Here is a 288,358-nt window from a genome sequence, read left to right as displayed (position 1 = left end):
TCTTGAAAGGGTTTTATATTGGTGTTCTTTATCTCTTGTGTGTAGGAAGAAACTACTGGGAGTTGGAGCTGGATATTTGGGGTTATATCGGCTAGGGTTATGCAAGGACAACTATCAAATAAAGGGTATGAGCCATATTCTCCATTCCCATATAATTAATTAGGATTTATTGAATTGTATATAGTTGAAATTTCATTTTAGTCTAATATCCCACATTTTGTCTTCAAAGGACGTGGAAATTTGTATGTCACATAGTTTGAATTCATGGCTATAGTATGTGTTCATTACTCTATTGTATACTTGATCGCTATGGGATATGGATGTTTTCGTGAAAGGTACAACAATATTAGTCATGTAAACATAATGTAGGCAACCTACTCTATTCATTGGTTTAATAGGACACTAGTTCGTCTCAATCCCTGAGTTGAACTGATATTGGTGGATATTTTTCGTTTGTTCACAATTCATTCACAATATTCCATTTCTTGTTGGGAGTTTCTCCTTTTGCCATAGGTCATCCATAGCATTGTATTGCTTGTTGGTTGTTTTTCCCCTTCCACAAATATATACATTCAATTCTACATTAATTGAAGTGAATTTACATACCCTCAAACATTTTATCCATCACCTAAATGAATTTACATCCTCCTAAGCATTTTATCCACTACATAGGTGAATTTACATACATTTGAATGATTTATCCAATGAGTAGGTGAAATTACACTCCCATGTGCATTTTATTCATTGCTTAGGAAAATGTACATCCCCTAGGTGTCTTATTCACTACCTAAGTGACTCCATTCACTTACCTGGACGAATTACTCTTACAAGTCAATTTCATTTCATTTGTTGAGTTGAATTTTTTTTGTTAGTGTTGTGAATTGACAAAGTTATCACTCATTTCTTGATAGAATTTACCTTCAATGAGAAAAAATAATTAGCAAAAGAAGAGGCTATGACATCTCTTCTATGGAAAATTTTCAAGTGGAAACAAATTCAAATTAAAAAACAAGTAGCCATCCATTTTTAAGCTCCTTCTTGATCCTTGCCTTCTTCCAGAAATCATCCATATGCAAACTCATCATCCTCGTCCTCATCATCAACATGTTTTATTCTTTTAGTAGAAACATCAATTTAGGTCTAGCTCTAGGGTTTTACCCACAAACCCTAGGGATTTCTTATCCAATTTGAATCCTTGAAAATCATAAACTACCTGTGAATCTCATCAGTTAGAGACCTGACACATGGAACTGTACTTTCATCACTTCTTGTGATAGGTCATCTAGATTATGTGCTACACATGTTAGATGATAATTGTTGTAGTTTTGAAGCCTTATAATCTCTTGGGGCTTCTCATTCATCACTTTCCTATACTGTAGGAAATCCACATCAGCAACAACATTCCCATATTTGAATTTGTGTACAAAATTTCCATGAGCAAGTCTCATTTCTAGGAGTAGAAGTTTTTCTAAATCTTCCCCTGTCTTTTCTCTAGGCGGTGTGTATCTCATGAATTTAATATCTCTCAAAGAGGTAATTTGTAGACATTCTTGACATTCTATATGTTGGTCCAAATGTTCCTCTTTCAAGATGGACTAAGGTCTGTGAAAGACTTGAAATTTTTTATCAGAACTTGGACTCCTAGAGGCAATACAAAATTTGCATTGAGAGAATGATTTGTACTTGTGTTTTGCCAGATGCCCACTGAGGTCTAAAGTATCATGGCTTCTGAGAGAGTGACTTCTAACATGGATTTTGGATAATGCAGTTTCATTCCTTAGTCTAATGACTGGTCCTCTACTCGACTCAGAAATAGACAATCTTTTAGGTTCTGGAGTTGGAAAATACTTTTGAGACAATGGATTGTATCCTGCAGTCTACTAGTTAGGGATTGTTAATTGATAAAACCCTATTGTGATAGGAGTGACATTACCAGGTTTAATCACCACTCCTTCTGTTGTGGCTCTCTGAGTAAGCTGAGGATTAATTGTTGGTAGAGTTGTAGAGACAAATCTTAAACAAACAGTAGAATGTAACTGGGCAATATCAAATTTCTTAGTCATATCAAAGCCATAAAAATGGATGTAAAGCTTGAAGCAGTTCATTAATATGGGGATCCGTTAATGAAACTTGGTATTGTGGAACGATGGATGACCATACTAGACCATTGTGCAAGGGGCCTCAAAGACACCTAGCAGAGCATCAGTGAATTGATTATGGTGTGAATCAATCACACAAGCTAAGCAAGACACATTCAAACCAGGTCTGACAAGAGGGTTAATGCCAAATTCTATTAGTCTAATATGCACATACTTATAACCTTGTTCTAGTCCCCAATGGACATCTTCTGGTTTTATGAGAGGTATCTGATACATAGGTTAGGTCAGATTGATAGGTACATGTACAGAGGCATATCTAATGATATTGGTTGCACCAAACTTAAATATTGGAAGGTCATAAAGCTGCCTCCCCGCCCACCCTCATGGCTCACCCCGCCCAAGGGTGGCAAAGATGTCTCCCCGCCCACGTCCGTGGCCCACCCCACCCATAGGTGGCAAGACCGATTCCAGGAATCGACACTGCCACCCCTTGGCGGGTTTTTTCCTTTTTTTATTTTTTTTTAATTTAATTTTTTTTAATATAATTTTTTTGTATTTTGTGTGTGTGTGTGTGTGTGCTTTACTTGTTTTCTTTATTAAAAAAAAATTATGTAGTTTTTATTTTATTTTATTTTTAACGTAAGAAGAAGAAGAAGAAGAAAAAATATATATATGTTTTTGACTACTTTTTTTGTTTAATTTTAATTTTTTTTTCTTAAATTATGTCTATTAAAAAAAAAAAAAAAAAAAAATCCCTGTTTTTTTCAAATTTATTTTTCCTACAAGTTCATTTTGATTTTTTTTTACATTTTTATAGTTTTTTTTGTCCTTTTTATATTTGATTTTTTTTCTCATGTTTAAAAAAAATGTTATATCACAAATTATTATTTTTTAAAATTTTTTGTGTTTTTCTTTTTTTTCAATATTTGAATTTTTGTTTTCTTTTGTATTCTTTTCTTTTGTTTTTTCATTGTTTTTTTTAATATTTGAATTTTTTTTTCGTTTGTATTATTTTTTGTGTGTATTTTTTACTGCTTTTTATTTATTTCAATATTTGAATTTTTGTTTTCTTTTGTATTATTTTTTGTGGTTTTTATTGTTTTTATTTTTTTCAATATTTGAATTTTTGTTTTCTTTCGTATTGTTTTTTGTGTTTTTTTATCGTTTTTTTTTAACAATATTTGAATTTTTGGTTTCTTTTGTATTATTTTTTTTGTTCTTTTTGTTGTTTTTATTTCTTTTCAATATTTGAATTTTTGTTTGTTGTAAATAATACTGAGAGGGGGAGGGGGGGGGAGGGGGGGTGAATCAATATTATCAAGTCAATATTTCAATTCCAGATGATATACGCTACTTATGTTAATAAAAACCACGTATATACGCAACTATAGCTAAAGAAACCCGCGTATACAAAGCAGACTTATAATTTGATTTATCTTTCAGATGTCAGTTATTAATTTGTGTATCAGAAGCAAATAAACAGTACCAGAACAGAGCAAAAGACAGTCACACACAAGAACACAAGATATAAGGAGGAAACCCAATGTGGGTGAAAACCCCCTGCTGCAATTCGTCTCTATCTTATTTTAATTAGAAACTTCTCTTTACAATGTTTTGTACTGGTGCAGTCTTTACCAGTACGCAGGCTGCAACCTGCAGAGAGCTACAACTCTCTCTCGTTCTCCAGCTTTCCTGGAAGGGAGATCCAACCCCCTAAGTTCTTGTACTAGCTTGAGATACTAGTACGCAGGCTCCTACCTGCAGAAGGCTGCAACCTTCTCTTTGCTTTCAGGGACCTCGTTTCATTAATTTTCAGACTGGATCCACAAGTAACATTAATCAAACATCAAGAATTTCTGCATAACCCAAACTCATTTTCACCAATCAAAAGCTAAAACAAATAAACACTTCTCTGATCGTTGTACCCAGAACACAGTAACTGTAATCAAGCACCAATTCTGAACCCAGAACACTGCAGTAATAAAACAGAAGTAGCTAGAACATAAATCAAGATATATACGCTACTTCACTGTTCAGCAACCTGCGAGTATACGCTTCTGTACCACAACCAACCTGCGTATACGCTTCTTTCATTCACAGAAAAAGCGTGTATACGCACCTGCAATTCACTGAACCTGCGTAGAGATCTATAAAGGATAATTTATTCTTTTAAGCATTCAGACATTAGTTAACCCAGATTTATAGATCAAGAGGGCGCCACATATAACAGATCAAAATCATACAGAGATACCGATGTTCAAGCCTTGAGATTTTGATCCATCAATAGTCCTTATCCTTCTTGCACTCAGGTTCCTCCTTCATTCAGATCTAGATCTGCACCATAACCCAATCACCAGTATTCCATATCTATCACTCTATCAGATATTCAATAATTTAGATGATGCCTTGCCACATGATCTCCTTCCTCTTATATAGTTTTAGGCCTTCCACAATACCACGGTCCAAAACCATAATAAACAATACCAAGGGCCCAAAACCTGGGATCAACTCTTCTGACGAGATACCATGGTCCACAACCATAGGTTCAAATTCCAAGGACTAACAACCACGGACCAAGAATAAGTTTCCCACCATGTACGCGCTTTTATGTGCATAAAAGTGCGTGTATACGCGTCTTCGGCAAGGTGTACCTGCGTATACAAGATTTCCTTCATTCTGAGCACCTGAACTGAGATCTGTCACCAAGGTGAGTTGCCATCAAGGACAACACCTGTACCATAGCGCCACACCTGTGCCAAAATGCCAACAATCTCCCCCTTTGGACTTGATGGCAACCCCAAGATCCTCAAAGTCATTCTCCCCCTTTGTCATCAAGGGCAAAGGGCTGTGCTCCCCCTGAGTACATGCTGATATCTCTGCTCTGCTGTGCTGAACATGCTCCCCCTGACTGTAGGTAAGATCTGCAAAAAGATGTGCTTCAAGAAGAATCATGACTTATACATCATAAAAGACCTTCCTATCACCAAAAGACTCAATACCTACAACCATCACCCAACCAAGTGGGGATCATCCACCCAACCAAGTGGGGATACATCAGAAATTTACATATGACAACCAATCACATAAATCATCCCAGGCATAGTGGGGAAACCAAAATAGGCCATTACATGACCTTGATAAAATAATATACATGACATAGAGACGAAATATCAAGACTTATGCAAATGACCAATAACTACTATCAGCAGCATCTGACAATCACTGTATATATCAGCAATCATGTTCACCTTCTGACCTTCTTTCTGCAGCTGATCCACCTGAGCCAAAAACAGCTTGAGTACTAGAACCAAGAGCTTCTAAGGTAATGCCAACAATGCATTATTAGAAGATTATTTGCTCCCCCTGAACCTGTGCCAGATGGTTTCTGTCAGACCCATATCAGACTCTCTTCAACCAGAGTCTGTCCTTGTTGATTTTCTTCAGAACTCCATATACGCGACTGCACCTGCATAGATCGGCGTATGTACGCGGATTCCCCTTATCCAACACGCGTATACCAACTTTTCTTTGAAAACAGACAAGCTTCAATAGCAGGATGAAGCATCAACTACTCCTAGTTTCTGTCGGAGATATTCAAAAGTTTCCTTGGGTAGTGGTTTGGTGAGTATATCAGCAACTTGTTCCTTAGAAGGAACATACTCCAACTTGACTTTTGCTCAAGCACTTGTTCCCGAAGAAAATGATATTTGATAGGTATGTGCTTGGTCTTTGAATACATGACAGGATTCTTTGAAATGCTTATTTCACTTGTATTATCACATAAGATAGAGACAGGTGGAGTGTAAGTGATTTGAAAATCCTGCAAGGTTTGCATCATCCAAAGGAGTTGTGTGCAACAAGATGTAGCAGCCACATATTCCGCTTCAGCTGTAGATAAAGCAATCGAACTCTGTTTCTTGCTGAACCAAGATACTAATCTGGAACCCATAAAGAATGCACCACCACTTGTGCTCTTCCTATCATCCACGCTTCTGGCCCAATCTGCATTTGTGTAAGCATGAAGAGTGAGATCTGTATCTCTAGGATACCATACGCCATAGTTTTGAGTTCCTTGAAGATACTTGAAAATTCTCTTCACTGCCTGAAGATGAGTTTCCTTTGGATTTGCCTGAAATCTTCCAACTATTCCCACTGCATGCATGATGTCTGGTCGGGTACCTGTCAAATAAAGTAGACTTCCAATCATAGATCTTGGTTGATGCACTGCTGTTGATTCATCATTTGCACTGAGGCTGCATCCTGTAACCATGGGGGTACATATTGGTTTCGAATCTTCCATGCCATACTTCTTCAGAATCTGCTTGAGGTACTTGGTTTGAGACAAGAAGATACCGCCTTCATTTTGTTGGATTTGCAATCCAAGAAAGTATGTCAGTTCTCCAAGCAAGGACATTTCGAATTCTTTCTGCATCACCAAGGCAAAGCTTTGACTCATAGCTTCTTCATTGCTTCCAAAGATAATATCATCTACATACACAACAAGTATTAGCAATTTGTTATTTTCAATTTTTATATAGAGATTGCTATCTGCTGATCCTTTTGAAAAACCTTGTTGATGAAGGTATTTGTCCAACCGATAGTACCAAGTCCTTGGAGCTTGTTTATGCCCATAGAGAGCCTTTTTAAGTCTGCATACAAGATTTGGATCATTTCCAAGGATAAAGCCATCTGGTTGCTCAATGTACACTTCTTCTTCTAAGTCTCCATTCAAAAAGGCTGACTTCACGTCCATTTGAAATACTTTGAACTTCTGGAAGCTAGAGAGAGCAAGGAACATTCTGATGGCCTCAAGTCTAGCAACGGGAGCAAAAGTTTCTTCAAATTCTATGCCTTCCTGTTGAGCATACCCTTTACAAACAAGTCTGGCCTTGTTTCTAATCACTTCCCCATTTTCATTCAACTTATTTTTGAAGATCCATTTTGTTCCTATGACATTTTGTCTTTTGGTCTAGGAACCAGCTCCCAAGTGTTATTCTTTTCGATCTGCTCAAGCTCTTCATCCATTGCCTTAACCCACCACTCATCTTTGCATGCTTCTTTTACATTTTGCGGTTCATTGGAAGAGAGCAATGCCAAATAGCTTGAAGCTTCTGCTATCGTTCTTCTTGTTTGTATACCTGCTTCTTTCTGCCCCAAAATTTGAGATTCTGGATGATTCTTCTGAACGTACCTGGATGGAGTCTTTTCTTCTATCCTTATCTGTTCCTCTGGTGCCTCTTGGGGTTCTTCTTCATCATTTGTCTGATTTGGAGAGTAGTCTTCATCCTCATTGATATTTTCATGATTCACTTCCCCAGGGATGTATCCTTTTTCATCAACCACTACATCAATGTTGTCAACAATTCTTCCAAGCCTTTTATTGTAACACTTATATGCTTTGTTGTAGGGAGCATAACCAAGGAGAATGCCTTCATCTGCTCTAGGTCCAAGTTTGCCAAGCTGCTCATCAGTATTCTTAATATAGCAATTGCTCCTAAAAATTTTGAAATGATTTACCGAAGGAGTCTCACCATACCAGAGCTCATGAGGAGTTTGAGTGTTGTTCACTCGAACATTTGTTTTGTTGAGAATAACAACCGCTGCATATGCAGCTTCATCCCATAAGGTTGCGGGAGTTCCAGACTCATCAAGCATAGCATGAGCCATTTGTTGGACTGTTCTGTTCATCCTTTCCGCCACTCCATTTTGCTGAGGAGTCCTAGCTGTAGAGAATTCCCTTCTTATTCCATGTTCTTCACAGAAATCAAAAAATTCATTTGAGGTAAATTCCGCACCTCTGTCGGACCTGAGGCACTTAATTTTTTAATCTAATTCATTTTCAGCCAAGGCTTTGAAGGATTTGAATTTTTCGAATGCTTCGTCTTTGTGCTTCATAAGTCCTAACCAAACAAACCTGGAGAAGTCGTCAATGAATAGTATAAGGTATTCTTCTTCTCGAGGTGACCTTGTCCTAAATGGACCACATACATCTGTATGGACTAGCTCAAGAGTCCTGCTAGCTAATCCTTCCTTCTCAGGAAAGTTAGTTCTGGTTTGCTTACCAAACTGACATGATTTGCATATGGTGTTGTCTGGAATTTTGATATCTGGAAGACCACGAACTGCCTGGTATTTGCATGCTTTCCTTATTTTTGAAAAGCTTACATGCCCCAACCTCCGGTGCCATAACCAGTGTTCATCATCCTTGCTTAAATAGCATTGTTGTTGTCCTTTTTCAAATATGTATAGATTATTTGGAGTTCTTCTACCTTTGATCACTGTTTCTCCTGTATCAAGATCACGAACACTACATCCATTTGATCGAAATATTACCTCAGTTCCTTGATCGCACATCTGACTAACACTTAGTAGATTATGCTTCAAGCCATCAACATACAAAACATTTCCAGCTTTGACCTGTTCTTTCAACTGAGCAGTGCCTTTTCCTTTTATGGCTGCAGGGGTATCATTTCCAAAAGACACCTTCTTTCCCTTTTCTACTACATTATATGATTCAAGTTTTTCTTTATCCCCTGTCATATGCTTCGAACATCCGTTGTCGATATACCATATATTTTCCTGTCCTTCTGCATAGAAGGCTATCCCACATCTTTCTGGTTGTGGTTCCTTCATTCTCCATATTCTGGCACTTGAGGTATGTTCCTTCTGAGTTGTCTTCCAAAACCTGCTCCTGCATTCAGAATCTTCATGACCAAAGTTGTTACAAATAGAACATTCAACTTCATTTTCAAGGGCCGAAAAGTTGTTATAAGTCCTTTTCGTGATTCCAGTCATATTCCTTTGTTTTTGAGCTTCTCTAGTCATGATTGTCTTATAGGCAACACATTGAGCTGCTTTGTGACCAAAATTATGGCAAGAGAAACATTGGCCATTGAAGAAACTCCTGCGATTATCAAATCTATCATCCAATCGATTGTAGTTTCTACTGACGTCCATTCTTGAGGCAAATTGGGAAGATTTTACATGTGGCTGATTGTAGCTTCTGTTTGTCCTTAAGGTAGCTTGTCCCCGATTTTCTTGATAGTCTTTATTCGTTCTTGAGGTAAACTGTCCCTGATTTACCTGATGATTTTCTATTAGGCCTTTGCTCGCTCTTCTTTGCTGCATCAAGATAACTTTTGGAGGTAGAAGCTTGAGATGTTTCTCCATTATATCCCAGACCTATCTTGATTAGTGGAGAACGCTGCACATTGATAATCTCATCCAGAGTTTCAGATCCTTTAACAAATTTAAGATTAATAGCTTTTGTTTTCTCAATCTCCTTTCTAAGACAAACAATTTCACATTCCAATTTTTCAAGATGTTTTTCCCTTTCAGCCAGTTTATATTGTAGAGAATCAATAATTGCACTTTTCTCTTCAAAGCAAATTTTGAGATTAGTCATCTCTTCAGAAAAACCTTCTACATCTATAGCATCCATGTAGTCATCATCTTCAAAAGCCATTAAAAGTTTATACTTATTACCTCGTTCATCTTCGTCACTATTTGAAAGTCCATCACTATCTTCATGAGTGTAATAGCCTTTCTTATTTGCATTTGTTTCTTGTTCCATCTAACAGGTTCCTTCCCTTTGTCAATCTTATCCTTGTGAGGACATTTGGTAGCATAGTGACCGACTCTTCCACAAGCAAGGCATTTGAAAGATAACTTACCTCGGAACCATCTAGTACCCCGTTGAAGATTTCTAACAAAATTTGATTCTTCTTCTTATGACACGTGTCCTGCCTCATAGTACTTGCCTTTGCCTGAAGCCTTGAAGACAGCTTCTCTCCTGTCTGATGGTCCTCCTTTCCTCATTTCATAAGCAGTTAGAATATCGTGCAGCTGTGACATTTTAAGGCTTTGTAGATTCTCTTTTTCTTCTATTGCAGAAACTTTAGATTCAAACCTAGGGGACAAAGATCTTAGAACTTTTTCAACCACAACAGCCTCTTTTATTTCTTCACCCAAATTTTTCATACAATTAACAATCTCATCTACACGAAGAAAATAGTTAGCCACACTCTCATCATTATACATCTTGAGATTTTCATACTGAATCCTGAGGGTTTGAAGTTTTGCTCGTTTTACCTGATCATCTCCTTCATAGCTTAGGACAATCTTGTCCCATATTTCTTTTGTTGATTTTAACTGCATAACTTTCACGAATTCTGATTGAGATAGACATCCCAATAGAGTATTGACCGCCTTTGCATTTGTTTCATATTTCTTCTTCTCAGCCGGATCTGTAGGAGTTGTTGCTGGAAAAGTATATCCTGTATCTATGATATCCCAGACTTTTGTACCCAACGATTGAAGATAGGCAGTAACTCTTACCTTCCAATATACGAAGTTTGTCCCATCAAAAACCGGTGACCTGATTGATGCTTCCCTCTCGTAGTTGCTCATGATGAAGGATCTTCCTTCAAGCGATCAAGCTTCTTTAGAAGGACCTGGCTCTGATGCCAATTGTTGTAAATAATACTGAGAGGGGGGGGTGAATCAGTATTATCAAGTCAAATATTTCAATTCCAGATGATATACGCTACTTTTGTTAATAAAAACCGCGTATATACGCAACTATAGCTAAAGAAACCCGCGTATACAAAGCAGACTTATAATTTGATTTATCTTTCAGATGTCAGTTATTAATCTGTGTATCAGAAGCAAAAAAACAGTACCAGAACAGAGCAGAAGACAGTCACACACAAGAACACAAGATATAAGGAGGAAACCTAATGTGGGTGAAAACCCCCTGCTGCAATTCGTCTCTATCTTATTTTAATTAGAAACTTCTCTTTACAATGTTTTGTACTGGTGCAGTCTTTACCAGTACGCAGGCTGCAACCTGCAGAGAGCTACAACTCTCTCTCGTTCTCCAGCTTTCCTGGAAGGGAGCTCCAACCCCCTAAGTTCTTGTACTAGCTTGAGATACTAGTACGCAGGCTCCTACTTGCAGAAGGTTGCAACCTTCTCTTTGCTTTCAGGGACCTCGTTTCATTAATTTTCAGACTGGATCCACAAGTAACATTAATCAAACATCAAGAATTTCTGCATAACCCAAACTCCTTTTCACCAATCAAAAGCTAAAACAAATAAACACTTCTCTGATCGCCGTACCTAAAACACAGTAACTGTAATCAAGCACCAATTCTGAACCCAGAACACTGCAGTAATAAAATAGAAGCAGCTAGAACATAAATCAAGATATATACGCTACTTCACTGTTCAGCAACCTGCGAGTATACGCTTCTGTACCACAACCAACCTGCGTATACGCTTCTTTCATTCACAGAAAAAGCATGTATACGCACCTGCAATTCACTGAACCTGCGTACAAATCTATAAAGGATAATTTATTCTTTTAAGCATTCAGACATTAGTTAACCTTTATAGATCAAGAGGGCGCCACATATAATAGATCAAAATCATATAGAGATACCGATGTTCAAGCCTTGAGATTCTGATCCATCAATAGTCCTTATCCTTCTTGCGCTCAGGTTCCTCCTTCATTCAGATCTAGATCTGCACCATAACCCAATCACCAGTATTCCAGATCTATCACTCTATCAGATATTCAATAATTCAGATGATGCCTTGCCACATGATCTCCTTCCTCTTATATAGTTTTAGGCCTTCCACAATACCACGGTCCAAAACCATAATAAACAATACCAAGGGCCCAAAACCTGGGGTCAACTCTTCTGACGAGATACCATGGTCCACAACCATAGGTTCAAATTCCAAGGACTAACAACCACGGACCAAGAATAAGTTTCCCACCATGTACACGCTTTTATGTGCATAAAAGTGCCTGTATACGCATACGCGACTTCTGAACGTATAACCCGCGTGTATACGCGTCTTCGGCAAGGTGTACCTGCGTATACAAGATTTCCTTCATTCTGAGCACCTGAACTGAGATCTGTCACCAAGGTGAGTTTCCATCAAGAACAACACCTGTACCATAGCGCCACACCTGTGCCAAAATGCCAACATTGTTTTCTTTTGTATTTTTCATTTTTATTTCTTTATATATTTATTTATTATTCTAGTTTTTATTTTTTTATTTTTTTTATGTATGATCTGTGTCAATGGTCGTCTAGCAACCCAATCCTATTATGTGCAATTTGATAGTTGATTTAAAATTTTCGTTATAATGAATCGAGTATGCCCCCACAATGTGTCAATTCCATGGTTGGTCTTTAAGTTTTCATTACAATGGTTCTCGTTCACCTACATTGTATGTCGATTTGATGGTTGATTTTTAAATTTTTGTTGCAATGTATCAAGTTGTCGTAGGCTAAGATTTTAAAATCGTTATATATTTAGCATTTAAAAAATAAATTACGCTTGGTATAATAACTCTTTCATTCACGTGTTCATTTAAAAATAATAATAAAAGTCATAAATTTTTTCCATAATATCATGCTTGAAATATTTGAAAACTTTAAGATTTTTTTGTAATAATCTTTGGTTTTAATTGCATGGTTGAAAAATTGTCAAGGTTTTAATGTTTTTCTATGTCATGATATTTTATCTTTAATGCTATGGTTGAAAACAGTTATAAGTATTTTTTCTTTAGAACCATGCCTAAAAATTATTGGAATTTTAAGGTTTTTCAAAGACATGATATTTTAATTTTAATGTCATACCTAAAAATCGTTGGAATTTTACGATTTTTCAAAGACGTGATATTTTATCTTTAATGTTGTGCTTGAAAATCGTTGGAAACTTAAAGTTCTTTGGAGTCATAATATTTTATTTTTAACACCATTATTCAAAAATGTTGAAAATTTACCTAACTGACAATAAATAAATAAATAATATATATATATATATATATATATATATATAGCATCAACACTTTCCGTTTTTAGGATGTCTTTTGCACACACAAAAAAATTGTTTTTCGCTCCCATTTTTTAAAAATGTTGAAAATTTACCCTAAAAAAAAATGTTATTCCAGCATCAACACTTTTCATTTTCAGCCTGTTTTTTCATTTTTTTTTTGGGTTTTTTTTGCTATAGTTCTCTTTTTGAGGTAATAGTTCTCATTTGATCGATAACTATGTTAATCTCATTTTGATATAATTCTATAAGAGAAAGATTGTTGGGTTTCCCCTTGTGGGGTTTTGCCCTGGCTAGAAGCCTAATTTTGGTGTCTCTTGTTTCTTTGTGATATCTATATTTTCCTGAAAGATTGAATATTTGTATAATTTCTTGATGAAGAATATATAATAAGTAATAAAAAGGAATGTAACATTCACAAGTAATTATCAAGAAAGAAATCAAGCCTAATCTACACTATACTTGGTTTCTCAACATGGTATCAAAGTTACGGTGAAAGGAGGAAGCATGAAGGATGGAAGAAATATCAAAATTTATTGGCTCACTTGAATACACCCTTATAGCATCTATCTCTCTCTAACAAAAGCAAAGAAAGTAGACTTGAAGAAGATCATTATCATATCATCCATAACTCAATTAAGGACATCCTTGCAGGCTCTTGGAAAAATCATCATTAACAACTCTTGCTCATTCATCAACATTCTGGAAGACATTCTTATAACATATTCTCTTTCTTTGGCAAGTAATTACCCTTCTATATTCTATGTCTAATCCTCCCAACCAGATGGCATCTATTTGTAAGGAAGGCAACAAACTTGATGGAGCTTCTAACTTCAAGGCTTGGAAAAAGAGGATTCATTTAGTTCTTAAAGAAAATGAAGTCATACAATTCGTTGAAGGAAACGTTCTAGTACTAGATAAAAAATAAAAAAAATAAAAATAAAAATAAAAATAAAAAGTGCTCAAGAAGTGGCCAAATACAATAATAGAGAAATTAGCGTTAATTTTACGGCTAGATCGTTTTCTGTTGTAGATAATTGCAATTTTAAACTCTTTCACCCCATAACATCGTATCATCATTAGAAATTATGTAGAGAGAACACTAACATCAATGATGAAGCAAAAAAGTAAGGAAAAACAGAAGAAAAACATACACAATAGAGACACCAAGATTTAGGCCTAGAGACCATAGAGAAAGCCCATAAGGGGGGAAACCAAATTAGATTCTTCTTCCTAGATATTCATCAAATGTTTAGCTGAGATACAAAGTACAATCAGTAACATCTAATACATTAGGCCTCCTAGGCCAATCCAAAATCATACAAGACCCTGTTGATACGGTAATAAACAGGTATATTAAAGAGGCATATATAGGCCTCCACATTATTGTCACAAATAGCACATGTATATATCACCATAGTTATAAGAGCACAACACTTAACTGTCACTATCATAGAGGTTCTTCCATGCAGGGATACCACCACATAACTTAGTCATAACGACATTACCATTAGAGCAATTATTGTTATCACTGTCATCAAGAGTACTATAGACATATTATTATAATTGTCATCAAGATTATTGTTGTCATTTTCATGTCAAGGTCGCTACCATATAAAAAGCCACTATCATGTCAAGATTACTTCCATATCAAATTCACCGCCATACAAGGTTATTGTCATATCAAAGATAACTTTGTTATATATCATTATCATAATTTTCATAAACACAAGTATCACTACCATATATCTTGTCCCTCATCATTGTCATGATAAACAGCACACAGAGTTACATGTGAACCACATAAATAGAATGTGAGCCACAAAGATATGTATGCAAGCCACTATTGTAGAATGTGAGCCACAGAGATCTGTATGCAAGTCATTGTTATAGAATGTGAGCCACATATAAGAAATGCAAGCCACAAAGAAAAGATTTGAGTAGCAGAGAATAGTGTAAGCCACTAAGATAGAATATATTAGGTTGCAGAGATAAGAGAGACTCATCACAGAAATATACCTAGAACTTCATAACCAGTCCTCCTCAAACTTGTACTATTGGAACACAAACTCATATTGCTCCTCCATCTCATAATTGTTCCTTTAAGTCTTGGCTACCTCAGAGAATGATGTAACAGAAGTCCAAATTGAATTACCAAAATGGGAGGATAGGTTACAAATTTATAGTTGTTCTTTTTAGAGAAAGTTCATGACCATTGGGTAGGCCGACATGATGAGTCTGAGATGTAACTTGGAGGGAAAACAAAAATTTTAATTTTATTTAAATATATTTAATAAATGTCATGATGTTGCTTGCCCAAATAAATTTTCACCTCATTAAATAATAGAGAGAGAAGTGTCAAACCAAATTATTAATAATTTCCTTCATTCGATTCAAATTGTTCCTTGGGGCAAGATGGGTTTCTTTTGGGTAGTTGAGTTTCTCATGGGAAATTCATCCCATAGTTGCCCAAAATTTCAATACTCCCTCTCAACTAGGGAGGAATTTCTATTTGCATCATAAGTCGCATCTCATGTGTCCATAATTCATCATCACTGCAACATGTCTCATTTTGTCTCATCTCATCTCATAGAAAAATAAGAATCCACAACCATTGGTAGGGGAGATCGATTTACCACAAGGGTAAAGATCCTCCAAACCCTACTGGTCTCTAGGTAAAGCTCCATGACCTCATCTTAGATGAACAATGATGTCTCGATGTAAATAATAAGAATCATCATAGGGGAGATCAATTTACCACTAGGATAAAGATCTTTGAAACCCTATATCAAAGACAATATGGCAGATCAATTTATCACTCTGTTGGGCCTCCAAAATGTCTTCAAAATGTCATACACTTTCACCTTCATTCTCACTTTATTGCCTCATTTCATCACCTTGTCATCACATAACCCTACATTTCCATTACCATATGGATTCATATTTTTATTTTCCAAAAATTATTAATTTCAAGTATTTAAAGTGAATTTATGATTAAGAGTTAGAAAAATAACATGTATTTGCTTATACCTAAAGGTGGAATGAGTTTGGTGACATGTGTAGGTGATTTGGAAGGTTCAAAGACACTCTTATGTAGCCTCCAATACTCCAATTTGAATTCTCTTAAAGATTTGAAGAAGATTTGGGATAGGGGTCAAGCATATCTCATGGAGAAAAATCATGGATAAAGGAATATGTGTCTCATATTGGTTGTAACCATATGAAGGATTTGTGGATTTATGAAGGATTAGTGGATCTCCATTAATGAGTTGGTTTCTTATGTTTTTGTATAAATAGGAGTACCTCCTCCATTCCAAAGGGAGGACTCTTGGAGCATGTATCCTAACTTATGATGGAATAGAATAAAGTCTCCTTTCTATAGTTTTAAATATAAATTGTCTTAATGTAGTATATGAATTTATGGAATAGTTTGTCACTTTGTTCTTAAGAGAATTGAGCTCACTCTAAAAGGATCAAAGCAAAATTTTATTTCATTATAGACTTTATTTCCATTTAATTATTTAGATGTTTGAAGATTTTTCATTATTAATGAATGAATTCTAGTTTAAATATTATCAGCATATGAGGGGACAACCAAGAGTCTAAGTCAGGCTCTCCTTCTATTTGGTCTGAACAATAATTAAAGTTCATTTCATTTTCTTTATTTAAGTTATTTTTGAGTTTATGATTTGATGCAATGGTAATGTTGTTGGAATAGAACTGTGAGGAAAGACAACCAGGACCTCCTAGGTTAAGAGCCTTTTATCTCGCTTTCTATACATCGTGTATTGCTGCTCTTTATTTTCTCTTCTTGAGGACAGTACTCTGAGGAAGGACAATCAGGACCTCCCGAATTAGGAGCCTCTTCCTTCACTTACTGCATCTTGAATCACAGACATTTTAGTTTGCTTAGCTTAGAGTTAGTTGCCTACTCCTACATATATTTTGTTGGCATCATCACAAGCGTACGAGTATCCTTGGTTGATAATTTAATGAAAAGCAATTTAAGCAATTGAATTTCCCAACATTTTGGCATTGTTGTGGGGATGGTGCTAAGAGATTAGGCATTAGGAATTTAATTCATTTTTAGATAGAGGAGGAATGACCTTTTATAGAGTTTTGTGAACCCAACGTTTCAGACTACCAAGTGAGTCCATCATCAAGGGATGCGTCAACCAGGACCTCCTAATTTAAGAGCCTTTCTTTGATTTGATTAATGGAAAATCCAACTCATGTTGAAAGGATGACTTGGTGACAACACGATCTTAGTAACATGGGAAAGTGTACATAGGAGTTAGTTTTGAATCTCATTTTTAGCTGCATATATAAAGCATGATAAATAGGATGCATAAATTTGAGTCAATCTTTGCACCATAAGAGTTTCAAACCAATCCATTTATGGACAGGAGATCTAGAATGATATTCAAGCATTTGGAGGAGAGTCAAGAGAATGAGGACTACATTGAAGATTGGTTTCAAAAGGTGACTAAGCCACAACATTCTTTCATTCTTCAACAAATCCTAGAATTTAATCCAAATGTGGAATTGATCTCTCATATCCTTATAAACATTCAGGTATATTTTTCACATTTGGATGTGAGCATACTAGAGATTTTGATCGATAAATGGCTTCATTGGAAATACTCTTACACTTGAAAAATAAAATTAAAAAAAAATCCCTTTCTCAAAATAGAGTATGATATAATAGGAAAATAAAACCAAGCTTGGAGAGTTTTTTTTTTTTAAGTTTTTGATTTTCAAATTTGATTTCATTTATTTCTTGGAAATTTTGATGGTGCAGTAAGAGTCACCTCATTCACTAACCATTGGTAGGAAGATCTACAATCAAAGGGATTTTTGTGAAGAAGAAAAACAAGTGGAGTTTAGAGAGCTAAAATTTGAGGTTTGAATGATCAATTCTTCTTACTTTGGTTTTCAAAATTCCAAATTTCAATTGTATAAAGAATTGAAAAAACTTCTGAGTATGCTCTCTTCTTGCGCTTTGTTGTGACCTAGAAAATCAAAAAAGAAAATTGGATAAGTTAGCCTTGAAATTTTGCAATAAAAATCATAGATCTGGAAAAGAATGACCAGGAGATCTAAATTTGCTATTGATAGTAAAAAATAAATTTTGATCTCCAACTTATTTCTGTCTCAATTTTTGTTAAATAAATAATTTTTCTTTATAAAAGAAAAAAAATAAACTTTTCTCAAAAATAAAAATATAAACTAATTTTCTCTTTTTATAAAACATAGAAACAAAATCATTTAAAAAAACCAAAAAAACAAAAACAAAAACAAAACATTAAACAAAATAAAAACATTAAAAAATAAACAATAAAACAAACACAGTCATAAAAACAAAAGAATAAAAAGTAAAACAAAACATAAAAAGCAAAACCCTAAAAAAAATATTCATTAAAAAACAAACAACAAAAGTAGGTTAATAAAACATAGAAACCAAACCACAAAAATAAAACATAAAATTATATATATATATATATATATATATATAAACAAAAAAACAAAACCCAAAAATAATAAAACAAATAACCAAAAAATACAAATAAAACAACACATAGATTAAAAACATAAAACACAAAATCCATTAAAAAGAAAATATAATACAAATAAAATAAAATAAAACAAACCAAACACACCATAAGTTTGTGTAGCCTTTTCCATGGTTGGGGCTTCGACGTCCAGTAAATAATTGTGTTTTTACTCACTGCATAGTATTGTGTCGAACTCCCAAGTCCGCGGAAAACAACAAAAATTAGGAACAAAACATAAAGTAAAATAAAGGGATGAAATATGATTGTTGTCTGATGTGGTGCACTGATCGAATTCGAGTGGCTTGAGCTTCAATTCAACCTACAACAAAGCATGTAACTATTGTTTGTATAATGATAAATCGAAAAGTGAATTCGTTAAGATCCATTTCTTTTGGAGCAAAAATCGAGTTCAAATTAAATACAAATCTCAATGCATGTTTCACGATTTTCCAAGTGTGGTGAAGTTGTTTGGAATTGTGTTTTGTTGGCAATGATTATGGGTTCAATACCACGTGGAGATTTCATTTAGATTGCTGGGTGGAAAACTGGCGGTCATTTTCATTTTTAATTGCCAAAACAATGTGGCAAAATTTAAATATTAAATCTGACACCTTATTTAATAACTTGATGTTTTATTATAGTGGTGAAATGCTTAATTCTGATAGGTGAGGTCATGAGTTCCAATCCAATGGAAGTGATCTGAGGAGACTTTATATCTATTTTGGTAAAAATGCCGCTGCCACGTGGTTGTCCATGATTGGTTCACGTGGCAGCTCGCTATTTGTCCATGTAATAACTCGTTTGTTTGTCAAATATGCCACATAAGCCATCTTCTCAATCAACACTCTGCCACATCACCTTTCCAACTCATCTGTCCATGTCAGCGTCGTACTTCCACGTGGAACTCCATGGTGCTTCAACGTGGCACCCACGCATCTCATTTTCATTGTTTTGCTAAAACTTCAAACATCAATAACTTTCTCATACGACAATCGTTTGAGGCAATTCAAGTGTCATGGGGAAGATCTTAGCGAGCTCTAAGTGATGAGATAGGTTTTAATAGCATTTGAGACAATAAAAAATTGGTCATTTTCTTTTATGGATTTTATAGCAATTGGACTTGGAAAAAACCATTAAATCGTAAAAACATCTTTCTGATATGAATTTGCTTTAACTTGGTTTTGAATCACTCAAATTCGATATCAAATGGATAAATTACCAATGAAACACCGACGGGTAGTCCAAGGTGCACCACTTCCTGGCAGGTAAAAAGTGCATTTCATTTTTATTTATCTTCCTTGAATTTGTTTTATTAGCACTATTTATGAAATTGTTGTGTATATATCGTATGAAGAGAAACTGATCACCTCTCTCCTTCGAGAATCTTACATTTTATCACAGATTAGTGCTAAGTTTTTGCATGTTCGAGGAAGATCAAAGAATACCAATTTATGCACAAGTGATTTTCAAAGACCAATCTATTTTTCAAAAAGGAATACGAAGAATTCAAGTCCATTTCAAATCACATCCATAATACCATCGCTACTCATTCATATTCCTCTTTCTAAGCTTACAGTCCATCCATCAATATCCATCTTCCTAAAGCATAACTTCAAATCACTTTTCCTTTGCAAGTTTCACACTTTCCTGCATCACTTACATTTCATTTCTAACCCATGAATAAAATCAATTAGCTCCCTTACAAAGTTGAGTCACCCCATTTTCCTTTTCTTCTAAATAAACCCCGCTTCAATGAAAATTTTCCATCTATGGTCCTTCAAAATCATTATTTCATATTCGCATTAGATGATGGAGGATTCATTAAGGCCTTCATTCTAGCAAGTCTTGACCCATCAACATTAGCACATCATCTGGGTTTAAGGCTAGAGTTCATTTTTAGTACCTTGAGGCTTGCATGCCTTAATGACAAGTTCTCTCACCAATGAACAATGGGAATACATCAATATCTCTTGTTTGTCGTATCTTCTAGGTGACTCAACTTCAACTCATTTATCCGTACCTAGTAAGATGTACTTGGGCATCTTGACTCTCATTGACATTAATGGTGAGTAGTGTCGAGTTGGTTAACAACATTCATTAATGGTCATTAATGGGTGGCAATTCCAACAAGCTCAGCTTGTGGGTAGGTTGCATGTTGGGGTATGTACTCCATGAAGTCCCAAACTTGACTTGGGGAGTTCAACTTATAAAAATTATAAGGATATTCCAACCCTATAGCTCCAAGGAGTACCCCATGCCCCTGGGAGCTCTTAGAGTTTAGTGTTCATGATTGTTGGACACCTAACCCTCTATGGGTTAGTGTGGAAGCCGAATAGGCAAACGAAGTCCAAGAGACCTTGGGATGTGGAACCCAATGGTCAAACCATGTACTATAAATGTATATCATTTGTTAATAAAAAATTTACTCTTATGTTTTATCTTTCGTATTATCTTGCTGCCATGTGTGTGTTTAACATGGTATCAGAGTGGGTACCTTCCTAACCTTCTCAATCTCATATTTGAACCACTTGTTTTGTGGCCTCTCTATGCATATTTGGAAGAGCTTTTATGAGCAAGCGAGCATCTTGAACTGAGTTTTGTGATTTCTCTGGTTGACTGGTGAATAACATAATTCTCGCGTTGTGTGCATTCCATGCTAAACACTGCACTATTTGAACGTTGTACTGTCCTGTTGATCTGACATTCTGGATGCTTTGTCATCTATTTTTGAGTTGGGCTCTCTCCATACAATCTGCCTACAAAAACGTTACATTTACCTAAGAGTGAATCCTGACAGTTATTAATCGTTCACCTATCGCTACACCTTATTATAGCCTGCCTTCTACATTGTCCTTTGTGCAAAAACGTTACATTTACTTGAGAGCGAATCCTGACAGCTATTAATCCTTCACCTGTCGTTGCACCTTATTATAGCCTAATATAACGTTCCTATGCGCCATCCATGGGAAGTGGAAATGGCTCTACACCATCCCTATTAGGTACATGTAGCTCTTAGATTTGTTGTGGTGCATCTCACTGCCTTTATGCTTAGTCTGACTTGCCATATTTTGTCATTGTTTACCTTCTCGGAAGTGTTTCATTTGCTCACCAAACCTGCGTACATGTATACTCGCAGTACTCAAAAACTTCACCTGCATTCGTTCATATGCTGACAACATTTCATAGCTCAGTTGGTGCATTGGAATTAGCATTGGTTTTGAGCTTTGAATGTATTATGTTGATCATGTCTTGTGAGTTATTCTCTACCCAATCTGTGTGAGGCCCATCTATGAGCACAACTACATGTGAAAGGAAAACAACCTCATTAGCATGCTTAGTTGCGTGTTTAGTTGCATGTGAGAGGAAAGTTGCGACGACAGCGAAGGAAAATAACACTGTGGAGGGAATGCATGGCATCCTTTCAGTGCATCGTGGTGGTCTGAAAGAGGACAGAGGGGAGCGTTTTCCTGTAGTTGATGAGAGGTGGTGGAGATCATATGATATCTTGGTTTGGCTTTCAAGTTCAACATCAAAATCGACAGTTACAAGTCTATGCGTGGTGCTGATTGATGGTCTTCTTCAATGAACGATGGCTACAACATGACGATATATGATGCTACACTAATGTTATACACTGCGCATAAGTGCTTTTGAAGGATTAGTACTCCTCTTTGTTTCGTATTTGCAGAAGTGTAACCTACGTTTGGGTAAACGTGTTTTTCCCAAGTTATATGTAACTAAAATTGCCAAAAAAAACTTATCTTGTCTTTGAGGTTTCTGCGAATTTCTTGATTATGTAGAATATCTTCTGGATACATCGCATTAGGTTTCTTTATAAATATAATTAAAATAATTATAAAATTAATCAAAATACAAAAGGATGAATATAAAACTAATTAATATAACCATGATTACAATAAAACAGAAAAAATTATTCTACAATGAAAATTAATAATTAATTAAAAGAAATATAATTAACATAATTAAAACAAATAATTAATAAAATTAAATAATTAAAATAATCAAAATAATTAATTAATTAAAATAATCAAAATAAATATAATTAAAATACAAAATAAATATAATTAAAATACAAAATGATTAATACAAATACAATTAATATAACAATTACCCTACTAAAAATAACAATTCTATAATAATTTTTAAAAATAATAATTAAATTAATTTTGTCACAATTTTAAAACCCTAAATTTCACAAATAAAATCAAATTAACAAAATATAAACAATTAAAATATAATTAACAAATCCTAATATTTGTCGGCTAAACATATCATACATCTCTATATATTTGGATAAATGAGATCAGTCCTTCAACAATATTTCACATCTTGAAGATGAACCACCATTGTTGATTTGAAACGTTGATTATAAAGAAACCTAATGCGATGTATCCAGAAGATATTTTACAAAAACTTATCTGTTACTAAGGCATTTGATAGCTATTCTCCGAAGCACGGAATTGTTTATAATTTGGCAAGATTCATACGGCTTGTGAGTAAGGTTTTTAAATTGGCGGATTTTGAAAGAGAGATCGGCGGATCTGAATTTCAGAGGTCGCACATCCGAATCGCGGAAGGACATATTGCTCTTTTTAAAGAGTTGAAATAAACAAAAATGAACATGTTCAGGTTATCAAGGGACATGACCCATTTGCTTAGCATTATGGTCTTGCTCCTCAAGATACATTCAATGAAATCATGTGTTGAGACGTGATTGTTGGGTACGTGTGGGTGTGCGATAGACGCTGTTAGTGTCAGTCTTTCCAGCCTTCCTCCAGTGATCAAATATTCTCTTACAAAGTGGTCTCAGAGTGTCAAGGTCAAATTTTTTCATTTCAAAGAGTTTTCAAGCAAAATTTGGTCACTAGGCATTAGGTCTAGGGTTTGCTTTCACTCTTTTCAAAATTGCCCAAATGCCAATCTATGTCACTATTCAGCTGAGTCCATAATCATTCATAGGGTTGTCATTATCATGTCAGTGTCTAATGAGTCTTATTACACCTTGTCCATGCTTCAGTTGCGCCTAGGTAAGGTCATTTTCCTCTCCTAGGGTTTTGAAGCCAATTTCTCTTGGACGGTCAAATCATCGGCAAAACTTGTATCATGATGTTCATACACCTTCCCCTATCCTTAAAGTACCTTATCAAATGCTTCCCATCACTGAGATTCCCCAAATTCCTCATTTTCGCACAAACCCTAGTTTCTAGCTACAACTTGGCAATTTTCTAGGTTTGGCCTGTGTTTTGCCCTTTTGGACCCCTTCCCCTCACTCGATCTCCGCGATTCCACTTTCTCCTGCTTCCTAACATCCCTCCCTACTTCCAAAAATTTCCCCAAGAATTTAGAAGCCTCTTATCCCTTTCATTTCGCTTCATTTCGACAAGATTCCTTGTTTCACACATCGGGATAAGTTTCACTCAAAAGATGTTTCAGAGCAATCAAAGATGAATTTTGGAAAACTGAGAGAGGTTTTTGTCCACAACATGCCAAAGAAGAAAAACCTCCTTCACTTTTTTCACAGGTGTCATGGTTTTAGAGAAATGTCAAAAATACAATCACCAGATCCAAGGAGGTTGGCCAAGGCACTAAAACAACGGAAAAGACCCGATCCACTCCAAATTTTAGCCAAAGCCTCTTTGACTGAGCATGGTACTTGATTGGGGACTCCCAGCCCAAATTTCAAGAAATTTGGAGAAAATTTTGTCAATTGTGAATTTTTTGTGCCACACACAGGTTTTCCTCCCCAACACGTCGCGCGCCGCGCGCGACCCTTTCGATGGGCAACTCCTTTTCAGGAAAACTCAGCATTTTTGGATTTTTCATGCAAAGATACACTTGCTCAGAAATTGCCAAGAAATTTCACCAAGTTTTGGGCCTCCAGAAAGTCAAAAAACAAGCAAAAAATGACTTTCTGCCACCTTTTTGACACACAGGAAGCAGTCTTGGGAGATTGCAATTTTGGAGGGGCAACTGGCCACCAAATTCAGAAATTCCACTTGGGTTGGAAAGTAGACATCCAGACCTTTCCAACAAGCCCACTTTTGCCTCATTTGGACACCTTTAAGTGCCTCAAAAGCAGCTCCAAAAGCGCGCGATGCGTTCAGGATCAGGGCGCGACGTGTTGGGCAGTTTTCACAGAAATTCACCTACAGCTCAGCAAAACGCAGTTTTGACTGGATTTGACTTTTTGGAGTAGATTTTGATCTTCCTTGTTGTAAATGATGTAATTTTATGATATTTTGACACTTATTTATCTCTTCTAGAAGATTCATTCATGAGATAGGCAAAAATTTAATGAATGAATTGGTTTCCTAGCTTATAAAGGCAAGTTGTTTTGACTGCCTAGTTTTCAGTGCTCAGTTTAGAATTGGTTGAAACAGCTCCTAGGATAGTGAGCTCGACCCCTAGATGCAAGGAAAGATGTTAGATTGCCTATATTATGTACTTTCTTGGTCATTTTCATGGTTGGACTCTTGAGGGAGAAGCTTCTATTGTATCACTCATTGTATCTCTGCAATTTTGGCAAAGGAAGAAAGACCAGGGTTTTGCAGTCCTTTTTGGGATTCCTGTGGTTACATGTATTGATGGTGTGTTTCTCTTTGTACTTGTAAGTTTGTTATGTGAAACATTTTCTCACTTTTCCTTCTACAAATTAGGCAAATGAAGTGTTAAAGTAGAATTCATTATTGCCATGCTCTGCTTTTAAGTTTGCTTAATATCAATGTTTTCATCTGTTTAAGGAGAACTCAAGGTGATTGCTTGCTCTCCTTAGCTCCTCACCAGTCATTCTCATCCATCCAACTCTTTCAAAGGCATCAATACAGTCTCCTACCTTGCCCCAAAGAACCCCCTGCAAAAACTGTGTCCAATCCCCGCACCCAAAATTGCCTTTCCCCAACTTTCCACCGAAACCCTAAAAATCACAAATCAAACCTTTTTATCAGTTTACTAGCCTAAAATCAGTGATCTTTATTGGTTATCTCTGCCTATTGAAGATCTTTGCCGAGATAGACCGGAGAGAGCCTTCTCCTGCCCCGTAGGGCTAGCTACGAGGCTAAGTGGTTTGATGTTGCCTTGGAGTTTGCCTTTCTCAGCCTGAGGTGAAATTTCAAGCGCTAACATATTGGCAACCATACTGGGGAGAACAAACTTGTTTGTGGGTTGATGTGTTTGTTTCATAAGTCTTAGACGGAGTCTGAAGATACGCCAGGTAGCCTTCGAAAACGCTCTTGCTTTGCATCAGCGCAAGTATATAAACGCTGCTTCAGTCAATCTCCGTGAGCTTGTGAATAGAGCACTTCATTTGCATTTTACCCCAGTACATGTATCAAGTTCAGATCTGATTGTTGATAGTGGACAACGATCAGACACTGACAAGGCTGAAATCATTCACTTGGCGACTCTTTTCACTGAAGAATCCAGCCACCTGTGCTTCATGGTGACTTCACTGTAGAGAGATCAGTAGCTGTGAGAATTTCAAGATGGACCGAATCACAAGAAGATATGCTCCCATGAGCCGAGATCACATTCCAGGTTTTCCGAATAAAATTCCGAAGGTAGATTGGTCAAGGAATCTGCCTATATTTAATGATGATGGTAAGAAGGATGCTGCTTTACATCTAGTTAGATTTCATATGCATATTCGCAAGTTGAAGGTTGATTTTCCTGAAGATTGCTTGATGAAGATATTCATGGCCACTCTGGAAGGTAAAGCCCAATCTTGGTATGAAAGTTTGTCGCCTGCTTGTATTTATTGTTTAAAGGATTTTCATGCCTTGTTCATTGAAAGATATCAAGCATCTTATCCATCATTAAATTTGGTTTATGACTGTTGCAAACATGCTTCTACTTTTATTGAAAGCCTTGAGAAATATTATGAAGATGATAATTTTATGGATAATGAGATCATGGAGGCTCTGTATGAAAATCCATTTCAGCATACTTGTCAAAATGATCAGGACATTTTGCAGCAGAATCAAGATCAGCAGGTTGAAGATAATATGGCTGAAAATGATGAAAGGGAGAATGACATTTCAGATCTGCCCACAGAAGACAGCAGCATGCAAGTAAGTCCAGTGTTGATTGTAGATTGTGATAATGTCCAGTCAGCTACTCCAGGTTCTGTTGAAATCATTTGGAATGTAGAAGACACAGTAATTCATACTGTTAGTCCATCATTAGAACACAGCCTTCATGAAGAAGCAATCCAGTCAGTTCATGAACAGCAAGGTGAGATCTTTGTGCAAGTAAGTGATGAATCTCCTTTCAATAACTCAGTAATAAATGATAGTCTGAGTGCCCTGTCATATGGAGATAATTACTGTTTAAGCAGAAGAAAACAAAAGGCATTGTCTCCTTTGTCTGAAGAGGAGATAGATCAGCTCTTGAAAGGTCTTGTTACAGCCCAAGCTACAGCAGATTTGCAGTGCACACATAGTCAGGAAAGTGTTGGGAAAACTTCTTCCTCTGTTGAAAAAGATGATTGTCTTGTAGATCAGCAAATAGATAATGTTTTCCTTCACAAAGATGATAATCCGGCTATCATATCATTTGAAGATGACCTACCATATTGTCAGACTACAGAAGATCAGAGCATACAGGATTACCTTTCAGATTCTTCATATGTTTCATGTGCTGAAATGTTTTTCCAAGAAGAGATCTGCTTATCCATTTGTTCAGAGTTTTTTGAAGCCTATGAGCATACTTTTACTGAAGCACATGATGAAGGCAGATCAGAATTTGAAGCAAAAGACACCTTGTTTTTTCAGCAGGAGGTGGCAATGGAAAATCTTCATGTTTTTTACGATCCTCTAGCAAGTTTGTTGCAGCCAGCAGTGAAAGTTTTTATTACAGTGTTTTGTTGCAGCCATGGTCAACTATGATTTTGGATGCCCAGTGATAGGTTTGTATTGTTGACTAGAAGATCTAATCAGGAGAATCAATCAAGATGGCATCTGCTTGATTGGTTGCATTGGCATTTTGATATAGTTTGATGGTATATTGTCTTGTAAGAAACACAGGTGGTTGTCATCATGATTTCAAATCTTGACGGACTGCTGCCCTTCAATAAGCTTTGTAAGTTCTTGTTTTCGTTAAGTCAATCATGAGTCCTTTATGAGTCAGTTTTCAATTATGTTGGTTTCATAATTGTGTCGGCTTGAGTCAGGTTTCAGTCAATAAATGAGTCAAAGTCTTGTGTTGTTTGCCGAAATAATGGACTCCATAGCCCAATGGACGAAGGCGCTAGTCTGCTCTTACAGAGATCTGCGGTTCTTGGCACCTCCAAGGAGCTACCATCCCCATTGGAGCCAATGTTAGTGTCAGTCTTTCCAGTCTTCCTCCAGTGATCAAATATGCTCTTACAAAGTGGTCTCAGAGTGTCAAGGTCAAATTTTGTCATTTCAAAGAGTTTTCAAGCAAAATTTGGTCACTAGGCATTAGGTCTAGGGTTTGCTTTCACTCTTTTCAAAATTGCCCAAATGCCAATCTATGTCACTATTCAGCTGATTCCATCATCATTCATAGGGTTTTCATTATCATGTCAGTGTCTAATGAGTCTTTTTACACCTTGTCCATGCCTCAGTTGCGCCTAGGTAAGGTCATTTTCCTCTCCTAGGGTTTTGAAGCCAATTTCTCTTGGACGGTCAAATCATCGGCAAAACTTGTATCCTGATGTTCATACACCTTCCCCTATCCTTAAAGTACCTTATCAAATGCTTCCCATCGCTGAGATTCCCCAAATTCCTCATTTTCGTACAAACCCTAGTTTCTAGCTACAACCTGGCAATTTTTTAGGTTTGGCCTGTGTTTTGCCCTTTTGGACCCCTTCCCCTCACTCGATCTCTGCGATTCCACTTTCCCCTGCTTCCTAACATCCCTCCCTACTTCCAAAAATTTCCCCAAGAATTTAGAGGCCTCTTATCCCTTTCATTTCGCTTCATTTCGACAAAATTCCTTGTTTCACACATCAGGATAAGTTTCACTCAAAAGATGTTTCAGAGCAATCAATGATGAATTTTGGAAAACTGAGAGAGGGTTTTGTCCACAACATGCCAAAGAAGAAAAACCTCCTTCACTTTTTGCACAGGTGTCATGGTTTTAGAGAAATGTCAAAAATACAATCGTCAGATCCAAGGAGGTTGGCCAAGGCACTAAAACGACGGAAAAGGCCCGATCCACTCCAAATTTTGGCCAAAGCCTCTTTGACTGAGCATGGTACTTGATTGGGGACTCCCAGCCCAAATTTCAAGAAATTTGGAAAAAATTGTCAATTGTGAATTTTTTGTGCCACACACAGGTTTTCCTCCCCAACACGTCGCGCGCGACCCTTTCGATGGGCAACTCCTTTTCAGGAAAACTCAGCATTTTTGGATTTTTCATGCAAAGATACACTTGCTCAGCAATTGCCAAGAAATTTCACCAAGTTTTGGGCCTCCAGAAAGTCAAAAAACAAGCAAAAAATGACTTTCTGCCACCTTTTTGACACACAGGAAGCAGTCTTGGGAGATTGCAATTTTGGAGGGGAAAATGGCCACCAAATTCAGAAATTCCACTTGGGTTGGAAAGTAGACATCCAGACCTTTCCAACAAGCCCATGTTTGCCTCATTTGGACACCTTTAAGTGCCTCAAAAGCAGCTCCAAAGGTGCGCGACGCGTTTAGGATCAGGGCGCGACGTGTTGGGCAGTTTTCACAGAAATTCACCTACAGCTCAGCAAAACGCAGTTTTGACTGGATTTGACTTTTTGGAGTAGATTTTGATCTTCCTTGTTGTAAATGATGTAATTTTATGATATTTTGACACTTATTTATCTCTTCGAGAAGATTCATTCATGAGATAGGCAAAAATTTAATGAATGAATTGGTTTCCTAGCTTATAGAGGCAAGTTGTTTTGACTGCCTAGTTTTCAGTGCTCAGTTTAGAATTGGTTGAAACAGCTCCTAGGATAGTGAGCTCGACCCCTAGAGGCAAGGAAAGATGTTATATTGCCTATATTATGTACTTTCTTGGTCATTTTCATGGTTGGACTCTTGAGGGAGAAGCTTCTATTGTATCACTCATTGTATCTCTGCAATTTTGGCAAAGGAAGAAAGACCAGGGTTTTGCAGTCCTTTTTGGGATTCCTGTGGTTACATGTATTGATGGTGTGTTTCTCTTTGTACTTGTAAGTTTGTTATGTGAAACATTTTCTCACTTTTCCTTCTGCAAATTAGGCAAATGAAGTGTTAAAGTAGAATTCATGATTGCCATGCTCTGCTTTTAAGTTTGCTTAATATCAATGTTTTCATCTGTTTAAGGAGAACTCAAGGTGATTGCTTGCTCTCCTTAGCTCCTCACCAGTCATTATCATCCATCCAACTCTTTCAAAGGCATCAATACAGTCTCCTACCTTGCCCCAAAGAACCCCCTGCAAAAACTGTGTTCAATCCCCGCACCCAAAATTGCCTTTCCCCAACTTTCCATCGAAACCCTAAAAATCACAAATCAAACCTTTTTATCAGTTTACTAGCCTAAAATCAGTGGTCTTTATTGGTTATCTCTGCCTGTTGAAGATCTTTGCCGAGATAGACTGGAGAGAGCCCTCTCCTGCCCCGTAGGGCTAGCTACGAGGCTAAGTGGTTTGATGTTGCCTTGGAGTTTGCCTTTCTCAGCCTGAGGTGAAATTTCAAGCGCTAACAGAAGCAACTACTAACTACAACAACAATGTCATTTCCATTGCTCCATAGACGCTGAAGCGCAGAGGGAAAAGCAGTCGCCATCTTCGGGTTGCCCCCAGTTTACAAAATAGAGAATTGAGAAAATGCGGTGAGTTGGCGTGTGAAATGTGGTGTACTTTTCTTCTTGGTATATCAATGCTGGTATTGGCCCTCGCCCAAGACATTATTGCTCTCATTCCCGAGGTAAATTGAATGATAGGGAGGAGACAGGAAAAATGAAGATCCCTTCACCCTTTAATTGATGATTCTATGTGGCGCTCGTTTATGTCTACGCTTATTGTTAAACACATGCAGTTGATGTTCCTTTCACTATTATTCAACAAAAGGTATATCTATTTCTCGAGGGAGTAAATGAAGAGAAATTTCTTTCTAATTTCCAGCCTTGGTCATTTGATGTCAAACTTCATGACATCGAGAAAAAAATATCATCACTGTTTGGCCTCTTAGATCTCGAGCAAGCTAATTCATTGCTCGTTGTTGAACTGAAGATCAATAGTTTTATTTCGTGGAGAAAAGATATTATTTTCTGTAAGGGCTGAGAGAGATGTCCTCCTAAATGTGCTAAGTTTTTGCGTGTTTTTTTTAGTGCTGCGATTCACTGCAGTCTTGCTTATTTTATATGAAGAAATTGATGATGTTGTAAGCACTTGTCTTGGAAAAACTTGTAACAAAGTTTCGCCCCAGGGTTTCGAGGCTGTTCCACATGCTATCATCAATGGCTACAAGAATGTATTAGCAATCGCTATTGAACTTGACTATTCTTTTCCACTGGCGAGAAAGTGAAGGAGTATTTGAAGGATCCAAGCAAGTTTGCAGTTGTTGCTGCCCAAGTTGTGGCATTGTATTTAAAACTCATTATAGTTTTTGTCTACATATATATGCATTGATTCCTTGTTACTTCGACTGTTGCATAAGAGTTTGGTGGGCTATATAAAGGAAATGATTGTTTTGACAAATAAAAGTAGTCTTTTGTGGAGAAAAGTTTAGTCGGTTGTATTGTCAGAACATAGTGCTGGTCATGAGTAAACTCTTATTTTTATGTAATGGATTGTAATTGGTGCTTGCTAGTTGCACACTGATCATTTGTTGCACATTTATAAAGGATATTGCTATGTACTATGAGTGGGTATTACTTTTATGCATTGAGTAGTAGTTGTGATCAGTTTTTAAGGTGTAATTCTAACATTGAAGAAAAAAAATGGCCAGAATCAATGAAGTATTAGAGTTCCGCGAAACTCTGACATTGTCTTCTACTCATGATACATTAAAATTCAGCAAAGTTTCTCTCACAGACATTCAGGTCTGTCTACAAAATGCACAAGAGAAAATTGATTTTTTGTAGCTCGAATCTCAGCTACAGCAAAAAGAATTAAAATAGAGGAGTCATCATTCTGAACCTATTTTTGTTCAGAACATTGAAACAGACTCCCATAAAGCAGCAGTTGTACATGCAGATGCAGAAGTTTAGTTTGCACTTCCCAAGCCCATCATCAGACCTTGGGAAGAGCTTGTCCATAACAAGCACAGAACTGGTCTTGGATATGACAAGGACTTGTCCTTTCATATTCTAGACTACTCCAAACCAATCCAATTTCAAAGTGTTGGATTCGTTCATGACAGTTCACCTGCTCCTCATGACAGTTCACCTCCAGTTGTACCAGATTTTGCCCCTCTTCCACAGCAACAAGAATAGATTGTGAAATGCCAACACTGTGACCGAGTTGGCCATCTGAAAAATCACTGTTTTGATTTTCATCCATGTAAGCATTGTCATAAAACTAGTCATTCTTCAAATATATTCTTCATAAACAAGTCTCCTGCAAGAACAAAGATTCATCTAGGATGGATCACTTCTTGGAAATGGGCATCAATAGCCAAGAAGATATTTCAGTCACATGTCAGAACTTGTTCAAGAGTATTGAACATTGTTGCAGTTGAGTTTTCTCCATCATCTCACCTTGTTCTGACAGGGGGGAAATGATGGCCATCTACAAGCTTCAAAGCCACATCAAGCGAGCCTAAGCCACAACCTGCCATACCAGATTCAGAGTTGTAGCCAGAGACAAAGATGCCCCTGAGCATGCCTTCAGTTGGTAATCTAGGACACTTCCTCTAGCAGAAGACTTCAGCTTCTTCCCAGTTTCGGAAGAATTCCAAAAATGGAATTGGGGACAATTCCTCTAGCATAAGACTTCAACTTCTTGCCAGTTTTGGAAGAGTTCCAGGAATTGCATTAAGCATTCCAAAGTTATTGGTAATCCCTAAACCATCACAGGTTGCAACTTCCCTTTTCAAGTTGAAGTTCTCCCTTTTATGCAGGTTAGACCTCCCTTTCATGGATGAAGGTTTCCCTCTTCAAACATCAGGAGCACTTCCTCTAGCAGAAGACTTGAGCTTCATGCCAGACTTGGAAGAGTTCCGGGAACTACACTAAGCGTTCCAGTGTTGGTGGTCATCCTTAAACCATCGCCCTTTATACCAACATTTCAGAGAACACATTCAGCGTAGCGCTGCCATGCATTTTTTGCACATTTTGTATTACAACTCTCTTCTTGGACTCATACATAACCCTTCGGATTAAGGGGGGGAATGTTGGACACCTAATCCTCTATGGGTTAGTGTGGAAGCCGAATAGACAAACAAAGTCCAAGAGACCTTGGGGTGTGGAACCCAACGGTCAAACCATGTACTATAAATGTATATCATTTTTTAATAAAAAATGTATTCTCATGTTTTATATTTCATATTATCTTGTTGCCATGTGTGTGTTTAACAATGATCACCCATGACCCCTTCCTAGAAGGGTCACATCCACCAGTCCAAGCTACTCTTTGAAGACCAAGAACTTCCCTTTTGGCAAAGTCTTGGTAAGAATGTCAACAACTTTCTCATTTGCTGAAGACTCACTGCTTGAATTCCACAACAAATCACTATCATATTCTCACTACTCCCTTTGTGCTAGAACCTCATTTCTTCCTCTATGTTGGAGCTCCAATGCTCCATCAAAAAGCCACATTGTTCACACTTATATGATCGGCCACAACTGTATAGAGTTCACTGGAAGTTTGTTACCTACTCATTCTGGGAATCAGAGCAAGACCCACACTAAATAAATGCCTCAATGTGTTCTTCCTATTCACAGCACTCCTGGATCATTTGGCATCGACATATTTCTTCTATCACAATACTATCTCAATTCATGTCAATACTGGCTTTGCATCGTCGAATATACATGTCCAGGATCTATCTGACCCAGGGAACATGCTACAAATAAATGTTCCATCTAGCTTCTTGCTCATCAAAGGATCCATCAATTTTTTATATCAAGAGGAGTCTCTCTCAACTGCTTTATTGTATTCCATCGTACCAAGTCTCTGACAGCATACTTCCTTTAACAAGGAAGTCCTCATCATCTCTTTGTTACATTTTTTATCTCAAGAAGTGGATTGTCAAGGCTCAGAGGCTAGCTCCCTCTAGCACTGAACACGGAGATGATCTAGTCTTGTCAAAGCTAAATTGTTATCATATATAAAACCAAACATCGAAGACATACCTTCAACCTTGAAGAAGTTGGATTCCACATCAGATTATCATTAATCCAAGCATGCCAAGCCCAGGGGACTTGCTTGAGTCCATATGGGGCTTTCTTTAGTCAATCATGAGACTCTTTCTCATAGCCTCAAAGTTATAAGTATGCTTCTTCCTAAAATACATCATAGAGGAAGCAAATTTCACATACATCTGCAACATGTGTTAGGGTCTTATCACAATCTTCTCCCTCTAAGAGCATGTTTCTTATCATTGTGGAACTTAATATTGTGGAAGCATATGACACTACTGCATATTATCATATAGAATGGCCCTTGCATGAAGGACACATTGTTCTCATCATACCATCAAATTGTTGCATTCAACCTGACATGCTACTCCCTCTTAATAGGGATCATCTTCAGTGATAATCATTAGCCTGGAAGACTACAATCCTTCCTTCAAGATCTCACCGCTTGTCCATTCCAAGTGCCACTCTAATCATGGGTTGTTTATGCATCCTCCTTCAATCTTGGTATTCAGGGATAGGTCCTTACATCCATCTGATGTACCTGTAGACCCCAGAACAAGAGCAAGAGAAATAATAGAAAAGTAAATAAGCATAATGAAGTGTACCTAATAATAATGTAGGATTGTCTTTCTTCTCTAAATATGAGAGCGGCTTCTTCATTTTCCTGCGCTAACTCACTCTTGGGGTTAACTCTTCCTACATTACTCCACATCTTGATGGCACTCAAGATGGATATGTTTTCCCTTATCGCATCCTCATTCGAGAAGTTAATGAAAGAAGCATTTAGGTTAGCCAATTACTCATGAAGAAAGAAGAAACAATAGTCTAAGAGCATAAATTAACAAGAAAATTGACACAAGGAAATAATATAAGTCTTGAAAGTACTTATCTTTAATGAGGATTGTAGGAAGCTATCAGCTCCCTCTCGATCTTGCCTTCATGAGTCACCATTGTCCATCAACCATATGTCAATGTCATCTTTAGAAGAAATGCATCCTCTTGAGCACCATCATTATTCTCATTCCAGATCCTTCCAGGCCCGACTATCAATGTACAAAATCATCATTGGATATGCATTATACCATCTCTTATTGGGAGACTAGCCCATCTAGGGCAACATTGAGTATGTCATAGGTATTGGAATAACTCAATGGATTCTTACTGATCATAATCACACTAGGGTTAAAATATTGTAGAACCTAGGCCTTTACCATATCTAAGGCCACTCCTAGGGTTTCTACCAAACCCTAACCTCTATAGTAAGAACAAGGGTTTCCAAGGGTTTCCTTCAAACCCTAGCATTCTTTCAAGTCTCCAACATCTTCATCCCTTTCACTCTGCTTGCTCAATAAATCCACATAAGTGTCTACGGGGATGATCTCAATGACTTTTTTTTTGCCTAGCTCTTATACCATGTTAATTTTTAGGGCTAGATTGTTCTATGTTGTAGATAATTGCAATTTTAAAATGTTTTCAACATTTTCATATTACATTCATCCCATAACAATTAGAGCTCAAGTATTCTCTTTGAGTCTATCAAAGGTCATCTTATCTATTTTGTTTCAGATTTGTCTACTTCCAAATAATTCTATGAGAAATTGGTCAAATCATAATCCATCAACACTACTGGTCAAAAGATATCTCTAAGGAGTCAAAAATCAAAGATCAAATTAAAGGACTTTAAGCAACCATATCTGACTCTGAATTAATCACTTTTGTAATCAATGCTCTATCGGATGGTTTTGTGGGAGGTATATATGGGACAAAGGATCATTCGACTTTTAACCAATTTTGGGCTCTATGTAATCTAGAAGAAATCAGGTTGAAAGCTAAAGATGACACTAAGCCCAATAATGAAAACTCTTGAGCTTTTGTAGGAAGATCAAAAAAGAAGTTTGGGAAATTTGGAAAGTTTGGATCTCATCACAAAAAATAATGGCAATAATTCTCATGGAAATAAGGATATGTCCAAAGATCAATGCTATGGTTGTCATGAATATGGACATATCAAGAGAGATTGTCCCAAGAATCCTAAGAACAATAAAAGAAACTAAAGGAAAGAAAGAAATGAAGCATTAACAATGGAAGATGAAGGAGTTGAAAAGAAACCCGAGGTTGAAGACAAAAAGGACCTCTACTATTAATAACAATAAATAATATGGCATGTATCAGGTTTGTAGTTAAGTTTAGAAGATGGTTGTTAGAGTAGCACTTTCAAAATAGAAGATTAATGGGATTCATAAATTGTAAAGTCTTTTCATGGAGATCAAGGTCAAGAGGGAGCATATAGTCCTAAAGGAATAGAGTCATTAAAGTTGTCCACACATAATTCTTGAAGAAACATTTAGTTTCATTTAAGATGTTCATGTCTCTGAAATTTCATCTTAAAGACTCACAGGAAACCAACGTCTCTTTTAGCAATAAGGACTACAGGTTGACAATAAAATCAGAACAATAGAAGAGTCAAAATCAATGTGCAACAGTATCAAAATTTCTCCAGCATGATATTCGTCTCAATTTCAATGAAGATAAGTTGACCTCGTACATCATAGAATAAATCAAGTAATACTACCAATACAAAGCATTTCAGAAGAAGACTAGATTTTGATAAAATAGATGGAAGAATTAGAAGGACATAGCAAAGATTATTCTATAGGAAGAGCAAACAATTTAATAGTATGTATTAAAGACAATCAATTGTATGGAAGCATGGAAGAAAATTTCAAAAGAAGTTTCTATCAATTAAAGGAAGAAGTTCACTTACCTCATATGGAAAAAGGTTACTCCTAATTCTTGAAAATCATGAAGGAGTCTCATAAAATATCTTATCTTCAGAGGGAGTTGGAAACAAAAATATAATACATCTTGGTCAAATACATCACTTCTAGATGTTTGGGCAAAAAGTCAAAAGATGCTTATTACCAAGATTCTTCTAGAATATTGGTTCACAATTTACCAACAACTAATTGGTTCAAACTTGGACACATAATTTAGATTGGAAGAATTGATGTTGATACTACTGATAGTTGCTTCTACTTGGAATTTCATATAATTTCTTCAAAGAATGTGAAGCAAGATTTTGTTACAATGCAAAGGAAGAAGATATGAAGACTTGTATAATCAACTCTAAAGAAGTTTCGCTCCATAAGATGTTTGATGAACTACTTGATGACATGATGGATATGAATATTATAAGGGAACCAGGAAAGTCGAAGCACATTATGATTCGTGACATGATGTAGGTTGGGGCCATGAAGCTACTGTTGAGAAATCAATGCTAGTAGGATTAGTGTTAGATTTCACTTTCTTCATAATTACTTTTGAATCATGTTGGCTTATTTTACTTATTTTTTATATTATCTTTCATCAAGAAATTACCAAATTATGTGTGCATGAAGATCACAAAAACACAAGACACAAGATGTAGGCACTCTACCAAGTCAAAATCCTTATCTAGGGGAAAACCTAGTCAAAATTTCTTCCTTCAATAGTTTTCCTTGAGACTCTTCAACCTAGACAAAGACCTCATCCACACCAAACCACCCTCTCCTTCGATCCAACCTTCGACCTAGTAGCAGCAGAACTTCGACCCTAGCAACTTTGACTTGGCATCTTCCGGCATCAGCAATAACTTCAACTTGGTAGCTTTCGGCATCAGCAGCAGCTTCAACTTTGCAGCTTCTGGCATCAAGAACAACTTCGACTTTGACAAGGAGACTTCGATCTCCCAAACTAGCCCACATGAGAGAGAGAGAGAGAGAGAGATACCAAAACTTTGATTTTATCCTTCCTTTCCCCCTTAACCAAACTCGCACTCTTTTTACCCTGCTTCTTCTCCTTCGCACTTTTCCCAGCTTCCAGCTTCATATATCAAACTATGTGAGAGAGAGATAGATGCTCCAAATGAAGTAGAAATGCCTTGTATATATAGCCTTCCAATCAGGTCGAATTTCCTTCCTTGAGGCCGACTTGGTGTGGAGGTTACATAATTCATTTTTTACTTAAAAATAATTATTTTTACATCATTTGAAAGCCCAAGGAAGGTCTCATAAAAAATACATTGACTCTAATGACTTTTTATTAATTCTAGGAGTCCACAATGGGGATTTGACTAATAAAATGATGACCCAAGCATGAAACCCATGCTTTAATAATTCATTGTAATAATAATAAAATTTATTCTGACAAATGCATTTTACGGAGATCGAACCTAGTTACATTTTTCAATAGTTACAACATGTCTCCGCTGATGAATAGGTAGCCGACGCATTGATGAAGTTACTTCCTAAGGGAAAAGATGAGTATTGCGAGACAAGCTTGGGCTTGTGGTTATCTCCTTCCAGTTTGAGAGGGAGTGATAATGGACACCATATTCTCCATGTGTCATGTACTATGGTGAGGACTAATAGTCATAATCCTAGTGCATGAACACTAGTAGGGAGAATGGTGGATTGGATAAGCACCAGGGATGAACATTGATGAGTCATGTATTGTGATTAATTAGGATTAACATCCTAAGATGAATACATGGACTTGGTAAAGAATAGTCCGGAGGATGAATTTTTCCTTGAGATTAGGAAATTTTCATGTGAGGAGATACATTGGGAAAACCTAGGTGGGGTATGAGCCTTGAGAGGTGGTGGTGTCCAAATTAATGCCTTTCGACATTGTGCTCTGATCTAAGGGTGAGATAGAACTCACTTGTCAAGGCCTTGGTATTTTGACAATCTTGGTTATGATGATGTTATCATCATTGATTCTTATCAATTTGGATCCTTTCTTATATGAATATTTCAACTTGAGATTGTCATGTTGAGTCATTATGAATACCTCCCTAGTTAAGAGGAGTGTTGTTGTAACTAGTTTCGCTCTTCATAATGTAATCATCAATGTATTTATTATATTAATTATTATATTCCTATTTTGGTCCAAGCATGTTCTTCATGCTTCTAAATTCAAAAAGAGTCCAGATGAATTTATTGTGTCAAAGAAAAATATATTTGAATCACGCCCCATTTGGCCACTTACAAGAAAAAGAAAATTTATTTTTATGTTTATTCATAAGACCACAAAATGTCAAGTTGCCCCTCTTTGGGACAAGTCAGCATGTGCCTCCAAGAGACACCTTTTCGACCTCCTAGACAACTATATATAAAAGACAAGTTGACCCTCTTGGAGATCATCCATTCAACCAACTGTTGAAATATGCAACTAGGTTTGGTCTTCATAAATGTATTTGAGATGTACTTATCAAAAGAATGAAGAAAATAATTTTATTATGACTTATTAAAGCATGGGTTTCATGCTTGAGTCATCTTTTTTTAGGTCAAAATACCCATTGAGGACTTCTAGGATTTATTTTGATTCATTAGAGTCATTTTCCATTAAAAGAGACCCTTCTTGGGCTTTCGAATAATGTAACAAGAATTATCTTTTAGTCAAAAATGAATTTAGTCTCCTCCACACCAAGTCGGTCTCAAAAAGGGTAATTTGACCTCACTGGAAGGCTATATATACAAGGCAGTTCGAATTCATTTGGAGAAATTTCATTCTCTCTCACATAGTTCGATATCCTAAAGTTGGATATTGGGAAGTGTGAAATTGGAAAAGAGATGGAAGGAAGCTGGAAAGGAGTGTGAGCTTTTGGAGGAAGATAAAAGACACCAAGATCGAAATTTTGGGCTCTCTCTCTCTTTTGAAGTGTACCAAGGGAGATCGAAGTTTTTCTAGTCTAGTCGAAGTTGTTGTTGCTACTGATACTGGGTCAAAGTTGCCACTGAATGTTGACGTTGCTAGGTCGAAGTTGCTTTTGAAGGGTTATAATCTATAAGGATTGAGTGCTAACTTGGTGTGGAGGGAGTCTTCGTCTAGGTCAAGAGTCTTGGATTATCTCGAGAAACTATTGAAGGAAGAGTTGTTGACTGGGTTTTCCCCTAGATAGGGGTTTTCCTGTGGCTGTCCGCCTACATCTATTATCCTTGTGCTATTGTTTTGGTAATTTCTTTATGAACTAAAATATAAAAGAAGAACATAAAGATAAAAGAATCACAAGTATTTATCTATATAAGAAAATATTTTTGCCTTTTTTATTTTCTAACACCAACAAGAGAATATTTGAAGCAAGTAAAGAAGAGGAGAAAATCAAGTCAAAGGAGAGAGAAAGATGAAGTCAAAAAACAAGACAAATATTCCAATTCCCCTGAATTTTTTACCTTGAAGCAGCTCGCATGTGTGATTGTAATTTCTATGACAAAGATCGAATTTCGACCCCCTAATTACAGGTCTAAAATTTCTATGAATTGACCAGATTTGGGACAATTTAACCATTGTTGACTTTGACTAGAGTTGACCATATTTGGGGGTGACTAGGAGAAGGGTTGGACTTGACATTTTGGTGGTATTTTTGGGTCTTGGTCTTGGTCTTGGAAATCTCATTTTGATCTGATTCTATAAGAGAAGGATTATTGGGTTTTTCCCTTGCTAGCAACTTAATTTTGGTGTCTCTTGTTTCTTTGTGATATCTATATTTTCCTAGAAGATTGAATATTTGCATAATTGCTTGACGAAGACATAATAAGTAATAAGAAGGAATCTAAGATTCACAAGCAATTATCAAGAAAGATAAATCAAGCCTAATCTACATTATACTTGGTTTCTCAATAATGATCATCAATCAGTATAGATAATGTGGCACCATGTCCCTGGTGTTGGATTGGGGGGGGGGGGGGGGGGTGTGTGGTGGGGGTGGAACAGTTGACCCAAGGATAATGACTCAATGCAGAATGAAGAGACAACAAAAAATTATGAAAGAAGACTCATCCTATTGTCTCTTCAATACTACCCTCCTAGTAGACCAAAGACTCAATGGAAAGAAATGAATAGCCCTCATTCGGGCTTGAACTACATATAAGTTGATGAATGGTTGAGGGAAGAAATAATATGTAGGGCTCTGAGTTTGACCCACAACACACAATGTACAAAAAATTTATTAACATGAAGGACTCAAAATAAAGGTGAGCAAGGCAAGACACAACATAATAGTAACTAAGATAAAACACAAGGGGAAAATTGGGAAACTAGAGACTCTCTTTGTTGTCCTAAACATATAAAATCGGCAATGTAATAATTGGAAAGTGACGCTACAAAAATAAACTGCTACCAAAAACCAAAAGACTTCCTTCTTTTTTCTAACTTTTTTTTGGCAGGGGGGTAATCAAAACTCACTGAAATAGTATTGGAGACATTGCCCATTGATTGGAAATTCCTTGCAATCTCCATCCAAATTGGCTAACTGAGAGGTTTTAAGACCCACTCTAGAATCAATGTGTTATGGGCCCAACCATATGCTATCAAATTTACTATGGTCTTCTAGCCTTTCATTCCTTTTATCCCACAGTAATATCACATCACCAACTTGAAACTTTTTTCCTTTTTCTTTCATGTCAAATATCCTTTTAACATGGGCCTAATAATCTATAAATCATGTGCATGGTATCTAATGATCTTCTTCCAGCTAGACCAACCTATCAATATAGAACTGCAAAGCTTCCACCTATAAATTGGCAACTTTAAGTTCATTGGTAAGACGACATCCAACCCATAAACTAGCTCAAAAGGACTCTTCCCTATAGAACACTTCTTTGTAATTTTGTCTACCCTGTTAGCACTCCTCAGTTTCCCAAGGTTGAGAAAGGAAGCCAAGGAGGTAACCTCAAACCAATATTTAGACTTGGCAGCTAGCCCTATCAAATCAGAGAGGGCTCTCTCAAGAATCTCATAACCAATGAAATCACTGGAGAGGGAATTCAGACGTTAGGCTAGATATTAAGCTCAATGGTATTTGATTTGAAGGGTTTTTTGGATGAGGCTCATAGATCAAAGAACTAGGCTAAGGTTTCTAATGATCAGTTGTAGAGATATAATGGGGAAAGGTAGGCATGATCAGTGACAAAAATAGGTTGTCGGGGTGGTGCAGAGATGAAAAGGTAGAGGATCAAAATGAGCATGTAACCATGAATTTATTCATCAAGAAGAAAGAACACTAGCATGAAAATCTCAACAAAACAGAGCATATAACCTATGAATTTTGTTTAAATATTATGAGAAGGTCATAAGAAAGCATAGAGATGTTATGAAAGAAATATCAGAGAAAACATTGTCACAGAAACATACCACAAGAATCCCAAGATAATAACTGCAATTGTCTGTTATATTACTGCAAAATATACACTAGCTCCAAAGCTATGATTCACAAAACATCCAACCTCTCTCAGAGTCGGAAATCTACTTATTTATAGAGAAAGATCTTTCTACGTAATCTTGACCCCTGAGCCTGATTTAATCCATTGTTTTAGAGACATGTTCCTATCTGATTAATAAAACTTTGAGACTTCATCGAGATTTCTACTACAACAGAGTCTGAATACAAATGGGAGTCATATGGACTGTTACAATAATTTATAACACGGCACTATATTGGTGGAAAATCAAACATTTGGATATTCAAGTTTGTTGTGTTGTTTGTGTGTTGAAAATGCCATTATTGTTCCACTGTGTCTCGGCCTTGTTTTTTGCATTCTGTTTGAGCGAAGGCGGAATGGATATGCATAGAAGTTGTCCTAGTTGTCCTCTGAGCGATGGCGAAATGAGTGATCTGGTGCTCTGTGAATGGAGGTCGTGGTATTTCAATTGAGAAATGACATGCAAGACAGCGAAAAATCGGGGCAGAGGACGTGAAAAAATGAATTGTTTTTTACCATCGGGAAATATTGTGAAACGTTGATCTGAGCCTCTTGATTCGGGCTAACCAAATCGGGTCGTTGATCCGGGTCATTGTATATCGCAATCGCAATAGGGAGAGAGGCCTTAACACTGATTTTTCATGTTTTACAGATGGGATGGGCTTGAAAATTTAAAAACTGCAATATATAAAATATCATGTCTGGAAAGGATCCCGCATATCACCATCGAGGAATCAGAAGGGGTCTTGGCGGAAGGAGAACTTAAGATTTTACAATCGCCGATTGCGATATCGCAACCGGAGGGAAAAGAACTATCACTGTCGGCGAGGGGGAGGGTGATGGGACTTATTAGCAGAGGAGTTTGTGATATTGGTGAGCAGAAAAGAATTTTGCAATATCGCAATTGCAAGCTGGACAATATCGGTGGTCGGTACTTTATCGCAATTGGAAACGAGAGTCTTATTGTAATCGCAGGGAGGAATGTGCAATATGTGATGCGGCGAGGGGGGAAGGAACTTTGCGATATTGCAATCGGAGGGGAGAGAACTATCGCAATCGACGAGGGGGGAGGATGACAGGCGTTGTTTTATTTTTCATATGATATGTGCTGAGAGCAATATGCTATGCGGGTCTCCGCCCTTAAAAGGGAATTTAACTTTTTTATTAATGTTTGAAAATTTTCAAAGGAAAATGGAACAGCAATTAGAGTTGGACTATTATCAAAGCATGGAATTTGGGATAAGGCTAGAGTTAAATGAAATGAGGATAATAGATTTCCGCTAGAGTTTAAGAGTGAGTTTTTTCCAAGGAAAAAATGGGTTTTGACTTAGGATTTAAGGATATTCTCAAGGAAAAAGGGGTTTTAGATGGAATAAGGGGATTTATGAAGGAATATTGAGGTAGGTATATGAAATATGAATGAGGATATTGAAACAAGCTGAAATCGCCTTGATCATTATTTTTCCCCTAATTACTACTCCCATAATGATTGACTATAAGTGATGTCATGACTCTTTTTGACCATTTTGATGACTTGGCCATGAAAATTAGGGAGTAGTAACATACCCGTACATACTAACCAGTGACAAAAAATTTATTTGAAAGCCTATAGAAACTATAAAAGTTTGACTTAGGACCATATCAAAACTTTGAAAGAGTACATTTGATCACTAGTGACTAGCATGACTGACAGCGACTAACATGCCCAAAGTGCATATTTCAAGCAAGCATCCCAAGCTCGTTTATTATCTCTTGTAGTTCCTACTTCCCGATATTATTACCTTACATTAATTTATTAACCTGCCTGCTAAATGGTTGACTTCCATCACTAGCTCTTATAAGCATAGTTTTAAAAACCAGAACTAGATCAAACTAGATTCAACAAACTGAAATTGAAAAAAATACATAAAATAATTAATCTTAATGAAAAAACTTATTTTTAAGATTATAATCCATAATTCCAAGCCATAAGAGACAAATTATGGAAAGTCTTCTCAGTTATATACCATGTAAATATGCATATATCAAAATGGCACTGAGTGCAATACATATCAATGATATCATCAACACAATACATAACCAATGAGGCTCTAAATGGCCTCTAGAATCCAAAAACAATGATTCAAGTTTACAACTAAAGCCACTATGCCACTAACATACTACAAAACATTGATAAACATGATCACTCATCAAACTCATCACAACTACTACACATCACCAAGCGCTGCATACACATCATCTAGCTCAAAGCCTAAGGACTCCTCAAATACCTCTCCAGCCTTGGTAGTAGTACTAGCAGTAGCATGGGCAACAACACTAGGCCTTGCAAAACTAGAAGCACAAGTTCGATGAGTTGCATGAATATTTCCTCCCTCACCATGTGTCATGCTTGATCTTGGTGGTTTGCTTCCTTAACTCCTAGTCCTATTTCAACTACCAAACATTTGTAGTAGGATCAACACCCCCTAGCTCCATGGAATCAATATCAAAATTAAGATCAAATTCAACTAGTTGAGTCTCCTCCACCCATTCTGAAGTTGGATCAATATCATCCAATACAATGATATTTGTATCAAGTCATTTGTTCAGCAATTGGTTGTGCCTTCGTCAAAGGTTGTACTACACGAAGACAAGATCATTTAACCATTTTTGTTCCAAATGATTTCTCTTCTTCGTGTGAATCTGTTCAAAACAGACTAATAATGCTCGCAACCAGAAGCACTGCAAGTTTCGCTAAGAACTCTAACTGCAAAAAATTTCAATTGAGCACATTGGCTGCCAAACAACTCCCACCAAGGTGCTACAAAGGCAAATACTAGAGTTAGTTCATGGTTCAATAATTTATATGGTAAGTTTGAACTTTGGCTAAAAAAGCAAGTATTTACAAATAGAACTTGAATTTTAAACAATCAAAATTATTAGAAAAATAAATAAAAAAGTTGCAATCTCTTACGTGGTTGATCCACATATCTTACAATCTTTGCCAGATTTTTGCTAAATGTGCATGTGGCCCTAGTGAAAGTAGTGAGCAGTCAATGTATTTCCAACTGCCACAACTCTTCAGGTACCATGCGCTCTAAGCACTCATACAACCCATCTCTGACCTCCCTAGCCTGATCTTCCTCCTAGTTGAGCTTTATAATGATACCTTGGGTTTAGGAAATACTCAGTTGCATGTATAGGACGATGGAGTTTATTGTTCCATATTTTATCAATTATCTCCCAAATACGCCCATATTTACCTACTATATCCTTGTAGGCTACCCGTATCTACTCCTTTGTATGATCCATAGCCTCATATATGTAGCCAATGGCCAATTTTTCCTCATCCACCAACATTAACACTTTAACAAGGAGCTCGCCAATTTTCACAAGCTCTGTTGTTTTTTTCACAAAGTGTTGGCAAAAACTTTCTTTATGGTGTCTTTTCCATCTACTATATGAGCCCACTGAAATGCATTCCAATCATCGCTAGAAAACATTTTCTACAAGTTTTGTTGTTGGGAAGTGAGATATTGCAATGTGAATAAGTGAGTTGCAAATCTCATGATAGCAGACCTAACAAGCTCCTTGCCCCCAGTGTTTTTCCTCATTAGGCTCAATACCCATGAATGGTTGTAGATGTATTTTTTGATACACTTGGCATGCTCTACAATGTTCTTTACCCACTCCTCTTTTCCTATTTTCTCAAGCAAGAGGTCTATGAAATGTGCAGCGCATGAAATCCAAAATATGGTCCTATATTTGGACTCTAACATCTTTCCTGCAAGAACATAGTTTGAAGCATTATTTGTGATGCTCTACACAATATTTTGCTCCCCCACTATCATAGCCATCTCATCCAAAATCTCAAATAATATTTTGGCATATTTCACCCTATCAGATGCATCATCCGATCTCAAAAACATCGTTCCTTGAGGGCAAGAGACAAGGAAATTTATGATAAGGGTGACTTTTTCCATCATTCCATCCATCTAACATCATGGAACTTGTTTTGTTCCATGAATATTTAAATTCAATCAAATATTCTCCAATGGACAAAACCTTGCAAAAGAGCTCCCCTGTAGTCATGCATATTAGGGTCCTTGAAGCCCTTTCTTGTAGCAAAATAAACATCCCACATAGCTTGGTAATAAGGTGAGTGGGCATCATTGAAAGGGATATTTGGGTCATGCCACCATCTGGAAATGTACTCAAAAGCAATTCCTTTGCATTTATTTCTCCAATGAGCATCCAAGGTGGGTTGAGTTAAACTTGGTTGGGAGGTAGTGACACTAGCAAAGGCAAAGGTGGAGGAAGGTGTGAAACAACTCTTAATGTTCATCCTATTTTTACCTTTGGCTTGAGAGCAAGACCCGTAAGGGGGAGGAACATAACAGAAGGGGTCCTGGAGATGGGTAGAAGGGATAAAGGAGGACTCTTCAAGGTCAAATCATCACACCCACTTTCTTCTCTCCTAGCCATAGCTTCTGCAAGTTCCTTCTTCCTTGCAATTTTTTATTGTATACCTTTTACCTAGCCTTTGCCTCTTGAAACTTCTCAAAGTTTTGAAAATACTCTACTCTAATAATCCCTATCAATCTACCTAGTGCATCATAGGGGGTTACTTAGCCTCTTATACCATCTAAGTGGTCTTTCAACCTAAAAATACCCCCTCCTCCCACTGGGTGCTTGCAATAATTGCACAACATTTTGTCATCAACAACATCACAGTGAACCCATGTAGCATCATTGGATTTTGGGGCCATGGTGCATGATGAAATTTCATATTTGAAAGGAAATAGATCTACAAATAAAAAGAAAAATGTAAAACCTATGAAAACTACTACAGGGGTTGTAAATATACTTGAATTAGGGAAAAACAAAATTAAAAACAGGGACAGTAATGAAATTTGAAAATCTTTAAGAAAAATGTCATACTTGGGAATGAAAACCAGTCGATAAAGCCTCTTTCTAAAGATGCCAACTCCACTAGACAGTTCCAAACCAAATCTAATATGACAAAGAACCTCCAAACTTGTTAATGTTGCTCCAAAACTCAATGTTGTTGTAGAACTATCATAGCTCTCATATGCTCACAAACACTAGAAATGAAAAGTGTGAGGAAAATATGAGCTTAAGCATCCTTTTATAAGCTTTGGGGGGCAGATTTAGGAGTAAACTACACATGGTTTGCAAAAAACAACCCACGAATCCCATCAACATGCCCAGGCACCCGACTTCCAAAGTGGCTGGATTTTTACAGACTCGATCGATGAAGACAAGTTAGGTACCAAACTGACGAGTTTGGTACCTAACCTGCTGGAAATGTAACTAGTGCCAGTATTCATAATGTAATTCAAATATATTATTGATGTATTCATCATGCTTATAGGGTCAATTAAGTCAAAAGAGAATTTATAATGAGTCAAAGACATGTAATTGAGTCAAAGTCACATTTGGACTTCTTATAAGAAAAGGAAAATTTTTTTTTTTTTTTGAGTCAAAGAGTCAAAATGTCAAGACTAAGTTGGCCCTCCTTGGGAACAAGTCGGCCTAGGCCTCCAAGAGCCACCTATTTGACCCTCTCAGATAGTTATATATAAGAGGAAACTCGACTCAATTGAAGATCGTTCATTTACACCATCACATCAATTTCTGCACCAAACAATAAGAAGAAGACAATTGTTGTCAAATGAAAGAGAGGAAAGTCAAAGGAGAGAGAGAAGACGAATTTTCTTCCCTAGTTCTTCTCACACGTGCAAATTTTTTCTAAGGTATTGCAAGCCCGAAATTACAGGGTGGAAATTTCAGGAGTTGTCCATATTTCAGAGATTTGACCAGCATTGACTTTGTTGAATTTGACTTTTTGAAGAACACTTGGAGGACGGATGACTTGGGATTTTTGTGGCAGTCTTGGTCTTGGTCTTGGGTCTTGGATATCTCAATTTGATTTGATATTATAAGATGATTTTCAAGGGTTTTCCCCCTTATGGGGCTTTGCCCTGGCTTCGAGCCTAATTTCTTGTGTCCTTTGTCTCTTTGTGATCTTCATGTTTTGTAATTTTTGGTAATTTCTTGATTAAGAGAATATAAATTTAATAACATGCCAACAAACATACAAAAGTAATTATCAAGTTAAGAGAAATCAATCATAAATTCTACTACACATGATTTCTCAACATAACTGATCCTGACCGGCCCGCAAATCGGATTTTTTGGGTTGGTTTGTGTTGTTTTTCCATGGTACTGGAATCTAGGTTAGGGTCTTAGAATCTATGAAACTACCAATATCACAACAAACTACTTTACATAGCAGAATATAAATAGCAGTAAATCAACAAATGCACAAATATAGACAACTTTTTACAATTTTCAGCAAACCAACTTCGTTATATTAACAAATTGTAATGCAATTGTCAAGGGGTCTTGTACCAGGGATAATGGCCCCCATACATCCACTGATACAAGAATACAATCTAGGGCTTTCTTGTCAACAACTATGACAACCAAACTGCCTTGAACAAGATACACTAATCATCTAGCTGATGTAGTTGACTTCACAACTACCTTGATCATACCCTGAACACATCTGCTAGTCCTTCTGCTCCCAATCTACAGCTCTTCCTCTATCAATGGTCCAACTCATTTAGGTCACTAAACACAGCTTACAAATTTTCCCTCTAGCTGATCATTTGTCCATTAGGGCATCAACACTTAGGGTCTTATGTTGAGTTGTTCAAAACTCCATTTTCTAACAACGCTCAATTGCCCATTGTTGCTCCTTTGGGACTTCTTCCCTCTAATATCTTTCTACATTGCCCAGTGAAGACAAATTCTAGGCCAAAGGGTTGCCACTTATCACTACAATATATCCTTCTCTTCAATGAACTTGGGCTAGTCAAACAGCTCCCTTTGACTTGCTTCTTTAGTCCTTCAAAGATCAGTCACTGACCCTCCAACCAATATACCTCTCTTCACAATCCAAGTGTCCTTCCCTGTACTGCACTTAGGGCCTCCTTGGGTACCTACTTGTTTCCCTCCAACAGCCTTAAAACACCCAACCAAACTATCCAAATTGGTCCCAAACTTGGACCCAACACCTAGCAATAATAGAAGAATAACATACCTTGCAAACTTTTGTGCATACCTTTGAAGTTTCTTCTCATTGATTAAGGCACACCTATAGCCCACGTCAACCCTCCAACTGTGGTCAATTCTCCTTCAAAAGTTTGTGGTCTCCTTCTATTTACAAGCCTCTGCCATCTGTTGCCTTAGAAGACTGCTAGAGCTACCTGTTTAGGCATTTTCGACCCTCCCAAATAACACTATAGGGGCTCAACCCTTTCTCCTTAGGTCACAGAGCTTCTTGACCTGTTCAATCAAGGAAAACCTCCATAAACAATGCACAGAATTTCTCCCTTCTCCTCAGCCTGGTCTCTTACCCAACTCGGCTTAAGTTGTCATGAGAAATGATCCCTAAAACATATCCTTTCCTCCTCTTCACTAGGCTCCAAGGTATTGTGGCAAGAATAGAAGTATTATTCCCTATCCGAGTTGCTCTTGTGTTGCTTGGATGTGCTCTCCAGCCTCAATGTCAACTTCTATTTATATTTTTCTCCTCAGGCTTCAACAAACTGTCATTAGGACACACTTCTAAGCCAATTGACTTGATCTTTGTGCCACAAGCCCACTTGATACATACAAAAATTGTTATCTCGTTTTCTACATGTCCTTTCTTGGTGTTCTTTGTGGCCCCTAGATCCTTTTAGGGTCCTCTACAATATCCAAGGGTTACATGTCCAAAAATCCTTGTGGTTTCACATCCACAAGTTTGGGTGCAAATCCAACACCTTGGGTTCTAAGCCCATAAAGCACTTAATGTGGTTCCCATTCCTCCAAAACCCTGAACCCTAGGGCTTGGAGTACCTCCCTAGCTACATATATCAACACTACCTCTTATCGAGGGAGGTACTTCCAAGACTACAAACTAACTCTTCATCACTGTCACTTTTGGTGACACTAGCCCAACTCCTAATGCACATAACTCTAGCGAACCCTAAAGCATGGGTTGCACCCTTCTCAAAAGTATCATTGTCACTAGAAGCCTCATGCTTCTTCTTCTTCTCATGAAATGATTTCAGGCCATTCCATGATTCATTCTTGCCCATTATAGAAGTACCCTTACTACCCGCTGACCACGCGCCCTTCTTGGGCTACACATTCTCCCTCTGAACCTGCAAACTCCCTGTAGAACTCGGCTCCCTTTGAACCTCTAGAACCTTGACCTTCTCTTCCTTCTTCTACTCATGATCTATAGGCTTGCCTATCAAGCTATATAGACCATGTTGTCTAACTCCAATCATAACACCTGTGGAGCTAGACCCTCTCGGCCTGAGTCTCGCCTTCCTACCATGGAACAACACCTCAAACCCCTTTTTCTCCATCGTTGAAACAGACAACACTTTATATCTAAGCTCTGGTGCAAGCAATACATCTTGAACTCACATCAACTGGCATGAATCCCTATTGAATGGCACTACTCTTAATCCTCTGATCTCCTCCTGACTCTTTTCACCCAACACCATGTGCAACTTTGAGTCCCACTCAGCTAGAGTTTCAAACACATCCTATGAGCCTGTCATCTGCTTTGACACACCACTATCCACGTACCATGCAACCTCGTGAATGGTACCCTGAGAGAAATGAGAGATCAATGCAAAATCCTCACTCTCCAATATCCTATAGAGGTCATCAATCTCGGTAGAAGTGGAAACACCTGCAACCTGTTCCCCTTCTTCTCATAATCTCCCTTGGACACTTTGTCGAATAATGACCAAACTCGTCACAGTTAAAACACTTAATCTTACTCAATTCCTTCTTTTACTTGCCATTCATTCTCGCTGCAAGGGCCACATCATCATCAAAAGCCTTATTGTTCAGATGAAGATCCTCATCTTGCAATTCTTCCTGAATGAAGTCATCCCACAACATGTTCCAATCTTCCTGTTATGCTCTTGACCTGCGAGAAGATGCCAGAATACCAAATATACGAAGAAATACAACCCAAAACACAGAACAAAATGAGAAAAAACAAGAAGTATTTTATTATTCAGAGATTAAAGCAATGTTCACTTGCCTCTTCGAGGCGAAAACCTCCAACAAAGCAGAGCTCGATTACAAAATAAGACACGACGCTCCTCAATGGGGAGTCTCTATCCTTTATATAGGATTCATACATGCAATACCATGGGTCAGTACCATGGTTCTCTCAATACCATCTATCTAATACCATGGCCCGTTTGCAACTAACTGTGGTCCCTTTCTTTAAATGCGGGTCAACCACTTACAATCATTTATACGGGCTTTATTGACCCTTTAACTAACTATAACTATGACTCGACCCTATTACATAAATAAATGGGTTAGAGTTGGACCCTAACATGCCCTCCCCCATAAAAAACAGCCTTTTCATCAAGGCTGAAGCTACGAGAACTGTTGAAGAATAGTGGTTGGTTCCCATGTCACATCTTCTGAAGAGGTGTCTTTCCACTTGACGAGGACTTCCTTGATTGTGCAGACGCGTAGATGTCGTACTCACGTGTCGAGGACTTGTTCAAGTTGGAGCTAGAGTGAACCTTCTTCATCCAATTCAGGTAGACTAGTTTGAATTCTACAATTGTTCCCCACCACTTTCTTGAGGCATGATACATGGAAGACGGGATGGGTTTTTGCAATTGGTGGCAAGGCTAACTTGTAGGCTACTTCTCCAATGCGCTGAAGTATTCGATAAGGTCCGTAGAATTTTGGAGCTAATTTCTGACAGCCCTTGTCTTTGAGTGATGTTTGCTTGTATGGTTGCAGCCTCAAGAATACCCGGTCCCCTTCTTGAAATGTGCGCTCTGAACAATGTTGGTTTGCCTGTTGCTTCATGCGATTCTGAGCTTGATGGATATTATCTTTGAGACGGGCTAGCATGGTTGCACGGCTTTGTAGGAGTTGATCTACTGCTTGCACCTTAGAACATCCAGGGATATAAGTAGTAGGCGAAGGTGGGAGTTGACCATACACTACTTCATATGGAGTCATCTTGGTGGCGGCATGATAGTTAGTATTATACCACCATTCAGCGAGAGGTAACCATTGTACCCATTGATGTTTCTTTTCTGAAGTGAAGCACCTTAGGTAGGTTTCCAAACATTTGTTGACTGCTTCAATCCGACCATCAGTTTGGGGATGATAGGAATTACTTAGCTGGAGTTGGGTGCCTTGTAGCTTGAAAAGTTCTTGCCAAAAGTCACTAGTGAAGGTCGGGTCACGATCAGACACAATGGAAGTGGGAATTCCATGCAGTTTGAAGATATGGGCCATGAAAGCTTGAGCCAACAAAGTGGGGGTAAATGGGTGGGGTAGGGTAATGGCAGAAGTGTCATCAGACACACAATTTTATTAATCAGAAAAGAAATTACATAATAATTTTGCAAGAGTTTACACACACACTCCAACACTCTGGCAATCAGGAGAATGAACTGTATATAAGCTTAATTTCCTAACCTATTCTAGTTATGGACTACTTATTAAATTAACAAGTGTCCATTTACAATAAATGCAATTCTAACCAATCTACTAACTCTACTCCTAAATTGGAGCCTAAGACACGACATTATTCTAGATGTCATACCTTTTACAACAATATTCTATTTCTAAGTGTCTCCAATATTTAATTAAATATTTTAAATTAATAAATATTCTATCCTAACTTTGTGAACTTTGAATTTTGTATTTTGGATCATCTAACATTCCCCCCTATGATCCAAAGATACATTACAACAGATACCAAGTTCATCTCTGAACTTAGTGAATTTGATCTTGCCAAGTGGTTTTGTGAAAATATCGGAGACCTGGTCCTCTGAAGGACAATAAACTAGTTTGATGACGTCCCTGGCAATGAGCGATCTAATGTGATGATACTTGGTGTCCACATGTTTTGTTTTGGAATGAAAAATTGGATTCTTGACAAGCTTTATGGTTGACTGGCTGTCGATGAATAATGATGTAGCTTCTGCTTGAGGAATGCCCAAATCCTACAAAACTTTGCGCAACCAAAAAATTTCACATGTTGCTTCCCATGCTGATATGTATTCTGCTTCAGCTGAATAAGTGGCCATTGTAGCTAGTTTCTTGCAACTCCAAGATATTGCAACTGACCCCATGTTCATTAAATAACCGGAGGTGGGTGCTTGATCATCAATACTGCCAACAAAGTCGACATCTAAAAATCCGTCAAGTACAAAGATTTTAGTCTTTTTGTAAAGAAGACCAAAACCTTTTGTTCCTTGGCTATATCGTAGAACCCTTTTGGCTACATTCCAATGGTTGTCTCGTGGTTCTTGCATAAAGCGTGAAATAATACTGACTGCATAAGATAGATCTAGCCGAGTCGTTGTCAGATAAATCAGGTTGCCAATCAACTGTCTATAAGTAGTGTTGTCCACCTTTCCCCCCCTTCAAATTTTAAAAGTTTCAAGTTTTGTTCCATGGGGGTAAGAACGGGCTTGCAATCCTACACTCTGAAGCGTTGAAGAACTTCTGCTACATACTTACTCTGAGAAATGAAAATATGATGTGGATGTTGGAATACTTCAACTCCAAGATAGTAGTGAAGTAGTCCCAAGTCTGTCATCTTAAGACTTGCATGTTGTTAGGATATTCCGACACATAGGATATAGTTAAGTTCAACTTGGTCTAGTGTAGAGTTAGGTATAGAGTTAGGTAAAGTGTGTTTCTTTACCGTTGTACATTTTGTAACTTACAATCCGACGGTCACGATATGTAGTGATCCGATGGTTCACTCTCTCCTCAGTATTACCGACACTTGATCCGTGGCTTGACACCCGATTGGTCCATGAGTTCTATTTAAAGCGCATGGAGGGTCATTGTTCGGGTAATCCGTGCATGAGAGAAGCTTATGTAAATTTTCATTCTTTGATTAATAAATTGCCTGTAGTAGCCACGTTGGCGCAGGCCGTGGACTGTTTCCCTCTTTGAGGGTTTTAACCACGTCAAAAATACTGGTGTATTGATCTGTGATCTGGTTGTGAGCGATGTCCTTTTGGTGTTCTTTCTGAGGAACTTACCCTGTAAATTCCTACATGGTATCAGAGCTATTTGAGGGCCGCATCCGTTGGTGATCCAAATCTGAAGCCGGTAGAACTACATGTGGTTGTCGTTTCCTAGATCTGCTATTTCTGACTGCTTTCGGGCCGAGAGGACTGCTCTGTTGCGTTCGGAGCATCTTTTCCAGTGAGGAACCCCTTTCGTTTCACGCGAAAAGGTTTCCAGTAGCCCTAGCTGCGTCATTTTTCAGATCGGGAGGTATACAGTGTTTTTGCAGTTTACTGTTATTTTCTCTCTGCTTATTTCGGTTTCGGTTTATTTAGCCCTTTTTTTTTAACCAGATCTATACCTTTCATCTCTGCGTATGCTCTTTGCCCTGTGACTCTGTGCGATCTGGGCAAATCAGAAATAGAAAGGAAGGATTTTTCTCATGCGTATGCTCTTTTCCCTGCACCTTAGTGTGATCTCGGAAAATCAGAAACATTGAGAAAAATATTTAGTTTTTCGGCTAAAGCTAACTTTGAGATTTTTTTTTAAAATATCTAGTTTTTTGGCTAAAGCTAACTTCGAGCCGCAAGGTTCGTTTTTCTTTGCATATTCGTGTTGGGTTTTGTGTTTTGTGTTTTGTAGGGAAAAAGAGCTTTCTCAAGGCAAGCACGCAAACCAAGGCCCCCCCTCTCTCTCTCTCTCTCTCTCTCTCTCAAATTTTTTGTATAGATCAATTGGTTCAAAGCTATTTTAAGAGAGTAGAGGTCTTGGGTTCAAGTCTCCATTTTGTGGGGGCGGATTTTTTCATTCCCGCACATTCGCGCACTTTGCCGGCAACTTCAACAATTTTTTTTCAAAAAGCCATAACTTCTTCATCCGGAAGCCTTTTTCAGAGCCGTTTTTTTTTAAAACAGCCTAATTTTTCAATATCTATCCATTGGAACACTTACTTTCAGCATCTTCAGCTTCAGTTTTTTTTAAAAATGGAAAGTCCATGCCAAGTCATTCTTGACAGCACTAACTACTTCCAATGGATAGCCTACATGGAAGATTTACTTAGAAGTAAAGGTCTCTACAGAATAGCCACAAACCAAGAGAAGAAACCAAAAGATGAAGACAAGGCTGCAAAATGGGAAAATAGACAAGATCAAGCACGTGGTTTGATAGGGATGTCTATTTCTCCTGATCTTAGATTCCATATTGCAGAACTTGAGACTCCTCATGAAGCATTGGAAAAACTCACTAAAGTTTTTGGCATTAAAAATGAAATTAGAGCCCATCAACTTGAAAATGAGTTGCTTACATTGGATCCTAATAATTTTTCTTGCATTGAAGATTTCTTGTCCAAATTCAAGACCCTTAGATATCTTTTGGAAGGTGTTAAGGTTAAGAAAGAAGATAGTAACCTTATTTATTCCATCCTTACTAAGTTGGGACCAGCCTACTCTGTATTTGTTTCCACCTTCCATTCTACAAGGGAAGCTTTCATTTGTCAAGGAAAAGACTACAAGGCCCCTTCCTTTGACTCTTTTTGTGATTCTTTAATAAGAGAACAAGAAAAACTCTTACACCTTGGTCTTCTTAATCTTGGAAACTCTTCCACGAAAGCGTTAGCCGCCCAGCAGCAACCAAATTCAAAGAATCCTAAGTCATATCCTCAAAAGAATGGTCCTAAACCAACTCAGCCTCAAAATGATAAGACCAATAAAAACAAATGGAAGAAGACTGATAGACATTGTAACTTTTGTAATCGAGATGGCCACTTAGAATCTAAATGCTTTAAGAAGATGGAAGCCTTGGAAGCCGCAATGAAGAAACATAACATCCATGTGGAGCATACTTCAACTTCAACTTCCGGAATGGCACTTTCTGCATGTCTTTGTCAATCATCTCAGTCTGGTTATGCATTAAATGTATCTTCTTCCTCTCCTTCTCATGAGTGGCTCATTGATTCTGGAACCTCTTATCACATGGCCAAAAACCAAGCCATGTTTTCTTCTTTAAATGATTGTAACACCAAAAATATATATGTTGGTGATGATAGATCTCTTAATGTTGTCGGGACTGGAACTGTTCATCTAGACAATGGTCAGTTTAATGATGTATTATGTGTTCCAACCTTATCCTACAACCTTCTATCTGTATATCAGATAACTCATTCAGGTGAAGGTAAAATTGTTGAATTTTCACCTCATGATGTTGTAATCAAGGATCTAAGAGATCCTAAACAGATTCTAGCTACTGGTATTGTTGATGATTCCACAAGATTGTATAAGTTTCACAACTTTGGGTCATCAAATCTTCCCTCAGTATTTGTTGCTCATAATGATGAAGTGAGCAAACTTTGGCATGAGCGATTTGGTCACTTAAACTATCGCTCCCTTCAGCATCTATGTAAAGAAAATATGGTGACAGGTCTTCCTATGGTATCTTGCAGAGATGGTGTTTGTTCCAGATGTGTACTCGGAAAACATCATCGGGACAGTTTTGACAAACATGCCTCTTGGCACGCCTCAGCCCCTTTACAGCTTGTGCACAGTGATTTATGTGGTCCACTTCCTGTTGCTTCATTCTCTGGCTGCAAGTATTTCTTAACTTTCATTGATGATTTCTCCAGACGCACTTGGGTATACTTCTTAAAACTCAAGAGCGAAGTATTTAACACTTTTTTGGCCTTCAAAGCCTTTGTTGAAAAACAATCTGGACATCAAATTCTTAAGCTAAGAACTGATAATGGTGGAGAATATGTTAAAAACACATTCATCAACTTTTGCACCGAAAATGGAATTCAAATGCAACATACTGTTCCATACACTCCACAACAAAATGGTGTAGCTGAAAGAAAAAATCGCACCTTAAAGGAAATGGCTAATTGTATGCTGCAATCTAAAGGACTCAGTCTTAGTTTTTGGGTCGAAGCAATTAATTGTGCAAATTATATAATCAATCGCACTCCTACTAAGGTTCTAGAGAATATCACTCCAGAAGAAGCTTGGAGTTCCATTAAACCAGATGTAATTCACTTTCGTGTTTTTGGAAGTGAAGCATGGCCCCATATTCCAGATGAAAAGCATAAAGCTTTAGAACCTAAGAGTGAGAAATGTACTTTTGTTGGATATTCTGAAGATGTAAAAGGTTATAGACTTATTCCATTTAAGTCCAAAAATGTTATCATTAGAAGAGATGTAAAATTTGATGAAAATAAATCGGCCTGCGAGCCTAGTCCGGCAGATGTGCCACCTCTTCCTATCTCTTCTACTTTTGAAAACATTTCTTCTTCAAATGATGAAAGTGAGGATGATAATCCTCCCCCACCTTCTCAGGATCCTCAACTTCCAATATGGGTCCGTGCTACTCGGGATGCAGCAGGTGATCTTGCCGGTGATCCTACAGATCAGCGACGTACACGTTCTCAGTTTGAAAGAGCCTCTTCTTTACTGGCTCAAGCTCCAGTAAATCATGATCCTGACACTTTTGCAGAAGCTTCAGGCCATCCACATTGGGAAGCAGCTATGAATGAAGAATATCATTCATTGTTGGAAAATGATACATGGGATCTTGTTCCTCTACCAAAGGGACGCAAACTTGTTAGATGTAAATGGGTTTACAGAACCAAGTATGGACCAGATGGAAAAGTTGATAAACATAAAGCTCGTCTTGTTGCTAAGGGATTTTCACAGGTTGAAGGCATTGACTACACTGAAACCTTCTCCCCTGTTGCCAAAATGAACTCTATCCGCCTTGTTCTTTCCCTTGCTACCTCTTTAAAATGGGAGGTCCATCAGATGGATGTTAAATCTGCCTTCTTGCATGGGGACTTGCAGGAAGAAATCTATATGGAACAACCCATTGGCTTCATACAAACAGACTCCAGCCTTGTTTTTCGACTTAAGAAATCCCTTTATGGTCTCAAGCAAGCTCCTCGGGCTTGGTATGCCAAAATGGATAGCTTTCTTTTAGAATCTGGCTTTTCTAGGTGTTATTCTGACAATACTGTCTACACCAAGAAAGTGGGCAACTCTCTTATCATCCTTGTTCTTTATGTTGATGATCTTATTCTTACTGGTAGTGATCCCAACCTTATAAACCATGTGAAGTCCAGCCTTAAAAAGAAATTTGAAATGACAGACTTAGGACACTTACACTATTTTCTCGGTCTTCAAGTCTTGCAATCCAAGGAGGGTATTTTCCTTTCCCAGTCCAAGTATGCTTGTGATATTCTTCGTCATTTTCACATGGAAGACTGTAAGCCAGCCCCTTCTCCCTTTCATTCTGGAGTCAAACTTTCAGTCTCTTGTACTTCTCCTGAAGTTGATGCTACCTTATACCGTCAACTTGTAGGAAAACTCTTGTATTTAACCCATACTCGTCCTGACCTTTCCTTTGTTGTTGGCCTTGTTGCTCGTTTTATGCAAAACCCCCGTGAAAGTCATTGGAAAGCAGCTAAAAGAATACTTCGTTATGTTCGAGGTACAGTACAGTTTGGGATTCATTACAGTGCCAAAGCAGCTCCTCTATTAGTTGGTTTCACTGATTCTGATTGGGCTGGTGACCCTGATGATCGGAAGTCTACTGCCGGTTATGTCTTCACTCTTGGTTCAGGACCTATTACATGGGCTTGTAAGAAACAGGCTGCCATTTCTCTTTCGTCAGCAGAAGCAGAGTATCGTGGTGCCGTGGAAGCTAGTAAGGAAGCCCTGTGGCTTCGTCAGATCCTATCAGAGTTTGGCTTTGAGCAGCAGCATCCAACCACACTTTGGTGTGATAATCAAAGTGCCATTCAGCTATGCAAAGATCCAGTCCAGCATCAGCGCAGCAAACACATTGAACTACAAATGCACTTCATCAGAAAGCTCATTCATGACCATGTTCTTGAAGTGCAATATTGTTCAACAGATGATCAGGTTGCAGACATCTTCACAAAGGCTCTCACAGAGGCGAAGTTCACTAAACTTCGATATATGCTTGGAGTTCAGGAAGTTGTCACTAAGGGGGGATAGGCTCTAGTGCCTCCTTCCTTCTCCTATTGTGTCATATTTGTAAATCCTTCAATCCTATCCCAAGTTGTTCTTAAGGGGGGATGTTAGGATATTCCGACACATAGGATATAGTTAAGTTCAACTTGGTCTAGTGTAGAGTTAGGTATAGAGTTAGGTAAAGTGTGTTTCTTTACCGTTGTACATTTTGTAACTTACAATCCGACGGTCACAATATGTAGTGATCCGACGGTTCACTCTCTCCTCGGTATTACCGACACTTGATCCGTGGCTTGACACCTGATTGGTCCATGAGTTCTATTTAAAGCGCATGGAGGGTCATTGTTCGGGTAATCCGTGCATGAGAGAAGCTTATGTAAATTTTCATTCTTTGATTAATAAATTGCCTGTAGTAGCCACGTTGGCGCAGGCCGTGGACTATTTCCCTCTTTCAGGGTTTTAACCACGTCAAAAATACTGGTGTATTGATCTGTGATCTGGTTGTGAGCGGTGTCCTTTTGGTGTTCTTTCTGAGGAACTTACCCTGTAAATTCCTACACATGTAAATCCTTTTTCACCTGTACAATATGATCATCATTGGAGGTAATGATCAAATCATCTACATACAGAACCGAATCACCATATTTTGACCTTGTTGACGTAATACAAAGTATCATCAAATTCACTTCGTTTAAAACCAACTTTCCAAAGGTATTCATCCATTTTGGCATACCAAGCTCGTGGAACTTGTTTTAACCCATATAAAGCCTTAATCAGTTTACAGACTTTATGTTCTTGCCCTTCAATTTCAAAACCTGGCGATTGTGTCATATATACATCTTCCTGTAAATCTCTGTTGAGAAAAGCACTCTTTACATCCATCTTATGCACTTTCCATCCTTTTTGTGCTGCTAATGCGAGTGTTAAGCGGATGGTGTTCCATTTTTTTGTAGGAGAAAAAGTCTCCTCATAATCAATGCCTTCCTGCTACGAAAAACCCTTAGCCACAAGTCTAGATTTGTACTTGTCAATTTCTCCATTTTGGTTGTACTTAATTTTGTAAACCCATTTGCATCCGATGGGTTTAACATTTTGAGGACAATCAACAAGTTTCTAGCTTGTTTCCATTCTTTATGTTTTACTGCCTCTCTGTACGTGCAGGGTTCCGTAAAATCATTCGTGATGAAGGAAAAATTTCCTTCATTCCTGGTTGACCCCCTTGTTCCTGTTTTATTTTTCTCATTGGGCCTTACATCTTTCAAAAGTTGAACAACCCATTTTGGAAATTGATGTTCAGTTTTTTGAGAATTGATGTTCACTTGTTTGAGATTCTGAAAAGTCACCATCATTATAAAGAGGATTAATGTAAACAGAGGTATGTTGATCAACTGCAGATTCTGGGGGTGGAGAATCATTGTCAGAAGAACTACTGCTACTAGGAGATTCTGATGAACTGCCAGAAGACCCAGACTGTGTTGGTGAAGTAGATGGACTGGATGAATCATCTTCAAAGGAAGGAAAATCAAGTTCATACCAATTTTGTGAATTTGGTTGACTTTGAATGTTTCCTTTCCTTTTATCTCCTTTTGTTTCCAATTTTTGAAGAAGATGTTCTATTTCTTCAGCACTCTTACTCTCAGTTTCATCAAAAATTACATCTCTACTGACAATAAATTTCCCATTTGACAGAAGCCTGTACCCTTTCTTCTCATCTGAATATCCAATCATTGTGCATTTCAAACTTCGTGAGTCAAGCTTAGTTCGTTTTTCTTTTGGAACTAAGGCATAACACACAGAACCAAAAACTCTAAGGTGTTTAACTTTAGGTGTGAAACCAAACCATGCTTCATAAGGTGTGATTCCATCCAAAGAAGCAGTGGGATACATGTTCCTTAAGTAAATCGTTGTATGGATTGCTTCTGCCCAATAAGTAGGACTTAACTTTTTAAAAGTTAACATAGATCTCGCCATTCCTAACAAAGTGCGATTCATTCTTTCTACTACTCCATTTTGTTGTGGAGTGTAGACATTTGTAAGATGTCGTTTGATCCCATTGTCTCTGCAATAACTTTGAAATTCATTTGAAGTGAATTCTCCTCCATTGTCAGTTCTAAGAGTGCCAATCTTTTCTTTGACTTCATTTTCAACAAGTTGACGAAAAGTTTTAAACTTTTCAAATGCCTTTGACTTATGCTTCAAGAAGTAAACCCATGTCATTCTGCTGAAATCATCAATAAAGAGTAAGAAATATTTGCAACCTCCTAGAGAAGCTTGCAAGGGTCCACAAATGTCACTGTGTACTAATTGCAAACCCCTATTTGCTTGCCATGAACTTGTCGGGAAAGTTTCTCGACTTTGTTTTCTATAAATGCAAGCTTCACATCTTGCATTTTATTTCTTAAAGGTAGGAAGTCCCTTAACCATTCCTTGTTTTTGCAGTTGAGAGAGACTGTCAAAGTTTAGATGTGCATATCTCACATGCCATAATCTAATAGGTGAAATGTTTGTTTTGGCTGCCCCTGCAAAGTCAAAATTCCTTGGAATAACTTTTCCTTTCATTCGTAACGGTTTTCCATCTTCATATCCTGTCATCATTGTTTTCATGTTCTGTTTGATTTAATTAATTTTAACTAGACCATCCTCCAAAACCACCTGATGTCCAGCTTGTCGGATCGAGACTAAAGACAACAAATTCTTTTTAAAGGTGGGTACATACCATACATTTGAAATCAATCTTTCTCCAATGTCGGGAAGATAAACTTTAACAACAAATTTTCGATAAGGAGTATGTTTTGTATCATCAGCGAGAAAGATTGAACTAAGGTGGCATGGTTGGAAGTTCCAAAAGAAGTCTTGTCGAAAAGTCATGTGTTTAGTTTCTCCTATATCTAAAATCCATGAATCTTCATAATCACTTTGAAAAAAATTGGAAACTAATGTTGTTGATTCTAATCTTTGGCTTGATGTGAAGACATATTCTAAACCATCATTATCTTGATCAATGGCAAATTGAGTTGTGTTTTGATGGAACTTTGGAATTTTATCAATGGAAGTTCTACAATCTTCTGCAAAATGGCCCACTTTGTTACATCTACAAACAATTTGATTCAAATCTATGCCTCTTCCTTGATACCGTCCTTTGCCTCTGCTTTGAGTCTACCCTCTTCCTTGAATTTGACCTCTTCCTTGACTGTTTCCTCTGCCTTGAAGGTGCTTCTGTTTTGAAAGTTTCCTTTGCCTTGACTGTTTCCTCTTCCTTGAAAGTTTCCTCTATTTTGGCTTCTTCCACGACCTTGTCCACTATGTGCTGCTAGATGTTGATTGAAATGTCCTCTTCCTCTAGAATTGTCATTTGATGATTTACTTGTGCTGGCCTCTGTGAAGAAGACATCTTCCCCTTGTTTCTTCTTCCCAAAAGTTTTGTCGTGTTGAGCCAACATCTCACTTAGCTCATCAAACTTTAATTTATCTAACTTTTTGGTCACTTGTAGAATTTCCAAAAATGTGTGTAAGAAGAAGGCAATCCAGCAATTAGAATTGTGGTCATGAAACTATCATCTACTGTTGGAAATCCGGCTTTTACTATTTCTTGCTTAATATTTTTAAGCCTGGAGATATACTCAAGGACATCTCCTCCTTCAATTAGTTTTTTTTGAAGCAACTTAAGTTGTAGATCAACCTTTTTGATTCAGGTTGTGTATCAAATAGATTATTGAAAGTACACAACGCAGTCCATGCATCTTAGGCGTTTTCAATATGAATATACATCTCATCATTCACTAAAGACTTTATAAGAGCTAGTGCCTTGACATTTTTAACTTCCCATTTTGCAAGTGAACTTACGTCTATAGGTTTATTAGGCTTAATGTCTCCATCACATATGTCTTGCCACAATTCATTATATATTAGACTGCGTTCAATGAAACGTTTCCATGTATTGTATGATTTTACCCCTTCAAGCTTATCAGAATCAAAGAACAAATTAATTAACTTGGACATTGTAGGTTTGAAGCTTTTCACCAAAAAGAATCAAGCACGGGAAAGATGAGCAACACGTCACACAAAACACCCCACGCAAAAATGATCTATTGGGGCTTGGCCTTGACCCTCATATAGTTGTTGAAAGATAAAAATGATTGAGCTTTGCACTTGGCTCTAGTTAATTTCTCTTAAAAATTTTACAATGAAATCTTTCAAAACTTGATTGATTTACAATCCTTCCAAAGTTTTATGAAAAATGTACTCTGACCCCCCCACCCACCTCACCTCAAAGTAAAAAACTACTTTGAGTTACAATGTCACACTTATCTCTCCAAATAAAAAATTACAAATAAAATCTCCTTATTACTCCAAAAATTATTGCCCCAAACATTTACAAATAACCCTTCACACCTTATTTCTCCAAAAATATTATTTTACAAATAATAGAAAATTCCTTATCTCTCCAAATTACAAATTACAAACAATAGAAAAATCCTTATCTCTCCATTAACATTAATCCCTTTTTAATTTCTTTTAAACTCATTCATTTAAAAGAACTTTATGAAAATCTTAAACGTGAATTAAAAAGTGAATGGAGGTAATTCATAAAGTGAATGCTTATCTCCTTTTTTAAAATGTGAAAGCACACACGTAATTTATAAAGCCAATGCTTATCTCCTTTTTGAAATGTGAAAGCACACAGCACCAAAAAATAGTATGTATGCACAGCAAAAAAACAGTTAACGCATTCATTCACTTATCCTCCAAGCTATTTTTCCGATCGACTTTCAGGCTGGCAACTTCCACCACGTAGGTTCTGCTATTTTTCTGATCGACTTTCAGGCTAGCAACTTCCACGCATTCAGGTTCTGCACGTTGGATTCCACGCTGCTTGTTGGCTGGCTCACGCTGGCTTGTTGACTGGCTCACACTGTCTCGCTGGCTTCCACACTTCTTTTTGGCTGGCTCACGTTGCTTGTTGGCTAGCTCACGTTGGCTTCCCAACTGCTTGATTTGGGATACTTTCACCTGATACAGAGTATGTGAGACGCTATGGTAGTGTTTTAAGATTTTTTCTGTTGTTTTTCCTTTTCCATGTCATGGAGAATACTTGTTATTGGGCTTCTCCAGCAAGCCTCGGCCTTTTGGAGATCTAAGGCTTGCACCAGACTTGATTCCCCACTGCTACCAATAACAATACACAATCCCGTGTGGATCTAAGACTTGCTTTGTATTTATATGTCTGGTCATTGCTCGTTTTGCTACTGAGCACAATTTGGCCCTTCACAAGAACAAAGCCCTTTGCAATCTGAGAATTTTGCAAAGAGCCGAATGAATTGCTTCCTTGGGCAACATTACCTACAGCCAATCATTTGTTGATCAATTCAATGGAGTTTTCCAAAAACTTGTAGACGTAGAATCTCCTCTTCACATCAGCTACATTATTGAAGCTTTGATACCACAATAATGGCAGAAGTGTCCTCAAACACACAATTTTATTAATCAGAAAAGAAATTACATAATAATTTTGCAAGAGTTTACACACACACTCCAACACTCTTGCAATCAGGAGAATGAACTATATATAAGCTTAATTTCCTAACCTATTCTAGTTATGGACTACTTATTAAATTAACAAGTGTCCATTTACAATAAATGCAATTCTAACCAATCTACTAACTCTACTCCTAAATTGGAGCCTAAGATACGACATTATTCTAGATGTCATATCTTTTACAACAATATTCTATTTCTAAGTGTCTCCAATATTTAATTAAATATTCTAAATAAATAAATATTCTATCCTAACTTTGTGAACTATAAATTTTTTATTTTGGATCATCTAACATAGGGCGCAAAAATGAGCATATTTAGAAAGTCTATCCACAACCACCATGATGACTGACTTGTTGTCTGACTTCGGAAGACTAGTAATGAAATCCATAGAAACATCCGTCCAGATTGAGGCAGGGATGGGCAATGGTTGTAAGGTGCATGGGGGCTTCATTGTTTCTCCTTTGTGGTGTTGACACACATCACATTTAGCTACAAAAGTAAGAATGTCAGTTTTCATCCCTGTCCAAAAGAAGGAACGATGAGTGAAAGCATAAGTCTTCTGAAAGCTTGCATGGCCTGCAGTGGGAGATGAGTGCAACTCTGCCAAAATGCGTGTTTTGAGGGTGGATGTCGGCGATATCACTACTCTATCCTTGTAGCGAAGAATCTCATCCTTCCAAGAGTAGCCCACTGTGGAATTAGGATCTACTCTCAAGTTATTAATGAGTTGGGAGAGAGAGGGATGTGAAAACCATTCCTTGTAGGCTTCTTCAATCCAATCTGGAATGGGAAGAGAGATTGATAGCAGGGTGTTGTCATCCTAAAATTGGCGTGAGAAAGCATCCACTACTACATTTTCGCGCCCTTTCTTGTAAATTATCTCATAATCATATCCCAGCATTTTGGCCAGCAATTTAAATTGTTCGGGCAAGGATAGATGTTGCTCCAAAAAATATTTAAGGCTTTGATGGTCTGTGCGGATTTGGAAACACCGCCCCAATAACTATGGTCGCCAGGTGTCTACTGCATGTAAGATGGCCATCATCTCCTTCTCATAGGTAGATTGTCCCAGATGTTTCCCACTTAGTTGTTGGTTGGTGAAAGCCAAGGGTCGACCTTCCTGCATTAAGACAGCCCCAATACCAGTACCTGAAGCATCACATTCAATCACAAAAGATTTAGTGAAGTCGGGTAGTGCCAATACAGGAGTGGAACACATGGCCTGTTTGAGAGCCATAAATGCCTGTTGTGCTTCATCAGTCCAGAGGAATGAATTTTTCTTGGGAAGGTTAGTGAGGGGTCTAGCAATGAGACCATAATTGCGGACAAATTTGCAATAATAGCTTGTGATACCCAAGAATCCCCTCAAACTCTTCAAGGTCTTTGGTTGGGGCCAATCCTGCATTGCTTGGATCTTTTTGGGATCCACCCGGACACCTTCACGACCCACAAAGTGGCCCAAATACTCAACTTCTTCCATGCCAAAAGAGCACTTGGATAGTTTTACAAATAATTTATGCTTCCAGAGCAGTTGCAAGAGCAGGTCTACATGCTAAAGATGTTTTTCCCAAGTGAGGTTGTAGATGAGAATGCCATCAAAGAAAACGAGGACAAATTTTCTAAGATATGGTTTGAGCAGGTGATTCATGAGGCTCTTAAAAGTGGATGGGGCATTACAAAGACCAAATGGCATGACCAAGAATTCATAATGGCCTTCATGAGTTCGAAAAGCACTCTTGGGAATGTCTACTTCTTTCATGCGTATTTGGTGATAGCCTGAGCCAAGATCGAGCTTAGTAAAGAATTGAGCACCATTTAGTTCATCTAGCAAATCATCAACAACCGGGATAGGGAATTTATCTTTGACCGTGAGCTTGTTGAGGGCCCGGAAATCTGGACACATGCGCCATTCCCCATCTTTCTCGAGCACCATGACCAATGGTGATGAATAAGGACTGATGCTAGGACGAATGACATCGGCTTCCAGGAGTTCCTTGATGATTTTTTCAATTTCATTCTTTTGGGCGAAAGGATATCTATATGGGCGCACATTCGACAGTTGTGCCCCTGGGACCAAAGTGATGCTATGATCATGTTCCCCTCTAGAGGGTGGAAGCTCTTTAGGTTTGTCAAAGACCTGCTGGTGGCGATTTAAGACCTGTTGCATCTCAAGATGAATATGAAGAGTAGTGGGCTCGATGGCCTGGATGGCATTAAATTGGGTGATAACTCCATGATGGCCCTTTTTCAACAACTTTTCCATTCGATGTGAGCTGATGATAGAAGGAGCACCTGCCTGGAGTCCACGGAGGGTATGCATGTGGTCATTCTGCTTAAAACTCATATATAACTTCTGGAAATCCATTGTGATGGGGCCTAGTGTGCGAAGCCATTTAGCACCCAAGACAATGTCACAACCACCCATGTTGATGGCAAACATGTGGGTCTTTAGGTGGTAATCTCCCATCTGAAGTTTGATATTTTCGCAGCGGCCTTCACATTTCATTGTCCCCCCATCAGCAATCTGGACCTGGAAATTAGAGACTTCCCTAACAAAACAATGAACAACTTCGGAGAATCTCTCATGGATAAAGTTATGAGTGTTGCCACTATCAACCAATGCTACTACAAGGCGATGTTTAATAAAACCTCTGATCTTGAGAGTTTGGGGCACAAAAATGCCTGCCAAAGCATGTAGCGAGATCACTGGTTCTTCTGGCGTAGCTGGGAGCTCATTTTTCTGCTGGGTGTCCTCATCTTCCTCCTCTGGTCCCTCAAGGGGTGGGGCTTCCTCAAATAAGTTGTGATCCGTAACATCAATTTGGAAGAATTTGGGTTCCTTGCATTTATGCCCCAGGGAGTATTTGTCATCACAGTAGTAACACAATACTTGTTTTCTTCTTTCAGCCATTTCTACGAGGGACACATTTTGAACCTTAAGTGTTTGGGTAGTGCCCTAAGCCTGGGTGGGGCGTCCCTTGGGAATGAAATTTGGACGAGGCGACTAGGAAGCGAAAGCATGTTCCACTTCGATAGCCTTTTTGCAAGTGTCCATCCGTGTGGATGGGTGGTGCATCAAGACATGGGCTTGGATGGCTTCTTTGAGACCACTTATAAAACATTCCAAGTACAATTCATCTCCTAGACCTTCTGTGTGAATGGCCAATGTCTCAAAGGCTGCAATGTAGTCTTTTATTGTGCCTATCTATCGGAGCTTAGTAAGATGACCCAAAAAATTAGATTCGCGGTCAAAGCGATCACAAATGGATTTTGAGAACACCTGCCAAGTAATTTTCCCGAGATAGCATTTCCTATGCCACTGCCACCATTGCCATCTCTCTTGGTCCAAGTAAAGGCCTCCCACACGTAGTTTAGTTTCATCATTTACGATATCATTCAGAGTGGTCCATTTGTGCTACCCAAACTGCCGGATTAGAGCCATCAAATTTGTACATGTCTAGCTTGGGTGGTCAAGGGTGGGAATGTTGGTGATTTCCATGGAAGTGAATATGATGGCTAGATTCGCCTTCAAGGTCTTCATTAAACCCATGTGCCTCTAATTGAAACCCTAACTTTCCCCTTGTGAATGTGTCCATGAATTGTTGCATCTGGTCCACTAGGCTCTTGGAAGAAGCCAACTGTTTTTCAAGGCTCTCGATATTCTCGGTGGCCATGGATTGAGCTCTGGTTTCTACCATACACAGATCCTGGTCACTTGTCGTCACTTTGAAAAAATTTGGGACCAATTTCCAGAAAACTTAATCCTGCCCAATGTCCTGCGAGAATCGCCCCAAGGTATAGGAGCCACAAGCCTCCCTCCACAAATGGTCAGATCTGCCTGCGAAACCCTCAACTGTTGAATGTGAGTTGCACTGTGGCAGCAACAGAACCCCATCTGCTAGATCTGAATGGTACTGTGGCGGCAGACCCTCAACTGGTGGATCTGATTGTTGCCACGGTGACAGAACCCCAACTGCTAGATCTGATCTGGCAAAGAAGTTAATGGGTGATCTTCAGAGAGACAAGGGAACTATGGTCTCAAGGAGTGTCAAGTGCTACAGATCACAATATACATAAAGGTCCAACAATAGTACTCGGCCCAATCTTTCAGGGCACTAACTAAGGACGATCAACCGTACCCTTAGCAGTACTACCCGACTACCATATCGTACACGCGAGTAATCTCCTCGAGTGTTGTTCTCGGTGTACTATAGAAACAAGACGGCCGACGGTTTATCTAAGGCGAGGTTTCAGGTGAGCCTAGGGAGCTTCTGATATACCCAGAGGGTACGTGGAACACAGTCCGTGCGTGGTTCTGTCTAATGCACTACTACTCGAAGGGGTACCCACATGGGTTACAAGGGAGTCCAACAAGCGTGACCACCTCCTATATTTCCTACATGCATGCCTCCCCAAATCCGTAGGTTTATGCGCTCAACGATAGATCCAGTGGTTTAAAGACGCTGGAACACGTCTCTAGCCTAAAAAAAAAAATCTACTAAAAATGGAGATACCACTGGCCCTGGAAAGCGCTCTGATACCACTTGTTATACTCTTGACCTGCGAGAAGATGCCAGAATACCAATATATGAAGAAATACAACCCAGAACACAAAACAAAATGAGAAAAGACAATAAGTATTTTATTATTCATAGATGAAAGCAATGTTTTCTTGCCTCTTCGAGGAGGCAACCTCTAACAAAGCAGAGCTCAATTACAAAAAAAGACATGACGCTCCTCAATGGGGAGTCCCTATCCTTTATATAGGATTCATCCATGCAAAACCATGGTTCTCTCAACACCATCTATATAATACCATGGCCCATTTGCAACTAACTGTGGTCCCTTTCTTTAAATGTGGGTCAACCACTTACAATTATTAATACGGGCTTTATTGACTCTAACTAACTATAACTATGACTCGACCCTATTACATAAATAAAGGGGTTACCCTAACACTACCAACTTGTCTCTAGCAATGATACCTTTGATAAATGGCTTCAATTTTGGAGTAAAACTCTTCAAAGCAATCCTCACAATCTCAGAATCTGAAACAATCTCATCGATGGCAACAAGCTCATCTCGAACCTGAGACAACCTCATCAGATACGAAGTCACCCCTTCACCCTCTATCATCTTGGTGGCCTTCAAATCATCCGATAACACCAACAGTCAGTTCTCGTTCTTATTCTGGAACAAATCCTAAAGAGCTTTCCACATCTCGTGGACAATGTACTTAACAGACATATGAGGTATTAAGTGTTGAGAAATCTAGAGCATTAGAATTAAGTGATTTCTCTTGATTAGTAATTGCTTGTGAGTATCTTTTACTTCATTAGATTAGGATCTTTTCTTTACTTAATTCATTAGCGTTCTTATTCATCAAACAACTACCAATGCATGAACATAAATAGACAAGAAACACAGGATGTAGGCTATGACCCAGGGCCAAAACCTCTCACTCTTTGAGAGGAAAACCTGCACAAATTCTTCTTATAGAGACTCCAATTGACGAATACCAAGACCAAGACCCTTGCCCTATTATCCACTCCAAGACCAAGGCACAAGCTCCCTTGACAGTCAACCTTCTTCTAGACTCCTCTTCCATTTCGACCTTCTTCGAGACATAGTATTAATGAATTGTCAAGCCACTGTCATCACACAAACTTATCATTGTTATATCACCAAACTGTGATCTTTGCAGCATCACTAAAACTCATTGTTACGTCATCAAAGATAGCACTGAATATCTATAACTTCATTGTAACACTGATATGAGACTTCTTCCTAGCATCGAGACCTTCTTTCGGAGATCCAAAATTTTTTTAGCTCAGAAAATACTTTCGTTGTCCCTTCCTTATCTATTCACATTCCTTTCATAACTAGACATCAGAACTTGTCACTTTCTCATTGTCATTGTGATCTTAATCTTAGAGGGATATGAATTCCCTTTCCTCTCACAGAATTGTAGCCTTCGAACTGTAGCCTTCACCGAGATAGATATCTGAATTAGAGGTGATCTGAACCTCTTTTCTGTCACTGTTCACCGAAATCTCAGAGACATGCAAAGTTTTGTATTGTGCTAATGTGAAGAGCTAGCCACATATATAGTAATTTGTTCTATGTAATGAGCCGACATGAGCATCTGAATCGGTATGTCACCTTAATTGAATGAGCTGACATGATCCATTACTTCATTTGTAGGCCGGCATGAAGAGAGGGACTTGTGCTTATCGTTGAAGGGCTTTATAGACTTTTATACATTTGACACATGCTCAAGAAGAGCTCTTCATACATGACATTGACTCTTTGACTTTAATGACAAATCCTAAGGCTCTTAATGGGAGCCATCTAAAATAAAATCCCTTGCTCATGAAACCCATGAAGCAAGTCTTCCAATGATAATTTTATTCTCTTCTTTTCATCATTTACAAAGATCATAATTACATGTCATTATGAAGACCGAACCTACTTACACTTTTCAACACTCCCTCTTAACTAGGGAGGTATTCATAATGGTACTTGGTCATTCTCAATATAAATAATTTCTCATAAGAAGAATCAGATTGGTAACCCATCTGTCTAGCATCATATCATCAGCGTTGTCACATAGCAAGGCCTTGACTTACATCTCTATCCACATGATCAAAGAACAATGTTGGTGAGACCAATGATTCATAGACACCATAATCATTGTCTCTCAAGGTACATACTCTGCCTGGGTGTTCACAGAGTATGACCTACTTTGGACTATCCTTATCTTGGATAGCCAATCCTGAAGGAATATCGGTCCATGACTACTCTTGTCTTGGATGCCCTATCTCATCCTCAAAGAGTATCAGATGCCATATGATTACCCAATCCTCCATTATGTCTTCCCAGGTGAAGACCAGAATGATATGTCTATCTCTCCCTCTCAATTAGGGAGGACATATCAATTCCAATAATGGAATGTACTCATTCCTACGGAAGGAATATACCTAAGCTCCCTATTGGCTTAGGAATTTCTAATTTTCTTCCAAGTAAGAAACTTGTTTTCAGGCTCCCTCTTAATTAGGGACCTACAGCAGCTTCTCAACCAGTTGCTTGAAGAGCTCCTTCCTTCGATGTCATGAATTTCTTTGTCAAGGAGTCTTCATCTTTTGTGGCTTCTTCATAGGGCACAGACCATCCATCACTTTCATTCATGGGTCAGTCATGTCATCATCAGAAAGTGATCCATTAGTCTTCATCTGGCTTTGCCTCATGTCATGTTGCCTTCTTCATGCCATATTTTCTTCGGAAGGATCTTACGTCCTTCAACATGGTCCTCTTGGAAGTTATCAATGGTTCTTCCCTTTGGCAGTTCTGCATAAGCCCATCCTGATATTTCTTTAAAATAGGAAATGAGCACTTAAATCAAAATTACCTTTGTGATGGTATTTCATCATGACATCTTCATGTAGGTATCAGCATCTTGCATACATGTTGACATATCTCCCAAAGATATCCATTGTCAAGGGTCTCTATCTTTTCCAGACGTCCATCATAGTCTTCATATCTTTCCGGGAGATTTCCTAGTCAAATATTCTTGGTCTTCCTAATGTTGATTGCCTTTACCATGGTTGCATATCTCAGGATCTCTTCCTTCTTTTCTTCACATGTTTCATTGCCAAGAGCTTCCATTCAGAGTTCCTCAATTGTAGCCAACCACCTCATACTTCATATAAGGATATATTATGTTGATTTCATCTAGTGTGACCCATGCCTTCTGGAAACCTTTAATAGGAGAATATTCCTTTCCTTTGATCATGCTTCTCAATATAGAGTAGTGATCCAAGTTACCTGCAACCATACAACATGACTTTATAAAATCGAATACAAGCATACATACCTCATTGTTAAAATTGGCAACCAGGGCCAAACTCCATGTGGGTCATATTATTTATGGCAGCTGATATTTTTATTGGATCCCTCTCATTGAGAGGTGTAGGATTGATCTAAAGATCATCCGATTCCGATAAGTATTTATGAAGATATGAATTTATTTTGATTATGGACAAATTGTCAAGTCAGCCAGCAACTTATGTAGGCTCAGAAGCCCAACAGTGATGTCTATTCAACCTCTACGTTTTAGTATAAATAAAAGAGGACTTCAAGTCATTTCTACACACACTTGGATCTCTTCCTCTCTTTACTTGTCTTTGGGTTTTAGTAGGAGGAGAAATCCTAAGGAAAATCCAGAACTGCCGGAAAAGTAGGAAAAGTCGGAACTGCTGAAAAAGTCAGAAAAGCCAGAACTGCCAGAAAAGCTGGAAAAGCTGGAACTGCCGGAACTTCCAGAAAAGCCGGAACTGCCGGAACTGCTAGAAAAGCCGGAACTGTCGGACAAGCCGGAAATACCGGAAAATCCAGAAAAGCCGAAAAAGCCAGAAAAGTCGGAACTGCCGGAAAAGCCAGAAACACCGGAAATGCCAGAAAAGCCGGAAAATCCAAAAAGCGGGAAAAGCCAAAAAAGCTGGAAATGTCGGAACTATTGGAACTGCCGGAAAAGCCGAAACTACCGAGAACTGCTGGAAAAGCCGGAACTACCGTCTCCGAAGGAAGGCATCATGATGTATGAGATCATGGGCAGCATAATAAGCAGCTTGATGATATGAGCATGGGCAGCATAATGATGATGATGATATGAGCATGGGCAGCATAATGATGAATGAGATCATGAGCATGGGCAGTTTGATGATGAATAAGACCATGGAAGATGCAACATGATGAGCAGCATGAAGATGAGAGCAGCTCAGTCATCAAGGTTCAACACATGTGATAGTACAGCAAGGTTTCACATGGTAATGTGCAGCAAATAGACGAGATGCAACACTATGATAGGTGAACGAGTCACCTTAGAGAATCAGTTGAAGCAATATGTCTTCAACTGATCTCATGCCGATATCAAAAGTCAAAGTGATTGACTTCTATTGTAAATGTACTATCTCTCTCACTTTCTCTACTGAATTTTGAAGAACATAAAAGAAGAATTGATCAAGGGTTTCCCCACATTATGGTTTGTCCCTGGCTAGCGCCACATCTTGTGTCCTCTTGTCTTGGCTTGTCTTCTGCGATTTATATTTATGTTCTATCTGCAGTTTACTTTATGTTGATGTGATTTATAATGTGGAAAAGAAATTGAAATAAATTGCTCTAGCATAGAACATACATAAAATTAACATGGTATCAGAGGTGAGGTAAAGACAATGTCCAAGCAAGAGTGAAAGAGAAATCACCAAAAACAATAGGGACAAAACAAAAGGATCAATGGGTTCCACATCTCTCTTCTAAGTTCACAAAGGGTGAAGTCGAAGCAGAACATATTATCATAATGGCATAGCGGAAATTTCTGATGGCCCATCTAAAATCACTTCATTGGGAAGTTCGGATCTAAGGGTGGAAGGAAAGGTGGATGCCTTGGTTGCAATAAGTTTGGTCATTATGCGAAGGAGTGTCTAAAGGTAATGCAGGTCATCAAGGAAATGGTCGACTCTTCAAAGAAAGCAAGGAACCCCGAATCACTTTTATGTACCTGATCGCAAGAAGAACCTGGTGTCCATCTCGGAAATTGAAGTCAAAGGTTTCAGCGTGGCACTCATCGATGGAAAGGTACGTGTTTGGAAATAGAATTTTCAAAAATGTTTTTGAGTTCGGGGTTGTATCAAATTGTTGGAAGTCCACTGGGGACCATGTCCATTGTCAAAGATGTTTTTGAGTCAGATGGTGACAGGGATGCCTAAATTCAAAAGGAGCATGAAAGTACATGTCTGAGATCTACCGAAGGAAAATCTTACAAGGGGACCATTCCCCTCATGTAGCAGGTCCACAGGTCTGGAACAACCCAAGGGGTCTGAGATTGATAATCAAGAATCTCGCATATGCAGGTGGAAGAAAGCCCTCTATGGCTTGAAGCAAAACACCTCGGGCATAGTATGAGAGGATCGTTGTCTGATAAAGCTGAGATTCACTAGGAGTGAAACGGATCCAAACCATCCGAAGGTTGTGGATGATAGACCTCTCATACCAGCACCTTATGAGGACAACCTACTTCTAACATGTGCAGACCCTCTCATTTGCAGAAGTAAGAGGGAGTTAGATTCCAGATGTGGAATGGTGAACTGCAAACCTGTGACTACCTCGAGGATCTTAACTTTCAGAAGTTATATGGTAGTGATGTCAGAGCAGATTTGGGAAATGCCTCTGAATCTCATAAACTAATTCGCGTTGATGTTCTTGGTGAACTTCCGTCTGGACATATGTTTTGCAGTTAGCATGGTGAGCTCATATTTGGTTGAACCTCACTGGATTGGTGCCAAGAATCTTCTGAGATATCTTCGGGGCACAATCTCTCATGGATTGAGATACACTGCCGGAAATATGAAATTGCATGATTATTTGAACGCTGCTTGGGCAGGCAGTGTGGAGGATCACTAGAGCACTTCTTAGTGCTATTTCTCTTTGGATTCTGCTTCGATACCATGGATAAGAAGGAAGGAGAAGTCGGTTGTTATAAGCACCACTGAGACCGAATACATATCTACGAGTATGATCTCGTATGAAGCTGCCTGGTTGGGGAAGCTCTTCAAGTGAGCTATTTGTACCACTATGATTCTCTGTGACAACCAGAGGTGGGATTCGATTATTGAGGAATCCCATATTCGACGAATGCTCTAGCAGATAGACATCAAATACTACCTTATCTGGGATATGGTAAGTCTATGAGCAAGGAAGATCCATCGCTATGAGATGATGTACAGGTCGCTACACTTTGTCAAAGCCCCGGGGGAAAGATAAAATCTGTGATTTTCCTGAACGACTTGGAGTCGTTAAGAGATCCTTGTACAAGGGTCTTGCATGTTGTATACATTGAGCTCTAGGAGCTCTAGGGCTTGTGGTTCTTACTGGAGCAACATACGACCACAGGGTTACTCACCCTCCCCTGGTGGTGCGCACTGGGACAGGATGATTCGCTCTCCTGTGGACAAGATGATTCGCTCTCTTGTGAACAAGATGATTCGCTCTCTTGTGGGACAAGATGATTCGCTCTCCTGTGGACAGGATGATTCGCTCTCCTGTGAACAAGATGATTCACTCTCTTGTGGGACAAGATGATTCGCTCTCTTGTGGGACAAGATGATTCGCTCTCCTGTGTAGCAGGATGATTAATTCTCCTGTGAGGTCTGGATGATGTGTTCTCCATGACGATTGTGTAGCAGGATGATTAATTCTCATGTGAGGTCTAGATGATGTGTTCTCCATGACGATTGTGTAGCAGGATGATTAGTTCTCCTGTGAGGTCTGGATGATGTGTTCTCCATGACGATTGTGTAGCAGGATGATTAGTTCTCCTATGAGGCCTGGATGATGTGTTCTCCATGGCGATTGTGTAGCAGGATGATTAGTTATCCTGTGAGGACAAGATTGATTAAGTTCTCATGTCGAGGCATCCTACCCAAGCAGTCTGGGACTCATGGGAAGTACCTCTCATTTGATCAATGAGCAGGGAAATGAGGATAGGGACCATAGTAGTACCGATGGATGCATCGTTGTATCTACCGTACTCCCTATGCTAGGATGACCTTCATTGATCTAGGATCAATGATACTGGTCTGGGACCAGTGATAGGAGTTGTACCCACTATGACACTGACTTTGGGTTGGTTGAGGACTGGTTTGGGACCAATGGTACATACTCTAAGACTGACTTCGAGTCAATATAGTACTGGTCTAGGACCAGTGGTAGGAGTTGTACCCACTATGACACTGACTTCGGGTCGGTCGAGGACTGGTTTGGGACCAGTGGTACATACTCTGAGACTGACTTCGAGTCAGTAGAGTACTGGTCTGGTACTAGTGGTAGGAGTTGTACCTACTATGACACTGACTTTGGGTCGGTTGAGGACTGGTCTAGGACCAGTGGTACACACTCTGACACTGACTTTGGGTCAGTGGAGAATTGTATGACACATTCTCGATCAATTCTTCTTCTTCATGGTTCAGGAGAGCTAAGTTGAGTAGAGCAGAGCAGAGCCAGTAGAGCTAAGCAGAGCCAACAGAGCCAGCAGAGCAAAGTAGAGCCAGCAGAGCAGAGCTGAGCCGACAGAGCTGAGTAGAGCTAACAGAGCTGAGCAGAGCAGTGCAGGGCACTGATAGCAGAGATAGTATAGTTGCACATATGGATCAGCGGATGGAGTTCTCCCTAGTTGAGAGGGAGTGTTAAAATTGGCAACTAGGACCAAACTCCATGTGGGTCATATTATTTATGGCAGTTGATATTTTTATTGGATCCCTCTCATTGAGAGGTGTAGGATTGATCTAAATATCATCCAATTCCAATAAGTATTTATGAATATATGAATTTATTTTGATTATGGACAAATTGTCAAGTCGGCCAGCAACTTATGTAGGCTCAGAAGCCCAACAGTCATGTCCATTCAACCTCTACGTTTTAGTATAAATAGAAGAGGACTTCAAGTCATTTCTACACACACTTGGATCTCTTCCTCTCTCTACTAGTCTTTGGGTTTTAGTAGGAGGAGAGATCCTAAGGAAAAGTCGAAACTATCGGAAAAGCCAAAACTGTCGGAAAAGCCGAAACTGTCGGAACTGTCGAAATAGCTGGAACTGCCGGAAAAGCTAGAAAAGCCGGAAGTCGGAACTGTCGGAACTGCCAAAAAAGCTGGAAATACCGGAAAAGCCAGAAAAGCCGAAAAAGATGGAAAAGTCGGAAATGTTGGAACTGTCGGAACTGCCAGAAAAGCCAGAATTACCGGGAACTGCCGAAATAGTCGAAGCATCTGTCTCCAAAGGAAGGCATCATGATGTATGAGATCATGGGCAGCATAATAAGCAACATGATGATATGAGCATAGGCAGCATAATGATGAATGAGATCATGAGCATGGGCAGCTTGATGATGAATAAGACTATGGAAGATGTAACATGATGAGCAGCATGAAGATGAGAGCAGCTCAGTCATCAAGGTTCAACATGTGACAGTACAGCAAGGTGTCACACGGTAATGTGCAGCAAATAGATGAGATGCAGCACTATGATAAGTGAACGAGTCACCTTAGAGAATCAGATGAAGCAATATGTCTTCAACTGATCTCATGTCGATATCAAAAGTCAAAGTGATTGACTTCTATTGTAAATGTACTATCTCTCTCACTTTCTCTGCTGAACTTTGAAGAACATAAAAGAAGAATTGATCAAGGGTTTCCCCACATTGGGGTTTGTCCCTAGCTAGCGCCACATCTTGTGTCCTCTTGTCTTGGCTTGTCTCCTACGATTTATATTTATGTTATATATGCAGTTTACTTTATGCTGATGTGATTACTAATGTGAAAAAGACATTGAAATAAATTGCTCTAGCATACAACATACCTAAAATTAACACTCATTTACCTTTAGGTCATCTAGGCTTCTTTCAACAACTTTCTTGATTGAAAATAGCTTCAACCCCTTGATTTGCTTAATCTCTTATGTCATCATACCATTATCCCATGAACTCCACAAGTTTGGAGTTCATGGTCAAACACTTGCTTCCTCTCTAGATCGATGCTTCGATGAGGATTCCATCAGAGAATCTTGAGGATCTCGCATATCCTTATCCAACAGATGTTTCCTTTTAACTGATATATGATGATACTTTTCCTAGATGACTTCTTCCTTTGATCTTTTAATGAGGTCAACAAGAGTTAAATGCTTCGTGGTTGACTATCATACATCTTTCATGTTTCCTATGGTGATGTCACAAGCTCTTACTAGTAATGATTTTCCTCTTCCTTGGACTTCCTTCTTTCCTATTTCTCCATTTCTTCAATGAAATGGACTTCTCTATCTTTATTGTTATTTCCCTTCTTAAGCTTAGGACAATCTTTCATGTATAACATTGATTCTTAACTATGTTCTTCTTTTCTTTCAACAAATGTCTGGATACTTTTTGCCCTCAACCTGTCTTCTTCTATCTTGCATATAAACCACAATTTGTTGAATGGGATAGCCATCTTATCCTCATATACATTTCTTACCTTGTTCATCAGTTAGTTGTATGAAGATTATTTCATCCCAAATCTTTCAATTGAGATATTATGAAGATAACCTTTTACCCTTTGATACCTTCAATTTGTGTAGATCAGATCTAAGTGATGTGACCTTCTTTATCGCATCTTCAGAGAATAGTTCTACCATCTTATCATATATATCTCTTTGATGTCTCCAATATTGCTATATGAGGGGACCTTTCATAAGAATCCATTTCCATGTATTCATAGGAGGACTTTTCATTGATATTTTCAATGACTTCACTTTCTTCGAGGACTATGTCTTTCTTCCTTTTCTAGGCAAGGAATTTCGATGACCCAACCATCTTATAGATCTCCTTGCAAAACGAAGTCATTTTACCAAATTTGATTATAGAATGAAAGATACTTACTTGACAAGTGAAGATGAAATCTTCAACTTGATCACTTTGATGGTGGTTAAAGAAGATGTATTAGTGCCCCTTTTGGATGATCTTCTTCCAAATGAAAATCTCTTCTTCAATAAAGGAGATTGTTCCTTTTATGATGTCAACGCCTTTAGATCTAGCTTCCTTTGTTGATTGTGATTGATGAGGATGTTTTGTTGCTTCCTCTAATGATCTTCTTCAAGGATAAGGACGGGATCTTTGTTGCAATGATAGGGAGCTTGCCTTATAGATTTTGAAGACAATGCCTTCTAGCCTTCTTTGTCTTCAAGATACTTCGACTTTTCGGTGGTGAATGAGTGGAGATCAGGAATGCTTCTAGGATCTCCAAGATGATGTGATCTTAGTCCTAGAAAGGATTCTCTATACTTTGGGTTGCCTTGCTTTGTAGATCTCTTCATCTTGATGAGGGTCTTTGTGGTCTTTTTCTAAGGACCATAGGATCCAACACTCTTGCTAGTGTAGACTTCTAGTTTCCTTGATTTGTAGATCTATTTGCCTTGAGTAGAAATAAGGCTTTGGCCTTGATTATTTGATGATCCCAAGACTTCTTTTGAAGTAGACTTCTTCTTAGCTAGACCTTTTTCTTTGATCTAGGGTTTGATTCTTCAATGTAGATCTTGAACATTTGATTTGATATCCGTAGACTTGCTTTGATGCCTTTCTTGAAACTAGATCCTTGAGTGTCTCTTTGATTGCATGCCCTTTTCTTGACGTTGACACCTTAGCTTCGATACCATGTTGAGAAATCTAGGGCATTAGAATTAAATGATTTCTCTTTATTAGTAACTACTTGTGAGTATCTTTTACTTCATTAGATTAGGATATTTTATTTACTTAATTCAAGAGTGTTCTTCTTCATCAAACAGCTACCAATGCATGAACATAAATAGACAAGAGACATAGGATGTAGGCTATGAGCTAGGGCTAAAACCTCTCACGTTTTGAGAGGAAAACCCACACAAATTCTTCTTATAGAGATTCCAATTGACGAATACCAAGACCAAGACCCTTAACCTATTAGCCACTCCAATACCAAGACAAAAACTCCCTTGACAGTCAACCTTCTTCTAGACTCCTCTTCCATTTCGACCTTCTTCAAGACATAGTATTAACGAACTGTCAAGCCACTATCATCACACAAACTTATCACTGTTATATCACCAAATTGTGATCTTTGCAGCATCACTGAAACTCACTATTACATCATCAAAGATGCACTGAATCTATGTAGCTTCATTGTAACATTGATATGAGACTTCACCCTAGCACCGAGACCTTTCGGAGATCCAGAAATCTGTTGGCCCATAAAATACTTTCGCTGTTCCTTCCTGATCTATCTATATTCCTTTCATAACTAGACATCAGAACTTGTCGCTTTCCCATTATCACAGTGATCTCAATCTTAGAGGGATCTGAATTCCCTTTCTTCTCACAGAATTGTATCCTTCGAACTATAGCCTTCAAATTGTAGCCTTCACTAAGATAGATATCCAAATTAGAGGTGATCCGAACCTCTTTTTTGTCATCGTTCACCAAAATCTCAAAGACATGCGAAGTTTTGTATTGTGCTAATATGAAGAGCCTATCCACATATATAGTAATTCCTCCTATATAATGAGCCGACATGAGCATCCGAATGGGTGTGTCTCCTTAATTGAGTGAGACGACATGAGCCATTACTTCATTTGTAGGCCGACATGAAGAGAGGGACTTGTGCTTGTCATTGGAGGGCTTTATAGACTTCTATATATTTGACACATGCTCAAGAAGAGCTCTTCATACATGACATTGACTCTTTGACTTTAATGACAAATCCTAAGGCTCTCAATGGGAGCCATCTAAAATAAAATCCCTTGCTCATGAAACCCATGAAGCAAGTCTTACAATAATAATTTTATTCTCTTCTTTTCATCATTTACAAAGATCATAATTACATGTCATTATGAAGACAGAACCTAGTTACACTTTTCAACATTAAGGAATCCTTAACAACATCTATGATGATCAACTTCCCATTTGTATCCAACTCTTCATACACTTCCAGCTGCTTTGGGTCAGTTAGCTTATTAATCTCTTTCTCTACAAAGTCCCAGATCCAGTTCAAAATCAAAACCAACTTGATCATTTCCTTCCATGGACTATAGTTGGAAAACCCTTCCAACTTTTCCTTGTATAGCAGACCAAGCAACAACTTCAACATTGTTGTGAGCCCTTCAAGAACAATGTGACCAACTCCCTCTTAAGTTATACTTCATTGTACACACTCTAATTCATTGGCCCTTCAAAGTAGCTCTGATACCATGTTATTTTTCCATGGTATTGGAATCTAGGTTAGGATCTTAGAATCTCTAACACTACCAATCCAAATACCACAACAAACTACTTTGCATAGCGGAATATAAACAACAGTAAATCAACACGTGCACAAATATAGACAACTTTTTACAATTTTCAACAACCCAACTTTGTTATATTAACAAACTGTAATACAATTGTTTAGGGCTCCCATACCAGGGATAATGACCCTCATACATCCACTGATACAAGAATACAAACTAGGGCTTTGTTGTCAACAACTATGACAACCAAACTGCCTTGAACAAGATACACTAACCTTCTAGCTGATATAATCGAATTCACAGTTTCCTTGATCGTTTCCTGAACACATACACTGGTCCTTCTGCCTCTATCAATGGTCCTACTCCTTTAGGTCACTAAACACGGCTTACAAATCTTCCCTCTAGTTGATCATTCATCCATCAATGCATCAACACTTAGGGTCTTTTGTTGAGTTGTTCACAACTCCGTTTGTGAACAACTCTCAACTGCCCACTATTTCTCCTCAGCTCCTTTGGGACTTCTTCCCTCTAATTCCTTCCTATGCTACTCCAATGAAGATAAAATTTGACCCAAATGGCTATCACCTATCACTACAAGATGTCCTCCTCTTCAATGAACTTGGGCTAGTCAAACAACTCCCTTTGACTTCCTTATTTAGTCCTTCAAAGATCAGTCATTGAACCTCCTACCAATCTACCTCTCCTAACAATCCATGTGTCCTTCCATGTATGACACTTAGGGCCTCCTTGGGTACCTACTTGCTGCCTTCCAACATCTTTAAGGCACCCAACCAAACTATCTAAATTGGTCCTAAACTTGGACCCAACACCTAGCAACAATAGAAGAATAACATACCTTGCAAACTTTTGTGCATACCTATGAATTTTATGCTCATTGGTTAGGGAACACTTGTAGCCTACGTCATCCCTCCAACTGTGGTCAATCCTCCTTCAAAAGTCTACAATCTCATTCTCTTTACAAGCCTCTACCATCTATTTCCTTAGAAGACTGCTACAACCACCTGTTTATGCCTTTTCGGCCCTCCCAAATAACACGACAGGGGCTCGACCCTTTCTCCTTAGGTCATAGAGCTTCTCCACCTGTTCAATCAAGGAAAACCTCCACAAAAATGCACAAAATTTCTCCCTTCTCCTCAGCCTAGTCTCATACCCAACTTAGCTTATAGATTGTCATGAGAAATGATATCTAAAACAGATCCTTTCCTCCTCTTCGCTAAGTTCCAAGGTACTGCGGCCAGAACATAAGTATTCTTCCCTATCTGTGTCACTCTTATGTTGCTTGGATGAGCCCACTAGCCTCAACATCAACTTCTATTTATATGTTTGTCCTTGGGCTTTAACGAACTGTCATGAGGGCACACTTCTAAGCCAGCTGACTTGATATTTGTGCCACAAGCCCACTTGAAACATACAAAAATTACTATCTCTCTTTCTACATTTCCTTTCTTAGTGTTCTTTGTGGCCCCTAGCCCCTTTTAGGATCCTCTACAATCTCCAAGGGTTATATTGTTGCCTTCTGCAAAAAGTGTTCCTACTATAAAAAAGAGTGCAAAGGAGCAGAGAGATTTGCAGCCATCTTCCAAGCCATAGAAGCACACACAGCCCAAATCGGACTTTCTCCGAAGGAAAGTGATCTGAACAAGCTTTCCAACGGTATGCGGAAGTCCCAGAATGGACTTCTGGATCAAAGTTAGAGCAAGTTGAAGTTCTACCTCTAAAAACCAGAAGACAATGGGAAAACTTGAAAAATTATAAGTTTGAGTTCGTGTCCATCCGACACGTGTCTAATCGGCGATTAAAGGCGAAGGCATATGGTACATCGGATATCAGAGGTCCCTGGCAATGATGAGGCAAATCAGAGGTCTCACATATCGTAGGTCTAGGTTGAAATTGGCGATCGGCGATCACAACAATGCAAGACATGTCGCAAATCAGTAATCGGTGATCTTAAAGTGACCACTATAAAGGAATTGAGGAAAAAATATGTCGATAGTGTAAACTGTCAGGGGATGCCTAGAAGCAATTAACAAAATATTTTAGTAAAAAACCAAGGGGAGGCGAGACTTTTCTCTCTCCTCTAGAGGGCCACGTAGTGGAATACTATTGGTCCAGATAAGGCCACGTGGCATCTTACATCATCATGATGTGGCAGTACAGTGGACACGTGGCATGCAGATTCGGAATTTTCAGGGGTTATAAGGGGCCAGAACAGGGTGACACTTGTCACCACTCACAAGCTGACACATGGAAAAGGATGACATCATCTCACAAATCGACGATCGGAGGATGAGGAAAATCATTGTATCAAGTTTAAACCTCTGATTTAAAAACTTCGATTGAAGGGCTCTGATACAAGGACTGGCACGCAGTCATAAGGAGTCAAAGAACCAACGACTAAGCACAGAGGGTGATCAGCGGTTGGAGATCGCAAACAGTGCGATATCGACATTTTATAGAGGATCATACAAAGGTTTCTTCCGATATGCATATGGGGGAAACACCCAATATCGTGGGCCCAAAGCGAGGTGGACAGGTGGCATAAGGCGGGCGGCATGAATATGTGTGCTTTATGTATCAAAACCAATGGTTGGGCGGAGAAGTTGATAAAGGTTTTTATAAAGTAGAGAAAGTTAATAAAGGATATATATGTGTTCAAGCTTTGGCGCAGGCCCTCCCTCAACATGTGGATTGGGCCACGTCACGCGTCGCAATCGCAAGTTTTGGGAGGGTGTAACCAAAGGCGAGGTTGTGAAATCCCCGATTGCCGAGTTGCAATATTTCAAATGGTTCCAATTGCTCAAGTGTGTGGACCCATGTGTTACACATGGGGACCATTACTGATATAATGTTTCGAAGAATCAGCCCCTGTCCCAGCTAAAGCACTTTTAGCTCCAAAAGGCTTAGGCCTTGAGCCCCCAGGCCTCTATCATATAGTTTCCACCTAAGCCCCTGGGGCTAAGGCAGAAGGGGCCAATTAGAGACCGATGTTCGCAGTTTTATAAAGCATGTTCAGTTTAAAGTTCCCGAACGGCCTGAGATCTGATACGCTTGTGTGATTGTTTCACAGGGCATGATTGGCTCTTGTAGAATGTTAAAGAAGTTAAGGGGGTGAAGGAGTTGTTTGTTGTGCTCAGAATTTGTTATGGCCATCATGAGTGATTACTCCCAACTCCTGTAAGTAAAGAATTAAAGTGGTTGAGACTGAAAGCGATAGGGAACCGGCCAAGACAATATGAAGAGTAATGTGGCAGAGACGTGACTGGCTTAGAGGCCATCCAAGGAAATGGCGTGAAGATATTTTTATAGCATCATCATTTCAGTTTCGCATGTTAATTCTATTCAATTTTATTTTGTTGTTTTTACTATTCTGAGTATTGTATTTTCAAGAAAGACATCATTCTGTTGTAATGATTTGGGGCGACATAGCCCGCATGCCGAGATAGTTAGTCAAGCAGACAGTTGGATGCTCAAGCCTGAGATATTTTTGTAACTCATTTTCAAGCTCTCCCTCTCCTTATAAGGGAAAGACTTCTCTCTTACGGGACCTTTTCTTATTTTCCTAAAGACCTATCTGAAGCCTATTGTATGTTGGTTTTCTTCAAGAGATTAACACAAAGTTCCAGGTTATTCCAACTTATCATATTTGCAATATGTTCTTCTCTCTTTGTTTCTTCATATATGTTTAAAATTCTTCACAGATTGCATGTCAAGTAGCAACTAGTTGTATTTCCCTTCAGATGCAAATTCATTTAAATCAAAACATTGATGGATAATGCATGTTTCATGGTGGAAATCGAGTCTTTAAAAAGCGATCCATGCATCTTAGCATTTCACAACACTCTCTCTCACTTGTTTCTCTCTGAGTCTTGATATATAGAATCCTTAGACCTCAAGCTCTATATGATGGACACCTCTTCTATTGTCTTCTCCCATTACCTATGTTTCAACAATTAAATCGTTGCACATTCCTAATTTGATTTGGCCACCTATGAGTTGAAGATTATTTCCTGAGTACTCCTGTGTACAAGCTACTTCATATATTGTACCTTTATGAATGGTTCTGAATCAAACCCATTTGCATTATTTGTGACAAACCAAAGTGTTGCAAGTATTTAATATAAATCTGTCAAGCACTCTTTAAGATGTCCTAGGAACTAGTCTCCCCCTTCAACCCGAGGTTGTCTCTAGGAAGCTTTCATATCTCCTGAAGCACTTGTGCTACAGGTGCTAGAAAAAGTGACAACATATTTATGCTGTCGTTGTCGGGGAATGAATGTGAAATACTTTTCCCTGGGTACAACAAATCTTTGCATTCACTATGTCAGGTGAGCAAGGGAAGTGTGTGTTGAATATCCCTCACCTTGGTGACTCCACTATCTGAATTCATTTATAAACACCTTGGCGACTCCATTGTCTGTATTTTTATTTGATCATTCTAGCTTATAATAGGCCCCATACCCGCTCAGATACCTCTCAACAAAAAACGCCATCTGTATCTGACCCAGAAAGAATAATATTCAGAAGGATTTGGAAAGAAAAGACTCCAAATATTGATGTTATTATCTCTTCATTTCCTAAAACCTCCTCATCCAGTTCACATAAGGTCATAATTCATTGTTTTGAATTCCCTCCTAGAGTCCTGGTATATCCTCTCGAAAGTGATCAGCTACTCAGTGTTGCCTCCCTAGAGGTCAAAGAAGAAGTTGAGGAGATAAAAGATAAACTCCAAAGCAGTCCTACCCATAGTGTGAACAGTTTCTCATTCCACTGTCAGTCAGTTGTCTTACCATTGGTAATACCTCAGGCTCCTCTAGTAATTCAAGCACCACCACCTCTGATCCAAATGGTTGTCTAGTTTTCTTGTTGAATAAATATGCTCCCTTAAACCTACCTCAACCTTTAAATGCTATGCCACAGGACTATCTCAAGCTCCTACCCAGGTATAATGAAGAAGTTGATATAACAGCGCAGAGACACATAGAAATTTTTTGTGCCTTTGTAGAAAATCTGAATGTTGAACACCAGGATGTAGTGTTGAGGCTTTTCGTCCAATCTTTGGATGGGGAAGTCAGGAAATGGTTTAAATCCTTGCCAAATGCTACCATTAACACTTGGGAAGAAATGGAGAACTCCTTTATGTAGAAATGGGGTGAGAAGAGAGACCATGGATACATTCTCACTGAGTTTAATGCTATCAAGAAGAAATATGGTGAGGATATCTCAAATTTTATTAAAAGATTTAATAAATTGTACAACAATCTTCCTGCTGAAATCAAACCTCCACAGGTCATTGCCCGAGTAGTCTTTGTTGGGGCCTTTGATTCAGAATTCGGTTTTACTCTCAAAGAGAGGAAGTCTCCTACCTTGGACTAGATTCAAATTGATGCCCTTGAGGTAGAAGCAAACTTTACCTCCACAGGGAAGTCAAGAAGCAGAATTGACTTTGGAGATAAGAAAAGGGGGAAAGAGGAGGCATCTTCCTCAAGTCAAGGAAGATAATCTCAACAACAAAGGATAGAGGAAATGGATAAGTTGATAAAGAACTTATCAAGCAAACTGACAAAAATGGAGCTGGAGAATAAAATCCTTCAAAAGTAGAACTTCCCAGCTGCTAATTGGAGTTTTAATCCCCAATATAGAAGGCCTCCCCTACAAATAATGCAAAGGGAGAGAAAAGAGCAAGAAGACCACATTCATCCTCCATTGTATATAGAAGATGATTCGGAGGAATTGATACCTATTAAAATTGGAAACTAGGGCCAAACTCCATGTGGGTCACCTCATTTATGGCAGCTGATATTTTTCTTGGATTCCTCTCATCGAGAGGTGTAGGATTGATCTAACGATCATCTGATTCCGACATGTATTCATGGAGATATGAATTTATTTGTATTTCTTGACAATTTGTCAAGGTCGGCCAGCAAGCAAAACAGTCTTTCTCACCCCCAGTTTATCCTCAGCGTGGCATATAAAAGGAGGAGACCTTGTGGCATTATACCACTCATCTCATCATCTCATTTCTTCTCTCTCTCACTCTGATTGGGTATGCGTAGGAAGAGGAGGACACTCACATGTGGGAAAAAGGAAGGACGCAGGTCTGATCTAGGGCAGTGTTGACTAGGGTTGACCGTGGAGCAGTTGGGTTGTATTTTGACTGTGTTGACCAATGAAGAGGACTGTTTGACTGTGGTTTGGTTTGGGAAGCCTCTCCTAGGCTAGCCGCATTTCTGGGCAGCAAAGCCTTGACCTGTTTGACGATACATTTGACCAGTGTTGACTATTGAGGGCTGACTACAATGTTGGACATGCGTTGACTGTTGTTTGACCATCTTTCGTGGACTGTTTTGGGATACCTATCATCACTGTTGGAGGCCAAGTTGACCAAGGTTGACTTGAGATCATTTGTGAGTTGTTTGACTAGATTTGACTTTTCTAGCTAGGGTTTAGTCGATGATGTCATAAAATTACATAATTGTGTAATTGTACTATCTCTCTCTCTCTACTGAATTATTGAAGAATATAAGAAGAATTGATCAAAGGGTTTCCCCACATTAGGGTTTGTCCTTGGCTGGTGCCACATCTTGTGTCTCTTGTCTTGGCTTGTCTTCTACTATTTACATTTATGTTCTATCTTCATTTTACTATCATGTTGACGTGATTTCAATTCTGGAAATTAATATTGGACTAATAAGAAGATTTGAAGTAAATTCCTCTTAAGCATAGAACATACCATAATTTAACATGGTATCAGAGGTGAGGTGAACACAAAGCCCAAGAAAGAGTGAAAGAGAAATCACCAAAGATAGTTGGAAAGGTCAAAAAGCTTCATGGATTCCTCATCCCACTTCCCAGCTGAAGACAACTCCGTGAGAAGTCTGACTGTCATGGATGGAAGATGTCTCTTGATCTGACATTGGAAGAGCAAGAAGTCTTGGACTATGTGAGGGGTAGAATAACAGAGCCTCCATCAAATGCACTGGCTGCTACAAAGAACAAGTACACTAAGGGTGAAGTCAAAGCGAAGAAGATTATCCAAGACTCAATTGACAAGCATCTGGTGGCCTACATTTCCGAGTTGAACACCTCCAAGGAGATCTACGACAGACTGGTAAGCTTGTTTAAAGTTAGTGATGCAAATCAAGTTTTGTTCCTCAAAAATAAGTTGAAGGATATTAAGAAGGGCAAGGACGAGGATATTCAATCCTACTTCTTAAGGATCACTGAGATCAAGAATGATCTTTTATCGATTGGAGAAGTCATTCCTGATAGGGAACTAACTATCACTACCCTTGGAGGGCTCCTAATCGAATGGCATATATTTAGAACCACTCTTCTCAACAATGATCGAATTCCGGGATTTGAAGAATTGATGTCGAAATGCATTCAAGAAGAGACAAAGATGGTGGAGCAAGAGATGCCTTCAAGCAAAGGCAACCCCACTGCGTTCTCCTCTCATGCCAAAAGCAGAAATAATTCTGGGTCTGAAGGTCATTTCAAAGGAAAGCCGGGATCGAAGGGTGGAAGGAAGGGAAGATGCTTCGTTTGCAATAAATTTGGCCACTATGCGAGGGAGTGTCCAAATAGAAAGGATACATCACATGATGATGATCAAAATCACTACAGGGGCAACTCCAACCACAATAAAAGAAATGGTAGGTTCAATGGCAAAGGAAAGAGGAATGTATGAAATCAAGGAAGTGGTCAACCCTCCAAGAAACCAAGGAACTCCAAGTATGAATCAAATGTTGTTAACAATAAGCAAGATGAGTATGATCTAATATCGGCCCTCTCCACTACCTCTCCTACGGACTCATTGGGAAATTGGCTTATTGATAGTGGTGCCTCAATGCACTTCACTAGTTACAAGGAAGCTCTCTCTAATCTGATAGAGAAGGAGACACTTGGATTTTATTCTTGGAGACAATTCCACCTATCCCGTAAAGGGTGTAGGGAATGTTACTCTTCAATTAAATCAGGGTAACACAATCCATTTGTAAGAAGTCTTATATGTACCTAATCTCAAGAAGAACCTGGTGTCCATTTTGGCAATGGAAGACAAAAGCTACAAGGTAGCATTCATCGATGGCAAGGTATGTGTTTGGAAAAAGAATTTTAAAGATGCTTTCACTCTTGGGTTCCGGGTTGACTCTTTATATCAAGTCGGAGGAAGTCAGTTGGGATTCATGTCGTACGACACATCTCTACAGTTTGAACTGTGGCACCGAAGGTTTGCCCACCTTCATTATAGGGCTCTAGCCGATGTGAGATAGATGGTGACAGGGATGCCCGAGTTCAAAGTAGAGCCTGAAGATGTATGTCCGGGATGTGCTGAAGGAAAGCTCAAAAGGGGACCATTCCCCTCAAGCCATAGCAAGACCTCTGACATTTCGCAGTTGTTTCACTCTGACATATCTGGTATGATGCCCGTGAACTCTTTCGAAGGATGTCTATGTTATCTCACTTTTACAGATGATTATTCTCGCAAGACTTGGATATATTTCTTGAAAAAGAAGGATGAAGTGTTCTCCTAGTTTCGCCACTTCAAAGCCTTCGAGAAGAGGATCAAGATTTTAAGCATTGATAATGGGACCAAGTATGAATCCAATGAGTTCAATGACTTTTGCAAAGAATCTAGCATTAAGAAGGAGACCACAACACCATACGCTCCTGAGAAAAATGGTGTGGCTAAAAGGAAGAACTGTACGATTATGGAAGTTGATTGAGAATCAAACCGAGAAGAAGATCAAGATTTTAAGCACTAATAATGGGACCAAGTATGAATCCAATGAGTTCAATGACTTTTGCAAAGAAGTTGGCATTAAAAGGGAGACCACAACACCATACACTCTTGAGCAGAATGGTGTGGCTGAAAGGAAGAATCGTACAATTATGGAAGTTGTCTGTTCCATGCTCCATGATCAAAGGCTTCCGAAGTTTCTATGGACTGAAGCTGTGAATATCATCATATATGTTCAAAACCGATGCCCTCATCAAGCATTGGATTCCAAGGCTCCTGAAGAAATGTTCACTGGTAAGAAACCTGATGTCTCTCATTTTAGAATTTTTGTAAGTCTCGTATATTTTCATGTGCCAAAAGAGAAAAGAAGAAAATTGGGTGCATCTGGAAATATGGGAATATTTGTGGGCAATAGAAAAAATTCTAAGGGCTACAGAATCTATGCGGTTGGTCAAAGGGAAGTCGAAATAAGTCATGATGTCACCTTTGACAAAGATATGGCTCTTAGCAAGGTTGACAATCTTCCTATTCTGAGGAAAGATAAAGAAGCTGACACCAAGAAGCCGCATGAGAAGGAAGATGAAATGATGCCCGACGTTGAAGAACCTATGGATCCCATTGATCCCCCTCCACAAGAACCTTCCTCTTCTAGCAAGAGACCCTCATGGCTTAGGGGGACTCTTGAAGATGTCGAGAGACATATTGCACCTAGAGGGACTTTCCGTCAAAGCAAGAAGTCGACCAGGTATCAAGGATACTTTACCATTATGAGCACCATCATTCAAAACAAACCTACATCGCTCGAAGAAGTCGTAAAGCATCAAGTATGGAAGGATGATATGAATGAAGAATACGAGTCCATCATGAAGAATGATGTCTGGGATGTGGTCCCCAGGCCCCAGGACAAAACAGTTGTCACCTCGAAATGGCTTTACAAAATCAAGCATGGAGCTGATGGGAGTGCTAAAAAGTACAAGGCTCGCTTTGTTGCTCGAGGCTTCTCTCAAAAGGAAGGTGTGGATGATGATGAGATATTTGCCCCTGTTGCCCGATACACCACCATCTGCTCGATCATAGCCCTTGTTTCTTCGCAAGGATGGAACCTACATCAGATGGATGTCAGGACTGTGTTCTTGCATGGTTCAATTAAAGAGGAAGTCTATGTGGAACAACCCGAGGGGTTTGAGATTCATAATCAGGAATCTCATGTATGCAGGTTGAAGAAATCCCTCTATGGGCTGAAGCAAGCACCCCAGGCTTGGTATGAGAGGATCAATAGCTATTTGATGAAGCTGGGATTCAGTAGGAGTGACGCTGATCCAAACCTTTAATTTAAGGTTGAAAATGATAAGCCTCTCATATTGGTGCTATATGTTGATGACCTCTTTCTGACAGGTGCAAGCCCTCTCATTCACAAATGAGAGAGGGAGTTGGCTTCCGAATTTGAGATGAAGAAACTAGGAATGATGCACTATTTCCTAGGGCTGGAGGTCTAGCAAAAGCCAGGAGAAAATTTCCTATCTCAAGGAAAATACGTGGTGAAGATATTGGAGAGATTTGGTATGGTGGACTGCAAGCCCGTGACTGCCCCGATGGAGCTTAACTTCAAGAAGTTATGCGGTAGTGTTGCCGGCCCTGTTTTGGGAAATGCTTCTGAGTATCGTCAACTCATTGGAACATTGATGTTCTTGGTGAACTCCCATTTGGATATATGTTTTGCAATCAACACGTTGAGCCAATATATGGTTGAGCATCATCACTCACATTGGATTGGTGCTAAGAATCTTCTTAGATATCTTCGGGGCACAATCACTCATGGACTAAGATACATTGTCAGAGATGTGAGGCCGCATGGTTATTCTGATGCTGATAAGGCAGGCTGTGTGGTAAACTGAAAGAGCACTTCCGGGTGTTGTTTCTCTTTGGGTTCTACTTTGATTTCCTGGATGAGCAAGTCACAGAAGTCGGTGGCTTTGAGCACTGCTGAGGCCAAATACATTGCTACGAGTATGGCCTCCTGTGAAGTTATCTGGTTGTGGAAGCTCTTTAGTGAGTTGTTTGGTCATATGTTGGATACTACTGTGATCCTCTGTGACAACCAGAGTGGGATTCTTTTATCTAAGAATCATGTATTTCATGATTGCTCCAAGCACATCGATATCAGGTACCACTTTATCCGGGATATGGTACAACGAGGAGCGATAAGGCTCCATCATATCGGGACTGATGAACAAGTCGCCAGCATTCCGACGAAGCCCCTGGGAAAGGTCAAATTCTTGACTTTCCGAGAACGACTAGGAGTCGTGGAGAGACTCTCTTATGAGGGTCCTGTATGATACATACATTGAGCTCTAGGAGCTCCGGGGGGCTTGGGGTACTTCTTGGAGCGATGTGCAACCATAGGGTGAGTGGTTCAACCTTCCCCTAGTTGTTTTCTATGCACGAGGTGAATGGTTCAGCCTTCCCCTGTGATACCCTGTGGCGACATGTAGGTAGGATGAGTGGTTCATCCTTCTCCTATTGAGACATCCTACCCATGCTGTCTGGGACTCATGGGAAGTACCTCTCATCTGGACAATGAGTAGGGAAATGAGGATAGGGACCATAGTAGTACCGATGGACACATCATTTATCTACCATACTCCCTATGCTAGGATGACATTGATCTGGGATCAATTGGAACTGACTTCGGGTCAATAAGAGTGGTACGAGACACTCTCTTTATTTGGAAACTGGCTTTGGGTCAGTAAGAGTGATATAACTCACTCTCTTTTGGAACTCATTTCGGATCAGTAAGAGTGGCATGACACACTCTCTTCATCGGGACTAACTTCGGGTCAGTAAGAGTGCCATGAGACACTCTCTTTTATCTGGGATTGACTTTGGGTCAATAGAGGATGGTATGATACATTCTCGATCACTTCTTCTTCTTCATAGTTCAGCAAAGCAGAGTAGTGCAAGGCATTGCATTTGATGGCAGAGATAGTATGGACAAAGAGATGGATCAGCAGATGGAATTCTCCCTAGTTGAGAGGGAGTGTTAAAATTGGCAACTAGGGCCAAACTCCATGTTGGTCACCTCATTTATGGTAGCTGATATTTTTCTTGGATTCCTCTCATCGAAAGGTGTAGGATTGATCTAACTATCATCTGATTCCGACATGTATTCATGGAGATATGAATTTATTTGTATTTCTTGACAATTTGTCAAGGTCGGCCAGCAAGCAAAACAGTGTTTCTCACCCCCAGTATATCCTCAACGTGGCATATAAAAGGAGGAGACCGTGTGGCATTATACCACTCATCTCGTCATCTCAATTCTTCTCTCTCTTAGTCTGATTGGGTATGCGTAGGAGGAGGAAGACACTCACATGTGGGAAGAAGGATGAACGCAGGGCTGATCTAGGGCAGCGTTGACTAGGGTTGATCGTGGAGCCGCTGGGTTGTATTTTGACTGCGTTGACCAGCGAAGAGGACTGTTTGACTACGGTTTGGTTTGGGCAACCTCTCCTAGGCTAGCCACATTTCTGGGCATCAAAGCGTTGACCTGTATGACCATACATTTGACCAGCGTTGATTGTTGAGGGTTGACCGCAGAGCTGCACATGCGTTGACAGTTATTTGACCATCTTTCGTGGACTGTTTTGGGCTACCTATCATTGTTGTTGGAGGTCGAGTTGACCAAGGTTGACTCAAGGTCATTTGTGAGCTATTTGACCAGATTTGACTTTGTTGGTTAGGGTTTAGTTGTTGTTGTCATAAAATTATAGAATTGTGTAATTGTACTATCCCTCTCTCTCTCTTCTGAATTATTGAAGAATATAAGAAGAATCGATCAAAGGGTTTCCCCGCATTGGGGTTTGTCCTTGGCTGGTGCCACATCTTGTGTCTCTTGTCTTGGCTTGTCTTCTACTGTTTACGTTTATGTTCTATCTGCATTTTACTATCATGTTGATGTGATTGCAATTCGGGAAATTGATATTGGGCTAATAAGAAGATTTGAACTAAATTGTTCTTAAGCATAGAACATACCATAATTTAACAATACCATATACAAGTGATGTTCAAGGGAATTTGTATCCCTCTTTCTCCGATGAAGGAAAAGAACTCAGAACATATGAAGAAGAGGAGGAGGAGCTTGATGCAACACTGGATGATGACGAGATCGATGACTACTGCAAACAGTTCATTGATTTCATGCAGGCTCAGTTGCACAAGAAATACGATCTACGATCATCTAGAAAGAGATCGAGAGGACAAGATCAGAATGAAGGTACTTCCTCCCAGGAGCCTCCTAAGCCTATTGACAAGGGGAAGGGACCTATAGATCCAATTATTCCAAGAAATAAAGAGTCCTCAGATCCGAACTGCTATAAGCCTAAAGTCATCAAAGAAGGTAAATCACCTCCCCCTACTAGACTCATCCATGAAAAAGAAAAGGAGCCTGTAGAAATTAGCACTACAGAGAAAGTCCCTACCATCTTTAACCTTCAGAAAGAGCTTGAGAAATTCAAGATCCCAGTCCCATTGTCCGAGCTCTTGAAATAGCCCACCTACAAGGCCCAAGTCTCTCAGTTTATGTTTCCTTCCGCTTCAATCCAACCACTTGACAGTTTAAACCTCCAAGAAGAAAGGCCAATGGTTGTCTTTGGACCTCATGTTGAAGAACAAGATCCCTCCACTCCACCTTTTTATGTTACTCTAGTAGTACATGACCTCCTGCTCCATAATTGCATGTTGGACTCAAGAGCTTCTCATAATTTGATGCCATTGTCAGTAATGGAGCAACTAGGTCTAGAGATAACCATACCATATAAATATCTCTATTCTTTTGACTCTAAGAGGGTCAAGTGCTTGGGGATGATCAAGGACCTGGTGGTGAATTTGGCCCAGATCCCAGTGAAAAGTGTGGTGATGGACATTGTAGTTGTTGACATCCCTGCAAGGTTTGGTATGATTTTGTCCAGGTCTTGGGGATCAAATATCAGAGGTTCCATCAAGCTGGATCTTACTTATGCTACCATTCCTATCTTTGGTGGAGAGGAAAGGAGACTGTATAGAGAATCCAGATTCGTTAAAACAATCACAAGAGTTGATTGCCCAAATAATGCTCCTGTGTATGGGACAGAAAGGGATATCTCCTGCTTCATGCTAGAAGAAGATGACTTTATTCTAGAAGAAACACACAGCTCAAAGATTGTAGCAAAGTATGGAAGTTGTATTTTGATGGTGCCAATTCTAAAGAAGGAAATGGAGCAGGGGTATTGTTGATATCTCCAGAGGGTAGCTTGATTCCCCTCTCCTTCAAACTGGAATTTGAAGCCACCAACAATGTGGCAGAGTATGAAGCATTGCTACTAGCCTACAAGCAACGAAGAATCTGAACATTGACTTTGCACTGTATTTGGAGACTCAGAACTAGTGGTGAAGCAAATCAAGTATCAATGTCAAACTAAGCACCCCCGGCTAAGATCCTACAGAAATGAGGTTTGGGACTTGATCGACAACTTCTTCTTAGCTTTTAATGTCCAATTCTTGCCCAGGGAAGGAAATCGAATGGTTGATTCTTTAGCTATAGTTGCCAACAACTTCAAGCCACCACAAAATCCATTGCTCATGTATGAAATTGAAGTTAGGTACAGACCCTCAATGCCTAACAATGTGAAACACTGGCAAGTGTTTGAAGATGATGAGAAAATCAAGCGCTTCATGGAAGTCATTGGGGAATTCTCAAACTCTGTGATTGGCCAAGAAGAAGAAAAAGTGATAGAAGAATAGTGAACTGCATGGGAGAAAAATATCGCCATTCCACAGCTAAAGGGAAATGCCATTCCATGGGGTCTAGTTCCTTTGGAAAGGATATTCAAATCCAACGACGTGGCTTCTAAACCTACTGAACAGGAAGTTGATGAACAGGTGGAGGATTGCAACATAGGCTCAGAGGATGAACCCTGGATGATCAAGTTGTCAAAACAAATCCCTCAGCAATACAAACAAAGGTACTTAAATCTCTTAAAAGCTTACAAAGATATATTTCCTTGGTCTTATGACGATTTAAAGACTTTTGATATAAATGCCATTCAACATAAGATTCCTTTAAAGAGTGGGATGAAGCCTTCTAAGCAAAAAACTCAGACAAATCAATCCCCTTCTACTCCCATCCATTAAGAAGGAAGTGAAGAAGTTACTTCAAGCTAAGATCATTGTACCACTGAGGTACTCAAAATGGGTTGCAAATCTGGTTCATGTTAAGAAAAATTGAGAAATAAGACTATGTGTAGATTTCAGGAACCTCAACAGAGCTGCTTTGAAGGACAACTACTCATAATGGGTTGCAAATCTGGTTCATGTTAGGAAGAAGAATGGAGAAATAAGACTATGTGTAGATTTCAGGAACCTCAACAGAGCTTCTTTGAAGGACAACTACCCATTGCCTAAAATGGACCATATTTTACAGAAGGTAGTTGGCTTTGCTCAGATGTCTATGATGGATGGCTTTTCAGTGTATAATCAGGTAGCAGTGCATCCTGATGTTCAAAAAACAACAACAAAAAAAACCACTTTCACTACACCTTGGGGGACCTTCATGTACGCAAGGATGCCATTCGGCCTTATAAACGCAGGAGAAATTTTCTAGAGGGCAATGGACATAACATTCATAGGAGAGCAGGACAAATTTGTGGTGTCTTATCCGAACGATAACATTGTTTTCTCCTAAACATATGAGGATAATATTGAACATCTAAAACTCACCTTTGAGAAATGCAGGAAGTATGGGTTGTCTCTAAATCCTAAGAAATCCCAGTTCGTTTTGAGTGAAGGCAAGTTGTTGGGACACATTGTAGCACAAGAAGGGGTAAAGATCGATTTTAAACGGGTGGAGGCTATCAATCATATTTCCCTACCAAGAAATAAAAAGGAGATCCAAGTCTTCTTGGGGAGGATTAATTTCTTGAGGAGATTTGTGCCTAACTATGTAGAAATAGTGAAAGGCATTACGAAGATGTTGAAGAAGGAGAACAAAGTAAAGTGGAACCTAGATTCCTGAGAATCCTTCTCCAGAATCAAGAGACATTTTGCAGAGGCTGTGATTTTAGTCAGCCCGGACTATTCAAGGCCATTTTACATCTTTTATTTTGCCTCCCCCCATGCTATAGTCGTTGTGTTATTACAGAAAAATAAGGAAGGCCATGAGCAACCTATAGCATTCTTCAACGAGGTGTTGCGAGATGTTGAACTGAATATAATATATTAGAAAAACAGGCATATGTTGTAGTCAAAGCTCTAAAGGCTTTTAGAGTTTATGTTTTACACTCAAACATCGCGGCTTGTGTCCCAACAGCGGTTGTTAAGGACATCTTAGTGAAATGGGACAATGATGGTAAAAGGGGTAAGTGGATTGCAAAAATCCAAGAGTATGACATGGATGTAAAGCCCACTAAACTCATTAAAGGACAAGGGTTGGCCAAAATCCTATCGGAGTCTAGGCCTTGGGGATCAACCTTTTAACAGAAGAAGATGAATAGGGGACAGAACCCATGATCAAGACTTCAGTCCAAAAGATTCATATCAAATATGAAACCTCTGCCTGGTATCAGAATGTCATCCACTATCTCCTATTTTTTAGGTGCCCAGCAAAGATGGAAAAATCCAAGTACAAAGCATTGAGGGCTCAAGCCCAAAAGTTCGTTATATCCAATGGGCAACTATACTGGAAAGACTCGGTGGGAATTCTATTGTTGTGTTTGGTTGAGATAGAAACTCAAAGAGTGATGGATGAGTTCCATAGTGGCATTTGTGGGGGGCACTACAACTAGAAGACCATGCGCATAAGATATTGAAAGCAGGGTTCTATTGGCCCAAACTATTCAGAGATGTTCACTCTTATGTTAGGTCATGTCAGTGTCAGATGGATGAGTTCCATAGTGGCGTTTGTGGGGGGCACTACAGCTAGAAGACCAATGCGCATAAGATATTGAAAGCAGGGTTCTATTGGCCCAAACTATTCGGAGATGTTCACTCTTATGTTAGGTCCTGTCAGTAGTGTCAAGTGTTTGCTGAAAAGCAAAAATTAGCTCCACTCCCCTTGATCTGGATTTGTGTAGAAGAACCCTTCAGGCAATAGGGATTGGACTTTATCGGAGAGATACATCCCCTTTCCAGTGGCTAGCACAAGTGGATCCTCACAGCGACTGACTATTTCACCAAGTGGGTAGAAGCAGTGTTTTAAGATTCGGCCGAGTTGGTCCGAGTCAAGGCCTCACCGGGTCGGACTCAAGGCCTCACCGCGTCGACTCGGCCAGTGAATCGGTTCGGTCGGCCGGGTTATTACCAAGCCGGCCAAGTTGTCTAACAACTTGGTCGGCTCGATAATAACCCGACCAACTCGGTCGAGTCCGAGCCTACTCGACCGGGTTGGATGACAGTGGCCCTTGAATTAAAAAACAACGATTTTTTTTAATTTTTTGCTTTTGGGGGACTCCAAGGTTTTCACGATGATACTTTAATGGTTTTTTGTCCCTAAATAAGTTTATCTTGCTTGATCTTAATGTTAGGATATTCCGACACATAGGATATAGTTAAGTTCAACTTGGTCTAGTATAGAGTTAGGTTAGAGTTAGGTAAAGTGTGTTTCTTTACCGTTGTACATTTTGTAACTTACAATCCGACGGTCACGATATGTAGTGATCCGACGGTTCACTCTCACCTCGGTATTACCGACACTTGATCCGTGGCTTGACACCCGATTGGTCCATGAGTTCTATTTAAAGCGCATGGAGGGTCATTGTTCGGGTAATCCGTGCATGAGAGAAGCTTATGTAAATTTTCATTCTTTGATTAATAAATTGCCTGTAGTACCCACGTTGGGACAGGCCGTGGACTGTTTCCCTCCTTGCACTTTGAGGGTTTTAACCACGTCAAAAATACTGGTGTATTGATTTGAGATCTGGTTGTGAGCGGTGTCCTTTTGGTGTTCTTTCTGAGGAACTTACCCTGTAAATTCCTACATGGTATCAGAGCTATTTGAGGGCCGCGTCCGTTGGTGATCCAAATCTGAAGCCGGTAGAACTGCATGCGGCTGTTGTTTCTGATTGCTTTCGGGCCGAGAGGACTACTCTGTTGCGTTCGGAGCATCTGTTCCAGTGAGCAACCCCTTTCGTTTCACGCGAAAAGGTTTCCGGTAGCCCTAGCTGCGTCATTTTTCAGATCGGGAGGTATACAGTGTTTTCTTTGCAGTTTACTGTTATTTTCTCTCTGCTTATTTCGGTTTCGGTTTATTTAGCCCTTTTTTTTTAACCGGATCTATACCTTTCATTTTTGCGTATGCTCTTTGCCCTGCGACTCTGTGCGATCTGGGCAAATCAGAAACAGAAAGGAAGGATTTTTCTCATGCGTATGCTCTTTTCCCTGCACCTTAGTGTGATCTCGGAAAATCAGAAACATTGAGAAAAATATTTAGTTTTTCGGCTAAAGCTAACTTTGAGATTTTTTTTTTTTAATTTCTAGTTTTTTGGCTAAAGCTAACTTCGAGCCGCAAGGCTCGTTTTTCTTTGCATATTCGTGTTGGGTTTTGTGTTTTGTGTTTTGTAGGGAAAAAGAGCTTTCTCAAGGCAAGCACGCAAACCAAGCCCCCCTCCCCTCTCTCTCTCTCTCTCTCTCTCAAATTTTTTGTATAGATCAATTGGTTCAAAGCTATTTTAAGAGAGTAGAGGTCTTGGGTTCAAGTCTCCATTTTGTGGGGGCGGATTTTTTCATTCCCGCACATTCGCGCACTTTGCCGGCAACTTCAACAATTTTTTTTAAAAAAAGCCATAACTTCTTCATCCGGAAGCCTTTTTCAGAGCCGTTTTTTTTTAAAACCGCCTATTTTTTCGAGATCTATCCATTGGAACACTTACTTTCAGTATCTTCAGCTTCAGTTTTTAAAAAAAATGGAAAGTCCATGCCAAGTCATTCTTGACAGCACTAACTACTTCCAATGGGTAGCCTACATGGAAGATTTACTTAGAAGTAAAGGTCTCTTCAGAGTAGCCACAGACCAAGAGAAGAAACCAAAAGATGAAGACAAGGTTGCAAAATGGGAAAATAGACAAGATCAAGCACGTGGTTTGATAAGGATGTCTATTTCTCCTGATCTTAGATTCCACATTGCAGACCTTGAGACTCCTCATGAAGCATTAGAAAAACTCGCTAAAGTTTTTGGGATTAAAAATGAAATTAGAGCTCATCAACTTGAAAATGAGCTGCTTACTTTGGATCCTAATAATTTTTCTTGCATTGAAGATTTCTTGTCCAAATTCAAGACCCTTAGATATCTCTTGGAAGGTGTTAAAGTTAAGAAAAAAGATGGTAACCTTATTTATTCCATTCTTACTAAGTTGGGACCAGCCTACTCTGTATTTGTTTCCACTTTCCATTCTACAAGGGAAGCTTTCATTTGTCAAGGAAAAGACTACAAGGCCCCTTCCTTTGACTCCTTTTGTGATTCCTTAATAAGAGAACAAGAAAAACTCTTACACCTTGGTCTTCTTAATCTTGGAAACTCTTCCACGAAAGCGTTAGCCGCCCAGCAGCAACCAAATTCAAAGAATCCTAAGAAGTCATATCCTCAAAAGAATGGTCCTAAACCATCTCAGCCTCAAAATGAAAGATCATTTCAGCAAAATGATAAGACCAACAAAAACAAATGGAAGAAGACTGATAGACATTGTAACTTTTGTGATCGAGATGGCCACTTAGAATCTAAATGCTTTAAGAAGATGGAAGCCTTGGAAGCCGCAATGAAGAAACATAACATCCATGTGGAGCCTACTTCAACTTCAACTTCCGGAATGGCACTTTCTGCATGTCATTGTCAATCATCTCAGTCTGGTTATGCATTAAATGTATCTTCTTCTTCTTCTCATTCTCATGAGTGGCTCATTGATTCTGGAGCCTCTTGTCACATGGCCAAAAACCAAGCCATGTTTTCTTCTTTAAATGATTGTAACACCAAAAATATATATGTTGGTGATGATAGATCTCTTAATGTTGTAGGGACTGGAACTGTTCATCTAGACAATGGTCAGTTTAATGATGTATTATGTGTTCCAACCTTATCCTGCAACCTTCTATCTGTCTATCAGATAACTCATTCAGGTGAAGGTAAAATTGTTGAATTTTCACCTCATGATGTTGTAATCAAGGATCTAAAAGATCCTAAACAGATTCTAGCTACTGGTCTTGCTGATGATTCCAAAAGGTTGTATAAGTTTCACAACTTTGGGTCATCAAATCTTCCCTCAGTATTTATTGCTCATAATGATGAAGTGAGCAAACTTTGGCATGAGCGATTTGGTCACTTAAACTATCGCTCCCTTCAGCATCTATGTAAAGAAAATATGGTGACAGGTCTTCCTATGGTATCATGCAGAGATGGTGTTTGTTCCGGATGTGTACTTGGAAAACATCATCGAGACGGTTTTGACAAACGTGCCTCTTGGCACGCCTCAGCCCCTTTACAGCTTGTGCACAGTGATTTATGTGGTCCTCTTCCTGTTGCTTCATTCTCTGGCTGCAAATACTTCTTAACTTTCATTGATGATTTCTCCAGACGCACTTGGGTATACTTCTTAAAACTCAAGAGCGAAGTATTTAACACCTTTTTGGCCTTCAAAGCCTTTGTTGAAAAATAATCTGGACATCAAATTCTTAAGCTAAGAACTGATAATGGTGGAGAATATGTTAAAAACACATTCATCAACTTTTGCACCGAAAATGGAATTCAAATGCAACATACTGTTCCATACACTCCACAACAAAATGGTGTAGCTGAAAGGAAAAATCGCACCTTAAAGGAAATGGCTAATTGTATGCTGCAATCTAAAGGACTCAGTCTTAGTTTTTGGGCCGAAGCAATTAATTGTGCAAATTATATAATCAATCGCACTCTTACTAAGGTTCTAGAGAATATCACTCCAGAAGAAGCTTGGAGTTCCATTAAACCAGATGTAAGTCACTTTCGTGTGTTTGGAAGTGAAGCATGGGCCCATATTCCAGATGAAAAGCATAAAGCTTTAGAACCTAAGAGTGAGAAATGTACTTTTGTTGGATATTCTGAAGATGTAAAAGGTTATAGACTTATTCCATTTAAGTCCAAAAATGTTATCATTAGAAGAGATGTAAAGTTTGATGAAAATAAATCGGCCTGCGAGCCTAGTCCGGCGGATGTGCCACCTCTTCCTATCTCTTCTATTTTTGAAAACATTTCTTCTTCAGATGATGAAAGCGAGGATGATAATCCTCCCCCACCTTCTCAGGATCCTCAACTTCCACGATGGGTCCGTGCTACTCGGGATGCAGCAGGTGATCTTGCCGGTGATCCTACAGATCAGCGACGTACACGTTCTCAGTTTGAAAGAGCCTCTTCTTTACTGGCTCAAGCTCCAGTAAATCATGATCCTGACACTTTTGCAGAAGCTTCAGGCCATCCACATTGGGAAGCAGCTATGAATGAAGAATATCATTCATTGATGACAAATGATACATGGGATCTTGTTCCTCTACCAAAGGGACGCAAACTTGTTAGATGTAAATGGGTTTACAGAACCAAGTATGGACCAGATGGGAAAGTTGATAAACATAAAGCTCGTCTCGTTGCTAAGGGCTTTTCACAGGTTGAAGGCATTGACTACACTGAAACCTTCTCCCCTGTTGCCAAAATGAACTCTATCCGCCTTGTTCTTTCCCTTGTTGCCTCTTTAAAATGGGAAGTCCATCAGATGGATGTTAAATCTGCCTTCTTGCATGGGGACTTGCAGGAAGAAATCTATATGGAACAACCCATTGGCTTCATACAAACAGACTCCAGCCTTGTTTGTCGACTTAAGAAATCCCTTTATGGCCTCAAGCAAGCTCCTCGGGCTTGGTATGCCAAAATGGATAGCTTTCTTTTAGAATCTGGCTTTTCTAGGTGTCATTCTGACAATACTGTCTACACCAAGAAAGTGGGCAACTCTCTTATCATCCTTGTTCTTTATGTTGATGATCTTATTCTTACTGGTAGCGATCCCAACCTTATAAACCATGTGAAGTCCAGCCTTAAAAAGAAATTTGAAATGACAGACTTAGGACACTTACACTATTTTCTCGGTCTTCAAGTCTTGCAATCCCAGGAGGGTATTTTCCTTTCCCAGTCCAAGTATGCTTGTGATATTCTTCGTCATTTTCACATGGAAGACTATAAGCCAGCCCCTTCTCCCTTTCAGTCTGGAGTCAAACTTTCAGTCTCTTGTACTTCTCCTGAAGTTGATGCTACCTTATACCGTCAACTTGTCGGAAAACTCTTGTATTTAACCCATACTCGTCCTGATCTTTCCTTTGTTGTTGGCCTTGTTGCTCGTTTTATGCAAAACCCCCGTGAAAGTCATTGGAAAGCAGCTAAAAGAATACTTCGTTATGTTCGAGGTACAGTACAGTTTGGGATTCATTACAGTGCCAAAGCAGCCCCTCTGTTAGTTGGTTTCACTGATTCTGATTGGGCTGGTGACCCTGATGATCGGAAGTCTACTGCCGGTTATGTCTTCACTCTTGGTTCAGGACCTATTACATGGGCTTGTAAGAAACAGGTTGCCATTTCTCTTTCGTCAGCAGAAGCAGAGTATCGTGGTGCCGTGGAAGCTAGTAAGGAAGCCCTGTGGCTTCGTCAGATCCTATCAGAATTTGGCTTTGAGCAGCAGCATCCAACCACACTTTGGTGTGATAATCAAAGTGCCATTCAGCTATGAAAAGATCCAGTCCAGCATCAGCGCAACAAACACATTGAACTACACATGCACTTCATCAGAAAGCTCATTCATGACCATGTTCTTGAAGTGCAATATTGTCCAACAGATGATCAGGTTGCAGACATCTTCACAAAGGCTCTCACAGAGGCGAAGTTCACTAAACTTCGATATATGCTTGGAGTTCAGGAAGTTGTCACTAAGGTGGGATAGGCTCTAGTGCCTCCTTCCTTCTCCTATTGTGTCATATTTGTAAATCCTTCAATCCTATCCCAAGTTGTTCTTAAGGGGGGATGTTAGGATATTCCGACACATAGGATATAGTTAAGTTCAACTTGGTCTAGTATAGAGTTAGGTTAGAGTTAGGTAAAGTGTGTTTCTTTACCGTTGTACATTTTGTAACTTACAATCCGACGGTCACGATATGTAGTGATCCGACGGTTCACTCTCACCTCGGTATTACCGACACTTGATCCGTGGCTTGACACCCGATTGGTCCATGAGTTCTATTTAAAGCGCATGGAGGGTCATTGTTCGGGTAATCCGTGCATGAGAGAAGCTTATGTAAATTTTCATTCTTTGATTAATAAATTGCCTGTAGTACCCACGTTGGGACAGGCCGTGGACTGTTTCCCTCCTTGCACTTTGAGGGTTTTAACCACGTCAAAAATACTGGTGTATTGATTTGAGATCTGGTTGTGAGCGGTGTCCTTTTGGTGTTCTTTCTGAGGAACTTACCCTGTAAATTCCTACACTTAAGAGCTTTGTTTAGGTGGTATCACATATGTAGTAGAGATTCCTTAAGGGATAGCTTCATTCTTCTTCAAAACCTTCCAATAGGTTCTTTGCCCCTTTCTTAAAGCAAACCTAAGTTTGTGGCCCCAACCTTGGCCCTCCAAAGATGAGCATCAAGCCTTGAGTTGATTCAAAATGATGATACACCCCTTGATGAGCCTCCAAATGCTAAAACACCAAACTTAAAAGCTTGGACGTTGGACTATTTGATGATATGCCCAAATGCACTGAAGATGCCCCATGGCCGGCCTTGACCCTATTTTGGTGGATGGTGCCTTCTTCCAAAGCACAGATGAGGATTGTTATCATTGAGATGACTTAGGAGGGCTAGCACATCCCTCTTTGATGCCAATGCTTACCCTTAGGGGTGCCATGTCACTCACATGCTTGAAAAGGGTGACATAGGATCTCTCCTAGATGACATCATGGTGGAGGATGCACCTCTTGAAGATGTACACATGCACTTTGGGACTTTCTTGGAGTGAGGAGCACTCTTGGACCCTTGTATTAGTTCCTTGATGACTTACAATCTATTTTGGAGGATAATGCCATTTCTAGCCTCCTTGGTTATATGCTTTTGTTTTGATCTCTATATCATCATCGTGTATGTATTGGACAGTGCACTAGGTGCCATTTTGATATAATGGATATATTCATGAGCCTACTTTGATCATATGTTGTCTTCTATCTATATTCTAATGCTGTGTGTTTGGAAACATGAATGAAAATCTTTAAAATTATGTTTTTTTATAAAAATTAATTATTTAATGTACTTTTTACAACGACCGAGTCATTGAAATCGAGCCGACCAAGTCGATACCGAGTCGGAGTCGGAGTCGGAGTCGACCCTTGGCCGAGTCGGAGTCGGAGTCAGAGTTTTAAAACATTTGGTAGAAGCAATCCCAACCATGAAAACAACTGACACTGTGGTAATGAAATTTTTGGAGGAGAATATCTTGGCCAGGTTTGGATGTCCTGTGAAGATTGTGACTGATAACGCCCAGGCTTTTAAGTCTAAAAAATTTAGCACCTTTTGTCAGAAATTTAACATCATAGTTGGCCACTCTACTACCTACTATCCTCAAGGAAATGGGTTGGTTGAGTCTTCCAACAAAACGGTGGTGAGGATCCTGAAGAAGACAATTGTAGAAAGCCAAAGAAACTGGGATTCTCAACTAAAATTTGCACTATGGGCAAACAGGGTCACTCCAAAAAGATCCACGGGTAAATCGCCTTTCGAGTTGGTCTATGGAAAAGCAGTTGTATTCCCTATACAACTTGCTATGTTAGTTGCTAAGATGCTACAAGATGTGGAAGAAGAACCCAACTCCCTGACTAGAAGGATAAATCAATTAGTGGAGCTCCAAGAGACCAGAGAATAGGTAAATCACAGGTTAGACAACTACCAACAAAGAATGAAATCCTTGTTTGATAAGAAAGCTAAAGATAGACCTCTCCAACCAGGAGATCTAGTTCTGAGGTGGGATGTGAGAAGAGAAGACAAAGGGAAACATGGTAAATTTGATCCCTTATGGTTTGGACCCTTCAAGGTTGTTGAGACTAAAGGAAACAATACTTTTATGTTAGAGAACTTGGAGGGTGAAATGCTTGAGCTGCCTATAAATGGGAAATTCCTCAAGCTTTATTTCCAACATTAAGAGGTTCAGTTCTCACCCATTGTACATACCAGTGAGCCATTGTAAAATATCAGCAATGCTTTCAGTTCTTTATATTTTTGTTTTTGTTTTTATATAAATGAATAAAATGACTCCATGCCCAATAGATAGAAGGTTGCTAGTCTACAGGTTCTCAACACCTTGCTAGCAAGGTACTGTCCCCAATTAGAGCCAATGTTGTCACCTTTTGCAAAAAGTGTTCTAGGTGTAAAAAAAATGAAAAGGAGTAAAGAGGTTTGCAGCCATCTTCCAAGCCATAGAAGCACACAAAGCCCAAATCGAACCCTCTCCAAAGGAAAGTGCTCTGAACAAGCTTTCCAACGGTATGTGGAAGTCCCAGAATGGACTTCTGGATCAAAAGTTAGAGCAAGTTGAAGTTTTGCCTCTCAAAACCAGAAAACAAAGGGAAAACTTGAAAATTATAAGTTTGAGTTCGTGTTCATCCGCCACTTGTCCAATCGGCAATTGGAAGCAAAGGCATATGGTACATCGGAGATTAGAGGTCCCTAGCAGCGATGAGGCAAATCGGAGGTCTCGCATATCGGAGGTCTCGCATATCGGAGGTCTCGCATATCGGAGGTCCCGCAGATCAGAGGTCTAGGTTGGCGATCGTCAATCGCAACGGCGCAAGACATGTCGCAAATCGGCAATCAGCGATCTTAAAGTGACCACTATAAAGAAATTGCAGGAAAAATACATCGATAGTGTAAACTGTCAAGGGATGCCTAGAAGCAATTAACAAAGGATTTTAGTGAAAAACCAAGGGTAGGTGGGCCTTTTCTCTCTCCTCTAGAGGGCCACATGGTGGAATAGTATTGGTCCTGATAAAGCCACATGGTGTCTTACATCATAATGACGTGGCAATACGGTGGACACGTGGCATGTAGATTCGACATTTTCAGGGGTCATAAGGGGCCAAAACAGAGTGACACGTGTCACCACTCACAAAGTGGCATGTGGCAAAGGATGGCGTCATCTCGCAAATCAGTGATCGGAGGATGAGGAAAACCATTGTATCAAGTTTAAACCTCCGATTTAAAAACTCTAATTGAAGGGCTCTGATACAGGTGTTGGCACGTGGTCATAAGGAGTCAAAGAACCAAGGGCTAAGCACAGAGGGTGATCGACGATCAACGATCGCAAACAATGCGATATCAACATTTTATAGAGGAGCATATCGAGGTTTCTTGTTATATGCATATCGAGGAAACACCTGATATCGTGGGCCCAAAGCGAGGTGGACAGATGGCACAAGGTGGGCGCCATGAATATGTGTGTTTTGTGTATCAAAACCAATGGTTGGGTGGAGAAGTTGGTTTTTATAAAGTGGAGAAAGTTAATAAAGGATATATATGTGTTCAAGCTTTGGCGTGGGCCCTCCCTCAGTCCCTCTACACGTGGATCGGGCCACGTCACGCATCGCAATCGCAAGTTTTGGGAGGGTGCAACTGAAGGCAAGGTTGTGAAATCCCCGATCGCTGAGTTGCGATATTTCAAATGGGGCCAGGCGGTTAAGTGTGTGGTCCCATGTTTTACACATGGGGACCATTAGTGATATAATGTTTCGAAGAATCGGCCCACGTCCCAGCTAAAGGGCTTTTAGCTCCTAACGGCTTAGGCCTTGAGTCTCAAGGCCTCTATCATATAGTTTCCACCTAAGCCCCCGAGGCTAAGGCAGAAGGGGTTAATCGGAGATCGACGTTCACAGTTTTATAAATCCTGTTTAGTTTAAAGTTCTTGAATGGCCTGAGCTCCGATATGCTTGTGTGATTGTTTCACAATGCATGATTGGTTCCTGTAGAATGTTAAAGAAGTTAAGGGGACGGAGGAGCTGGTCATTGTGCTCAGAATCTGTTATGGCCATCATGAGTGATTACCCCCACTCTTGTAAGTAAAGAATTAAAGTGGTTGAGACTGAAAGTGACAGGGAACCGGCAGAGATAGTATGAAGAGTAATGTGGTGGAGACGTGGCTAGGTTAGAGGCCATCAAAGGAAATGGCGTGGAGATATTTTCACAGCATCATCATTTTAGTTTCGCATGTTAATTATGTTCTGTTTTATTTCATTGTTTTTACTATTCTGAGTATTGTACTTTCAAGAAAGGCATATTTCTGTTGTAATGATTGGGGCGACAAAGCCTACACGCCAAGATAGCTAGTCAAGCAGACGGTTGGATGCTCAGGCCTGAGATATTTTTGTAACTCATTCTCAAGCTCTCCCTCTCCTTATAAAAGGAAGGAAGAAACACTTAACAAAGGTTCAGAATTTTTCGGAAAGACCTCTCTTACGGGACCTTTTCCTGTTTTCCTAAAGACTTGTCTGAAGCTTGTTGTATGTTGGTTTTCTTCAAGAGATTAATAAAAAGTTCCAGACAATTCCAACTTATTAGATTTGCAGTATGTTCTTCTCTTTTTGTTTCTTCATATATGTTTAAAATTCTTCACAGATTGAATGTTAGGTAGCAGCGAGTTATATTTCCCTTTAGATGAAAATTCATTTAAATCAAAACATTGATGGATAATGCTTGTTTCATGGTGGAAATCGAGTCTTTAAAAAACGCTCCATGCATCTTAGCATTTCACAACACTCTCTCTCACTCGTTTCTCTCTGAGTCTTGATATATAGAATTCTTAGACCTTAAGCTCTATATGATGGACTCCTCTTCTATTGTCTTCTCCCATTACCTATGTTTCAACAATTAAATCGTTGCACATTCCTAATCTGATTTGGCCACCTGTGAATTGAAGATTATTTCCTGAGTACTCCTATGTAGAAGCTACATCATATATTGTACCTGTATGAATGGTTCTGAATCAAACCCATTTGCATTATTTGTGACAAACTGAAGTGTTGCAAGTCTTTAATATAAATATGTTAAGCACTCTTTAATATGTCCTAGGCACTAGTCTCCCCCTTCAACTCGAGGTTGTCTCTAGGAAGCTTTCATATCTCCTGAAGCACTTGTGCTACAATTGCTAGAAAAAGCGACAACAGGTTACATGTCCAAAACTCCTTGTGGTTTCACACCCACGAGCGTGGGTGCAATGCCCACACCTTGGGTTCTAAGCCCACAACATTTTTGTGGTGCCCATTCCTCCAAAACCACGAACCCTAGGGCTTGGAGTACCTCCCTAGCTACAAATCTCAACAGTTTGATAGCCCAAACAACTAACCGGGCGATTTGGCCAAATTCTTCTTCGACCCAGCAAATTGCTAAAACTATGTGTATATGTATTATTAGTATTCATACGAGGTATGTGTATGCTAGCTACATACCCACACCTCGCATGACTACACTAGTGTCCTATAGCCTATTATGCTAAATTATTAATTAGCAGTTAAGCTTGATTAGTGAATAAACTACGATTAACCTTAAGCTCGATTAATGATCAAGCTTATGGTTAGCCTTAAGCTTGCTTAATAGTTAACCTTGATTAGTGCTTACTTAACCCTTAAGCTCGACATATAATTAATATACTATATTTTAACATGATTATTTAATATTCAAAAATTGATAGAATTCTTGTGAATACAAAAGGTTGACCGACATAATAAAATATTAATACTTTATTGTTATTATTATTTTAATATTTATCCCTTAGAGGCCCTGCCATGGTGGTTCCCTCAAATTAATTCAAGGATAAGAGAAAAGTGGGAGGGGCACAAGGAGAGGGGATAGGGGGCAGAGTTGGTGACATAATGGGGTTGGGTGGCATTTATTTGGGGGGGAGGCACAAGTGTGAGAGAGAGTTGGAAGGTTGGGGAGGATTTTTCTTGGGTTTTTGGCCATGCATGAAGAAGTGGGAGAGGGAGAGCAGAGAGAAAAGAGAAAATTGGGACACGAAGAGGTGGGAGAGGGAGAGCTAAGAGAAAAGAGAAAACTAGGACAGGAAGAACTTGCACTTAGACAGTGGAATTTGGAGAGTGTTAGATTGACAACTCAGACACACTACAGCTGTTGTTGGACTTGGGCTTAGGCCTACGGAACCTGTGGAGGTTCCCTAGGCTAGGAAGTCGAATAAACTTTTCTAATTGGCAGGGTGGCATATTCAGTTGGGTGGCCCCAGTAGGAGCACTGCAATCAAGCCACTGTAGACGGGTATTTTCTTATTAATTGTCATTGTCAAGATAATAGTTAATTGTCATTATAAAATTGATAATAGTTAATTGTCATTATAAAATTTGTTTGAATTACATTGTTGTTTAAAAAGAAAATGGAAGGAAAGAAACAATAGCAGTTACAAATAAATAAAAAACAATGCTTTTTTAAGTCTCACTGACATTGTTCTTTATACAAACTTGAGACCCCATGAGAAGGGGGCCTTACACGTATCAGAGCCCAGCTTCAAATTTGAGCCCTAGAAACCCATCTACACGCACCAACACACCGGTTCTAGCCTTGTGTGCCTGTAAGAAATCTACCCTGCATTAAAAAAAGATGAATTAATCATATTTGTATAGTCAAATGCAATAAGATACCAGTATGCAGCTCAGAATCATGCTTATAAATCATGTTGGCATATATTCCCTGTAGTTTAATTTTTGAGTTAGTTGAATGCAAAAAAAAAACACAAAAAAAGGCAAAGAAAAATGCATATAAAATCAAACAGCTATGCATCTAGTGCTTTTATATACCTGTAATAGAAAGTAAGCTGAGAAATTGGTTTGCAATCATAAGGCATCAAGGAAATAAAAGAAACCCCATGAGATTAAAAGAATACTCTGAATGCATGAATTTCTGACTATTCTTTCATGACCCAATGTAAATGCTCAAACCACCAAATTTGCCATCCTCCCAAAACCCATAATCTATAGGAAACCCAAAATTGTGCCTTGGATTAAAAAAATTGAAGGGTGGAAATAACTGATACTGTAACTCCAAGAATTTATATAACTACTTATTACAAGGTAATAGATACTCGAGGAAGTTATTCATTAACTTATTCCTAAGACCTATCTAGGACAAACACGGCAATAAAACAGATGTTTAAGACCTATCTAGGACAAGCATGGCAATAAAGCAGATGTTTATCAAGGAAAAAATAGAATGGCGGGAGCAGCACCTCTGCTTTGCGCATTTGTGCAGACACACAAATCGAAACGGTCAAATAAACCTGCATGCAGCCCTATTTGGAAACCGTAAAGACAGAGGTAAACAGAAATAATAATACTGCTTTTTAAGTAGCTCTAATGTGCTAGTCTGGCTGCCCGCAACTCATGCTGGTCTGTGTTTCAGCCTTAATGTAATCTGCAGATTCACTCTCTGCTGGGATTTGCTTGATTGATGCATACAAGCCACACCGTTGGGACTTGCTTAATTTGGGTCTGGGCCAAAACAACAATTCTGAGATGCTGCCTTACATCCGGTAACTAATGGTGGTTTGAAATGAAATGAAATGAAAGTGAAACTGGTCAAAATCACAACTTGAAAGAGCTGCATTTTCTCGGGAAGGAGGTAAATAGTAGACTAATGGAGAAGGCATTGTCTAACGAAGCCACAATCAAATTTCTCACTGGAATCCAGTCAAAAATTCTTCAAGAAATCCAACTCACTGTGAAAGTTTAAATTGTTTTTTGATGACAGAAATAGATTCAGTACCATGGAGAACCCCAAAATGTTGAAGCTTGAGAGCTGTACCCTGGACTTTCAAAAATTTAAGCCGAATTTTCTAAAAATCACACAAGAATTTGTATTGTTTTCCAGGCAAAATTGTAAAATTGTGTTTAGACTACACGAATCGAGAGTCGCTCTACAAGCTTCACTCCCAAATTGGTTGAATCCTATTCTTGTATTACGTGGGTGGCAGGCTTTTTGGGCGAATAAAGTAGTGCTGCTTCAGTAAGACAAGGATGTGAGTAATGCGAACCAATGTTTTTTTAGCTGGGATAGCCCCAATGACAACGAGGGAGCAGAATTAGCAGACCGTAGTAGAAAGACTTACTCTTTCTTGCTCTAGCTTTGAGTTACCCTAAAGATTATGCCATGGGAGATTCTGTCTCTGTCAAGCTGGACAAGCTTGGCGTAAACAGCACCCCAGATTTGCAGAGCTAGCTAGATATTTTCAAGATCTGACCCTTCTGAAGTGAAAGGATTGAGGGAAGGGTGAAAAATATGGGATCCTGATCTGCCTACCTGCTCACCTAGTCCCTATGGAGCATATAAGGAGGATGGTGATATTTTGCAAATCAAGCAACGGCCAGCCAAACCAACTATTACTACTGCCGATTGCTGCTACATATAAGAAGGATGATGATATTGTGCAAATCAAGCAATGGCCAGCCAAACCAACTATTACTACTGCCGATTGCTGCTACAATTCCATCTTGTGATCCATCTTTCAGTCACAAGGGACATTTTGTAGATTTTAACGACATATGAGACACCTTGGCCATTCCACTAATCTAATCCTTTAACATAACTTGCTCATTATTCACTTCAATGGATGCCATTTCAGTATAGAAGCCCGTGCCCGCAAAACACAAACATAAGAGAAATGTGGTCTGCAGTGAAATTAAAACTTCCCAGCATAATATTCCCCCGAAATTCTTTCAACAACAGAGTATATATCTCTGCATGCAGGTTGTGCTCTTCTCCTGTGACAAAAATCTTTATAAAGTTGTGGTTGAGCCGTCCGCTGCGCTATCATTTTTTAAGTTTGGTTGCGCTATCTCTTTTTCTTTTTTTGTAAGTTTGGCAATGGTGAAGCTATATCATGGTCATGTCCAAGAATAATACCCAAATATGGCGGGGAATTGAACTAGTGACTTAACATCTAGGAGTGCCTTAACAGCAGACCTAATTTTTTTATGTTTTTTGTAAATTTGGTTGCGCTATCTCTTCTTCTTTTTTTGTAAGTTTGGCAATGGTAAAACTATATCATAGTCATGTCCAAGAATAATACCCAAGTATGGTGGGGAATTGAACCAGTGACTTAACATTTAGGAGTACCTTAACAGCAGACCAAATCACCATCTATCCAAGAACCCATAAACAGCTACACTATCTTTTAGTTTAACCAGCAATGATGAATTTTTCAATCAATCCAACCTACAGTCACCGACTTCACCATCCATATCCAGGTTGTGGAAGCAACCCACAAAAGCATGCGTATTTCAAACGGGGTACTCCTCAAATCACGTGGATCTGTACAAGAACAAGCATAGTAGTGAACAACGAGCAGAGTACTACTAGTTTCTTTGTCATTAATTACAGCGACGCTGAAGATGAAAGAGACGAGGACTAAGGGTCAAAGCAGACGAGTGGAAGTGTAGCATGAGAGTGGTGTTTTGGCTTGATTACAGTCCTTACACGCCATGCCAGGGTTCAATTCGAAGAAGAAGGTTGTTAGGGTTCAAGAGAAATAAATATAACAATCAAGAAACAAACATTCAAACCAATATACACCATGATTTACCTGGAAAACCCCAAATTGGGGAAAAAATCAACCAACAATAGATCTATTATTGTCCTTGGCTAAAACACAGCCAAGCCGGCCAACAACCTGAGCTTTCACCGCTCAACCATGGCTCCCTACAATGGAGAATACACAAGCCTTTTAACGGCTTCAACTACATGTAATACCATGAGTCAACAATACTAGGTGCCCAAAACCACAACTGTTAACCATAACTGTTGACATAACCTCAACTCCACCATAGGGTCAAGTTTATCTAACAATCCCCCCTTTAAACTTGACTTTGAGTTTTCCTTGGCCAAATCTAGCCAAATCTGCCAAGTGAGCCAGCCACCACTCACCTCCAGGCCCTACCCAGTCAATGTCAAGGTATTTGAGAATCTCACAAGCTGTCCTAGTTCAGCATGCTTCATCATACCACCACATGCATCCCCATATCACCCAAGTGGACATTTAGACTTTACCAGTGATTTACTGGGGTACGCATGCCTTACCAGGTCTTACAATCGTATGCCCATTTACATGAAAATTTTCATTTTATTTTTTATTTTGTCATTATCTTGACCCACACACAACTTCAACCGTTGCTTTCAAAATGCTACATTTCACCTTGTGAAACCGCTATCTCACTTTCTCAAGCCTGCCCTTATAACTAGATGCTCTTACCAAACCTCTTCATAACCCTTGCAATTACTAGCATAATGCTCTTCAATTTATTAATGATATCATCTCGGAACATGGAATCTTGCAGAGATATTCAATCATATATTATGCCATCCTAATACGTTACAGTGTGTCTAGGTATGTCGAGCTCGCATTCTTTTTTTTAATATAGAAACCATTTGATGGACATAGCAATGCTCCAACCATCAATGGATGCCGACACATTAACAACATTGAATTCTCTAGTTTCAACGATAATAAACAAAAACTTCTTATTGCATTTCAAATTCATCACTGCTACCACTTCCCAGCGATCAATCCATGCTCTATATGCATTGCTCGATGCGAGAACCTTTGTCTCCACAACCTACCAACAAAATGCAGTCAATCTGGCAATCTACACTGTTGATTTGGGGTAGCACCGGATGTGATCTAGCCATGAAAATTGGTGGAGAGGCTAAAGCACATGAGATCTCCAAGACCCGGAAATGGTTTGGGCAGATTCTACCCTATTAAGGAGATATTAAAATAATTAATATTTTTAATGGAGTTCTTAAATCTAAATTTAGGAAAAATAAAATATTAATGGGTATTAATATAAAACTGGGTTAGAAGGTTCTACAGGACATGGATCAAGCCAAATCTAATCATAACCGTTGATTAGAGATGTAATCTCGGCCGTCGAAGGACCAAAAGGAAAAGTATAAGAGGAGGCTTGAGGGTCAGTTGGAGAACACGCCAAAGTGATCAGTCATTCGATTTTCTAGAGCGGGGTTTGCTAAGAGAAATCGAATTAATGATCAGTTGCAGTGAGTACAAGACAGAGAGGCAGAGATAGTGCCGAGAGACCAGTGCAGAAGCAGAGAGAGGCAGACGTTGAGCCAGAGGGAGCCACGCAAAGGAAGAAGGGGTTGCGCAGAGGCCAAAAGGGTCTGCATCATCCACGCAAAGGACCCAAGAGTGACGCAGAGGGTCGTAGGGACTGTGCAGAGCCTCAGAGGGTTGACGCAGAGGCCAGAAGGGTTGATGCTGAGCTTCAGATTGTGTTGGAGAGGGTTTCGTGGGGCAGATTTTTTGAATATCTGCTTCCGAATAGAGAGGTATTATTGTCGGATTATTTTCTCTGTCGGGTGAGCCGGTTTGGCACTCAGTTGTACTGAGAAAGACTGCATAATAATATAACCCTCAAAATTGTTGCACCGGTTTTCCCAACTTGGGTTTTTCCAGGGACAATTGTCCAAAAATAACAGTGTCCCTTATGTGTTTGTCTATTTCTTTCAATTGATGATCTATAGATGGTTGAGACTGCATTGTGTTTATTTCAGTATTTATATGGTTAAATAACTTGTTCAATAATTAAACAAGTAGGAGAAATAAACCAGATAGTGCAGGAAAAATTCTAATGGGTTAGACTTAGAAATTTCAACATGGTATCAGAGCATTGCAGTGCAGATCATAGGAGAGCTGAAGGCACCAACTGAATCGGAGAATTTGTAGCAGAAACAGTTGTCCCAAGTGACAGAAGTTGTTCCTAAGTAGAAAGCAGCAAAGAAGGGGTGACGCAGAGGACCTGCGTCATTAGTTCAAGCCAAAAGGGGCCAGCGCAAGAGCAGTGAGAGGCAGAAGAGGCTCATGAAGAGCAACGTCATCCTGCTCAGCCAAGTAGGAGTGACGCAGTTGGGTAGTGAAGAGATTCAGCCACTGCCAAGATTGCGTAAAGCCTAGAGGCTCAATTCTTCAGTTGTTGCGGCATACGAAGCTGTGGATAGATTGTGGAGTGTGAAGCTGGTGGGGTGTTGTTGTTGTTGAGGCAGAACAGTACCTAACGGGACAGAACCAAGGTAGAAGGGAGTCGCTACCTAGGCGGATTTCTAGCCAAGAAATCCAGATCAGTGTTGCAGGAGCAAAGGAGATTGGAGAGGTACGATTCGACTGTTGGCAGAAGGATTTCCAGGAGGGAAATCGAGACTTAGAGGGAGTCGAAGAGAGAACTTCCAGGAGGGAAGTAGAGACTCAGAGGAGTCAAAAAGAAGAGCAGAGATGGCCATGAACAGACTGAGGGATCAGGACAGGCTGGACAAGGCATCCAACTTTGTCATCTGGAAGGCCAGGATCCTATCTGTTCTAGATAGACATCGCATCAAGGCCTTCGCCTTGAGAACCGTGGCTATCCCAGTCGACCTAGCTGATAACGAAAAGTATGAGGATGTGATGGCCAAGGCAAAGTGCATAATCCTTGATGGGGTCAAGGATCATGTAGTTCAGCATATTGCCGAGAAGAATACCGCAAAGGAGATGTGGCGCACCTTGATGACATTGTATCAAGGCACTTCCATGCAGAGGAAGATGCTACTGGAGAATCAACTACGTTGTATCAAATGCAGAAGGGGGAGCAGATAGATCACTTCCTCAACAGGTTTTAGGAGATTCGGGAGCAACTGACTTCCATAGGGGCTACGTTGGATCAGGAGTTAATGGTGAGGATCGCCCTGAATGCAGTCTCCGAGGAGTGGGAGACATTTGTCCTAAGCATTTTGGGCAGAGCGAATCTTCCAGATTGGGAAGAACTGTAGGCAACTCTTCGCCAAGAAGAGATCAGACGGCTGACCAAAGCGGGAAGTAGTCGCAAAGGAACCCGGGTCAAGAAAGAGGAGGAAGAGGATGCAGCTCTGGCATCTGCGGGGCAGCAAGGAAAGAGGAAGAAAAAGGACCTCTCTAAGATTAAGTGCTTCAACTGTGGGGAGTTGGGCCATTATGCAACCCAGTGTCCTAGGAAGAAGAATAAGGGAAAGGATTCTAACTACAAGGCAGCGTCGGCTAAGGCAGAGAAGGAGGTAGAGGATGATGACGATTGTGCCATGAGTGCTCATGTACCTCTAGAGAAGAGGTGGGGTGACATCAAGCTATAGTTAGGAGGACTACAAGAGATGAGGGGCAGGATTCTTGAGGTACCCAAACTCTTGGATCATACCTGGCTACGGGAGCCCCAAAGTGAGAGTAGCAGAATGGTGGATGTTGGTAGAAGCAGATGCGGATGGAGCGGCAGAGAGTGTTAGAGTGCAGTAGTCCCAGGCAGCGCAGAGAGGTTGCAACAGTGCGAGAGGCACAAAGGAGTTTGCAGCAGTGCAGGATGGCACAGAGAGGCTTGCAGTGGTGCGAGAGGCAGGGAGTTGTTGTAGCAGCGCAGAGGCAGTAGAGGGAGCACATGATAGCGACAGAGAGAGCTCCAGCATCGGGAGTGTTTCTAGTCTGACAGGGATGTCAGTAGTTGGGTGGATTAGTTACTTAATTCTCAATAACTGAGTTGCAGTGCAGTAGCAGTAAGCAGTTGCATGATGCAGCATGATGAGAGGGGGTTGTAGTGCAGATGGAGTGTTGGGAGAAAGATCCAGCAGCAGCACAGATGCAAAGGGAGTTGTCATACGGATGCAGCAGTGGCAGTGGCAGAGCCATGGGCAGCAGTACAAGATGCAGAAGTGCTGAGGATGTTCAGTGGGGAGGCTTAGCATCAGCACAGGTACCGGTGTCGTATAATCAGGGTGATGCTCAGTGTGGAGTATTACTAGAACACAGGCCTCGCTAAGAGGGAGTGTTGATTTGGGTAGCATCGGATGTGCTCTAGCCATGAAAATTGGTGGAGAGGCTAAAGCACATGAGATCTCCAAGACCCAAAAATGGTTTGGGCAGATTCTACCCCGTTAAAGAGATATTAAAATAATTAATATTTTTAGTAGAGTTCCTAAGTCTAGACTTAGGAAAAATAAACCCATTAATATTTTATTTTTCCTAAGTCTAGACTTCGGAACTCCATTAAAAATATTAATTATTTTAATATCTCCTTAAAGGGGTAGATATTAATATAAAATTGGGTTAGAAGGTTCTAAAGAACATGGATAAAGCTAAATCTAATCTTAGCCGTTGATTAGAGATGTAATCTCGGTCGTTGAAGGACCAACAAGAAAAGTATAAGAGGAGGCTTGAGGGTCAGTTGGAGAACACACCAAAGTGATCAGTGATTCAATTTTCTAGAGTGGGGTTTGCTAAGAGAAATCGAATCAGTTATCAGTTGCAGCAAGGGGCAGTGAGTACGAGACAGAGAGGCAGAGATAATGCCGAGAGACAAGCACAGAAGCAGAGAGAGGCAGACGTTGAGCCAGAGGGAGCCACCCAGAGGAAGAAGGGACTGCACAGAGGCCAAAAGGGCCTGCGTCATCCACGCATCTCCTAACGCAAAGGGTCGTAGGGACTATGCAGAACCTCAGAGGGCTGACGCAGTGAGTTTCACGCTGACGCGGAGGCCAAGAAGGCTGACGTTGAGCTTCAGATTATGTTGGAGAGGGTTTCGTGGGGTAGACTTTTTGAATATCTACTTCCGAATAGAGAGGTATTACTATTGGATTATTTTCTCTGTCGGGTGAGCCGGTTTGGCAACCAGTTGTACTCAGAAAGACTACATAATAATATAACCCTCAAAATTGTTGCACCGGTTTTCCCAAGTTGGGTTTTTCCATGGACGATTGTCCAAAAATAATGGTGTCCCTTGTGTGTTTGTCTATTTCTTTCAGTTGATGATCTGTAGATGGTTGAGATTGCATTGTGTTTATTTTAGTGTTTATATGGTTAAATAACTTGTTCAGTAATTAATCAAGTAGGAGAAATAAACAAGATAGTGCAGGAAAATTTCTAATGGGTTGGACTTAGAAATTTCAACATACACAGTCTCGTATTCCTTGGGCACTTCTCTGTTTTGTGTTCATCATTCTCAACGTGGGTGGAATTATCTTTCACACCTCCCACTTGCATCTCAAAAAATGACCAATTTTGGCGCGATAGTTACTGCCCTCCTAGTTGATAGCCTTTCGATGCAAAAAAAGTAGTGTGTGTGTGTATATATATATATATATATATAGATATTAACTGAGACTCAGACCTCTTCACGGTTCTGCTACCGAAATTCAACAATTCGAAGACAAAGAATTCAAGAGTTACCTTTCCAAATTCCTCCCTTTCACTGTGTACTTGTATCTAATTCACCTTTATAAATTCCTCGATGAAAAAGAAATTAGGAAGGGCTATAAGTACAAGGGCTGTAGAACATGCAATTATTTGTAACTGCTCGAGAGTCAAAACACACTGCTACCATATTTGGAGAAATTATGATGCAACTGTATATCAGACTGGATGCAGAAGACAAATTCTAGTTTGCTATTTAAGGAGATAACCAAACTTTTTATTACTTATATCATTTTTTCTTTTAATAGATAAGCACTTGAAACTCTTCCATAATTTTCTATCACAAAGTATTGGTCAATAAGCGTGGCCAAGCAGCCATGATATACGAGTTCTGCAGTTTCAAGTACAGAATTGAGCCAAAGCTGCATGTAAGAAAAGAGCCTCAGATGAATAAGGCCATACTATCTTAACTCCCAGAACTTTTCATCAAAGAGTTATTTTGAAGAGCAATAGAAATAATGTGTCTAATTTAGCTGTATCAGCACTAAGTTGTTTTTAATGCTCCTAATGCAAGACAAGTTACCTCATCAAGTTAACTTATTTTAGGCTAGATTCATGCAAAGCCAAAGATCTACCTTCATCTTCAATCTCCACTTTTGATACAATTTTGTAACATAAATGTCTTATGTAATTCAAGGGTTACCTCTCCAATTTCCTCGCTTTCACTTTGTACAGGGCCTCTTGGTCAAATTTATCTTTATATACTCCTCAACGAAGAAATCAAGCTCAAGGGTAATCTGTATACAGAGCCACAATATAAGAGTAAAGCTTTTGGTATGCAAAACTTAAAAGTAATGGCATAAGAAGAAGAAACAATATGAAAATTCGCTACAGCATTCACCATAAAAAGTCCTTGGAAGAGATAAACTTCAGTACAAAGAATGTGGCCTAGCACAGTTCTTGAAACTGAACATAAATAAGTTGTTACCTTGTATTACACAACCATCTGTGTCTTGGTTCCCTTGGTGAGAAACACAAACTCCGTTGCAAGAAAAATTCACCAACTCAAAGCTCATACGAGTGATATTTCTTGCAGTGCTGCACTTTGTATGCAACCAACTTTATGTTGTGTAATTGTCTCGAGAGAGAAACATTTTTAGTCACATTGCCGATAATATTGACTCAGCTTGTGTTTTCATTTCATACCCAGTTTTATATCCTCTCTATCCAGACTCATATTAATGCAGGGAAGGTACAATCGAGATGTATTTTTCTATTCTGCATTGATAAAACATGGGTGATGGACTCGGGCAATTAAAAGCATCCAGTTGCAATAAAACTTAACTAAGTGCCAGCCCATCCAGTTAACTGATCGAAATTGTTGTACTACTAAACGTGCTGCCTGATATAGATATATATCAAGTTGAATTGAGCCACACCCGATGTCTCTTCAAAGGACATTTTTCTAGTGTCAACAAAGATGACTTTGGATGAATTATCTCTTTCTACAACTAGTTTCATGTCCTTCTTCCCATCATTTGGTTCAACAATCATGTCAAAACTTCATGTCAACTATATTCTCTGTGATCATGAAAGCTAAGTCAAATTTCCCTAGCTTATAGCATGTTTCAATCAGCTTGTTGCGGGTAGCTTCATCTGTAGCTTTGCCCCTTATAAGCATCATATTGAAGAGCTCATGCGCCTCTTCTACCCTGTTGTCTTCACACAGCCCAAAAATCATTTCATTGTAATTAAAGCTACTAGGCTTCAGGCCATGGTTGACCATGTCCACAAACAAATTGAATGCAAGGTCAATTTTACAATCTTTGCAAAGGGCATGAATTATTGCATCATACGCTACCCTAGTGGGTACCAATCCCCTTTCACACATTTCATTTAACAGCCTAGTTGCTTCCTGTAATCTGCCTTCTTTGCAAAGTCCTTTAATTAGTGAACTATATGTCATAGAATCGGGAATGCAATTTTCTACGTTCATCTGGTCAAAGACCTTCAATGCAATATCAATTTCACCTTCCCTACAATGAGCACTGATTAGTATGGTGTATACCACTTTATTAGGAACCAAACCCCTTTCCATCATCATATTTAAAAGTTCATAAGCATCCCTCAACTTGTGTGCTCTACAAAGTCCATTGATCAAACCACTGTACACATAAATATCAGGTGCACAATCCCTAGCCATCATTTCCTTCAGCAATTTGAAAGCCAGATTGATCTTTGCTTCTGAAGAGTCTGCAATATGGGTTATAGTTGCTTCTGCTTGAATTAATGTCTTTTCTTGCAATAAATTGAAGATCTTAGTTTCCGCTTGCATTATATTTGCATCGGATAATGTCAAGCCAGAATATTCTCTCCTGATACCTGTCACATTCCTGCAAAGCCCATTGATCAATGACCCATAAGTGACTATGTCAAGATCGATGCCATTTGCAACCATTTGACCCACAAACCTAAAAGCCAGGTCAATATTTCCTTTTCTGCAGAACTGATTAATCAGTATGGTATAAAGTACATTATTTGGAACCAGGCCATCTTCCATCATCATGTTTAGGCACCTACATGCATCCTCAGTCTTGTTTTGATTTAGAAGTCCATTTATAAGAGCACAATAAGTACGGAAGGTTGGATGACAACCTTTTCTTGTCATATCTTCAAATAAAATGCAAGCATCTTTAATTTTCCTTTGTCTACAATATGCATCAATCAGTGTACCATAAATCACTTCATCAGGAATGACACCCCTTTCAAACATCTTATAAAACAGGAGTTCTGCATCTTGTAAATTTCCTTCTTTGCATAGACCTCTGATCAGTGGATCATAAGTATAAACATTTGGGACACGGCCAGCCTCAATCATTCTCTCGAAAACTTCAAAAGCTAAGTCAAGTTTACCTTCATTACAGTTTCCATTAATTAGCATGGTGTAAGTTATTTCATTAGGAAGCAAGCCTTGTGCGTGCATCTCATAGACAAGTCTGTCTGCTTCCTTTATCAAGCCCTTTTTACAAAGCCCACTTATTAATGAGTTGTAGGTGAACACATTAGGTTTACATTCATGGAGAACCATTTTATTGACAAGTTTAAAAGCAAGGTCTAGGTTGCCTTCTGCGCAGGCTGCACTGATTAGCGTGTTGTAAGCAACTTTAGCTGGTAGTAAGACCCTCTTAACGATGTCACCAAGTAACAGCTCCGCGTCCTCCAAATCTGTTTTCTTCTGATTTTCATTTATCATACCCATATAAGTTTGACTATCCAGGGGACATCTCGCTAGTGCCCGCAAAATCTTGAAAGCTAGAACAACCTTTCGTTCTTTGCAGTGCCCCTTCATCAGTGCAAAGCAGGTTAGATGATCTGGGAGTATCCCACTTTCTAGCATTCTGGTCAACAACTCATCTGCCTCCTCGTGTTTGTTTTCTTTACAAAAAGCAGATATCAAAAGAGTGTATGTGTGAACATTTGGCTGGCAGCCATTTCGGATCATTCTATCCAGAAGCTCAGATGCACAGTCAAGCTTCCTTATTTTGCAGTATCCATCAATTAGATTTGTATAGGTGACTACGTTGGGACTGAACCCATTCTCCAACATCAGGTTGAATATTTTCCATGCCTCTTCCAACAGACATTGATCGCAGAATCCACTGATCAGTACATTATAAGTGTAAACATCTGGCTCGCAACCCCTGCCAATCATTGTATCAAACACTTGGAAAGCTGCATTAATCTTCCCTTCTTTGCAGTATCTAGTAATGATGGTCGTGTAGGTCACTTTATTAAGCACCAAACCCCCAGCTTCAATCCTCTTCAATAAACGCATCGCCTCCTCCACTTTATTTTTCTTACAGAGTCCATCTATAAACACAGTACAAGTATAAACGTTAGGCTGTTGACCCATCTTAACCATTTTGCCCAACAGCTCACAGGCTTCATTCAACCAGCCCTGGCTGCAGAACCCGTGAATTAACCCTGTAAAACTGACAACACTGGGAACAAGGCAATTCACTATCATATCATCAAAAAACCAAAAAGCCTCTGGTAGCATTTTTTTAAGGCAATGCTCCTGAATCAGAGCATCATATGTGGCAGGACCAGGCACCCACCCTTTCTGAATCATTTGATCATAAAAACTGTTGGCCTGTTGCAAATTCCCTTGTTTGCAGAAGCAAATGACCATGGAATTGAAAGTAGAAGAATCCGGGGAGATACCTTTGCTTGTCATTTCTGTGTAGAGTTCATGAGCTTGACTGAACAGATTATTGCTTACCAGTTTTCGAAGAAGATAATTGCAATTGAGCAAATCAAGAATGAATCCATGTTGAGTAGCATAGCTGAAGGTGCTCAAAGCCTCTGCAATCATACCATATTTTGCATATTTCCGAAACATTCGGCTCACAGCTCCTTGTGCTACAGCAATCATGTTCTTAGTCCGCAGCAGCTCTACCATACGTAGGCAATGCTCTCTGTGTTCGTTCCTTAAAGAGCTCTGGATGGGACTTCCAGGCGCGGTATCTCCATTGGGCTCTGCAATGAGAGCCATGTATTGTGGTGATTGAAGTCTGTGTAATCTTCATCAATGACTGGAGTGATGCCACTTATGCTGTTGCCACCGTTGCTTCTCATTCTCCGAAACAATCTGCTGTGAATGGGAGAAAGAGACCAGGGTTTTATAGGCAGTTTGAAAAAGTACAATCCACGAAGGAAGACGAGTTTCTTCCTCATAGGGCTCCCTTCTATTCATACCCGCTTCTCACACAAAGCCTAAGCAGTATGTTTCTATTAACTAGTGAGCAAATTATTGAGTGGAAGCTCACCCAGTTCAGTAATGAGGCTTTCGATTAATTTCTTCAGACGCATCCTCTTTCCGCTGATACATTCGTACTGCCCCATCATCCCCGGTTCCAGACGTGGAGAAGGTTGTAAACCCGTCATAAACCCCTGCCTCGAACTAAATTAGCCTAGTTTAAAATATATATATTTATAGTTTTTTTAATCTAATAAAATCAAATGAGTGTTTCTAATAAAAATAAATAAATGTATGTAATTACTTATTAAAAAAACGCAATTGTAAATTGTATTTCAATCCTCTCTATTGATTTAATGTCTAAATTGACCGAAAGGTCTCAAGTTTAAAAAGATTGGCTAATTGTAATTAAAATAAAGAAGATTAATAAAAATAAAATAAATTATTAGAATAAAAAGATAGGCTATTGTAATATTAAAAAAATAAAGAAGAATGATAAAAATAAAATAAAGGATTAGAATGAGTTAATTAATGCATATTTTTTTAAGATACATTGAAATTATTGATAATTTTTAATGGAATGAAAAGTTATTTCGACTTTTGAATATCAATTAATTATAGTAATATATTTTTTATAATCATCACTTGATTATAATTACAATTATATAATCTTAAAAAATATAATTATTTTTAATAATAAATTATTTATTAAATTAAATAAAGCAATTAATATAGGAATTTTTAGTAAAATAATTATATAGAATTTTTCAAATAAATAATTAAATATTGTATCTAATTTGTTTTTAAAAAATTATAAAATATGTAATTTAAAATATTAAAGAAGAAAAATTGAAATATTTTTGTTTTTTATAATCATTTTATATAAAAAGAAATTATTGAAATTACTTTTTAGCAATGTGTTGGACAAAACCATCCAAAGAATAAGTTTTGAAATCCTTTTTTTTATTAACACTTCAATAAAATAAAATCTCTAAGTTCAATAGCTAAAACTAAAGTCAAAGTTATATATGTGGAACAAAGTCTCAATAATAAAATTAAAGAATAATAGTATGTGACCATTTGGTAAGTAAAAATAATGTTATATAAAGGGAAAACAAATTGTATATTTGACCCAAAAAAAATTATAACATATATCATTTTATTTTCAAACTTTATAAGTTTTTTAATCTTCAACAAGCCTATTGGAGCATGCACAACTCTTTTAGAGAAACCTTTAGCAATTGCATTTCCTCCATGGAAGATTTGGCTCTAGGAAACATGTCCCCAACTGCTTAGATGCCCTTTGGCCTTCCTAATTAGCTACTCTAACCCCAAATTGAGTTGCCCACCATGTGTTGAGATCCAATTGATGATTAAGTGGGAATCTCCAAAGATTTGAAGGTCTTTATAGCCGCTCGCCATTACCAGCTCAACTAACAATAGAATGGCATTTATCTCAACAACATTGTTAAAATCATACCCTACTCTACAAGAGAAAGCAACATAATATGAACCAAAAAGATACAAAATACCACCTAATTCCTTCAAATGCACCATCAAAAAACCCCTATGGTCTATACTCATGTATTGAAGCTTGAACAATTTGCCTTGGCATCTTTGGAACAATCTCCTTTCATAAACCTTCAAATGCATAACTAATTTTGAAAAACACCTGAAGTGTGGACATCACCTTATCTTTGAATAGCATCTCATTTTTACAATCTTGTGTTTATTGGCAATCTCTTCGTTGCTTATAATTTGTTGCAATTCCTGTAAGTAATTTCAAGATTGAGATTTAGAATACAATAATAAACTACCTCTTGTTGTTTGTTCTCATGTAGTTCCACAATGCAAGGCTTGAACGCAAGAATAACTCAACTCAATGACTATTTATTGGCTTGGAGATTATTCCAATTTCAAAATGTTTCTTGGAAACTCAAATTATAATGTATTTTAACCATCACTCCACATGCAAAAGATGGTCATTATTTGACAAATACAAGAGATGATATGGTGGCACAAATATAAAGAAGCAAGCAATGACATCTGCATTGGTCATAAACCATTCACCAAGCCGACTTGAGATGAAATCAAACTCTTAAAAAGACATCAAATCATTGAGAGAAAAATGAGAATAAGGCAATGATTCAAAGGAAGTGTTGAAGAAGCATTTCTTTGATTCATTAAACATCTAATGAACACTCTCCAAGCAAGAGACACACCCACACTAGAGTGTATGGATTAATCATGCAACCTCCCAATTGGTGAGAAAAATAATTGTACAACCTATAGACATTGAGCAGTCGATTAACTATCTATGGAATGGCTTCCTAATGTTTGATGGGTTGTATAATGACCCTAGCAATAAGTTATATATAACCAAATTATATTATAAAACTTGATAGGCAACTCATGGCAAATCATAATGGAATTTCCTCACTTCCAGCAGTTAAATTCATGAGAAGAATAGATTTAGAAATTGTTGACAAGATTGCAACAGCCAAATACAATGTCCACCAATCTCCAATCTCCAATCTCATAAATAAGCTAACGATGGAGGATATAGAGCTATTGTTATGCATTTACTCATAAACTACTATAAATATGAAGGAAACCTCCAACACTCTCTACAACAACCATTGAAAATGCATAGTAGCTTCAGTAGACCAAAAATGAAAGGTAACAAAACAAAATAAGCAACACAAAGATAAATCAATGCACATGGAGACATTATTTACCCTAGCAACTAAGAAGGGAAAACTAACATTCAATTGACTTTGACCAGGCTCTCTTATTATTCAACAATGCATAGGTTATAGCCTCTTTGGTTCTTCTGCACACTCCATTTGGAAATCTAGGTAGCATTTCTTTCATTGTAAGCCAAAGAACCCCTCTTCCTTTATGAGGAAAAGGTATATAGGAGGATGGCTCAATTGGGGGATAGATGGAAGGACAATCATCCCCAACCCTTTAGCTTTCCCATGAGGAGATGTCTCGTGCATTCATCATTTTAAATACATGAAATAGATAGATAAATAGTAGATATGCACAATTCAATAAATAAAAAAACAACAATCATTAAATCTTTAGAGCACTCATTGAAAACACATGATAGCTTCATTAGACCAGAAACACAAGTTAACAAAACAAATTAAACAATACAAAGAGATAAATCAATGAAGATGGAGACATTATTTACCCTAAGAACCCAAATGCAAATATCAACATTCAATTGTCTTCTAGCAAGCTCTCTTAATATTCAACAATGAGCACAAGGGTGGCAGGTGTCGGGGGGTGCTCTATGGCCTCAGAGGTCAAATTGGGCTAACTTTCTCTTAGAGTTTAGGCATAGTATCTAATAGCCAAGTGGAGATGTATGCTCTCCTACAATTAATCAATTTGGCAAATAAATATTTAATCCATGACCTTGTTATTATGGGTGAATCCAACAACACAATTAGACATCTTAGCCTCAGCACTGCGCTCTTAGGTCTTAATTTTTTTTTTCCATTTTTTTATGACAAGTGACATAAAAAACTAGGGAAATCTTGTGCACGTGACACGAGGTTGATTTTGTCGACTACCACTGCAACCACTAGGTGCACCATGCCTACCCCTAACATGGACACAGGTTATATTAGGGGGGATCAAACCAAGGACCTCATAATATTTTACATAACACATTTACATGCATTTCCAAGTGAGCTACTCCCCAAGGGGCTCCCTCAAATCTTAAATTAAATTCCATTTTAAAGAAAATTATGGTCAATCTATCTTCTATTCCTGAAATTCAAGCTAAACATGTGTTAAGGGAACTAAACTCATTGGTGGACTCATTGACCAATTAAGATGTATTGTTCACTCTATGCTTATTGAAGGTTAACGGAACCATTCAAATGCATCCTACTCCTTAAAGAAAGAGTAATGATTAAAGGAGGTAGGGTCATTGTGGTGTCACGATCATCATGTAACCTTTGGAGCACAGGTCAGGCACGTGGGATAGATTAGAGGTCTCGTGCCATTAATATGCTAGTAGCAAGGCAAATATCCCTCAACCATAGGCTGCTTTAGGATGAGGAAGGACAAAATCCATATAGGTATGAAGGAGCCTCGAGTGTGGGAGACAAGGAACAATGTGTGGGCACAAGGGAACAATAACTACTTAATCATGATCCCACTCATCCTCCTGATTGGTAAAGGCTACAAATGTAATGGTGAATAAATTGATTCAAATGTTTTACCATGGGTAGTTATGGTATCTGAACCTTTTTCCGACATGCATGTGAAGTTCGCTCTATATCTCGATGGCAATATCTCCATCCAAGGCATCAGGAATGTCAAAGGAAGTTGGCTTGCCCAAATTTACAATTTAAATTCAGGCTATCAAGGACAAGAACTTATCATAATTCCCTTCAATGGAAGCCAAGTGAGGGCGACATTAAAGTCCAAAGCCAGTGACTATTACATTGGAAGTTGATATGCAGACTGACTTACATACCTTAGACAATAGGTGGATCGATTGACTGCCTAACTCAACACTCTAATGGAGATTCTGTTAGAGCGGAGGCAAAATGATGAATTAAATGGTTTGAGGAAACAAGTGGAAATTGTATAGGTTGCTCAACAACAAGGAACTCGTACTACATTCCTCCCAACATCCTTAGTCAACTCAGCATCCTCCCCTTATCCAATCTGCCTAAATTGAACCTAATAGTTTCAATGGATAATATAGTTATTTTAGATGACCAAAATAATGTTTAAACTTTGTACTTTTTATTATGTTAGCCTAAATGTTTTAAGATTTTTGAACATTTACTATACTAAGTAGACTTGTAGACACCCTTGATTGTATGTAACAAGTCGTTGGTCCAAAAGATCAGTATATTCTAGCTTTATCATGAAAAACTCTAAAAACTTTGCTACTCAAGCATCTAGTCGATGTAAATTTGTTGTTTTTTTCACATAGAATATGCTAATATAAAATTACTTATTATTGTTAAAAAAATATTCAACAATGTGTATATTATAAACTCTTTGGTTCATCTTCATGCTTTATGTTATAGCACAAAACATTTTTATTTTTTCCTCGTGCTATAATTTTGAAATTCTAGCAAAGATTTTGATTTTTTATTTAATAAATTTCAAAATATCTCAATAATCTACCCATTTTGCAATTTGGATAAAGGGTTCACAACTTTGAATGTAGTAGATCTGACCTGAAAATATATGAAATGGAAAATATGTCCAAGAAATAACACGATAGATGATAAACTTCGGATCTTTTTTAATATCAAAACCCTTGAAGTAGAGTAACACCATACCACTACTCCTTAAGGAAGGAGATCACTCCACAAGCTAATGTTTGTCAATACAAAACAATCCTTGACATCCTCAATGGGGAGTCCGTAGCCTCTATATAGGCTTCATACATACAATACTATGGTTCATTACCATGGGTCTCTAAATACCATACACCCAATACCATGGGCTTATACATTATTCCCTAGCTACTTGTGGTCCTTTACATAATGTGGGTTAACCACTTTATTTATTAAATCTGGCCCATCACATTATTACATTATTCCCTTGGGTACCTCCCTCTGTACCCCATATTATCCCCCATAGGTATACTACATTCCACCCCCTTAAACACGCTTCATCCCTGAAACATAAGAAGAACACAAAGAATAAGATCTACTCAAAAGAGTAGTCCACTGGGACCATGCACGTGCATCTAACCATCCCACAGAAAGGTGAGCACTCGATCTAGTCGGTGCCTCACTCGCTTGAGATGGAAGTTGTTTCTATTGGTTCTTCTATGTCGATGTGTTGTGGGTGGCTCACCACACCTCTCTATGTGTCATTCAAGGGTTGTTGTCCTTGTTGCCAATTCATTACCCCCTTGTTGGTTGTTGTCTGGCTGGGTGGTGTGGGTGGTGATATGATGAATTTTTAACCGATGGTGTATCTTTCTTCAATTCGCCACTTGATGGAACCTGAGTGGTATTTGGTACTTTTTGTGGCACCTGTGGTTGTTGTTTGTCTTCCATTATTACTTCCGCCATAGACTCCTCATCTGATGTGTCAGTACCTGCAACGTTTTCCGCTTGGGCCTCCTTGGGCTCTACTTGTTTATTGATGAAAATGTCCTGTAATGTAATTTTCTTCTTTTTATACCAGAGCTTCAGGAATTTTTTCTGCACATTAATATTGATAGTACCAACAGATTCCATCCAAGGGTATCTCAAAACAACATCCACATCAACCATATCTGAAGCATAAAAATCATAATACAACACATACTTATCCATATAAATATTCAAATATTTATAAATTTGAACATCTTCATTATCAACATGTGTTTTTTCAATATGTTTTGTTGGGACTTGCAATTTTTTTGCCAAATCAACATTGATAAAATTATGCTTGCAACTATGAATGATAGACACAATGATGTTCTCTTTCTGAATACTTCCATGAACCTATAATATGGAAATATTAGTATAAAATAAGCCTTTATGGCTCTTAGTGTCCTTCTTTTCGGCTTGAGACCACTTGTCCAAAATGACTTTTTCAAGTTCTTCCTCGGTAATTCTCCACACTGAGAGAAGAGGAAACCCTAGTGATGGCTATGCAGAACCTCGTCGTGCTCCTACTGTCAGCTAGTTCTCACTCTGCAGCAGATTTCGGCTAAACATTTACACACTCTCTGTTTTGGTGAATGTTGTTATTCCGCTGACACTCACCGGCTCCTGGCTCTAGGGATTAGTGTCTTGATGCAACTGCATAGTGGTTTTTGGCATCTGTCGGTGGGCAGCACATTTTGTGGAACATCCATCACTTTCTTTCGGTTGAGATGGAGGATGACTTGGTCGATTACTCCAAGGACCCCTATGACTCAGTGCCTACATGGACAGTTTCACCACCTCATTTATCTGCTACTACCTCCCCCATCTCCCTACAGATCCCATCTTCTTTGGCAGGTGACCCTAGGGGTTTCTCGGTGCCTTTCTTCTCTCATCCTTGCCCACCGGCTCATAATTTTGTGTCGCCGGTCGATCCAGCCCCCTCCTCCTTATCTTTTTTGAGCTCTCCTGACGCATCTCTCCTCCCAGACACCTCTTTTTCCCCTCCCTCACCGGCATCTCTACAGTTCCTTGCCTCTAATCTTAACCCGCTCAGTACTTCCTACCCATCGGATCTATCAGGTACCTTCTCACATGAGGTTCCTCATCGAACTAACCCTCTAGTCCAGGGCCCTTCCTTCCATTACTCTACGGCTCCATTTAGCCCCTTTTCCTCTTTTGTGGCCTCCTTTCCCATTACATCTGGCTACTTTGAGGGCTCCTCCCTCTCACCTCCTGACATTGGTGTTGGTATTAGGGTTTTTTCTATTGAGGGTTCAGTCTCAAACGTCTTGATCTCTCCTCCTGCGGGAAAATTCCCCCAATTGGCAAAAAAGTATAAGGGCATCAAGGCCATAAACAAAAAACTTTCGCTCATTCTTGGTGACGGGCTACAAAGGAGGGATGTTATAGAAACTGCTGACAGGGTATTAGTTGGATGTGTGAGTGGAAGCTCTTACAGCACGGCTCACCTTCATCAATGGGTATTGGAAATTTAGGGACAAGTCCTCGAGGAACTACCGTCCGTAGTCACACTTTCTCTGGATGGTTTGCACTTAGATTTCAGCGTCCTAAATATATCCCCTGGGTACTGTCTAAATATTGGCCGATTGAGCTCGCCCAGTGTTGCTCAAGCGGTTGAGTCCCCTTTTTGACCTAGAACATGAACATCTGGGGGCCTGCCCTATTTGGGTTCGTCTGCCTGGACTCCTGCTCCTTTTCTGGTCATAAGACATCGTCAAGCGCATTTACAACACTCTGGACACCTACTTGGATTATGATAAATCATATGTGATGTTATGCAACCAGCTCACAAAAAGATAAAAAGGATAGATCAACGCCTTAAAATTCAGCCTCTTCGAGGGGGAAACCTCCTTTACATTACACAAATGAACAATTCTTGGATGATACAAATGACAAGACCTCCTTTCTATATATAGGAGTCTAAGGGGTCATAATATAATCAAAGCCGACATAACAATAATAATGTAAGGGCACAATAATAACAATAGTGGGCTTCTATGGGGTACAATAATAATAATATGGGGACTACATGGGCACAACAATATAATAAGGCGGTTGTACTAATAACAATAAGGGGTTACACAGGAATATCGTTCTGGGTTTTGCGCGATGGAGGCGTTTCAAGCATCTAGGGTTTCAGAGAAGGTTTACGGTGCCGACGCGGCCCCAAAAGACCTGACAGGCCATGGATCGGCTAGTCGCATGGCTGATGGAAACCTTGAAATCGGTGTCTACTTTCGGGCCTGGACCGGATCTGCGGGGGAGGAGTATTGTTATATTTCGAATCAGAATAACCTGAAACTGATGCGCTTTCCCTCTTTCAGGAAGCAGGAGGTTTACCTCAAGGCGGCACCAGGAATCAAATGCTCGGAGTTTTACACGCCAAAACCACAGATTCTTACCCTGCATTTTAATGATATGCTTTCCTCTGTGAATATTATACATCGGTATGGCAAATCTGAACACGAGCATGGAGAAAAGAGGCGTCCGGCTGCTCTCACGCCTCAATTCGAAGCACTGTGGTCTCGATCTACGGATTTAGGACGGTCTCTGATTGGAAGAGTCGCGGATCAAGTAGGGGACGGAAGTAGGGAAATGGTCATACGACGTATGGAGTCTCTCTGGTTCTTTGCAGCGCCGATCTGGGCCCATATCCTCCCGACGCTGCGTCTTAACAGAGGGATCAACCAGCATATCATGCAAAATAGCTACAGCCCATATAGGAGCCCCGAACCGGCAAATAGCACTTCAGATCGAGCAAAAACTTGCAGATCTGGGGTGGACCTTATTGATTTGGCAAAATCATTAGCAGATCCAGACAAGCTCAAGGAAAAAACAGGCGCAGAACAGATTCAGATCTTCATTAAAATGCTTGAAGGCAAACACTACTGCATGCGACTCAGAAAGGAATCAAGCATTCAGGAACTAAAAAAGGAAATACAGGGCCGCCATGGAATTCCAGAACAAATACAAAACCTCACTTATTCAGGATTCAATCTACAAGACAACAAAACCCTGCAGAATTATGACATAGCAAATGACTCAACCATTAATCTAACCCTCAGATTGCGGGGAGGAAGCGCTGGAACCAGCTCCAAAAATACAAGTTCTTTTCGGGATGCAGTAAAAGGAAAGGAAGAAAAAACAGGAAACAAAGCAACACCAACAACAGAACTGCCAGGACCCTACATCGTCGAACAAAAGCCAGAATCACCTACCCTACAGGTATCTATACCAGAGGTAAATGACCTATACACAGATTTATCAAATACTGCAGTCATATGTAGATTCAATGGCTTCTGGCCAAAATCAGATGCCCTGCATCAATGGATCTACACAACATGGACAACAAACTGCGAAATTTACCTCTGTCCTAAAGGGTTTTTCATAGTAAAATTTGATACAGAACAGGAAAGAGACAGAATTATTAAACAAGGACCTTGGTTTTGGGGCAGTGCTGGCCTCTTCACAACCCCCTGGTTCTCCGGATTTGATGCAACTACAATGATAGTCTCAACCATGCCTGTATGGGTGAGGCTACATGGGCTCCCACTGCATTTCTGGCACCATAAAGTGCTAACCGCCATTGGGAATTCTCTAGGGAAATTCCTAAAAGTGGATGAAGACAGAGCAATCAGGGGTATCTTTACATTCGCCAGAATATGCGTAGAAGTGGACTTGAGTCAGGGACTACCTGACCACATCACGCTAAACTTCAACAACACCCAATGGATACAACAGCTCGACTACGAGAACACAGCATTCCGATGCAGGAACTGTTTGCAGACAGGGCATCTTCAAAATGATTGTCCGACAGCTCGAAAGGATCCAAGAAAAACCAAGAAACAACCAAAAAAGCCCAAAGGCTGGCAACATACAGAGCCATTGGAAGAAGAGGACATCAAGGAGGACCCACCAGAGAATCATATGGAACCAGAAACTCAAATGGGACAGAAACAAACACAGGAAGCAAAAAACCATTTTACTCATACAGGGCTGATCATAACAGATTTACATCATGAGCTGCAAATGGAAGTAAGTGGCATAAAGAGAACACATAGCTCAGAGGGCTCAGAAACAGACAAAGAACAACAATTGATCTCCATGGAAAACCAGCTAGCCACAACTACACCCACAGTTGACTCGGGAGGTTGGCGCCGAGTGGAGAAGAAGAAGGGAAGGAAAGAATAGGACTTGCTGGAACATTTTTTTTACTGTTAGTTTTGGCTTTTTGTTAGGATGAATAGCATAATACAATGTGCTGACAGCATACCCTGCGTGGTAATGCAGCAAACAGCAACTGTTGATATTCTGTAAAAACTGCTTATTAATGAATATATACTGATTTTTCCAGTGGAAAAAAAACAATAAGGGGTTACACTAGTAGTATGGGGACCTAACATGCCCCTCTCCTTCAAAAAGTGTTTTCCTCAACGCTTGAGTAGTTCTTGATGCTTCTGTATAAAATTCTTGTCCTCCCATGTGGAATCTTCAGCAGGTAAGTTCTTCCACTTGATGATATACTCTGAAATTGATTGATTTCCTAGCTGTCGGGTTCTTGTTTCTATGACTGCTCCAGGTTCCAATATGATTTTTCCGTCCTCGTCAAGTTCTGGCAATATTGTTTGAATTGGGATCTTCTACAAATTTTGAATGAGTGACCACACTTCTTCTTCCTTCTTCCCTTCATCCCTTGCTTCGTTTATCCAATTTGGTTGGATAATAGAAATAGCATAAAACAATGTTTCCACATCCTCTTCCTTTCTTGAGAGTGCATCTGAAACAACATTTTGCTTCCTTTTTTTGTAAATGATTTCAAAGTCATAACCCAACATATTTGTGACCCATTTTTGTTGCTCTTCAGAGGATAATCTTTGTTCTAAAAAGTATTTAAGACTATCATGATCCGTTTTTACCTTGAAGTGTCTTCCCATTAGGTAGGGTTGCCATTTCTTAAGTGCATTTAGTATTGCCAACATTTCTTTCTCATAAATAGCTTTTTGTAAATACTTTCCTTTGATTGGACGAATTTTGAAAGCAATGGGTCTTTCATCTTGCATTAAAACAACACCAATTCCATTTCCTGAAGCATCACATTCCACAATAAAGGTTTTTGTGAAGTCCGACGTAGCTAAGACCGGTGCTTGGCACATTGCCTCTTTAAGATGTTCGAAGGCCTTTGTTGCTTCTGGAGTCCATGAAAATGCATCTTTCTTCAATAATGTTGTTAGAGGTGTTGCTATTCTCCCATAATTCTTAACAAACTTGCGATAATACCCTGTCAACCCAAGAAATCCTCACAGATGCTTTATGGATGTGGGGATTTTCCATTCCTTAATGGCTTTAATTTTGCTAGGGTCTACCTTAACACCTTCCTGAGATACAATATGACCCAAATATTCCACCTCTTGTACTCCAAATAAACATTGGGAGCTTTTTGCATATAATTGATTCTCCTCCAATAATTTGAGCACCCTGTCAACATGTTGAACATGATCCTTCCAAGACTTGTTGTAGATTATTATATCATCAAAAAATACTAACACAAATTTTCTAATGAAGGGTTTGAAAATGGAATTCATCAAACCTTGAAATGTAGAAGGTGCATTAGTAAGACCAAAAGGCATGACCAAAAATTCATAATGACCCTCATGAGTTCTAAATGTTGTTTTCGGAATGTCTTCAGTCTTCATTCCGATTTGATGATATCCTGAACGAAGATCCAACTTGGTGAAGTAAATTGATCCATGCAATTCATCTAATAATTCATCAATGACAGGAATGGGAAATTTATCTTTAATAGTGAGCTTGTTGAGCTCCCTGTAATTCGGACACATGCACCATGATCCATCCTTCTTGTGCACCAATACTACTGGAGCAAAGAAAGAACTTTGACTAGGTTGAATTATACCAACCTCTAGCATTTCTGCAACCATACGTTCCATTTCACTCTTTTGGGCATAGGGATATGTATACGGCCTAATGTTTGGAGGAACACTTCCTGGAATCAAATGAATAGCATGATCATGATCACGAATAGGTGGGAGGCCTTTGGGAGTCTCAAATACCTTGGAATGATTGTCCAAGACTTTTTGGAGATCTGGAGAAATAGATGATTTTGATGTGGGAACCTCTAGCAAACATAATTGTGCAATTACGACTCGTTGTTCCTTCTTTAGAAGCTTTGTCATACCGTTAGAGCTGATTATCTTTCCTGGTTTCCCTGCAATACTCCTTAATTCAACTTCCTTTCCTTCCGCACAAAATTTCATGATAAGTTCTTGAAAATTAGAAGCTATTGTACCCAAGGATTGTAGCCATTGGACTCCTAGTACAACATCAGCACCACCCATTGGAATGGAAAGCATTGGGTTATTCAATACATATTCTCCCATGGATAGCTTGATATTATGGCACTTTCCAGAGCAATTTTTGGTTCCTCCACTTGCAACCATCACTTAACACTCTGGGGCTGGATATAGGAAGTAATTCAATTCCTTGGCTATCTTACAATGAATAAAATTATGGGTACTTCCCGAATCAATCAACACTGTTACCTTTTTCTTCTTGATATGTCCTTCTATCTTGATAGTTTGAGGAGTGGTAATTCTAGCCAATGCATTACAAGATATGGTCGGATTCATTTCTTCTTTATCTAGGGTTTGTTCTTGGAGTATATCCTCTTCTTTTGACATTTCTTGTTCTCGTTCTTCCTCCTCTTCACAATCTATGTAGAATAATTTCTTCTCAGCACACTTATGACCTTTAGTGTATTTGCTATCACAACTGTAACAAAGCCCTTTTGCTCTTGTTTCTTCCAATTGTTGTGGTGTCAACCTTGTAGGTTGTGGAAGTCTATGGGCAACAACACTTCCATCTTTATAATTGTGGGTGATAGGCTTCCTGGTTGCCATAATTTTGTTTTCCATTTTTCTTGCTAACCTAAATGCCTTCTCCAATGAATCAAGTTCCCAAAGGCGAACCTCATGTTGGATATTATCCTTTAAATTCCCTGTGAACACATCAATCCTATGCTCCTTTGGAATATCTTTTACCTTATGTTCAATTTTTGGAAGTCCTTAATGTGCTCCATCATTGAACCCTTTTGTTTGAGATTTATCAATTGGCTAAAAAAGGTGTTGCTTTTTGTATCTTCATAATGTGCTATCATTTCTTCCGTAAAAATTGCCCAAGTGACAATTTGTTTACGAGAGCAAAGCCATCGATACCATATAAACTGATTTGGTTCCAAATATAAAGTTGCAATACGTACCTTTTGTGTGTTTTGCAAATTATGGAAATCGAAAAATTTCTCCATCTGTAGTATCCATGTTTCGGGATCCTTGCCATCAAACTTCCTCATATCGATTTTTGGAACATGGTGGTCTTCAATCCAACATTAGAGTCTATGAAATCACGATTGACATTTCTTTTGTTCTCATCATGAGTTTCCTTTACTACCCTTTCATCATTAGTAACCATTTCTTGTAGCAACTTATTCAAATTTATCTTCGATTCTTCCATCTTAGTGTCCATGCCATTCATCTTAGCGTCCATGCCATTCATCTTAGCTTCCATGTCATCCATCTTAGTTTCCATGCCATCCATCTTAACTTGCACGCCATTCATATTAGCTTCCACGCCATTCATCTTGGCTTCAATTACCTTTTGTGAAAGTGAAATTTGTTGTACTTGGTCTTGTAATTTTGATATATCATGTTGCATTTCTTCCTCTTCTTCACGAGTCATGCTAGAGCTTTCAGGTTGCTTACTAGGTGTTTCCATTTTTATTTCTTCAAGGCATCAATTAATGCTAATAATTTTTCACTGTTCCCTTTGAATTCCTTGAAACTAATTTTTCGAACCAATCTTATGCAAAATTTTAAAAAAACTACACACCTTTCTTTTCACTTTGTAAGAGCTCGATATTGAATCTGTTGTATCTCTGTAACTACGGATCTTGAATATCTAAAATTGCGTTCGACAGTATCCCTTTGAGTCATATTCTAAACCTGCAAGTCTGATCAAGATTGGATTCTCCAAGGAAGAGTTATGCCAAATCTCCCACGGTGACCTGATTATAGACTAGTTCAGTAGATCGAACTTGCACGAAGTGCAACGTGTCACTGTTTCGACCTTAATACCTGAAACTGATATACAGAAAACTACAGGTCGTCCTCTTTTTGAAACTTCTTATGAAATTTCAATTTGATGCTCAGAACAAAAGTTATGATGATTTTCCCCAGGTCACCTGTTTGGAATGTAATTCGGGGGTCTGCAAAAACCATAACTTCCTCAGACCATATCTCCGCAACTATAGTGATACAAGCTTTGAAATTTGGATCCTAAGTTCAGAATGATTTTGGCTCAAATGGGTTTTTTTTTTTTAGCTTCTGAAACATCACAGAAAACAAGTTATAGCAAAAATGCCACGATGACCTGTTTGGAGTAGCGAAACCCTAGAATCCAAAGCTCTGATACCAAATGTTATGAAACCAGCTCACAAAAAGATAGAAAAGATAGATCAACGCCTTAGAATTCAGCCTTTTCAAGGGGGCAACCTCCTTTACATTACACAAATGAAAAATTCTTAGATGATACAAATGACAAGACCTCCTTTCTATATATAGGAGTCTAAGGGGTCATAATATAATCAGAGCCGACATAACAATAATAACGTAAGGGAACAATAATAACAATAGTGGGCTTCTATGGGGCACAATAATAATAATATGGGGACTACATGGGCACAAAAATATAACAAGGGGCTTGTACTAATAACAATAAGGGGTTACACTAGTAGTATAGGGACCTAACATGTGATTATTGGCAACATGGCCATGGCGCGCATCCTTGTTCACTTGGACACTCGGGAAGGCTTGGAGGAGAATCGTAACATTCAATGGCGGAATACCAGTCGCCTTCAGATCCTTGACTACAAGGGGGTTCCCTATAGATGTCGCCATTGCCATAAGATTGGCCACCTATACAAGGATTGCCCTCTGTTGGCTATTGGTTCTGCCTCTGCATCGCAACATGATGGAAGCAGTGTGGACATTCCTTCTGGTGCTCATAACAAGAGGAATTCTTCGAAGGATGGCCACCCCCTTCTACAAAGGATCTTTCCCATAGTTCGGGCTCAGCTCCTATTCGTCCACCCTCTCCTCACATTACTAGATCTCGGCCAATGGCGACGACAACCATCTCATCAAGTAATCCTCCCCTCTCTCCCCCTCATGTTAATCCCTTTATTACTGATGCTCTCCATATTGCATCTTCTGCACTTTGCACCTCTGCACCTGCATATATTCACACTCCTCTCACTTGTCCCTCTGTTTCCTCCCCTCCCTTCTTTTCGGACACCCTCCCTACCATCCCTGATATCCCGCTGGTTGCTCCTCTCTCTGAGTCTTCCTTGGATTCTTGGCCAAGTCACTCCTATAATCTCTACTCGACGGTTAAATTTTCCTCCAATGACTATTGCGGTCTTGTGTCCCCCCCCCCCCCCCCCCCAAAACTGTCCAAATCGACCAAGGGTCGCCACTCTCAAATATCCAAAGTTATCATCCAAGTTGGTCTGGATGTAGCCGAAGGGCGTCAACTTCCTATTGATAGGGTCCTTAGAGCATTGACATCCCCTACCTTTGGTCCTCCATGAAGTGGTTATCCTTTAATTGTCATGGGTTGGCTAGTCCTGCCAAAAAACTAGCCTTCCAAAGATTGTTGGAACTAGAGAAGGTGGACATTATTTTTCTAAAGGAAACCCTTGCCCCCATTGATCATATTATTCCTACCCTTGAAGCACTTGTTACTGGATGGAACTTTCATGCCCTTGATATTCGGGGTCGTTCCAGAGGCATTGCATTTGGCTATAACCCTAGGTCTGTCAGACTGCTTAATGTTTGGGGGGTGATGGCTTTATTGGGACTAATATTTTCTCATCTGATTTCGATAGAGATTTGAGATTGATTAATGTATATGGCCCTTGTATTATTCAGGATACCTAGTGGGAATCAGTCCTTGATTCATCCTTCTTGCAAGATGATAACATCATTTTAGGGGGGGACCTCAATTTCTCTATTGGCCATGCCGAATCATGGGGTCAAAATGCATAGGTTGATCCTTTCTCTAACTCCATCTACATCCTCTTAAATGACCACCATTTCATCAATATTCCTATGGCTCATCCTCAACCTACCTGGTGCAACAGAAGAACTGGGGATGTTATGCTTGCCCGTAGACTGGATCGTTTTCTCATCAAAGAAGCATTACTTGTCCATTTTTCCCTGTATCGTCAATGGGTGGGATCCGAGGGATTATCTGATCATTCTCCCATATATCTTGAATTTGCAACTGCTGATCGAAAGCCTAAAGCCCCCTTCAAGTTTAACTCTACTTGGCTCAAGGACGCAGTCTACACCAACATGGTCTCGGATTACTGGAAATCCCATCCCCCTCTTCCTGGCCAATCCCATATTGAATGTTTTGCAAAGAAGCTCCTCTGCCTCAAGCACAAAACTATTGAATGGGAAAAGGAAAAAGAACCAGGGATGAGCAACATCTTAATGATATTGTACTCGAACTTACAAACCTGACTAGAGTAAATGGGAGGGCTTTTGAATCTATTGAGTCTAAAGAGCACCTTATTCATCTTGAAGCGGAGAGAACCAGAATACTGAAGGACAAAGAGGATACTTGGAGACTAAGGAGTCACGCCATTTGGCTACAATCTAGGGATGACATTACTAAATTTTACCATCAATTTGTTCATGGGCTTCATGCTATCAGTACGATTTGGAACCTGGAGGATGAGACTAGTCAACTAGTTCATTCATTTAATCATCTTGCTATCCTCGGCTCCTCTCATTTCAGTAGACTTTTCAAAGTGCCCCAAGAACCTACACTTGCTGAAATTCTTAAAGTGGAAGGTTTTTTTTCCTAGGTTTGTTGATCAAGAAACAGATGAGGACCTCACCAAACTTGTCACTATGGAAGGCACCCTCAAATGGTTCAAGAAAGATAAAAGTCCTGGCCCATATGGTTGGCTGATTGAATTCTATCTAGCATTTTTTGAAGTATTGGGAAACAACCCACTATAGGTTATTGAAGAATGTCGAACTTCTGGACGCATGTATGATGCCTTCAACTCTACTTGAAGAATGTCGAACTTCTGGACGCATGTATGATGCCTTCAACTCTACTTTCATTGCCTTGATTCCAAAATCTAACTCCCCTTTGACCTTCAATGATTTCAGGCCCATCTCCCTCTGCAACTACATATACAAGATCATCGCCAAAGTCATCGCCAACCACCTTAAGCCTATATTATCCGAACATATCTCTCTGGAACAATTTGCTTTCCTCAATCATCGTTAAATTCATGAAGTAGTTGGTACTTCCCAAGAGGTTCTTCATTCCATTAAAATCAAGATTCTGAAGGGTATGATACTTAAGATTGACCTTGCAAAGGCATTTGATCGTACAAGTTGACTTTACCTGAGAATGCTCTTAACACATTTGGGGTTCCCCATTGGTTTCATACAATGGATCATGTGCTACATACCTTCTGTTTCTTGTAGTGTTCTTATTAATGGTTCTACATCAACCTTATTCCATGCCGAGCGAGGACTTAAACAAGGATGTCCTCTCTCCCCACTTCTTTTCTTGTTGATCATGGAAGGTCTAAGTCACCTTATATCTTAGGAGAAAAGGCTGGGTAGATTACAGGGTATCAAAATTACCAATGGATGCATACTTACTCATTTACTTTTTGTTGGTGATGTACTAATCTTCCTAAATGGTTCTATTGGTGATACTACAACCCTTTCCTTAATTTTCAGAACTTTCTGCTTAGCAACTAGTATAGAATGTAATAATCTGAAATTGACTGTGACTGCGGCTGGTTGTTCACCTCATGAAGTTCACTATGTCAGCCAAGGATTTCCTTTTACTATTCTCCCTTTTGAAGAAGGGCTCAAGTACCTTAGATTTCAGCTCAAGCCTATACAATATAAGATCGCAGATTGGAGCTGGCTAGTGGCCAAAATTGAAAGGCAACTGAATATTTGGCACCACAGATGGTTATCTCGGGATGGTCGACTCATTCTCATCAAATCGGTTCTTGAAGCCACTCCGGTGTACTAGATGTCTTTGGCTTGGATTCCAAGGGGCATCTTAAACAAGCTACAACAATTATGTTGCAGATTCCTTTGGAAGGGGAAACATGAAGGGAAGTTATATTCTTGGGTCAGATGGGAACACATTGCCCTTCCTAAGAAATGGGGTGGTTGGGGCATGAAAAATATTGCTACATTTTCTAGATCATTAGCTACCAAAATGGGATGGCACGTCATGACGACCAAGAATCTATGGACTGAGGTGCTTATATAGAAGTACATAAGTCCCCTACACCCTCTAGACTGGTTCAGGCTACCCTCTTGGAACAGAGGTCATATCTCAACAATTTGGAGAGCTATTATAGACTCTCTCTCATATATTTGGGATGGGCTTACTTGGATGATTGGATCTGGATCCCTGGTCTGATTGGGAATGGATCCTTGGTCTAGCTGTGGGAATGCTATCATCCCCCACCTGAGCTCTTACATCTCCTCTCGACATCTGGTCACACTTGTCTTACACACATTGTTGATCCAAACAATACCTCCATATTTCGACAAGCTTGGAAATCTGTTGAACAATTGAATATCCCACATAACTGGCATAATGAGTGGAAATCCTACATAAATTCTCTCTATAGATCATATGTCAGGATTAGTGAAGGTGAAGATGTACTTATTTGGGCACATTCTCAGCATGGACAATACTCTCTTATGGATGGATATCCCCTTATCTTTGCAGCACAAAAGCCCTAGATCACAGATTGGTGGTGGACATCTCTTTGGAAGATGAAGGCTCCTCCTAGATCTAGACTACTCATGTGGTGTATCCTTTGTGACATTACTCCTATAGGTGATAATCCTCAGAAGCAAATCTTTCATGGCTCACCTGGTGTATCCTCTACAAGCTGTCATCTGAATCCATAAATCACCTCTTTTTGCAATGTCCATGCACCATTTCCATTTGGCACAATGTTCTTACATCCCTCCAACTCCCCTCCCGCTACCAAGGTAACAATCTCTTGGGAGCTTGGCAATTGTGGCGGTCTACTACACAACCCATAAAGGCTAGGAATATCCCTCTGCTGATTTTTTGGTGCATTTGGTTACTAAGAAACAGATATATTTTCTCCAATCATACCCCGCATTGGCCTCATGCGACTGCACATATCATTTCTATATACAACAACATACCTGATGACGATCTCCCCCAAAATGCCCGTATCATTACCACGGAGAACATTGACAGGAACATCCCTTGGGCTTACTTTGATGGTTCAGCGCAACAACAAAGTTGTGTGGGGGGGGGGTGTCCTATTCCATTTATCAGACATTCACTATTACAAAATACAGATGGGTCTGGGAGAGGGTACAAATAACTTTGTAGAGCTCATCACACTCAGACACTTACTTTATTTTGCACTTAAGAAGGGCTGTACTCGCATCTAGATTTTTGGAGATTCTAAACTCATCATAAACTGGCTTTATCATCAAACTGCATGTCATGTGCAAACACTCCGGCATATATTGGATGAGATTTATCTGTTTAAATCTCATTTTGATTATATCTTTTGTCATCACATATACAAGGAGCGCAACTAGATTTCTAACAGATTATCCGAAGAGGTCGCGCCCCAGCCACGCGGGAATTGGTTGATTAAGGAGCAAACTGACCAGGATTTCTACCAATATTTCCACCGACCATATTAGGACCGACCACTTGATGGGGCCAACAGGCCCTCATTTGATGATATTTTCTGATATATCTGTGTATATATTTATATTAGCTCTTTCATGTATATATTTTTGACAGACTTTCTATCAGTTTTGTTTAGATTACCAATCTGGGAAATTTTTTATGAGTCACTATATGAGAGTGGCACAACCAGCTATATAGGATATGCTCTTTAGCATCTACAACATGTAATTTTCAACATATTAATGAAAATTGTGCTTTTTCCTTGGGGAAAAAAGGTCTCCACACTAAACGGCCAAGTGAGTTCCACCAGTTATATGCCTCATCTTTCATATAAAGCCCTAGTAAGCATGTCCAAACATATAGGGATTTAGACTTGCGATCTTGTATAAATTCTTCAATATTAGGGCCATTGTCTTTTCTTGTAAACTTCATCTTGCTAGAACCCCTAAAACGGAGTAAGGGTTTTGAAGAAAATCACTTATTTGTGCAACAAATTTAACTCGCCACAACTCGATCAATATGGCTCAGAATCCTTATTATAACCTATTTTCAGAAATGGAATGACCATTCTGCATCTTCCCATGTGATTGAATCTCGATATGGACACTCTGGGAACTTAGATCCATACTGCAACTTTCTAGCCGTCACAAAAATTCTCGAAAAAACAAAAAAATTGATTTTAAATTTGTGATATCTCCCTCATCCAGACTCTGATTCGACCGATTTTTGTTTTGAATTTGGGTGATTTTTCAATATTATCTCAAATTTTCAATTAGTTTCCCAAAATTCCCCACAAAAACTGCAAAAATGTAGAGTTGTCGTCCATGAAATGTGTCAGAAAAATTGTTGCAAAACCACTGATCTTAAATCAACAATATCTCCCTCATCCAGACTCCGATTCGAATGTTTTTTTTTTGAAATTGGGTATTTTTTTTACAAAGAATTCATATATGCTATTTGTTTTTGCAAATTTTGTACTGAAATTTTTAGATTTAATTTGCAAACTCGCCGCCCAAAAAATTCCTGCAAAAAATGAAAAAAATTATCCCCCTCTTTGCCCAAGAAAGTGTTTTGATACCACTTGTAGTAGATATGACCTGAAAATATATGAAATGGAAAATATGGCCAAGAAATAAAATGATAGATGATAAACTTCATATATTTAAATATCAAAACCCTTGAGGTATGGTAACATCATACAACTACTCCTTAAGGAAGGAGATCACTCCATAAGCTAATGTCTGTTAATACAAAAATACTTGACATTTCTCAATGGGAAGTCTCTAGCCTCTATATAGGTTTCATACGTACAATACATGGGTAATTACCACGGGTCTCTCAATATTATACATCTAATACAATGGGATTATCACATTATTCCGTAACTGCGTGTGGTCCCTTGCATAATGTGGGTTAATCACTTTATTTATTAATTATGGCCCATTTATTTATCATCCCTATATTATTACATTACATTATTCCCTTGGGTACCTCCCTTTGTACTCCATATTATCGCCCCTACGTATACTACATTCCACCCCCCTTAAGTATACTACATAGCATGGTGGATCTGAAAGTGTTCCAAATCAATTGTCCTCATCCATTTCGGGACCCCACAACGTGCTCGATAGTTAACTTTGGGGGATTCTGAAATGACGTCATCATGGAAAATTGACGACAACAAGTGGATGATATAGAGGCTATCCCCACACCCATACAAAACCATTATTAATTGACCCCCCCCCCCCCCCCCCACAACAACAAAGTTGTGTGGGGGGGGTGTCCTATTCCATTTATCAGGCATTCACTATTACAAAATACAGATGGGTCTGGGAGAGGGTACAAATAACTTTGCAGAGCTCATCACACTCAGACATTTACTTTAGTTTGCACTTAAGAAGGGCTGTACTCGCATCTAGATTTTTGGAGATTCTACACTCATCATAAACTGGTTTTATCATCAAACTGCATGTCATGTGCACACACTCCAGCATATATTGGATGAGATTTATCTTTTGAAATCTCATTTTGATTATATCTTTTGTCATCACATATACAAGGAGCGCAACCAGATTTCTAACAGATTATCCGAAGAGGTCGCGCCCCAGCCACTGGGGAATTGGTTGATTAAGGAGCAAACTGACCAGACTTTCTACCAATATTTCCACTGACCATATTAGGACTGACCACTTGATGGGGCCAACAGGCCCTCATTTGATGATATTTTCTGATATATATGTGTATATATTTATATTAGCTCTTTCATGTATATATTTTTGATAGACTTTCTATTAGTTTTGTTTAGATTACCAATCTGGGAAATTTTTTATGAGTCACTATATGAGAGTGGCACAACCACCTATATAGCATATGCTCTTTAGCATCTACAACATGTAATTTCAACATCTTAATGAAAATTGTGATTTTTCCTTGGGGAAAAAAGTCTCCACACTGAACGGTCAAGTGAGTTCCACCAGTTATATGCCTCATCTTTCATATAAATCCCTAGTAAGCATGTCCAAACATATAGGGATTTAGACTTGCGATCTTGTATAAATTCTTCAATATTAGGGCCATCGTCTTTTCCTGTAAACTTCATCTTGCTAGAACCCCTATTATAGAGTAAGGGTTTTGAAGAAAATCACTTATTTGTGCAACAAATTTAACTCGCCACAACTCGGTCAGTATGGCTCAGAATCCTTATTATAGCCTATTTTCAGAAATGGAATGGCCATTCTGCGTCTTCCCATGTGATTGAATCTCGATATGGACACTCTGGGAACTCAAATCCATACTGCAACTTTCTAGCCGTCACAAAAATTCTGGAAAAAAATAAAAAATAAAATAATAAAATAATAATAATAATAATAACAATAATAATAATAATAATAATAATTTGATTTTAAATTAGCGATATCTCCCTCATCCAGACTCTGATTCGACTGATTTTTGTTTTGAATTTGGGTGATTTTTCAATATGATCTCAAATGTTCAATTAGTTTCCCAAAATTCCCCACAAAAACTGCAAAAATGTAGAGTCTTCGTCCATGAAATGTGTCAGAAAAATTGCTACAAAACCACTGATCTTAAATCAACGATATCTCCCTCATCCAGACTCCGATTCGAATGTTTTTTTTTGAAATTGGATTTTTTTTTTATACAAAGAATTCAGATATGCTATTTGTTTTTGCAAATTTTGTACTGAAATTTTTAGATTTAATTTGCAAACTCGCCGCCCAAAAAATTCCTGCAAAAAATGAAAAAAATTATCCCCTTCTTTGCCCAAGAAAGTGCTTTGATACCACTTGTAATAGATATGACCTGAAAATATATGAAATGGAAAATATGGCCAAGAAATAAAATGATAGATGATAAACTTCATATATTTAAATATCAAAACCCTTGAGGTAGGGTAACATCATACAACTACTCCTTAAGGAAGGAGATCACTCCACAAGCTAATGTTTGTTAATACAAAAATACTTGACATTTCTCAATGGGGAGTCTCTAGCCTCTATATAGGTTTCATACATACAATACATGGGTAATTACCACGGGTCTCTCAATATTATACATCTAATACAATGGGATTATCACATTATTCCGTAACTGCGTGTGGTCCCTTGCATAATGTGGGTTAATCACTTTATTTATTAATTATGTCCCATTTATTTATCATCCTTATATTATTACATTACATTATTCCCTTGGGTACCTCCCTTTGTACTCCATATTATCGCCCCTACGTATACTACATTCCACCCCCCTTAAGTATACTACATAGCATGGTGGATCTGAAAGTGTTCCAAATCAATTGTCCTCATCCATTTCGGGACCCCACAACGTGCTCGATAGTTAACTTTGGGGGATTCTGAAATGACGTCATCATGGAAAATTGACGACAACAAGTGGATGATATAGAGGCTATCCCCACCCCCATACAAAACCATTATTAATTGACCCACCCCCACCCCCCACCACTGCTCCCCCCACAATTTGAAACCAATATCAAATCCACCCACCTCGAAGTGGTTTACGGTATTATATTGAGGTAGAACAGGTTTGAAGAATGGTGGGACCATAAGCATAGTTGGACTTGACAACAACTGACCAAACATCCACATGGAAACTAGTTGTTAAGATGATGTGTAATCAATGTCAGCATGACATCAACACAAATTTAAAAAATTAGTGGTAATGTATATATGATTGATTTATGACCAATAGAACATCACTAGGTATCCAAAAACAATTGGCTTGACCATAGAAGGAGGAAAAAGGATTTTCAGTTGCATTTTTAGTTATACAAGGGAAATTGGACGACAGACACTAGCAAGACCTTATTATTAGTAGTCACCATCAACCCACCAATATTCTCTACCACTATTGCATAGGTAATTTTAAGTCATCTCTTATTTTATTTCCATAATGAAGACCAAAAGACCTAATCCCAAGTCTGCAGAGGGTTCTCAACTAATGAACCTTGATGATGTACCATTAATTGACTGAGAGGAGGATGTGTATGATATCCATTGTGAATTTCATTTGTTTGAATTAAGAAATTAGGCCTATCAACAATTTACAGACCAACAAGACATTTCTATGGTTTGGGAATCATACCTAGCCCTATTTACCATCCCTTGAAAAATTAACTTTCCTGAATTTGTGACCTGGTGGGCTAATCAATGTGTTCCAATCAAATAATTAGTGGTTTCTAAGAGTGGCATTATTTTACTTACCATTACCCCTCAATCCATTCAATAGATGCTTAGGGAAGTCTTTCCATATCAAATTCAACCCTTAAATGAAGAAATTATCCCCCTTGGTTATCAAGAGTTAACCCAAGAAGATAAGGCTACCTTTCTTGAGTCTTATTTACCACCAAATGCCCTGTTACCTGAAACTACCCCTCCATATCCTTCTAGTATTTTTCCTAAGTTCTCTAAGCAAGTCATTTCCAAACTATCCTAGGTTTATTAGTATCCATGTTGGAGAGGTAAATCCCCTCTGCGGACAGAGGCGATCCCACTAGCCCAAAATGGGTCTAGCAACAATCAATTAACGCTACCATGCAAGTTCCTAGTTGCAAACTGAAAGTGGATTATGAGAACCAACCTGGAGTCCAATGCTAGTGTCGTAGAAGAGTTGATACTCCCGTTCCCTTGCTCCGGCAGGTCACGATCCTCACGATCTTCGCGAATGGATACCTGCACATGCAAAGAACGAAGCGAATACAAGCATAAAATCCACTAAATACAACTATATATCAGTCAGAAAGGATATAGATCAAACATTATCATAGCGAACAATAAGATCGGAACCATAATGATAGTCGTTCATTAATGAATAATCAACAGAGAAAGATACAACCAAAGTTCTGACGTTGAATCTCTCCTCTGGCTGGGCGAGCAGCTATATATGTCTTGCAATAGACCTTTCTCTCTCAGACTTCCGGCAACATAACCTCCCTATGCTCCAAGACTCTTACTATCACTCAAGACAAGCATTATCACTACTACTCAAAAAACTAGCTTGTCAAATGCATGGGGGAGGTGATGGAACGGGTTTGTCCAGGGGCACAGTTCGGATCGAACAGTGCCAAGGTAGATATTGTCACAGTTCCAGATCTAGTGCTATGGGTGATACTATTCACTATCACACGGACGACAGGGGTATAGGCGCCCCACGAGGCCAACAAGAATCATTTACTGCTGGCAACCAAGTGTCTCCATCCTACTCTGTTTGACTGGTCCACAGTTGTGACCCTTAACATCAAGAGACAGCTTACGAAGTGTAAGTGTGGAGGCAACAAACAGTTCGGGTATGGATCGACTGTGGTATCCTTCTTCTTGGAGCGACTGCCGATTTTCTAGATTCAGGGAGGTATAGTGGCAGATCCAGTGCTACGGGAACCGAGGTTGGCTCGATGGGCAGCACTCATGCCCAGAGGAGGAGGGGGCCAGCAGATGGCCTGGAAGCCCGAGTTCTTCATATGGCTTCGTCACCAGATGATCGTTATAGAGGATTGGCCCTATGCGGGCACCGATTTTACTGGAGACCCCGATCTCCCATTGCCTGTGGGAGAAGACTGGGATGAGGAGCTTGGTAAGAACTCTTTGTGTTTTTGATGTTTTTTTATGTGTTTAAGTTTTTTTTTGTAATACATGCCTGTCTCTGACAACAGCTATATATATGTATGCAGATGTTGGTGCAGAGCGACCAGCTGATCTGTCTCACATAGCACGGAGGGTACAACCCGCAACCGACCCTCAGGTAGAGGGTGGTGTGGGTGATGAGATAGTACAGAACCTTGAGGCACTCACTCGAGGGATTCCAGACTATGCCAGGTTGGCGGATGTGCCCTTCGCATACCAGAGGCACACAGTGGGAGTACCAACTCGCGTCCATCGTCTGCTGAGACGTTTGGTGCGAGCGGTGACATGTTATCATGAGCATCACCGTGATTAGACGCCTAGGTTTCATTTTTGCATATTTTTGAGAGACATGTTATCTGCGGCCATATGAGATTCGGACATGTATTATTTTTTGGATTATGTAATGCGCGCGGCGCAAACATTATGATACACACGTATATATATACATATGCCTATGGTTTATTATTGTGCTTTCATGTGCTTGCTTGTATAATGTTTTGATTACAAATTACGCAAATGTCTATCTAATACATGATTAGCCAATGCATCAGATAATGTGTTTAATTGTCGTGGAATATGTTGATATGTGATAAAATCAAAGTTCCTTTCTAACAATCTCACACGTAAATACAACCTTAGAATGCGATGGTCTCTGACGGAATATTGCCCGTTGAGCTGGTGGACGACAAGTTGAGAGTCTAGGTTCACTACCAATGCACGAATGCCGAGATTAATTGCTTCAGCAAGTAGCTCGATTACAGCACAATATTCGGCGACACTGTTAGTGGTACGACCCAAACACGCACCTTGAAAATCTATCAGCTCGCCATGAGGATCATAGATCACCCACGCCGCAGAGGACAAGTTGCGAGTACTACGGCAGGCACCATCAGTGAAACCAACATAAGGTGCATCAGACATCTGCACAAGAAGCGAAAGACACAATAAGTGGTAGTTACGCCTTTAAAACTGACACACATACATACAACACACTTGCTAGAGTACATGTATGTACAAAATAAAATGTACAAGCATCATGCATAGTACTTTTTCAAATACAGCCCGTTTCGGGGCTTCCCAAGAGGGTTCCCTTCATAATCAATTAGCTCGTAGGCCCCTTTTTGCAAAAATTTCTTGACAATGTAAGGGCCTAGCCACATAGACTCGAGCTTTCTTGCTCCTAATTTATCCTTTGCCTGATCGTACAGAAGGACTAAATCTCCCTCAACAAAAGAACGTGGATTTACAGACTGATCGAAGTGAGTCTTGACTCACTTCTTTTGTGTTTCGATGGCCAAAGAGGCCAGGCGACGGGTCTCATCTAGCCGTTCCAGGTAAAGAAGGCGTTCTTCTAACAGAGTAGTGTTGGGAAGTAGCTCAACAGCCAATTTTAATGAAGGGATTTCACATTCGATTGGAAGGGTAGCCTCTAGTCCATAAACTAGTTGAAATGGAGTGAAACCAGTGGCGTCCTTCACGGAGGTTCGGTAGGCCCACAAGGCAGGGAACAACATCAAATGCCAGTTAGACTTATGCATGCCAACGGTACGCTGAAGCATTGTAACCAAAATCTTATTGACAGCTTCAACTTGGCCATTGGACTGAGGGTAGTATGGAGTTGAACTATCGTGCTGCAAGCCTAGCTGGGTTGTTAATTCCGACATCATATGATTACGGAAATGCTTCCCATGATCAGTGACGATGGCTTGAGGGACGCCGAATCGCGAGATAACATGGTTGAATAAAAATTGCGCCGTTGTGTGACCGTCTTCAGTTAATGTAGGCATCGCCTCGGCCCATTTAGTAAAGTAATCGACGGCAACGATAATAAACCCATGCCCCCCGGCCGAGCGAGGGTTACAGGTCATATAATCAATGCCCCATTTGGCAAAAGGGCCGACGGTGACAACAGGGTGCAATGGAGCAGGAGGCGCTCGCATCTTCCGCTGGTATATCTGGCACTCATGACAAGAGCGGACGACAAGAATGCAATCCTTAAAGATAGAGGGCCAAAAGTAGCCAGCATGGAGGATTTTTTGGGCAGTGGCATATCCGGACATGTGACCACCACAGGCACCAGAGTGGCAGTCATTCAAGACACGCTCAGCTTCCTCGAGAGTTAAACATCGGCGGAGAACAGAGTCGGCGCCGAGGCGATAGAGTGTGTCACCAATGATACGGTATGGTTGAGACTGATGACGAATCCTTCGCCGAGCGTCTTTGGACACGCCAGGGCGAAAGGAGGACGTTTGCAGATATATAATGATATCCCCGTACCAGGGGTCGAGGGTGCTAATGAGAAACAAAGTCTCATCCGGAATTTGATCCTCTGTGTGAGAGGGCGGGGAAGAAGATGGCAAAGAGCAAAGTAACTCAGCAAAGACAAGGGATTTCTTGGACTTGGCAGTGGTAAATTCCAAGTCAAACTCTTGGAGGATGACAATCCACTTTGAGTACTTGCCCCCCAGCAACTGGCGTGACAAAATATACGTCATGGGGTTGCAATCAGAAATCACGGTAGTAGTGCGCAACAGAATATAATGACGGAAATGTTGGACAGCACAAACGATGGCCAAAGCCAACTTCTCAACATAAGCATATCGAGTTTCCGTATCTAAAATATTGCGGCTGAGATAATATATAACATGTTCAGTGCCATCATCGTCAGCTTAAACGAGAACCATGCCGATGGTGGTGTCGGCGGCGGCCAAATACAGAGTGTAGTCACGATGATAGTTCGGAGGACGAAGCAATGGAGCAGAAACAAGGAGACCCTTGAGACGCTCAAAAGATTCCTGAGCCATGGTATCCCAATGAAAAGGGACATCTCGCTTTAGTAATCGTGTGAAACCTTTGGCCACCTCAGCATAGTTTGGAACGAAACATCGTAGAAAATTTGCTTTACCCTGCAAGCTCTGTAATTTCTGTAAAGAAGCAGGGGGAGGAAGATTCACTATAGCCTCGACTTTAAGGGGATCCAAACGGATGCCCTCTCGGGAGACGAAAAACCCGAGAAGTCGGCTGGATTCAACGCAGAAGACACATTTGTGAGGATTAAGTCGGATTCGGTAGTATCGACAGCGAAGAAAGATCTCGCGAAGGTGAGTAGGGTGGTCCTGACGTTTGGCTGAATGAGCTGGAAGATCATCCAGGTATGGCTGTACAATGTGTCGAATGTCATGAAAAGCATAGGACATTGCACGTTGGAAGGTGGCACCGACATTTTTGAGACCGAAAGGGAGCTTCTTATAGGCAAAAGTGCCCCATGGACATATAAAGGCGGTCTTGTGTTAATCAGCGGGAGCAATATTGATCTGGTTATATCCAGAAAAACCGTCCATAAAAGAGTACATTTCGCTTCCGGCACACTCGTCAATAATTTGATCAATGAATGGTGTGGGAAAATTATCTTTAGGACAGGCCCGATTAATATCACGATAATCGACACAAACACGGATTGTACCTTGTTTTTTAGTCACAGGTACGATATTGGAAACCCAATCTGTGAGCGGGATAGGATAAATAAAACCAGCTTTAAGAAGCTTCTCTACTTCGGCCTTAATAGCTGCAGCCTTTCTGGGGTGTACAGGGCGTAAACATTGACGAACAGGCTTAGCACCTGGGTACGTGATTATCTCATGCACCACTATGCTAGGATCAATGCCGGGCATTTCTTCATAGGACCATGCAAAGACGTCACGAAATTCGCGAAAAAGATTGGAATAAAGTTGAATCTCCTCCGGAGTACAAGTGACTCCAATGTGAAGATGCTCGACAATCCCTGGTTTCACAGAGATGTCGATGGGTTGGGTTTGCGTAATGTTCGCCATATTTCCTTCAGAGGACACTTGATAAACTTGGATAGGTGTTTGAAGGATTTGAGATGGGAGACAAGGAGCAAACCGCTCGAAACAAGTAAGCATATCCTGCTGGGCAGGTAGAAACGAGGAACGATGGTGAAAATCATGCCAAGGAGGTTCCTCGAGAGACATAGTCTCAATAATGGCTTCGTCGGAAGGGAATGTTTCTTTTAAAGGGTCTGAAGAAGTCTCATCTAGAAGCCCTGAGGATGGAGCGAACGAGTGGAGAACCTTGCTCGAAGGAGCAAGTTCAGAAGACGGAGCCGATGCAGTAATGATTTCGACATAGTTGAGCTCGGCAGGACTCAACGGCATCTGGTCGCCCCACGAATCTACTTGGTCGGTGGGAGGGATTATCCACGGATCAGAACAAGTAGTAATCATATTGACAGAAGCGACGTTAGGAGGAGGGAGCGGAAAAACACCCATAAGGGCGGGATCTTTGAAAAGTCCGGCTCCCAGACTCTCAGATAAATTTGAGGTATGCTCCACAAAAGGGATGTTGCCTTCCGAAGAGGAAGCGAAGAATGATAGCTGGTCTACGGTAATGATCTTCCCTTGATGAGGGAAACGGATGATACGAAACAAAGATGAAGCTACAGCTTTCATCGCGTATATCCAGCTACGTTCGAGAAGGAGGTTGTAGGTAAGAGTAGCATCAACAACTTCAACTTCCATTTCGACTGTCTTCGCTTCCAAAGAGATGGGCAACCGTTGGAGTATACCATAAGGATAGGATGCTCTTCCATCAAAAGCTTCCAAGGTTGTGGGAGACTGGCTCAGCGTAGGAGATCCAATAGCTTTCCAACAGGCAACAGACATGATGCAAGTAGAAGCACCTTCATCAATGACTGTTCGATGAATCGTTTTGGAATCAATAATAACCTGTATAAGGAATGCGATTTGGGGAGGCAGTCTCTGCGTATGGCATTCTAAGTCAAAAGTAATTAAATCCGAGTCGGCTGGGTCTATGCCACCGATAGCGGATAGCATGGACTTCCTCTGAGAAGGGCAGCTTTGGAGAACTTCTAAAGCGGACATAGCCGACGGAGTCTGAGCTAAGTCCTCAACGATATTGTAGTGCTGTGCAGCATGAGCATTTGGGTTGTAAGAAGATTTCCGGAGTACTCCTTTTGGACGGGGTCGAAGAGGCGTCTCAGTACTAGGTCTCTTGATGTGGAGTGGGCCTGAACTGAACGGAGGAGCACTGGGGGGGACCTCAGGCTCCTTCCCGGCAGATGACGGATAATCTTTTGTTCGAGTACTGATATTGACAGGTATCATTCTAGCCATAAACACTTGAGAACCGAAGGACGAGGGAGGTTGAGAGGGGTCAGCCACCATTTGAGTTTTTTGAGTTTGTTGTGAGGGAAAGGGTTCTTTGAGCACCGCAGGAGTGCCGGGAGCGCCTTTCAACAAACGACTAACTTCGGACCGCCTCGGGTAGTCTTTGGTATAGTGATCCTCATCACAGATAAGACAAGGATACTTGGGTTTGCGCTTGGCACCTTCCTCGGGCGGAGGTTTAGGGGAGTCCTGTTTAGGTTGATCTGGCTTATTCTTCGCTTTCCCTTTCTTCTTTCCTTTCAAGGCTTTGTCTGTCGTGGTGGACTCGACGGCATTGACCTCGGAAGTAATATTCGAATTGGGTGTTACCTGAGAAGTGGGTTCATTCGAAGCACTTGATTTTTGCTTCCCAGGGTTCGCGGGATTTCTCTTTGAGGACGAATTAACAGAACCAATAATACCGTCAACAGTTGGCGTTGGCAGGGCTTTGGATGTTCCTGGTCTCGGGGCGTCAGGCAGATAATCATACAATGTACCTGACTGAGAATACACCAAGTCAAGGTACTGAGCGCGCGCGATAGCTTGCTCTTCAGTGACACACGCCCCCATGGCAATGTCCCGAGCTATTGGAGGAACGAACGAAGTCGTAAACCAATCAGTAAGAAGTTGGTCGGGAATCCAAAATTTAATCATACGTCTACGCCGTCTCCATTCTGGATATGATCAGAGATATGCGTAGTCGTTGTCTATCTTAAGGATGTGAGGAGGTGTGTACCCGTTTCATATCGAATGGGCAACTGAAAATGAGTGAGAAATGCCATAGCCAACGAGTTGAAATCCTGAAAGGATCCGCGATTGAGCTCAATATACCACTTAGCTACAGAGCCAGTGAGAGTCCTTTGAAAAAGGCGAAGCCGAATTGAATCATCAAGCCATGAATTGGATGAACACCAGAGGTGATAAGTCATGACATGAGCTTGTGGATCTTCATTAGCTTTACCATCGAATTTTGGACAGTCACCGGGAATTTTTGTTGGAACCGGAGGCCAATATGGATTATGGAGAATAGGATCATTGGTCAATTTGGACACATCCGGTAATTCTAAAGTCGCTAAGAAAGGTAATTGAGGATTAAAGGACATCTGGGGCTGTTGGTGGGATGGAGCACCAGGGTTCCAACCAACTGGCGGTTGCCCCCAAGGGCTTGGTCTGGACGGATTTGGCCCCATAGGATTTTGTCCGTAGGGATTTGGGTTCTGCCCCCCAGCGTTCCATGGATTACCAAACGGTCCTGCGGGAGCACCATATGGTTGCGGATAATTCTGATAAGGATTCACCTGCGGTTGTTGGTAATTTTGACATGGGGTAAACAAAGGTTGCCCTTGAGGTTGCTGGTAACCATACGGTGGCCGGACTCCAAACTGAGTTTGAGAAATAGGTGGAGTTTGATAGACTGGTTGGGATTGAACTCCAACTTGCAGTTGAAGACCGGATGGGGTCTGGGGTCCAGCCTGGGGCAAAAAACCGGATTGAGCAGTGCCAGAAGGATGTCCTGAAGGTTGGGCTATCTGGCCAGAAGGATGACCTTTTTGATAATGAGGTTGGCCTCCTTGCCCAGAAGGTTGTACCTGCTGGGAGTGGAGTTGTTGTTGCACAGGTGAAGGTTGTCCTAAAGGACCAGATGGCTGAGTGGGCTGGGCAGGTGGTTGGCCTAATTGGATTTGAGGTTGACCGACTTGCCCAGAAGGTTGACTATACTGGACGGTAGGCTGACCATGTGGTTGAGCAGCTTGTCCAGATATTGGACCATACTGGACATTGGATTGGTTTGGGTTAACATATGATTGACCAATTTGTCTAGTAGGATAACCTTGCTGGATACCAGGTTGGGCTTGTTGAACAGAAGATTGACCTGGGTTACCAGAAGGTTGAACAAAAGAGGGGAAAAACGGACCACCAGCGGCAAAAGGGTTTCCCTGGAAGGATTGCCCTTGTTGGTCTTGATGAGGTGGTCTTGGGGATTGCGCAGACGATACTTGGCCACCATGAAAAGAGGTGGAACCCCAATCAATTGACAACGGAACTGAAATCTCAACAATCGGTTGAGACGGCAAATATCGATCGTATGGCCCCTCTGGTGGGACGTTTGATGTAGGATCGAAGACTCCGAATAAAGAAGCCGAAGGATGACTAAAAATAGGAGTCGAAGAAGCCACACATACCGTTGGAGCGGTTGTGGTTGAGGTGACAGACGTACTGCGACTTTGTGGAGTAAAAGGCTCCGTGGTGGGAAAAGCGAGTTGTGACCAAATAGAACCCGTGAAAGGAGTTCCAGAGGGCATAGCATCCCTTAATGCTTTATAGCCTGGAGGTAGGCTCCCAGTAGTAGGAGTGCTACTAACAAGTGTAGGTTCCGTTGCGGTGGGAATTTCACCGCTCGTCGCAACGGATTCATCAGTCGAAGTAGGGGATACGTCCTCCATGTCAGAAGAAACTGGTGGGGCTGGAACACGAGGAGAAGTGTATTCCCAAAAAGGGATACCGTCCTCAGAAGGTTCCCAAACAGGGTTCCAATGAAACTCGTAAGTCTCGTCGCCTGGAGCACGAGAACTAATCGGTTGTATACTCGGAACAACAGAAAGAGTTGCACTCACAACCGGTATCTCGGAAGACGAAATTGGTAATTCCGCCAGGATGAAACTTCACAAAATCCTAGGGAATCTAACGAGACTAAACCCTACTCAAACTAACGCAAACAAAATCTAATCGGGTAAATGTGTATCGTGGCTGAATAAATTTTAAGACGCAAAGACACAACTTGACCTTTTCATATTTTAAGAGTCAAGAAAAGGACAAAAAGGTGACTTTAGTCTCCTTCGAATGTTTAATGAGCACGAAGTGACAAGACGCTCACTGGCACCTTTTCTTTTAAGGAGTCCGAAAAGGATCAAAAGTGACTACTCTGGAGACTCTAGGCAAAGGGTTTACCAAACAATCCGTAAAACTGCTTATACACCTTGGCAATCAGATGAAAACCAAGGACTTCCCGTACGGCAGTCAATCTTCCCGAATGCTGTGTTCAGTGCATTACGACTTGTAAGGCGGCAGACACGGCTTCCTGTGGATAAAGGATGATAACCTAGTGGGGTCTCCCTTATATACGCGACGGTACGTGGGAGCTCAATCCGTGCTAGACCACTATCTAGTCACAAGAGGAGGAATCACCCAACCGTAATGTGAAACAACAGTGACTAGGTTTAACGACGCCGGAACACGTCTCTAGCCTAGACCTCTAGAATGTATGCGTTAGGTTCCAATGCATTGTTAGATTCATTCGGTTTATTTTACAGTTGATCTTCAATTAGGTTTCAGTTTTTAGGTCCTACCGTATGTGATCTCTCAAAATTTCCTAAATGCAAACTATATGCCAAAATATATCATTCCGTTCAATGAATGCTAACTACAGAAGAGTTGAGATTTTCAAAGAAACAAAATGATCACCAAACAATCAACAAAGATCCTAATGCAACTAATAGCAATAAATGAAACTTTTTCTTTTTCTTTTCTTTTTTTTAAAAGTGACTAATTGCCAATAACAATAAATGCTAACTAATATAATGCAAAAAGATCATTTGTTTTTTTTTCTTTTAAAATGGCATAATGCATTTAAACAAATCTCGAGAAATATCAACAAGCATAAGCAAGTAAATTCCACTCAATGCAAATAGAACCAAGTATGAAACACCAAGACAAACTGTCAAAACAAGGAGAACCACAAAGACCTCAATGAACCATGTGATCTAAGCCCAAACGAAGTCAAGCAAAATGCAAACGAGGTAGAGGTCAATTGCTCGAAGCACAGAATAATAAGCTTTAACAACCACTAGACAAGTGCGGAAAACAACCAAAAAGTTGACTGGACAATCAAAGAACCAAAAACTCCCACGGAAGGCTCGATATACAAAGCCACTAGATGCTCTAGGGCTGGGATATAAAATCGATGGAAATAGGCAAACACCCGAAGGATAAAGGTAAAAAACCAGTCAAACAGAGTTCTGACACACTCCAGTAGCTGAAAAGGATGTAAAAAGACAGAAATCTGAGTTTAAAAAGCTTCCAACAAACATTGGCAAAGTTCACAGGACTGGCGCGACTGTCAGCCTGTAACTAGTGCTATTAAGGAATTAGCGCGAGTTGCTTTTGTGCAACATGCGCCAACTGGCGCGACTGTCAGGCAGAAAAACGCGCTAATAAAGTTTGATGGCCTAAAAAATAAATCAAGCAGTCCAGGGTCTGGTCGACAGTATTCAGACAAATCAAACAGCAAGAAACAACTTTAACACTGACCCAGAAAGCTCATTTACGCAAGCAAGCAAGAGAAAACCAAAACACAAGACAAACTCCAAGCTGTTCGGTTCGTAAACCAAACTGGAGATTGACTGAAGTGGCGTTGATCTACTTCGCTAATGCAAATCAATAGCGTTTCGAAGGCTGCCTGGCCGTGCTTCAGACTCCGTCCAAGGTTTATGAATCAAACAACAAATAGCTTCTCCCCAGTGGAGTCGCCAAATTGTTGGAGAGGTAAATCCCCTCTGCGGAGAGAGGTGATCCCACTAGCCCAAAATGGGTCTAGCAACAATCAATTAACGCTACCATGCAAGTTCCTAGTTGCAAACTGAAAGTGGATTATGAGAACCAACCTGGAGTCCAACGCTAGTGTCGTAGAAGAGTTGATACTCCCGTTCCCTTGCTCCGGCAGGTCACGATCCTCACGATCTCCGCGAATGGATACCTGCACATGCAAAGAACGAAGCGAATACAAGCATAAAATCCACTAAATACAACTATATATCAGTCAGAAAGGATATAGATCAAACATTATCATAGCGAACAATAAGATCGGAACCATAATGATAGTCGTTCATTAATGAATAATCAACAGAGAAAGATACAACCAAAGTTCTGACGTTGAATCTCTCCTTTGGCTGGGCAAGCAGCTATATATGTCTTGCAATAGACCTTTCTCTCTCAGACTTCCGGCAACATAACCTCCCTATGCTCCAAGACTCTTACTATCACTCAAGACAAGCATTATCACTACTACTCAAAAAACTAGCTTGTCAAATGCATGAGGACAGACTTTTATAGATGGAGAAGGGGAAGAAAATACAATGAATCAAGACACCCATTATGGATTGGCATTATCTCCAAAAAGCCGCTGTGGATAGATGTAAGGGATAGATGATGACTCTCGACATCTAGAAGATGAGCTTTATCCTCAAAAGACTTCATGACTTGAAGGGAAAAAACATCTGGGCACGCGTTTGTTAAAAATCTTTTCCAAACTTGGTTGGCACGGGTATTACTTTGAGACAGAGCGCCAATGATCGCGCCTTCTTTTGAGGATTTCCCCTATTGGCGCGGGTAGTACATTGTGGACCTGTGCTAATGGAAAAAGGGCACTTTTCAAGGATATTTTGCAAGAGGTGTCTTCAGGGCACATGAAGTCCATACTCAGGGGAACATAATGCAAGTGCTTTTAAGTTATGTCACTGCTCACAAGTCCCGGAATGAGTCCTCCAAAGTACGGGAAAGGGGTAACAGGGACGGTGACCAATGGTGACAAATTACTGTGTAACAATCCATTTCCTTTATGAAAAGAAATCCTTCATTACATTCCATTTTAGCCAATACCTTGTAGAAAGTGTCATTTTCCAGTTGCCTCAATATGGTTTGACTAAGTGCTTTAGGTATCAACCATACTTGGTTCATTTGTTCCTATATTTTCAACTAGGAAAGTTTTCTAGCCTGCAATTGAAACTTTAGGATGAAGAAGGAAACCTAACTGTTGTCATATTTTGAACTCAAATCATCAAAAAATAGCTACATAGTTTAGGTTTTTCAAATTTTGTCAGTAAGTTTTATGTCTATTGTTTATTGTATTATGTTTGAAGAGACTCCACCTAGAATATTTCCATAAATAAAGAGAATTCTACAGCTCATTTTAGATACCAAGGTTGGAGACTGGTATTTATTTGAAAATTTCATAGAAAAGTGTATGGTTGTGATCTTTCACCCTATCAACTTCCAAATTTTCTAAGCATGAGGATATTTTCTTTGGAGTATATCAGATAGAGTTTGGGTTCAAATCATATGCACTTCATCTCTAAAAGGAATTAGGCAACATTCAAAATGAAGGAGGTAGGTCCATTTTTAGTGAATACTATAACAACTCTTCAACAAGTGGAAGAATTGATTAAACAAATAAATTTTATACAATGAGAAGTATGACCCTATAATCCTTTTAGGATTATAACAGACAAAAGAACTAAATAAGGATCTTCTCCTTATGTTCACATGGCCAAAATTGAAATAAAAAAAGTTAGCCAATAAGGACACTTCAGAAAGAGAGCAATGTTAGAGCATGGAAGAGAGTTTAGAAGGTCAACAATCATCTTAGTTTCATGTTCTAGGAACACCTCAAATAAAAGAGGAAAAATTAAATAGAACTTACACTAAAAGTTTCCAGACAATCTCTGAAACAGGGGAATACCAATAGTAAAGGAAAAGACCAAAAATGAAGGAAGAGGGAGAAATTGAAGTATCAACATAGAGCACAAAAGAGGCTACATCAAGAGAGCCTACCTTTAATGGGGAAATTTTAGCTTTTGTAGTCCAAGAAACTTCATCTTTAGACGTGTCACCTTCAACTACAGGGAAGAAGGATAACATTTATTTATAGGTCATGGAGATTCAAAATAAGAATATTGAATTGAAGCAGTATCCTTATTCAGAACTGTGGAGACAAGGTTCAAGATCATCTCAAATCAGGCTAATGTCTAACCTAGACTGTGAAAAAGGGCAAGTTCAAATGGTTGTTGGAACCCAAATCTCACACAATTTGTAACACCCTCCTCCCACATCTAACTAGACAATCGACTAGCTGGAGTAAACATGCGACGAGAGGCCACTACGACATGATTTGAGCTCCTAGGTAACCTTAAGGAAATGGAATCGATGGAACATAACACACAGTCATCCAACATCATCAACAAAACCCTTAGAAGATAAGTAAGCTACTGTGACAGCCTGTCCCTGGGTCCCACTGTTGTTCTGGGCCTCTCAGGCCATAGTCGCTCTCATGATATGGGAAAGGGAGCGACCAGAAACCCAAAGTCACTCTCATAGGCCTCCCTGCGAGCGATTGTGGACCAAAGTTTCCAGTTCTATGCCAGCAACCCTGAGATTTAAGCCACTTTTTCAGGCCCAGAGCCTAGGCCATTGCCCATAATGGAATGATAGATTGAAATCAATAAAAGTACAGGGAAACATTGAAGCAAAATCAATAAGCCCAACAATACCTTAACCAAACCCCTACTAGCCATGATAGGCATTTTGTCAAACACATACAATATTTACAATAATATACACATATACACATTTTCTCAACCAACAGATAAAAATATAAGATGCCTTCATCTGCAACAAGGGAATTCAAAGGCTCACAACTCCGCCCTAAAGTAATACCAGGATTCACCTCCTTCCCAGGAAGTCCAAATTCCACTACCACAATCAAATTGCATCCAATGTTTGGCGCTATAATCCTGCACCACTTGTCCTCTTAGTGAACAGTTACTGGCTCATTGTTCCAGAGCACAATCCCAATGTGCATCTGATTCCATCTTGCAATGCTAACGACCAAAACAAATCCATTCCCGATCTTTCCTTCCCTGCTACACAGTCCCTCGAGCAATCCTGTCAACCCCTTCTGTGCAATCACTCACCTTCCAAGTTCCGCTGGCACCCCCATCCCGGGCAGTCCATCCCTTGGCAAGGCTTCCTCACATCAAAAGATACAAAAACCAAGGCATATACCTGCCTCAAAACCATCATACCAGTCATAGCATGCTCATGGCAATCAATGGACACAATTGGGTACCAGTGTCCCACAATGGCCCTGTTCCTGAAGTGCTTTACCAACATACTGTTGCATATTCCAATTCTTTTCATTGTTGCTGTTGATTCTTGCAGTTGATTTTAACCACCCAACCAGGCATTTCCATGCTTCTTATACCAAGCACATAACTTCCATTAGATTCAAAATAAATTGAAATAAATTCAAATCATACCTCATTGGTAGCTCATCAATAAGGGACACTTTCAATCCTGTTTACTTCCTATCACGACAAGTCAAGCTAGCATTATGTATAAAAGCATCACATCAGGTTAGCTCAAAACATAACCATCATAGATCAAAATCATAAATCACATGTAACCATCATAAACTAGAATCATATATCACATGTAATCATCATAGACCAGAGTCATAAATCATATGCATAGTAAAACTGAGATACAATACTGATACTTATCCTTCATCGATCCTTACTTCTTCCTTTGTTATTTTGCACACACAACGGATCGGTTGCCACACCCAACAAACACCCAACGTCTTCTCCTCTACCAATCGCACATACGCGTAGTGTGCATCACACACATACAACCACACATGCTATACAACACCATGCAACACATGCGCCTACACCTGACACACAACACATATGCCTACATGTACAACAAAACACAATACATACGCCTACATCCAATGTACAACACAATACATACACCTACACCCGATGTACGACACAACACAATACATATGCCTACATCCGGTGTACAACACAATACATGCACCTACACTTGATGTACAACATAACACAAATACGTGTCTAGAGTGCAACACAATGAATGCATATGTCACGATACCATGACTACATAATTCACATACACAATACCGCATGGACGCAACACATCACGTACATCATGCACTCAATTGACATGTACACCAGTACCACCTGCACAACGTGTGCACAACACCAAATGTACACGACACCACCTGCACAACATGTACAGAATTCCATATGTACACTGCACCACTGTACAACATGTACACAATACCACATGTACATAGTACCACATGCACGACATGTATGCGACACCACATGCACACAACACCACTTGTACAATCATGCACACCACACCATATGTACATAGCACCACATGTACAACATGCACGCAACACCACTTGTACATAGCACTGCATTTCCAACATGTACATAGCATCATCTGTACACAGCACTGCATATCCAACATGTGCACAACACCATATGCACACAACACCGCATATCCATCATGCACACAATACAATATGTACACAATACTGCATATCCAACATGTACATAGCACCATCTATACCCAACACTGAATATGCAACATTCATACAACATTATCTGTACTACACCATGTACATAACATTACATAATCAACATGTACGCACACTAAATATACACCACATCGCATGCACACAACATCATAGGTGGAACAACTACAACATATACGACATATGCACAACAGTCGTACCACACATCCAAAACCGCATTGACTCTTTACCAAGAAACCTTGCTTCTAGTGTCTTATCCATGCATGTCCCAGCATGCCACAGACCACACCGCTTTTCATTCCTGTTGATATATCCCTTGGTATAGCTTGTCCATAACATAGACATAATATAATCACATAGTATTAAATCATAACCACATTATTCCAACCTCATAAATGTGTTATGCTACTGTTCCCACTTGATTCCTCATGAACCAAGGATATCTTCATGCCATTCCCCTGCATAAGAAATCATTCCTCCATACGAACGATCCCTAACAACCCTATCAGACAATGACATAGATACATAGATACATATATAATCATTAGCATAAAGAAATCATCATCCTGTCAGACAACGACATACATACATACATACATACATACATGTATGTATACATATGAATGTTAGCATTAATAATCATGATCCATGAATACCCTATTAAACATGACATACATACACACCTACATTTATAAACATCAACATAATCATGATCATGACATAATTACTATATATCAAGGTCAAGGTTAAGAGAACTCTCTTTATTTTTACACAACATTGTGAACAATCGTACCCAACATAGCCAAGGCAAATGACACCTCAGATCCATTACTTTACCTTTTCTAGTTACCTTTCTCACAGCTATACTACCACCGTCCATTTACCGCAATAGACCCAACCAGTCCTCGACTGTCATAGGGTTACCTTCTTTTGCGCTTACTCATGCACCAAGCTTCATTGGTGTCTTAGATTACTTGTTGAGTACCACGTAGCTCTCTTCGAGCTCCATTAACTTTCCTCTTTCCCAAACAATTCCCAAGACACTCAAAACATAAAAGGCAAGACAAGAAACAACCAAGAAGGAAACCATGAAACCAATAACGACACCACAACCCAAGTGGCATGGCCATGCACAAGACGCAAACAAAACCACAATCAAGCACAACAAAGCACCAAAAGACCAAAAGTACAAGACTAGCAACAAACACTATGACTCAATCCCCATGGTTCCCAAGGAAACTCAACCATAGCCTTCTTCAAGATTTCATGGCAATCTCTCTTTCCATGCAACTTCTTACATCATACTGCCATCAACACATAACTACGAATGCATAAATAAACATAACAATACACCAATTACCTCATCTTGTTGTGCCACGTACGTTGCTTGTAACTGAACACATCCACACCATATCTCAAGGAACTCCAATCCTTTGATAGATCCACCTGTAACTAAAGACTAGCTAATATATCCGTCAAGTATATTTTCATGAATCTAGCACATATCCACATAATGTCAAACAAAATAAAGGTTAAGAAGACTTCCTGTAGGCAAAACACTCATTCGTTTGGAATTAGGGTTTCCAAACATAATTAAAGGAGTTCTTGTCCAACTCCTTCCTTTTACATTTTTACTTTGCTGCAATTTGAGGCTTACTATGTGTTGTCACATCACCCAACTATTAGTGATACAAACACATCAACTATTACCTTGTCAGGCTAATACCAACATGCTTCCTGAAACTGCTCACACATGTCAAGCACATGTTCCAAATATCAAGATAATCATATATATCAATTGAAATCATCCTTTACCAAGACTAACAAAAATGTCATAGTCAACTCATAGTCATTAGACATAATGCTACAACTATCACCTCCTACACTCAAGTACCTATCAACTGTCTCAACACATATGTATTAGTACAATCATCTTAAAACAAGATCATTGGAACACATACTCATATTATGCAATTCATCAAACATTCAACCAACTTGAAAACATACCATGTTAAATGAATCAACCAAATGACATAATAGACATCAAACATTCGAACACCAAATAGATGACATAATCAAACAATCAAGCACCAAATATACAACATAAGTGAACTCATACCTTAATGTATTTCAGGGGAGGCTACCGTGTCTGCACAATCAATCTAGTTAGCAAGATATAACTTTACAACATGTCAACTCAAACATAAATAAGATCATGATATCCATAACACTAACTAACTAACATGTTCACATCATAAACTCATAAGCATTTATCATTCATGCATAACAACCACGTGTGCAAAGTCATCAGAAATATGTCGACTCATACCTGAATATCATAACCATAACCATTTACATAGTCCAATCCAATTTAGCATGATACATATGACATCAAGATCTTAATGAAATAACCCTAATCATCAAGTTACTAGCATATAACAACAATAAGGTATATATCAAGCTCATCGACAACATATAACCTAATCGTCAAGATAATTGTCATATAACAACAACAAGTTAACCTATAACATAGTCACCAAGTTATCTAATATAAAACAACAATAGTAATGCATACAATTACAGGTTACTCTCATTCTTGACTATCCGACACATGTGCATATGACTATACTAATTAACTATCATCTATCATGAATGTAATCCTAACATCAAAAGACATGTACATAAAACTAATGTATATAACCCTAATGCATATAACAATCCTTAACTTACATACCTGCATGCCAAACATACAATAATTGTTTGATGACGTGCTCTTGCCTCAAGGTTCAATGTTGCAACTTCACTTTGATGATTTGCATCTCTTGCGTTACTTCATTCAACACATCATCATAACAACCAATAACATCATGATGACCTAAATTTACATACAATGTCTTCGCAAGACATTTTTGACCTACTATTCATGCATAACTATAACCAAAACTATACATGCATAACAACTACATATAGACATATAACATATGAGTGCAAAACCATATACACACCATTCTAGCTAGATTCCAATCATCAATGCATGACCATATCAACTACATGAACCATCACCTCACACATGACAACAACAACCATCTCACATGCATTTGATAACATGTGAACAATGACATGAATATCAATGCATAATCAACCATACACACATGAAGACATACTCCACGACCACACCTGAAACCTTCACATGGTGACATCACTATAACCATGATCAACACCATGCAAATGCAACAATCACATGGACTACATGCATAAGGAACACATATGCAACCAACATGAAAGCATGATCAACACACAATCCAAGGAGAGCATAACCACACACTGATACCACTCTGTAACACCCTCCTCCCACATCTACCCATAAAATCAGCCAACTGGGGTAAACATGCGACGAGAGGCCACTATGATATTATTCGACCTCATAGGTAACCTTAAGGAAATGGAATCGATGGAACATAACACATAGTCATCCAACATCATCAAAAAAACACTTAGAAGATAAGTAAGCCACTGTGACAACCTATCCCTGGGTCCCACTGTTGTTCTGAACCTCTTAGGCCATAGTCGCTCTCATGCTATGGGAAAGGGAGTGACCAGAAACCCAAAGTCCCTCTCATAGGCCTGCCTGCTAGCGATTGTGGACTAAAGTTTCTAGTTCTATGCTAGCGACCCCGAGATTTAAGCCACTTTTTCAGGCCCAGAGCCCAAGCCATTGCCCAGAATGGAATAATAGATTGAAATCAATAAAAGTACAAGGAGACAATGAAGCAAAAGCAATAAGCCCAATAAGACCTTAACCAGACCCCTACTAGCCATGACAGACATTTTTTCAAACACTTTGTAAATATGCAGCCTACAGGTGTAAGTAACAAATATGAGCATATGGGTTTCATACTTATCTGAGATTCTCCATGAAACATTGTCCCCTTATCACATTAGTTTCCATTTCATCCATTAGGTCATAGATACATTGATCATTCAATAACAAGTGAGAACATGATGAGAGCCACTCATGGCTGCTGTCATAAAACATGTAAATAACCAGCATAATAGGGATAGAAATACCAATGAAATCACAACCATATAAACCACATATAATCCATCATAGTACTCATAGAAATATCGAGAGAAATAACCTTTCATTGATGATGCAAAATCCAAACCCGGGTTGGGACTTCCATGTTCCACCCGACCGTAGAATGGCTGAGCCAAATCTTTCTTCAACCATTCACCCCCGTGCCATATTCCAAGCATGAATGTGGGATCTCACAGAACACATCAATAAAAAATCATCCAAGGCTTCCAGAGGCCATCCACCTCAACCCATCAAACAATGATTCCACCTCACGGTCAGACATCACAAAACCATCATCAGATTGGTCTCTACCCAAGCCTTTCAGGGCTCTAGAGTGTTTTTTCCAACTCGACACCCAGGACTAGTAACTCAAACCATGGTTGCCACTGGGCTCCATAGCGTTTGTCCAACCAAGGCTTCCAAGACTAGTAACTCAACCCACAACATTTTCTGGGTTTCCAGAGCATTTGTCCAACTAGGGCTTCCAGGACTAGTAACTTAACCCACCAAGGGCTTCTAGAGTGTTTGTCCAACTAAGGCTTCCAGGACTAATAACTCAAACCAAGCTATTACAGAGCTTCCACATTCCTGGATGGGACTTCCACCTTCCACTCGACCATAGAATAGCTAAGACAAATCTTTCGCCATCCATTCACCCTTGTGCCATATTCCAAGCATGAATGTGGGATCTCATAGAACACATCAATCAAAACTCATATAGGACTTCCAGAGGCCATCCACCTCAACCCATAAAACAATGATTCCACCTCATAGTTGGATATCACAAAACCATCATCAGATTGGTCTCTACCTAAGACTTTCAAGGCTCCAGAGTGTTTGTTCCAACCCATCTCCCAGGACTAGTAACTCAACCCACGACTGTAGTTGGGCTCTAGAGCATTTTTCCAACCAAGGTTTCCAGGACTAGTACCTCAACCCACAATATTTTCTGGGCTTCCAAAGCATTTTTCCAACTAGGGCTTCCAGGACTAGTAACTCAACCCACCAAGGGCTTCCAGAGCGTTTATCCAACCAAGGCTTCCAAGACTAGTAACTCAACCCAAGTTGTTACAGGGCTTCCAAAGCGTTTGTCCAACTAGAGATTCTAGGACTAGTAACTCAACTGAAGTTGTTACAGGGCATCTAGAGCATTTTTCCAACCAAGGATTCTAGAGTGTTTGCCCAACCAAGGCTTCCAGGAACTAATAACTTAACCCAAGCTAAGGAAACATGAGAACCAACCAAAAACACAACAAGGAAATAAACCCACAAACTCCACGACTATCCAGGAAATGGCAAGGCTAGGCAATCCACTGTCAATCGAGGCAATCCTCCATGCCAATGATAGATCACAACCAAGAAACCACATGCATGTACCACACATGTCAAAACTAGTGAAGAAATCATACATGCAACTCGGTACCTGCAAGAAAATATGATGTCGTTGTTGATCCTGATGCCTTCTTGCGCTTTCTTGCATTTCCTTTTCCTTCTTGCTCCAAGAATCCAAGTATGCCACACCCACAAAGAGTGCTCCAAGAAAAACTCTAAGTCTCCAAGAGTATGAGAGAGAGAGAATAATGAGAGAGCTCCAAAACTGAACTGACCAAGTCTTGCCCACTGATCCTCAGAAGCCTTTTTATTAATGAGGCGTCTATTTTCTTCATTTTCCATTATTTTCCTTCAATTTCCTCCTCACATGCAACCTGTGACCTTTCACTTTCCTTTTCTCCTAATTTCCATTATTTTCATAAATAAATGTGCCAAAATACCTTTTTGCCTGTTTAATGCCTTAGCCATTGCCTTTTCCAATTTCCTTAGCCATAAACAACCAAATGAACACCCAATAGGATGTCTTGTTCACCATTCAACTTGGAATACATATCCCATCACCGTGGCCTTATATATAAATTACATGGAATTTTCACCATGGTTGTTACACAATTAAAACTACAAAATATTACTGGGAATCCAAGTTTACCATAAACATAAAGATGGTACATTTCGTAGATCAGATGGATCTACACAGGGAAACTCAAGAGATGATTTTTAGAACCATAACAAATAATGCCTTGAATGCATCGAACTTAGAAAATATTGTGAAAAAGGTCACAGATCTGTTAAAATGGGCAAAGATTGCTACCAGAACTAAGCAAATTAAAATTGATGAATTGGAACAATGGATTATTAAATAGGGGGCAAACCTAAAAGAATCATCTTAAACACAAGCCCTAATTAAATCTCGAGATACAAACATTCAAATATTAAGAATAATGCTGAAAATGCCAAGTTTAGAACATATATGAACACGTGAATTACAAGTTCTGCATAAAGAGAAGGAATAATTATTGTCTTTGATTATTGAGTTGAACAAAAAAGTGGAAAAGTACAGGCAACAGATTGAACTCTTATCAAAGAAAGAATCGAACTTGTATGTCCATTATCTTCCTCAGCACCATCAACACCAATTGATCCATTTGAGAAGTTGGTTGAAGTGATGCTAACTTTAAGTATAAAGGATATTGTAATTGAAAATATTATGAAAATAATCACAATGAAAACAACATAAATTGATAGTCTTAGTGAGTAGCTAGTTGATTGAAATTCATTGAAAAAAAAAGGTAGATGATAGAAATGCTACCATAAATACAAATTAGGATCTTAATTCTAGACTATAACAAGACAAGGAGCATTTACAAAATCAATTGGTGGGCACAACAACCTTGACTAAAGCAAGGCAAATTATATGGGTTGAAATCGTCATCGAGATCTCAAGGATGTCGAATTATTTCAAAGTTATAAGTGATGAGTCTTATTTGTTCTATAATATAGAAGAAGCCATTTAGTAGTCTAAGGATAAATTGGGAAATAAACCTTAGAAGGCCAATAAAATTGTGAAAATTTTGAATTGCGGGACCTTGGGAGAAATCAGATGCTTTAGGAGTCCAAGACAAAGCTTCACTAATAATGGAGGCTAATAGGGTCTTGACTAAATGAAATTTACTTCAACAAGCTCAAGATAAATGTAGGATGGTAAAAAAAAATGTAGAATCTTTTCATAATAGGTTTAATGCTTTGATACAATTGGGTTTCCCGTCTTGTTGGGATGTAAATCAAGTTTTGATATCTTTGGATGCCTACAGTGAGTTGTTACTAAGGGAAAGAAAAAAAGTGGATAAGTTTAAAGACACGGTAGGGGCATTGAAGGGACAAACTATAGTTGATAAATTAACTAATGATTTCTATCTTTTTTCTCAAGTAAGAAATGTTTTTTCCAAATATTCCTAATTATCAGAAGTACACTGAATTGGATGTTGCCTAAAAAAAGTTATTGACATTTCATCATCTAGTTGGAGAAAATTGGGATAGGCTAGAGATATTTGTTTCATGAAGATTATGAGATCTCCTCAACAATGCATTTGGATTGGGATAATTGCTAGATTTTTAATTCGAGTTGTAAAGCACTTTCTTATTTTGTATAGCAAATCCTAAAAAGTTACATTTGCAACAACCTTTGATTGTAATATTTTTGTATAAATACATTAAATAAACTCAAAAGAAGGGTTGGAATTTTGGAGAAAAACCTTGATTGTACTATCTTTGTAATAGCGTGTGGACAATATTTTGAAGTGGATCAATTATAATACATTCTTCTTTCAACCATTTGTAGTATGTTTTGTTTTTTTGTTGTGAACGTATATCCTATGAATCACAAGCTTTTGCATCTATAAAATATTCCATGTATATGAAGTACCCTTTAAGAGGTTAAAATTGAGTGTCAATTTTCCCTTGGTTCAATTACAATAAGCTTAATAATGAAACATATTTATGAGTGGATTCAATCTATTTCTAACATGCCTCTTATTGTTCAGTTTGTATGTTGAGTATTTCATATCGTTATTGTTTATGAAAGTGTTTGACAACTGCAATATTATTTTGTCTTGTTTTCTTCACTAAGAGATTAGAAGCATTTGCTTAATGTTAAAGACCTTTCAACTTCTACTCCTTGTTCTGCAAGTCATTCCTATATACACTTAAGTGTCTGTTTCAGTTGACAAATGAAATTTAATTGATCAGTCTAAGACCTATTTTCCGACAAACCTAGATTACAAACAATATATGTCCAATCATTTATAAAATCAATCTTTAGTTCCTTGGCATAGCTCCTTAGTCAAGAACCATCTCAAGGATACAACACTCCACTTGAAATTTGGGTAGTATTTCCTTCGCTTTGAGCCAAATAACTCCTCTTTGTTGTGGGTAAATGGTGCATAGGAGGATGGTTTAGTTGGGGGATAGATGGAAAGTCAATATTCCCCGACTCTTTAGCTTCCAAAAACTTGTTTCTCCTCCCTTGCCTTTTCTCTTATTATATTTGAGGATAAGTCTCATGTTTTTATTTTTTACACACACACACACAATACTTTTTCTTGAAACCTTACATTTCATATGATTGCCTCGTGATTTAATATAAATGCAGGGGTGAACACTGATCATGATGGCATGTGTCCCTTTGTGCCAACAACTCAATCTCCTCCCTCATTCATAACCTCAATCCTTGCTAATGTTAATCATCATAAAACTTGTGCTTATAGCCAACTGTCTTTCTATGGATCCACTTTGGGTCACACTTCCCCATTGGGAGGATCTATGTCCCCAAAAACTTCCAGGGATAGGTGAGGGAACTTGCTTTCAATCCAATTCCTCTCATACCATTTCACCTTTTTTGAATTCTATCATTTTAGACCAATCATCCAAATATCTTATTGTCCTTTTCTATTTACCCATTCCTTACATTGTGAAACTATATCTTCCTTTAATTCTTCTAGAGTGTGTAGCGGAAAGTCTTCAATAGTATGAAAAGTTGATGGTTTTATTCTTCATTTAACAAGGAAGGTTAAAATAGCTTCATGTACTCCACATTCACTACTAAAATAATATGCATGTAAGGAGGAAGTCTCAATTTGAGGGCATTCTTGTTCTCTTGCTCAATGATGTCAAACAATTCATATCCAAGGGGCTTGACCTTCTTCCTTGCTCCTTCTAATCACTCCTTATGGAGGCAAAGCCATACCTTGTCTCCAACATGAAACTTATTATCTTGTCTATGCTAGTCATGTCAATATTTATACTATAGCCAACTCTTCTCATGTTGCTCATGTACCTTCAAGTGTATTTGATCTTATCCACAAATGTTCTCGCCTTCTTTTCATCTCCTTGCAACTTTTCTTTGTCCTTCAATTGTCCTTAGTCAAGATGGTGAAGAACGTAAGTAATCAAAACAACTCTCAAAAGGAGATTTGTTGGTGGAAGAATGGAGTTCTCTTTTGTAGGAGTATTGAATGTAAACCATGGGCTCATTCCATGTCTTTGGATGTTTTCTATTGTAGCCTCTCAACAATTCTACCAATGTCTAATTGGGAACGTCTATTTGTTCATTGTTATAGAGATGGAATGCAATGGAATACTTTAGTTTGGTATCCATTCCCTCCCAAAGTGTTGTCTATAATATACCTAGGAACTTGTTATCTCAATTAGATATGGTGAAGCTTGGCAATTCAAAATGCATTTAAACATAGTCGAATAATAATTTAATTTCCTCTTATCCAAATATCAAATTCTTACACATAATGAGCACAAACATCTTGTTGAAGTAGACTACCATAGCAAACAACTAGTGATGGTGTCTGCAAGACATAAGAAATTCTCCAACGAAGTCCATGGAGATGCTCTCCCAGGCTTGCTTGGCGCTCATAGTGGCATGTATAGCCTAAGCTTTAGTTACTTGGCTTATTGGTTTTGCTATGAACATAACCTTTAACAAATTTCGCTGCCTACACCTACACATTTGGCTAGCAAACATACCACTGCAAATTTACCACTATCTTCATCAAGCCAAACTTTTCCAACAATTTGTTGTAGGGAAAATCCAACACCCCCCCATTTTTGACTTATTTATTTCAAATAATGGGGACCCTTTCCATTAATTTTTGGCTAAATCGCCTTTTTATTATTATTCGTTGGTTAAGTGTCCTACAGATTGGCCTTTTCTTTTCTTTTCATTGGATTTTTATTTTGATTGCTTCATTGAGTTCGAATTTTCGCCAGCTTTCCATCGGTACTTGTTTTGTCTCATTTGGTTACATGATTTGCAAATAGTGCTCATCCGAAGTTCGATAATTTTTACCGCCTAGGTTAAAAAATATACAAAATGTATATTATTTTAATTTTTGTAACTAAATTAGTAATTTATTGCAAATATTTATTCCTAGTCAATTTTCACTATTTTTTTTTTCATTTTCACTAACGGTCCTACAAAATCGCCCAGCGAAATTGTAGAACCGTTAAAATAATGAATTTTCGAGATCTCGGTAATTTATTCCAATTCCTAATTTTAAAAGAAATTACGAGACCCGAAATCTCAAAATTGCAAAGTGGGTGTAGTTCAATTTGTAGAATTTTTAATTCCACTCAAAGTGGACCCCACTTCATCTCACCTCCTCCCTTTCTATAAAAAAAGAGACTCCCTATATAAATCTTCCGATATTTGAAACCTTTGATTTTTAAAAGCTTTGATATCTCGATATCGGAATATCAACGTATCAAAGTTTTTATTGTGTGCGCATTTTAAAATTTGCGATATCACCCAACCTCCGACCTCCGGTATGTGGTTTATGTCGTAACTATTTTGGTTATTGTAAAGTTTTCTTTTCACCTTATGACTATTGCCTCCGTCATGCCTACGTTCCTCACCTCCTTATCACTCCACCTCACACACCTCATCCTCCATCCTCCATTAACTCTCATGCCCACCTATAAGATTGGTTTTTATATAAGGTTTGTTAGTATGTAAGTTTGTTAATGTGATGAATATATTATATTAATATTATAATATATTATATATTATTTATAATTTTTGTATAATATAATTATAATATTAATATAATATAATTTTAATTTTAATTAACTTTTAACCCATTTTATTTTTTAATAAATTAAATTATGTTTATAATTAATTTCTTAATTAATTATTTTAATTTTGTAATTACAATTAAATTAGTATTAATTAAGAAATAATTATAATTTAATTTAGGATTAGATTTTAATTAAAAAATTCTTATTTTTCGCCTGACAACAAATTTTCCAGAATTCCTGCAATTTTAATTCTTCAATTTTGAAAGCTCATAAATTTTTTACTTGGCCAAATGAGGCCTACGACGACTCATTGGATAGATAAAATCATAGAGAATATTTTTGAAGTGGTTGCATAATCACATTTGATCATTTAATGAGTCTAAAATTAAGCAGAAGATCAAGCTCCAAATTTTTAAACAAAAATAATTTTTTAAGTTTAATCTTCTGCATTTTCATTTGCTCATAGTTTCTACTGAGTGCAGATCCATTCAACTATGTTCTCTTTGACCAATTAGATCTTTATAGGGATCAATAGAAAGCTCAAATTGTATTTTATTTATTTATTTAATTGAGTTTTAATTGAAGATGTTTTATTTTCTAGATTTGATATATATATATATATATATATATATATATATATATATATATATATATATATATAAATTTTGATTGGTTTTGATAGGAAAATAGTTGAAAAGATGATGAAAATAAGATTTCAATCAATGAGATTGCTCGAGCAACAGAAGAAGAGGAATTTGAACAAATGAAAATTGTTGGAGCATAATTACTCTTCAACAACTCTCCTATTCGAAAATCATTCTTGTAAATTATAGATAGTGGTTTGTAGGATGTGCAAAAGATGGGCTTCTCTTCTCTGCAATTATGCAATTCTCAGATTTGGGGATTATTGAGATTTTTCTTTTGCATTCAGAATTATGTATTGAGAGCAGAGCTTGTATAATGTAGCTCTTGTTTTAACAACAAAAATTCAAGCATTGTAAAGGGCTGTTGGATATCAGAGCCAAAAAAAGGGTTTCAATAAATTGATATTTAAAATACTATTGTTTTAACACTGGTTTCATTTTGTAATAGCATAAATGTGTCATTTTCATTCATATTTGTGCATTGTATTCGATGTGAGTAATTTGCCTCAATAATTTGTTGTTATTTATCTATGCTCTTATGTGATGAACACTGATTTTTGAGTAACTATTTACTCAGAAATCAATTATTTTATTTCTGATTTAACAAACAATAATATTTTGTGAAATATTTCCTTATATTATTGTTTAATCATTCGAGTTACTTATTTAACAATCATCATCATTTTGTGAACTACTTCCTAAATGTTGTTGATTAATTATCTCAGTTAATAGATCTCTGAACATAATGTGTTTTGGTATTCATGATATCAGTTAATTGAACTACTTCGTTAGTTTGATATTTATTATAAGCCATACATATTTAAATGTCAGTCATATAATTAGTTTGTTCTCGGTTGGGTTAGATCTACATCTTCCTAGTCGAAATAGGCTTAGGATATTTTCCTTTTAAGTCTATATTTCTAGAAGTTCTCTTATCAAAGAGGCACAAATTTAGTTGTGACTTGGCTGAGCGCTAGATCAGCTTAAGGATCACTTTCTTGCCTAATCAGCAAGAAGGCTGATCTGATGTCTCTTATCTATTGGTAGGTGAAACTCATAGTTTGATCCAGTGGAGATATAGAGAAGGTAACTGGACCTAGTTTAATCAATTGGAACCACCATTTCAACGGAAAAGGAGCTGCTCAAAGTTCCTGACCGGATGGTCTCCATTATAATGTTGTAGGCAGAGAATTTTGAGTCTTCAACATTTTTGGTGCTAGAAGGATGGCCTAGAGACTTGTTGCCTTTTGGAGTTTTTGTATTATAAAGTTTTATTTTAATCACAATGACTCCTCTTAAACTACCCACTTGGAGTTTTATCTCTGGACGTGCATTGTAGGAATTTACAGGGTAAGTTCCTTAGATAGAACACCAAAGGACACCGCTCACAAACAGATCATAGATCAACACACCAATATTCTTGACGTGGTTAAAACCCTCAAAGAGGGAAACAGTCCACGGCCTGAGCCAATGCGGCCACTTTAGGCAATTTATTAATAAAAGAATGAAAATTTACATAAGCTTCTCTCACGAATGGTTACCCTACAAATGACCCTCCATGCTCTTTAATTATAGATCATGGACCAATCGGGTGTTAAACCACAGATCAAGTGTCCATAATGCCAAGGAGAGTATGAACCGTCAGATCACTACATATCGTGACCATCATAGTAAAGAAACACACTTTACCTAACTCTACACTAGACCAAGTTATACTCAAGTATTTCCTATGTGTTGGATTATCCTATCATCCCCCCTTAAGAACAACTTGGGATAGGATTGAAGGATGTACAAATATGACACAATAGGAGAAGGAAGGAGGCATTAGAGCCTATATGCATCTGCCAATACTCCACCAGAAATAATAAGACACTTGTCAAAGGTAAATTTTAACGGTAAGAAGAATTTTTGTGCATTTAATCATGCTTTACAATTTATTCAAAAATTTTCAAATTTTACTTTTCATGTTATTGATGATGACATTTTATGCAGGTTTTTTACTATTACATTCTCAGGAAAAGCCAAAAACTAGTGTAAATCTCTTCCAGTTGCCTCTATTCATAGTTGGGATCAATTTATCACAATGTTCCTTTATGAATTTGACGATTATGATTATGAAAATGTATGTGATGAATTTGAAAATTTACGAAGATTTGAAAATGAATTTCTTTAAGATTTTACCGTTAAATTTCAATTAATTTGCTTGAGATTCAAAGTTGAAGATAAACCTTCACGAATTGAATTGATAGATTGGTTTGAATATATTTGTTCTCTTCCTCCCATTTCAAATCCATATGAAATAATTTCAAGCTTTGATGGTTTTCTTTCAATTTTTAGTAATATTATCAAAAACTATGATTTAGAGGTGCATATCAAACATGATGAAGTGGCCTCAACCATGTATGATAAATTCCTAAATTTAGTACACACCTCTTACAATATTAATAATAATCATGTTGATGAACCATTATTGCAAAGCTTGCAAGAATGTGATAAACAACTAAAACAAGAAATCAATGATAAACTTGAAGGACCATCTGCCATCAAATTTAAAAAACACTATGAATTAAATTCAAAAAATCAGATTATAAATCAACAAATACAAGTAGAAATTGAAGTGTCCGATAATATGCGGTTTGTTGTGCAAATTTCTCAATTTGATCATGTTGATCAAAAGACAAATTCAGGGTAGCCAAACTGTCTTGAAGAAAGAATTAGTAGACAAATGATTGATCATAAATCTTAAATTTGCAATGAAGAAAATGCACAAGAATTCACAAATAGAGATATTTTTAAATTCATTGCTTATGATTATCATTTTCACCTCTATCGTGATAGTTTTGCTGATAGCAATCTATCTCCTCTTTGATTTAATGTAATTCCACAAAACAAAGAGGTGGATTTAAATAAATTTCTTATTAGTTTTTATCAAGATAGATACTCATTCATTGATCATTTTCCGGCATTAATGAACATATGTTTCATATTCCTTCTTGTTTTGATACATCAGATGAGATTGAAGGGAATCCTAAAGAATGTTACAAGCTCATTTATGATAATTACTCTGACATTGAGGATATTGATTTGTCTTCTTCTCAAGTGAATTCTCATGATAAAATTCAAATCACATGTGAAAATGAAGAACACTCTAACTTAGAAAGTTTTTCAAGTAGTTCTCATTTTCAAACAATTAATCATACTCATGATTTCAGCATCCAAGAACACTTTCCAATTTATGATTTTTATGATGATCGACTTCTCACTTTTATTCATAATCCCGACCCTCTCTTTAATTCACAAGTTGGTGTTAGAAATAATTCTAATTCCATTATTCTGGCCAATCCTTGTTAAGAAGAAATTACTTCAAGTCAATCCCAATTGTGTTGTAACAATAATTGTATTACTACTGCAGATTGTGATTTAAATTTATTGTTGTTCTTTCACCTTTTTATTTTTAATTTTTTAATTTTTAATGTTGGCATATTGAGCAGTTTAGTGTTAAACACTTAATTAATGCATCGTCTGAATGGGAAAATGAAGTTTCAAATCATAATCATGAACATCAAGAGCTATTACTCTTCTAGTTTTGATTGATGTTCATCTTTTATTGCTTCTTTCTTTCTTCTCAAAAGCAGTGCCAACAAAAGAGTGTATTTTCACAATATGACCAACAATTTAATTCTAATAATAATATTTCGTTGAATCTATCAAAATTCCATCCATACTCCATTGACCCATTTGAAAGACATTTGGAAAGTTTTACCTCACATGAGATTATTAATAATTTAACATATGTACACAAGGCTAACAATTTTTTTTATCCAAAGAAGCTGCGCACAGGTCTCCCGACTCTTGGCTGATTAATGAACATAGAGAAGGACAACACTTCCAGTTTTACCATAGACCTTTCATGGACATTGATGATGCAACTAGCTCTCAGGGAGCTTAGTTTTTTCTCTGGCTATGGTTTTTTTTCACACTTTCCGTATGTAAATATTCATATGAACTATTTATTTTCTGGCTACTTCAGGGACTCTTTTTGTGGACAATTTGTAAAACTAGCAGCCTCTATGCCAACTCCGTTATATTTTGAGCAATAGCAAAATGATTATCTAGAGCTGAATGCCTCCCTGCGTGGAAGAAAGGCAAATTTTTGCTCCTATTTTGAAACAGATTGGCATAGCCTTTAACAACATATGCTTAAGCATATACAACATGTAATTTTTATACCTCAATGAAAATTATGTTTTTTCCATGGGAAAAAAAAAGGCTAACAATTTTTTGCAGGCCATTGTATCTAAAAATACATTTTCACAATCTATCATGTTATCTTCTCCTTTAAACCTCTTTTAATAATTAATGGAAATCCATCTAGATTTCTATGATCCAATTGAGTTTCAGCTGGAAATGATATTTCAAGAGAAGATGATTGTAAATAAGTTGTTTCCTATAAATATATTAGCAATTAGTGTACATACTATATTCAAACTTATTTTTATTACTAATGTTTGATATGTATATAAATGTAGGAGTTAGAATGAAAGAATGGTTACATTGGAAGTATGACTATACCTAGTCAAGTTTCCTCCATTTAGTTAGTGATAGGAATAGATTAATTTGTATTAAATTCTTTTTATGTTTGCATTGTTTTTATTATTTCAGATTTTTAATAAGCAAGTAATGAATCTTAGTTTTTCTTGGCATCCCTTTTCATTTTCTGGAAAAGTGGCTTAGAACATATCAATGTTCTTATATAGTCGAAGTATATACACTTGTGATGCACTTGATTGCAATGCTTTTGAAAAACTTCATCACATTGTTAAAAATGTTTTTTTTAATCATATATGAACTAATTCCTAGGATTTGCTACAACTTAGCAATTTTTTGGTTTACAAGTATTTCTAAAAAGGCTCATATTCACCACTTTTGTCTTCCGATGTAAATTTGAAGTGGATACAATTTTAAAGTTCATTACTTAGCATTTTAGATTTTATAAGTAGATGATGTTGAACATATGTGAATTTTGAGAAATACATGGGAGAATTTGAAGATTCATGAGGTAAATTTACTGTCAATATTCTTCCAGGTATGTATTTTACAAGCTCAACTTCATCTATTGTTAGTTTCTTTTTTTTCATAGTTTATTTCTTATTTCTGTTTTGTTTCTTTTGTAGGTCTTCATTCACTTGATTTTGGAGACTTGAGATAAGCAAGTAGCCAAACCTTTCTAATACGCAACATGATCAAGGAAGTATTTCTTGTTTCGTCAGAATTTGAGGATTATTTAATTTTGCTTCTATTTATTAAAACCTCGATAGGCCTTTAATACATTATCAGAAGATTCATATCGATCATTATAATATCGTAACTCTTCTCATAAGAAAGTTATGATAAAATCATTTTCCGACCAAATATTTCCAATAGTTAATATAATTATTAAAGGGGTTTTTATTAAAAGGAAAATTTGAGCTAAGCGCTTCTTTGCGAATATAATAATAAAATGCCTCACACCACAGGATTTCCACATAGCATTATCAGAGCTTCTGAATATTAGAACTTTTCATATAAGCATCACTCAAAATACTCCGATATTCTGATCCTCTGATATCTCTTTTTGCCCATCCTTCGATACATGACATCTTCGATACTCCGATACCCTCATATCGTCGATCTCCAATATTCCCAATCCTTCGATTCTTCGATAAACCCCTCCTATCCATATTAGAACTCCCTATCAGCTGTCACTCTTTTCAACCCCCGATATCAAATCTATGATAAAATACCTATGAGATCCCTTCCCTCTTTTATTTTTAGCCATTACGTTTTAATAATAAAAGCTTATTGGAAGGTAAAAGTATCGCATGTTTCAAAGATACAACCATAAGATTTATCCGATATTTTTCTTCTGATACACTCATGTGTGCAGACACACGTGAATTCATATTTTTCACTTAGCAGTATGAATCAATAATCATATTTTGCCTCTCATCAATGCAACTAAAATGAAACGCTTACATTCTTTATTGCTTAGATTGATGTAAATGGAGGAAAATTCACACAAAATGCTTGTAGCGAACGATCTTATCCATGATTTTATCTATGCTTGTTCCAAATCTTACAATTGCGAGTTAAGCTTAAACATTGCATCACACTCATTCATATTGTTTTCCCTTTAGTGATATTCCTTTCTTTTGAAGGGACTCAAAGCCTCTAATTGGTGAATTTTGGAATCCCAATCCTCTCCTTTTTATTTTTCCGAGATCTTTCCTCATAATTTCAGTTTTGTTGGCTTATTAGAATCTTGGGTATTATATCGGAAGCATTTAAAACAAATTTTGAGATTTACTTCTCTGAGATCCACATTTCCTTTTCCTTCACTCTCATGTCCATTATACTAAGTAAAAGAAAAGGTCCCTATTTCACTGCCTTCACTGGAATTTTGTGGTCTCAGAGTTTTGTAAGTTGATTTTGGCTTCAAAAAGGTTTTTGAGATCTTTGACACTTGATTTATTCTCATATTTATTGAATCTTGAACTCCTCTCCTTGGAAGTTTATTTTATAGGTAAATGTAAGTGCTCTTGCAATTATTTTTTACAAAACTTCAAAGTTATCTCATTGTCGGAATGAAAGTCATCCGATCTACTTTATAAACTCTAACGAAACTTTTACCTCCAATGAGTGAATGTTTGATGTACTAAAAAGACAATGTTCCCACATTATACATTTAACAAGCATTAATTATTGGGCATGATCAATATTGTAAGTTTTGTTTGTAAAAGTTACACAAAAACTTTTGTTCCAAAATATTGCTTCCCTTAATATTCTAAATACCGGGACTTCTTATATCGGAGGTGAAATTTAATTAAAATTCCGAAAACGAATGTCATCGGAAACATTATAAAACAGGGTTTTTGTTCATCGGAGTTTTGCTCATTGAGAATTTTTGAAAAACTTGAGATCTTACCTTTCATTTTGATTCTCTCGGATCCTTAGAACTTCAGAATATCGGGTTAAGTATCTTCATAGGTCTCTGATCAATTCATTCTGATATTTCACTATACTCACATGAAGTCTTTCTTGATTATCTTTGTATATATTTGCTTACCTTAATGTTATCATGGTGGTTAAAAACTTGGATATATTTTAATCATAATTTCAACAAATCCAAATATTCATTCAGCGGGATGACCTTGTGACTATAGACATATACATTCTTCATAGTATGTGCACACATGCCTCTTTTTACTCTTCTCGGCAATTTGCTTCGCTAATTAGAAATTTACCTGTGGTTCATTTACGTTTTTTCCTTTGAGTCATTATTGGATGCACATTTTTATCTCAATCATATTTTAATAAGCATCTTCATTTGCTTTTCAAGACACTCTTGAGCAACCACTGTGTTAATGCAATAATAAAAAAGGAATTTGGAACAGGTAAAGGTAATGGAACATGGTTAAATCATTTTTTATTCTCTTATATTTGAGTTTTGATATATCACTCTATATTTAGCATACAAAATTTCAAGACCTCTCCATCTACACATATGTATTATATTTTTGGACTTGGTCTTGATTCTGGACAATTTATGAAAATTATGGAGTAGATATGAAACTTGTAATATTATGAGAACAATCCTCGCCGCAATTCATAAAGAAGTATATTATCATTCTCATTTATGATGGATTTGGTTTACTTATGATTCCTTGAACATGAATCGTCGTTTTCTTCTAATACTGCTTACTTTAATTTTGATTGAAGAAATTATGGTTTTGGGCCAATGAGAACTACATTTAAACACAACTCCTTCATATTTTTAATTCTAATTAATAAGAGGTTACTTTTATTGGAGAGCATGATATCTCTTAGGTAAGATTAAAAGAAATTTCCAATGGTAAGTTTCATATGCCCACTTTTCATTCATTTTTGTTTATTTACTTTTGGTTTTAGTTTTGTTTTTAGTTTTTGCTGATATAAAACTCTGTTTCGCAGGTCTTCATGATCATTTTTCACATCCCCGATGACTCACATTTGTAACTCATTCTCTTTGTTGTTGCCTCTAAATTTTGGAATAACAGTTATAATGTTTATCAAATCAATTAAACTGGGGATTTCCTCAACTTTTAGTCTGTTTCTTTAAGCATTTATTTTATTAGAAAATGGTTAAGATGTTTTTATGCAGGTTTTGCTTTGAAACAAAAAAATTTGAAGCAGACAAAGACTTTTTTCATTTGAGCTAAATTTTATCTCATAACTGTTATTCACTCTTTCCATTTTGAGAACCTTATTTATTTTATAACTCTGCAAGATAAAAAAAAATATAAAATCTCAACATAAGAAGGAACATACATATTCTTATCTTCTTTTACTTCTTTTTGTTGAGACATTTGTATAAGTAGCCTTGTTGGGGTTTTATCTTTTAAATTTGAGATTTTTCTTTCAAATTTTTCTTTCGTCATTTTTACATTAATTAGAATTTGTTGATTTCTTTTTTGAGTTTGGAGTTCTTTTCCTTTTTGTTTTCGCTTATGGTTTGATTTTGGTGACTCTGCCATCATTCATATGGAAGGCCTTTCTCTCACCCAACAATGGTTGACATACATAAGAAATATTTTCTCTTTCTATTTCAATGAATTTCATTTATCATTAAATGTATATCTTTATGGAACCATAAAGCCCTCTTGCTTTAATTTTTTTTCTTAGAGGAACACACATCCTTTCTAAGTGATAGGGTTTACCTTTTCAAAAGAAAGAACTAACCCGAGTTTAACTCAATGGATCCCTCCGACCCCTCCACTTTACAAAATCCTTTGATTGATAGTTGTGGGAAACATTTTTGGAGTCAACATTATGAAAGTATTATATCCATCAACATAAGTCTCTATTACCATCCCACCTCTTTCACTCAAGTACATCATAAACTAAAAGCTTGCAAATGTGCTTATGATCTGGAGAGCCTCAAGATCTAAAAATTGAAATGGATCTTGGGGGAAAGACCCCCAAGATCTGAAAACTTGAATTGACAAAAGAAAAAGAGGAGAATGCCCAATAAACAAAACCACAAAGAAACTTTTTATTAAAACCGATAATAACTATAAAGGCTACATTGTGGCGGACCATTTGTCTTTTTACAAAATGTGACTTGTTACTTATAGTATTTTTCAGTTACAATACCACGGGTCAATTCCATGGGTGAATGAATACCATGGGTGGATGTCACAAGACCATGGGTGGATGTCACAAGACCATGGGTTAATTCCATGGGTGGATGTCACAATACCATGGGTTAATTCCATGGGTGAATGAATACCATGGGTGGATGCCACAATACCATGGGTCAATTCCATGGGTGAATGAATAACATGGGTGGATGCCACAATACCATGGGTGGATGTCACTTACAATGCCATGGGTGGATAAATACTATGAGTGGATGCCACTTACAATACCATGGGTAAATTCCATGGGTGGATGAATACCATAGGTTGATGCCATTTTCCATTTGTATCATTCCTCCCTCCTTAAGAAGCAATGGTCCCCATTGCGTGAAGTTCCCTCCTGCGAAGCCTTTGTTGAATATGAAGAGCCACTAAAGAGAAGGGTTTTATGTGGTTAACCCATAACCATGATGAATGAAGATCTGAGGATAGAGATACCCTGTAATGCTTGTGACCAACTGTGATACTGACAGTGTGCGGCCTAGCAAATGGACTTCGATGAAGTGTGGGTTTGTGGATGACCCATAACCATGACAAACGAAGATCCGAGGATAGAGATACCCTGTAATGCTTGTGACCAACTGTGATATTGACAGTGTGTGGCCTAGCAAATGGACTTCGATGAAGTGTCGGTATGTGGATGACCCATAACCATAACAAACGAAGATCCAAGGATAGAGATACCCTGTAATTATTGTGACCAACTGTGATACTAACAGTGTGCAACCTAGCAAATGGACTTTGATGACAAGGATTTTGTGCAGTTGACCCATAACCATGATGTTGGTTGTTGATGAAGTAGCAGGTGCCTACATAGCTTGGGGTGGGAGGGAACGCCTCGAAATAACCCAAGCCAAATGCTGCTATGCTGAAACTGATGAATGTGAAGCAAGTGCCTACTAAAGTGGGGTGGGAGGGCATGTCTCCAACGGGGACCCGCTCCGAATGTTGCTTCAGAATTAAAATGGACATAATGCAGTCAATATAACTCAGAATATTTATTATAACCTATTTTTGGAAGCAGAAGGACCATTTTGCATCTTCCCATGTGTTGGAAATCCTTATCTGAATGCCCTAGAATCTCTGATTCGTGCTGCAATTTTTTCCACCGTCACAAAAGTTCTGAAAAAATAGTTGATTTTAAATGAGCGATATCTCCCACATCCAAACTCCGATTCAACCCATTTTTTTTGAAATTGGGTGATTTTTCAAGAGGAGTTCAAATATACAATCCTTTTTCGGAAATTATACACAAAAACTTCAAAAAAATATAGGAGAGTCACTGTCCATTAGTTGTCATCAGAAAAAAATTCTACAACATAGCTGATTGTAAATCAGTTATATCTCCCTCATCGAGACTCCGAATTGGCTGATTTTTTTTTGAATTTTGGCATTTTTCGCAAGGAATCCAGATCTGTTATTTGTTTTTGTAAATATTATACAAAATGTTTCAAATCTGATCTGAAAACTCACCGCCCAAAAAAAAAATCCTGCAAAAAATGAAAAAAGAAAAATTCTTCCTGCTTGGCCCAAGAAAGTGCTATGTGGAGGTCGCAGCGTGTGCTTGAAGTTTGTTGAATATTGCTGCAAAAATTTGAAACTGAAATATGCATGAAACCCTCATTCCCATGGAATCGTAACCTGCTCTGATACCACTGATCTGTATCTTGGGGGGAGGCCCCCAAGATCTAAAAAATTGAAATGGATCTTGGGGGGAAAGACCCCCAAGATCTCAAAACTTGAATTGCCAGAAGAAAAAGAAGAGAATGCCTAATAAAAAAAACCACAAAGAAACTTTTTATTAAAGCCGATAATAACTATAAAGGCTACATTGTGGCGGACCATCTGTCCTTTTACAAAATGCTACTTGTTACTTATAGTATTTTTCAGTTACAATACCACGGGTCAATTCCCATGGGTGAATGAATACCATGGGTGGATGTCACAATACCATGGGTTAATTCCATGGATGAATGAATACCATGGGTGGATGCCACAATACCATGGGTCAATTCCATGGGTGAATGAATACCATGGGCGGATGTCACAATACTATGAGAAAATACTATGGGTGAATGAATACCATGGGTGGATAAATACCATGAGTGGATGCCACTTACAATACCATGGGTAAATTCCATGGGTGGATGAATACCATGGGTTGATGTCATTTTCCATTTGGATCAGCTTATCAAAAGGGTGATCAAAAGAGGAAGCATGGGAAATACAAGTAAACTCGTCGGGGCTATGGACGCTCGCTGGAAGCGGGGCAAGGGTTGTATGGCATAAAAGATAACTTCGTCGGGGTACTATTTAGGCTCGCTGGCAGCGAAGTGATGTCAGAGACCATTCATAACAATGGATATATGATTTATAAAAAAACTCTTATCTTTACCTTCTTCTATTTCTCATACGAGGTAATTTTAAAATAAAAATTTCCCAAAATTTGGATTCATGACTTTTTACGCAAGTCTGATTTGAGTAATTATCTTTTCAAACTCATATTGCGTAATTTATTTAGGTGGGACCCATGGAAATATTTTATTGTTTGACGGTTCAATGAACTCCATTATCTTTAACCTTTGGGTAAATTAAAGTTCATTATCTCTAACGATAGATAACTGGTTTTTTCCATTATGTTGCCAATGTTGTAGGGAAAGCCCAACCACCCTCCCCATTTTTGACTTATTTATTTGAAATAACGGGGACCCTTTACATTAATTTTTGGCTAAATCATTTTTTATTATTTTCTTTTGGTTAAGTGTTCTACAAATTGCCATTTTTTCATTTTCATTGGATTTCTATTTTAATTGTTTCATTGAGTTTAAATTTTCGCTAGTTTTCCATCGATACTTGTTTCGTCTCATTTGGTTACACGATTTGCGAATAGTGTTGATCCGGAGTTCGATATTTTTTACCGCGTGGGTTAAAAAATGTACAAAATATATATTATTTTAATTTTTGTAATTAAATTAGTAATTTATTGTAAATATTAATTTCTAGTCAATTTTCACTCATTGTTTTATTTTTCACTAACGGTCCTACAAAGTCGCCCAACCAAATTGTAGAACCGTTAAAATAATGCATTTTTTGGATCTTAGTAATTTATTGCAATTCCTAATTTTAAAAGAAATTCCAAGCGCAGAAATCTCAAAATTGGAAAGTGGTTGTAGTTCATTTCGTAGAATTTTTAATTCCATTCCAAGTGGACCTCACTTCATCTCACCTTCTCGCTTCTTATAAAAAAGAGACTCCCGATATAAATCTCTCTATATTTGAAACCTTCAATTTAATTCCCCCAATATTTGAAACCTCTGATTTTTAAAAGCTTTGATATCCCGATATCGAAATATCAGAATTTTTATTTTGTGCGCATTTTAAAATTTGTGATATCACCCGAACTTCGACCTACGATATGTGGTTTATGTCGTGACTATTGTAGTTATTATAAAGTTTATTTTTCACCATATGACTCCCGCCTCTGTCGCACCTATTTCCCTCACCTCCTTATCACTCCACCTCACGTACCTCATCCTCCCTCCTCCATTAACTCTCATGCCCACATATAAAATTGATTTTTATATGGGTTGGTTTTTATGCAAAGTTTGTTAATGTAATAAATATATTATATTAATATTATAATATATTATATATTAATTATAATTTTTACATAATATAATTATAACACTAATATAATATAATTTTAATTAACTTTTAACCCATTTTAATTTTTTATAAATTAAATTTTGTTTACAATTAATTTCTTAATTAATTAATTTAATTTTGTAATTATAATTAAATTAGTATTAATTAAGAAATAACTATAATTTAATTTATGATTAAATTTTAATTAAAAAAATTCCAATTTTTGGACCAGACAACAAAATTTCCAGAATTATAGCAGTTTTGATTCTTCAACTTTGGAAGCTTATAAATTTAGTTTTACTTGGCCAAATGAGACCCAAGATGGATCATTGGATAAATAAAATCATGGAGAATATTTCTGAAGTCGCTGCATAATCATATTTGATCATTTAATGAGTCTAAAATTAATTGGAAGATCAAGCTCCAAAATTTTAAACAAAATTAATTTTCTGCATTTTCATTTGTTCATAGTCTCTATTGAGTGCATATCCATTCGACTATGTTCTCCTTGACCAATTAGATATTTACAAGGATCAATAGAAAGCTCAGATTGTCTTATATTTATTTATTTAATTAAGTTTTAATTGAAGATGTTTTATTTTCCATATTTGATATTTTTTTTTTTGTAAGCTGGGGTGGGACTCTCCGATTTACATGTCCATTATGTACCCCTCTACGGGGGAAGGGTAGCCCAAGATTTGAACCCAAGACTTCCGGTTCGATGAGACTTCATTTCCACGGCCCTTGCCGCTTGAGCTACCCCATGTGGACCATATTTGATATTTTTTTATTTTAATTTGCATTTTAATTAATTTTTTATTGGTTTTGACAGGAAAATAGTTGAAGAGATGAGGAAAAAAAGATTTCAATCAATGAGATTTCTCGAGCAATAGAAGAAAGGAATTTGAACCAATGAAAATTGTTGGAGCATAATTACTCTTCAACGACTCTCCTATTTGAAAATCATTCTTGTAAATTATAAATAGTGGTTTGTAGGATGTGCAAAAAATGGTGCTTTTCTTCTCTGCAATTCTGAAATTCTTAAAAGCACTAATGTAATGGGATTAGAGTTGTAGTGAGAGAGGATCAATCTGAGATCTGGGGATTATTGAGATTTTTCTTTAGCATTCTGAACTATGTATGGAGAGCAGCGCTTGCACTATTGTAGCTCTTGTTTTAACAACATAAATTCAAGCATTGCAAAGGGTTGTTGGATATCAAAGCCAAAGAAACGGTTTCAATAAATTAGTATTTAAAATACTTTTGTTTTAATATTGGTTTCATTTTATAATAACAAAAATGTGTCATTTTCATTCATATTTGTGCATTATTATCAATGTGAGTAATTTGCCTCAATAATTTGTTGTTATTTATCTTTGCTCTTATGTGTTGCACACTGATTTATGAATAACTATTTACTTAGAAATCAGTATTTTAATTTTGATTTAACAAACTGTGATATTTTGTGAAATATTTCTTTATATTATTGTTTAATCATTCGAGTTACTTATTTAACAATCATCATCATTTTGTGAACTACTTCCTAAATGTTGTTGATTAAATATCTCAGTTAATAGATCTTTGAATATAATGTGTTTTGGTAGTCATGATATCAGTTAATTGAACTACTTCGTTAGCTTGATATTCATTATAAGCCAGACATATTTAAATCTCAATCATTTAATTAGTTTGCTCTCGGTTGGGTTAGATTTACATCTTCTTAATTGAGACAGGCTTCAGATATTTTTCCTTTTGTTTGCATTTTAGATTAATTCACATTTACATTAATTCTATATTTCTAGAAGTCCTCTTATCAAAGAAGCAAACATTTAGTTGTGGCTTGGCTGAGCCCCAGATCAGCTTAAGGATCACTTTCTTGCCTGATCAGCAAGAGGGCTGATCTGATGTCTCTTTTCATTTGGTAGGTGAAAGTCACAGTTTAAGCCAATGGAGATAGAGATAAGGTAACTGGACCTAGTTTAACTGTAACAACCTGGTGAAAATTCCATGTAAAAATATATAAATACCATGGATGAAGGGACATGTATTACAAGATGAATGGTGGGGGAACATCCTAATGGGTGTTGATCAGTTTATTATGGCTAAGGAAATTGGAAAAGGCAATGGCTAAGACTTTAGAAAGGCATGAGGTATTTATTGACATTTTATTTATGAAAATAATGGAAATTAGGAGAAAAGGAAGATGAAAGGTCATAGGTTGTATGTGAGGAGGAAAATGAAGGAAAATAATGGAAAATGAAGAAAGAAGAGGCCTCATTAATAAAAAGGCTTATGAGGATCAATAGGCAAGACTTAGTGTGTTCAGTTTTGGATCTCTCTCTCTCATACTCTTGGATACTTAGAGTTTTCTTGGATCACTCTTGGAGGGTGTGACATACTTAGATTCTTGGAGTAAGAAGGTAAATGGAGAGATGGAAAGCACAAGAAGGCATCGACATCAACAACTACATCAGATTTTCTTGCAGGTACCAAGTTGCATGTACCATTTCTTCACTAGTTTTGGCATGCATGGCATATGCATGTGGATTCTTGGTTGATATTTGTCATTGGCATGGAGGATGGCTTGGATCAATAGTGGATTGCCTAGCCTTGACATTTCCTGGATAGCCATGGTGATTGTGGGTTTACTTTCATTGTTTTGTTTTGGTTGGTTCTCATGTTTCCTTAGCTTGGGTTGAGTTATTAGTCATGGAAGCCCTGGTTGAAAAAATGCTCTGGAAGCCCTGTAACAACTTGGGTTGAGTTACTAGTCCTGGAAGCCTCGGTTGGACAAACGCTTTAGAATCCCTTGGTGAGTTAAGTTACTAGTCCTGGAAGCCTTGGTTGGACAAATGCTCTGGAAGACCTGTATAAGTTGTGGGTTGAGTTACTAGTTCTGGAAGCCTTGGTTGGACAAATGCTTTGGAAGCCCTGTAAGGCTTGGATGGAGACCAATCTGATGATGGTTTTGTGATGTCTAACCGTGAGGTGGAATCACTATTTGATGGGTTGAGGTGGGTGGCCTCTAGAAGCTTTGGATGTGTTTTTATTGATGTGTTTTATGAGATCCCACATTCATGCTTGGAATATGGTGTGGGGGTGAATGGATGAAGAGAGATTTGGCTCAGCCATTCTACGATCAGGTGGAATGTGGAAGTCCCATCCAGGGTTTGGATTTCGCATTATTAATGAAAGGGTATTTCTCCTTGTATCCATATGATCATTATGATGCATTATATGTGATTTATATGGCTGTGATTTCATTGGTATTTCGGTCCCTATTATGTTGGTTATGTATGTATTTTATCACAATAGTTATGTATGGCTCCCATCATGTTCTTACTTGTTATTGAATGATCAATGTATTTATGACCTAATGGATGAAATGGTAGCTAATGTGATAAGGAGATAATGGTTCATAGCGATTCTCAGATAAGTATGATATCCCTACACTTAATTTTGTTGTTTACACCAGTAGGTTACATGTTCACGATATGTTTGATGAAATGTCTGTCATGGCTAGTAGGGGTTTGGCTAAGGTCTTCATCACCGCATTGCTTTTGCATCATTGTTTCCTTGTAATTTTCCTGATTCTATGCATTCATTGCATTCTAGGTAGTGGCATGGGCTCTGGGCCTGAAAAAGTGGCTTAAATCTCGGGTTCACTGGCACAAAACTAACAATTTTGGTCCACATTCACTGGAATGTAGGCCTATGAGAGCAACTTTGGGTTTCTAGTCGCTCCCTTGCCCGTAGCATGAGAGCGACTATGGCCTAAGAGACCTAAAATATTAGTGGGACCTAGGGACAAGCTGTCCGAGTGACTGACTTGTCTTTTAAGGGTTCTGTTGATGATGTTGGATGTCTGTATGGTGTGTTTCCGTCGGTTCCACTTCCTTAACGTGACTTAGGAGGTCGAATCATATCATAGTGGCCTCTCGTCGCATGTTTACCTCGGCTGGCCGGTTGCTTGGGTAGATGTGGGAGGAGGGTATTACAGAGTGGTATCAGAGCATGGTTGCGCTGTCCTTGGGCTGTGTGTTGGTCATGCATTCATGTTAGTTGCATATGTGTTCCTTATGCATGTATTCCATGTGCTTGTTACATTTGCATGGTGTTGATCATGGTTGTAGTGATGCCGCCATGTGAAGGTTGAAAGTGTTGTCGTGGAGTATGTCTTCATGTGTATATGGTTGATTATGCAATGTTAGGCATGTCAGTGTTTACATGTTATCAAGTGAATTTGATGTGATTTTTGTTGCCATGCATGAGGTCATGGTTTGTGTAGTTGATATGGTCATGCATTGATAACTAGACTCTAACTAGAATGATGTGTATATGGTTTTGTACTCATGTGCTATATGTATATATGCAGTTTTTATGTATGCATGGTCTTGGTTTTAGATATGCATGAAATGTAGGTCAAACATGCCTTGTGAAGTCATGGTATGCAATTTAGGTCATCATGGTGTTATTGGTTGTTATGATGCTAATGTGTTGGCTGAGATAGAGCAAGAGATGCAGGCTATCAAAGTGAGGTTGCATCATTAGACTTTGGGGTAAGAGTAGATCGTCATATAGGTATTGTATGCTTGGCATGTAGGTATGTAAGTTAAGGATTTGTATATGCATTAGGTTTATATACATGTCTTTTGATGTTATGGTTACATTCATGATATATGTTAGTTGATTAGTGTAGTTATATCTACATGTGCCAGATAGTCAAGAATGATAGTAACCTGTAGTTGTATGCATTGCTATTGTTGTTTTATATTAGATAACCTGATGATTATGTTATAGGTTAACTTGTTGTTATATGATGGTTAGCTTGATGATTAGGTTATATGTTGTTGATGAGAATGATAGTTAGCTTGATGATTAGGGTTATCACATTTATATATTGATGTTATATGTATCACACTAAGTTGGATTGGCCTATGAAGTTGGTTATGGTTACGATATTCAGATATGAGTCGACATATTTTTGATGTGGTGTTGTACTAATCTAGACTGATCGTACATATGTGATTGTTATGCATAAATGATGATTGTTTATGAGTTAGAATGTGAACATGCTAGTTAGTTAGTGTTAGGGATATCGTGATCTTATTTATGTTTGAGTTGACATGTTGTAAAGTTATATCTTGCTAAATTAGATTGATTGTGCAGACAAGACAGCCTCCCCTGAGGTACACTAAGGTATGAGTTTGCTTATGTAGTATGCTTGGTGCTTCATTCTTGATTATGTCATATATTTGGTGTTTGAGTGTTTGGTCTCTAGTTGATTTATTTAACATGGTATGGTTGCAAGTTGGTTGAATGTTTGATTAACTTCATAATATGAGTATGCATTCCAATGATCTTGTTTTAAGATGATTGTACTAACACATATGTGTTGAGATAGTTGATATGATTTGATTATTTGTAAAAGTTGATTTCAAATTGATAGATATGATTGTCTTGATATTTGGAACATGTGGTTGACATGTGTGAGCAGTTGTCGGAAGCCTAATTGTTGATGTGTTTATAACACTAATAGTCGGGTGATGTGACAATGCATAGTAGCACTCAATTGCAACAAGGTAAAAAGGTAAAAAGAAAGGAATTGGGCAAGAATTCCTTTGGCTATGTTTGGAAACCCTAATTCCAAACGAACGAGTGCTTCACATACAGGAAATCTTCTTAACCTTAATTTTGTCTAACATTTTGTGGATATGTGCTATAGTCATAAACATGCACTTGACAAGTATATTAGTCAGTCTCTAGTTGCATGTGGATTTGTCAAGGGAATTGGAGTCCCTTGAGAGATGGTGTGGATGTGTTTAGTTGTAAGTAGTCTGCTTGGAACAACAAGGTAAGATAAATGGTATATTGTTATGTTTATTTATACACTGACAATTATGTCTTTATGGTAGTATGATGTAGGGGATTGCATGGTAAAAGAAACTTCCATGAAAACTTGAAGAAGGCTCAGGTTGAGATTTCCTTTGGAAGCATTGGGAACCATGGGGATTGAGTCATGGTGTCTGTTGTTAGTCTTATGCCTTTGGTATTTTGTGATTTTCTTGCACTTGATTTGCAGTTTTGTTATGTCTAGTGCATGATCATGCCACTTTTCTTGTGATATCATATTTTTATTGGTTTTCATGATTTTCTCTTGTTTGCTTCTTGTCTTTCCTTTTATGTTTTGAGTCTTGGGAATTGTTTGGGAAAGAGGAAAGTTAATGGAGCTCGGGAGAGTTGTGTGGTACCCAACAGGTAATGTAAGACATAGATGAAGATCAGTGTATGAGTAGGCACAATGAAACGTAAGACTATGGCAGTCGATTGGACTGGTTGGGTCCATTGTGGTAAATGGACGATGACAAAACAGTCATGGGAAAGGTAATCAAGAAAAGGTAAAGTAAATGGATTTGAGGTGTCAGATGCCTTGGATATGTTGGGACCGTTGTTCTCAATACTGCACATGTGTTGCATGAATAAAGGAAGTTCTCTTAACCTTGACCTTATAATATCTGAAAATTTTGTTGTGATCATGATTATGTTGACGTTTATATATGTATACATGTAGATGTGTATGTATGTCATGTCTGACAGGGTGATCATGAATCATGATTATTCTATGCTAATGTTTATATGTACATATGTATGTATTTATGACATTGACTGACGAGATCATTATTATTTTATGATATATGTATGTATTTATGTCACTTTCTGACAGGGTTGTCAGGGATCGTTCGTGTGGAGGAATGATTTCTTATGTAGGTGAATGACATGAAGAGATTCCTGGTTCATGAGGAATCAAGTGGGAAGAGTAGCCTAACACATATATGAGGTTAGTATCATGTGGTTATGAGTTGATATTATGTGATTATATTATGTCTATGTTATGGACAGGTTATACCAAGAGATGCATCAGTGAAATGAAAGTAGTGTGTTGTGTGGCATAATATGACAAGCATGGATAAGACACTGGAAGCAAGGTTGCTTGTTAAAGAGTAAGTGTAGTTTTGTATGTGTGGTACGACTGTTGTGCATATGTCGTATATGTTGTACTTGTTGCACCTGTGATGTTGTGCACATGCAGTATTGTGCATATGAAGTGTGTGTACATGTTGTTTATGCAATATTATGTACAAGGTGCTAGTACAAATAATGTTGTATGAATGTTTCATATTCAGTGCTGGGTATATATGGTGCTATGTACATGTTGGATATATGGTGTTGTGTACATATTGTACTGTGTGCATGATGTATATGCGGTGTTGTATGCATATGGTGCTCTGTGCGTGTTGGATATGCGGTGTTGTGTACAGATGATGCTATGTACATGTTGGATATGCAGTGCTATGTACATGTGGTGTTGCGTGCATTTTGTACATATGGTGTGGTGTGCATGATTGTACAAGTGGTGTTGTGTGCATGTGGTGCTATGTACATGTTGTACATATGGTGTTGTGTGCAGGTCGTGTTGTGTACATGTCGTGCATATGGCGTTGTGTACATGTCGTGTCGTGTACATGTTGTGTATGTGTTACTATGTGCATGTGGTATTGTATACACATTCTACAAGTGGTGTAGTGTACATGTGGTGTTGTGTACACATTGTGCGGGTGGGATCATGTACATGTGATGTTGTGTAGGTGGTGCAGTGTATAGGTGGCACTGTGTACATGTTGTATTTATGGTATTGGTGCATGTGTGGTATTGTGTGCATGTCATACATGATGTGTTGAGGGCATGTGGTACTAGGTATGTGCATTATGTAGGTGCATGTATTTTGTGGTGTTGTACATCGGGTATAGATGTATTGTGTTGTATTGTACGACAAGTGTAGGTGTATGTATTATGTTATGCACTTGATGTAGGCATATGTATTGTATTATATACATTGGGTGTAGGTGTATGTGTTGTATGTCAAGTGTAGGTGCATGTATTGCATGGATTTGTATTTTGTGTGTGGTCGTATGTGTGTGATGCACACTATGTATATGTGCACCCAGTTAAGGAGAAGGCACTGGGTGTTTGTCAAGTGTGGCAACCGATTTGGTGTGCATACGAAATAAAAACAAAGGCAGAAGTAAGGATCGATGAAGGATAAGTATCGATATTTTATTTTAGCTTCATTATACACGTGGTTTATGATGATTACAGGTGATCTATGATTCTGGTATATGATGATTATATGTGATCTATGATTCTGGTTTATGATGGTTACATGTGATTTTTGATTTTGATCTATGATGATTATCTGTTGAGCTAACCTGATGTGATATTTTTATACATGTTGATTTGGTCAAAAATGTTATTTTGACTTGTTGTGACAGGAAGCGAACAGGATTGCAAATGTACCTTATTGAAGAGCTGCCAATGAGGTATGATGTGAAGTTATTTCAATTTATTTTAATTTAATGGAAGTTATGTGCTTGGAATAGGAACGCATGAACATTCCTGGTTGAGTGGTTAAAATCAGCTGCAAGAATCAACAGCAGTAGTGAAAAGAATTGGAATATGCAACAGTATGTTGGTAAAGCACTCAGGAATAGGGCCATTACAGGACACTGGTACCCAATTGTGTCCATTGATTTCCAGGAGCATGTTATGACCAGTATGGTGGTTTTGATGCAGGTATATGCCTTGGTTTTTGTATCTTCTGATGCGAGGAAGCCTTGCCAAGGGATGGACTATCGGGGATGGGGGTGCCAACGAAACTTGGAAGGTGAATGACTGCACAAAAGGGTTGACTAGATTTTCTGAGGGACTGTGTAGCAGAGAAGGGAAGGTCAGGGATGGATTTGTTTTGGTTATGAGCATTGCCAGACGGAATCAAATGCACATTAGGAGTATGCCCTTGAACAATGAGCCGGTAACTGTTCACTGAGAGGAAAAATGGCATTGGATTGTGGCACTAGACATTAGATGTAGATTTGACTTTGTAGTGGATTCTGGACTTCCTAGGAAGGAGGTGAATCTTGGTATGACTTTGAGGGTGGAGGTGTGAGCCTCTGGATTCCCTTGTTGTAGATACATGGATCGTATACATCCCTGGTGAAAATTCCATGTAAAAATATATAAATACCATGGATGATGGGACACATATTCCAAGTTGAATGGTGGGGGAAACATCCTAATGGGTGTTGATTCAGTTTATTATGGCTAAGGAAATTAGCAAAGGCGAAGGCTAAGGCTTTAGAAAGGCATGAGGTATTTATTAGCATTTTATTTATTAAAATAATGGAAATTAGGAGAAAAGGAAGGTGAAAGGTCACAGGTTGGATGTGGGGAGGAAAATGAAGAAAATAGAGGCCTCCTTAATAAAAAGGCTTTTGAGGATCAATGGGAAAAACTTGGTCAGTTTACTGTTCGAGCTCTCTCTCATTATTCTCTCTCTCTCATACTCTTGGATACTTAGAGTTTTCTTGGAGCACTCTTGAAGGGTGTGGCATACTTGGATTCTTGGAGCAAGAAGGAAAATGGAGAGTAGGAAAGCGCAAGAAGGCATCAATATTAGTAGCTACATCATATTTGCTTGTAGGTATCGAGTTGCATGTATGATTTCTTCACTAGTTTTGGCATGCATTGCATATGCATATGGATTCTTTGTTGTGATCTGTCATTGGCATGGAGGATGGCTTGGATCGACAGTGGATTGCCTAGCCTTGACATTTCTTGGATAGCCATGGTGATTGTGGGTTTACTTTCATTGTTTTGTTTTGGTTGGTTCTCATGTTTCCTTAGCTTGGGTTGAGTTATTAGTCCTGGAAGCCCTGGTTGAACAAACGCTCTGGAAGCCCTGTAATATCTTGGGTTGAGTTACTAGTCCTGGAAGCCTTGGTTAGAAAAATGCTCTGGAAGCCCTATATAAGATGTGGGTTGAGTTACTAGTTCTGGAAGCCTTGGTTGGACAAACGCTCTGGAATCTCTCTAAGGCTTGGATGGAGACCAATTTGATGATGGTTTTGTAATGTCCGATCGTGAGGTGGAACCATTGTTTGATGGGTTGAGGTGAATGGCCTTTGGAAGCTCTGGATGAGTTTTGATTGATGTGTTCTATGAGATCCCACTTTCATGCTTGGAATATGACACAGGGGTGAATGGTTGAAGAGAGATTTGGCTCAGCCATTCTACGGTTGGGTGGAACGTGGAACTCTCATCCCGAGTTTGGATTTTGCATCATTAATGAAAGGGTATTTATCCTTGTATCCCTATGAGCATTATGATGGATTATATGTGGTTTATATGGCTGTGATTTCATTAGTATTTTTGTTCCTATTATGCTATTTATGGATGTATTTTATGACAACAGTTATGTATGGCTCCCATTAGGTTATTACTTGAATGATCAATGTATCTATGACCTAATGGATGAAATGACAACTAATGTGATAAGGAGAAAATAGTTCATAGTGATTCTCAGATAAGTATGAGATCCCTACACTTAATTATGTTGTTTACACCTACAGGTTACATGTTCATGATATGTTTGATGAAATGTCTGTCATGGCTAGTAGGGGTCTAGCTAAGGTCTTCATCACCTCATTTCTTTTGCATCATTGTTTCCTTGTAATTTTCTTGATTCTAAGCATTCATTCCATTCTTCACAGTGGCCTGGGCTCTGGGCCTGAAAAAGTGGCTTAAATCTCGGGGTCGCTGGCACAAAACTGGCAATTTTGGTCCATATTCACTTGAAGGCAGGCCTATGAGAGCAACTTGGTTTCTAGTCGCTCCCTTGCCCATAACATGAGAGTGGCTATGGCCTAAGAGACTGTTGATGCCCCGAAAATCGTTGCAACAACATTGGGGAAACCACCCGGTCCGGACCTTAGTACAGCTCCTTTTCCGTTTGGAATAGTGGCTCCGACTGGGGATAATGGGACCAGTTTCCCAAGAATTATAAGTAAACGGGATGGATGAGTGACTTATGATATATGGTGGTGATAAGCGAACAACTAAAACTATTGGCGAAATATACTAACTATAATCTAATCCCGGGACTTATCAATTATTAGAGCGTAGCGTTTGATAATTTGTGCTTTAAGGCAGGCATATAGATGACTCTAACGCTAAAGCATAGATGTTTAAACCATTTAAGATTGCTCTGCATAATTAGTTATGCAGAGCGATAATAGCGAATTACTACACTTCGTCATTCATATCATTGCTACATGCATGATCAAAAGAGAGGGCATATCACAAAACATCCAATAGTGGAACGAAATGAAGATTTGTTGTTACAGCGCATACATGTATTCAACAATAGCAAAAATAATAACACAGCAATTCATATAAGAGGAAAGAAGACAATAGTGCGCAATTGTATAAAACAGCCTTCTTGTTAAATTAAGAACTATTGGTCGAATTTCACAAAAGAATATAGGCTGAAGCACAGTAGTGCAAACTTCAGCCTTTAAGTCTATTACAAAATTTTACGACCCTTTCCAAAACAATGAAAGGGTCTATAAATACTAAGCTAATCTAAATATCTAAAAAAAAAACTGAAGAGCTATTAAATTGGCATCAATAAATATTTTTCCATCTTCCTTGGCGATCTGGCAGTCGGCAGCAATGCTTCATTCGGTGGGCTCTTTGCCTTTAAACCTCAGCTGACATATCGCCAGCATTGGCTCTACTTCCGGTGGAGTGTTGAGACGCGAAGTGAGTTGGGCATCATATGTGGCATCCTGAATGTTGGGGATCAGGCATCCGAGAGCATCTGTTAAACATTTGAGGGCCGACCTTTGAGTGTGTGGCTTGATTAGAAAGAGCCAATATGCTTTAGAGGTTAAAGTATTTACTCCAGCGATTAACCTTCCCCTCTCCTCCAAGTCATGATAACTTGTTTGTTCAATCATGTTTGCTGTTGTTATGCTTCCAGGTGTGCACTGGGAAATCATGTTTGCCAAATAGAGTGTGTTATTGACTAAATCAATCATATTGCTGGCAATCATCTTACACCTTGAAGCTGCCCTTTCCGCTTTCATCACTTGAGTGTTCCACTCCGTGAAGAGTATGTCTTTGTATGTCTCATAGATTCTAGGCAAGTTCGCTGCCTTCCCCACATCAGTATCTTGCCAATCAAGATATCCGGTTATGGTTTCTTCGGCCTAATCTAGCTCATTTCTGGCTTTCTCTATCTGCTGACATACTGCTGTAGATATTTCACATAATGGCTCAGCCTCTGTAAGTTGCTGGCATAGGAGTCTAATCTGAGATATTAATGCGCCATTTATTTGAGCTGCTTCTGTTCTGAAATCCTCCACTTTCCGAGTGCCCTTCATGTCTTCAAGCTGCGCTAATAGTCGAGCTATTTGCTCGTCTTTTGATTTCGTCATCAGCTCATTTGCCTCTCTCAACTGTGCCAATGCCTCCGATAATTCTTTCTGCTTCTGGATTGCGCTCTGGTCGATTCTCTGTTTTTCAGTCTGCAGTTGCTGGGTTAATATATTGTTTTCTTGCTGTTGTGCCAGCAACTGCTCTTCTACCTGCGCTGCCTTGTTTTTCGCCTCGGTTACTTCTGCCTGTAATGTACAAATTTCCTGGTCCTTAGTCTTCAATAGAAGACTTACCTCCGATGCTTTGTCAATAGTTGTTGCAGAATAAGTTCCCGCATACTGCGACAGCTTTGTTAGATCATCGGAGGGATCCAATTCCTCCTTCCAGACTACATTGCATGTGATTGTTTGCTCAGGAAAGATAGAAGGTTGATCGAGCCTTCGTCTCTTCCTTGAGCGCTTGACAACGGCTTTATACTTTGGGCTATAGAAAACATCCAGCGGAGGAATATCTTCCACCTGGAGAACAATTTGATTGGAAGGGTCTATAGTAATTACTTCAACATCCTTTGAAATGGGTGGGCCGCTGGTTCCGCTTAGAACCTGAGAAGAAGTGGTTTCTGGCGCATCGCTTGTCTTAGAGGTGTCTGTATCTTTGGAGCCTTCCTTTCCACTGATAATGGAATCGAATTGGTTCCATTTTTTGAGCAATTCGGGATCAATGGAGGTCTGTTTATGTTGCTCTGTCTGGGATTTGCTCCGCTCTTTTTCTTGTTCTAACCTCTGCTGCTCCTCTAACTCTTTTCGCTGCTGCTCCTCTAGTTCTTTTCTTTGTCTCTCTTCTTGCTCCCTTTTCTGCCTATCTGCCAATTCCTTTTTCTGCCTATCTGCCAGTTCTTTCTTTTGTTTCTCCTCTTCTTCTTTTTTCCTCTATTCCTCTATCTCTTTCTGCTTTCTCTGTTCTTGATCCTTCTGCGCCTTTTGTTGTTTTTCTATCTGCTCCTTCTTCTGCCTCTCAGCTTGCTCTTTTCTTTGCTTTTCCGCCTGTAGCTTCTTTTGCCTTTCCTCCTGTTGTTTCTTTTGATCATTAGTTGTAACAGGAGGTTGGCTCGTCTGTTGCCGACCAGGCTCGCTTGAGGAAGACGCTGGGGTTGTTGTCAATAAATCTAGAGGCAGAGTTTGCAACCTCTGCTCTCTAAGTTTATTGAACTCAGTTAACGTCTCATCATCATATCTCATTCTAGCAAGCTCTTTGGTCTGGCCTATTGAATCAGCGGCGATGAACAGGTCATCAAACATATCCTCTTGATGGTCAACTCTTGTTAATTTGGCCTGTTCTAGGGCAGTATAGACAGTTTTATGTGGATCATAGAGTCTGCTTGGGATAGTGGCCAGGGATAAAGCTTGCATCTTTGTTGCCTCTTTTTCTGCATGCTTGAGATCATGCAGAGTAAAAACACCAATTCTTAAGGGAAAAGAGGGCCAGCCCCTCTTCTTTTCTTTCTTGAGAGTTTGTGTAACACTCTCTGCCATAATCTGGTAGGAGATTTCTCGGGCCAACAATTTGTCTGGAACATATAAAGGGAGAACATGCGGCTTGGCCTGGCTCCCATAAACCCTAATATAGGTAAAATGCTCTTCTCCAAACCAACCTGCTACAACTGGTAAGTCGAAGGAAGCCAGATAGGAGATTTTGGGAATAGGCCGATCAAAAATGGAATAATGAATGGGAACCATAAAACCATTGCAAATTTGATACAAATGGTCCTTGTAAGAGGACTTCCACAATTTCTGATGGTACAAATGAATGGGTGAGGGGTCTTGGGTGGTCCACCTCCAACCGAGGATAGGAAACTCAGAATTAAAACACAAAGTATCCATAATGTAAGCACTATAATAAAATGGCGGGATTTTCCTTTCGGTAACTCTGGATTTGGCTCTAAAGTCACGAACAGCTACGGCCAACTTATCAGAAAGAATGGTGGCCCAATCCATGATTATACTATTAACAGCTGCTTCCATTAGGGGAACCATTTCTATGTCGAAATTAGCAGAGTCATGTAACCCCCATAGCCTACACATCATAATCCCCGCATAGCAATAGGGAGAAGCCAAAGAATCGACGGAGTACTTACCCGAGCTTTTGTGCTTGTGTTTGGCCGGATTCTGCCTCCAATCCCGGATGGGTTCAGATTGTACTTCATTCTCGGCTGCAAATTTGTCCACGAAGGCTTTGTTATAGATTTTCTCTTGCTCGGGCAAATGATACATTTGCCTTAGGTTCTCTGGCTTGAATGACCCGAAAATCCTTCCATCCCTTGTGTGAAACGTTCTATCGATGATTGGAATTTCTTCGATTGCCCAGCGCACTACATCAGTGTAGGGAAGGACCTGCTCTCTGGCTGCTATCATGTGCAGGAAGGAATCGGCCAAGTCTTTGAGAGTAGCATCGGACTTCTTCAGTACATCCACACTGGCTTCTGTCACTATTACTTTCGGTTGCTCAGCCTCTAATAGATTATATGTGCCCTGCCATGAAGTCCTAGTGAGACCAGTGCACGTAGTGTCTGAAATTAGGCCTTTCTTCTTATCCGCGGCAGCTTTTCCTGCAACAGATGCAATAGCGGAGCCCGCGGTCCTCTTGTATTTCTTCCCCATCATGCTCAGGCTTCTCTCAACAGATGAATTCTACACAAATGCAAGAGAAATCGTAACAAGGAAATAACAATGACAATCCATAAAGGGAAAGATATATCATTTGAAGCGTGGTGATATTAATTCTCAAAAGTGGCTGCGGATCCAATCACTGGGAAGATATTGCAGATGCATTAATGGTGATTTGAGGCCTGCTATCCATTAAATGAGTATCACACCGTTATCCGGCTGAATGACCCCCTTAAGCGTGCAACAGATATTTTGGCGGTTAAACGCAAGTGTTCGTTAATCGAAGGGGCAAAGTTTTAAATACACATGCATTACCTTATCCCTGCATTTAACGGCATTTTGAAATGTGCGCTTTATCAACTGGATATCAATATAAGTTTAAGGCTTCAAGCGATAACTTTTCGAGAATGCCGACCGCCGATAGGCGATATCGCATCGCATCGAGGAATAGATGCTACACAATCAGTAGAAAAAGATCCTGCCGAGTGCCGATTGCGACATCGCATCGGACTAGCGCGTGGAAACATTACAAAGTGCATATAAAGTGATTTGCCGATTTCCGATTGCGATATCGCATCGCATCGGGGGTAAGACCCGAGCGCCTTATCATAGTGCATGGGATTCTGCCGACGGCCGATAGCGATATCGCATCGGGTCGGGTGTATAACTTAAAGGGTTTCTTCCCACGTGAGGCAGTGCCGATAGCCGATTGCCGATATCGCGTCGCGTCGAGGCGTGAGTTATGTGCCCTTTTTAGGTGTGCGTGGAATATCGCCGATCGCCGATAGCGATATCGCATCGGCGGAGAACAAGGTGCTGTTTTTGATGTGTTTCTTTTGTCATTGCGATATGCGATCTTGCGATCGCTTTATCGCAATAACAAAAGATTGCTTTATTATTGGAACACTATTATTCAAAAAGGCTTAAATACATAAACTCATTTGATTATCATACCTTTTTGAACACAAAAGCATTGATGCCAATTAAATTTTAAAAGGGACCCATTCCATATGTTAATTTTTTGTGTGAATGAAAATGTTATGAAATGGGGGGTTGTTGTAGAGCACAACAATTGGCGATTCGCTTGGAAGAACCAGTTATCTCTGAAACTAATACAAACACTTAAGCTTTTTGAAAATAGAAACTCAATCAGAAGGGAAAACTTCTAATTTAACTAGATATTCATGCGTTCTGAACAAAGTGAACTTATTCTGTTAACTTCTTCCCTTTTGGTTTCAAGAAAATAAATACATTCTAAGTTTTTAAAATAGGCCTTTATTGTTTTATAATGATAAAACAGAAAGCTTTCCCAAATCAGCTTTATAATTAACTCCTTTGTCATAGGTAGAGCCTTTGTTGCCAGCAAACGTTTATAGTCTCGACAGGGATACCTTTTAACCATAGTATTGTTCACTTTTCCATTCACATAAGAGTGTAGTTAACAGAATGAAGCTAAAACATGTACTCATATTTTATTTTTCACCTGTTTTTTCTTCTTTGTCATTGATAAGATAAAAAGCCATTGTCCTGGTTTGGTGGCCAGCTGTTGACAATGCCATTCACTGGTAATAATTTAACTGAACAAGCTGGCTCGTGATGAGACCTCTTGTCTTGAAATTTCAAGCCATTACCCTGTTTTGGTAGGCAGTATTGGTAATGTCAGTCAAACTATTTTCCTATGAACATGGTAAGCAGGCTTGTAATAAGACCTCTTATCTTTAATCTTTTATATTTTAGAATTACACTCTGAGTAACCGCAAACTTTAGTGAATGGGGTGAACAATCTTCTCCTTAAGAGCAAATGGATGACAGGTGAAGAGTTGAAGATGCTGAAAATGGGTTAGTTTCTATCTTAAAATGGATAACCTTTGGAGACTAGTTTTGAAAACAGAAAATGATTCACAGAATTTTTTACATCTTGAGAAGAGTCTTCAAAAGTTAGATTGAAATTTCAGAACACAAGGATATCTAATTTCCTAAAAATTATTCCTTTCGATTGAGGGTTCTACTATCTAAAAGCAAATATTCTAATTATTTTTTTGTGAGACAGCTTGTTCAAACACAGCAAAAGGTCAATAGGGATACTCTACAGTTTTATTTCCTATCGATCCTACAAACTACGCAAATCTACAAAGAGGAGAAGGGATTACCTTCTCAATTAAAGAATTTCTTCAAGATCAGGCCATTAACAGGGAGAGAATCTCTCAACCCTGATAAGTCTTGCAATATAAAGGTTGAATGGCCTATCTTCTCACAGATCTGAAATGGTCCAAGCCACATTTTCTGAAATTTGGTATGCTTACCTTTATCTTCATGGGCCTTGTCCCATTTGAGAACTAAGTCACCAACTTGAAACTGTTTGGAACCGGATGAGGCTGAATCAAAGGATGCTTTGATGATTTGTTGATGTTTGGCATGAGTGATTTTGGCTTTTTCCCTTTCTTCTTCTAATTTAAGAATTTGGTCATGTCTAAATTGGATGGAAGAAGAAGGAGTCTCTTCAATGTACTGTACTAGGGCTAAAGAGGGTAAAACAAGATTCGTAGGCAATACTGCTTCTTTTCCATATACCAGATTAAATGGGGAGGAACCTATAGAAGCCTTTTGTGTTATTCTATCAGCCCATAATGCAAACACTAAAGATTTGTGCCAGTTTCTATGATTCTGTTCAACAGTTCGCTTAATGATTTTGATGAGATTCTTATTAGTAGATTCGGCTAAACCATTTCCCTGGGGATAACAATTAGCAGAATACTTCAGTTTAAATCCCCTTTTAATAGCGAAATCATATATAGCATTTCCTGAGAAATAAGAAGCATTATAAAAAACGAGAGCGTTTGGGACACCAAACCTGGTAATGATGAATTGGTCTATGAACTCGATGATTGCCTCTGAATTTGCTGCCTTCAACGGAATAGCCTCCACCCATTTGGTAAAATAATCGGTAGCAGTGAGGATATACCTATGTTGTTTGGAAGATGGTGGAGTAATTTCCCCAATGATATCTAATCCCCATTGTTCAAATGGCTGTTCAATGTTGACAGGTTGCAGAGGGAAAGCTGATTTCCGTTGTCTTCCACTTGAGGTTTGGCAATTGAAACATTTTCTTACGTATTCATGAGCATCTCTAAACAGAGTAGGCCAATAATATCCAGCATGAATAACTTTGTGAGCTGTTGTGTCTGCTCCAAAATGTCCTCCTGCTGGTCCATCATGTAGCTCCTGCAAAACCTTTTGAGCTTCAGGTTTCTCAAGACATCTTAACAGGATAGAATCATAATTTTGTCTAAAAAGCACATAATCAATAAGAGTGAAATTCTTTGCTTTTAATCTAATGGCCCTTTTATTTTTGTAAGATAAATTTGGAGGAGCATAACCGTTCTTCAAATAAAATATTAAATCTGCATATTGAGATTCAGAATCAGTGACACTTATCTGATTGATTGATTCGGTCTGATCCATATCGCTAGATTCAGGAATGTTTGATGCTCCTGCCAATATCCTGCAAAAACCTTAGCCCCTAACAATCTTTGCTGGCTTAATTTCTAAGTCATATTCTTGAAGCGCTGTGACCCAATTGGCTTTTTTTTCACCCAGTTCTTTTTGAATTAATAGTTGCCTTACCGCTGGGAAAGGGACTATAACTTTTGTGTGAGTTTTCGAAAGGAAGGGTCTGTAATGCTTGACTGCTTTGAATACAACAAAGGCTTGTTTCTCCACATTGGAATAATTTAATTCGGCACCCTGAAGGTTTGAGCTAAAAAATGAAATGGGTGCTTCTAAGTTGTTGTCATTCGGTTGTGTGAGTACAACAGCATATGAAGAGTTGGATGCGATAGTATACAATGTAAAATGATTAGAAAAATTAGGAGTATTCAAGGCTGGGGCATTGATTATTGATTGCTTGATATCATCAAAAGCTTGCTTTTCTTCTGATCCCCACTTGAAGACTGAATTCTTCTTGATCATTGACTGAAGTGGTAATACAATTTGAGAAAAATCTGGAACAAATCGTTTAACAAAATTAATCTGACCCAAAAATGACTGCATCGATTTTTTATTGTGTGGGAAAGGGATTTCAGAAATTTCCTTAATCCGATCAGGATCAATATAAATGCCATCTTTGGATACTATAAAGCCTAAGAGTTTTCCTTGATCAAGAGCAAAGAAAGACTTCTTTGGGTTCAGAGAAATACCGTATCTTTTGCATCGCTGAAAGATTTGATTTAAATCGTGCAAATGATTAGATCTCTCTTTAGAGAATACAGTTATGTCGTCTAGATAGACCACCACTATTCTATTAATTAACCCTCTAAAAGCTGTATCCATAGCTCTTTGGAAAGTCGCTCCTGCATTTATTAGTCCAAAAGGCATTTTCTGATATGCATAGGTTCCCCATTTTGTTCTAAATGTAGTTTTAAGCTGGTCATCAGGATGAACCAGAACTTGATTGTATCCTGAGAAACCATCTAGAAAGGACATCAATTCAGAGCCTGCTACTGACTGGAGAATTTGCTCCATAGTAGGCAATGGGAAATTGTCTTTTAAGCTTGCTTTATTCAAGTTCCTGAAATCAATACAGATTCGAATGTCGCCATTTTTCTTTCTGACTGACACCATATTAGAGACCCAGTTTGAATGTCGGACCGGAAAAATAATCTTGGCTTTCAAGAGCTTGTTAAGCTCCGACTTTATCTGGCTCTCCAAATTTGGATGTATTTTTCTTAACTTTTGCTGAATCGGTTTCTGATCAGGAAGCATAGGAATGGTATGCTGGATAATAGATGTATCATATGTCTTCAAGTCGTCATATTTCCAAGCAAAGACCTGTTTGTTTTTCCTTAATAGTTTAATAAATGCTTCCTTTTCTTCCTGGGAAAGTCCTATTCCTAAGTTGATGTTTTGAGGAGCATCGTTAGTGCCTAGATTTATCAATTCAAACCTAAGGGTAGAACTTTGAAGCTTTGCATTTATTACAGGTTTAAACCTGTCTTTGATATCATAAAGGTCTTCAAGCTTTACCACTGGTTTAGGGATCGAATTTTCTTGAGGCGTTTCTTTCATCTGTAAATCATGATCATTTTCCTCAATGACTTGATTGTTATAGGAATTTTCCGAAGTTAGAAACTGCAAGATATCGTCGTCATGGTTAAATACTCTCCAATTAGTGACATTGTCTGGAATTGAAGGCTTAAAAAGTAATTCTACAGAAAATCTATTAAGGCTGTAGTCTTCAGAAGGTAGAAGCTTAGAAGCTACATTGGCTAGTAGGTCTGCTGCCGAATTTTGGGATCGAGGAATGGAAGAAATATTGAATGCTGAAAAGTGTGAGGTAAGATCCTGTACTAGTGATTGATAATGTTTAAGGTGAGTCGAAAGGCAATGAATTGCATTTCTAACCTGTTTGACAATGATTTCTGAATCGCCGAATACTTTTAGATATCACACTTCAAGGCCGATTGCTTTATATAATCCCTGGACTAAAGCTTCATATTCGGCTGTGTTATTAGCGCACTCAAATTCTAACCTACAAGACAGCATTGTCTTTTCTCCTTGCGGACTAACCAAAATGCAACCTGCTCCTGAGCCTTCACTGGACTTAGAGCCATCAAAATATAAAGACCAAAATAACGGAGTATTAACAAAAATATCTACATTTTCCTCAGCATCATTAAAACATCTGGACTTATCAGTTTGTGAAAAATTTTCAATCTGAGATGTAAAATGATTGACTGAAAAAGGAGATGGTTGGGCAACAAAGTTGCCAAAGAATGATTCTGACGAATAGTTCCCCAAAATGTTGTTGTTGAATGCCACAGGTTGGTTTTCTTGCTCAAATTCAGTAACTGTGTGGGTCATATGCTTCTCTCGATCGATCCTTATTTGATTCGGCTTTCCCTTGTAGGGAAGCCACATATGTGACCAATCTGTGGAAATATACCCATGCAGCTTTTCAGACCAATCTCTGCTCAAAATTAAACCATAAAATTCAGGTATGTCGGCAATTAAGATGTCAATCCTCTGTACAATCCTGGGGTCGGCAGACAACCTGATGGTTACAGAATTAATTTCTCCCACAACCTGCACTTTAGTCCTATCCAACTGTACAATATGAATGGCAGACTTCTGGGGTTCAATGTTCAGCTTAGAGCAAACTGAAGCTGTCATTATATTAGATGAGGCCCCTGAATCAATTAAACAGTTGTGCAGGTTTCTATTATAAATCTCATAAGTCAGCAGGAAGGGTGGAGTGTGAGAATTTGATTTATCTCCAATTAGAACTGAATCGGTAATTTCAACCATACCTGCAGGAGGTTGACCTGAATCGTTGGCAGCTCTTGCACTGGGAAGGGGAGTAGAGGGAACAACATTTAATTCTTTAAGAAGTAATTTTTGTTGATGCTTTAATTTGCTAAGTTCAAACATGGTTATATTTTCCTTAGTTTTCTTCATGTCATCAACAATGTTATATTCCATTGAATCGGATACCACTAGTGTTTTGGATGCTGAAGGAGAATTAGAAGTTGAAGGCTGGTTTTGGGGAACTACTACAGGTGGCTTCTTTGGGGGGACTTTTTCCTTTGCTGTAGCAGCACCTGCGCTCCTCTTCTTTGAAGTTGCCTGGGCGGGTTCAGAAGTGCTTTTACTTCTTGTAGTAACCGGAAAGGCTTCTTCGTCATTCTCAGTATCAGAGTTTGGGAGTATAAAATCCCACATTCCGTGGCATTCAGCTACTTCTTCTTCATCATCGGTTTGTGAAGTTGTTTCCTCTTCCTCTTCTTCTTGCTCTGAATCTGCGTTAGATATAACATTGGGCGGCTTTGATTCAGTTTTCTTATAAGTTCTAAATGGTCTTTTGTTTGAGGTTTCGGCCACCTGCTTTTTTATCTCAACCATTTCATTAGACAATGTTTTAAGGACCTTTTGTAAACCTTCCATGTCATACGGGTCCTTTGGGGTTTTCTTCTTGGAATCTTCTTTAAACGAGACTTTTTTAGCTTTTCTATCTTCCAAAGAAGCTTTCTTTTCTAGAGCATTGATGCGCTTTTCAACAGCAAGTGCATCTCTCATGTTTTCAGCTAAGGTAGGTTTCCCAGCCCTGTCTACAAAAATGGCTATGTTAGCAGGTAGGGCTGTAATATACCATTCGCTTCGGATTTGTTCACTTGGTTTAGAAGCGGTAGGGATTTTATTCAGGAGTTTATTAAATCTAGCATTAAACTCCTTTATTGGTTCCCTGTGCTCTATTCTCAGATTGGAGAGGTCGTTTATTAAAGTAGCTAAGGACCTATCATCTCCATATTTGGTAAGAAACTGCTCTTGGCATGTGTTCCAACTGGTAATTGAACCAGAAGGTAAGGAAAAATACCAGGATCCTGCTGATCCTTGTAAGGTGTAAGGGAAGAGTCTTACAACAACATCTTGCTCTGTCACTCCTTTTAAGTTAACTGCTAACATAAAATTGTTGATGTGTTCTTCAGCCTGGGTCCCATCATCTGGATTGAATTTAGGCAGCCATTTTTCGGGAGCATCGGGTAGATCATGCAATGGTGCAGGCATGTTGACTGCTCTTGGCCTAGTCCATGGGTCTGCCATTATGATAGCGACAGTGGTTGACACTACTGTTTGGATTCCAGATGTATGGGAAGGGATCAAAGATGAGGAGTGAATAGGTTGGGATATTGAGGCTTCTGATCCGTGATGAACGACAATTTGCAATGGGGGAGTGGATGGTTGACCTCGCAGAGGAGAAAATGCAATGGAGGACGTGGATGAAAGCTCTTCACTATCAGATCCTTCAGTAATTTTCTTTGCCCTTTTCCTTTTAGGTAAAGGAAACTCAGTGGGTTCAATACCGAGTTTTTTGCTCTGAAGTCTAGTGAGAGGGTGAGTGAGGTTGAATTGCGAAGTCGCACTGCTTTCTGATACCTCAGATTTCTGTGGTGAAATCGAGAAGCTCTGAAGTTTATGGATTAGAGACTGGACTTCAGGTGATTCAAGACCTAATTGTTCTGTGGTATGATGGGTTTGAGCAGTGGTAGTTGATTCCCCTTCTCCTTGTTTGGATACCGGCGAACCAGTATGCAAATGGGAAGGTCGAGGGGATTCGGAGGGGGAAATACTCTTGGAATGACTTATAGGTTTGGACTTATGTGCCATTCACAGTTGAGGCCCTCCTTCTAGCGCCAAAAATGTTGATGCCCCGAAAATCGTTGCAACAACATTGGGGAAACCACCCGGTCCGGACCTTAGTACAGCTCCTTTTCCGTTTGGAATAGTGGCTCCGACTGGGGATAATGGGACCAGTTTCCCAAGAATTATAAGTAAACGGGATGGATGAGTGACTTATGATATATGGTGGTGATAAGCGAACAACTAAAACTATTGGCGAAATATACTAACTATAACCTAATCCCGGGACTTATCAATTATTAGAGCGTAGCGTTTGATAATCTGTGCTTTAAGGCAGGCATATAGATGACTCTAACGCTAAAGCATAGATGTTTAAACCATTTAAGATTGCTCTGCATAATTAGTTATGCAGAGCGATAATAGCGAATTACTACACTTCGTCATTCATATCATTGCTACATGCATGATTAAAAGAGAGGGCATATCACAAAACATCCAATAGTGGAACGAAATGAAGATTTGCTGTTACAGTGCATACATGTATTCAACAATAGCAAAAATAATAACACAGCAATTCATATAAGAGGAAAGAAGACAAATGCAGATAAAAGTACCATGTAAGCTGCTTAACAATCCAGTATATTAATCGCTATGTCGCAGTCCTTCCTTCAAACCAGAAAGCATTGCAAACAAGAGACAATAGTGCGCAATTGTATAAAACAGCCTTCTTGTTAAATTAAGAACTATTGGTCGAATTTCACAAAAGAATATAGGCTGAAGCACAGTAGTGCAAACTTCAGCCTTTAAGTCTATTACAAAATTTTACGACCCTTTCCAAAACAATGAAAGGGTCTATAAATACTAAGCTAATCTAAATATCTAAAAAAAAACTGAAAAGCTATTAAATTGGCATCAATAAATATTTTTCCATCTTCCTTGGCGATCTGGCAGTCGGCAGAAATGCTTCATTCGGTGGGCTCTTTGCCTTTAAACCTCAGCTGACATATCGCCAGCATTGGCTCTACTTCCGGTGGAGTGTTGAGACGCGAAGTGGGTTGGGCATCATATGTGGCATCCTGAATGTCGGGGATCAGGCATCCGAGAGCATCTGTTAAACATTTGAGGGCCGACCTTTGAGTGTGTGGCTTGATTAGAAAGAGCCAATATGCTTCAGAGGTTAAAGTATTTACTCCAGCGATTAACCTTCCCCTCTCCTCCAAGTCATGATAACTTGTTTGTTCAATCATGTTTGCTGTTGTTATGCTTCCAGGTGTGCACTGGGAAATCATGTTTGCCAAATAGAGTGTGTTATTGACTAAATCAATCATATTGCTGGCAATCATCTTACACCTTGAAGCTGCCCTTTCCGCTTTCATCACTTGAGTGTTCCACTCCGTGAAGAGTATGTCTTTGTATGTCTCATAGATTCTAGGCAAGTTTGCTTCCTTCCCCACATCAGTATCTTGCCAATCAAGATATCCGGTTATGGTTTCTTCGGCCTGATCTAGCTCATTTCTGGCTTTCTCTATCTGCTGACATACTACTGTAGATATTTCGCATAATGGCTCAGCCTCTGTAAGTTGCTGGCATAGGAGTCTAATCTGAGATATTAATGCGCCATTTATTTGAGTTGCTTCTGTTCTGAAATCCTCCACTTTCCGAGTGCCCTTGATGTCTTCAAGCTGCGCTAATAGTTGAGCTATTTGCTCGTCTTTTGATTTCGTCATCAGCTCATTCGCCTCTCTCAACTGTGCCAATGCCTCCGATAATTCTTTCTGCTTCTGGATTGTGCTCTGGTCGATTCTCTGTTTTTCAGTCTGCAGTTGCTGGGTTAATATATTGTTTTCTTGCTGTTGTGCCAACAACAGCTCTTCTACCTGTGCTGCCTTGTTTTTCGCCTCGGTTACTTCTTCCTGTAATGTACAAATTTCCTGGTCCTTAGTCTTCAATAGAAGACTTACCTCCGATGCTTTGTCAATAGTTGCTGCAGAATAAGCTCCCGCATATTGCGACAGCTTTGTTAGATCATCGGAGGGATCCAATTCCTCCTTCCAGACTACATTGCCTGTGATTGTTTGCTTAGGAAAGATAGAAGGTTGATCGAGCCTTCGTCTCTTCCTTGAGCGCTTGACAACGGCTTTATACTTTGGGCTATAGAAAACATCCAGGGGAGGAATATCTTCCACCTCGAGAACAATTTGATCGGAAGGGTCTATAGTAATTACTTCAACATCCTTTGAAATGGGTGGGCCGCTGGTTCCGCTTAGAACCTAAGAAGAAGTGGTTTCTAGCGCATCGCTTGTCTTAGAGGTGTCTGTATCTTTGGAGCCTTCCTTTCCATTGATAATGGAATCGAATTGGTTCCATTGTTTGAGCAATTCAGGATCAATGGAGGTCTGTTTATGTTGCTCTGTCTGGGATTTGCTCCGCTCTTTTTCTTGTTCTAACCTCTGCTGCTCCTCTAACTCTTTTCGCTGCTGCTCCTCTAGTTCTTTTCTTTGTCTCTCTTCTTGCTCCCTTTTCTGCCTATCTGCCAGTTCTTTCTTTTGTTTCTCCTCTTCTTCTTTTTTCCTCTGTTCCTCTATCTCTTTCTGCTTTCTCTGTTCTTGATCCTTCTGTGCCTTTTGCTGTTTTTCTATCTGCTCCTTCTTCTGCCTCTCAGCTTGCTCTTTTCTTTGCTTTTCTGCCTGTAGCTTCTTTTGCCTTTCCTCCTGTTGTTTCTTTTGATCATTAGTTGTAACAGGAGGTTGGCTTGTCTGTTTCCGACCAGGCTCGCTTGAGGAAGACGCTGGGGTTGTTGTCAATAAATCTAGAGGCAGAGTTTGCAACCTCTGCTCTCTAAGTTTATTGAACTCAGTTAACGTCTCATCATCATATCTCATTCTAGCAAGCTCTTTGGTCTGGCCTATTGAATCAGCGGCGACGAACAGGTCATCAAACATATCCTCTTGATGGTCAACTCTTGTTAATTTGGCCTATTCTAGGGCAGTATAGACAGTTTTATGTGGATCATAGAGTCTGCTTGGGATAGTGGCCAGGGATAAAGCTTGCATCTTTGTTGCCTCTTTTTCTGCATGCTTGAGATCATGCAGAGTAAAAACACCAATTCTCAAGGGAAAAGAGGGCCATCCCCTCTTCTTTTCTTTCTTGAGAGTTTGTGTAACACTCTCTGCCATAATCTGGTAGGAGATTTCTCGGGCCAACAATTTGTCTGGAACATATAAAGGGAGAACATGCGGCTTGGCCTGGCTCCCATAAACCCTAATATAGGTAAAATGCTCTTCTCCAAACCAACCTGCTACAGCTGGTAAGTCGAAGGAAGCCAGATAGGAGATTTTGGGAATAGGCCGATCAAAAATGGAATAATGAATGGGAACCATAAAACCATTGCAAATTTGATACAAATGGTCCTTGTAAGAGGACTTCCACAATTTCTGATGGTACAAATGAATGGGTGAGGGGTCTTGGGTGGTCCACCTCCAACCGAGGATAGGAAACTCAGAATTAAAACACAAAGTATCCATAATGTAAGCACTATAATAAAATGGCGGGATTTTCCTTTCGGTAACTCTGGATTTGGCTCTAAAGTCACGAACAGCTACGGCCAACTTATCAGAAAGAATGGTGGCCCAATCCATGATTATACTATTAACAACTGCTTCCATTAGGGGAACCATTTCTATGTCGAAATTAGCAGAGTCATGTAACCCCCATAGCCTACACATCATAATCCCCGCATAGCAATAGGGAGAAGCCAAAGAATCGACGGAGTACTTACCCAAGCTTTCGTGCTTGTGTTTGGCCGGATTCTGCCTCCAATCCCGGATGGGTTCAGATTGTACTTCATTCTCGGCTGCAAATTTCTCCACGAAGGCTTTGTTATAGATTTTCTCTGGCTCGGGCAAATGATATATTTGCCTTAGGTGCTCTGGCTTGAATGACCCTAAAATCCTTCCATCCCTTGTGTGAAACGTTCTATCGATGATTGGAATTTCTTCGATTGCCCAGCGCACTACATCAGTGTAGGGAAGGACCTGCTCTCTGGCTGCTATCCTGTGCAGGAAGGAATCGGCCAAGTCTTTGAGAGTAGCATCGGACTTCTTCAGTACATCCACACTGGCTTCTGTCACTATTACTTTTGGTTGCTCAGCCTCTAATAGATTATATGTGCCCTGCCATGAAGTCCTAGTGAGACCAGTGCACGTAGTGTCTGAAATTAGGCCTTTCTTCTTATCGGCGGCAGCTTGTCCTGCAACAGATGCAGTAGCGGAGCCCGCGGTCCTCTTGGATTTCTTCCCCATCATGCTCAGGCTTCTCTCAACAAATGAATTCTACACAAATGCAAGAGAAATCGTAACAAGGAAATAACAATGACAATCCATAAAGGGAAAGATATATCATTTGAAGCGTGGTGATATTAATTCTCAAAAGAGGCTACGGATCCAATCACTGGGAAGATATTGCAGATGCATTAATGGTGATTTGAGGCCTGCTATCCATTAAATGAGTATCACACCGTTATCCGGCTGAATGACCCCCTTAAGCATGCAACAGATATTTTGGCGGTTAAACGCAAGTGTTCGTTAATCGAAGGGGCAAAGTTTTAAATACACATGCATTACCTTATCCCTGCATTTAACGGCATTTTGAAATGTGCGCTTTATCAACTGGATATCAATATAAGTTTAAGGCTTCAAGCGATAACTTTTCGAGAATGCCGACCGCCGATGGGCGATATCGCATCGCATCGAGGAATAGATGCTACACAATCAGTAGAAAAAGATCCTGCCGAGTGCCGATTGCGACATCGCATCGGACTAGCGCGTGGAAACATTACAAAGTGCATATAAAGTGATTTGCCGATTTCCGATTGCGATATCGCATCGCATCGGGGGTAAGACCCGAGCGCCTTATCATAGTGCATGGGATTCTACCGACGGCCGATAGCGATATCGCATCGGGTCGGGTGTATAACTTAAAGGGTTTCTTCCCACGTGAGGCAGTGCCGATAGCCGATTGCTGATATCGCGTCGCGTCGGGGCGTGAGTTATGTGCCCTTTTTAGGTGTGCGTGGAATATCGCTGATCGCCGATAGCGATATCGCATCGGCGGAGAACAAGGTGCTGTTTTTGATGTGTTTCTTTTGTCATTGCGATATGCGATCTTGCGATCGCTTTATCGCAATAACAAAAGATTGCTTTATTATTGGAACACTATTATTCAAAAAGGCTTAAATACATAAACTCATTTGATTATCATACCTTTTTGAACACAAAAGCATTGATGCCAATTAAATTTTATAAGGGACCCATTCCATATGTTAATTTTTTGTGTGAATGAAAATGTTATGAAATGGGGGGTTGTTGTAGAGCACAACAGAGACCTAAAACAATAGTGGGACACATGGACATGATGTCTGAGTGACTGACTTGTCTTCTAAGGGTTCTATTGATGATGTTGGATGTTTGTATGGTGTGTTTCTGTCAGTTCCACTTCCTTAATGTGAATTAGGAGGTCGAATCATATCATAGTGGCCTATCGTCACATGTTTACACCGGCTGGCCGGTTTCTTGGGTAGATGTGGGAGGAGGGTGTTACATTAACCAGTCAGAACCACCATTTCAACAAAAAAGGTGCTGCTCAAAGTTCTTGACTGGATGGTATCCATTATAATGTTATAGGTAGAGAATTTCGAGCCTTCAACACAACTATGGAAGTGTGTGCTTTTATCATCAACTAAATCCTTCTATCATGCAATATGCATAGTTGTCCAACTTGTACAACCACCCATCTATGGGGTGATGTTCATTTCCTTCCATGGTAATGATTGATCTCTTATTTATTTGCTCATCAACTCCTATAAATTCTTCACCTCCCTCATGGTCTTCACTTAAAAGATCATGAGTGAGGGCTCAAGCCACATTATCATCCCAATTGATACAATATTCTTTACTTGTGGTTGAGAGAGCATGTGTGCTAACCTGTTTGTGGATCCTTCCTATACTTGATCAATAGGTGGAATTACTACAAGAATGACAACCATTTTCAATGTCTTGCATTTTGTATGTTGCTTTAGCTTTGTATGTACTAAATGGGTTGATGATATATGTGTATGATGTTATATTTTATCAGGAGATAGTGCTTCCACTTCTTCACCACTTGCACAGTCACAAATAACTCCTTGTAATATGTGTGGTATTCAAGTACTACTCCATGAAACAATTTTGAATGGTAACACAATGGTATTCCTCCTCGTGTCAACACTTCCCTTGATGCATACCCACTAGCATCTCTCTCTAGCTCAAATTAATGTTGTAAATGGGGCACAACTAGGACCAAAACATCACTAGTATTCTTCGAGTCTTCAAATGCTCATTGGTGTGGCTTAACCTAATGAAAGATCTTTCATCTAGCAATCATGTGTGTAATGGAAATGTTACTATTAAAAATTTTGCAATGAACTTTCTCAAATATTATGTTACCCCATTGTAACTCCTAACTTTTGTCAAGTTGGCGGGAACATGCCATCGGGTGATGGCTACAATATTTAATTGATCCACCCTTATCTCTCCTCCATTGATCATGTGTCTAAGATATATCAAGGATATCTTTCCAAACCCACATTTATGTAAATTTACAATTAATTGATTCTTCTTTAAGGTCTCTAATACCTGTGTCACATGTGAGAGCTGATTTTGTAACATATTAATGGAGATTAATATGTCATCCATATTACCACAAATGAGTCAATAAAAGGACATAACACATCATTCATTAGTCTTGTGAATGTTGTAGATGCATTACATAAAGCAAAAGGAATAACTAACCATCGGTACAAACCTTACCTTGTCTTGAATGTTGCCTTTCGTGCATCTTCTACATTGTTTCTCAGTTGATGGTAACATTATTTGAGGTATATCTTGGCGAAGAAATTGGCTTGTTACAACCGATCCAATAAGTTATCAATCCTCAAAAACATTTATCTATTCTTAAATATGATTTTGTTTATAGCAAAATAGTTAATGCACATTCTCTAGATTTCATATAGTGACTCTTTGCTCAAACAAATATTGAAACTACTTCTTCACTTCATTTGCTTCAATGGTGGACTACCTATACAACCTAACGTTCAATAGCAGTGACTCTAACAACGATTGAATCTCATGCTCAACCTATCACTTGGGTGGTAACCCTTGAGGTTCTTGGAACATTTCCTTGTATTCTTCAATTAGTTATCGTATTTGTTGGCACTTTTTGCCGTTCCATCATTCCAAGGATTTCTTCATCTCCAAATTGTTATCTTCACCTTGCTTCTTTCCTTCTCTCCAAAAAAACAAGATAAACTTATTCATGATGCCAATGATTCTTCTACCCTAATCAGTGTTAATCAAAGAGAGTTTGGTTGTGTCCTTATCTTCATTTATTCCACATGTCTTTCCATCATTGACTAGCCAGTGTTAATTTTCTTTCCTCTTGAATATGGGATCTATCACATACAAGTATTGGCTTTCCAAGATGACTCCACACACATCCAATGGAACCATATTTGCTACCACTTAATCCATGAAGTCTTGGTTAATGGTAAACTTGAATTTGGATTGCTTATTCACTCTTAGTCCTAGATCTTTCCTTACCCATACTAGGAGATATGGTTGCGAATGGTCCTACATCTCTAAACCAATCTTCTCCACCAATTTTGTAGAGATCAAATTGGATTGTGAAATAGGATCAAACAAGCAATCTACCTTGCTCTATTTCATGTGGATTTTGATGCATAATAGATCAATCATTTCCTTCTCCTCCTTGTGACTGTAACCAACTAGTGCCAATTCCTTTTAAATAGTAGTGCAATTAATCTTCCCTTATAGGTCTAAGGTGTTTACCACCCTTTCATCAATGTCCATTGTTACAACGCCTTCTTTTCATTATCTTTTGGAAATGTTGGGGAAACTTCTCAAGATCTAATTTCCAATAATCCTCCTTATTGTGTCCCTTTCAATTGCAATTGTTGCATTATTTGACAATAGTTGTTGCTCCTTGAGTCACCATCATAATCTTTTTCTTATTATGCTTCTTTTTGTTTTTCCCTTTTCTCTTCTACTCTCATGGTTTTTCTTTCTTGTGTGTGCTTGATTGTTGCTTTCATTTGTATCCTCTAAGGTAACATACTTGAACACTAGCTTCATTGATCATTTTGAATAACATCAATTAACACAAATTCTAAGGTAGCAATTCTCCCAAGTGCTTAATCAACATATCTAGGCTTTTGAGACAAACACCAAACTAAATAGGTCTCTTCCTAAAATCTATGGTGAAATCCCACACTGACTGTTCTTAACTTTGCATGAAGTAAAGGTATGCAATTTGTTTTTTCTCCCCAAATTTTATTGGGTATAACAAAGCTTTGATTATGTCCTCGAACACTTCCAAATTGGACATTAGTGGCTCATTTTTTAATGATATATCTATTATTTCATTCTCCCACCAAGCATGGCCTTCGAGCTTCAAATAGGAAAAGGAAATCCTTCCTAATGACTTCATATATGTTAAAGTACACTTCCATCTATTCTATGCATTGGTTCAATTTGATGGCATCAACTTCCCTAATGTATGACTTGATGTCCACCATCACCTCTACATGGAAAGGTATATGTGTTTTAGTATACTTGCATTCTTCCATATCTGTCTTAGTATCACACTTTATCTTTGGTTTATTTTCCTCTTTCTTAAAATCTTCATGACAAATCTCACTTAAGAGTGTTTCCATACCCTTTTCTACCAATTTGTATGTTTCCATTAATGTTGATGTGGCAATTCTCTACTCTAGCATATCCAACTTGAACGTAGGATCTTATTCTTCATCTTCTTCACGGAGACACCCTATCATTGTCAGTTCTCTTCTTCTCTATATCCTTGGCAACAATTCGTGTCCACTTATGATATAATCACCATGGGATCTTATCGTATGAGTCTCACTAAGTATATTCAAACTTTTGGGCTCTCATACCAAATGATTCTTAAATGGTAAGCTTATATCATATCTATTTCACCAACACAAACAATTTACAATTTGTTGCAATTATTAATAATTCCAAGATTGAGATGCAAGATACAATAATAAACTATTTATAGTTGCTTTCTCTCGGATAGTTCTATAATGCAAGGTTTGAATACAAAAGTAACTCAAGTCAATGGCCACCTGTTGACTTGGAGATGATTTCACTTCCACGTTATGTCTCGGAAACCCAAATTCTAATTTATTCCAAGCACGACTCATTAGCATACAAAATATGGACATTAGTTGGCATATACAAGGAATGAGATAGTGGCATGAATAACTATACAATGCCATCCACATGAGCTCACATATCATTCTTCGAACCTACTTGAGATGAAGTCAAAGTCTTGAAAACACACAAATCAATGAGAGGAAAAGGAAAATAAGACAAGCATTCAAAGGAAATGCTAAGAAAACATTTATTTAATTCATTAAAATACAATAAACACTCTTCAAGAAAGAGATGCCCCTACACCAAAGCATACGACTCGTATGATCTCTTAATTAGTAAGAAAAATGGTTGTATGGCATGTAGACACTAAGCAGTGCGTTAACCAACTATGGACCAACTTCTTAAGGCTTGTTGTGTTTTATACTAACCCTCATTAAGTTACAACCAACCAAATAAAATTATAAAACTTGCTAGGAAATTCATGGCAACCAAAGCAAATCACAATTGCTTTTTTTCTCACTTATAATAGCCAAATTCACAAGAAAACAAATTTAAAAACTCCTTACAAGATTGCAGTAGCCAAATAACGATGTCCACATATTGCCATCGTCATAGATAAAACAATGATGGAGGATAAGGAGTGGTTGTGTTATGTATATACTCATAAACAATTGTAAATATGAAGGAAACCTCTAACATTACAGGTGTGAATGAAATCTTGGCTCGATAAATAAACTCAACAACCATTAAATATTTAGAGAAACCATTGAAAATGCACAATAGCTTCATTATACCTCAAATGCAAGTCAACATAATCAAATAAGCAACACAGAGAGAGATAAATCAATGCAGATGGAGACATTCAATTGGCTTCAACTAGGCTATTTTGTTATTCAACAATGTGTAGGTTATAAGCTCTTTGGTTCATCTTCATGCTCCCCTTAGAAATTTGGGTAGCATTTCCTTCACGTTCAGCCAAGGAACCCTTTATGGGGAAATGGTTTATAGGAGGATAACTTAACTTGGGGATAACTGGAAATTCAACCATCCCCAACCCTTCAACTTCACCAATCTTGTTCCTCCTACCTTGATTTTTCTCTTATTACATTTGATGAAAAGTCTCATACTTTTATTTTTTTAAATACATGATGTAGGTGTGTACTTTTTCTTACAATTTTAAATTTTATACGTTTGCCTTATGATGAGATATTAATGTAAGGGTGGACATCAATCATAGCCAACAACTTGATCTCCTTCCCCATCCATAGCCTTGAGCCTTTCCAGTGTCAATTATTGTAGGGTCTATGCCTATAGCCCATTATCTTTGTGTGGATATGATTTGGATCATAGGGATAACCCATCTAGTGCATGAGGATTTCACTCTACTCTCAATCATCTTACAAAACCATAGATAATCATTGAATCTATACTCATTTGGCTTTAAATTGAAATCAAGGTATTTAAAACCCTCCTGAAAATCCCCAACAAGAAAATAAAGGAGAGATAAGATAGCTCTTTATTCACTGGGAACAATATTATGAAACAATATCCATCATTTATGATGATATACCTTTGTCCTAGTAGCACCACAATACATATCAAAAGCCAGATGAATGGTTTTTGTTGTTTATTCTTTGGGTGAAAAATATTTAATACAACACAACATTCATGTACACAAAAATACAAACCAGCACATAAAGTTAATATTTATGGTGGAAACCCTTAATCAGAAAACCAACACTCAAGATATATATCTTTATTGACATAATCTAGGTTGGCCAAATACTAAGACACTCAAGGCATTTTACAATGAAGTTCTTCAAGCCTTTAATCAAGCTTCATCACATTAAATACCACAGAATACCAAAACCATAGGCTTGTAAACCACTAATTGTAAATCCACCAATGGCCAAATCAAGATTATATTAATTACTCAAATGATTGGGCCTAGAGTAACTGAACATTTCACCCTTTAAACTTGACTCTGAATATTCACCTACCCCCCTTAATGTTTTTAATTTTCTATGTTTAGATTTTACTTATGTGATAAAATTCAACTCGAACACACACACACAATTTTATCCCTTAGTATCTGATGGTATGAAACATCAACCTGTTTCATTACTAGCACTCTTCTTACTCCAAATACAATTAGCTAAATCAAGCACTACTTAATATGTTGAGAAATCTAGGGCATTAGTGTTAGTTGATTTCTCTTCCATTAATGACTGCTTGTGAATTATTTTTACTTACTTAGATTAAGATCTTCTTCACGTTAGATTCTTAGTGTTCTTCTTCATTAAACAATAACCAATGCATGAACATTAATAGACAAGAGACACAACATGTAGGCATGAGCCATGGCCAAAACCTCTCACTCTTTGAGAGGAAAACCTGCACAAATTCTTCTTATTGAGATTCCAATTGAAAAATACCAAGACCAAGATCCTTGACCTATTAGCCACTCCAAGACCAAGACACGAGTCCTCTTCTGCTTCTGTCTTGTAGATTCTTCTTCCACTGCTGAGGCTTCATTACTAGAGAAATATGAAATTCATCACTATAATATCACTGCAAGCATGTCCAAATTGCATCATTATTGAGACTGTGTTTAGCACTAGTTCCTTCTTCCTGTGGCAACACCGAGGTTCCTTTGTCCATCTGAAATTACACTGAACCATAGTCTTCAAACTGTATACTCTTTTCAACATCGAAACATTGTTACTGCAATATAGAAGTATTCGAAATCACAGAGGGATCATAATTGTACCCATCCAAAATTTTCCAAATTTTGTTCTGTCTACTCAGTCATGCGAAGTTTGTTCTCTGTTTCCACCATTGAATAAATCATATCAACGAGGTCTATTCAATGTGATTTTCCATCCAAATTTTGTCACTGTAATTACCCATCGAAATGGTAGAGGTATCTGAATTTCTTATTTGAACTGTCTTCTGCACTCTTATCCGAATTCAGAGTATCACCAAACTTTTGTGTTACTATAATGTGGATCCTTACATGCCTATATATAATGGTTTGTCATACATATAAGATGACATGAGAGAGTGAACCGTTGTGTCTTCATTATATGAGCCAACATGAGTTATTTAGTTCATCTTGTAGGCCGACATCAAGAGGATGTTTCTTGTCTTTTGGAGGGCTATTTTGATAGTCCTATAAACTAGAATACTCTTAACATATCTTCATACATGACATTGAATCTTTGATAAATCCTAAAGCTCTCAATGGGAGCCATCTAGAAATAAAAACTCTTGCTCATGAAACCCATGAAGCAAGGCATTACAAATTAAATTTATTCTTTTTATTTCATCATTTACAAAGATCATAATTACATGTCATTATGAAGACCAAACCTAGTTACATTTTACAACACTCCCTCTTAGCTAGGTAGGTATTCATAATGGTACTTGGTTATTCTCAATATGAAGAATTTCTCATAAGAAGAATTCATATTTGTAACTCATTTGTATAGCATCATACCAACCAACATTTATATAGAAAGGCCTTGACTAACAACTCTATCTCTCCATAAGATCAGAGCAAAATGCTGGTGAGACCAATGATTTATAGACATCCTCATCATGGTCTCTCTCAGAACATACCCCACCCGGGTTCTCTCGGGATATGCCCATGGGGACTATTCTTCTCTTGGACTCCCCAATCCCCAAAAGAATATCGGTCCCCCACGACTACTCTTCCATGGGATTCCTTATCTCATCCCACAAGAGCATCAGATGCCAAATGATTACACAATCCTCCATTTTGTCTTCTCAAGTGAAGCACAAAACAACATGTCTATCGCTCCTTCTTATACCAGGAGGTTTTTATTCCTTTAATGTACTCATTCCTATCACAGAGGAATGTACCTAAGATTTTGGTTTAGAAATTTCTGAGTTTCTTCCAAGTAAGAAACTTCTTCTCAGGCTCCCTCTTAACCAGGGACCTATAACATCTCTAGAACACTTAGTTGCATGAAGATCTCCTTTCTTTGATGTCATGAATTTCTTTAAGGAGTCTTCAACTTTTGGGAACTTCTATACATAGGGAGAAAATCATCCATTACTTTTATTCATGAGTTATTCATTTCCTTAACTCATCAGAAAGTGATCCATCATATTTTCCATCTGGCTTTGCTTCATGTCATTCTACTTTCATGCCATATTTCCCAGAAGGACATTACATCCTTCTATATGGTCTGCTTGGAAGTCATTCACAGATATTCGCTTTGATAGTCCTACATAAGCCCAACCATATGTTAAAAAATAATCACTGAACACTGCAAATCATTTTTACCTTTGTGATAATAATTCACCATGACATATTCTTGTAAGTATCAACATCTTGTATGCAGATTGACAGATTTCCACAGATGTTCAATATCAAGGGTCTCTATCTTTTTCTGACTTCCATCATAGACTTCACATCCTTCTAGGATATCTTCTAGTCAAATATTCTTGGACCTGTTGAATGCCTTCTACCTTCGTTTCATATTATCACGATCTATTCCTACCTTTTCACACACTTCATTCCCAGGGGCTTCCAATCAGAGTTCCTCAGTCGTAGTCAACCACCTCATACATCATATGAGGACCTATTATGTTGATTTCATCTAGTGTGACTCATGCATTTTGACATTATTTCATAGGAAGAGATTCATTTCCTTTGATCAAGCTTCTCAAAATAGAAGTAGTGATCCTTGTTACCTACAACCATACAACATGACTTTATAATATTAAATATAAGAATACATACCTCATTTTACCTTTAGGTCATCTAGGCTTCTTTCAAAAACTTCCTTGATTGGAAATATATTCAACCCCTTGATATGATTCATCTCTTATGTCATCATACCATCATCCCATGAACTCCACAAGTTGGAGTTCCTGATGAAGCACTTGCTTCCTTTCTCGATCGATAAGTCATCCAACAAGAATTCCATCTCACATATCCTTATTCAACTAATGTTTCCTTGATGTATGATGAGACTTGTCCTAAATGACTTCTTCCTTTGATCTTCCAATGAGGTCACCAAGAGCTATATCCTCCAAAGTTGACTATCATAGTTTTTGTTCCAGCAGTCCTTAATGTTTCCCTATGGTAACGTCACGAGCTCTTTCTTCTAATGCTTCTCTTCCTTGGACTTCATTCTTTCAACTTTTGCCACTTCTTCGGTGAAATGTAATTCTTCTCTATCCTTCTCGTTATAGTCCTTCTTAAGATAGGGACAATATTTCCTGTAATATTAATAGTCTTTGCATTCATAGCATTGAATCTCAGGTAGGCTCTTCTTTCAGAATTTTCCAAACTTCCTTTCCTTCTAGCAAATGATTGAGTCCTTAACCTTCAACACATTTGCCTTCAACTTGTCTTCTTCTATCTTGCATGAAAATCACAAGTTGTTGAATGAGGTACTTTCTTATCCCATGGATATTTGTTACCTTGATTATCAGTTAGTGCATTATAGATCAATGATGATTATCTTATTTCTTGGATCTCGTAGATGAGAGCTTACGAAGATATCCTTCATCCTTTGATATCTTTACTTTTGTGTAGATCAGAACTAATTCATGTGACCTTCTTTATCATATCTTCAGAGAATGATCTAATTCATGTGACCGACACTCTCTTCATGACTCTCCCTCCCTTTCCTCTTCTTTATCTTTTTTATTCTCATGGTTTTATCCCCGTTTATCCTTATTAATTTTCTTTAACTTCATATGTTTAGCCAACTAAAATTTGTTTGCACATAATACTTCATTTTTTAATATTTGTCTGGTAAACCTTTAAAGTTATCTTTGCTATCCTCCTATTTAAGGGAGATAAGCTATCCTCTAACTAATAATGGTCACATTAATTTGATAATATTAATAAATAGTCTTATTATAGATATTGATAATATTAATAAAATATTATTAAAATATAATGAAATAAAATATTTTATTTTGAATTATTCCTAACAGTGAGTTTTCAACCAAATATATATTGAATAAGTCAACCCCTAACAAATAATATTATATAAATTAATTATTTTTAGATAATATTATTATATAAATTGATAATTAATTTATAATATCGAAATAAAATATTTAATTATTACATAATAGCTAGTTTCTAACTAAATATTAAATAATTTAACAATCATCTCTTTATCACTTATTTTTAAATAATTTTTTCTTTCCTTAGTAACGAATTTACCAACGGCTAACCCTGGGCAATGATGCATCCATGTTATTTATTCTTTCAAATCGATTGATTTCTCACTTTGTCCTAAGGATGAACCACATTAGTTGGTTCGAAACGCCGACCAAATCCTAACAATGTGATTAATCCGAAAGACTGATATCTACATATTCATCCTTTGATGTCTCCAATATTGCTATATGAGGGGATCTTTAATAAGTATCCCTTTTCATGAATTCATAGGAGACCGTTTGATATATTCAATGACTTCAAATTCTTAGAGGAATATGTCTATACTCCTTCTTCATGCAAGGAATTTCGATGAGACATCCAATTTATAGATCTCCTTGCAAACATGAAGTCATTTTACCAAATTGATGAAGGAATGAAAGATACTTACTTGACAAGTGAAGATGAAATCTACCTTGATCACTTTGATGATGGTTGAAGAAGATGTATTAGTGCTCCCTCTTGGATGATCGTTTTTCAAATGAAAAAGCCTTTCTTCAATAGAGAAGGTTGTTTCTTTTAATGAGGATGATTAGATGCTTCCTTGGATGAACTTCTTCAAGGGCGAGGAGAGAATCCTTGCTTGATTTATAACCTTGAAAAAAATGACAATGCCTTCTTGCCTTCAATATACTTCAAATCCTCTTGTAGTGTAGATTAGAAATTCTTATAGGGTTTCAAATTTCTCCAAGATGATGTGATATTCATCTTTAAAATCATTTGTGCTATCTTGCCTTGTAGACAACTTGATGAGGGTCATTGTGGCCTTTTGATGATGACTATAGAAACAAAAGCTATTGATGTTGTAAACTGTCTTAGATCTAAGGTTTGATTCTTCAATGTAGATCTTGATCTTTTGCATTGATAGCCTTCAACTTGCTTTGATGAATTTCCTTGAAACTTGATCCTTGAATGTCTCTTTGATTAGATGCCCTTCCTTTCAATTCAACACCTTAGCTTTGATACCATGTTGAGAAATCTAGGGCATTAGTGTTAGTTGATTTCTCTTCCATTAGTGACTTCTTGTGAATGCTTTTTACTTACTTAGATTAAGATCTTTTTTGCATTAGATTCTTATTGTTTTTCTTCATCAAACAGTAACCAATGCATGAACATAAATAGATAAGAGACACAACATGTAGGCATGAGCCATGACCAAAACCTCTCACTCTTTGAGAGGAAAACTTGCACAAATTCTTCTGATTGAGATTCCAATTGACGAATACTAAGACCAAGACCCTTGACGTATTAGCCACTCCAAGACCAAGACATGAGTCCTCTTCTACTTTTGTCTTCTAGATTCTTCTTCCACTGTTGAGGTTTCATTACTAGAGAAATCTGAAATTCATCATTGTAATATCATTACAATCATGTCCAAATTGCATCATTATTGAGACTATGTTTAGCACTGGTTCCTTCTTCCTGTGGCAACATCGCGGTTCCTTTGTCCATCTGAAATTACACCAAACCATAGTCTTCAAAATGTAGACTCTTTTCAACATAGAAACATTGTTACTGCAATATAGAAGTATCCGAAATCACAGAGGGATCGGAATTGTACCCATCCAAAATTTTCCAAATTTTGTTTTGTCTACTCAGTCATGCAAAGTCCGTTCTCTATTTCCACCATCAAATAACTCATATCAGCGAGGTCTATTCACTGTGATTTTCCATTCGAATTTTGTTACTATAATTACCCACCAAAATTGCAAAGGTATCCAAGTTTCTTATCCGAACTGTCTTCTGCACTCTTATCCAAATTCAGAGTATCATCAAACTTTTGTGTTACTGTAATGCAGATCCTTACACGCCAATATATAGTGGTTTGTCATACATATAAGCTGACATGAGAGAGAGTGAACCATTGTGTCTTCATTATATGAGCCGACATGAGTTATTTAATTCATCTTGCAGGCTGACATCAAAAGGACTGTGCTTGTCTTTTGGAGGGATATTTTGACAGTCCTATAAACTAGAATACTCTTGACCTATATTCATACATGACATTGACTCTTTGATAAATCCTAAAGCTCTTAATGGGAGCCATCTAGAAATCAAAACTATTGCTCCTGAAACCCATGAAGCAAGGCATTACAAAAATAATTTTATTCTTTTTATTTCATCATTTACAAAGATCATAATTACATATCATTATGAAGACCGAACCTAGTTACATTTTACAACATAATCAAGTACTTCTTCCTCAATGTGGTGTTTCCAATGGTCCACATTTATCCTTGTAATGTATTTCCATGTCCCATTTTAGCATTTCCATGCTCCCAAGATCATACCACTCTTGTGAGAGAGTATAGGTCAACCCATGCTCTAATACCACATACTCATTCTTGAAGGGAAATATTTATACAACACAAAATTGAAGCACATAGAAATACCAACAAGAACATGAAGCCAATATTTACCCTAGAAATACTTAACTAGGAAAACTGACACTATCCATTACTGACCAAATGAATGTTATCTTAACTACTCAAATGATTGATTCAAGATTAACCAAAAATTTGCATCCCTCGAGGATTCCTCCCCAAACAACAATATATCATCCATAAATAAGATACGAGTTATAAAGTTGATAGCACCAATCTCATACCCTTCAATCTACTAGCCCCTCTTTGGGCAAGAAGACATATACTCAAACCTTCAACTACTAGTAGTAAGAGTAAAGGATAAAAATATGTAGAAAATCTTGTAGATTCACAAGCTTATGCAATGTACTAAAGCAAAAGACAAGAATCTACTTCTACTTTCAACCAGTGGAAGCCAATAGATCGATGAAAATAATAATCGACAAGAGGAAGATAATCAAGTACACATAACACAATAAAAATCTGGGGAAAGCCACAACTCAAAACCCCACTATTTGTATTGCATATATCAGAAGTCCAAGATGATAATACGATGGTTGTTCTCACAAGAACAATCCCAACAGGAAGTAAAATCAATCTCTAGATCACAAGCAAACTCTTAGCCAACACTTAGCCAATTTTCGAGCTCTCCAAGCCCCTATTTCCTTGCGCAATTCCTATGGCTGATTTTCCCATATTAATGGGAAACCAGTGCATCCAAAACTGCACAATCCCTTCTAGGTTCAGTTCCTGATTACATCCATGATCTATACAACTCAGTAAATCATACAACTGATAGTACACTATCCATGCATTCTAGTCTCAACTGGGCCTTTCTCAGAATCAATATGCATGAGTTTCTAGTGAGGGAATCTTCAGTTAACTGGAGTAGCACTAGTTAATGCATTAGTGCACCAACTAACTGCTAACTCACTATTAGTTCCTCACACTATTTGGAACTAATTTAACTGAACTTGACTCAGTAAACTAAGTTATCAATTGTAGAATTGAGGCTTCTGTGATCCATCATAGTTATAAGAATTTCCTTGGATTTCGGATAATGAGAGCTTGGATAAGGAGAGATCCCATCTCCTTGATGTCTTTGTGGAGAATGGATATAGTAGGCGCCTTGGTCAGAAGGCTTTCCTTAAAGCCTATAGAAATGCGTTAATTAAGAAAGAATCAAAGGAGCACCGACTAGGTGTCCATCTTCCCTATGTCCAGGGAACCACGGACAAGATTTCTCGGATCCTTAGGAGGTTTGATATTCCCTCAACCTTCAGGCCCCTCAGCACCATTCGTAATTCCCTCCGATCGGTGAAAGATCCTGTTGACCCTAAAGACATGAAGGGTGTGTATTTGATCCCTTGTTCTTGTGGGACACCCTATATCGGGGAAACAGGGCGCTCCATCCATCAGAGAATTTGCGAACATGCAGCTGACCTGAGACATGGGAGAACCAAGTCTTCAGCATTAGCAGAGCATGTGGATAAGACCAAGCATCAAGTTTGTATAGAGGAGGCCAAGGTTGTTGCCAAAGTTGCTCAGTTCCATCATCGTAAATTCAGGGAAGCTATTGAAATTGAAAGAAGGCCTAACAATCTCAACAGAGATGACGGCTGGAAGATCAGTAGATGTTGGATCCCTGCCCTTTCGTCTTAGTGTTTCTTCCCCTTCCCGCTCCCCCCCCCCCTTTTATCTTTTGCGCTTTCGTCGTTCCCCCTGGTGCCTTCCTTTCTTCCTTTTCCTCCTTGATCTTTGGTTTTCTATTGGATTTTTTTCCAGTCCTTCGCCTTCTTTGTTTCTATGTCGCGCTTCCCGTTTGATTTTTTTTTTGTTTTCCTAATTGATATTAGTAAATATAATCTTAACTATATATATATATATATATATATATATATATATATAGTATTTATTTATTTATTGATGTTTTATTTTTACTATTATTATTCCTCTTCTTTTCTCTCTCTCTCTCTCTTTTATATATATATATATATATATATATATATATATATATGTTACCTTTTTTTTTTTAATTAATAAATAATTTACAAGTAAATTACCTTTTTATACCAACCATTAAAATTATGTTATTTATTTATATATTTTTATGAACATCCTAATATGATTATATACATATATCTATATCTATCTATATATATATATATATATATATATATATATATATATATATATATATATATATATATAATAATTAATAAATAATTTAATAAACGAATAAATTAACTTTTTAAACTAACCATCATAAGTATGGTATTTATTTTTATTAATCCTAATTTTCTCTTAACAACCTAATATTATTATTTTAATTAATATATATATATATATATATATATATATATATAATTAATTAATAATTTAAATAAATAAATGAATTGTTTTTAAAAAATTAACCATTAATTTGTTTTATTTATTTGTACCTAATTTAACTTAGTTCCATAAATAAAATAAATAATAATAATAATAATTAATAAATAATAATTATTGAATAATTTAAGAAACAAATAAATTAACTTTTTATACTAACCTAGTATTTATTTATATAATTTTATTAATCCTAACATTTTTTTATCAACCGAATATTATTATTTTAATTAAAATATATAAGTAATAATTTAAAGAAATAAATGAATTTTTTAAAAAAACTAACCATTAATTTATTTTATTTATTTTTACCTAATTTAACTTGGTTCCATAAATAAAATAATAAATAATAATAATAATATTAAATTAATATATGAAAATTTGACCTGGGTCCTAGAGTCAAAAATTAGCCGTTAATCTTTTGTAGCCGTTGGAGTCTCTGCTTAGACTATTTAACACGCTAGATTGGATCTGTTTCTTCAACTTGTCCTGACGATGAACCACACTAGTTGGTTCGAAACGCGTCGACAAAGGTCTTTCTATATGTGATTTACGCCTAAATTCTTCTTAAAACTAAGTTATCTAATTACAACTCACAATTAACTCATCCTAGACCCCTATAATATAGGGAGAACATATACATGACTTCAGAAAGACTTCCAACTTGAAATTCCTAAGCTAATTAAGTTAATTAAACTTAATTAACTATTTACAAGTTGTTATGAGAATAGAATTCGATTTTAATTCTCAGTTTAATTCAAGGACAAATTAAACTGGAATTTCTTGTTGCCATTTCTCAACACTCCCTCTTAACAAGAAAGGGATTATTAGCTACCCTGATCCTGTCTCTGTGAAACTCGAATTTACATCTTAACAATGTCTTTGTCAAAATGTCATCATCTTGCTCCTTAGTGGGAATGTACTATAACAACATAATCCGCCTTAATACACAATCTCTGAGATGATGATATCGGATATCAATATGCTTGGACCGATCATGAAAAACTGGATTTTCAAAGAGTTTGATACAACTCTGATTATCGCAGTAAATCACAGTTGGATCCATCTACTGACCAAACAAACCAACCAAGATCTTCCTCATCTAGACAGCCTCACGTGTTTCCTGACTCGCAACCATGTACTCTGCCTCTGCTAAATTGAGTGCGACTGATCTCTGTTTCTCGCTGTACCAAGAAACTGTCGCTAACCCAATACTAAAGATCCCTCTTGATGTGCTCTTCTTGTCGGATGGACTCCTTGCCCAATCTGCATCAGTGAAGCCTTGAAGCTTCACTCCCTCTATCCATCTGTACCATAATCCATACTGAGAAGTTCCCCTAAGGTATCTCAACACATGCTTTGCCGCCTTCCAATACATCTTGGTAGGCCTAACCATCGCTTGACTAAGTTGGTTAACTACATAGCACATATCTGGTTGTGTGTTCACTGAGTACATGAGTGAACCCACAAGCTTCCTGTAAACAATAACTTCCACTACTTCCCTTGAAGTAGGATCCTCCTTTCTCTAGTTACCTACTAGAGGAGTCTCCATGGGTTTGCTACTCTCCATGCAGAATCTCTTGAGTATCTCGTTGGCATACTTGCCCTGAGATATAAATAACTCCCCATCTCCCTGCCATATCTCCATGCCAAGAAAGTAATGCATGAGCCCCATGTCCTTCATCTCAAACTCAGATTTGATCAGCTGATCATCACTTGTCAGTATGAGATCATCAACACTTTACCTTCCGCCACTATGTGGTACCGGTTTTCATTCGCTTCACTCTTTTTGAAGTCCAACCCTGTGAAGTAGCTATCTATCTTAGTGTACCAAGCACAAGGTGCTTGCTTCAGCCCATACAACACTCTCTTGAGTCGGCACACATGCGATTCATGGTCAAAGGTTTCAAAACCTTCAGGTTGCTCTATGTACACTTCTTCCTCAATCATGCCATTAAGGAAGGTTGTCTTCACATCCATCTGATGGATCTTTCAACCATCTGTGTTGATAGTGCCAATATAGATCTGATTGATAAGTACCTTGCAATAAGAGCAAAGGTCTCATCATAGTCAATCCCCTCGACTTGTGAAAATCCACGGGCCACAAATCTAGCCTTATGCTTCTCCACACTACCATTTACAACTTGCTTTACCTTGTAAAGCCAATGGCAGCTCACCACTGACTTGTCCTCCGGTCTTGGGACCACATCCCAAACACTGTTACTGTGGAGTCATACTCCTCCACCATGGCATCAACCCAAATCGACTGCTGCACTGCTTCCTTAAAGGAAGATGGCTCTATCACAACACATTCGCCCATAAGAGCCATGTATCCAGTGTACCTCTCAGGTGACCTCCTCTTCCTACGCTGAGAAGTGGGTGCTCCCACATTCTCCCGTGCATCATCCAACAATTTTTCAACCTCTCTAGTGCACTTTCTTCCCTCTTTGGAAGACTCTGCCTGAGTGGATGTCTCCACTCTCGGATCCTTTGCATGTGGCTGCTCCACATCAATTTGAGGCTCCTCAACCTTAGGAGCTAAAATCTCCTCATCCGCATGTAGCTCAAGCTACCTCTCAAGGGAAACTCACATGGCCTTCTCCTTAGCGAATCAAACATCAGTGCGAACCACTGTCATCCTACTTATCGGCAAGTACACCTGATAGTTGTGAGGTGTATCAGTGTACCCCACAATAATCCCAACTCTGCTGTCGACTCAAGCTTCTTCCATGCATATTTGGTCACATGGAAATACACTGATGACCCAAAAATGATAAAGTGACCAACATCTGGCCTATTACCAGAATAAGCTCCTCTGGTGTCTTCATCTCAAGTGTCTGATGTGGGCTACGGTTCTGAACACAAACAGTTGTGTTGCATGCCTCAACCCATAAGTGTAGTGGTAGGCCCTGGTCATGCAACATTTCCCTTGCTGCCCCCTTCTGTTCTTTCTCTCGACCACCCATTCTGTTGAGGGTTATGGGGTGCCGTCAACTCCTGTTTAATCCCTTCCACTACACATAAGTTCTTAAACTCGTTTGAGACTTACTCACCACCATTATCACTTCATAGAGCTTTAACCTTCTTGCCCAACTCTTTCTCCACCAATGATTTCAACTCACAAAACTTTGTGATAGTTTGATCCTTTTTCTGCATGAAAAATATCCAACATTTATGAGAATAGTCATCAACAAATATAACATAATACATGTGTTTGGTCGTGGATGCTATCAAGAATGGTCCATACACATATGAATGGACTCTCTCTAGAATAGCCTCTGCTCGACTGCCTTTGTCGTGAAAGGAAGACTCAATGTATTTTCCCAAAGTACACCCCTTTCATGTATCAACTTGCTCAAGCGTACCTTTGGGAAGACCAGTGGAGATCTGCTGCAATATCTTCAAATCTCCACGATGCAAGTGGCCCAACCGCATGTGCCAAAAATCACCAATGTCTCGGCTCTGCATCCTTCCTGCTTTTGACCTCAAAGCAGCACACTCATCTACCTCCAACTTATAGAGATTCTTCACCTGAATCCCTATATTCTTTACTTGACCCATGGCTATGTGTCAAAGGAACGCCTTTCCTTTCAAGAAGATCACATCATAACCTCTATCCTCAAGCATGGAAATGAATAACCAGTTCTTCTTCAACCCGGGCACATACATAACATTCTTTAAGGTGAGTGCCCCATGCTCCCTATGAAAAGTAATCGTGCCCAATCCAGTAACACTATACTTCCTGTCGTCACCCATCTCGATATGCATCTGGATATCTTTCTCCTCCAGGTCACTGAATAACTCTTTGTCGTCAGTCATTTGGAATGAAGCTCCACTGTCTAAGTACCATACACTTCTCATCATTGATGACACCATGCATGCAATGAGGGAAAAGTCCAATTCAAATTGAGAGGCCAAAGTCTCACCCGCCACTCCTCATAAGGACTTCTTCTTGGACTTCTTAAGTGGACAATTTGTAGCAAAATGGCCTAGCTCATGACAATTAAAGAACTTAACTTTCGTCATGTCTTTCTTCTTACCTCCATGATAAGAATCCAATTTGAAATGGGAAGATTTCCCTTTCCCCTTCTTCGCCTTAATCGCTAAGGCACAATTTTCTTCACCATCAATCTTTGATGAAGAGCCATCCCTGGTGTTCCTCCTGATCTCCTCCTGCATCAAATCCGACCACAATCGTTCCCAATTTGGAAGCTTCTTCCGACCATTGACAAAGTCCTGATAACTATGCCAACTCTTTGGGAGTCCCAGAAGAGCAAGACTCACCATATCTTCCTCGGCAACCATGATTCGAACACTTCCAAGTTCATCACGACATTGAGTGAACTTGGTCAAGTATTTTGAAATAGTCTCACCTTTCTCCATTTTGATTTTTCGAAGTTTTTCCTTCAGTGACAATTTCCTTTGGTCACTATTGTTCTGATACAAGTCTATCAATGTTTTCCACATAACATACAAAGTTTCCTTACCATGGAGACTCGAGAAAATGTGGTCTCAAACTCCCTCAAGGATTATACGCCTTGCCTTCACCACACACTTCTTCCATTCAGTCAAATTCTGTATATCAGATGCTGCTAGCTTAGGAACTTCTTGATCAATGAATTCCTTCAAGCCCTTATATTCTAGCACAACCTCCATTTTTTCCCTCCAGGTTATAAAATTTGAGGTGCCTTCCAAGGCATAATCGAGCCGCAAATCATAGAACACCATCTGCCAATCCTGAAGTATGAAATGCAAATTCGAATTTCACTTGTAACCCTGAACTCAAAACTTTGAAATCTCCTCGAGTATATTGTTCGCAGCTCCGATACCATGTAGAAAATCCCGTAGATTCACAATCTTATGCAATGAACTAAAGCAAAAGACAAGAATCTACTTCTACTTTCAACCAGTGGAAGCCAATAGATCGATGAAAACAATAATTGACAAGAGGAAGATAATCAAGTACACATAATACAATAAATATCTGGGGAAAGCCACAACTCAAAACCCCACTATCTGTATTGCATATATCATAAATCCAAGATGACAATACAATGTTTTTTCTCACAAGAACAATCCCAGCACGCAGTGAAATCAATCTCCAGATCACATGCAAACTCTTGGCCAACACTTAGCCAATTCTCCATCTCTCCAAGCCGCTTTTTCCTTGTGCAATTCCTATGGCTGATTAGCCCATATTAATGGGAAACCAGTGCATCCAAAACTGTGCAATCCCTTCTAGGTTCAGTTCCTCATTGCATGCATGATCTATACAACTCAGTAAATCATACAACTGATAGTACATTGTCCTTGCACTCTAGTCTCAACTAGGTCTTTCTCATAATCGACATGCATGAGTTTCTGATGAGGGAATCTTCCATTAACTGTAGTAGCACTAGTTAATGCATTAGTGCATCAACTAACTTTTAACTCACTATTAGTTCCTCACACAGTTTGGAACTAATTTAATTGAACGTAACTCAGTAAACTGAGTTATCTAATTACAACTCACAATTAACTCATCTTGGACCCCTATAATATAGGGAGAACATATACATGACTTCAGAAAGACTTCCAACTCAAGATTACTAAGCTAATTAAGTTAATTAAACTTAATTAACTATTTACAAGTTGCTATGAGAATAGAATTCGATTTTAATTCTCAGTTTAAATCAAGGAAAAATTAAACTGGAATTTCTTGTTGTCATTTCTCAACAAAATAGGCATCCCTACCTTAGTCCTCTAGTAGGCTAGAAATAGGATGAAGTAGAGATATTAATCATTAATTGAAAAGGAAAGAGAGGAAAAACTAACTTTGCCCCATTTTACTAACTTACATGAAAAACCAACAAGTAACATTATTAACCTGAGACAAAACCAACTTACCTTATCATATGCTTTGGATAAATTTAATTTAATTATAAAGGAGGGATTTTTATTTACCCTATTGAGTGTAGACCTTACTATGCCATTCTTACAGCTTTATGAAGTTAACAACCATTGAAAAAACCAAATTATTCACTTGAGATGGAAGGATAAAAAACTAGTTTATGTACTTTAGCAATAATATCGGCAATGATCTTGTATATTGCATTGGAGAGTGAGATAGACCTTAAATCCTTGAAAATCTTAAGGAAATACTTCTTAAGAATCACAACAATAAAAGTAGAGTTAAATATCTCTAATACTTTATCTAAGTTCCTATATTCCTCCACTCCTTGTTACATAGTATTTTGTCACACTTCTCGTCCCGTATCCTGAAGCGTCAAAATGACGAAAGCTGTCAGTGTATTCACCATGAAACATACACAAAAGCATCACTGAAGAACAAAAGAAAAGTTGCCCTGAAAGAGTTCTAAAGAAACTTTCCCAAAAACCTAGTTGTTAAGATCATCTCGTTTTGCACCACTGGTGACCCGTGCTAGTAACTTGTTGCACTATGCTGACCTAGTGTTGCCAGCGCGACTTTCATAAGGAAAACCCGCTTTGAACCTCTTCAGGCAGTTTTTCCTAAAGTGGAGGAGAAGCTTCTCTTACTAGAAGTCTCGAGAACGACGAGCTGGTTACAGGTGAATAAGGATTAGAGTGAGATCTCCCATTCTTGGTCCTTGATCCTACTTTCATGGATATTTCCCTTGAGTTGTGGAACCTCTCCCTCCTTTTATGGATCCTTAAATCCCTCTCCTTCCCTATAAATGAGATCCCTACTATCCAAAACTGGTTGGCTATTGCTTGGTTGCCTTCCTATGTTGAAACAATGCCTAAATCCTGCCCATTTTGCTAAGGAGAAAGGAGTGTTTGAAGGTCTTGGCTAGGACTTGGAAACTCACCTAAAGGAGGCTTCCAACATCAAGGCTTAAGTGCTTGTATGCTTCCCTTACTTTCTATTAATAATAAATTATGTGTTTGCTTTCTATAAGTGTGTAAATCATTACTAATTTAGTGTGACACTCCTTGATCTGTCACATAGTTTATGTTAGAATGAATTATGTTATGTATGCTTTTGTCCTCTCTGTTTGATCTTCCTTGCAGGTATTCATCCACAGCGGTATAGAGAGGATTGAACTTGGAATCGAGAAGATCAAGGATGACATCAATGGGTGTTATCATTAGAGTGAGGTAGGTCATCTATCTTCCTTTGTATTTTGTAATATAAACTAGGAAAATTTGCACATATTTATCTGGTTTGTTGCTAGATCCTCTCATATGAATAGAGGGATCGTTTTTGTCTGTAGAAAGGATTGTCTACACAACAAAATGGTGACTCAACAACACAATCCACGAGTGTGAATAAGGAAGCTGAAGTCGAACACTCGCAAAATCATTCGATCGAAATCCAATCATGTGAACTGATCGTCGAATGCGAAGAACCTGCCACTGAGGCATGCAATCTCCAAGGTATTGAAAGGGAGTTTCTAGATCATCTTCTTGGATAATGAGCTGGAGTCGACAAGAAGTGATCCGTCGAAGGAGGGCCATAATGTTTCCCACATCATCGACACGAAACATAGGATTTAGCAAAGTTGGTGGTTTCTCTTGTGCCTGTTAACGGTTCACATCATTTGACCAGTAATCGGGTGGTTTTCTACATGTTCGACTCCGACATGTCTATTCACATGGTGAGATTCGTACTTTGGTCAGGTCGAGATAGAGATGAAGACACCAGGTTTCGCCTAATAAATCTAGGATGCGTGGAGTTATTAGAAATCATGATTGTACACATGATATCTTCTATACGGATGGTTGCGTCCATACCGTAGGTCCATACACATAATGCTTTCTATTCAAATGGCTACGTCTATGATGTGGATCCATACATATGATCCCTTCTATTTGGAGGGCTGTGTCCATGTCGTGGATTCATGTATTGTTAAATGCTTATTCAGAGATGTATTATTAGGCATACTTACATCAAAGATGTCAGATATATTGTATCATCCTTGGTTTGTAGATCTCCTGACGGTGTTTCTCCAGGTCCTTGCCTTGACTTGTAAAGCATTTCATCCATCACTCCTTGTTCTGCCTTCATGCTTTAGGGGGCATCTGTTACACAATATTTTGTCACACTTCCTGTCCCATATCTTGAAGTGTCAAAATGACGAAAGTTTTCAGTGTATTCACCATGAAACATATACATAAGCATCCCGAGAACAAAAGAAAAGTTGCCCTGAAAGAGTTCTGAAGAAACTTGCCTAAAAACCTAGTTTTGAGGATCAACGCGGTTTTCACCACTGGTGACCCATGTTGGTAACTTGTTGCACTATGTTGACCTAGTGCTACCAGCGCGACTTTTATAAGGAGAACCTGCGCTAAACCTCTTCCGGTAGTTTTTCCTAAAGTGGAGGAGAAGCTTCTCTTACTAGAATTCTCGAGAACAACCTTTGTCTTTGCCACAAGGAATCTATCAAGCCACTTAGAAATAACACCACCCCTTGAGTTATTATTTCTCCAAGTTGGACATGAATTTAGTGGTTCTATATCATATAATCCCACCTTATCAATTTTTTGAAGAAGGTAGTGTAGCAATGGGTCCATTTTTCCATCTTCTCCTCACAACTCATTAGTTCTTAAAATGAAGCTCATATCACCACCCACTATAAAAGTTTCCTTCCCATTTATTTTATTATCAAAGAATGAGTCCCAAAAGCCTTCTTAAGCCATAAAGGACCATGGACATTAATAACATTTATAACAAAATTAAGATGTGACAAGAATAAATCAAGATAAATGACCTTTCGAGAAGAGGAAACATATTTAATGAGGAATATTGACTTCAAATTTGGTCGAAGTAGTACATATGTCACTTGCGGGAATTGAAACTTGGGTGGGGAACATTAATCCTCCTCTCATTTACACAGTTTAGGTCCAATTAACCCAATGGAAAAAAATTACTTTGAGAGAAATCATTTATTCATGCTTGTGAATTACCATAAACTTTGAGAGGCTTTGATTGGACAAGGCCATGTTGATAATAAAAGTTTAGGGGTACAAAAGTCAAATTGTCAATGAAGGAAAGTTTAAGAAAATAAATAAAAAATAAATATTTTTTTGTAAGTTTTGGAAAGATTATGGTTTTTCAATATATCTATAGTAGATTTACAGGTTTTTTACTTTTTCTAAACCAACAATGATAAAAATTACAAATCATTATTTTTCAACTAATCAAAATTTGAGAAATCACATGAAAATCTAAGTATTTTTCAATAAAACTTTATGTAGTTTTCCAATATTTATTTGTAAATTGTCATGGATATTCCACTGGAATAGAAAGTCACAAATCTTGCAAGTTTTAACATATTATTCACTATATTGTGTTTTACTTAAGATTAACATTTAATATTACTAGTTTAGTGCACAAAATATTGAAATAACTTGAAAATGAAAATAAAAGAAGCTAAAAAAAATATTGCACCATCCACATAATGAATACAAGTTATGCCCTTGGAAACCTAATATGGAAAAATCCAACCAAAAGGTGAGGACTATGCCTTTCTCCTTTCTTCTCAGATATAAAATGAAAATACAAATACAAAAAAAGATGAACTCAATATGGAGTTGATATTAACATTGTGATATGTGAGGATGTTATAAGGTGTTCTCCTTCTATTATACTCCAATATTCCACATTTTTTTGTTAAACTATGTTAATAATAAATATTATAGGTGTTACACCCTTTCTTTTCTTGGCACCCACTGTTTAGCATGTCCTAATTAGGGCTTTTACATGCCTCAACTCCTCATTATGGTTAGATTTTTGGACCCTCTAGAATCTCCTTGAAATTCCACACATTACTAGCTTGACATTTATGAGTAATGGGAGCTGACATGATATCCACTCAATACCATGGTAGTCAATAGGACATGTCAAATTACAAGAGGCATAATGTATTCATATGAACTTTAATAAAGGTGATCTTTGTCCTGTTGGAAATCTATCAATGTGTATAATAGAGTTGAGAGGTAGAGACTATGTTCATGAAGTTTTGACCCCAAATATAACTGTTTAATGACTCAAATGGGCTCTAAAACTTTTAGGACCCCAAATCATCCAAACGAGACTTTCTCTAAGATAGGTTGTTGTTCCTTGAGATCCTCTTTGCTACTTGGGAACTATGCCAAGGCATCTACAAGCCTACTTTTAGTCCAAGCTAGCCTTTATACTAGAGGGGGTAACCCTCAGGGGGGAATATAAGTTGATTTCCACTAATCATCAACTTACAACATTAAACTTAGAATGTTGGATTTGAAATAGCGAAAAAACATGATAAAAAGGTTGAAGGAAATATGGCATCAAACTAGTGCAAAAGATTGCAAACCTTTGTAATTAGAGGCCTATCCATTAGGCATGAAGTCTTGTCTAGTAGAGCATAAAAGCTGATAGTGGCAGCTGGAAGAAAACAAAAGTACACTAAATCTTGAGTTTAACAGTGAGTAAGGAAGCCAAAGTAAACTTGAGATGAGGAAAAATGAATTATTTGGAATTGATAAATGAATCCAGCAAATGAAACGCTAGAGATAAGCACAAAATAATGAATTAAAAAATAACATTTTTATTGAGATTTAAAACATTAGCTTTTAAAATATATATCCAAAGAGTACAAGAAAGAGTTTCTTATGACTCAAAATTAGCAACAATTATTGTACTCTGTTTATTATATAAACATTTTACACAATCCAAAAATTACAAATACCTCTAAAATACAAATAGTCTCTACAAATCCTTGAATATATAAGAATCTTAGATTCAAAACTACATTACTTGCGCTCATAACAGAAAAGAATAGGAATGAAGAATAAGAATATTACATGGTAAAATAAGAGGAAAACAAGGCTCTGAATATACAAGAGATTAATCCAATGGATGCCTTCATCATAAAATTACAAGATGGCTCCATGAGCTTATTTACAAAGCACAATGTCAATGCCAAAAATAATTTCCCTTCCTTTGTTTGAATTTTGTAGGTGTTTTTATACTATGGAATATTGGATTGCTCCTTCTTAAATTATGAGATCGATTTCTAAATATATTATGAAGATAGGATCTCTTATAGGATTGAGACTTAAGGTGTTTATTATCCCACTTCTTCTAGTTAACAAGCATTATTTTCTGACCCCTTATTGACACCTAAATGTTGTCCACAAGATGTCATAATAGTTCTACTAATATTGTGCCTCTTGTCAGAATGAGGTTTAATCCTATTTTGTAATTCCTATTTTGATTGGTAGTGAATCCAATAAAATATATATTGTTACAACATATTTTCATGGGGTTCAATAATAATATTAACAAAGAACAACGAATTATGGCGAGAAAGAGTGGTCTTAATCAACATAATGGAGTAGTTTTTTAGCACTAGAGGATGCACATAAAATTATTTGGAGTCAACTCTTTGCTCAAATTTGAAGAGTTCTAACACCTTTGACCTTATATGCAAGAATACATGTCATTTAACACAACAAGGCATGTACAAGTACATAATGTCGTGACTTATAATGGCTCCATATTCTCTTCGTTGCTAGGTTTTAGACACCATTATGGGCTTTTCTTAGATATTATATTTTCCTTCACTACAATTCTCATGACATCGGATTGATGTAGAGGGCTGAGATAAATTGTCCTATTGGTTCCATCTGCATGTGATTATTGTTCCTTCATCCAACTTCCACGTTCCTATAAATAAGGTGATCTAGTCCATTTGAACCTTTAAGTGTATGCAACCTTTTGTGTGCCACCAAATATTTTTTCATGGGCTTCCATATTGATGGGAAATTTTTTGCTCTAACTTCAATCTTAGAATGTGCTTTATTTCTGATTCTCAAATATAGAATTTCTAGAAATCCCTTGAAAATGCTAAGCTTGGCTTAGACTAAACTGGTAAGAATGCTCTTACTTCTCTCCACAAATGGAACCACGATAAATTATCTCTCAGCCACTTGATATCGATGATCCCTAATCTTATTGCATAATACATCCACCCATGTGTAAATAAATGAATTATTAGGTGTGAGACCAATCAAAGTCAAAGTTGTTATTGCGCATGGAATTCACAACCCATGGTATTATAATGAAATATTTGTATATATAGGGGTGTGAGTAAAAAAGGAAATGTATGGGTGATAAAAAATAAAGTGAATGAAATGTATAAATATTTCCATTGTGATAATAAAAATATTCTAAATCCTTTCCCTGTTGTTTTTTCCCAAAATGGGGTTTTCCATGTAAATCTCGTGTTCTGTGTTTGAGTAAATTTTCTGGGTTATTTCTTGTTTTAGTGTATGAAATTTTTTATTTTTCGGTAAAATAATTTTTTTTGTTGTCTTTTATTAACAACTGGTATCAGAGCAAGGTTGTTCTATTTAATTTGTGTATGCCAAGTTATTGTTGGGAAGAATTATGAGCATGGAGATAGCGACATTAAGTGATGTGGAGAGATTAAATGGGGCTAATTTTTCCTTATGGAAGGCGCAAATAGAGGACACACTGATTTTAAAGGATTAACATTTTCCGATTGAGGGAGTAGTGAAGAAGCCCTCATCAATGACAAATGAAGAATGGAGTAAGTTGGATAGAAAGACCATCACCACAATTTGTCAGTATTTGGTAAAGAATGTATATTTTAATGTCATTAAATAATGAATCCATACAGGTGAGGATGGTTTTAGATTAGAGGAGGAATGACTTGTTGTAGAGTTTTGTGAACCCAACGTTTCGGACTACCAAGTGAGTCCATCATCAGGGGATGCGACAATAGATTTTCTTCAACCTTAATGATTTATCCATGAGCTATGTTTTAGGGTATATATATAGGTTATTAAGGAATGATGTGAGAAATTAGGTCAGCAATTTTTTTATTTGATTTTATATATATTTTTTTTAATATCATGTATTATTATTAATAATTAATTAATTAATTATTTTTAATTTATTATTTAATAATTGATTTATTTATTATTGTGCTTAATTAGCTAATTATTAAGTTAGATAGGTGGATTAATTAATTAAATTAATAAATAGGTTAAGGGGATAAATAGGTTACTTAATTAATTTTGTATTTTATAGGTTTAATTATCATGTTTACTAATTTATTTATATATAAAATTAATTATTTTGAATAATGATTTACTTAATTTATTAATGTGTTAAAATTAATTATTTAATTATTTATTTGTTTTATTTATTTATTATTATTCTTAATTATTATTTATTTATTTATTATTATTTACTTTATTTTATTTTAATTTTTAAATTTTTAATTTTTAATTTAATTCTATATTTTTAATTAAAAGAGTTGATTGAATACTATATATATATATATATATATATATATATATATATATATATATTATTATTATTATTATTATTTTAATATGTTTATTGATTTATTAATTTGATTAATTAACTAATTAATTGATGAGATATAAATTAATTACTTAAATTTACTATTTATTGATTTAATTATTATATTTATTACTTTTGTGTAAAAATTATCAATCACTTAACTACTTTATTTGATTTAATTAGTAAAAATTAACTTAATTTTAATATTTAAGAATATTTATTTATTTCCTTACCAATTAAAGTATTTATATTTGGTTAGCTGGTTTTATTTAATTTATATATTCAATTACTTAATCTCAATAAATAATTAATCTTATAGGATTGGAGAGATATTTTTATAGTATTATCTATAATTCCTATGGTTAATTTTTAATTGTTTAAATTTACAACTATATGTATTTTATTAGTTGTGTTTTAATGTTATCAAGTTATATGAGAAGTAATCTATTATTGATTTATGTTTAGATTAGTCAAATGATTTAATGTTTAAGGAGGATGATTACGGTAAATTTTATACTAATTTTTAAGAGAGGAGGGAATAGGTTAATATAAGGGGTAAGAGCTGATTATTGTTTTTTTAGGATTTCAAGTAAAGGTTTCCAAGTGTTACTTAGTTTTAATCCATCATCCCGGTTAAAGTTGTTTTTCCTTTTTTCTATTTCAATGGCTTCTTTAATTTTCCTTTTAAGATAGTGTTCTTCTTTTCTAACAAGTTTGGCTTCTTCCATGCAGATGTAATGAGAGGAAGAGTGAACATGTTCTGCTAGGGCTGATTTAGAAATTCTTTCTCTTCTTAAGTCAACAATGTGTTCTTTAATTCTAACGTTAAGAGACCTACCTGTTTCACCTATGTATTCCTTACCACATGAGCAAGGAATCACATAAACACCTTTCTGAAGGTTAGGGTTTATGGGATCTTTAATGGAGTTGAATAATTGTCTGATGGTGTTAGCAGGGGTGAATGCTACATTAATGTTATGTTTATTGAGAACTTTAGTAATTTTATCTGTGGTACCTTTTATGTATGGAAGGGAGACCTTAGGAGTTGATAAATTTTGATCCTTAATATTATTGTTATTTTTCTTTAGGGATAGGTGCATGGCTTTCTTGATGGTATTTCTATTATAGCCATTTAGCTCAAACACTTTGTGAAGATGGTTGAGTTCATTGTTTAAATGGTCAGGATCAGATATTCTCACTGCCCTAGTGGTTAGGGTCCTAATGATGCCTATCTTCTGTTTAGGGTGGTGATGGGAATTTGCATGTAGATATCTTTCAGTATGAGTTTCCTTTCTATAGACCTGGAAACCAAGAGATCCTTTTCTTTTAGTTAGAAGGACATCAAGAAAGGGAAGCTGGTTGTTGTTTTCAATTTCAATGGTGAATTTTATATGGTCGGAGAGGCTATTTAAGTGATTGAGGAATAGGTCAAGTTTTTCTTTTCCATGACTCCACTTAGCAAATATGTCGTCTACAAACCTTTTCCATTCTTCAGGGGTGTATGGAAATGACCTAAGAGCCTTCTGTTCAAAGTGCTCCATAAAGATGTTGGCAATTATGGGGGATAGAGGAGAACCCATAGCCACACCATGAGTTTGTTCATAAATTATCCCTTTGAAACTGAAGTACGAGGATTTCAAGCATAGTTCTAAAAGAACCACAGTTTCTTTATCAGTGAGGTTTCTCATGATCTCAACAGCTTCATCAATAGGAATCGTGGTATAAAGAGATACAATATCAAAGCTAACCATAAGATCTTCGTCTTTCATTTCTATGTTATTAATCCATTGAACAAAAGAATAGGAGTCTTTAATATAAGAAGGGGTATTACCAGACAGGGGTCTAAGTTTTTTGGCAAGGTGTTTTGCCAGCAGGTAAGTAGGGGAACCTATGGTGTTAACTATAGGTCTGAGAGGTATGTTAGGTTTATGGACTTTAGGAGCCCCGTAAATTCTAGGAATAATGGAACTATTAGGGATGATTTTCTTTTTTGTGACATCATCTAAAGATGATTCTTTGATTTTCTTAATTACTTCGCGCATGATTTTCTCACTGGGATCTTTGTTTATTATTTTATAGCATCCACTATTGTTTAGATGATCTTCCATTTTATTGTCATAATCACTTATGTTCATGATTACAGTTGCGTTGCCCTTGTCAGCCTTTAGGATGACTATGTTTTTATTTTTTCTTAGGTTGTTTAAAGCTCTTTTTTCTTCTATGGAAATTTTAGATGTAGGAGGTTTAGCAGTTCTCAGGATTTTTGCAATATCTTGTCTGAGTTCTTCACTTTTTGCTATCTCTAAGTTTTTAATGGCTACTTCTATATTACTGATAACCTCTTCTATAGGAATTTTATTAGGGGTTATGGCAAAATTCAGCCCTTTTTTCAAGATGGATTCAGCTGCATGATCTAGGATGATGTCTGATAAGTTAATGACCTGGGGTTTGTCAGATGTCATGATTAGATTGGGATGTGGGTTTTGCGTTATTAATTTGGTAGATGGGTTGTTTGCCAAGTTTTTAGATTTATCCACATTATTATTTATATCAGCGCTATTTTCATTTCGTGAACTGTTGGGTATGTTGCCTTGCCTACCAATTATGCCTCTGTCGCTAATATCCTGTGTCATAGCCACGTTTTTTTACCTTCAGTTCACTCATATGCGTGTTGCTGCTAGCCTTTATACCTTGACTGCTCCAATCCTGAATTGTAACATTGCTGTTTATGGGTTTAGACGTTGAAGCAAAACCGGATTGCGCTGAATTAATATCAGGGACCGTGCTGATCTGAGAGCTGGAATGCGTTAGACTTACCTGTGCCATCGAATTATTTAAGATAATACACCTATTCATATTTTTCACTGCGCTGTTTACAGGTTCCAACGTTGGCTGTAAGTCGGTTTGCGAGTCAAGGACAAGGATGTCGGAACTGTATGCCTGAGACATCGAATCTGATTGCGTGTTTTTTATAGGTTTAGATGTTGAATCAAAACAGGATTGCGTTCTGGGTGAATGGATATCAGGGACCGTGCTGATCTGTGAGCGGGATTGCAAGAGAGCCTGTGCCATCGAATCTTGTATGCTAGTACAACTCTTGTTCATCATTATAGTTGCACTGTTTATAGGCCTCGCTGTTAAATGTAAATCAGATTGCGTGTCAAGATCAGGAACAGCGGAATTATCTGCGCGTGGCACTGAATCTAATTTCGTGTTTATGCTGATACACCCAATGTTCATCATTTTAACTGCGCTGTTTACCTCTGATATAGATTGATGAGGAATGTTATCAGGAACTATGTCAGCGGATGAGGGGATTGGGTGATTATCACCTAGCGGATCCTGCTGCATTTGTATTCTGGAGGAAACATCAAGATTATAGTTCTGAGAGATCTTTAAACAGGAATAAGAGTGGTGTCTATGAGCGCATAGGTTGTGCTCTTCTCCATTGTTGCGTAAATTGTTTAGCTTTTTTAGTTTCTTGATGTTGTCTTTCATTAACCATTTGTCAGCTCTTATGAATGTGATCGCATCCAGAGATTGCCAAAAATCCTTTTTAAGATGTGCGGAAAGGTACAGATGCGCTTAAAGAAGTTTCTGAGAAGTTTTTACTAATCTAGACCCGACCCATTTAATTTCATTTCTTACCAAGGTATCACTTCATTTTTTGAAACTGGACAGATTTCTACCTAACTGAAGAGGATGCTTGCAGATGGAAAATTTAGGAATGACATTGTTATCTCTACAATTTTTAAGAAAATTCAGATTGGAAATGAGTTTAGCTCTGGATAATCTTAATTTCTCGAAATCTGATGCGTTGTCCATCATATCCCTTCCATGGTAGGACTTGATGTTATTAAATAATGAATCCATACAGGTGAGGATGGTTTTAGATAGAGGAGGAATGACCTGTTGTAGAGTTTTGTGAACCCAACGTTTCAGACTACCAAGTGAGTCCATCATCAAGGGATGCGACAATAGATTTTCTTCAACCTTAATGATTTATCCATGAGCTATGTTTTAGAGTATATATATAGGTTATTAAGGAATGATGTGAGAAATTAGGTCGGCCATTTTTTTATTTTATTTTATATTATTTATTTATTTTTATTTTATTTTATTTTATTTATTTTTTATTTTATTTTATATTTATTTATTTATATATATATATATATATATATATATTTTAATATCATGTATTATTATTTCTATTAATATTATTATTAATAATTAATTAATTATTATTTAATAATTGATTTATTTATTATTGTGCTTAATTAGCTAATTATTAAGTTAGATAGGTGGATTAATTAATTAAATTAATAAATAGGTTAAGGGGATAAATAGGTTACTTAATTAATTTTGTATTTTATAGGTTTAATTATCATGTTTACTAATTTATTTATATATAAAATTAATTATTTTGAATAATGATTTACTTAATTTATTAATGTGTTAAAATTAATTATTTAATGATTTTACTTAATTTTAATTTTCGCTGGAGAAAAGACAACAAAAGGGTTATGGAAAAAGACGCATGATTTATAAAAGAAGAATACGACATCGAACAAAGTCTTCTTGATGAAGAAGTTGTACAATATCAAGATGAAGGAAGGTGCTTCAGTGGTGGAGAATTTGAACGAGTTTAATATAATAACAAGTCAGCTTGCCTCTGTCAAAATTATTTTGGATGACGAGATTAAAGCCATCTTATTATTGTGCTCTATGCCAGATAGCTGGGAGAATTTGATAGTAGCTATTAACAATTCAACACTTGCAAGGCCCCTCCAATTTGATGACAGCAGTAGCAATTTATTGAATGAGGAGTTGCGTCGCAAATAAATTATGGAAAACCAAGGAGGAGAAGCTCTAGTCTTAGTTGATCATGGAAGGAAAATTGAATGTGGTAGACAGGGGCATTCAAAATCAAGAGGTAGATCAAAATCAAGAACAAGAAGACTTACTTGTTTTCACTATGGAAGAGCAGGACACAAGAAAAAGGATTGTTGGTTTTGGAAGAAGGAACAAAAGGAGCAGAAGGAAAAAAATCAATCAACACAAATAAAAAATCTAACAACACAGAGGAAGGTGAGACTACTGTTGTAGCTTCTGAAAGTGATGTTTTCTTAATTGTTTCAGTAGAAGAAGTATGTTTATATATTTCTAGCAGTAACATAGATTGGGTACTTGACTCTGGAGCATCTCACCATGTGACCCCATGTAAAAATAATTTTGTTACATATGAAGAAGTTGATCATGGTAAAGTACATTTAGGAAATAATCATTTTTGTAATATTGTTGGAGTGGGAGATGTCTGAATCAAGACAAAGGATGGACAATGTATCTTGCTGAAACATGTTAGTAATGTCCCAGAGATGCATATGAGTTTGATCTCTATGGAATAATTGGATGATGAAGGCTGCTCCATAACCTTTGGGAAAGGTGGTTGGAAAATTACTAAAGGGTCATTGGTGCTGGCTAAAGGATCCAAGACAAGAAACTTGTATACAACGAGGGCAACAACAAAGATATCAAATACAATTGTTGTTACAAAAGAAGAAAACTCAGTGGAGTTATGGCATAAGTGCTTAGGCCACATGAGTGAAAAAGGGCTAAACATTATTGTTGGCAAAAATCTACTTCCAAGTTTGAAATCCTATGAACTTGATTTTGGTGAACATAGTATTTGTGGTAAGAAAAGAAGGGTTTCTTTTATCAGAGGTGGTCATGAAAGACAAATAAATTTGTTAGAATTAATACATTCTGATGTGTTTGGGCAGATGAATATTAAGTCTTTAGGAGGAGCTTCATATTTTATTACATTCATAGATGATGCATCTAGGAAGGTTTGGGCCTACCCTATTAGGTCCCTATAATACTAATGATCCCCCCATTACTATTGTCATTGTAGCCCTTATCATTATTGTTGTGCCCCTATTGTCCCCATATTGTTATTATTGTGCCCCATAGAAGCCCACTATTGTTATTGTTGTGCCCTTATATTATTATTGTTATGTTGGCTTTAATTATATTGTGACCCCTTAGACTCCTATATATAGAAAGAAGGTTTTGTCATTTGTATCATCCAAGAATTATTCATTTGTGTAATGTAAAGGAGGTTCCCCCCCTCAAAGAGGCTGATTTTGAAGTCATTGATCTATCGTTTGTTCTATTTTGTGAGCTAGTTACATAACATTTGGTATCAAAGCTTTGGATTCTAGGGTTTCACTGCTCCAAACAGGTCATCGTGGAATTTTCGCTATAAATTTTTCTCTACGATGCTTTAGAAGAGAAAAAAAAACCCATTTGAGATGAAATAGTGATGAAGCTCGGTCCCAAATTTTAGATCTTGTTTCACTATATTTTTGGAAATATGATCCAAGACATTTAGGGTTTGCAGGCTCCCGAATTACATCCCCAAATGGTGATCTTGGGAAAATCATCATAACTTTATCTTTGAGCATCAGATTGAAATTTCGTAAAAATTTACAAAAATAGGATAGCCCGTAGTTTTTTGTGTATCGATTTTAGGTCCTAAGGTCGAAATAGTGACATGTGGCACTTCATACAAGTTCGATCTACTGAACCATTCTATAATAAGGTCATTATGGGATATTTGGCATAGCTCTTCCTTGGAGAATCCAATCTTGATCAGATTTCTGGAGTTGGAAAGAGGACTCAAAGGGCTACCATAGGACGAAATTTCAGACCTTGGAGATATGAAATTATAGAGATACAATAGATTCAATATCGAGCTCCTACAAAGTGAAAAAATGTGTGCAGTTTTTTTAAAACTTTGCATAAGTTTGGTTTGAAAAATTAGTTTGAAGGAATTCAAAGGGAATAGTGAAGAATTATTATCATTAATTGATGCCCCGAAGAAAGAAAATAGAAACATCTAGTAACAAACCTAAAAGATCTAGCATGACTCATGAAGAAGAGGAAGAAATGCAACATGATATATCAAAATTACAAGACCAAGTGCAACAAAATTCACTCTCACAAAAAGTAATAGAAACTAAGATGGATAGTTTAAAGAAAGGCATGGAAGCTAATATGGATGGCATGGAAGCTAAGATGGATGGTTTAAAGAAAGGCGTGGAAGCTAAGATGGATGGTATAGAAGAAAAACTTAAAGGCAACATGGAAGATTTGAAGACAGGTGTGGAAGCTAAGATGGATGGTATAGAAGAAAAACTTAAAGGAAACATGGAATATTTGAAGACAAATTTGACAAATTTGCTACAAGAAATGCTTACTAATGGTGAAAGGGTAGTAAAGGGAACTCATGAGGAGAACAAAATAAATGTTAATCATGATTTCATAGAATCTAATGGTGGATTGAAGACCCATCATGTTCCAAAGATCGATACGAGGAAGTATGATGGCAAGGATCTCGTAACATGGATACTACAAATGGAACAATATTTCGATCTCCATAATCTGCAAAACACACAAAAGGTACGCATTGTAGCTTTGTATTTGGAACCAAATGAGTTTGTATGGTATCGATGGCTTTGCTCTAGTAAACAAATTGTCACTTGGGCAATTTGTGTGGAAGAAATGATAGCACATTATGAGGATACAAAAAGCAACACTTTTTTTAGCTAATTGATAAATATCAAACAAAAGGGTTCAATGATGGAGCACATTGAGGACTTCCAAAAATTGAATATAAGGGTAAAAGATATTATAGAGGAGCATAAGATTGATGTGTTCATAGGGAATTTAAAGGATAACATCCAACATGAGGTCCGCCTTTGGGAACCTGATTCATTGGAGAAGGCATTCAGGTTGGCAAGAAAAATGGAAAGCAAAATTATGGAAATAAGGAAGCCTACCACTCACAACTATAAATAAGGAAGTGTTGTTGTCCCTATCCTTCCACAACCTACAAGGTTGACACCACAACAATTGGAAGAAAAAAGAGAAAAAGGGCTTTGTTACAGTTGTGATAGCAAATACACTAAAGGTCATAAGTGTGCTGAGAATAAATTATTTTACATAGATTGTGAAGAGGATGAAGAAAAGGAATAAGAAACGTCAAAAGAAGAGGATATACACTAGGAACAAACCTTAGATAAAGAATAAATGAATCTGACCATATCTTGTAATGCATTGGCTGGAATTACCATTCCTTAAACTATCAAGATAGAAGGACATATCAAGAAGAAAAAGGTCATAGTGTTGATTGATTCGTGAAGTACCCATAATTTTATTCATTGTAAGATAGCCAAGGAATTGAATTGCTTCATATATCCAGCACGAGAGTGTCAAGTGATGGTTGCAAGTGGAGGAACCATAAATTTCTCTGGAAACTGCCATAATATCAAGCTATCCATGGGAGAATATGTATTGAATAGCCCAATGCTTTCCATTCCAATGGGTGGTGCTGATGTTGTACTAGGAGTCCAATGGCTACAATCCTTAGGTACAATAGTTTTTAATTTTCAAGAACTTTTCATGAAATTTTCTTCGGAAGGAAAGGAAGTTGAATTAAGGGGTATCACAAGGAAACCGGGAAAGATAATTAGCTCTAATGGAATGACATCTAAAGAAAGAACAACGAGGCGTAATTACACAATTATGTTCGCTAGTGGTTCCCACATTGAAATCATCTATTTCTCCAGATCTCCAAAAAGTCTTGGATGAACATTCCAAGGTATTTGAGACTCTCAAAGGCCTCCCACCTATTCATGATCATGATCATGCTATTCATTTGATTCCAGGAAATGTTCCTCCAAACATCAGGCCTTACAGATATGCCTATGCCCAAAAAAGTGAAATTGAGCATATGGTTGTAGAAATGCTAGAGGCTGGTATAATTCAACCTAGTCAAAGTTCTTTCTCTGCTCCAGTAGTATTGGTGTACAAGAAGGATGGATCATGGTGCATGTTTCCGGATTATAGGGAGATCAACAAGCTCACTATTAAAGATAAATTTCCCATTCCTATCATTGATGAATTATTGGATGAATTGCATGGATCATTTACTTCACCAAGTTGGATCTTCGTTCAGGATATCATCAAATCAGAATGAAGACTGAAGACATTCCAAAAACAACATTTAGAACTCATGAGGGTCATTATGAACTTTTGGTCATGCCTTTTGGCCTTACCAATGCACCTTCTACATTTCAAGGTTTGATGGATTCCATTTTCAAACCATTCCTTAGAAATTTTGTGTTAGTATTTTTTGATGATATACTAATATACAACAAGTATTGGAAGGATCAATGTTGACAGGGTGCTCAAACTATTGGAGGAGAAGCAACTATATGCAAAAAGCTCCAATTGTTTCTTTGGAGTATAGGAGGTGGAATATCTGGGTCATATTGTATCTCATGAAGGTGTGAAGGTAGACCTTAGCAAAATTAAAGCCATTAAGGAATGGAAATTCTCCACATCCATAAAGAATTTACGAGGATTTCTCGGGTTGACCGGGTATTATCGCAAGTTTGTTAAGAATTGTGGGCAAATAACAACACCTCTAACAACATTATTGAAGAAAGATGCATTTTCACGGACTCGAGAAGCAACAAAGGCCTTTGAACATCTTAAAGAGGCAATGTGCCAAACACCTGTCTTAGCTATGCCAGACTTCACAAAAACCTTTATTGTGGAATGTGATGCCTCAGGAAATGGAATTGGTGCTGTTTTAATGCTAGAAGAAAGACCCATTGCTTTCGAAAGTCGTCCAATCAAAGGAAAGTATTTACATAAATCTATTTATGAGAAGGAAATGTCAGCAATACTGCATGCACTTAAGAAATGGCGACCCTACCTAATGGGAAGACATTTCAAGGTAAAAAAGGATCATGATAGTCTTAAATACTTTTTAGAACAAAGATTATCTTTAGAAGAGTAGCAAAAATTGGTCACAAAGATGTTGGGTTATGACTTTGAAATCATCTACAAAAAAGGGAAACAAAATGTTGTGGCAGATGCACTCTCAAGAAAGGATGAGGACGTGGAAGCATTTCTTTGCGCCATTTTTATTATCCAACCAGATTGGATAAACGAAGCAAGGGATGAATAGAAGAATGATGAAGAAGTGTAGGCACTCATTCAAAAGTTACAATAAGATCCTAGTCAATCAGATACATTTAGCTGGAAAAATGATTCGTTATGGTACAAATATAGCTTATACCTATGTAAGAATTCCCAAATCAAACAAAAGATTCTTATGGAATTACACACCTCTCCCTTAGGAGGGCACTCAGGATTTTTAAAAACCTACCACAGGGCTAAGAAGGAATTTTTTTGGGATGGCCTTAAATCGAATATTCAAAAGTTTGTGGCAGAATGTTTGATTTGCCAACAAAATAAAGTTGAAACAATTAAGACCCAAGGTCTATTACAACCTTTATCCATTCTAGGCCAATGTTGGGAGGAGGTTTCAATGGATTTTATCACAGGCTTACCCAAGTCCGAAGGAAAGAGTGTCATCATGGTGGTAGTGGACAGACTTACCAAGTATGCACACCTTTGTGCATTGTCGCATCCATTTAAAGCCAATACAGTTTCTACTACATTTATGGAAACAATTCAAAAGCTACATGGAAACCCAAAGATTATTGTAAGCGACAGAGATCCCATTTTCACTAGAAAGTTTTGGACATAATTATTTTCTTGTCTTGGTACTCAGTTAGCTCATAGCTCATCTTATCATCCTCAATCTGATGGGAAAACTGAGATAATAAACAAATGTTTGTAAGGATATCTTCGTTGCTTTATATATGATAAACAAACACAATGGGTCAAATGGTTTCCTCTAGCTAAATGGTGGTATAACACTTCCTTCCATAGTGTAGCAAAAATGACCCCATTTATGGCACTTTATGGATATCATCCACCGTCCATCACATCATATTTAAGAGAAAATTCTAAGGTTCAAGCAGTGGAAGATCACATCGAGCATCAACAACAAGTTCTCCAACTCTTAAGGATGACCTCACTTTGGTGCAGAATAGAATGAAACAACATGCATATCAACATCGAAGCGAAAGAAGTTTTGATGTAGGTGACTGGGTATTCCTACAGCTACAACCATATAAACAAGTGTCCCTCAAGCAAGCTAAGAAGGATAATAAATTATTACCAAAGTATTGTGGTCCATACAAGGTGTTGCAAAAGATTGATACTATGGCATACAAATTGGAGCTTCCTGCAGCTTCCTGAGTGCACCTAGTTTTCCATGTTTCATGCTTAAAGAAAGTTATAGGTGACAAACTCCCAGTTCAAATGTTATGAAACCAACTCACAAAAAGATAGATAAGATAGATCAACACCTTAGAAATAAGCCTCCTTGAGGGGGCAACCTCTTTTACATTACACAAATGAACAATTCTTAGATGATACAAATGACAAGGCCTCCTTTCTATATATAGGAGTCTAAGGGGTCATAATATAATCAGAGCTGACATAACAATAATAATGTAAGGGCACAATAATAACAATATGGGGACTACATGGGTACAACAATATAATAAGGGGGTTGTACTAATAACAATAAGGGGTTACACTAGTAGTATAGGGGCCTAACATGCCCCTTTCCTTCAAAAAGTGTTGTCCTCAACGCTTGAGTAGTTCTTGATGCTTCTGTATAAAATTATTGTCTTCCCATGTGGAATATTCAGTGGGTGAGTTCTTCCACTTGATGAGATACTCTGAAATTGATTGGTTTCGTAGATGTCGGGTTCTTGTTTCTGTGACTGCTCCAGGTTCCACTATGATTTTTCCTTCCTCTTCAAGTTCTGGCAATATTGTTTGAATTGGGATCTTCTGCAACTTTTGAACAAGTGGCCACACTTCTTCATCCTTCTTCCATTCATCCCTTGCTTCATTTATCCAATCTGGTTGGATAATAGAAATGGCACACAACAATGCTTCCACATCCTCATCCTTTCTTGAGAGTGCATCTGCCACAACATTTTGCTTCCCTTTTTTGTAGATGATTTCAAAGTCATAACCTAACATCTCTATGACCCATTTTTGTTTCTCTTCAGAGGATAATCTTTGTTCTAAAAAGTATTTAATACTATCATGATCCATTTTTACCTTGACGTGTCTTCCCATTAGGTAAGGTTGCCATTTCTTAAGTGCGTGTATTATTGCCAACATTTCCTTCTTATAAATAGATTTCTTGAGGGACATTTGTTTGTATGTATGTAACCATAAAAATATCCAATCGCCTACATCAAAACTTCTTTCATTGAGATGTTGATCTGCCTGTTGTTTCATTCGATTCTGCACCAAAGTGGCGTTATCCTTTAAAAGTTGGAGAACTTGTTGTTGATGCTCGATGTGATCTTTCACTGCTTGAATCTTTTTCTTCTTGATATGTCCTTCTATATTGAGAGTTTGAGGAGTGGTAATTTCTTCTAGTGCATTACAAGATATGGTTGGATTCATTTCTTGATGCTCTATGTGATCTTTCACTTCTTGAACATTTTTCTTCTTGATATGTCCTTCTATATTGATAGTTTGAGGAGTGGTAATTCCGGCCATTGCATTACAAGATATGGTCGGATTCATTTCTTCTTTCTTGATGTGGTCTTTAACTTCTTGATATGTCCTTCTATCTTAAGAGTTTGAGGAGCAGTAATTATTTCCAATGCTTTACAAGATGTGGTCGGATTCATTTCTTCTTTCTCCGGGGTTGGTTCCTGGTGTATATACTCTTCTTTTGACGTTTCTTGATCCTTTTCTTCCTCCTCTCCACAATCAATGTAAAATAATTTCTTCTCGGCACACTTATGACCTTTAATGTATTTTTTATCACAATTGTAACAAAGCCCTTTTTCTCTTTTTTCTTCCAATTGTTGTGGTGTAACCCTTGTAGCTTGTGGAACCCTAGGAGAAACAACACTTCCATCTTTATAGTTGTGAGGGGTAGACTTCCTTGTTGCTTCAATTTTTCTTTCCACTTTGTAACAAAGCCCTTTTTCTCCTTTTTCTTCCAATTTTTGTGGTGTTTCTCTAAAGAAGGTGTTGCTATTTGTATCCTCATAATGTGCTATAATTTCCTCCGTGAAAATTGACCACGTAACAAGTCGTTTACGAGAAAAAAGCCCTTTATACCATAAAAATTGATCTTGTTCTAAATATGAAGATGCAATATATACCATTTTTAACAGTGGTACACCATGTAGATCAAAATATTTCTCCACCTGTAGTATCCAATTTACCGGATCCTTGCCATCAAACTTCCTCATCTTGATTTTTCTTAATTTTAGGAGCTCAATCTTGAAACGACTATAACTCTCTAATTTCAGATCTCCAAGTTCTAAAATTTCTTCCTATGGTAGCTCTCTGAGTTCTCTTTCTAACCCCACAAGTTTGATCAGAATTTGATTATCCAAGAAAGAGTTATGCCAAATCTCCCACGGTGACCTTATTATAGATTGGTTCAATAGAGCGAACTTGTACGACATGACGCGGGTCCCTGTTTCAACCTTAGGTTTTGAAAATGATACCCAAGAAAACTACATTCCGTCCTCTTTCTGTAACTTCTTACGAAAATTAAATCTGATGCTCAGAGCAAAGGTTATGATGATTTTCCCAAGGTGACCTGTTTGGAATGTAATTCAGGGGTCTACAAAAACCCTAACTTCCTCAGATTATATCTCTGAAAATATAGCAAGACATGATTTGAAATTTGGACCCGAGCTTCATCGAGATTTTTCTTCAAATGGGTTTTAATTTCAGAGTCTGAACCTTCGTAGAACAAATATTATAGCGAAAATTCCACCATGACCTATTTGAGATGAAATTCTGGAGCTTGCAAAAGGCCTAACTTCCTCAGATCATATCTTTGAAAGTATAGTGAGACAAGATCTAAAATTTAGACCCGAGGTTTAGCGAGATTTCCTCTCAAATGAGTTTTTTTTTTAGTTTCTGAAACGTCGCAAAAAAAAAGTTATAGCGAAATTCCATGATGACCTGTTTGGAGCAGCGAAACCCTAGACTCCACAGCTCTGATACCAAATGTTATGAAACCAGCTCACAAAAAGATAGGAAAGATAGATGAATGCCTTAGAAATAAGCCTTCACATTACACAAATGAACAATTCTTGGATGATACAATTGAAAAGACTTCCTTTCTATATATAGGAGTCTAAGGGGTCATAATATAATCAGAGCTGACATAACAATAATAATATAAGGGCACAATAATAACAATAGTGGGCTTCTATGGGGCACAATAATAAAAATATGGGGACTACATGGGCACAACAATATAATAAGGGGGTTGTTCTAATAACAATAAGGGGTTGCACTAGTAGTATAGGAGCCTAACATCAAACAATATTGCCAGAACTTGACGAGGAAGGAAAAATCATATTGGAACCTGAAGCAGTCACAAAAATAAGAACTTGAGTAGTTCTGGATGCTTTTTTTTAAATTTTTGTGTCAGCTTGGTTTAACGGAATTCAAAGGGCATAGTAAAGCATTATTATCGGTAACTGATGCCCCGAGGAAAGAAAATGCAAACACCTAGTAAGGAATCTGAAAGCTCTAGCATGACTCATGAAGAAGAGGAAGAAATGCTACATGATATATCAAAATTACAAGAACAAGTGCAACAAATGTCACACTCACAAAAGCTAACAAAAGCTAAGATAAGTGGCGTGGAATCTAAGATAAAGGGCATGGAAGCTAAGATGGATGATTCGAAGACAGATTTGAAGAGAGACATGGCAGATTTGAAGATAGATTTGAAGACAGACATGGAAGAATTGAAGAAGTTGCTACAAGAAAGGGTCACTAATGGTGAAAAGGTAGTAAAGGAAACTCATGATGAGAACAAAAGAAATGTTAATCATGATTCCATAGACACTAATGTTGGATCAAAGAATCACCATATTCCAAAAATCGATATGAGGAAGTTTGATGGCAAGGATCCCGCCACATGGATATTACAGATGGAGCAATTCTTCGATCTCAATAATGTGCAAAACGCACAAAAGGTACGTATGGCAACTGTATATTTGGAACCAAATCAGTTTGTATGGTATCAATGGCTTTGCTTTCGTAAACAATTTATCACTTGGGCAATTTTTACGGAAGAATTGATAGCACATTATGAAGATACAAAAAGCAACACTTTTTTTAGCCAATTGATAAGTCTCAAACAAAAGGGTTCAGTAATGGAGCACATTGAGGAGTTCCAAAAATTGAACATAAGGGTAAAAGATATTCCAGAGGAGCATAGGATTGATGTGTTCATAGGGTCTTTAAAGGATAATATCCAACATGATGTTCGCCTTTGGGAACCTGATTCATTAGAGAAGGCATTCAGGTTAGCAAGAAAAATGGAAAGCAAAATTATGGCAACCAGGAAGCATACCACTCACAACTATAAAGACGGAAGTGTTGTTGCCCCTAGTCTTCCACAACCTATAAGGTTGACACCACAACAATTGGAAGAAAAAAGAGCAAAAGGGCTTTGTTACAATTGTGATAGCAAATACACTAAAGGTCATAAGTGTGCTGAGAAGAAATTATTCTACATAGATTGTGAAGAGGAAGAAGAAAAGGAGCAAGAAAGGTCAAAAGAAGAAGATATACTCCAGGAACAAAGCCTAGATGAAGAACAAATAAATCCGACCATATCTTGTAATGCATTGGCGGGAATTACCACTCCTCAAACCATCAAGATAGAAGGACAAATCAAGAAGAAAAAGGTAATAGTGTTGATTGATTCAGGAAGCACCCACAATTTTATTCATTGTAGGGTAGCAAAAGAATTGAATTGCTTCCTATATCCAGCACCAGAGTGTCAAGTGATGATTGCAAATGGAGGAACAATAAATTGCTCTGGAAAGTGCCATAATATCAAGCTATCCATGGGAGAATATGTATTGACTAGCCCAATGCTTTCCATTCCAATGGGAGGTGCGGATGTTGTACTAGGAGTCCAATGGCTACAATCCTTGGGTACAATAGCTTTTAATTTTCAAGAACTTTTCATCAAATTTTCTGCGGAAGGAAAGGAAGTTGAATTAAGGGGTATTGCAGGGAAACCAGGAAAGATAATCAGCTCTAATGGTATGACAAAGCTTCTAAAAAAGGAGCAAAGAGGTGTAATTGCACAATTATGATCGCTAGATGTTTCCACATTGGAATCATCTATTTCTCCAGATCTCCAAAAAGTCCTGGACAATCATTCCAAGGTATTTGAGACTCCCAAGGGTCTCCCACCTATGCGTGATCATGATCATGCTATTCATCTGATTCCAGGAAGTGTTCCTCCAAACATCAGGCCGTACAGATATCCCTATGTCCAAAAAAGTGAAATTGAACGTATGGTTGCAGAAATGCTAGAGGCTGGTATAATTCAACCGAGTCAAAGTTCTTTCTCAGCTCCAGTAGTATTGGTGCACAAGAAGGATGGATCATGGCGCATGTGTCCAGATTATAGGGAGCTCAACAAGCTCACTATTAAAGATAAGTTCCCCATTCCTGTTATTGATGAATTACTGGATGAATTGCATGGATCAATTTACTTCACCAAGTTGGATCTTCGTTCGGGATATCATCAAATCAGAATGAAGATTGAAGACATTCCGAAAACGGCATTTAGAACTCATGAGGGTCATTATGAATTTTTGGTCATGCCTTTTGGCCTTACCAATGCACCTTCAACATTTCAAGGTTTGATGAATTCAATTTTCAAACCATTCCTTAGAAAATTTGTGTTAGTATTTTTTGATGATATACTAATCTACAACAAGTCTTGGAAGGATCATGTTGAACATGTTGACAGGGTGCTACAACTATTGGAGGAGAAACAATTATATGCAAAAAGATCCAAATGTTTCTTTGGAGTCCAGGAGGTGGAATATTTGGGTCATATTGTATCTCATGAAGGAGTTAAGGTAGACCCTAGCAAAATTAAAGCCATTAAGGAATGGAAAATCCCCACATCCATAAAGCATCTGCGAGGATTTCTTGGGTTGACAGGGTATTATCGCAAGTTTGTTAAGAATTATGGGAGAATAGCAGCACCTCTAACAACATTATTGAAGAAAGATTCATTTTCATGGACTCCGGAAGCAACAAAGGCCTTTGAACATCTTAAAGAGGCAATGTGCCAAGCACCGGTCTTAGCTACACCGGACTTCACAAAAACCTTTATTGTGGAATGTGATGCTTCAGGAAATGGAATTGGTGCTGTTCTAATGCAAGATGAAAGACCCATTGCTTTTGAAAGTCGTCCAATCAAGGGAAAGTTTTTAAGCAAAGCTATTTATGAGAAGGAAATGTTGGCAATACTCCATGCACTTAAGAAATGGCGACCCTACCTAATGGGAAGACACTTCAAGGTAAAAACGGATCATGATAGCCTTAAATACTTTTTAGAACAAAGATTATCCTCTGAAGAGCAACAAAAGTGGGTCACAAAGATGTTGGGTTATGACTTTGAAATCATCTACAAAAAAGGGAAGCAAAATGTGGTGGCAGATGCACTCTCAAGAAAGGATGAGGATGTGGAAGCATTGTTGTGTGCCATTTCTATTATCCAACCAGATTGGATAAACGAAGCAAGGGAGGAATGGAAGAATGATGAAGAAGTGTGGGCACTTATTCGAAAGCTACAACAAGATTCCAGTACTTCTGATACATTTAGCTGGCAAAATGATTCGTTATGGTACAAAGATCGCTTATACCTCTGTAAGAATTCCCAGCTAAAACAAAAGATTCTTATGGAATTGCACACTTCTCCCTTAGGAGGGCACTCAGGATTTTTAAAAACTTACCACAGGGTTAAGAAGGATTTTTTTTGGGATGGCCTTAAATCAGATATTCAAAAGTTTGTGGCGGAATGTTTGGTTTTCCAGCAAAATAAAGTTGAAACAATTAAGACACCGGGTCTATTACAACCTTTATCCATTCCAAGCCAACGTTGGGAGGAGGTTTCAATGGATTTTATCACAGGTTTACCCAAGTCTGAGGGAAAGAGTGTCATCATGGTGGTAGTTGACAGACTTACCAAGTATGCACACTTTTGTGCATTATCACATCCATTTAAAGCCAGTACAGTTTCTACTGCATTTATGGAAACAGTTCAAAAGCTACATGGAAACCCAAAGATTATTGTAAGTGACAGAGATCCCATTTTCACTGGAAATTTTTGGACAGAATTATTTTCTTGTCTTGGTACTCAGTTAGCTCATAGCTCATCTTATCATCCTCAATCTGATGGGCAAACTGAGATAGTAAACAAATGTTTGGAAGGATATCTTCGTTGCTTTGTATCTGATAAACAGACACAATGGGTCAAATGGTTGCCTCTGGCTGAATGGTGGTATAACACTTCCTTCCATACAGCAACAAAAATGACCCCATTTATGGCACTTTATGGATATCAACCACCATCCATCACATCATATTTAAGAGAAAATTCTAAGGTTCAGGCAGTGGAACATCACATCGAACATCAACAACAAGTCCTCCAACTCTTAAAGGATAACCTCGTGTTGGCACAAAATAGAATGAAACAACAGGCAGATCAACATCGCAGTGAAAGAAGTTTTGATGTAGGTGATTGGGTATTCCTACGGCTACAACCATATAAGCAAATGTCCCTAAAGCAAGCTAAGAAGGATAATAAATTATCACCAAAGTATTATGGTCCGTACAAGGTGTTGCAAAAGATTGGTACTATGGCATACAAATTGGAGCTTCCTGCAGCTTCTCGATTGCACCCAGTTTTCCATGTTTCATGTTTAAAGAAGGTTATAGGTGACAAGCTCCCAATTCAAACAATATTGCCAGAACTTGACGAGGAAGGAAAAATTATATTGGAACCGGAAGCAGTCACAGAAACAAGAACTCGATAGCTACGAAATCGATCAATTTCAGAGTATCTTATCAAGTGGAAGAACTTATCCGCTGAAGATTCCACATGGGAGGATGAGAATTTTATGCAGAAGTATCCAGAACTACTCAAGCGTTGAGGACAACACTTTTTTGAAGGAGAGGGGCATGTTGGGTCCCTATAATACTAGTGATTACCCCATTACTATTGTAGTTATACCCCTTATTTATATTGTTGTGCCCCTATTACCCCCATATTGTTATTTCTGTGCCCCATAGAATCCCTCTATTGTTATTTTTGTGGCTTTATATTATTATTGTTAGGTTGGCTGGATTCTATTGTGACTCCTTAGACTCCTATATATAGAAAGGAGGTTTTGTCATTTGTATCATCCAAGAATTTTTCATTTATGTAATGTAAAGGAGGTTGCCCCCTCGAAGAGGCTGAATTCTAAGGCGTTGATCTATCTTTTATATCTTTTCTTGAGCTGGTTTCATAACATGTTATGTCAGCTTTGATTATATTGTGACCCCTTAGACTCCTATATATAGAAAGGAGGTTTTTTCATTTGTATCATCCAAGAATTATTCATTTGTGTAATGTAAAGGAGGTTTGCCCCTCCAAGAGGTTTTGAAGTTGTTTATCTATCTTTTATTCTATTTTGTGAGCTGGTTACATAACATACCCTATGAAAAGCAAAGTTGAGGTGTTTGAGATATTTTAGAAAATTCATGTTGTTGAAAGGGAGACTAATAAATTGTTGAAGTGTTTGAGAACAGACAATGGTGGGGATTATTACTCTAATGCATTCAAGAATTATTGTAATAAGTTTGGCATTAAACATGAGAATTCCGAATTGGAAAATAATTTTTGGGTAGAAGCAGTAAGGACAACTTGTTACCTCATCAATCTCTCACCTTCTACAATCCTAGATGGTGGTATTCCTAAAGAAGTTTGGATTGGTAAAAAGGTAAATTATTCTCACCTACTTTTTTTTGGATGTGAAGCATTTATGCATATGCCCAAAGAACATAGAAGCAAATTAGATAATAAATCAAGGAAGTGCATTTTTCTGGGACATGCAAATGGTGAGTTTGGTTATCATCTATGGGATCCAATTAATCACAAAATTTTTAGAAGCAGGGATGTAATATTTAATGAATTTGAGATGTATAAAAGGCCTGCAGATGAAACAGAGGTTAAGGAAATTGTTGATAGGTTTATAGAAAAAATGAAAATATCCCACCATTGGAAGAATCCGAGCAACAAAATCAAGAATAGGATGGACAACGAGAAGAACAAAACTTGTCACGACCATTATAAGAGATTCAAGTGGAAAACACACCACCAAAGTTGGTTCGCATGTCTATTAGGCCTCAAAAGTAGTCACAAAAGTATCCACCCTCATATTATATTTTGCTAACTGATGAAGGTGAACCTAATTGTTTTCAAGAAGCTTGTGAAGTGGAAAGTAGCGAAAAGTGGAAGAAACCAATGGAGGAAGAAATGGACTCTTTGTTGAAAAATAAAACTTGGGAACTAGTGAAGCTTCCAAAAGGAAGAAATTCCCCATAAAACAAATGGGTATACAAGATTAAACATGAGGGTGAGGAGAAGAAGGAAAGATATAAAGCAAGGCTAGTGGTGAAGGGATTTGCACAAAAAGAAGGTATTGACTTTACAAAAAAAAATTCACCTGTTGTTAAAATTTCTTCTACAAGAATTATTCTTGGTATTGTTGCTGCTTTAGACTTGGAATGTGAACAATTAGATGTGAAGACAACTTTTCTTCATGGATAATTGAAGGAAGAAATTTTTATGGAACAACCGAAAGGATTCAAGGTAAAAGGTAATGAAGATATTATCTGCAGATTGAAAAAGAGCCTTTATGGGATGAAAAAGGCACCTCGCCAATGGTATAGGAAATTTGATTCATTTATGTTGGAGCATGGCTTCAAAAGACTAGAGGCTGATCATTGTGTCTATGTCAAAAGGTATGACAAACAAAGGTATCTTATACTATTGTTATATGTGGATGATATGCTAGTTGTTGGACATAATAAGAACATGATTAATAAGTTGAAGAAGGACTTGAGCAATAAATTTGCAATGAAATATCTAGGTCCAACACAACAAATATTGGTCATGAGGATTATACATGATAGAAAGAACAAAAATTTGTGGTTGTCACAAGAAAAATATATTGAAAAGGTGTTATATAAGTTCAATATGAAGGATTCCAAACCAGTTGGTACACCCCTAGCATCACACTTCAAACTTAGTGTTGATTTGTGCCCTTATGATGACAAGAAGAAGGAGGAAATGAGAAATCACTTATGCTTTAGTCGTTGGTAGCTTGATGTATGTCATGGTATGTACTCATCCACATAAAAATATTCAATGGGAGTAGTGAGCAGGTTCCTTGCAAATCCAAACAAACAACATTGGCAAGTAGTAAAGTGGATTTTGAGGTATCTCAAGGGTACTAGTAATTATTGTTTATGTTTTGGTAATAACAATGTTGTTCTTGAAGGTTACACAGATGCAAACATGGCTGGAGATGTGGATACTATAAAGTCCACCACTGGTTATTTATGTACTTTTGTGGGTGTAGCAGTATCCATAATGTCCAGATTGCAGAAAGTAGTGACCCTCTCCACAACAGAGGAAGAATACATCACTGCCACAAAAGCTTACAAAGAGATGTTGTGGATGCAATGGTTTTTAGGAGAGTTAGGAATAAAACAAGATAATATTTGTTGGATTGTGATAGTTAGAGTGTTATTCATTTAACAAAAAATCCAGCATATCATTCTAAGACAAAGTACATTGATGTTCGATATCATTGGATCCATGAAGTGTTAAATGATGGGCTACTAAAATAGGAGAAAATAAACACTACAGAAAATCTAGTTGATATGTTAACGAAGACTTTGCTAAGGGATAAAAATGGTTTGAGTAATGCAAACGTGATAAAAATGCATCTTAGGAAAGGATTAGTAGCGAGAAGAGAAAACAATGTCAAAAACATTCACTCAAGCTTCTATTTGGGCTCAAGTGGGAGATTGTTAGGCATGAGACCAAATGAAGTCAAAGTTGTTAGTGCCCATGGTATTAGAATGAAATATTTGTATATATAGGGGTGTGAGTAAAAACGGAAATGTATGGGTGAGAAAGAATGAAGCGAGTGAAATGTATAAAGATTTTCATTGTGATAATAAAAATCTAATAAACCCTTTCCCCGTGGTTTTTTTCCCAAAATGGGGTTTTCCACGCAAATTTGGTGTTCCGTGTTTAAGTAAATTTTATGGGTTATTTCTTATTTCAATGCATGAAAAAAACATTTTTCGATTAAATAATTTTTATGCTATCTTTTACTAACAAGAATTCTAGAAATGTTGGGTCACTATAGTAAATCTAGTAACAATTAGTTATTTGGCAACAACTAGCTTGTTACCAGAAATTTAGAACTTCCAAATTATTTTCTACTAAAGAAGAAGGAATGTTTGTTATAGAAAATCGAGTGAGTCCTTGGTATACTTTTAATGATGACCACATCATCTTCCTAGACTGTTTGGATTTTCTCAAGTTCTTGAAATATGTGTATTGCCCTATTTCTTGGATTTTAATGCATATATCAAGTTTATCCTACTCTTCCATCCATTTTACTCCAATGTCGAATTTGTTGTCAAATTCCACCGACTTTCTCATTGCTACTATAGCAACATCCTTGTGCTTATTGTGTCCATATGGAATAATGAACTTGTTACCAAGTTTCTACATTTTCCATTTAACAATACTATCATCTTACCACTTGTTAGCTTACCATACATTTCGGGGGGCAGGGGGGGGGGGCGTTTAGGCAGTTTCGAAATATCATGAGTGTAGAGTGTGGCTAGACCCAATCTATGACCACCACATAATCGCTTTGCCCAAACCATTAATTTTTTTTAATTTGGAAATCCCTCCTCCCCCTACCTTATATTAGTTATCGAGTAGGTTGTGAGGGAAGGATGAAGTGAATTCATTGAGCTCTCATTGAAGTAAATGGCAGTTGGCTCAACAATGCTAGAAGTGGTACCATGGCACAAAAGCACAAGTCAATGTTTGGTTTTCTAACCTCTTGCTTCATATTTTCTATGTTATCCCAATGCCCTTTAGGTTTTTTATCCTTATAAGTGAGAGATTCATACAAGATGCAATATTTGTAAAACAAGTCATAAATGACCATGTAGATGGAGGTGCTTTCTCATATGCATAAAAATGTTCTAACCATACTCTATGATGAACTTATAAAGCTTATATTTCAATACCTCAATGTCTTGTTGAAGACATGACACATTTGTTCTTTCAATAGTATAGAAAACACGACAAAAAATTGAAGCAATGATTAAAAGGATTTGCTATTTTAAAATGCTCCTCTAATTGTTATTGGTCATCCTAGTGGTGTTGGCATTCTTATCCTCTCTGTGTGTGCACACATTGACAAAACTTTCCTTCAATAATTGAAGTCATTGATCTCTCATTGAAGTAAATGGCAGTTGGCTCAACAATGCTAGAAGTGGTACCATGGAACAAAAGCACAAGTCAATGTTTGGTTTTCTAACCTCTTGCTTCATATTTTCTATGTTATCCCAATGCCCTTTAGGTTTTTTATCCTTATAAGGAAGTGAGAGATTCATACAAGATGCAATATTTGTAAAACAAGTCATATGAGTAATAACCATTTCAAGATCTAAATGACCATGTAGATGGAGGTGCTTTCTCACATGCATAAAAATTTTCTACCCATACTCTACGATGAACTTATAAAGCTTATATTTCAATATCTCAATGTCTTGTTGAAAACATGACACATTTGGTCTTTTAATAGTATAGAAAACACAACAAAAAATTGAAGCAATGATTAAAAGGAGTTTGCTATTTGAAAATGCTCCTCTAATTGTTATCGATCATCCTAGTGGTTCTGGCATTCTTATCCTCTCTGTGTGTGCACACATTGACAAAACTTTCCTTCAATAATTGCTTGCACCTCATATGGTACATCAAACTCTAGTACATTCTAATTTGTTACACCACCCTTTGCTTGATCCTCATAGTTACTAAACTCATAATGATCATTTTGACTAGGAGAGAAGGGAGAATCTTGTGTTCTTTAAAGTAGAATTCTATTTTCTTACCATTTAGAGGAGTTGGACCTAAAACTTATTGAACTTGTACCATGATCCATTTGCACAAATGTTGAGGAAAATTGAAAAAATTTAACCTGGTCATTTCATGTTACAACATGGGCCATGCAATCCATTAACTTCATTTTTTCCACCCCAAAAATATCAAAATGGATGAAAAATTATATAATGATCAATTTTGGAGCATACTTCCCCATTTTGTGATGCTTTTGGTCCCCAAAAACTAAGGAAAAAATTTCTCTACCTTATCCGTGGAGTACCATTTTGAATCCCCTAAAAGTTGTCATTTCAAACCAATATTCTAGAGTTCATGCTCTCTCATCTAGTTGTTATGGACTTCTATAAAATTATATCCTTAGCTAACTCCACCTCAAATTATGGTGTTAAATCCTCTATGGTAGGTAAGTGATGCTCGTCATTTCCCTAATCTAACATGGAAGACTCATAGAGTTTCAGGTTTCCATATTCACTACCGAGTAAATGTGCATATATGGAGGTAGAATGAGTTTGTAAAAATTATCAACTACCTTCTCCAACACTTCAAAAGGACCATGCCATAGAGCCTTGATATTATCACTTGAACCATGTAGCCTTTATTTGTTTAGATGTAACTAGATTTTATCTCCCACCTGAATGTCTTCCCAATTTTGTGTTGGTCATGCCAATCATTCTTTTCGTATGACTTCTTCAATGTCTCCTATATATGTAAATGGATCTTTTATTTCCAAGGAAAAAAATCAATCTCCCTCTCAACTTGAGGGCTACAGTGAGGTTGTTGGTACTAAGCTAACCCATAAGTATACTCACTTATGTGTTCACAAGGCTCATAACCAATACAATAACATTCATAGGCACGAAGTCGTTACAACAATATTTATCAAGGCGTTATAGCTCATCATGTTTCTAGTGGGGAGTTGAAACTGGGTGGGGAAGATAACAATCATTCTGCCCAACTACCCAAGATAGCCCCAATTGACACTTGTAAATGGATCTATATGATATTTTAATAAAATATTTGTCTTTTAATGCTTCTCTTGTGGTGTCTTTCCTTCTTATTATCCATATACAAAATTTAAGGGTGAAGGTTGAAAATATCTAAAAAACGTTTCAAAAGGGGACCTATTAGTGGAGGTTTGGATTTCTCTATTATAAGATAATTATTAGAGGTGACTTACTGGTGGAGGTTCTTGGATGTGTGTAACCCCTTAAAAATTGAATTAATGTTCTATTTACTCCTTCTATTTTCCCATCTATCTATGGATGGAAAGATGTATATCTCTTCAACTTGGTGTCCATCTATATTATTAAAGGCATCAAGAAATTTGGTATCTCTATATGAGATGATACTCCTTAATATCCGATTGTAGTCTCTACAACAACTCCCATTATTGTATGAAAAATTCATACAATAATGGGACGCCTACAAATTTTTCTTCTACCTCCTTTTTTTAGTGGAATATTATATTCATTTTACCATTATATAGTTTATAATCAATTATTCATTACTTATTTGTCCTTTTGAAATTTGTGATTTTTTCTAAGTTCAATATCAATTTGATTTAATAGTTTTTTTTTCCAAGGAGTTAATTAATATATAAATTGTTGAAAATACCTTTAAAAATGTCTTACTAAGGTCGACATATGGATCCATATTATTCATTACTATATGATATATTTATCCATTTGGATTCCTGATATCCATATTCAAGTTATCCAGGTCTCAGAAAATCTTTATTATAGATCTCATAGAAGTTTCAAATATTTGAATCCTAGTTATCCTGATTGGGGACATACTTTTGTTGACGTTATTTCTTGAGAGGGAAACATGTCCATTTCATAGGGTTTATTTCCAGAATCCCTTGACATTTTAGAGAGGTGGTTCTCCTTTATTTAAACACTCATACATAAAAGAAATGAATATTAAAGATTAAACATTCAACTCATGCACCTGTGAGTGGACTAGGTGTTCTTTTAGGAAGAAACATAAATTAAGTAAATAAATTAATTTTCCATAATTTCATTCCGCAGTGTCATCTATAAGAATATATGACAAAACATATTTAAAGCTAATTCAGAAAGATAGAAACAAAAAGCATTGATCAATAGATAGAAAGAACTATAAAATGATATTATCATTCTAGATTTTGAGGACATAAGTTTTGGAATAAAAGTAACTTGTTTATGCTGGATCTAAGCCCTAGTCTAAGGTGCCTCAATATTTATCTTTGCTTGAAGACAAAGAGCAACTCATTTCCTTGCATATGCTTAGATGTGATCTTCAACTTCTTGCTTCACCAAAGCGTTGATACCATGTTGAAAAATAGAGTGCAATGGATACAAACACTATTTCTGAACTATGGTAATTACTTGTGAATATATTTTATAGTTCTTTTATCTTCATCAAGCAGTCACACTTAAGAAATTTATCCAATAACCATGAAAGGAAAGTAGAGATCACAATGTTGAAAACTTAGGACATGTGAAATCACGTGCGTAAGAGAGAGAGATATGTGAGTGCTGGATTGCTAGAGCATAAGAAAACATCCATAAGATTTCTAATTCTTATTTGGAAATTAAAGATATAGAATCAAAAATGAAATAATTTCCCAAAATAAGCCCTCTACAAGAGTCCAAAAAATAATATACATATTTGAATTCTCTAAACATGGTTAAGTTCCTAAAGCACAATCACAAAATCTTGTTACTTAATCGTAAAAATAAAATACATTTTCCCCCTAATGGGACCAATATTGGGCTCATGTGGACATATAGTAATGATAAAAGGTACCTAGAATAAAAAGAGTAAATATAATCAAGGATTGGTTTTAGGAAATATGCAAAAATTCAATAAAGTGGGATTAATCCAAGATTGGGAAGGTATAAGAGAATTGCTTTAGAAGAAAAATGACACTCACAAAATTGCAGAAGGAGAAACTGTGGAATAACAATCTCTTATTGTTGAAGAAGAATCGAGTTTATATGGTTGTAGGAAAGATCATAATCCAAACTACTTCGGAAATTATTGAGGATTAACAATTTTTTGTAATGATTAGTGTAGCCATTCTTCAATATATTCCTTAATGGGAGGAACCATGATCTTTTACTTTACTCGTAACTCAATGATCACTTCCTCGATTTCTCGTGCATCTGATAATAGTTTTCCAACCATAGATAAGGTCCTTATTGTCATTAACAAAAGTAACCAATCCCTTTTTAGTCCGGCCTTCAAAAATTCTATTAAGTTGTTGAATTTAGAACCCAATGATGTTTTAATGATCTCTAATTATTATTTTAACATATCTTGGGGAATCTCTAATTTTTTGTGGGCCCTTAAGGTCCTTGATAACTTTAACAACTTTGAGAAAGGTGTTACTTCTATGATCATCAATATTTCAACACTCAACAAAAACATCTAACATTTTTATCTGAGCAAACCATCCAACTTTGATTTGCTTTAACCTTTTTGGATTTTGAAGGTTTTGCTATGTTATTTGGAAGTCGTTTAGAGTATTAAATTTGTTCATAAATGTAGATAATTGATTATCCAGAAATTGTTGATCACCCTGGAGATATTTCTTTAGATATTCAACAAATGAATGAATCCTTTGGGATAAGTTCCTCAGATGCAATGAAATTTCCCATACTTATTCAATAAATTCTAGTTACTTATTAATATTAGTTGTGACATATGATTTGACAGCATTCAAAAGGTGTACAACTTTCTTAATTCTTTGGATGTGCAGGGGGTAGTGTTTGCGATATCTAGTGCTTAAATAGCCAATGGTCATAAATAGTGAAGCGAGATTTAGAACTTCTTCAAGATCATTTATCCTCTTCCTGAGCTTTGAAATTTTTGTTTCTTGTTTCATAACAGAGTGATGCCTCACTTATTGTTTGATGCAACTTTAGAAAACCTATGGGTCCAACTTCGAACTTTCATTGGACAATCACCTTCTTATTGAAAACCCTAATTTTTTAAATCTCAATTTCTTAGTTGACTTGTCATATTGGGTATTTTGTATCATGTCAAGGACTAGTCCTCAAAAGTGACTAGTTCTTCAGCAATAATTTCTTCTATCATTTTCTGGGTTTCGGCCATACATGTCGTAACTTAATTCAACATTGTAGTACTGTCAACTTCCATGTTGTCGGGTCCTTGTTATGAAACCAACTCACAAAAAGATAGAAAATATAGATCAATGCCTTATAATTCAGCCTCTTCGAGGGGGAAACCTCCTTTACATTACACAAATGAATGATTCTTTGATGATTCAAATGACAAAACTTCCTTTCTATATATATAGGAGTCTAAGGAGTCACAATATAACCCAACCGACCTAACAATAATAATATAAAGGCACAAAAATAACAATAGATGGATTCTATGGGGCACAGTAATAACAATATGGGGACAATAGGGGCACAACAATATTAATAAGGGATATAACTACAATAGTAATGGGGTAATCACTAGTATTATAGGGACCTAACATGCCCCTCTCCTTCAAAAAAGTGTTGTCCTCAATGCTTGAGTAGTTCTGGATGCTTTTGTATAAAATTCTCATCCTCCCATGTGGAATCTTCAGCAGATAAGTTCTTCCACTTGATGAGATACTCTGAAATTGATCGATTTTGTAGCTGTCGAGTTCTTGTTTCTGTGACTGCTTCCGATTCCAATATAATTTTTCCTTCCTCGTCAAGTTCTGGCAATATTGTTTGAATTGGGAGCTTGTCGCCTATAACCTTCTTTAAACATGAAACATGGAAAATTGGGTGCACTCGAGAAGCTGCAGGAAGCTCCAATTTGTATGCAATAGTACCAATCTTTTGCAACACCTTGTACAGACCGTAATACTTTGGTGATAATTTAATATCCTTCTTAGCTTGCTTGAGGGACATTTGTTTATATGGTTGTGCAATTCCATAAGAATCTTTTGTTTGAGTTGGGAATTCTTACAGAGGTATAAGTGATCTTTGTACCATAACGAATCATTTTTCCAGCTAAATGTATCAGATGTACTGGAATCTTGTTGTAACTTTTGAATAAGTTCCCACACTTCTTCATCATTCTTCCATTCCTCCTTTGCTTTGTTTATCCAATCTAGTTGGATAATAGAAATGGCGCACAACAATGCTTCCACATCCTCATCCTTTCTTGAGAGTGCATCTGCTACCACATTTTGCTTCCCTATTTTGTAGATGATTTCAAAGTCATAACCCAACATCTTTGTGACCCACTTTTGTTGCTCTTCAGAGGATAATCTTTGTTCTAAAAAGTATTTAAGGCTATCATGATCCGTTTTTACCTTGAAGTGTCTTCCCATTAGATAGGGTCGCCATTTCTTAAGTGTGTGTAGTATTGCCAACATTTCCTTCTCATAAATGTCTTTGTGTAAAAACTTTCCCTTGATTGGACGACTTTCAAAAGCAATGGGTCTTTCATCTTGCATTAAAACAGCACCAATTCCGTTTCCTAAAGCATCACATTCCACAATAAAGGTTTTTGTGAAGTCTGGTGTAGCTAAGACCGGTGCTTGACACATTGCCTCTTTAAGATGTTTGAAGGCCTTTGTTGCTTCTAGAGTCCATGAAAATGCATCTTTCTTCAATAATGTTGTTAGAGGTTCTGCTATTCTCCCATAATTTTTAACAAACTTGCAATAATACCCTACCAACCTGAGAAATCCTCGCAGATGCTTTATGGATGTGGGGATTTTCCATTCCTTAATGGCTTTAATTTTGCTAGGTTCCACCTTAACTCCTTCATGAGATACAATATGACCCAGATATTCCACCTCTTGTACTCCAAAGAAACATTTGGATCTTTTTGCATATAGTTGTTTCTCCTCTAATAGTTGTAGCACCCTGTCAACATGTTCAACATGATCCTTCCAAGACTTGCTGTAGATTAGTATATCATCAAAAAATACTAACACAAATTTTCTAAGGAAGGGTTTGAAAATGGAATTCATCAAACCTTGAAATGTAGAAGGTGCATTGGTAAGGCCAAAAGGCATGACCAAAAATTCATAATGACCCTCATGAGTTCTAAATGTTGTTTTTGGAATGTCTTCAATCTTCATTCTGATTTGATGATATCCTGAACGAAGATCCAACTTGGCGAAGTAAATTGATCCATGTAATTCATCAAGTAATTCATCAATGAAAGGAATGGGAAACTTATCTTTAATAGTGAGCTTGTTGAGCTCCCTATAATCCGGACACATGCGCCATGATCCATCCTTCTTGTGCACCAATACTGCTAGAGCAGAGAAAGAACTTTGACTAGGTTGAATTATACCAACCTCTATCATTTCTACAACCATACGTTCAATTTCACTCTTTTGGGCATAGGGATATCTGTACGGCCTAATGTTTGGAGGAACACTTCCTGGAATAAGATGAATAGCATGATCATGATCACGAATAGGTGGGAGACCTTTGGGAGTCTCAAATACCTTGGAATGATTGTCCAAGACTTTTTGGAGATCTGGAGAAATAGATGATTTCGATGTGGAAACATCTAGCGAACATAATTGTGCAATTACACCTCTTTGTTCCTTTTTTAGAAGCTTTGTCATACCGTTAGAGCTGATTATCTTTCCCGGTTTCCCTGTAATACCCCTTATTTCAACTTCCTTTCCTTCCGCAGAAAATTTCATGAAAAGTTCTTGAAAATTAAAAGCTATTGTACCCAAGGATTGTAGCCATTGGACTCCTAGTACAACATCAGCACCTCCCATTGGAATGGAAAGAATTGGGCTAGTCAATACATATTCTCCCATGGATAGTTTGATATTATGGCACTTTCTAGAGCAATTTATTGTTCCTCCATTTGCAACCATCACTTGAAACTTTGGTGCTAGATATAGGAAGCAATTCAATTCTTTTGCTACCTTACAATGAATAAAATTGTGGGTACTTCCTGAATCAATCAACACTATTACCTTTTTCTTTTTGATTTGTCCTTCTATCTTGATGGGTTGAGGAGTGGTAATTCCCGCCAATGCATTACAAGATATGGTTGGATTCATTTCTTCTTTATCTAGGCTTTGTTCCTGGAGTATATCCTCTTCTTTTGACCTTTCTTGCTCCTTTTCTTCTTCCTCTTCACAATCTATGTAGAATAATTTCTTCTCAGCACACTTATGACCTTTAGTGTATTTGCTATCACAACTGTAACAAAGCCCTTTTGCTCTTTTTTCTTCCAATTGTTGTGGTGTCAACCTTATAGGTTGTGGAAGACTAAGGGCAACAACACTTCCATCTTTATAGTTGTGAGTGGTATGCTTCCTGGTTGCCATAATTTTGCTTTCCATTTTTCTTGCTAACCTGAATGCCTTCTCTAATGAATCAGGTTCCCAAAGGCGAACATCATGTTGGATATTATCCTTTAAAGTCCCTATGAACACATCAATCCTATGCTCCTCTGGAATATTTTTTACCCTTATGTTCAATTTTTGGAACTCTTCAATGTGCTCCATTATTGAACCCTTTTGTTTGAGACTTATCAATTGGCTAAAAAAAGTGTTGCTTTTCGTATCCTCATAATGTGTTGTCAATTCTTCCGTAAAAATTGCCCAAGTGATAATTTGTTTACGAGAGCAAAGCCAATGATACCATACAAACTGATTTGGTTCCAAATATAAAGTTGCAATACGTACCTTTTGTGTGTTTTGCATATTATTGAGATCGAAAAATTGCTCCATCTGTAATATCCATGTTGCGGGATCCTTGCCATCAAACTTCCTCATATCGATTTTTGGAATATGGTGGGTCTTCGATCCAACATTAGAGTCTATGAAATCATGATTAACATTTCTTTTGTTTGCATCATGAGTTTCCTTTACTACCCTTTCACCATTTGTAAGTATTTCTTGTAGAAAATTTGTCAAATCTGTCTTCAAATCTGCCATGTCTGTCTTCAAATCTGTCTTCAAATCTGCCATGTCTCTCTTCAAATCTATCTTCAAATCATCCATCTTAGCTTCCACGTCATTCATCTTAGCTTCCACGCCCTTTATCTTAGATTCCACGCCATTTATCTTAGCTTCTGTTAGCTTTTGTGAGAGTGACATTTGTTGCACTTGGTCTTGTAATTTTGATATATCATGTAGCATTTCTTCCTCTTCTTCATGAGTCATGCTAGAGATTTCATGTTGCTTACTAGGTGTTTGCATTTTCTTTCCTCGAGGAATCAATTACCGATAATAATTCTCTACTATGCCCTTTGAATTCCTTCAAAATAATTTTTCAAACCAAGCTTAAGCAAAAATTTAAAAAAATCTACACACCTTTTTTCACTTTGTAGGAGCTCGATATTGCCTCTGATGTATCTCTGTAATTTAAGATCATCCAGTTCTGAAATTGCAATTTGCAATATCTATCTATTTCCTCTTTCTAATTCCACCACTCTAATCCAAATTGGATTCTCCAAGGAAGAGTTATGCCAAATCTCCCACAGTGACCTGATTATAGACTAGTTCAGTAGAGCGAACTTGTACGACATGCCATGTGTCCCTGTTTTGACCTTTGGCTCTGAAAAATATATAAAAGAAACTACAGTCCGTCCTCTTTCTGTACCTTCTTACGAAACTTCAATCTGATGCTCATAGAGAAAGTTATGACGATTTTCCCCAGGTCACCTGTTTGGAATGTAATTCAGGAGTCTGCAAAAAGACCAACTTCCTCGGATCATATCTCCGGAAATATAGTGTGAAAAGCTCTGAAATTCGGACCCAAGGTTCATTGCGATTTCCTCTCAAATGGGTTTTTTTTCGCTTTTGAAATGTTGCAGAAAAAAGGTTATAGCGAAAATGTCACGATGACCTATTTGGAGGAGCGAAACCCTAGAATCCAACGCTCTGATACCAAATGTTATGAAACCAACTCACAAAAAGATAGAAAAGATAGATCAATGCCTTAGAATTCAACCTCTTTGAGGGGGCAACCTCCTTTACATTACACAAATGAATGATTCTTTGATGATTCAAATGACAAAACCTCCTTTCTATATATAGGAGTCTAAGGAGTCACAATATAACCTAGCCGACCTAACAATAATAATATAAAGGCACAAAAATAACAATAGAGGGATTCTATGGGGTACAGTAATAAAAATATGGGGACAATAGGGGCACAACAATATTAATAAGGGATATAACTACAATAGTAATGGGGTAATCACTAGTATTATAGGGACCTAACAGTCCTTCTATAATTTGAGGCCCTTTCTTGGTAGAACTCTTACTCTTGGATGAAGGTGTAATATGTGACTTTTCCAAAGTCACTCGGGAAGGTGACTCCTCTACATCTCCTCCACTTGAGTTCCTACCATTACTCTCTACTCTAATCTAGACAACATATCTGTTCTTGTGACTAGAAGAGGAACACATACAAGCTTGTGGTGTTGAAGCTAGTTAAGCACTCGTAGACTTTCTACCTGATCCGAATTTAAACAAGAACATAATAAATTACAGATATAACCATAAATACAAATATGCAGTAGAAATAACACTTCATTTCATTAATATCAAATACTGAAATATGCTCACAAACAGAATGGAAATAAGACTAGCTCGGGCGATGGTAGCTTATCTTTGAGAAGTGATGTGGTGGCTACATGCCTATGAACTATGTTACAATGAGGCTCAAGGGCCTTTTTATTATTGAACAATAAGAGCAAACCCTAAACAACCAAAACCCTAACCCGAGGAGATGTAACACCAAGAGTTTATGGGCCCCGTTGGGGTTAGTTGGACAACCAACTTCTCGGGGTCATGACTTGGTAATATTATCTCCATTTGACGCACATGATACCCCATTAGAAAGATCTCTCCGAGGAATACGAAAAAAATATGATTTTATTAAAAAAATCGCTGGCGGTAGATTGCCAAAAAAATGTCGTTTAGGGCCTCAAAACGACTCTGGAAGTTTAGGACCCAAAAAACTACTAAAAATAGTAAACTGTGCTACAATTAAGGAAACTGAAAAACTAAAAGAAACAATGGCGGGGGTCTAAGTGGAATTGGTGGGTGGCCACCAATATCCACCTGGATCACTACCTCTCTATTTAGTTTTCCCTACCATGTTGGTTCTAGTTTCCATGATTACGTGTGTAGCAGGGGTGGATACTTCCTTTTCTTTGGATAGACCTGTGTGACTTTATATACTTTCTTTAGAAATCATCATAAATAAATTCTCATATCTGACCACAACCAGATGATTTGAAAATATACCTTTGGGGTCAAATCCCTAGATTGGTTTTGCTTTAATAAAATTTAAACAATTTAGTATCTTAGAGAATTTTGCTATATGAACATAATTTCTTGTAATAATCTCCCCAATGATAAACGTTATGGAGATGAACTATTTTTCTTCTTTCATTCAAATATAATTAGCTATGAGTGTTACTGTTAACAGATTTCAACAACAAAATATCTATCGACCACAAACTTAGGTAGTAAGAATGATTTATCTTGAAATTTATAGATTCTAACCAAGGTGCAGTCTTCCCTCTCCTCATGTATTCCCTTTCCCCATAGGGAATTATATGCTTTGGTAGAAATCCTCTGGGGCTCTTGCCCAATTAACATATAATTGACTTCTTTAACAAATACATTTTGAATTTGAAAAAAGTGAAATGGAGCCTTATGCCTCAATAATACATGATACCAAAATTGTACTGGATCCACATATGGATTTAAATTACTTTTATGTTGTAGCCCATGAAAATCATGGCATAAAACAAGTGCCATAACTAGATAAATATTCATGAAAAATCTCTGTGTCTTAAAACAAATTTACTCAATGAAAAGGAATCTCATTGGATATGACCTATGCCCAGTCAAAGACGACATCTCCCTTGAAGGAATAATACAATACATACAAAATTGACTTGGGAATGGTTGATGTTGTTTCTCAACCCATTAGTCACGTGAATAGCTGGGGGAAATCTCTATATGGCTCAAAAAATATAGATATGTCAATAAAATAAATGATGGGTGGGACTGGTGTTAAATGTGGTAGGAATTCCTGGATGATATTCATCCTGTTGCCCTGAGAATATAAAAAAAAACATCAAATTCAAATAACTTGAGCTACATGGTGGGCTTTAGTAACTTAAATATTTTCTTGAAACCTTGGGAGTCAGAGGAATTGAATTATTTTTTATTCCAAGCTTGATAGTCCTAGTATTCAGATCCAAGTGTCTAGAACATAGATAAACCACTTCTTTGAATTCAAAAATTCAGGAACACATGCAACGTTCACCAGCCCCGTGGTCCGAATTTTGTTGTTTTTCCTTTCTTCTAGAGCTAGATTTGAATGCCATTTGTATGCAGTAGACCAATGAAAACACTTATTTAGGTGGGTGAGTGAATTAGTTGCAAAAAGAAGCTAAAGTTTGACTTCTGTTGACTTCACACGTGTGGGAATCTTCTGTGATGTTTTTGGAAAACAATATGAATTCTGAGGAAGGTGCAGGAGGCTGAAATTTCTCAGTTTTTAGGAGGCTCAATTTATCTCTGGTTGACTAGGTTTGACCTGGGTATTTTATGGTTAGTTTGACTTTGTTTTTTACTGGAAGATCAGATTGTATCTCTTGTTGAATTATACAAATTTCTCTAAGAAAAAGTTGTTGGGTTTTTCCCTAGAATAAGGTTTTCCTAGGGTAAATATTTGTGTCTCTTGTTTGGTTGTCTCTTATTATTTATATTGTTGAGATTTTCTATGTGTAATTCCTTAATGATGAATGTGGCATAAGATAAATTAATGAAGTAATCATTGGAAGTAATTATTAGTATAGGAAATCATGAAAAAACAACATGGTATTAGAGCTTGGGTGAAAAAGCAACCTTGAAAAATCCAACTTATTTGAAGTTATCCTCTAGGGCTTGTTCTCTTATACAAATTTGAAGATCATCTTAATGAAGAGAAGCCATAGTGCAAATATTTGCTTCTGATTCAAAAGAAGAATGCAGTATCTTTAAGAAGGTTGAGTACGTGAATCTAATAAAATTATGAGGTCCTATTAGCCCTAAATTGATCTTGTAGTAGAACCCTTCAGCCTTGGTTGAGGTATTCTTTAGCAAATCTGAGATCTTTGGTTGTTGGATGAAGTTCATTTAAATTTGTTCTAGTATGTTATAGTCTATCCCTGAGGCCCATCCTCACTGATCTGAATTTTTTCTCCAAAGGAAATTCTCGACCTCCTTGACGACTAATTCGACCCTGGTTAGAGCAGTCTTGAAGTCATTTTCGGAAGTCTTCTTGAAGTCATTCTCTAGATTACATCAGGCTTATCTAAAAACGTAAAAGCAAGTTGTGATAAAGTTGGGAACTTGAGGTAAAATTTGAAGGTTGTTTACACAAGGATTGGTTGATGGAGCAAGTTATCTTGGAGGACTAAACAAACATGAGTTTACAATAAATAAGGGAGACCAAGAGCCCTCAAATCCTTGACAAAACAAAACTATGATGCCTCAGAAATGATGGACAAAAATTGTAAATGATAAATCTTTTAAGAGGGACAAAGTTCATTTTTTGTTGACATGACATTTGAAAGGTCCGAGAACAGTCATATCTCTGATCAAATCCTCTGGACATAATTTGTTATTGACTCTGAAGGGAGTCTGGACCTTGGTCATTATTGAAGCAAGTTCTCTTCTAAGATCCTACAGAAGACATTGGAATACCATAGTCTTATTTCCTCTTTGGAAAAACACATCACCATCATGAAGTACTCTTGGAGACCTATAACTATGGTTCGATCTGCAAGGTTTTTATCCTTGTTAATTGGAGGGAATTGTTTCTTTATAGTTGAGAAGCAAAATACAAGCCTTACAAAGGTTATCATTGACTCTGATACATTTTCTTGGACTAATACTATTAGCTTGACTAAAATGAAAGATTCTTGATTAATTGATATCATGATAAAAGGTGGCTGAACAAAAGGCAAAATATCAAGACCAAGATGAGGGCTCATATTCAGACCTTGTTATATATTTTCAAGAACAAAGTTGAAGTTTGAGACAAAATCAAAAGTGTTCCCTTATATATGCAGAAATATGAATTGGCTCAGGAAATGTTGCTAGGATCTTGCCTGACCAAATTAGACAACTTTTCACATGACAAAGGTTGTTAAAAATGACATCAATGGGATTTTTAAACCCTAAAGCTAGACTTAAAATATTGAAATTCGATTATTCTGTTGAAATAAGAACCCTAGCTCAAGGAAGAAAAGGAAAAAAACATATTGATAATGAGGACAAGGATGATGAAATTGTAGATGGATGCAAGAATGCAAGGATCAAGAGGGAGATTCTCTACCATCCTAAAAAAGATAAGTATTCCTTGATTATTATTGTTTTTCTATTAATTAGTCTCTTGTCTTTGTTTCTTTTCTTGGGTTATAATCGTTCTTCCATGGGCCTCCTAGTGAGGATTGCAAGTACATTGTGAAGGTTTTGAAGGCTCCCACAACTGGTGGAAGTATTGGAAGAATTGTGGCAAGAGGATTCTCCCAAGGTTAGTGATTTGTGGAGGGAGAAATTTTACTGACATCTATAGTTGTACCTGATGACTAGAAGAGCTCCTAGTTTAGAGCGAGCAGGTAGGCTAACAAGTTTGAAGGATGTCATTGTGCTGAGATTTGTGTAAAATCAATCATAAATTCAAAGTGGATTTACAAGATCAAGCATTTGGTAGATGGTAACATAGAGAAGTATAAAGAAATAATTCTCCCAGGAAGAGGGAAAGGAGTATGAGGAGACATTTGCTCTAGTTGTCAAGAAGAAAAAGTGTACAAGGAAAAACCTCTGGACTTTGAGGTACATGAGAGGGGATCGCATGTTTCAAGATTGGAGAAAACTTTGTATGGACCTCAAGCTTGGTATGGATATATGAGAAATCTTGGTTGACCTTGTTTTATAGGGAGCAATAGTGGCAGGAATATTTCTTTTTGTGATAGAAGGAGAAATCCTGACAAAGGGAGTTAATCTCTAGGATCGAGATGAAGGATCTTAGTTGGATATATTACTTCTTGGGACTAGAAGTGTGGCAAAATCCGTGTGAGATCTTCCTTGATTAAAATGAAGTGTATTATTACAGTCCTTCAGAGATTTGGGATGATGGACATCAATTCCATGGCCATTCCCATGGTATCCAATCTGATGAAGTTGAGTGGTAGAGGGAGAAACCTAGATTGTCTTAGCAAAATTTGTTTCAGTGTTAAAGGGAACACCGAGACAAGGTGACCAGAAAGTAGTTGTGGCAAAACATGTGTTGAGGTATCAACATGGTATAGTTTGATGTGAATTGAGAAGTATAGCTATAGGGATATACATATTTGGATTGGGAAGTTAGTGTTGAGGCTAGGAAGTATACATTTGTCACACTTAGAACTACAAAGTAATTGTATATTACAACTAGTTTGGTGATTTGTGAAGCAAGTGTAAGCTACTCAGAGGGTTGTTTGATCTGGTGTAGGAGACGACCGTGACAACACGTCAAAGAAAATTAAGTACCATTATATCTGAGATATGGTACAAAAGTGAGCACGGAGGCTCCAATGCATTTTTCCACAAACGAGCATGATGTTGACATTCTCACAAAGCCTTTGTCCCACGGTGAAGTTTTTATACTTCAGAGACAAACTTAGATTAGTTGAGAATGCTTCCCTCAGTCAGAGGGAGTGTTGATGTTGTAGCTTCAAGGGGCAAACATTCTCCCTATGTCAAGATATGACAAGTCAAGGTATTGACCAGGGGCCATATAATGTAGCTAGGGAGAATGTCCTAGAGAGCATCGAGGCTAAGAGTGCTCCCAAGGTGGGTTGAGTGAGCACCTTTAGCATCACGCAAATGATTTTCCATTCAATAACATGTGGCAAGAAGTGGGAATTGTAAATGGGCCTAAGGTTTCACCATGTGTTAGGAGGTGCCTGGTTCGAAGTGATGACTTGGTGGATTGGTGAAATAAGGACTAGTCTTGATCCCAAAAGGCCAAAAGGTATTTGGCCAGTGTGACCCTAGAAGGCCTTTGGCCAGTGGGTGACTAGATCCATCTGCAAATGGGATGTATCTAGTGGGGTGACTAGATTACTTTGTGTGATGTTGATGCATGATGCTTTCCACATGGTTTTAGTATAAAACATGAGGTGGATGGATACATCAACATAGCTAGCTCATTCAACCTTTTATTGCGATAGATAATTTTTTCAACAAGAGAACATCTAATAAAGTCATTATGAATACCTCCCTAGCTAAGAGGGAGTGTTGAATTTTGTAGCTATGACTGGTCTTCATAAATCAAGTTTTTAGCCCTCCAAATATATAAGAAATGATAAATGTAAATGTAGATTCCAAGTTGGCTTCAAAAGAGGGAAAATAAAACTTTGAAAATGATTTTTTTGACTCCAACTGATCAAGTCGGCCAAACATGGAGTGACACCCATTCGAACTCATTAAGATCACTATTTAAGGGTCATTTGACCTCCTCCTCTTGGCATAATTTCGGATCACAAGATATCATCCGAGGCATGAAGAAGGACGAATCTGAGGCCAAAAAAAGATCAAGTTTGGCATCTATTGACTTCGCATGTGTGGGAATCTTCTATGATTTTTTGGGTAGCAATCTGAATTATGAGGAAGGTGCAGGAGGCCAAAATTTCAAGAGGAAAAAATTTCTTAGTTTTTCAGGAGGTCGAATTTATCTGTGATTGACCAGGTTTGACCTAGGTATCTTTGTGGTTAGTTTGACATAATTTTTTACTGGAAGATTGGATTGTATCTCTTGTTGAATTGGACAAATTTCTTTAAGAAAATGTTGCTAGGTTTTTCCCTAAAAGAAGGTTTTCCCAGGATAAATATTTTTGTCTCTTGTTCGGTCGTCTCTTTATGATCCGCCTGTTTTTATTGTTTATCCTATTGAGATTTTATATGTGTAATTGCTTAATGATGAATGTGACACAAGACAAATTAATGAAGTAATAATTGGAAGTAATTATCAATATAGGAAATCATGAAAAAAAACAATGAATGGGTATGTGGAAGCTACAATGTGCAGAGGATAAGGATGTACGAAGGTCTGATTGTGTAGGGAACATCTAAATGAAATTCTTCTACAAATTAACACAGAGTGCGAAGAGTGTGGAGAGATAACTTATGCTCATTTCCTTCACACATACCGATAAAAAAAACAAATATGTAGCTTGGTTATAATGTATAGAATTTGGATCAACAAATTTTATATAATCCATCATGATATCTTGGATCCCATATATTTGAATATTATATATCTAGGTTTTTATTTTGAGAACGATGTATTATATCCGGATCTAAGAAATTTTTTAATTAGTATTAGTTGAATTTTCATATTTAAGGATATTTGAATCTGATATTTCTGTGAATTATGATATTCCCATATTCTACATATCCTAATATGATATTTTGTTTTATTATTACTTAATCGGTCTTCCATATTCTAGATTTTTGCATTCTTCTCCGAGTAACAAAATGCAATTGGCATATGTACTAATAAAGTGATACTTACTTTATTTAATGAAAATTGTAATTTGTCACATGGATTCTGCATTTAGCAGGTTGGTTCCTATTTTCAAATCTCGGATGTAGGATGAAAAACCTTAAGTTTGTGCCAATTTCTCGTTCGCTAATGTCTATTGGTAATATGGTGGAAATCAAAGAAATATACCTAAATTGTCTAATGTGTTTATATGACCAGGCAATCTAATATGACATCTTAATCCAGATTTTGTTTCTCCCTTTTTATTTGACATATTACGATACATCCAAATATTGAGTGCTCCCCCTCATATGTTAGACTTTTCCTATGTGTTACAAGAAAATTGATATGACATGCTTCCTAAGTGGCATTTTTATTTGGGTTTCCTTGCAATGTAATAATTCATATGTTTTTCTAGTTAGGATCCTCAATGTTTGATATTTATTTTCACAAGGTATTTTGTTTTTGTTTGTTTGTCAAATTGTCTGAGTTCTCTAGAGATTTCATCAGGCTTGACTTGTTGTTTGAGAAACCACGACCCAGGGGCATCCAAGTAGTCAAAATCACTTAGGGATCGCACCTGACCTGAGGCACAGTAGCCCTTAACATGGTTGGATTTTTTCCCCACATCACAGAGTGACTTAACAATACACCCTATCATCGTTTATTCTACACCCTGTGGGTATTTCACAAGGTTAAAAAACGTTATAAATTGTGATTTTTTGTCAATTTTTTATTAAACTATTAATTCTTAGTCATTCATTAAGTTTTCCAACCAATAATGAATTCATTGACATAATGGGAAATTAATGGTGTTCAATAAAACAACTCAAAAACCATTTACCCACTTCACTTAGTCTTTCTACGAAACATTGTTTTTTATTGCTTGAGATTTAGAAAGAAAACAATAACCTTTTGTGCACGCTTGATGCTGTTGAAAAATGTAACTAGGTTCGGTCTTCATACTTGTATTTGAGCCATAATAAAATGTACTTATGAAAAATAATGAAAATAAATTTTATTATTATTAGTATGGCTTATTAAAGCATAGGTTTCATGCTTGGGTCATCATGTTTTAGGTTAAATTCCCCATTGAGGACTTCAAGGATTTATCCTAAGTCGATAGAGTCATTGTACATTTAAAGAGACACTTCTCGGGCTTTTGAATAATGTAAAAAGTATTATTTTTGAGTCAAAAATGAATTATGTTACCTCCACACCAAGTCGGCCTCAATAAAGGTAATTCAACCTCACCAGAAGCCTATATATTGAAGCAATTCCATTCATTTGGAGGATAATCACTCACACAAGTTTGATCTCCTAGAAGAAGCCGTGAAAAGTGTGAAGTCTTGGCACTCAATACTTGACAATTATCTACATCAACAAGGATTCAAAAGAGGAGCAACAAACAAAAACCTTTATATCAAAATAGATAATGAAAATCTATTAATCAATGTGGTACATGTAGACGATATTATTTTTGGAAGTGATGTTGACACAATGAGAAAAAGGTTTAATAGGAAATGTAGAAAATTTTTGAATTTTTCATGTTGGGATAATTGTCATTCTATCTAAGTCTACATGTTGTTTAATCTAATAAAGGAAATTCATCTCCCAAACTAAATACATTAAGGAAATGCTAAATAAATTTGGGATGGAAATTTGTGCACCTATTAGTACACCCATGGTTATAGGATGAAATTTAAGAAAAGATGATGAATCCCCTTATGAAAATCAAACTGTGTACATCTCAATAATTGGTACTTTACTATATTTGACAACATCAAGACCAAATATCATGCAAGTAGTAGGATTAGTTGCAATATTTCAATCTGCGCCAAAGGAGACCCATGTTCAAGCAATAAAGAGAATATTCAAACATTTAGAGGGCACTATAGACTTTGGGCATTGATATTGAAGATGCAACGACTTTACTTTAACATCATATATATATGTAGATTGGGCATGAAGTGTAGATGACAAA

The sequence above is a fragment of the Pinus tabuliformis genome, chromosome 3_1, assembly GCF_031772625.1.
Source record: "Pinus tabuliformis cultivar Carrire ecotype Pingquan chromosome 3_1, CPIR1, whole genome shotgun sequence".
Lineage (NCBI taxonomy): Eukaryota > Viridiplantae > Streptophyta > Pinopsida > Pinales > Pinaceae > Pinus > Pinus tabuliformis.
The sequence above is the reverse complement of the archived record's forward strand: the minus strand, read 5'-3'. Positions refer to the sequence as shown.